Source organism: Euleptes europaea, chromosome 9 (assembly GCF_029931775.1).
Source record: "Euleptes europaea isolate rEulEur1 chromosome 9, rEulEur1.hap1, whole genome shotgun sequence".
Taxonomy (NCBI): domain Eukaryota; kingdom Metazoa; phylum Chordata; class Lepidosauria; order Squamata; family Sphaerodactylidae; genus Euleptes; species Euleptes europaea.
Window position 1 is genome coordinate 40,224,683 of NC_079320.1, and position 225,516 is coordinate 40,450,198.

Genomic DNA, 225,516 nt, shown 5'->3' on the forward strand with positions numbered 1-225,516 from the left:
CTTAATGTATGCTCATTCATCACTTTAGTGCTGCATCACGTTAGTTCTATTCACAAAAAAGGGGCATTGTTGCACAAATCCTATGCATCCTTTTTAATGCGGACTGCAGAATCTGCACTGGCCCAATGGTTTCCTTAGTGTACCTTTTGCATATTTAGTTCAGTTCCCATAAGCTACAGGGTATGTTGAAACTGCCCATCTGAGAATACTAGGGTCACAAAGCCATTGTGAACAAGCAGGTTTCTGTCAATGGGATTTAAAATCTGTAGGAAATACCAAGGTTGTAGGTGTCTCTACTCCTGTCAGAAACACATGAAACACTGCATCTATGAGACATTCCATCAGTTTCTTAAAGGAGAAATGGGTGGAATTGTTTGGTTCCACCCAGGAAGTGTTTCAGAAGAATCGAATGTATGGATCCTGATTCAAAGTTCCAGTCTGTATTCCAGATCTGAATGAATTTTGGAACTAACATTTTGGTTTCTAGAATAGCTGCAATATCTTACTATACAGAAGCCACTATTTGTGGAACAGGTTAGCTGTTAAAAATTAAATATTGTAAAATGTCTAGTAAAAATAGTTACTAGCAAAGCACAAGATGCTTATCAGTAATTTATTCAATTCAACAATGAGGGATTGCCATCTTTTCCCCCAATGGTGCTAATAACCATAGTTGGAAGTTGTTTGTAAGGAGATTTCTGTGGTCTCAGAGAGATGAGTTGCTATATTTTTAATACTTCCAACTGGAGTAGTTTGTACCTTTGTTAGTTTTTGAATATATTTTTTAATGCAGGGCAGTGTTCCCTCAATATGTAGATGTTTGTGCAGGTATAATAATTAGAACCTAGTGCACTTTTAAAAATTCCACAGTATGTTCAGTCTGCTTGTATTTTCTTTATAGAATAATGCATTTTAGAATTGTGTTTGGAGTATGTAAATGGTCTATTTTTGGTGGTATGGAAACATGAAAAGTTTTTTTAAGACATCACTTTGTAAAATGAACAGGTTTTCTGTTAAATATTGCATTGAGACAATCATATGACAATACACTTGTAAATCTCAGTGTTTTTCTTATTAGAAAACAGCTATTAATTTAATCTTGAATGAAATATAAGAGCTGGCTCACACGTGAACTGCTGTTTATTTCAGCACACAATCCTTTACATGGATAGGTAAGAACAAATAAATGTGAATATGACAAAGGTACGGGAATAAATATAGCTGTGGTGGTCTCCATGATTTTAATATCTGGACTCGAGTAGCTTGTGATGACAGAACTGGCTATTTACTGCTCTCTGTGTACTTTCTCCTGTCCCTTTCACATCCATGAGTGCTTGTAAACCTGATCATATTAGGAAAATCCAGCTGCTCACATGAAAGGTTCCTTTGCAGTGTTTTTATTTAAGTGTTTTAAATTGCATGTGTTGACAATAATGACTAATAATTTGATATAGTTGCTTTCAGAACTGTTGATTTCTTACTGCTGTCAGAGTCTCAAGTGAATGCAACAATGTTCAGAGAGGTATTCATCCCCAAATATCTATGTAGTAGACTTTGACAAAGTGGAATTGGCAAACGTTCTAAAAACAATTTTATAAATAGCAAGTGCTGTTTCGTTATGACCCAATACAGGACGTTAGGCCAGTATTGTCTACTCAAGAGTGGCAGCAGCTCCCCAAAGCCTCAGATGGCAGTCTTCCAAATCACATATTACCTGATCCTTTTAACTGGATCTGTTGGGGATTGAACCTGGGACCTTCTGCATACAAAGCAGTTGTTCTACCACTGAGCCATGACCCTTCCCCCTATACTATTGGTAACTTGAAAGGTCATCTGTCGTGCATTCCAAATGCAGAAAGGTAGAACACATTCTCCTGAAAATGTCTTTTAAAGCAAACTTCTCAGCTTTCTAAAGTATTATCCTTTGAGTTATAATTATTGTTGTACAGGTGAGGTTCTGTACCTTGATTGCTGTTTGTTTCTAGTATGTATTGGTTGTGTCTGTGAAGGTAGCATTTATAGCAGTTGTCTTTCAGTTGATATTTGTGTTGTGTTCCTTCCTACTTAAAGCAGTGACTTGTAACCCTGTATGGCGTAAGACCACTGTCCACTACTAGACATGTATGTGCCTGTTACAGTATGGAAGCAATAAAATGTGATGCTTGTTTGAATGGATCAGAAGTATTGGCAAATAAATATCACATTAGAAACTCATGAGGTCTGCAGTATTAGTGGGGCTGCTAAGTGGAGGAAGGCAATGGCAAACTCCGTGAGAGGGTCCACCATGAGTTGGTTGTGACTTAAAAATTATATAATATATAGACAGCGGGTGTGTATATATAAAATATAAAGTGAACAAACCGAAATTAAACTCTGAAAAGACAGAGTTAATGCTGGTTGGGAAGGTGGAGGTCTTGAAGGACATTGTTTTTCCCACCTTAGATGGTGTTCAACTGACCCTTAATGACTCAGTTAAAGCCTTGGGGTTATACTGGATACAGCTTTATTACTGGAGAAGCAAGTTAATGCAGTTGCAAAAGTCTTTTTACCAACTCAGCCTACCTTGTAAGATGGCCCCCTTACCTTGCTGTGGCTGACCTGGCCACCTGGATCCACACCACAGTAACACTGATACTAGACTACTGTAATGCTCTGTACATTAGTCTCCCTTCAAAATCAGCTTGGAAACTCCACCTGAATGGTCCAGAATGCTGCGGTTGGGCTATTATCAGGCACTAGACAGACCATGCAAATTACTCTCATTCTGCAGATGCTGCCCATTTGTTACTAGGCTTAGTTTAAGGTATTGGCTCACACATACAAAGCCTTTCATGGCCTTGGCCTCTCACTTATGGGACTGCCTCTCTAGGTCCCTATGCTCTGCCATGACAACGTTAGCAGGGCCTTCTGCAGGTGCCAGCCTGCCCGTACATGTGCTTAATCTTTTGTGGCTCCCGCCTTGTGGAATAGCTTGCCCAAGGAGGCCAGGAAAGCTCCCTCCTGGTTTTCCATGAACTGTGTACAACTGAACTATTCAAGAGGGCTTTTCTATACAGGTAATAGGGTTGCGCAGTACAAAATGGTTCACAAATTTACTTGGAAAAATTATTTGGACTGGTCTATACTGCTGTGTATGGCACATTGTAATAGAATCTTATGTAATTTCTGTACTGCTTAATGTATCATGTTAATACTTATCCTACGCTTCAGTTCTTTCTGGTGGTTCCAGACTCCTAAAATCCTAATGTGCTGGTCATTGAATGTCCCATTTTGTCTATCTCTAATCTGCCTTAAGTCCCTGTGAGAAAGGCGGACTATAAATAACATACAGATATACACACATTCTCTCTCTCTCTCTCTCTCTCTCTCTCTCTCTCTCTCTCTCTGTGTGTGTGTGTGTGTGTGTGTGTGTATATATATATATATAAATGGTAGAATTACAGCTTTCCCGTTCTAGGTTAACACATTCTGCAGTAACAGCAGACTTTAAAATCCAATGTTTCTAGTCTGAGAAGAGTTCCCATGTACAAGGAATTTGGCCTAAGAACAGGTTAATAGCTGAGAATTGAAAAGATGAATCCAGGACGAAGTTAAACTGTTTTTCCACCTCTCACCAGACAGGTAAAATGACAGGGCAAGTCCATAATAAAAGACAATGTCCTGTCAGGTGCAGCACACACCTATTTTGGTCCTTGAGACCAAGTCTGTGGAGCCTAACTGGGATCCAGTGAGCTTGCAGTAGGACTTTTTATAATTTGGATTCTCCAGTCCAACGATAACTGGTAGCTTTAGGAATAAAACTCCACTCTGGTGCTTGTATTTGCTTCTCTGTGTCTCAGTTCCACTTAGCTGTAACTCATTTAGTTCAAGTTCCAATTTCTAGCACAGGGAAGAATATAAGAATTGGTGTGCCTGTGGGAATGACTGTATTGATCGCAAAATTGTAATTTTGGAAGCTCTGGTGTAGCTAAGGCATCAGGATCAAATGTGGTATGTAGCCAGTGCTTTAATTGTAGATATTGCCAAAATGTTGTTGGGGGCAGATTAAATCCTGCCAGAAGGTACTCAAATCTGTCATTGCTATCCAAGAATTACATTGTCATAAGCCTGGATCAGTATTCCACATAACAGTGCTTTGCCCTATCTTTTAACATTGGGATTGCCCTGCAGTGTAAGGACTCCATGAGAATATGGGTCAGAAACCTAACCCAAGTCCTTCTATGCTCTCCTAGGAGCCATTAGGTAAAAGTAAAGGTCCACTGTGCAAGCACTGGGTCATTCCTGACCCATGGGGTGACGTCACATCCCGTTTTCCAGGCAGACTTTGCAGGGTGGTTTGCCAGTGCCTTCCCCAGTCATCTTCCCTTTACCCCCAGCAAGCTGGGTACTAATTTTACCGACCTTGGAAGGATGGAAGGCTGAGTCAACCTTGAGCCAGCTACCTGAAACTGACTTCCGTCGGGATCGAACTCAGGTCGTGAGCAGAGCTTTTGACTGCAGTACTGCAGCTTACCACTCTGCGCCATGGGGCTCCTTAGGAGCCATTGTATTAGAGAATATACGGCTGAGTTTCTAGTAGTCTAGTGTCCACAGAAAAGACCTGCACTCTAATCTATCCCAGGTTTAATGAACTGAACAGCACACAATAACGAATATTGAAGCATGCAGTTGCTTCATCTCGTTGCAACAGCATGTTTCTGTAAAAGAGACCATATCCTTTGTTCTTGCCAGCAATTTTTACTGCATTATTTTAGTCCAATAATGCATGGGCCCCACTTCAATCTTCTTGAATGCTGATAAGAACACTACTCCTGATCCAGAGAACCTCTTGCCCAGCAATGGCATGCATGCATTCATACTGTGAAGGCCTTGTGCCATAAGCTAAAATCGCTGAACCTCATTGTTCCTAGTACAAAGCATACCCCACAAGTTTAGTCTATTAAGCACTGAAGTCAATTCCCACAATTATTGTTTTTCTTTGTTTTGAGTTGCTTTATCTTTATTAAAGTCCATACATTTCCTCTGTGTGCATATGAGAGGGCTAGAAACTTGTTTAAGACATGAAGTATATTATATTCTCACAATGACATCGGGATGATTTGAATGAAATCCAAATTTCTGTGCTTTGGTAGCAAACCAGTGAATATGTAGCAAATAAATGGCCCCAACTTTTTGTCCATGGTAGTAAGATAATTAAAAGCTTAAAATTTAACAGACTGAACTATCAATTGCAGAGGTAGGTTTTACTCACTACAACTAGTTTGATTTGATTTGTTACATAACAATTTAGATTATAGCATGTGGATTGTCACGATAGAAGTTATACCATGAACGACAACCAAAAATTTCCATCTGATATTAGTTTAATGTCTTTTTTGTAAAAACAACAAAACTTATTCATGATTACCCTACTGTGGCTAAAGCCACTTTTGATTGTTTAAATATTTTAAATAAGAAGTAAAGCAATAGCTTCAGCTAAAAAAAAAAACCCTAGAAAAGTCACATGATCATAAAATACAACAGCATATTATATATAAAAAAGTGATGGAAATAGTTTTGAAGGCAGCAAATAAAGTTCAGGCAGGTAATGAGTCTAACCTAATTAGGTATGAATTATGAAATCAACCAAAAAAATTAAAAAGTACTGGGCACAATTCAGTCCCATGATAGACATAGTAACCATGTGCAGGAAATTTCCATTGGCTCTGTACAGCCCAGTTTCCTCCTCCTACCTTTAGAGGCACTGTACGAAGGGGCAAACAGGTCTTGTTGAGCCTGTGGGAATCCCTGGGGAGTGGGTATTGTGCCCATAGTGGGACAAAATAGTGTCCACTGAATGTTTCTGTAAAAGAAGGAAGGATTCAAAGTGCAGGTGCTCCATTTGTCATTCAACATACCATTCAGTAAATTATTACATTATACATTGTTCATCTATATAATAAAGTGACAGTGTTTTCATTAAGACTTTCAATCATTCAGTTACATTTTCTTGCAGATTTTTTTTCTGATTACATTCCTGCTAATAACAGTGCTTAAATTAAGATTTATGCAGTTCATCTATGAATGCTCGATCTACAATACATTAGATTTGATGATAATGCTTAGGTCTACAGTTTCAATGACACAGAATTATATACAGACAATATGTTTAAAACCCTCACTTCCATTTTAAAAAGGGGTACTATGAATTGTTTAGGTCAGGACATTGGTATTGTCAAGGCAGGTCCATGGCAGTATCTCTGAAGAATGTATTTTAAAAAGTATTAGGAATCACTAGCCTCTTAAAAAAATTATATAAAGAGACATCCCCCAGGGATGCTGCACAGAACTTACGTTTGAACCCTAAACAAGTTGACAGCATCCCTTTCTACCGTTCTCCTGACCCACCAATCTCTTATAGGCACATGGGCTTCAGCGAACCCAGGGTGCTCCCTTGCCTGAAAGGACTTTCTGCTTTCCCGTTCACATCAATGAAGGGAGCAGTTGTGTGCGATCAGAAGGGATACAAACACCGTCCTTCCCCAGCAGAATGGGGAAGACTGTAAAAAGGAGCTCCGTGTGTACATTGCAGCACCTTTCGAGCATGGCGTTTTGAGCTTCCAGTTTTTCCTCCATACTCCAAGACTTCAGACCTGTTTAAAAGCATACACGAACATTCACCTCTACAGATAAAACCGAACTAATTTTCACCATTTATCAATTGATAGGAAGGCTAATTATACAAGACATCACGGATACTGACCCCACCCTCCCCACAAGCGTATATATTGGCTACAACAAGCATTGTGGTAATATATTCCACAGAGAAAAAATGCCCATATTTCAAGTTAAGTATGGATTTACACCCCCAACATGTTCACATTGGCAAGATCTACCATGTTTTGAAAATATCAGTACCTGTGCCTGGCAGTAATAAATATGTCATAAAAACCTAAAAGTTTTTTAAAAAAAACCCTATGAGGCCCACTTAGCCTGACATAGCAGAGATCTCATAGTCACTCGCAGATGTTATGGGTTTCCCCATCATCCTTACATTCTTTGCGTTAGTAATCCGTGCCATCATGCATACCGGTTTATCAAAGTACCGGACGAGGGCTGATTCAGTCAAGAGGGAAGCCAAAAACTGCTCAAAAGTGATGGCCCAGTCTCTGTCAATGCTAGTGCTCCCTGGCAGAGGAGCAGAATTGTTGCTTCGCACCAAAACAATGTCTTCGCCTATGTCTTCACAGTGTAGCTTTTCCTCCTCGTGAGAACCCGCGCTTAGGACAGAATAGGAAGACATGGAACTGTCGTCTTTAGTGTCATCGTCAGAAATAAGCATGGAAGAGCCAGCTCCGTTGTCCCTAGGAGAAGAGTCTTCCAGCTTAATGTCTTCCATCTGGGTGCCATCACCACAGATGTTCTCTTCATCATCAGCAAGGAAGCCACCTTGGAAAGGATCACGGTGCACAAGATGATACTGCTGGTTATCCTTCTTCTGGAGGAGAGCATTTTGCGTGGCTTTACTGCTGCTCTCAGCCTCTTTTATAGGCTGCACACTAAATAGCTTGCCAACCTCACCAATCTCCAACAGCAGACTTGTCACAGCAGCAGTAGCATGATAAAGATCTTGCTCATTGGGGTCTTCACTGAACATATTATACATCGTCTTGCACAACTCAATGAACTGCCCCTAGATGCAAAAGAAAAATACAATGCTAATGAAAAGCAAGGAAGCAAAATATAGTTTGTTCTGCAGAAACTTAAAAAAAAAATACACCCAAAAACCTCTGTTCAGGAGACAAAGAACTTCAGCATGCACTGGGTGTTTGTAGATAGGTATACCCATTAATAGCCTGCCAGCATAGCTTGTCAAAGTTAGTTCTTGCTTTCAAAAATGAATCTAGAGGTTTTAAATAGCATGTAATGCTCAGCCCAATCTGAACAAATCACTCTCAGACAACCTATGACAAAATGAGGGTTGTCGTTAAATACTAAATGGTAACATTAAATAGGAAAACATCTGGGGTGAAAGTAAGCTTAGGAACAGGAGGCTGAGGCATTGGTTACTATGATAGGTCAGGTTAGTATGCTCAGCACCTGGTAGGTGGGAGTTCAAAAATTCTAAGGCTCTGTTCAATTTGACAGAGAATCTGCTACATATGGCACATGCTCTAGATGTTAACAGTAGTAGCAATAGTACTATTTTGGTCCTCATGCCTCTCTGCTTTCTGAGGAGGCAAAGGCAGACCCTATCTAGCATGGCTTGCAACTTACAGAAGACCAACTGCTGGATATAGGGTTTTCTGTTCCACAGACTATGCTTTTGAATGCATTCAGTTCAGAGAGCAAGTTGTGAACAAAGTCTTCTTCTGCATGCAGATCACCCTTGCTGGATTGGGATGTAATAAGGCCATCATAAACCCCTGCAGCTGAAGAAAATATCAAAAACATTATTTATGAGCCAACAACACTTACCTGATTTAATTTGGGCAAGTCCTTTGCATTTTTTGCTTTAGATTTATTCTCTTGGCTCCACATTCTCAGGTAATTTCTGTTGTCTTGAGAATTCTTCTTACCTATATCAATATTTCCACAGAAAAGAGAAAGGGAAATGATGCAATTTTTATTTCAAAAATATTTTCTCCACCACATTAGAAAATGAGATGCAGGCTTCTGAGAGCCCCAACTGGTCTCTGGAAAGAATTTCCTATTCCCCGCCCCCATACATTTAAAGAAGACAAAGAAGGACACACAGAAGACAGAATTTGGCAATTTCTAATCGAACAGAGGAAGGAAAGCCTCACTGGGAATCTGTACTTGCTCATTTTAACCCTTTGATTGTCTCAAAAAAAAACCTGATTGTCTCAAAAAGTACTATTAAAACTAGTAATTACGTTTTCCTAGGGAGGCTTCTAGTTGCTGCTGGAGCCCAAGTTTGCAGGCAAAGGGCTTAATAAGAGCAAAATGAGGCATAAGGACTGCTTGCCTTATTTCCCCCTTCTACAACCTGGGAATTTTGTACCCCCAGTCCCCCGCAATTAGAGGCCCTAATAAGATAAAAGCATACCTTTCTCAGTTTTCACACTCACACTAACAAACCCTTCATCTGATCCATGTTTGTTCTTGCTGTCTACGCCGACAACTAATAATATTCAGAAAAGCAAAATTAACATCATTTCAGAAACATCTGTCTATACACAATGATAGTACATATATGACCACGAGGTAGAAAAAGCTGATATCAGTTAGGCTCTCTGAGACAAGCTCTACTGGCCACTGAGAACCAGCTGAAGCACATAGTCCTCTGAAAGCTGACCTCCATGTTCAGTGGAGGATCCTTCAGGTTGTCTAAGAGCGGCAGCTCTGGCCTGTTGCCTGAAGCCAGAGAAATTCATGTCTGCTTTTCACTGTCCCTGGAACAGCTATATTTTACCATATCTCCAGTCATGAAATGTGAAGCAACATGTAACCCTTCCTAGTATAAATCAGACTACAATAGGATAATTTTGATACGGTATGTATTACAACATCCACTCTGAATTTGTCTTTGTAAGAAATCCATCTGTTCTCCATAATTTATACCTTAAGTAGGTTGTAATGTGTATGGACCACATCTGTGGGAAGAATGTTAAGTATCCCTTTTGTCATACTGTTAACCTCATCATTTTAGAAAACTTCTAATGGACTCACTGCACTAGTAACTAGATCCTAAGTTTCTTTCTTCAAGTTTCTAATCCTGTGATGTAGGGAGGGCAGGAGTCTCCAGAGTAACCAGGAGAATCTATCAAGGCTATCATGGATCTAACTCTTTAGAGACTGAGTGTTCCCAGCTACCTAATGAGCCTTACCAGGAACATTTGTGAATACACTGAATACAACATATATTGTTGCTACAGGACAATCCAACATCACAAAGGTTTCCTTATTAAAAACACCAAACATCTGCTGGTATTATCGATAGCTGAAGCTAACTTTGTTTTATTTTTGAACACAAGAAGTGCTTAGATACCTTCCTAGTGTTTTGTGAGTAGTACAAGTTAATAAATTGGGAGATAAAGCCACATACCATGTGTACACTCTGGCGTGATGTCTTCAAAAAAGTACTGAGTTGCTTCAAAAGCAGAATCTGGCTCTTCCTGGTCAGAGGATGGATCTAAGCAAAGAAGAATCAAGTACCAGTATGCATCAGATAGAGGAGCCTTGAATCTCTATTTAATATACTTCATAACTGCCCATGTAAGAGTTCATAAACTATGCAGCCTGGACTATTACAACGTGTTACAATCATGCATATATTGGGAGGATCTCATGAAGTGTGTTTGCTCCATACGCACCGTCACAGTGCCAGGAAGGTAATGACTGAAAAGGGCTTGAAAAGGGCTTGTGGCACACATCTTTCTGGCACAGGCATGCACACATGCACAGGATTTTGGCTATACCTCACAGTGTAGCTATTCCCCACTTCTCACCCCTTCATTAGGTAGGAACAGAACCCCCCTGGTGGCAGCAGAACAGGAAAATGGCAAATGCCTCACTAAGATACTTGAGTCTAATTTTAAAAACAACTACAGTAGCCCTGTTACTCACCAGGCAAAACATGCATTTTATACAGCAGCTTCAACTTCTCAGTAAGATCCCCGCGGCATGCAGCACCTAGAAGAGGTCATAGCCGCTGAATCAGAATCACTAACGGGTGACACGTCCGCAACACATGTTATCATCCAAACATCTGGAAATTAATCTTCCAACTGCCTTAATAAAGATTATGTCAGGTGTAACTTTAAGCCTCTGATGATTAAGTATTTTCTTTTGTTTTGAATGCTAGTTTTATGATTCAGAGGTTGTATTGTTGCTGTTTATTGCTGTGGGGGGTTATTGTTAATATGGGTTTACATTATTTTATATCATTTGACATTGTAAGCCACCTAGGGGCAGAAAAGTCACTTAAAATAAAAATATCCCTATTCTATATTTCCTTAAATGCGGATAGCAGACTGGGGGAAAAATATACCTGTTCTTTCACTAGAAAGAAAAAATAGGCAATAAAGGAGTAATTAATTGATGTTATGTGGCCTCACAATATAATTTGGGATTCCATGACCCAATTTTTTTTAACCCACCCAATCTAAATCAAGTAGCCTAGAGGGCCCAAATAGCTAAATACGGAACCATAGTTTTACTTCTAAGAATTTAGAAAATGATACTTGTAATGATTTAAATATTTGTGACCACTGTATATTTGTTATTTATTTGTAAAATTGCAGCATATTGACCATTAAAAAAAGACATTATTTGGTCTGAAACGCATTTAGGAAAAATACTTCATTTTTCCTCCTAAGCTGTATATTTTAGGAATATACCGATGTTTTTTCATTTTCATATTTGGTTCATTTTACTTTTTAAAATATTATTTTAAATTTTTATGATGGGACTAAAGGTATTAGTTTAGTTTTTAATTTCCATTACATGAATTAGATAAACTGGAGCATTTGTTGGTGGGGGGGAGGAAGGCCCAGGAAAACTTGCTCATCAGAAAACTCTCTGACATACAATGTGGCCCTTTAAAAGAGTCAACCACAAGATTTGCCCTGAATCCAATTCAAATGTTACCTGGTTTATGGAATGAAATAGTTTAACTAGCCTCAAGTGTCTTCCTTCTTGAAAAAGTAAATTGCCTCCAATACATATCTCATCACTTAAGAGAAGAAATATATAGCTCATTTCGTATTATGCAAAAACAGCAGTGTGTTTCACTGTAACTGACAAATGGCAACACTGATTTTCTCCTTCTAATAGATTCAAAAAGATATAGTTGAATTTTGGGGCAGAAAATTAATCCAACCATAATCAGATATTGTGTTAAAGCAAATGTTATAGCTATGATCACATCAAAGTGATGAGAACACAAATGCCTTTTAAAATGCAGAATCCTTAAATAAAACTGCATGCCAATCCACACATTTCAGCATTAAGGGATAAAGAATAAGACTTCGCCTTGGCAGACCATACATGTAAGGCGCTGGTTATTTTAAAAGCATTCTCCTTACTTAGCCCAGAAACAAATTCCCGGAAGTTGATTAATGAATCTCCATTTTCATCCAGTAATCTGAACAAACGTGCAGCCAAAACATCGGAGTGAGTTCCACAGGCCCAAGGAAAAAGGAGAGCAAACATTCCTTTGAACTGCTCAAAGTCAATGCGATACTGTTCTAAATAGGGCAAGCTTGGGTCATGGCGGTCAACGGCATTGCTGGTGCCTCCCCAGTAGCAGCTTGTCAGATGCTCCGCCTGAAGAAAAGCAGGGCAAATGCAGTCAATTCTATTACAAGATTTGTATCAATTCCAGCAGCACCACCCATGATTTATGCTGCTTCACTAGTGGGTCTTTCAAGCTGCTTTTTACCCAGAGGACGGCTTGATACTTTTCAGACACCTTGAAACCACAGTGGGTATAAGAAGTATTCAGTAGGATCCTACCAGCTTTTCCATGGGTGAAAGAGGGAAGGACAGGCTCTTTGGACCTCCAATAATGTTACAACATGGATCGTGAGATTTGTATGGAGACAAACCACATGTGTTACTTGGGGTTTTATTGTATGTTGTTAAACATGGTATTGAAAGCCACCTTGAGCCCCAAAGGAAGGGTGGGGTACAAATATTTTAATAAACAAAGCCCTCTATGTAGAGCACCCAAGCAGAAGGATTGCAGCCAATGTTTTCCAGTTACAGAATCCTATCTGATACAAACAACTGTGGATATACACCTTTAGAACATGCCAAATCACAGTCCAGGCGCATGGTTAGAGTGAAGGAATGTGATATGCCAGCACTTTCGCAGTAGTCAAGGAGAGATGGCCAACCAAGCAAATATCTGTGCAGAACCTGCATAGGCAGAAACTGTTCATGAATGTTTGTACCCGCACAGGCTGCTAGATATTCTTATGCCCCAGACTCTGCTACAGTGATAGATTTAAAGGAGGGCTGAGTCTCCAAATTCAGTGTGATAGATCAAGGGACCTAAGCGTGTCTCTGTGTTAAGTGCTGTCAAGTTGCTTCCAATGTTGTTCAATGGGCTTACTCCAGAGGAATGTGTCCTCAGATCGGCAGCCCTGGGCTCTTTGGGCTTCAAGTGTTCCTTTTCTACAACTGGACAGCCTGATTCACCATTGAAATTATGGTGATTTTGCAGAAAAAAATTAGTGTAAAAGTTTTAATTTGATCAATTACAAACATGAAAATGATTGGTACATGGGAATTAAATGGTCAGTTTTGTTTCCCACAGCACTACATTCATTTCAGTTTGGCATGTTGCAAGATCATACCATACACATAGCATCATACGAAACAACTGCTGTATAGATCGAAGGTCTCAAGCACAGTAATAAACTCTACCCTCTTCATTAAATGGATTTATTTTTATTTGCTTTTGATGGTAACAAAACATATATTTGCAATACCACTAGGCAAATTAGGAACTAAACAGGTATCTCAAATTTACCTTGAAAAGGGCATAGAGTTCCTCCAGCTCATCTATAGTAAAAGAGGTCTCGGTCACGATGGTCCGTACCTTGCAAAATATAAAAGCACAAAGAGTTTGGACACATGGAAAAGACACGTGCTTCAAAACGCCGAGTTAGAAAAGTATTCTAAAAACATACCACATTGCGTTTTGTAGTGTCCTCAAGTGTCTGGATCACCTTCAGTCTCTGCTTGAATCTCATTTGCTCAATCAAATCTGCTCGTATGCTTCCAAATTTCTAAAGGGAAAAACCATTGTTCAATTTTGATACAATACCTTAAAAGACAGCTTCATTTATGCCTTCTATGTTCTCTAGCAAATAATTTTATAATGGATAAAAACAGTAACTTTGCACTTCGTATCTAGCTATTACTTAGCCTCACTCTTCTTGTATCAAAGAAGGTGAACTTTCTCAGCTATGCCCAGTGGAAGAGAGATATAGAACAAAATGTGCAAATCTGGGAATGCAATACCAAGATGTATTTAAATACCATAGGAAAGTGGGGGGATTACAGGCTTACTTGTGTGCTTGGATTGGATTATAGTCAATGTTATTTAGATATAGCTAACATTTTTGTTTTGTATTGCAGACACATGTGCAAGCATGGTTATTGGAAGCAGAAGTTTTCATAATTTCAGAGACTGACAAAATGTCCCCATAATCAGGGAAGTCACAATTAGCCAACAGTTCATAATCGTTCTGCACACATGAATATTGCATAGTTCGTTACACATAATTAATTTATCTTGCATATGCCCATGCCCCCGTGTCTTAAACTTAGCCCTGCTTTCACAGATGCTTCTGAACAAGACAGACAACACAAGATCACACAAACACACCATTTAACTTGTGTCATTATTACTAGGGGTTTGCATTCGGTAAACCTGAACCGGGGAAAAAAACCCAAAATACCTTTTTGGTATTTGGGTGTTTTTTTAAACCAATTTAAAAAATGGAAGCAATAAAAGGGAACTAAAAAACAGAGCCAAATAATGTTTTTTGGGGACATTATTTAGGGCTGCTTTGGCCCCGCTGCCACTTTCCCTCCTCTCTCCCCTCCTCCCTTACTTACCTAGATCTGGGCTGCCTGCTGGCTCCTGCCTCCTCAAGGAGCTGGGAGCTAGCAGACAGTGCTGCATTGACCCCCCGCTCCACCACCCAGTGGCGCAGAACTAAACGCTGGGCTCCACAGAGGCCAGGACTCAGCTCTGAGCCACATATTTTTTAGGTTCAGGTTTAATAAACCCGAAAATGTTCAAATTTTTCAAAAAGCTGAATCCAGTATATTCAGCATTTCGGGTTTTTCTAAATTTTCCAGGTTTATTAAACCTGAACCCAAAAAATACCGAAAAAAACTGCACAGCCCTAATTATTACAATACAGCTTTCAGCATGAAATGAAGAAGACAGAGGGAAAGTATCTGACATACTTGACAAGAGTTCACATACTACTACACATTTTGATGCAACATTTTTCTAGGAAGAAATCATACTTCACAGGACTTGTTTCACACAAGATATATAAGATCTACAAGCAGTGGAACATGGAAGTTAGCACTAGCCTCATATGTACCCCCTCCTACTACAAAGGAATGCTACCTGTGACTTTGTCTATAAATGCATTTGCCTCACCTCTAGGATCTAGCCTCTCTCTTCTTATTGCAAACATGATGTGCGTGCTTCTATCTCTTGTCATGTCCATATGCATGGAGGTGGAGGATCTTGGAGTGAAATTCACTCTGGAGCACCCACCTAGAGACAACTTGTCGAGGATCTGCATAAACTGGCCTTGCAGTAATTTGTGATTGCTTTCCCTCGCTCATCTTTCAACTCACATTTGCTAACATCTCTGTCATATTACCTCATAGGAAGTTCTGATAAGTCTGAAGATATCCACTTCAGGATGAGGCCCAACATCATCACTGAGCAATGAATGAAGGTGAGGGATTGGTGGCAAAGTGCTGTCCTTATTTGTCACGCTGTCCAAATACCTATGGAAAGCAAGAGAAATCAAATAAAACACATTCAGTACCACTCAGTCTGTAACAGTAATCCAAGCTTTAGAAGTACTGTACATGCCATTTCTCCACTAAAGTTCAGTATTAAAAAAAAATCCATACAATCTGGAAGCTCCATATTTATAGTGTGGCGCTCTTCTCAAGAGCACATAGTGCTTCATATACTTTATCTCAGACATTCTTACAGCAACCTTGTAATGCAGGTGTTTACTATAATGCTCATATTACATATAGGAGTTAGCTAGAGATTGTGGCTTGCCTAGGTCTACCTATTGGGTGGAGATGAATAAAGGAACAGAAATGAGCAAAATTTGTGGATGGAATTAAAGATGTGATGCCTCTGACTAACCACAGCATAAAGGCACAGAACCAGGTCTGGCAGATATTCAAAAAGTTATCCAGTCCTAACCTTTAAAGAATCTACAACATCCAGCACTGCTTTTGATCAGGTGATCATACATAATTCCTTCCCATTTCTCTCCAGTTCTACCCTGTGCACATTACTACTTTCTCTGAATAGAGCATAACCTGCAAGCAAACTCTCCATAAGATACAAGCAACAGAGAGGCTGAACTGCAATTCACACACTTTGCAAGCATGAGGCAATTCTTAGCATCTCCAAATAAAAGCCTTCTGTTAACAGAGCTCTGAAAGGCTTGGACAGCCACTGCAAGTCAAGGTTGGCAATGCTATGCAGGGATGAACCACTGGCCTGACTCAGTAAAAGATGGCTCCTTGCACTGAAATCCAACAATACTGTGCCACAGGCAGTATTCCTTTCCATTGCTAGTAGGGGGCCAATTTGTAAGACAGAAGCAGATGAGTCAAATTCTTCATTCAATGGCTATGCTTTCTCTTTATCCAAAGGAAAGCCTTTTGTCAATTCAACATGACTAATATAAAGGGAAAAGGGCAACATACTTGGCAAGGGAAGTAACACAAATGGCATTTCAGAAATAACAAAGCTTTCAATAAATACCTTCCAAGCACTGTCATAGCTTCACCATCATCTTTACAATTCAGCAGCTTGTCCACATTAGCATCCAGCACAGCCAGGGCTAACTGGAATATCACCTTTATGCCTTCACAGAAGAAACAGTCCACAACCACCACAGCACTTTCAAAGGGCATTACACTAAGGAAGAGCGTGAGGAACCAGGAAAGAGAGATGGTGGAGATGACTCCCAAGTCCTGCATACAGTCATAGAGTTGTGGAACATAATCCCGTGCCAGCTCTTCAAACACGCCTTGATCCACCAGAGCACCTGCAGGACACAAATCAGTATTGGACAAAAGTGAAATATGAGCTGATGCCCATTTAGGAACACATAACGTAAACTGAATGCGGGTTTCATGACACTAAAAAACGACGGGTTCATTTATTCAGCAATAGTCATTTCAGGTAGTGCTTTTGTGTTCCTCTGCCTTCTGAGGCAAAGCAGGTTATCACAAAAATAAGCTTTTTAATTCGATTTCAGACTATCCTCCTCCTTATGACAACCTCATCCCACATGACTTTTGTCTATGAAGGTCAACATGATCACCAACACAGCTTTTTTGGTGGTCAAAGAAGCCCCCTCCTTCATTTTCCACCAGCAAAGAAGCTAGCTGGAATCAATCCAAGGACTTTTCAGTGGTCTCACACCCACAAACACCCATCTCTGGCTACAGAATGACCTTCTTCTCGCCCTGCACCTGATGCCATCACTGAATAACTTTCAGCATCCAGTCAAGATTCTTATTCCCACTTGTCTTTAATGGATTGATATTTTTGTTCCCTTTGGTTACTTTTCTGTCTCATTATGACGTTGTTGTTTTAGTTGCTTTATATGTTTTTCTGTCTTTTACATAAGTGCTAGTCATTCAATTGTAAATCACCTTGGGCTTATGTATGCGGAGAGGCAGAATACAAATACTGCATTTTAAACAAAAAACAACCAGTCTTTAACATGTAAAACCTACTAATTCATTTAAAAGAACATCTAACAGTTAAAAGAACATCTAAAAGAACATCTAACAGCTAGAACAAAACCCCATGGCAAATTTGCTGTTGGTACACTACCAGTTGGGAACATCTCTCTCAATCCTTAAAAAAACTACATGGACTGCTTATTTACTTCTCTGTACAATTTAAAATGTTGGCTATTACTGAGGTTTTGCATTTTGTTTTGTTTGTGTATGGATTATATGTTCCTAACATCCTACAGTTTTGGGCCCTCTGTTATGTCTTGTTTTGTTACATTTTATCTCCCCAGCTGTTTTATTGTGCTTATTGTGCTTGTTTAATGGCTTATATTGTATAAGATAGTGAGCAGACCAGGGAGAGACTTTCCCACCATGCACTCAGGCTGCAGACTGTTGATCCTGCCCTGCTCCCAGTTGTGTTCCTGGAGATTAACAGACCATCATGAACACTATTGGGATAAAAGGGGGCATCTGCAGAGAGAGGGAGGGAAACCAGCAGAAATCACCCCTTCCATCAGAAAGAGATGATTGGAATGGTCTGTCTGAGTTTGTTAGGAAGGCTCCCACGCTTCTGTCTTTCTGCAAACTATGTAAAACAGAATTGTTCAGGAGGGCATTTTTATAAAGGTATTAAGGCTATAATATTACAAAATGGTTCAGGGTGGTGCTTTTACAAAGGAAGCAGAACTGTTAACTCTCCCACTGTGGATTGTTTAGCTCTAAACATTATCCTACTCTCGTTGCTTTGTTGATGTATTTATGTAATACCATTTGCCCCAACCTGCATGGCCAAGGCCAGCCTGATCTTGTCAGATCTCAGAAGATAAGCAATGTTGGTCCTGGATAGTACTTGGATGGGAGACCACCAAGAAATACCAGGGTCGTTGTGCAGAAAAAGACAATGGCAAACCACCTCTGTCAGTCATAAGAACATAAGAAGGCCGTGCTGGATCAGACCAAGGTCCATCAAGTCCAACAGTCTGTTCACACAGTGGCCAACCAGGTGCCTCTAGGAAGCCCACAAACAAGACAACTGCAGCAGTATTATCCTGCCTTGTTCCACAGCACCTAATATAATAGGCATGCTTATCTGATCCTGGAGATAATAGGTGTGCATCATGACTAGTATCCATTTTTACTAGTAGCCATGAATACCCCTCTCCTCCATGAACATGTCCACTCCCCTCTTAAAGCCTTCCAAGTTGGCAGCCATCACCACATCCTGGGGCAGGGAGTTCCACAATTTAACTATGTGTTGTGTGAAGAAATACTTTGTTTTATCTGTTCCTTTTATCTAGTCTCATCTTGAAAACTCTACTGGGTTGTCATAAGTCGGATGCGACTTGAGAGCACTTTACACACAATACCGTCTGCATAATTTAATCATATCATGTTAAATACTTTATGCCTTATTCCAGACTGCTGCAATCTTATATTGATTCCACTGACTTACACTGTGTAATCTGCCTTGAATCTCAGTGAAAAAAGTGGACTATAAAGAAAACAAAACAAAATTGTCTATTTAACAGACTTGAGATTAAATATAGAGAAGATGTGAAGCAGTTCTCCCAAATATGAAGTAGGGCCTCAACCACTCAATTATCATTTAACATCACTGAATTCAAGCACCCATCACCTGCAAATCAAACATTATTCCCTGGTGGTTAAAAAAAACATGCCCTGAAACACCCAGTTATTAGATTGTAACAAAATATCCTTTAACATACCAACTACTCTTGTGTTGTAGTAATCTGGAAGCATGCGCTCACACAAAGCCACCAGCAGCCAAAAAGCTTCCTCTTCCTTTGCATACAAAAGCAGTACTGATGTAACAATATTCATGGCCTAGGGAAAATAAGTGTTAAGAGGACTATTAAATCTCAACTCTTCCTCATCCTTCACATCTTTAGGAAAAAAGGTTTCTCACAAAGTGTTGAAATGAGCCAAGCTGCATGGGCTGATACTTAACAAGACTCTGTCTTGCATTTAAGAGAAAGAGCTTCCCACAATGGTTATTTATCCACATTATTACCACATTCAAGCAATCACAACATTGCTATTACAATATACAGATGGGCACCCCACAATAAAAAGCTGCACTTTATTTTTAAGTATGACATCTCTCTGTGTGTGAAACCCTTCCCTTTCCATGTCATACTGGAGACAAGCTCCAACAATTTTACTACTTTAGAACTATAGGATGGGGAGGAAGAGCATTGGGAGGTGGGACAGGAAAAACAGTGCCTTTTTTCTTTTCCTTTCTTGTGAAATCATTTCCCCTCTGCTGTACAATGTATTGATGCTCAGACACCCCATGTGCCCTGAACCCAAGTAGAACAGCATGAAGCAGGAAGCATTTTTCATCCTCATAAGACTGCACCTTATCTAAGCAACATGCATCGGCAGCACATGTAAACATATGTTTTTGGAAGATTTGGAAGATTCAACAATAATTCCTGATATTCCTGAGATGAAGGAAAGAAACTGAGTCCATAAAATGAGATAGGGAGTTTCAAATACCTGGCAGTATCCTATGTTTGGATTTCTAAACGCATAAGCCGTGAGAACTCTCCGCAAAGCAGCAATGCCCATCTCATTCTGGAACGCAGGGTGCTCTGGCAGAGAGCGGTGCAAATCCCTCTCAATCTCTTCTGTAGCAAGATTGTATTTGCCCATGGATTTCTCCACCAGGTCTTCATAATATCCAGCATGGGTGGCCATTTCATTAATAGCTCCTGCCAAGTTAAAAGGACATAATGACAAAAGAGATTACAGATATAGGCTATGAATGAAAGAACCATGCAGGTAGTCCTATATACTACAAATAGTTTGGTTTTCCTTGAAGAGCAGCTTCCCCCATACTCCAAATGGAAAGCAATTTAACAATCTGAAAGAACTGGGGTATGTCAACCAAGACGCCTTTGCACACTCTGTGACTATTTTAGGCACTCTGCGCAACATTAGTTTGGGAACATTTACTGGTTTTGGAACCCTCGCTTGACTATCCCATTGTCTGAAGCTAGTCTTCGAAAGTCCATTTCCAAGGCTCAGCTTTAACGTATAGGGAATGCTGCTCTGAGTTGGTTTGTTGCTGATTACTATGCCAGGAGAGGGGGACTGGGCTGAAGATCGTCTGTGTCTTAATGGCTGCGGTGCAAGGTGGCTCTTCTTTTTGCAGTCCAAGACCACAGATTTCATCCGGGCAGTTAAATTTTCCATGGGAATATGCCGCCAAGGGCTAGTTGCGCAAATGCATCCATGAAGTTACTCTCTAGGGTTTCACACATCTTCAAGAAAAGCTTCATTTATTTGAAGTATTTATAATATTTGAAGCATTTATTGGCTAACTTTTCTCCCTCACATATGGCCTCAAGTGGGCAACAAGAACTTAAAACAGAGCAAAACAATACAATTAAAAGCTTGCACATCCACACTGTATCCTACACTAATCTGAAAACCAGAAATTTAAGTAAAAACAAGAAATGCAATACTTCAGAAATCCCTACATGACCTTCTAAATAGTTCTGTTTAAATACCACTTTTCAATGTCCTAAAGCACTTCCTTATCCTCTCAAAAAGGCCATTCCTGGAAGTGTAGGGGCTGCTACTGGGAGAGCCCACAAATGAACTGATGTTGATCACACCTGCTTATATGAGGAGACAGAAAACTGCTGAGATCTATTAATACCCAGCAAGAAATCACGCACTGCTAGCAAACGGCTATTCCAGAAATGAAATCAGAAGGGCCATTAAACCAAACAAAAATCAGAAAACTCAGGAAAAACAGTCTCCCATAGGAAAGGTATTCTTGCCATTTATTAAAGGAGTCACTGATAGGATGGAGAAACTTTTGAAAAAACATAACCTACAAACAGTGTTTAAACCCACCAAGAAAATACAACAGATGCTACGATCAGCAAAAGACAAAAGAGACCCCCTCACCTCTGCAGGAGTATATCGTATACCTTGCAGCTGTGGACAAGTTTACATCGGGACAACAAAATGAAGCATACAAAAAAGGATAAAAGAACATGAAAGATACTGCAGACTTGGCCAACCTGATAAATCAGCAGTGGCTGAACATGGACTGACACAAACAGGACACAGGGTCTTATTCCAAGACACTGAAAGACTGGACAATTCTACCAACTATTTTGTCAGATTGCACAGAGAAGCCATTGAAATTCATAAACAACAGCACAACTTTAACAGAAAAGAAGAGAGTTTAAGAATGAATAAGGCTTGGCTTCCTGTCCTGAAAACCTTCAGACTAACAAAGACTTCAGTCCACAATAGCCATGGAGATTAGCTTCGGATTCCACATGTTAACAGATCACTTAAGGATACAATGGTTCCACATTAACATACCACACCCTCATTAGCACATTATCTTGATACTTACAGGACAATGATTAGTACATTACCTTTGATACTTTTTTGCAGGACAATGATTCAGCTCAACCCAACCCCTTTCTGACTATATATTACTCTTCCTACACACTTGACACTGAGAGACACTGTCCTTCAGTGTTACTCCTCTGCAGATGCCTGCCACAGCTGCTGGCGAAACGTCAGGAAAGAAAATACCAAGACCACAGTTACACAGCCCGGATAACCTACAAGAACCATTTCCACCAACATTTGGATCTCCCGATTTATACCACTGATGAGACAAATTCCACAGAAGAATGTCCCGCTAGAAGTCCTTAACGCAACAGTAAGCAACAAGGAGACCCACCTGACAGGAGCAGCCAGAGTTCCCCTCTCATGCTTTCAGGGATACCTTTCAGCACCAGATCCCTTGTTTTCTCTGTACGATACATACAGACACCTTGGCCATATTCAGCAAAATGAATCTTCCAAGCTTGTTCTTTCAAAAACTCTTTTGCCTTAAAAGTAAGATTTGAGACAGTGGCTCAGATATCACTCCAAGCATGGTTTCAGCTTTCAAATGTACAACAGACAAGCCAGTTTAGAGCAGCTTCTTTACTTTCGTTTCCCTCCCTCTCAGCTCTCAGGTACATAAACCCACTCCCATCTTCAAGGGGCAGTGACCTTTGGAAGTCAGGCAACAGTCATAATTATAATTTGTTAATTCAGTCATTGTGCCAATCCAAAATTGGCACAATTTTTTTTCCTGCTTTGTCTGTTGACCGTAAACCATGGTTGGTCGATTTACACAGCAAGCCAAACCATATTTAAACTTCCTTAAACATAGCTTAATGCGATGCTTGAACTGAACTGAGGTGATGCTTAAATTGAACAAAGTTCAGAAAAAAAGTCTGGAGCAAGAGAAACTAGCCATAACACTCAGATACCATGAAAGAAAACATCTCAAACTTAATTGTGTTTCTTTCTTATTTTTATCTTTACTGGTACTGTGACTGAAACCACACATACATGGTAAAGTACAGGAAGATTGAAATGCAGTTGTCAATTAAAGTTCCTACATTGTCACTTGGGTTTATATCTGTTTTATAATTCTTAAACATGTTTTAGTTTTTAATATGCATATTGAAAAGGAATAGTGTGTTCTTTTAATTAAAATTGTAAAACAGGAGTTTATTAAAAGAAACTTAGGATCTCCTGATCATTAGATTGCCCCTGCCAAAATTAGTTTTAAAATACATATTTAATAGGTCTACCTCACTTGTGCAGTCACATTATTGTATGGCTACAAGAAAAAGCCAGTAATTACAAAGCCACCACATGAGTACCAAAGATCTATTTCTAAGTTCCTGAATGAAGATACAATAAGGGGGAATACATGTCAAAACCGTATAACTAATTAAATCAGAAGAGAACCAAAAAAACTGCCCCCAGCCAGTTGCGTAACATGCTCTATGACACCATCATTTCATATCAATTTGTCTGACACAAAGCTTTAGCTAGGTCTAAAAACCCTCTCCTACACGGATTGCACAAGACAAAATTAAGGCATTTTTAAATAAAATAGAATTATTTTTAATCAAATCTAGCAAGCACTTTCATTATCTATTTGAGAACAAAAACAATGCAACGTACTAATTTGGGGTTGAATTCCTCAGGCGAACGCCGCCGATACATGGTCATCAGAGCCTGTGTTACAGTTGGGATGCTGTTCCCGTTCAGGTTGAACTGCCGTTCTCCATCTGCTTCAGAACTAAGGCTTCTCTGAGGGCTTGATGAAATGATACTACTCGCCCTTGAATAGACCTGATGAAGGGGAAAAAATCCTCACCACTTTTAAAACTTTTCAGGAGTCAGTGGGAAAAGGGTACGGATCAATTTATTTGAAGCATGTGCTAGCATAATAGCACCCGTTGGGCTGTTAATTGCTGTTCTGACTAAGCTTTAATAACTGTGGCAGGAAGAAGTTGGGTTTGTGTTGCTTCTCCTGTCATACTACCCATCTTTCTTCGCTGCCAGCTTTAGTGCTGAGCCACAGTAATTCAAGCTACCCGGGCGGGGGGGGGGGGGGAGAGAGAAGAAAGGGCAGGCAGACTGTAGCAATGCAGCAGAAAATCCACTACTCACAAACATTCTGTCACGCAGCAAAGACACAAATTTGCCTTTGAGTAAGATGCCTGTAACCCTTTAAACCTCTGTACAACAATTTATAGGTCTGCTCAGTGACTGCTTACAACAGCCGAGCCCCACAAAAAGCATTAAGAAACAGATTAACTGCAGCAGACTGAAGCTATGGCAACAGAAACAAGGTTTATGGAACACAAATTCCGGCATTAAGTGAATATTTAATACTCTCGTAAAATAAATTTCTGAACTTTTTTAAAAAATCAAATCACAATACCTCCTCTCACAATGAGAAAGGAAGCAGAGGCCTTTCAGGGAGTAACTTAATACATATTTGAATTCTCACTAGCAAGGTTATTAAGAATTATGTACCCAAGAGCATTCCAAATACAGAAGGACAATAAAATTATGTTAGTCCTGCTGGGAGTTTGGCTTCACTATGCAGCAGCTACAAGAGCAAAAATTTTCTTTCTGGTTTTTATTAAACAAGACTGTCACATTAATATGCTTCTGGAAATGTAATTGCTGAAAGTGCTTGGTAAAGCAAAGAAGCAGAAATGTTTATATCGGAGGGGCTCATCTTGTAGAGAAATGTGATACAACAGTTGAATTTCTTGCAACTTTACCCACTTGTTAGCAGCCTGTGGTGGTTAAGCAGGCGAGCCACCACATAAGTGCATCAGGTTCTGGCCCTGGGACAATACAAGGTTGATCAGCAATTTTTTAAAAACATGAGGAGTTGTATTTCAACCAAATTTATCTAAGAGATTATGGAAAGGAAAGCAGAAACTGGTGGAAGAAAGCAAAGGGAAATAAATGGTGAATGTCACCTGCAGGTCAGGCGGGACTGGTGCCAGGAGCAGCACAGTGGGGCACCAGCTGAGACCTGCTGCCAACCAGAGATGCTTTGGCCCCCTACACTCCCGCAGGAAATGGGAGATTGTCCAAAAGTTCACTGTAATGTCACATGGGCCTCTGGAATGGTCTCCATTGCTGATGGAAGAATGACAGAGGTGGGGGGGGGGGAGCGGCACATGGTTCTTTCATGCAAGAGTTGAACTCTGCTCCTTACAGTTCACAGGATCTTCAACATGAGGTACTAAAAGGGTTTCTGACTAGTCCTGGAAGACAAAGCATAAGCTACTCTATATTTCACACACTCCTTATTTAAGTACTTCAGCCTCTGAAAGCTAATGCAGCCAATTTGAAAGTGAAGGCTGCATCCAAGTTTTACTGAGCACCTTGGCTCAATATATATGGCCACCATATATGTCTGAAAGATTGCAATGGATGTGTGGGCATGTCTCTGTGTGTCACAAATTACACAGATCTATTCTACAGCTCTCCACATGAAGCCTGCTGGGTGACCTCGGGCCAGTCACAGTTCTGTCAGAACTCTCTCAACCCACGCAGAGGAAGGCAATGGCAAACCACCTCCTAACATCTCTTGCATTGAAAACCCTATGGGGTTGCCATAAGTCAGCAAGGACTTGATGGCACTTTCTACCACCATTCTACTCAATGACCATATTGAACTAGTAGGAGGAACTGAAGGACTATTGGCAGTGCACAAAACTGGTCTCTAGCCATGGTGACTAAAAGGAACCTCCACATTCAGAGGCAACAAACCTCTGAATACCAGTGCCAGGAGGCAATATCAGGGGGAGGCCTTGGTCTCTAACCTATGTTGCTGGGTGTCCAAAGTAACTGGTTGCCCACTGTTTAAGACAGGGTGGCAGACTAGATGGACCACTGGTCTGATCCAGCAGGGCTCTTCCTATGTTCTCATGCCATGCTCGAAAATAGCAAAGTTTAAAGACTAATTTAAATAAGCTAGCTTCAAGTCCAGGAGCACCTTAGAGACCAGAATGATTTTCGGGGTATGAGCTTTCAAGAGTCAAAGCTCCCTTCTTAAGAAATATGATGAAGGGAGATTTGACTCTTGAAAGCGCATACCCTGAAAATCTTGGGTCTCTAAGGTGCTACTGGACTCAAATCTAGCTGTACTCCTGCAGACCAACTTGGCTACCCTCTGAAATGACATTTAAATTATCTGAGTTTTGTTTTCAGTTTTATGGCTCAGTGCAATTATTATTTTTTAGCTCATTCAACAAAAGTGCCTAACTTCAAGATTTGGCAAGCTAGACACTATGGTGTACACTCTTCCTTTCTCTACAGATTGGTAATTTCTCCAAGATAATTGAAATCCATTTGCAACATAGACAAGATGACGTTTATATTTAATTACTGTAATTTGTATGTGCACTCCATCATGCTACTTTCCTGTAGGTTTTACTGCGGTTGAATTTCATTTGCAAGTTGGCAAACATTCAATCTTCAATACTTGGCATTTTGCTGACAACAGCATCAGGCAACATTCCAGACAAGATGATATCTTCCAACATGGGCAAATATATCATTTTTTCCTGCAGTTATTCTTGAAAGCTTTATTTTAACAGAAGCAACTTGGTTTTTAAATCATGTTTTTCAGATGGGGAGGGGTTGTAAGTTGCCGGTCAAAACTTTGCTGATCACCGCCATGCCAGCTGCTATTTTTTAATGCCCAGGTCAAACAAAAAGCAGCAGTAGCCATCAGTTCTCTTCAGATTAGCACAACATACTATCTCCATACAATGAATGGAGAAAGCTCTCATTTTTAAGAGTCTTGTGCTACCTTCAGGACTCAGCGTAGACCCAAGGGTCCCCCTCCCTGCTTATCTTCGAAAGAAAATATTAGTAAGCCAAACAGGCTATTTTGCTGGACCTGAAGACATGCTTACACGTTGACATGCAAGCATTTTTAAACAAGCAATCCACAACATGACTGCTTTCAGGTAGTATAGGCTTTGAACAGGGTTGCCAATTCCAGGTTGGGAAATTCCTGAAGAACTGGGGGTGAAGCCAGTGGAGAAACCTCAGCAGGGTATAATGCAACAGTCCATCCTCCAAAGCATCCATTAGCAACCCTAGCTTGAAAGGACAGTAATATGTGCCCACCAAAATGTCTGACTAACCACTTTGTTAAGAACAAGGGAGCTTGAGAGACAAAAAATAAGCCTTTATATCAAATTTCTTACTTCTGCTCAGTAACTCATAATTAAGCACTTATGTTAAACTGTAACTGACTTTATGGACAGAAAGGTCTGTTTTCTACCCACCTCATCATCTGAACTGTTATAACTTCCAGAAATCTCCTTTTCAGAGTATATTTTAGAAGTAGTTTGCTGAAGGAAGTCTGAAATTCTCTGTACAAGGAAGTCTCTGTCTTTTAAATTGGCAAAGAGAAAAGTCATTCTGTTTTTTGTGCTGATAGATAATGGACTGGGCAATACACTCGAGCTGTCTGCCTTTTCTACAATGGTCACCTAAATGGGGGAGAAAGGACAGAAAAGCAAACAAATAAATGAGTATACACATACAGTTGGTCATTTTTTTTGGTATATCACATAAGCAACAGCATAATTTTTATTTTGAAGCCTATAAAGTTAGCCATTTAAGGCTGGATCCAGCCAACTTTTTCATTAAATCCTTCCCAATTCCCCTCCTTACTACAAGCTCCTGGCCCACGTTGGTTTTATACATGCAAATCCTATGATCCCTAGCTTAGCTTTTTTGAAACTCAAAATCTTTGCTTTTTTACCAGCTGAAAAGCTGGCAGAATCCAACCTATACAGTGCATCTGCTGTACTACTGATTTCCTTTGGTACATTCACAGTGCAATCCTAAAGAGAGTTACTCCAGTATAAGCCCATTAATTTCAATGGGCTAAGACTGGAGTAACTCTGCATAGAATTGCTGTCAGCATCATAAATCTAATAACTAGAGTACATTCAGTGTATCCATTTCTGCATACCCACAGTTGGAGACAAGGATCTCAGCCTCATATGGCCAGCCAATATACCCATTGACAAATCAGCATCTTCCTATTCCAGCTGGGTTTATCAGTCACACCTGGGATGCTAGGTAATCATCCAGAACTCCCAGATCCATGCAGGTTCATTGTTCAGCCAAAGTGAATGAATGTATTGTGTAAGAAGTGTGATTTTCACATATAGCAAACTTAACTCTTACAACTATATAGTGTAAGACATCTCTATATCATTTTCGATGAAAAGGATCTGAGCAACAGCAGCCTACAAGATGGTAGCTGAAGTCTAAAAGTAGTAAGGATATAGATTAGCTCATATTATTGCACCCCACTGCCCCATATAGTTAATTTCTTAATTCTCAACACTGGCTCTTCTGAAATTATTTTTGTAAAAGATTGTTTGTGTGTATGTGTGTCTGTTTATGTCCATCTGGGTAGTTATGATGCACTGAAATGAAGTACACTGAAAGATCTCTGTCATGAACATGAAGAAAATCTCTAAGAGCTTTAAACCACTGCTTTCAGATAGTTTATCAGAAGTAATAAAAATTGCATTAGGCGCTTCAGGATAATAGAGTTTCAATTTACAGAGGCTTTAGTTTCAGTTTACAGAGGGTTTAAAAAAAATTAATGATCTATGGTCAAGCATTAGTTCAGAGTTTTAATGTTTCATTAGTTGAAAGAGGCAATTTGTTTTTCCTTTAACATATCCTGTTAAGTAGTCTTCAAATATCACCAGCTGTGTCTCAGTTACTTAAATGATCTTTCCTCATTCTCCCCCATCAGCTTCTTTTAAATTTCTTGTCTACTACTTTTGTCAGACATGCAAGAATACCACATTAACAATACCTTACACAGGAAAAGCACTGTGATATTCCTTGTTTTCTCTAACATCCTGATGGAATGTCACAGGCCACAACGAGGCCTACAGTTTGTTGTACTTGTCTCTCTCAGTGCAATAAGGTAATCTGTGTCTGCCTTACCTGTGTAAACTGCCTTCCTGTATGTGGCAACTTAAGAGCATGGTGGTTAAAAGGATCAAGAAGAGATATGATGTAGAACAGGGACAGTTCCTTGCACCTCTACAGCAACAACGTTCAGTGAAGCCTCTGTACCTACAAGCCACCTCGGTCCTATTTTGATGCCTCAAGGATACAGTGGAACTTAGAATCATAACCAGTCTCTTAACGTAGCAGGAAATACCCTAATGATATCATGGGGTTATGGTTAAGGCCTTCAATGATCTCTTAAAAATATCTCTGTCATATACATTGTCTTGACTGATAAGCAAACAATACTGAACCATTTTAGCACTGAAGGTAATTTTTTCTCAGAATAGTCTCCTGTAGTGACCATTCTACCTAATCATTATGCAATAATGTGTAAGAGCTTGTATGCAAATCTTATTTCCTCTCCCCAATCCTTTTACCTTTCATATCAGGTATCTTTCTTTGTCTATCTACTCATTGCAAAGTACTTGGAAATATTTGAAAACAAAATAACAACCAAGGACCAGAATTGTACATATTCTCATCAATGCAAGAGAGATAAAATCAATTTTCAGTAAATCATGCAGTGATTGTGAAAAAAAATATGCTAAGATGGTACTGGGAAGCTAAGACAATGACAAATAATTTTACATATACAATAGAATAAAAACAGCCTTGACACCCACCTCTCGCAGAGGGATAATAAGGCTGCACAAATGTTCTTCCTTGCTAGTAAAACAGATGTAATTTGTAGACACAAACATCTGGCCCAAAATGTGCATTTTATTAAATGGAGTCCACAAAGTGCAATCTGTGTGTCCATCAAGTTTTTCATCTTTAGGCAACCGGAACAAAGCACGGTACCTTTCACTCTTTGCTCTGGCATCAAGATCCCTAAAACAAGCATTTACGGGTATTATTGTACATATTTAAAGTATGGCATGCATTTTCCTATAAATTATATTGCAAATTTGCTTTTTTAATAACAATTTACTAACATTAATATCTCTGTAGCACTCTGGCTATATATGCATTGCTGTGTTCCACAGTCTGAGTTTGATCTCTTGATTCATGAGTGTAAGATGGGGATATTCCCTATGTACCCCTCACCCCAACAAGCCTGCTCAACCTTAGGAAAGTTGATTCCTGGGATCATGGTACCATGTGAATCAATAATCATATGGGTACTGAGGATTCAGTGGGGAGAGGGCAAAGTAATCTCTTCTTCTCTCGTCTGTCAACACACATCTTATTTGTTTGAGTGAGTTTCAAAACCCCAGGAATCAACTTCTCCAGGTTGGATTGGACTGCTTGAGGGAAGGAAATAAGGGACAAATCTGTGTAAAATCTAACCCTTTATATTTGCATCTTCACAATAATTCTGTATGGTAGATCACTGGTATCACTGATGGAATATCCAACTGGCAGCTAGCAGCTTCCCCCAGATCATCCAGTTCATTGCTGATGGATTGGCTATGAACCCAGATCTAACACTAACCACTGCACCATGCAAGTTATTGCTATATATCTATAGCAGGATTTTCTGCTGGACCACGTACCACGGTATTTTATTATATATATTTTATATACACACTTATATGCGATGTTTGAAATTTGCCAAAAGGTGGAATTTCTAGGATACTTAAATGCAACATTCCACAAATTATCCTTTAGCAATAAGAAAATTTACAGCATTTGACTACAATATTTTGAAGTTCAAAGGATATACGCAACAAACTGTAATCTGGGTAATATGTGCAATGGGAGAAGCAGCACAGGCCCAAGGCTCTCTTCTCCTGCACCCTTCAATCAGCATCTATGGATTATGTGTGAACCAGCCCTTTCAAAAACATGGCATAATTATTTGGGCCTGGGGCTTTATGCCAACAAAAAAGAGACAAGTCCCAGTTCTAAATCTAAAGGAGAGGAGGAAAGCAAAGCAATGATAATACATTTAAGAAAAAGCAGTTACAAAGGTTGTTGGCACCAAATCCACACTCAGCTAAGGAGCTTACTGGGTGTCTCCCACCCTGCCTGACCTAAATCATAGACTGTCGTGAGGGTAGGTCACCACACATGAACTTCATGGAGGAAGTGCTGTTGAAAACGTAACAGATAGATACTCGCATTCAGGGTTAGTTTCAGTTGGGGATTCCACTGGTCTCTGAATTAAAAAGAAGCACGGAAATATACCTACCGTTTTAGGGCAGATACTTTTTTAGGGGATTTCTTTTTAAGTCTGGGCAGTGACCTGTCTTGTTCAAACCCTTCATTATCCAAGAGTTGCCTCATGGCTATATTGGCAAGTTGTTCCATTAGCTTGAATGTTTCATTGATGTTGAGGAAAACGGAAAAGAAATGCTGGCTGGACCTTGTGCTAACTTTGATCGCATCGGGTAAAAGCAGAGTCGCATTCTTCTCAAGCTGGATAATGTCAACCCACCGGATGACTAGCTTGGCTGACAAAAGAAGCAAAGTTTCAGCAGGAAAAGATCACTCCACATTTCAAAAAACAAAATAATAGACAGATCTACACACGTAAACCCTATTTTAGCACTTTAATACAGTGTCGCACCCTATCCTGGTCACGGTCCAGAGTGCAGTAACAGAAAACTGAGACAGAATCTTAAGGTAATACAAAGGTATTGTGATTACTTCATATGCAACATTGATTCAGGCATTAGGAATGTTTGTAAAATGCACATCCTGGTGCCAGGATGTTGGTGAGCTGACGGCTAGACGAAAACAACAATTATGTACGGCTAAGCACTTCTTAAGAAATGATCATGCAAATGATAAATGCTTTATCTGAACCACCCTCACCTTCTTTGGAGCAAAACTGTAGTTGTTTACATATAAAAATTATCAGTTAAATAAGAACCAGCACACTGGTTCATATTTTGTTTGTATGATGTTTCTGCTACTTTCAGCATTTGATTTCCAAGTTATCAAGTGACTACATTGGAGTAAGTGAAACACTGGAGCAATAGCAACCAATTACAAAAATAAGGATTAGGTCAATTCTCCCTCTCCTTGCCCTCCACAAAGCTTTGTTCACTGTGACATTTTCAGTAGCATACCGTATATACTCGAGTATAAGCCGAGTTTTTCAGCCCAAAAAAAGGGCTGAAAAAAGCCAACTCGGCTTATACTCGGGTCAATACGGTAGGGTAGGGGAGGGGGGAGGAGGGAGGAGGAAAACCTACCATTGCCGCCATCCTTCGCTGCCGGCCCACTCGCGTTCCCGCGGCCTGGGAGCGGCCAGCGGGGCCTGCCTGGGAGCAGGAAGGCCTCGCCGCCGCCCCCGCCCGCCGCCGGCCCGCTCTCCTGGGAGCGGCCAGCGGGGCCTGCCTGCTCCCAGGCAGGCCTCGCCGCCGCCCCCGCCGCCTACCAGCTCGCCTTCCCGCGGCCAGCGGGGCCTGCCTGGAAGCAGGCAGGCCTCGCTGCCGCCCCCGCCCCCCACCCCCCCCCCCGCCGCCGGCCCGCTCTCCTGGGAGCGGCCAGCGGGGCCTGCCTGCTCCCAGGCAGGCCTCGCCGCCGCCCCCGCCGCCTCCCCGCTCGCCTTCCCGCCGCCTCCCCGCTCGCCTTCCCGCGGCCAGCGGGGCCTGCCTGCTCCCAGGCAGGCCTCGCCGCCGCCCCCGCCCCCCCGCCGCCGGCCCGCTCTCCTGGGAGCGGCCAGCGGGGCCTGCCTGCTCCCAGGCAGGCCTCGCCGCCGCCCCCGCCCCCGCCGCCGCCCCCGCCGCCTCCCCGCTCGCCTTCCCGCGGCCTGGGAGCGGCCAGCGGGGCCTGCCTGGGAGCAGGCAGGCCTCGCCGCCGCCGCCGCCCCCCCGCCGCCGGCCCGCTCGCCTGGGAGCGGCCTGCGGGGCCTGCCTGCTCCCAGGCAGGCCTCGCCGCCGCCCCCGCCGCCTCCCCGCTCACCTTCCTGCGGCCTGGGAGCGGCCAGCGGGGCCTGCCTGGGAGCAGGCAGGCCTCGTCGCCGCCCCCCGCCACCGCCGGGCCCGCGAGGGTTCCTCCGGCCAGCAGGGGCCTCCTGCAGGTCCAGCAAGGCCGCGCCGCCATCCCCGCCGGGCCCGCGAGGGTTCTTCGGGCCGGCAGCGGCCTCCTGCAGGGCCGGGAAGGCTGCGCCGCTGCTTCCTGCCGCCGCCTCTCATGGTGAGTAGGGGGTTCAGGGGCTCTTCCCCCTCCCCCCCTTGAATGGCACTGGGGTCGGGGTGGGTTGGGGTGGGTTGGGAGGTCCCGGGAGGCCGGTGGGAGGGCGACCTGGGGCAGGGGCAAGATCTTCCCTGCGCTCTAAAATGGCGGCCGCCATTTTAGAGCGCAGCTTTACCAGAAAAGGGAATTTCTTATTGACCCTCGGCTTATATGCGGGTCAATAAGAAATTCCCTTTTCTGGCCTCAAGTTTGGGGGGGTCGGCTTATACTCGGGTCGGCTTATACCCGAGTATATACGGTACTCTGTTGAGACTCACCGCACAGTAGCATAACATGTTGCCACTACAGCCCCCAAATTAAAACCAACATGTCTCAGAACTACACAGAGGTAGGATCTTTAAAATGCACAGGCAACTAACCCTGTTGGGACATTAAACATGGCTCGACATCCTATAAGCAGCCCCACACACTACAGCAAACTCAGAGGACTTAATCTATATACTTGGAAAGGCTGCTATTTATGCTTTCATACATTAACATTTTAAGAACAGTCTTGTCTCAAATATTTGCACCACATCAATAAACACAGAACCCGCTCATACATACCTTCCCTGCCCATGAGAAAGGAATAAAAGCAGAGGTGGTTAATGCTAAGATACATCCAGCCCTGGCGTGGGACCTTCCCTTTCCAATAACTGCAAGAATAGTAATTCACCAGTTTCTCTTCCTCTGGCATTCCAAACAGTTTGTGGAACTTCACTATTGCTTCCTTAAATTTTTCAGTATCATCATCCTCTTTGATACCGTTAATTTTGTTATATTCTGCAATGATGCCCTGCAGCAGAAGATCACACAATAGAGTTGATCACAATACACATAGTGTACCTGCATACTTTGTATTTCAATACCAACAACACACACACATTTTTTGGGACAGACTGGCACTGACATGTGACTACAAGCAGATTTGCAAAACAACATATCAGTGTAGTATAGAAATGAGTACAGATGGATAAAATCTAAATTGCTACATTAACTCACAGAAGTATACATCTAATTCACAAAAGCCTTTGAACTGGGAAATCCATATGGACAGTATCCAAAGAACCACACAACTAGTTCCACACTCACAAGGAAGCTTTGGATTTAATTTAACTAGAACAACGGCACCCCCATGCTGTATAGTAAACCTACTTTTGAAATTGGTGGAATTTCAAAAGCATCTTGCAAAATGGCACTGAAGTTTGCCAGTACCAGATTTAATCAATCAGAAAACCCATTAGTCTATTACATGCATTTGGCTGGGGCTAACTCCCAAGTTTTATGGGTCTTTCAAATACAGGATGACCATAAGCCCTTCCATTACAGCCATGTTCTCGTTCCACCCTGATTGTGACCACTTTTCCCCCTCAATGAAACTCTATTTTGCCCTCCCCATTGCAGCTATCTGCTCTCCCAATTAATGCTCCTTCTCTTTTCTCCAATTGTGGCCCTCCTTTTTAGTCCCATTGGTGCCAGCAGCTTTAAAAGAAGAAAGAGTTACATCAGTATGGCACAGGTCTCTAAGCTGAGAAGTCTGAAAAGAGTACTTGGAGGAAGAAGTTCCTTTTGGCAACAGAGGATAGGACTTGCAATAATGGGTATAAATTATGGGTGGAAAGGTACTGGCTGGACATTGGGGGGATTTTTTTTAGAGTAAGAGTAGTTCAGCAGTGGAATTGGCTGCCTAGGGAGGTGGGGAGATCCCTGGCAGTCTTCAAGCAGCGGCTTGTTCAACACTTGTCAGAGATGCTCTAGGTTGATCCTGCATTGAGCATAGGCTTGGACTAGATGGCCTGTATGGCCCCTTCCAACTCTATGATTCTAAGAAGCAAATCTGAGTGCCCTATGCTCTGATTCTTCCACTGCCTCTAGGCACTTCTCTCATAGGGAAATGCAAGACTGCCCAGTGTCTGCAGTTGGGCCAGGCTGTGAATCTTTGCAGGTGCCCAACCATATCAATCCCTGGTGCTGGCTCTGCTCTTGTTTGTTCCTGAAGGAACTTTTTGGATCTCAACCTATCTCAATTATTTGATCACACTGATACATCCCTTTGACAATGAAGTATTTTCCCTCAGACTAGACTTGACCATATTTCTACAACAAACAGCATTTTGCTAAAAGCAAAATAAATGAACTAGCAGGTCAAGTATAAGAACAAACTGGATAATTAACTGTGGGGAGAATACATGTGCTACCTGTATTTTTCCTCTGACAAACGTGTTTATGTCATTTTCATTTTCAAAGATTGAAAGAGTTTGCAGTAAATTCTGTTCCAGCCATTCCCAGTGCTCAGTTATTTCTTTCCTTGAACAACCTATGACAAAAACAAAACGAACTGCTACTTTAACATCTGTGAATTGTTCATCTTAAAGCACAAAAGAATTTAATCAATTTTCTCATGGTAAATCTGATTCAGGTACCAACATGTGCATGGAAGCTGATCAAAAAGAAAGCAGGAAAGAGGAAAAACCAAAACATTAGAGTAGTTTTATCCAAAAGAACCCCACCTGACCCATGAGCTGATTAGATCACCAATTTACATTCTAGGACAACTTTTGTATGCAGACTGAATTTCCTGGATATTTTTTAAGCCTTTACTAAATTTTGTTAAAATGGTAATCTTGACTGCTGGTCATAGGGGCCAATTGGCTGGAACCAATGAATCAATCTGCTAATTGAGGAGTCTTCCTCCAGTACTTCACTAAACAAAGGCCGTATACACACTAATTGTTTGTAATGTTTAATGAAATGTCTTATCTTTTTATGTCAGCACCATTCCCCCCACCCTCGACGATGTTCCGAAGGGGAGCGTGGTTAGGGTCTTTCTACATGCTGTGCAAATGAAGTGATTCTCAAAATGGCATACAAACACAAGAAGCACACAAAAGTACCAAAGGAAAAGAACAAAAAAGTAACCTGGTGAGACGGCATCCAATCATAGAACACCATCGCACCAACATTAGAGTGCATACACAAAAACAAAACAGGGGAAGGGAAGAGGGGGGAGAATTTTGGGCATTCGCCATGTCATGAATGGCACCACGCTCCCCTTCGGAACATCACCTTTTCCCTAGAAGGTGTGGACAGGGAAAATTGTTCTTGGGGAAAACGTATACAATGGAGAAAGTGATGAAATCCAGACAGAAATTTGGAATTTGCAGCCAAATCTCGCAGGTCAAACACGAGGATAATATGCTGTAAGTGAATGGTGCAGAAATGGCCAAAATGAAATCCTCAACTCCAACCCAATTGTCGAAATCCAAGACTTTCTGAATTGTACTATTTTGGCAGCACAGCGAATGGGGGAAGGCACATTAAGCACATATTCTTATGAAACACAGGTCTTTTAATGTGGAGAAAATGTGTTGGGTTTTTTTTGGGGGGGGCAGTATAAATGTATTCAAAATTGTCCTACAAATGATTCCTACCATAAGAGGAGAGAAACCACCAACTTTTACAATCATCACATTGTGGGCTGGGGAGGAGATGAAAAGAGAATGGCTTCTGATAACCCTGCAAAAATTTCCAGTGTTGTTATCCACATCTGACAACTTATGACAACCCTGCTTTGTTTACTTATATACAAATACTCCATGATTATACCAGTGTAACAGTCCTATGGGGGACTCAAATAATACTGGAAAACTGGGATCCATGTGGTATTCCAGGCTGTCTCTATATTTATGTTTACACACTATCTTGATAGAGGAAGAAACAGCCAATAAATGACTTCAATAATACATAAAATAAAACAAATACATACAACTACCATATTTTTTGCTCCATAAGTCGCACTTTTTTCCTCCTCAAAAGTGAGGGGAAATGTCTGTGCGTCTTATGGAGCGAATGTGTGTGAATCCGGCCCCGGGGAGAAGGGCAAAGCTGCCTAGGCAGCGCAGAGCAGTTTAACCTCTCCCTGCACTTCCCGGTCCCGAGGCTCAGCTGTTGGTCTTGAAAGTTCTCCATGCTGCCATCCCAGGCAGCGCAGAGCAGTTTAAATACCCCCCGCCCGGCTTCCAGGGACTCCCTGGAAGCCGGGCGGGGGGGGGGAGTGCTCTGTGCTGCCTGGGATGGCAGTGTGGGGGAGTTTAGCGAAAAATACGGTAATTGCTCAGGAGCCAATTTAGAAAATCATGGAAGTACAAGCATAATCCATACTTAGAAAAGGAAATTGGATTGAAACCATCTTCTGTTAAGTATCTCAAAACCTGTAAATATAAAGTATAATCCAGCCAAAGTTCATTTACCGTATATACTCGGGTATAAGCCGACCCGAGTATAAGCCGACCCCCCAAATTTGAGGCCAGAAAAGGGAATTTCTTATTGACCCGCGTATAAGCCGAGGGTCAATAAGAAATTCCCTTTACCGGCAATGCTGCGCTCTAAAATGGCGGCCGCCATTTTAGAGCGCAGGGAAGATCTTGCCCCTGCCCCAGGTCGCCCTCCCACCGGCCTCCCGGGACCTCCCAACCCACCCCAACCCACCCCAACCCACTCCGACCCCAGTGCCATCCAAGGGGGGGAGGGGGAAGAGCCCCTGAACCCCTACTTACCTGAAGGGGCGGCGAATCGGCGGCGGCGGTGGGGCCTTCCTGGGCTGGCAGGAGGCCCCTCCCGGCCGGAGGAAGGCGCCCAGGCACGCAGCCGGCAGCGGCGCGGCCGGCGGGGGCCTCCTGCCTGCGCAGGCAGGCCCCTCCCGGCCAGAAAAAGGAGGCCAGGCGCGGCCGGCGTGGCGCGGCCGGCGGGGGCCTCCTGCCTGCGCAGGCAGGCCCCTCCCGGCCAGGGAAAGGCGGCCAGGCGCGCGGCCGGCGTGGCGCGGCCGGCGGGGGCCTCCGCAAGGCCCCTCCCAGCCAGAAGAAGGCGGCCAGGCGCGCGGCCGGCGTGGCGCGGCCGGCGGGGGCCTCCTGCCTGCGCAGGCAGGCCCCTTCCGGCCAGGGAAAGGCGGCCAGGCGCGCGGCCGGCGGGGGCCTCCTGCCTGCACAGGCAGGCCCCTCCCGGCCAGGGAAAGGCGGCCAGGCTGAAAAAGGCGGCCTGGGCTGAAAAACTCGGCTTATACGCGAGTATATACGGTAAGTTGCATTGAGAGAGGTGCTCTTAATATATCTGTTCAATGGGAAAGTTAAGCCTGTGCTTAAACTGCCTCCTATTTTAATTAATGTAATTTTAAAAATGCTTAACTCCAGCTAGATTATTCTTGTAAATTATCCTGCAACCCCAAATTCTTAGAGTATTAGAACATATATTCTGTAATCACTAAAGCATCAGGAAGTCATAGGTATATACAATGAGCAAATCCATTATTCCCTATGCACCACCTTATAAAGCTAACTTTGTGCAGAAATTATTTCCAGGGAACTGCAAGTATAAGCTTCCCTGACACAATTCTGCTGATAAGGAATGAGATCATTTTGAGCCATTCCAGGGAGGCCTTGCATTTCTACTCTGCACTCTGAACACAAATCATTACTGAAAGCCTACATAATTTAAACAGTCACTACAAAAGCTCATATGTGATCATCATACTGATCTTCGCTTGAGATTACTGCACAAAAATGCACGGTTATAACTCTGAATGTGACATTAAGGACTGAATTCTTCTATCTGTAGCCTTTACATACCCACAGAGAGCTCTAACACAACATATAGGTAATATAGTTAAATCACTAGAGGGATGTAAAAAGATGGCTCGTTTTCTGCTGAGCAATAAAAATGCTTTTTGTTACCACACTATCACTATTCATCTCTGCTCCGAAGTCATCTTCTAAATTACTTTTGTTTCTATATTCTTAGTTGTTTGCCCTCCTTTAAAAAGGGCATCCCTACACTTTGACAAAACAAATAAATAGTCAAGCCAAAGAGATAAAATTTTTAGACATCCTAAATGAGTTACTCAAGTCCACATTACTAGAGGGTTAACTGGCCCATAAGCAAGCTGTGGCAACATACAGATACAACCCCCTCCCTGCAAAAAAAAATGCCAATTGTGGGGAGAGAGTGGAGCATGCTGGAACTTCCTCCCAGGGTCTGCTTCATGTGGACCACTCGGCAGTCAGGTGGAGGCAGGGGTGAAGTCAGCGTGCTTGTGCTCATTCTCTCTCCCTGTGTGGTGAGTGCCCATGTGACTGGGATGCCTGCACAGGGTTACTGGGAGTGGTGGAAGCAGCCACAGATAGCCACAGATTGAACACAGTCACAGAGTCACATAGAAACAAGATGACACGAACAAACACCAGTAATGTCCCTACTGGGACACTTTAGCAAACTGATGCTTGTTGCTTACCCACAAAGCAGGATTTTTAAATCAGGTGGTTTGCAGCCCATTCTTGAGGTGGGGGGGCTGAAAGTGGTCTGGAGGCGGCATAACCCCACTGCCAGTGTAAGTGTAAGTGGCCTCTTATCACAGAATAAGAGGCACTTACGCTCGCAGCGGGGGCAGTTCTGTTGGTGCCTGGGCACCGCGGAGCTGCACGCCACTCCTCCGACGAGCAGTCTCTCCGGGACCTAAATCCTAAATCCTGGAAGAGAAATGTGGCGCCGGCGTGAGGGGGGGGCGTTCCCAGGGGCGGAGCTGATGGTAGTCAGCTTCCAAAGCCCGTCCAGCCCAGGAATGCCCCCTCCAGCAACAACGTTGCTGCACCAGGTTTTTCCTGGCACAGTATTGCTGTTTTCAATGTGGGGGGAAGCCCCATTTTCTTTTTCAAGATTTTAAAAAGGCTTTTTTAAGCCTTGCAGCGGCCAGGGAACTTCTTTGGAGGCAACTCGGCTATGCTGTCCCTGGCCGCCGCAAGCTCAGGAATGAGCTGTTAGTATCCCGGTTTGCAAGTAAGAAACAAACTGCAATACATTAAAGTACCCCTAACTCAAATGTTACATGTACTTTCTTTCCACTACATAAGAGTTCTGAATGCAGAAAGATTCTACATAGAGTTCTGAATGTAGAAAGATTATAGGGCTGGCTTCCCTCAGAACTGAGCTGAGAGAAAATGACCTAGTTGCAGCTATATCTGCAAATAGTCTGTTTTATGATGAACTTGATTCTAAGCACTTGGGGAGCTTGTGGTCACTAGTAGCACCATGGAATTCAGGGTACCCTCCCTCAAAAATTCCTCTTTCTATTCCACCTCACTCTAAATTTTCTGCCCTTCTAGTGAGTGAGAGGGTGGTGTCAGCATGCTATGGAGAAGAGGGGAAATCTCTTCCTTTCATCCTTCCTTCCTCCTTCCCCTGCAAGTGACCTAGTGCTCTTAGCACCCTGTGAATTCTGGAACCTACATTTCCCAAAATGCACCAGGCATCTGGAAGCATATTCTTGAAGAGTGAAGTGGAAATTGTTGTCTGACAAAGAATCAGAAACTTTGGGACTCACTCCCCATTTGAAGGTGGGTTTTCTGAATGGCTGAAGTTTAAATTCTGAGCCAACTTCACAAGCATCCCTAAATATGTATAGTATTTTAATAGATAGCATCCACATTTCAACTTTTATTACTTTCATATTATAAATAATTGAACTTGTCATCTTGAGAATTACAGCTGATATTATAAATATCAAATATATTATGCCTATCAAAGACAGATCAATATTATCAGCTTTTTTGGGGTTTTGGTGCAACAATCGAATGTCTGACACACTGTCAGGCTGTTATCTCGGTTTCTATGTTGCCTCTGTTCCTTTGCTGAACCGTCCAGACTTCAAGGACGGCTCCACATACCAAAGCCTGGGAACGCTACCCCTGGGAAAGTGTGCTCTGTTTATGCTTTATGTATTTTGTAATCTCCTGCCGTTTTCAAGCTTTATATTGCCAACTAACGAGCAAGAACCTCATAGCTGTCATCTTATCATCAATGCACTGTATTGCCTATTTGACCAGTAAAAGCCATCTGCTTGGATTCTAATTGTCTCTGTGGTGATTTCTGGTTCTTTGGGTCAAGAGCTTACATTAGACAAGGCCATGTGGTGCGGAGGGCGTGTGCCCAAGAGGCAATGTCGGCATCCCCCTCCCCCTCCAAATCTTCTACTGGGGGGATAGGACCGAAGTCCTGTCCATAGATTGCATAGAACGGGCTGAAACCAGTGGATTGATGTACAGCATTATTGTAAGCATATTCTGCAAAAGGCAACAGTTCTACCCAGTTATCTTGGTGGTAATTGACATAACAGCGCAAATAACATTCAAGTACAGCATTAACACGTTCGGTCTGGCCATCTGTTTGGGGATGGTATGCACTAGACAATCCTTGTTCCACCCCCACCAATTTGAGAAAAGCTTTCCAAAACTTTGCAACAAAGCTATTGCCGCGGTCACAGACTATCTTGCGCGGAAACGAATGTAGCCTAAAGACATGTGACACGAAGAGGCGGGCCACTAACGAGCAAGAACCTCATAGCTGTCATCTTATCCTCTAATGTAAGCTCTTGACCCAAAGAACCAGAAATCACCACAGAGACAATTAGAATCCAAGCAGATGGCTTTTACTGGTCAAATAGGCAATACAGTGCATTGAGGATAAGATGACAGCTATGAGGTTCTTGCTCGTTAGTTGGCAATATAAAGCTTGAAAACGGCGGGAGATTACAAAGTACACAAAGCATAAACAGAGCACACTTTCCCAGGGGTAGCGTTCCCAGGCTTTGGTATGTGGAGCCGTCCTTGAAGTCTGGACGGTTCAGCAAAGGAACAGAGGCAACATAGAAACCGAGATAACAGCCTGACACACACTAAAACCAATGGTACAATTTCATACTTGTTCCAAGAAAACGGGAACTATCACAGAGCAGCCTGAATCTGTGAAATTACTTCAAAGATCTGCTGTGAGGAGATATTTTCACATCACATTACCTTAGGATGGGAAGAAAGACAGGACACTGTAAGTATTTCATATTTTAGTCACTACCTCAAACGGATTGTCCTTTATGATAGGCAGATGCAAAGAAATAAACTGCAGTTCTTTATACCACAAGAAATAAAGCTGATGGGTGCAGACTTCTACATCTGTATAATCAAACAAACTAACCTGAAATCCCACACATACTTGGTAGTAAACCAATGGGACTTACCGGTACTTCCAAGTACATGTGCATAGGATTTGAGCGCCACATATTCTGCAAATTAGAGTTTGAAAGACTCAAAACAAGACTGCCTTATTAAAGCAATCATACAAGTGAAATGGTCACCACAAACACACAGCAAGATGAAAGGCAGCTTCCCAAGAGATCACCTCTGACTCAATTAAAACAATTTTTGTGATTTGCTTTCGCAGGTATGCAATGAAGACTTCTAAAGTAAATTACTTTAATCACAAATGCATTTATACTTTTCTGCCAAACGAAACCACAATCCCTCTCTTGCCAAACAAAAGATTTACAAAAAACTATGCGGCTATTCCAGTTAGTAATTAGGAAAAGGGGCCCAACAGAAGTGTTTGCACCAGTGTTAACCATGGTTATTGCTAACTAGTTTGAGCTCTTAACCAGCGTTTGAAATGACTGTTTGTTGCTAATTGATAATTCCGGCTAAAGTAAATGCTGACAGACATTAACCACAGTAAGCACCACTGCAAAAACTACACCATAGTTAATCTGAAAAGGAAAGGGTGACAGAAAACTCATTTTGGACAGGAAGTGAGGGAAGAGGCAGAAGGGCATGAGCTTGCAACAAACTTTTTCTGCATTAGCCATGGTTAAGAGATCAGCAACATTACTTCTACTGTAGGCCGGAGACACCAGTTCAAGTGACCTTACTAGGTTACAGGAGTTTACATGCAACAATAATTGCAAAGATGTATTGTAAACAAATGTTTGATACAAATAAATGGTCTTTATGTCTTTCCCCACTCTGGTTAATACAGGAAACTAGCTGGGACTAATTGCAGCAGCAGCACCAGCACCAGCAGCAGGAGGAGGAGGATGTCGTCGTCTTACTTGGCATTTGTCTTATAAACTGCCTTTTCTGTACCAGTACCGTAAGAAATACAGCACACAACACAATACTCCAATGAGCTACAAACTATGAGGACAGTCTAACCTCTAGTAAACTGCTCAGAGTTTATATACTCACCACAGGCAATAGTCCAGTATATCATAGAGTCCGGGGCTTGATAGAGGATTCGATATGGTGCCACCCTTGCACTAGAATCTAGTACAACATCAAGAGTGCCCACAAGAAGACCTGGAGAAAAATTAGTTTAGTTAGTGAACCATGCTGATTTCTTGTAAAGGGCATAAAAACTTGCAGCATAACAGAACATCTTACCCAAAATAGATTAATAATAAAGATAAATCTGAAATATGAGCACAAACATGAACAATAGCTAAACTGTCCTCTGGATGTAGTGTTGTTCTGTATATGAAGGTTCAGATACAAATAAAGCTTATAAAAATATGCCTGCATCTGTTTCATCACACAAGCTAAATAGAACATATATCAAGCTATTTTAAAAATAACACTTTTTTTCTGGTGAGATAAGAGAATTGTGAATTTTGACCCAGTGCTGAGAAAATCGCTTCACCTGGCCAATTTTAGAGAATGCGGTTACATCTGAAGATAACATACAATATAATTTTTGTTATCACAGGCCAGGGCCAAAGGTGCCCTTCTGCATTTCACGCACAAGGGCTGTTTGATATCCTACCCAAGAAAAGTAAAACTAAGACCTGATTTAAACATGGACAATGGCAAGACAAAATCACTTTCCCATGGAACATTGCACCCCTCCCCACAGCATCTCATTTAAACTGGGCTGCATTGCAGCTATTTGTGGCTGTGTAGTCAGGTAGCAGCCCAGTTTAAACAGGACACTCCATGAGTGCAAGATCCACGAGAAAGTAGATCTTACCAGATGCTCCACCAGCATCATATTTAAATCAAGCCTATTTTTGTGCAAACAGAAGCACTGTTAAGGCAGTGATCACCAACATACTCCTTTGCATGCCATGTCACCCACTGATATGTTTCCTGGCACCCAAATAAAGAGCCAATGTTATTTATTTTTATTTATTTCACTTATAGTCCAACTTTCTTGCTCGTAGATTTTCCCCACCTTACTAGAGCAAGAGGTGTTCAGAAGAGCTGTCTAGCAGCTGTTGTTGAAACAACTGCATCCATCTTACAAGTACATTCAGTTAACAAGTACATTCTCCCACCATTCTGAAACCGATTCCATGGCAGCCATTTTGTGGTCAGCTGTACCTCACACAGAAGCCATTTAGTGCCGGTGACCATTAATTGCTGTCAAAATCCAAAAGTGCCCACAGGCTCAACAAGCTCACAAACTCCTGTGCTACAGAATCTACCTATTACAGCTCTGTTTGATCTTATCCATCAAGTACTTGTGCAAGTGTTACACTAATGACTATTTTTCTTCTGCTCACAGTTCTTCAGATCCAGCCCAATGAAGGAGACATGTCCCTCCATTGGTCTAGAACTGAATTGTTCCTGCCCACTGGACAGGAAAAAAGTTCTGTCCCTGTAACAGAGGTTTCAGGATTGGAAACTGAAACTTTGTTAGTCTAAGCTTTTTTATGGCACTAAGTTAAACAACGTTTTTTTTTTTATTCAGCTGGGCTGGGGACTACAGGGAGGGGTGAGTTTAAACTTTGCCTTTTTAAAAACACTGGGAAGCCCAACTAAACTGAGAATTTAATTGAGGTTTGCTGGGAGAGGGTTGTGATTGTTGTGCCAGTGGGTGATTAAGGTTGATTGCTGCCTGAAAGCTTGATTTTTACCTTGTTAAGTGGGGTTGTTGTGATTGGAGCTTGTGTGTCAGAGGTGGAGGCTGTGAGCATTTCAATTCTAAGGCTCCTGCTCGCCAGAGGCTCTTGCCCTGTGGCTCTTGTTATCTTGGCAGAGTAATTCTCTCCATCCAGTTGAGTACCGAGAAACTTGAATATCTATTTCAGGGGTCTGCAAACTGCGGCTCCCGAGCCGCATGTGGCTCTTTGGCCCGTTGAGTGCGGCTCTCCAAACTTGGTTCGGAGCCCCTGTTCTTGTGCCAGCTCGCGCCGGCAGCCAGGCTGCGGAGCCGGCGCGCCTGAGAGAGCGGGCGAGTGGGCACGCTGTCTCTCCCCCCCCCCCCGCCGTGGAGAATGGCCGGGTCCCCCTTTCCCTTTCCCTCAATGGTTGGGAGGCTAAAGCCTCCCCTCTCCTCTAGCCGTGCGATTGCTGGGTGGGCGGCTCAGCAGTTCCTGCCCCCCCGCCTATCAGCTGTTGGGTGGGGCGGGCTTTTTTTGGTAGACCTGGCCTCCGGCTGAGTCCCTTTGGGAGGCCAGGTCTACCCACTGGCTTTCTTGGCGGTAGACCTGGACTCCGAGGAGGGGAAAAGTCCCCCTTCAGAAGCCAGGTCTACCAATTGGCTTATAAGGACCTCCGGAGGCCAGGTCTACTGCCAAGAAAGCCAATGGGTAGACCTGGCCTCCCAATGGGACTCCGCCAGAGGCCAGGTCTACCAATAGGCTTTTATGGCGGTAGACCAGGCCTCCAGATGAGGACTCCGGACAGGGAGGGGGAAATGGCAGGGACTTACAATTTAATTTTTATCAATAAATAAGATCACTATTAAGTATGATATCAAGTTTTATTCAGTGTACCTATAGTTTAATTAAGACTTAAAACTTTAATTAAAGTTTATCAAGTTAATAAACAGTGTACCTACCAATATAGTTTAAGTTTAAGAAATTTGGCTCTCAAAAGAAATCTCAGTCGTTGTACTGTTGATATTTGGCTCTTTTGACTAATGAGCTTGCCGACCCCTGATCTATTTGAATTAGCAGCAGATAGCTGCAGGGCAAGGAACTTCGGCGCTCAGTTCTTATTTGGTACAGGAAGAGTTCAAGAGAATAAAGGGCAGGGTTACAACACCAAAGAATAATATAATAATAAATTAATTAATTAATAAAATACCAGTTATGAAGGTAGAAAGCCAGCACGGGTCGGGGGGCTATCCAGTGTCACATGTATGATTATCTGCCTGCTGGACAGAAGTCGTGGGTGTGTGCTCAGTGCAGGGAGCTCCTGGCTCTCAGGAAGTGAGTTCACTTCCTTGAGGCCAAGGTAGCTCAACTGGATGAGCTGAGGCAGGTAGAGAGAGGGGTGACTAAGGATTCCAGGGATGAAACAGTCACATCCCAGTCCCAAAGTGACGGCAACCTGCCAGTCTCGGATGATGGAGCCCTTGGGGAAGGAGGCCGTCTCACTGAGGTTGAAGGATGTGGTACATTAGAAGGGACCTCTTTCTTGGTGGGTGAACAGATATCCTCTCGTACCGAGGATATGCCTCAGAGGGGATAGGGGCTTCTTGTAGTGGGGGATTCAATCCTTAGGAATGTAGATACCTGGGTTTCTGGCGGGTGCATGGATCGCATGGTGACTTGCCTGCCTGGTGTGAAGGTTGCGGACATTACCCGTCATATAGGTAGTCTGGTAGATAGTGCTGGGGAAGAGCCAGTGGTTGTGGTGCATGTTGACACCAATGACGTTGGGAAATGTAGTCCGGAGGTCTTGGAATCCAAATTTAGGTTGCTAGGCAGGAGACTAAAAGCCAGGACCTCCAAGGTAGCTTTCTCAGAAATCTTGCCTCTTCCACGTGCAGGACCAGCTAGGCAGGCACAGTTGGTGAGTCTCAATGTGTGAATGAGATGGTGGTGCAGGGAAGACGGCTTTAGATTTGTAAGGAACTGGGCAACATTTTGGGACAAGCCAGGCCTATACAAAAGGGATGGGCTCCACTTGAACCAGGATGGAACCAGACTGCTGGCGCGTAATATAAAAAGGGTGGCAGAGCAGCTTTTAAACTGAACCTGGGGGGAAAGCCGACAGGAGCTGAGAAGTATCCGGTTCGGGCAAACTCAGTGCACAAGGACAAAGGGAAAATTGCTTCAGATTGCCCACATAGGAATTACTTAGACATGAAAGGGAATGGAAAAAATATGATGGATAGCCACTTAAAGATGCCCAAAGGCACAAGCCAGGCAAGTCGAAAGAGAGAAACAGTGTGGAGGTGTTTCTATGCTAATGCTAGAAGCCTCCAAGCAAAAATGGGGGAATTAGAGTGCACGGTTTTAAGAGAAAACATAGATATAGTGAGCATTACAGAAACCTGGTGGAGGGGAGAGAACCAGTGGGATACAGTCATCCCTGGTTACAAACTGTATAGAAATGACAGGGAAGGGCGTATTGGAGGGAAGGTTGCTATGTATATCAAGGAAGGCATAGTGTCTAATAAGCTAGAGACCATAAAAAGGGCAGACTTGTCCACAGAATCCTTATGGGTGACAATTCCGGGCCCCAAAGGAGATTTAGTACTGGGGACGTTCTATCGGCCCCCAGACCTTATGGCTCAGGGTGATCTTGAGATGGAGAATGAAATTAGGGAAGCATGTAAAGGTAATGAAGTAGTAGTAATGGGAGACTTCAACTTCCCTCATATTGATTGGATAAATGTATGCTCCAGTCAAGCCAAAGAGATAAAAATTTTAGACATCCTAAATGACTGTGCCCTTGAACAGTTGGTCATAGACCCAACCAGAGGGGAGGCGATCCTGGATTAAATACTCTGTGGTGCTGCCAGTGACAGTGCGGGATGTGGATGTAGTTGAGCTAGTTGGCAATAGTGATCACAATGGCATCAAATTTAATTTATATGCAAGTGGGAAAGTGACTGGGAAAGTGACTGGGAAATCTCACACAATTACCTTTGACTTTAAAAGAGGGAACTTCTCTAAAATGAGAAAACTGGTAAAGAGGAAGTTGAAAGGAACAGTTAGGAGGGTTAAATCTCTTGAAAAGGCTTCGGGGTTACCCAAGTCCACATTACTAGAGGCTCAGCTAGCTTGTATACCACAGGTCAGGAAAGATAGTAATAAGCCCAAGAGGTCACCACCATGGCTAACGGGTAAGGTGAAGGAAGCAATTAGAGAAAAAAAGCCTTCCGAGACTGGAAGGTTTGCCCAAACGAGGCGAACAGAAGCAAACACAAACTTGCACAAAGGAAATGCAAGAAGATAATTAGAGATGCAAAAAGAGATTTTGAGGGGCATATTGCTAAACACATCAAAACAAACAATAAGAAATTCTTTAAGTATATTAGGAGTAGGAAACCAGCTAGGGAAGCGGTTGGACCATTGGATGACAATGGGAGTAAAGGAACTCTAAGGGAGGATAAATCGGTTGCTGAAAAAACTAAATGAATTCTTCTCATCTGTCTTCACTGTTGAAGATACAGGGCAGATTCCTTCTCCTGAACAGAGATTTTGGAGAGGGGAAAATGAGGAACTGAGGCAAATAGTGGTAACAAGGCAGGAAGTCCTAGAACGTCTAGCCAAACTGCAAACTAACAAGTCACGGAATCCGTAAGAGTGTTATGGATTCCGTGGACTGCCAAAAAAACAAATCAGTGGGTTATAGATCAAATCAAGCCTGAACTGACCCTAGAAGCTAAAATGACTAAACTGAGGCTGTCATATTTTGGTCATCTCATGAGACGACAAGAGTCACTGGAAAAGACAGTCATGCTAGGAAAAGTTGAGGGCAGCAGGAAAAGAGGAAGACCCAACAAGAAATGGATTGACTCAATAAAGGAAGCCACAGCCTTCAATTTGCAAGATCTGAACAAGGCTGTCAAAGATAGGACATTTTTGGAGGACTTTCATTCATAGAGTCGCCATGAGTCGGAAGCGACTTGACGGCACTTAACACACACACAACAAGTCACAGGGACCAGACGGTATTCATCCTAGAGTTCTTCAAGAACTCAAATGGGAAATGCTGAACTTCTAACAAAGTTATGTAATATGTCCCTTCGATCAGCCTCTGTACCAGAGGACTGGAGAATGGCCAATGTAACACCCATTTATAAAAAAGGTTCCAGGGGGGACCCAGGAAATTACAGGCTAGTTAGCTTAACATCTGTTCCGGATAAATTGGTGGAAAGCATTATTAAAGATAGAATTGTCAAGCATATAGAAGGGCAAGGTCTGCTGGGCAAAACCCAACATGGCTTCTGTAAGGGTAGGTCCTGTCTCACTAACCTAATAGAGTTTTTTGAAAGCGTCAATGAGCATGTGGACAGGAATGAGCCTGTGGATATTGTATATTTGGATTTCCAAAAAGCTTTTGACAAAGTCCCCCACCAAAGACTGCTAAGCAAACTCATAGTCATGGGATAAGAGGACAAGTCCTCTTATGGATTGAGAGCTGGCTGAAAAATAGGAAGCAGAGAGTAGGAATCAATAATCAGTTCTCCCAATGGCGGGATGTGAGCAGTGGGGTGCCTCAGGGATCTGTGTTGGGATTGGTGCTTTTCAACCTGTTCATCAATGACCTGGAGTTGGGGTTAAACAGTGAAGTAGCCAAGTTTGCAGATGACACCAAATTATTTAGGGTGGTTAAAACAAAATCGGACTGTGAAGAGCTCCAGAAGGATCTCTACATACTGGAAGAATGGGCATTAAAATGGCAAATGAGATTCAATGTAAGTGTAAAGTGCTGCATATTGGGGCAAAAAATCCTGACTTCACATATACACTGATGGGATCTGTGCTGGCAGCGACAGACCAAGAAAGGGATCTTGGGGTGGTAGTGGATAGCTCAATGTAGATGTCAACCCAGTGTGCCGCTGCTGTAAAAAAGGCAAATTCCATGCTGGCCATAATTAGACAAGGAATAGAGAATAAAACTGCTGATATCATACTTCCCTTGTACAAATCTATGATGAGACCACACTTGGAATACTGTGTACAGTTCTGGTCACTACACCTAAAAAAAGATATTACAGAGCTTGAGAAGGTGCAGAAAAGAGAAACCAAAATGATTAGGGGACTAGAGCAACTGTCTTATGGGGAGCGGTTAAGACACTTAGGACTTGATGGGCCTTGGTCTGATCCAGCAGGGCCTTTCTTATGTTCTAGCATCACCTGCAAATCAATCTGAAACTAAAGGGATAGCTAGACGGACCTCTTTAAGAGTTGGCAATTTTATTCAGACAGTTAGGCTGACATCCCCCACCCCCACCCATTGAGGAGGGCAAGGTGTTGTTTTTTTTAAGCCACCATAATGCAGAGACCCAGCCTGTTTCAGTTACCATGAAGTCCACTCTGGCATTCTGAAGTTCACCACATAATTAGAATGAGACTTTGGGTGGGCATTCAGCTGACATCTCTCCCCTCTGCAATGTAGCTGTTCATCATTCTTTGGCCAGAAGTAATCTCTCCATTTCTCCCCTCAATACCCATTAGCTCGCTTCTCCTTTGTTCTAATCTCAGTCAATAAGAGACAGGCATAGGCTACACAGCATTAACATAGTGAACTACACTCAACTTGTGTAAGAGCACTGAGTGATAAATAATTGAACATCATCTGAGACTTTGACCTTCCTTGTCATATCCCTTCTTTAGCCTTTGTTGAGCAAAGAGACAATGCTTTACTGAATATTTTCTGAAGCTGTCCTTGGCAGGTTTCAAAGGTATTCAAGAATATGCTTTCAGGATGGCTTGGATTTTCAATACACATTTCCTTTAATATATATATATCAAAGCATCAGAGGTGACTTTGATAGGGCTGGCCATAGCACAAAAGAGGAGGAACAATTTTAGTGGGGTAGCCGTGTTGGGGTGAAATGTGCAGCCAAAATGACAGTCTCGTGGAACCTTAAAGACTAACAAATATTGTACTAGCGATATGTGCTGAAGCAATAATAGAATCCCCCTTACATATTAGCGATGCTGTGTTCATTGGGTCGATTTCATTCATTACAAACTATGCACGCTCTTTCCTTTGCAGCAACATTTGTTCCTTTCATTCTCATTCATGTCAGGATATTGGATCCTGGAGGGTGTTTTTTTTTTGCCATCTCTGCATCAGGATTATTTTGTCTGCACTTTTGCTTCCCTTTGTTCTAAACCACCCCCCCCACACACACACACTCTACCATATCTATATAACAAAAAAACCCTTTAGAATCCTTACAATTTTATTTTTTTATGTCAGTGTGCTTTCAAGTTTTGGAAGTAATAAGGCATTCCTTACGTGTAAGAAATGGGATTAAAAGTGGCAAAGTTTAAAGATGTGTATGTGTGGAGGGGTAGATGTTGCCCTGTGGATTAAATGTTGCTTGACTCCATACATCACATGACGATATCTGAGCCTGCATTTACTGCTTTCCATTGGAAATGTTTCACTCCAGTGGCACAAGAGGAAGACAGAAACAAATGTGCAGGGAAGGTTTTCAGCCCCTCTCTGCAATGTTAGTTTGCAGCTGAATTCTGAACTTGGGTTTCTCTATCCATGTGACACAACTATAAAGCAAAACAGAGGAACCTACGAAAGCACAAACATAACTATAAATGTGGTAGTAATTGACATAGGTTAATGTCAAAGTTACACTGAAGTTTTAATTAAAAAAAACTTTTCAGTTTTGTTAAAAGCTCTTTAAGGTAAACGTTTTACAATCAAAGATAAACACCCTGCCGCATCCTGTATTCCATGAAAAACTGGTTTTGTTGCTTTTATGTGTCTCCTTGGACTCCAGATTAGCAGATGCTGAGATACTAATTCATAAACAGTCAATAGCCAAATAAACAAAAAAAATGCAGTCCATACTAGTGATAGTAGAAAAGAGCAAGAGTCCAGAGCAACCTAAAGACTAACAAGAATATTTTCTGGCAAGGTATGAGCTTTCACTAAATACTAGTGATGTTCTAGAACTTGTGACTTTTCTTCGTGTGAATTTAAAGGGTTCAAAATGTAGGTGAATCCTTACAGCTCTCTCTTCTGTACCCTATTAGCACATTTACAGTTACACTATTCATGCATAAATCGCATTATAATCGATGGAGTGAACAGCTTCTCACCACCTCAGGAGACTGAACCTCGGGAGTCATATTACCATAAAACTAAGCTTGCTTGGAGTAGAAACATGTCTCAGTGTTTGGATGTTCATATGCTGCATAATAAATTAGCAGAGGATAGAAACAAAGCATTAATCTGCTATTAAGGAGTCAGAGTTCAAGCCATAATGTTTAGCAAAGATGGCAGCTTACTTCCCCATATTTGAGCCCCATTCTTTTAAATCATTGTGTACAGCTGTGGTATTCTGCCAGTGTCAACCCCATCCCAAATCCACATTCGGCTGTTTCTCAGCTTTCATTCTGTACAATTCTGCTTCCAGTTCTTTATCTATGTATTTGTCCTATATCACCCTACTTTATTGTCCTATATCCCCCTTGCACCATTTATTTCAGAGTCTGATGTCTGGTCCATCTTCTTCCTCTCAATCAACCTTATTCCTTGGTAATTTCAACATTTTTGCTGACTCAGAGACTTTCCATCTCCTTTCCTTCAATCTCTGCTTTTAGATGGATTCCTCCACCTACTTTGAACATATCCTTGACCTTGTCCTCACTAAAAAATTGCTCTTTTTTCCTGATCTCCTTGCTGAAGACTACTCTCTGACCCTCACAGTATCATACACAGTCCGCCTGCCCCACACTCTGATTCTTGTGCTTTCTGTGACCTGCAGTCACTTTGTGTAGTGGGGGGGGGGCTTCCTTGGGAGCTTCCACCCCATACACACACTTTGACTTACTCCACTGCTCTTATTTTCCCACTGTCCTTACCTCTTGATTTATTTGTACCAATTTCCTAGTAAAACGTTAATCTCTCTCTGGCTCACACACACCATTCGATATCTCTGTTCATACTTTGACATGCAGTTAAATGCAAACCCTTTTGTTCACTCCTAGACAAGAACAGAAGTGTTGGATGATTTTGTCCATTATATATTCATCCTCTCTCTTCTCAATGACTATCTGCCAAGCTAAGCAACACAACTAAACCAGCCTGATCACCAGGTTTAGGAATCCTCAGCCTCTCTTTTGATGCTCAGTTAAAACCTGTCCCATCAATCCCTCCCACACCATTTCCCTCCTATTTCAGTTCTTTCTTCATCTCCTTAAATCCTTTCATCTCCCCTGCACCCCTCACGTAATGAGTCACCTACCCTACTGGCCTTATCCAAACTCTTCACGTACTACCACAAACCAGTTCTCTCCCAATTTTTGGTTGCCACCCCCTCTGCCATTCTTTCCCAACCTCTCTTCTGGCTCCTTCACTATTGTACTCAGAATGTTTCACTCATTCTGAAAAAGGCATCTCTTGAGTCACCCTCCTCCTCCAACTAGTATCTGATTTCTACTTTGCTGTTTATTCACACTGTCACATCCTCCTCTCCATCAGCTTCACTCTTGATGTCACTTTGTGACTGTCCACAGCTGATTCTCTTCTTCCCTGTCTAATTGCTCTTTCAATATTCCCACAGGGAAGCTTCACTATCGCTTTTCCCTATCTCTGTTGGGTTGCCTTAGGGATCTATCCTTAGCTCATTCTTTCTCTACATATCATCCCTGATTGGCCATGTCTAATCTGATGGCCTTAGGTACTATATGCTGATGACATCCTACCCACTCTGAACTTGCTTCTTCCCTCCAATCTCTTGTTTGATATTTCCACTTGAATGTATCTTCACTGTCTCAAACTCAGTTTAAGACATAACCTCATTTTTCCTCCCAATCTCTCACCTCACTCTGTGCTCTCCACTTTCACTGACAACATCGCCATCGTATCTGTAAAACAGGCACAAACACTTGGCTTTATATTTTGAATATAAAGAAGAGAGAAGTCTGCTGCCAATGTTACTTACAGTATCTTTTGAATATAAAGAAGTCTGCTGCCAATGTTACTTCTCCCTTTACAACATTCCTTTTTAAAGAAGGATCTTCAGCACCCTCAAATAACTCCACTGTTTCTCTCTGACTGACTGCTTCTCTCTGACTGAGCTGCCTCCCACATCATCTCCATGACACCACTTCTCTTACTTCCTTTTCTGAAAGGTATTTGGCACAGCTTAGTTTCAATACAGATGGAAAGTCCAAGGACATGTAGTTGAAATGAAGGCATATTCTTCACTGTTCATTCTTCTCCTCTTAGTGATATCCCTTATGATAAACTTTAGACAGTAAGCTTCTCAGGGCAGGGATCCATTTTATTGAATTTAGTAAAGAGAGTGTGCACACTGTTAGCACTATGCAAAACAAAATAAGCCAACCAATAGGGCATTCAATGAAGTCTCTCTGATAATGACACGAGACTACATATATCACCCAGACTAACATAATTGTATGCAACAGCATATGAGATTCCACAATGAGGATGTCACCACAATGAGGATGGCAAGCTCACAGTCTTTTTATCACACTCAGAAGGTGGAAGGGGTTGTAAAGGATACAAAGGTAAAATACATATTGTGATCAGTTTGATTAGAGCAGAGGGGAAATGCTTGGGGCAGAAAATTAGCATCTGTAGAGAGATAAGGAACCTGTTTTCCTATTCAGCCCTGGGGCAGGGTATGTCCATTGTTCTGAAGTTGTGAATTAACTCAGTTCAGCAAACTCCCCACTGTATTTTCCCCTTGCATTGTTTAAAGTTGAGGACTGCCAATCTTAGGTCAGCAATGGAATGACCAGGAAGAGTAAAACATTCTCCCACTGGTTTTTGAGTGTTGTGGTTTTTATTTGGATTTATTGCTATTTATTCTTCTGCATAGGGACTGACCCATTTGAACAATGTAGAGAATGGAAGGGTGTTGCAGACATTTGATGACAGTGGTGAGAGGGTATGGGTGGTGGTGTTAGGTCCGGCTATTGTGTTGTAAGAGTGGATATGGGGATATAGGTCAGTCTTCATGCAAAAGAATAAACGGGTGTAAATCTGACATTAAAACCCACAATACTCAAAAACTAATGGGAGAACATCTGAATCTTCCAAGTCATTCCATTGCTGACCTAAGAGTGGCAGTCCTCAAACAAACAAAAAGGTTCAAGGGGAAATAACACAAGATTGCTGAACTGAGTTACTTCACAAGTTCAGAACAATGGACACCCCCCCAGGGCTGAATAAAGACATAGGATTCTTATCTCACTACAAATGCTGATTTTCTGCCCTCAAGAATTTCCCCTCTGCTCTAATCAAGCTGATTACAATATATATTGTACCTCTGCATTCTTTACAAGCATTCTTTACAACAGCCTGCAATAAGAAGACTCAGAGATCTTCATTCCTATTTGTATCTAACAAAAGGGCTTTGACTCTCTCTCAAAAGCTTATACCCTGAAACTCTTGTTGGTGTATAAGGTGCTACTGGACTCGAATATAACTGTTCTAGTGCAGGCCAATATGGCTACTCTCTGAAACATTTCTTAAACAGCCACTCTTTCCATTGTCCCTGGGGTGTGTGTGGAAAGGGTAATGAGATTGTCTGTTGGATAGCCTGGCACAGTAACTAGGGTTGCCAACTCCAGATTGGGAAATTCCTGAAGATATTGGGATGAAATCTGGGGAGGGCACAGTATAATGCCATAAAGTCCACTCGTCAAAGAAGTCATTTTCTCCAGGGGAGCTGATCTCTGTTGTCTGGGGATTAGCTATAATTCTGGGAGAACTCCAGGCACCATCTGGAGGTTGGCATCCCTAACAGTAACAAAAAGTAGAAATGCCATTTGTCTCCATTTACCCTTAGGATTACAATAAGGCTTTGGCTGTTTCCCTCTTATGAGCAGTCATCTTTGGGCATGTGTGGGAGCCACTACACTAATGAGTACCTACCTAATCTTTCTTTTTTAAAGCTTTTGGGACTTAATCCTTTAATAATGCATTTCATTTGTTTCCCAAGTGACACTCTCTATTCAAGGGGTAAGCAGTCTCATTCATGTGTTACCTAGTATAGTTATATATATATTTACCAGAATGGGAAGGGGTTGTGGCTCAGTGGTAGAGCATCTGCTTGGCATGCAGAAGGTACCAGGTTCAATCCCCAGCATCTCCAGTTAAAGGGACTAGGCAAGTAGGTGGTGTGAAAGACCCCTGCATGAGACCCTAAAGAGCTGCTGCCGGTCGGAGTAGACCAGGGGTGGGGAACCTCAGGCCCGGGGGCCGTATGCGGCCCCCGAGGACATTTTTTGTGGCCCTCGGGAGCTCCGGGGCCCTGCTGCAGAGGTGGGGCGCAGGGCGGCCCTCCCAGAGGGTGTTCCTGGCTTACAGCGGCGCTGCGGCACCCTTTGGACCTCCTCTCGCCGACTGTCGGCTGTTGAGCAGCGAGAGGGAGGGGGAAAGAGGCTGGCGGCTCCTGGTGGCAGAGCATGCATGCAGGAGCCGATCGGGCTTCGGGGGGGGGGCTTTTGTGGACTCTGGGGAGGAGAGGGCATGGAGACTGGGGCCCGGTCGCACGGGGCCAGCATGCGCGGGTGTGTGTGTGTGGGGGGGAGGCTTTTCTCTTTTCTTCCTCTTTTTCTGTCACTCTTTCTCTCCCTCTCTTTCTCCCTCTTTTTCTGTCTCTTTCTTTGTCTCCCTCCATCCTTTTCTTTGTCTCCCTTCGTCCTTTTCTTTCTTTCTTTCTTTCTCCCTATCTCTCCATTTCTTTCTCCCTTTCTCCCTCCCTCCCTTTTCCTCTTTCTGTTTTCCTTCCTCTCTTGCTGATCGACTGTGCGCCCCCCTGGCACCTCGTTTGCTCGGGCCCACTGCTGGCTGCCCTTCCGCCTGGGAGGGGGGAGTGGGGGCACCCTGCAGGCCTTCTCTGTGTGGCCTTCCCTGGGGTTGCCAACCTCCAGGTGGTGGCTGGAGACCTGGCAACCCTAGCCTCTTCCCCCCCCCAGGAGATCTACACCTGGTATGGCCCCTGAATGATGTCATAAATGTGCAAATGGCCCTTGGCAGGAAAAACGTTCCCCACCCCTGGAGTAGACAATACTGACTTTGATGGACTAAGGGTCTGATTCAGTATAAGGCAGCTTCATGTGTGTGTACATGTGAATCCCAGGGTCCATCAGCTGAGACAGCCACAAAATGGAAGTTCAAGGGTGGAGCCAGTCACAATTACTTCTTACAAGTCAGCAGCCGTACTGATTAATTTCCCAAAACCTTATTCTCAAAACAGTTTGCATAGGACTGCAACAGGTACCCTCAGAATACCAGATGTAAAACCCAGTATTATCCATGTTCAGTTACAAGGAAGTCCTTCTGTTATATTTTCAATTTTCATTTTAATAACATCACATGATTTTGTTACTACACACTATTCCCTTTAAAATTATATTTTATTCGAAGCTGAAGACGTTACTTCTTGCTCATAGTAGTAGAAGTTTGCACTTGCATGCTATCAAGGGCCTGGGAAACATGCAAAGCTGTCCGTAAGTCTAAAATAATTTCTAATGGTTTTAAAAGGTCATATAGATGCTCTCTGAGTTTTTAAGAAAACGGATTCAGGTTTGTCAGGAAGACAAGATTTTTAAGCTGGTCTAAGAGAGTCTGGTTTGTTTGGGGGGTTTTGTATTTCAAATACAAGTTGTAGTCTGTCTCATCTAAGCTTTTAAAGAAAAGACCATGCCAGAGTAATTTCCCCCCTTCAGAACAAGGCTGAAGGTGGTTCCCAGTTCCTTACTTGCAAATCCAACCACGAATATTGATGATACTTAAAGCAATATACTTTAGACTAGCCCAAATCAATTATCCCCAGAACCACAGATCTCTGCTCTGCAAGGGAAACAACGCTATTACCTGGTCCAAGGTCTGATCTTAGCACTAATGGCTTTAAAACAAGATGCCCTCAGGGCAAAATGAAAAATAAGAAACTGGGGGGGGGGGCAGTTGTACCCCAAATTAAGCATGAAGTCACCCTAAATCAGGGGTGGGGAACGTCAGGCCTGGGGGCCATATAAGGCCCGCGAAATCATTTGATCTGGCCCTTTGTGGGTCCTGGCAGATCTCTAGCTCAGAAGGATTTAAGACTGGAGATCTGCCCCCTCCCGCGGGGCGTTACTGGACCGAGCTCCTTTGCCTACAAGCCCCAAGCGGCTTGTCGCTCACTCCGTCTTGTGTTTGCTGCCCTGCCTGAATCTTTTGGGCCCAGCTGGGGACGGCAGAGCTCAAAAGCGAGTCGCTCTACATGGCAGACACCCAGAGCCATCTCCGGTTGTGCCTCTTGGCTAAATGTTTGACCAAATATAGCAGGCTAATTTTTAAGCTGATAATTTTTTATGGCTCGCAAATGATGTTATAAATATCCAAATGGCCCTTGGCAGAAAAAAGGTTCCCCACCCCTGCCCTAAATCATGCACCCCCAGACTCTAGGGACTGTGCCTTACAAGAAACAAAGACTGTTCCCTGGCCAAAAGCCTGGATGACATTCAAAGTCAGGTTCCCCCCCATCCCCAGAAATCTCACTGTGTAGATAAAATGTACTGAATAAGGAACTTGACGGCTGTATGCCTTCTGTACCCCATAACTAGCTTTGCACCACCCAAAATCATACATGAAGTGGTATGTGAGTGAGATTTCCCCTATTTTCCTGGGATATTAGAGGATGGATAGGGAAAAAATGTCTGTTTTTTTTTTTTAATGGTGTACACAGATGATGGAAGCAAAGTCCTGCTCTTCCAAAACACCTTGCTGATTTCAGTATTTTCCTCCCAGTCTGGCTGACTTCCAGCACCGGAACCAGGAGAAAATATGCTCTAAACAACAGGACAGAGATAGCTTGCCCACATGCTCTGGTTTTATTTAAAAATAGACTCCCTGCTGTTTCACATGAAGGGCAAACATATTGGGTAGTTTTCCCATGGTGCTTTTAAATACAGTAAAGGAGCCAGAGAGCTCAGGTACTGAATTGGTAGCTCTGTCTTGCACAGGGAGATCATTCTAGATCTCGCTCACATCTCGTGAGTATAAGCCTCCTCTTTGCTGTTTCCAGGCTGGAAAGTCCTGAGTCTCAGCTTCTATCCACATTCCTCCCCCAGTCTCAGCAACCTTGTCCAACAGCAAATGCAAACAAAGCCTTTCTTCTTTTGGCCACTACTAATGGGCAGTCTGGTACATGGATTGCCTTGGCTGCAGCTCCTACTAAGGACCAGAAGGCAAGAGCCAGACGGGCCCACCTAGGAAACTCCTGCCGAAGTTCCTAACTGAATTGCCTTCCCAGCCAATGGGAGCTACAATGACAGCAGCAGTGCAAGCTACAAAATGGGATGTAGCAAGCCTGGCTTTCACATTACCTAGCAGTGTTCCCACTGGCTTTTATTCTCTGGGCTACTTGCTCTCAGGCTAAAAATTAAACCCAAATTCTGGTTTCCTCACAGCAGGGAGATTTTATTTAGAGCAGTACAACATTGCTGGTGGCAGCTGGTCAAGGCCATTCAAACTGTGCGGGCCTTGGCTTGTACAGTAGCCATTAGGCAGGAGGACCTTCTCCGCCTCCAGGCTGCAAGTGCCAACACACCTGGGCAGCCCCCACAGTAACAGCAGGGCTCCCAACAGAATCCCTTGGCCAAGCAGGCACAGAACACTAGTCAAAGTGGTGGTCACCAGTTTACCCAGTTTTCCTGGTGCCCTTCTAATCAATGGCAAATGATCAATGACAATTTCTGCCCATCCCTGCTCTATCCCTCTAGACATCCTGTAAAATCATAATTGTGGACATTTTGTTAATGGCAGAAGTAGCAAAGATGCCTGGATAGGAATCTAAAGCTCCGTAAGAGCTTTATCTGCAAGATGGCTAAACTGATGGCTCCGCTATATTCCCAGAATCCAGAGATGTTCAGCCTAAACGATATTCTGCATCACGTGATCTGCAAGCGAGGCCCAAACACCCAATGCTTACTTAGCATTCAGTGAATCTCAACTTTCATTGCAGGAAGCATTCCTTTGGCTCTTGCGGTTGTAATCTGATCTTGGTACGTAATAATAAAAAACATGAAAGTAATTTGCCCACCTATCTTTGAGTAACATGCACTATTTGTTCATGCAGAGTTCAGAGTGAGAGCAGAAGTGCATCGTTTCTGGCTAGATAACTAAAGCCCTGGTACAATCAATTCAGAAAGTCTGAATCAGCAGCAATGGAAGAGGTGCCTGGTGAGGACTAACAGTACAATCCTACGCAGAGTTACTCCAGTCTATGCCCACTGAAATCAATGGGCTTAGATGGTGTGTAACTGCACAGGACTGCACTGCAACATAAACAACATCAGTGTATTTATCAAGTGGCAAGACACTAAGTGGGACTTCAACAAAGGAGCAAAGCATGTCAAGAGGCAGATTAGGGTAATCCAAGATATCAAGCTTTTCTACCAAGGTATCATAAACTGGAAACAAAACAGGAAGTACTTTATAGAAGTGGTGCCTGTTATCTTGGGGATTTTAAGATTGGAAATTTAAATCTACCATTAGCAACTGCAGTTTCCCCCGGTGTCAACTCTGTTAGTACAGCTGAATTTGTAATAATCAGGGATCTGGCACCTGACTTGTGGGCATACATTATACGGACATTTCAGCATTATAACCCCTTGAGAAAGCCTATGTCTGAAAGTGCTAGTGAAGAACCAGCCTCAAGAATACTGTAATTACAAATGGCTGATTCATAGTTGCCAAGTTCTGTTTACCTGCTGAGATTTTTGTAATTACTAGGGAAAAATCAGAAAAGTCCTTATCAAGGATTCCCTCAGCTGAAAAGTCATGAATGTAGCAAGAGAAAGAAGAGAATTATTCACCTAGTCAGTGGATTCCAGAAACGTGTACAGTTATTTGAAACACAGTTGAGAAACTTTGTAAAGTTTGTTTGCTTACACAAACTTAAGTACTCTCAAGTATTCATGCTTACAAAGCAGGAAATCCCAACTCCTAGGTAACCAGTGGAGCTGTTCCCCTGTAGCTGTAGTCTTACAGCTCTAACGTATGTCAAAAGAAAATCTGAAATAAAAGGTTTTATATTTACCAGTTGCGTGTGTTAACATATGTTTACAGAATCATCTATTTTTTCAGACAACATAGAGGCGACCTTAAAAACAAACAGGTTGATTGAGGGCAAATGCTATTAACGATAAAGATTTGGTTGTCTGTGCACTGAAAATTTCAATTTGGCTTGCATTAAAGTTCGTCCTGCCATGACAGCAAGCTCCAATTAGTAAACGAGCCAAATAAAAATCCTTCATGTTCCTTAGTCAGAAACGGACTTCTTACTGGAATCATACAAAAATAGGCCTGGCAATTTTGTTCAGCAGTCAAGGTTATTTTGAGAGCACACTCAAAACTGAAGGGCTGAATATACTCTGCATATTTTATTTACACATAATCAACTATATTTGCATAAATCTTTGGATGGCATGTCATAACTCATAAACATGTTAGTAATTCTGTGAACATTTTGAGTTTTGTTTTTGTGTATAATTTTATTTTCAGAAATTAGTTCTCGACACACAGCTAAATTCACCAATGTACTGCATCTACCTGAAGTGCCTAAGGAGGCAATCCTAAGAACCCTTCCTTGAGGTAAACCCCAAGACCTTCAAAATCTCAATTTTTTTTCATAATCAACAAGTATAGCTATTTTGCTTAGTGTATGTGACCTTTCACGATTTCTAAGGCAAGCAAAGAAACAGATGAGATCCTAAAATCCAAAACAGATATACCGTAACACAAATATGGAAGCTAACACAAATATGCAAACTGTGCATACAGTTTCCCCTCTTTTATAGCTACAAGAATTTACGTTGTCCTATGCTTTCACAACAGTCTGTTCTTCCCTACCCCTGCACCACATCACTGGCTGCCAATGAAAGGGGGTGAGGTGATAACAGAATGAGGTTCTAGAAGGTGTTATGGAGGGAAATGTACACTCAGGCCTGGCTTGCATATACAGGAGAATAAGGGAAATGGTGGAGAACAGAGGTGGTAGAATGAACACCAAATTCCAGCGTTGAACATTCCTTTGCCTTAAAAAACCACGCAAGCAGAAAACTAGCACAACAAGTTGAAAAGTACTACTCTCTGTTTGCTGTGCTGATTTTCTATTTGAAGGCAGCTTTTAACATACAGGAGCCTTCTTAAATGTGATTCTCTGTCATTCTCATCCTCTGATCTGAAATGGCTGAGTCCATTCTGCTGCCTCATTCTCCTGCATGAGTGTATCAGTTGCGGTCTTTTTGTCATAGCCACACGCTTGGTGACTTGACTTCTTTGGCCCAAACATACAGGCCACAAAGAACTACCTTGAGAGCTGTGGTGTCATGGGTCTGCCTGCCAATGCCTCCTCATATGAGGAGGAGACAGAGGAGGTCACAGTAAGACCCCAGCCCTTGGAGGTCGCAGGAAGACCCACCAGACGAGGTAAATATGCTATCTGGTGCAGAGGGGGAATCTCAGGCTGTGGCCTGTGCACCATGCCCAGAGTCTCACAGCCCAGCTACCGAGGCTGAAACAGAAGCACTGCAGCCACCAGCCTTGCGCCTCCAGGGTCGCCAAAGCCTTTGGAACGCCGGCAAAGACGGGCTCAGAGGAGATGCCGGAGCGGCACTGTAGCATGCCGTTGGTGCCCCAGCACTGCTCAACCTCTGTCTGCGAACTTGAGTCCCCACAGGATCAGGGCTGACCGCCACAGAGGCTGCTCAGCCAGTATTGAGTGGCACCTGTCTGTGGATGACTCAGCCAGTGTTGAGGAGTTGCGCCTACTCCTGATCAGGGTTTCCCTGATAAAAGCAGCCAGAGCGAAGCGAACCAGTGTGGAAGCACCTTGTTCACAATCCTTGTGCACTAGACGTTGTGCTGCCCCGTAGAACTCTGTGTGCTTGAACTTTGGACTGGATTTGGACTTTGTTGCCTGGGTTTATCCCTGACCTTGGACTGTGACCTGGCTTGTGCTTTCTGGATTTGCCCTCCTATGTTGGTGCTTGAACTTCTAACTACTTGTGTGTTGACCCTGGACTGTGCCCTGGACTACGCTTACTGCCTGTTGCCCAAGGTGCCTGCCTGAACCTAAGTGGACCATGGTCCAATAATCACCATCACTAAACACATACACAAATTTATGAGGGAAATACAAAACATAAGGAACAGCAAAAGAAATGTTGGTTCTGAGGAAAAGATTCAACAAAGGGAAGAGTCCACTTACTTTTGAAAAAAAATCCCTCTAAATAAGAGAAAAATAACCAGGGAACTACATTTAAAAACAGACAAGAAAAATTCCGTTGTTCAAGTTTTGCCAATCTCTTTTGGGGCAACACTATTTTTCAAGAGTTAAACTCCTATTTTAAAGAAGGAATTGCTGATGTTCTGATCACCTTTGGTATAAATTCAGATTTAATTTTTTGTAAATACTCTGTATATTTTGAGTTCTGATACGAAGTATGTAGATTGTGACTGTCTTAACTGCTTAAAGCATTTTACATACATTCTCAATCTGTACCAAAATCCTGTAAGAAAGACCAACACTACCACCACATGTTGCTGATGGAGGCAGCTGTGGCAGAGAGCAGCTTGTCTAAAGGTAACCTCAGTGAATACGTAGTTAAGCTTAGATTTGAACTGGAAAGGTCCTGGAAAGGTCATTTACTATGCTATTTCAATGAGCCAAGAAACAGATAAACAACTTATGATGAAGTAATTCTAGTTCCTTTATTATTACTCATGACTTCCCTTTACTTCACAAGGCAGCTCATGAGGTTCACTTTTTAAAAATGTTTTGGGAAGAGTCATCATGTAACTTGGCTGAAAAACTGTACATATATACATCACAGGCCAGACTTTGTTATGCTTCATGAGTCCATTGACTGACTTATGTAGTGAAGTAACGTGAGAACACAGGGAAGTTGGAAATTTCACAAAAACTGAGTACAGCAGCCTAGAATTTTAGGCCAGATCATGTGAAAGGGTGTGTGTGTGTGGGGGGGGTGCATGTGTTGAAGTGCTGTACTGTTTCTGGGACAAATATTAATCTGCCTGCCTCCCCTGCCTACATGTTCTACTACTCAAGGCTCCTGGCACATGGCATACTCCATGCAAAATACAGAAAATGTAGAGCACTAACAATAACACATTTAAAAATAACTGTGACTGCATTATTTGGCTTAGTAGCAACCATAAAGTCACTGCACACAAACTACTATGTAAAAAAATAGCAGGCTAACAGGTCATGGTTTAATATCTGAAGTTCATTTTAATTTGCAACAAAGCAGGAAGCATCAGAAGATGCTAATCACTCATGACAACCACAGTGGTGGCCCGCAGCATAACTTGTGTTTAATAATTAGGCTAAAATTAAAACACAGTTATTGTAATTATATTTATATCCTCATTTCTATCCATTCATATGTTCCCTCCCATCCAAGGTTCTTATCAGGTCCATAAATAAGTTTCAGCATACACTAGCATCACTTATTCCTAGTATACCAAATGGGTCAAGGAAACCTATTTTAATTTCCCTGCCTTGAACCAATCCCTCATAGCGAAGTTCTTTTAATCAGAGACATCTCATTATGTTTTGAGTGCCAGTGTAGTGTAGTTGTTAGAGTGCTGGACTAGGAATGGGGAGATCCAAGTATGAATCCCCATTGTGCCATGGAAACTTACCAGGAGACCTTGCGCCAGTTACACCCTCTCTTCTCAGGCTTGTTGTGAAGATAAAATGCAGGAGTGAAGATAAAATGCAGGAGAACTATGTAAGCTAAGTAACCCTAAATAAATATACGGTTAGCCAGCGTGGTGTAGTGGTTAAGAGCAGTGGTTTGGAGTGGTGGAGTCTGATCTGGAGAACTGGGTTTGATTCCCCACTACTCCACAGGAGCGGCGGAGGCTAATCTGGTGAACTGGATTTGTTTCCCCACTCCTACACACGAAGCCAGCTGGGTGACCTTGGGCAAGTTACACTTTCTCAACCTCACCTACCTCACAGGGTGTCTGTTGTGGGGAGGGGAAGGGAAGGTGATTGTAAGTTAGTTTGATTCTCCTTTAAGTGGTAGAGAAAGTCAGCATATAAAAACCAACTCTTCTTCATTGCTGTTGTATGTTCATATATGTTCATGATGGTAATGTCAGAGAAATGGAGAATCCTCACGACGCGGATGCAGCAATATGTTACATGCGTGGTCTTTTCAGCAAGTGAGCTTTCTGCAAGAACAGTCTGTATCAGTCATATCTGGCATCCATTGAAGACATTTTCCCATAAAATATTCTGACAGTCTTTAAGAACATGACAGATTCTTTTTGCATTCCATTATTCTGTTCTTGATAAGGAATGGAATAACAAGAGTACTCTGGCTTAATTTTTTTTTTAAATTATAATTTTATGATACTCATTGGATTTATCAATTGTAATGATTTTAAGACTTCTTTTAATTTCAAATTTCCAATCCTGAAGTTAAAATATTGGCAACTGAGAACACCATTTGCTGTTAGCATTAATTTCTTTCAAAGCATTACAAAATCCAGCACCCTCAAACCTTTGTCTCAGTATACCTACTAGCGCTACACAAGACCAAGATGTACTGTCTCCATAATGCTGCTACTAAGCCAAATGTTACCAACTAAGCAACATTTCCCATGAAAAAAAAATGGAAAAAACAAATAGTTTCTGCATTTAGAATAGAATTTTTAGAATTTATTATTTGGTTAAAGGCCAAAACTGTCATTCAAATTCAGGCTTATTGTCCACATTTAGGCTTCCTTTATAATAAAAGTCATCTGTAGTGGCAATACTTCAATGATTGACAAAACAGATTTCTAAGTGATGCAATTACTTTGAAGACCTGTATGAAAATCTGCTGATCCTGGAACTGTGCACAAACCATGACTGATTGTTTTTTTATAAAATTATTGGTATAAAAACACACACCAATTTCTGGTGCTGCTGTGATCTCCAAGAATATAAATATATGACTCAAAAACTGCAAAACTCACAATGACATCAATGTGCTTCTCTAAATATTAACTATTTATTACAGTATGTAAACCCTAACTTTTCTGTCCCTTTATCTATTTGTTCTTATTATGTAAGCCTTTGTATATATTAGTTCTGTACATACTAACTTTGTATATGCTTTCCAATGCTGCCACTATGCCAGATTTTCCCTGAAAAACATGCTATTTAATTATTTAAAAATGAACTATTGCATCATAAGAACATAAGAAGGCCCATCAAGTCCAGCAGTCTGTTCACACAGTACTTGTACAAGTGCTCGCTGTCTAGCGTGTGTCAAGTTACACACCAAGGCTGTAATGGACAGCTCCACGCTGGTATGAACCCAGCAGCCACCACAAACCCTGTTTTTATAAAACAATTCATTCTCTAGAAACGGCTCTCACTTCCCTTAGGCGTCTGAATGGGAGATTCAAAAAATAATAGTAATGATAATAATCATACAGGAACTTTTCTGATGGTACTTTAAAGCACCTACAGAATCCAAAGTGAAGCAACAGGACTGAAGAAGCATTTTAAGTATACAGTACAGCACACTTACACGAACAGGCGCTTACAGCGTCATTTTAAAAACATACCCTATGCTTATGGACCATAACTAAAAAAGAAAAGATTGATTCAAACAAGTGTCTACACTGACAGTGGAATCCTAAACAGAGTCGCGCCCTCCGAAATCAATGGACCTGGAGTGTAACTCTTGCTTAGGACTGCATTTTTACTAGTAAAAATAGATACTAGTCGTGATGCATATCTATTCTCTCCAGGATCAGAGGAGCATTCCTATTATGTTAGGTACTTTGGAACACAGGCAGGACAATGCCGCTGCAGTCGTCTTGTTTGTGGGCTTCCTAGAGGCACCTGGTTGGCCACTGTGTGAACAGACTGCTGGCCTTGATGGGCCTTGGTCTGATCCTGCATGGCCTTTCTTATGTTCTTCTGTAACTCCATGCAAACATGTATGAATCAGAATCAGCTCACTGGTCTATCTAATCTACTGTCTACATTGCTTTGCCCTGCCTTGTTACCTGTTATCTCCTTTAGCAAGAATGTAAAAAACTCAATCTGGGATCTTTAAAATGCAAGGTATGTGCTCTACTACTTAGATATGGCTCCTTCTAATCCCATCAAGTGCTTGCATATGCTGGAAATTACATATAGCTGAAAAAGAGACAATCAAGCCCTTTAGACAAGATTGGTTTCACATAAGTACTGCAGGCTTTCCCAGAGGCAAAATAAATAAATCTTTTTCTGGAAAACGGAGTCTACTTTTAGACCTGTTTTTTCTTGTAAATTGACATAATTTGCCAAGACAGCCAAGGACCAAAACGGCAGGCACACACACGCACACACGCCTGCTCAGGCAAAACAAACCTTCAACAATAAACATCCTGTTACAGTGAAGTTATGGACTGGATTCTTGGGCTACAGGAAGATAATAAACATACTGCTTTAAATAAATCTCATGGAATATGTTACACAGATCTGGCAGGAGTTAGTGACTGGCGTTCGACTTAGGGAGTCCAAATTGAATCACTGCTCAGTTATGGATTTTCTACCTAGTCAAGAGAGGAGCTCTTGCTCTCAATGGGGATCTTACATTTTCTCCAAGATATATTTGGAAAGGCCTCGAGGAGCTTTTCTGAAGCAGACACTTTTACAGGAATCAAGCATTAAAATAAGGGATCTTAATAAACTATTATGCAGTTCTGTTGCGATCATTTGATCTATGAAATATCAGTTCTGATAAACGAGTGTGGGGAGAGGAAAGCAGAAGTTGAAAAAGGGTTATGATTAATTTCTGTACTTTTCATGCTGGTAATTGCTCAAGGGAAGCATAATGCAAACGACAAACCACAATTGTTAAAGGGGGAAGGGGGGACAGAAGTGTCACTTTGTGTGAAGGAATCATAATATACCATGACAGTTGTTAAAGGAAGAGCCCTAAAAAAACAAAAACAAATATTTCCAAGACACTTGAAACAAAATATGCATACACATATGCTATACACACACACACACAAGCTGTCTCAAAAGGCTGAATGTACTGCAAAACAGTATTAACATTCCTTCAAGCTCACCTCCCCACCCCCCTCGGTTTTCATACTTTTAGGGCCATCTTAAGCAATAAATACTTGCTGATGCCATTAGACTTTTGTTTCTAGAATTCTAAGACCAAGACTAAATTATCCAATGGGGATCCATATGAAACCTAGCCATGCAGTTGCAAAAAAGAAACAACAAAAAAACCCAAAAATGTGATTGTCTTCCCTCAGGTGATATTTGTGATAATTCCATGGAAACAGCAAATACCTTGGGTGAGCAATTGTAATTGCTGGCATGACCACAACTACTGTAGTGAAACTTTCAAAGTTTCTATTAAATCTCCATGGAACCATGCGTCTGGGATGTCAAGTTCAGGATAAGACCACCAAAGAGCATCTTAAAGAATAAAAGACTGTCAAAGCAAGTCCCATGCAGTGTTACACCACTGGAATGAATGGATTTAAGACTGCATAAGATCAACATTGTTACTGTGGTGTTAAGTTTGGGGGGCTACACAAAAGATCATGCCACAACACACGCTAGCCTTTCAAATCATTTTTGCTGTAAAAGCTATCCTGATAGAAGTTCAAAATGGCTAAATGTGTGGTGATTTACCATTTTTTAAGAACATATTTGGCAAATGATGTTAATCTCTATTTGAAAATCAACACAAATGCCACACGTTCCTGGCATTTGACTGAAGGTTCTAGGTTCCGTTTTCATGTGGTCTTGGAACAGCTGTCCATAACCCAACCATGACAGTTGTGGTTCACTGAAAGAGTGAACTGTAAATTTAGTGATGGAAACGGTCCTTGCTACATTGTTCATTTATTGCTGTATGTCACAGAAACTGATGTTCGGTAAATTATCCCAGCTTGCATGAGCCAGATGGCTCAACTGATTTCATCTTGGTGAGAAGACAGAAGCAGAATTCTCCAACGAATAAATAATTGGATTTGGGAGGTCAATATTCCCAATCACTGTGTGACCTTAGCAAGTTCCTGTTTTCATTCCCAGCACTGCATCTCTAAGATAAGATGACTAATGGCCAATATTCACAGCCCTTTCAAAGGCAAATTAAAGAAAGACTGCAAACCCTTGCTAAACATCCCAAATAGGTGTGCACAGGATTGGAGCATACAAGTTCTGTACACACGATTAATATTATTTTAACTCTCCAGCAGTACCTTCTTGGTATTTTCATAGCACTGTATCCTTCTGGATGTCCTTGTAAGATTTCTGCACAGTGTTGCAGATTGTTTAAAAAAAAATCAGCAGACAATCCTCTCTCCAGCTTTATTGAGATGCAGATTACGTGTCCATCTATATGATAAAGTGGCACAGACATTTCCAGACTGATAACCAGGATTTACTGCCTGAGCGTCCACTCTGGTGGACAGTGGAAAGTGCTGTCGAGTCACAGCCAATATATGGTGATTCCATAGTGTTTTCAAGGTTTTCAAACCACAGAGGTGGTTTGCCATTGCCTGCCTCTGCATAGCAACCCTGGAATTCCTTGGTGATCAACCCTCCAAATAGTGACCAGGCCTGCCCCTGCTTAGTTAGCTTCCAAGATCTGATGAGATCAGGCTAGCCTGTACCGCTGTACACCCAAATAACACATCCTAAGTGAATAGTGACTGTGAGAAATACAGCTCCTGCACCAAGACGGTAGATGTCAAAATGAAACTCACACAGGCATAACCATCCAAAGGGGGAAGGATCCACAGTGGCCATTGAAGCTGGCCTCTGCCAGAGGAAGAGACACCCCTTCGCTCATCCACGCACACGCTCTTACCAGCCAGCCCTCCGCTGCCTCCATCTCCTCCGTGCCCCTTCCTCCTCTGCAGGATGAAGTAAGGGTTGGCCCTTTCCGTGATCCACAGGGCGTTCGCCAGCAGCACCTCCTCCGGGTTCACCCACATGCTCCGGCCGAGACAAAGGCAGCCCGACCGAGCGGGCTCTGGGGCGGGGGGGGGGGGGTTGCGTTGGCTTTAAATCATGCGCAGGCCGGGAGGCGGCTCTCCAGGCCCAGCGAAGCCCGGCCGCGAGGAGGGCAAGGGGCCAGAAACGGCAGCAGCATCCCTCTCAGCCCGCATCAGCAGCAGCCCCGCAGCCCCGCCGCGTCCAAGCCCCGGGAAGGCTAGCAGGAGATGCCCGAGGCCCGGAAAGGCCACGCTGCTCCCTCGCCCGAGCGCCAAGCTGGCGCGTCCTCCGGGCCGCGCGCTCGCCCGCGCAGCCGGGGGAAACAGCCCTGGGGAAGCGCGCTCGGCTAAGCCCGCCGGCAACGCGCCCTCGGGCCTGGCGCCCCCCGGAGCCCCGGCCAGCCTTGCAAGACGCGCCCCCGCCCGCCCGCCCGCCTACCCAGCCAGCCCTTCCCGGTCAGAAAAACACCCGCCGGCTAACCAACCCGCGCCCCACAGCCCTGCGGGGCTGGAGCCCCCCCAGGCGTCCGCGCTCCCCCCTCTACAGGCGCGCGCGCTCCTGCTGCCCCGCTTCGGCGGAGAGGCCTCCCAAGGGGCCGGGGCCGAGGCGGTGGGCGTCCGCGCACCCACCACCCGCAGCCCTCGCGAGGGGGCAGAAGACAAGCCGAGCGAGCCGGGCTCCGACGGCGCTGCAGCTGGGAGGGAGGGAGGGAGGGAGGGTCGCGCTTTCCGCCGTGGCTGGAGAGAGAGGCGGAGCAGCCTTCCCCCGGCCGTCGGGCGGTGCCGAGCGGCGCGCGCGCATCACCTGTCTGCTCGGCCAGGTGGCCCCGGGGCGGGGCCGGCGGCAGGAGGAGCAGCCTGCCGGCCGCTGGTGGTGCCTGTGCGTTCCCAGGCGCCAGTCACGCGCCCCACCTGCCCTCCATCCCCGGCTAGTCTGCGTCAGCTCCGCCCCCCTCTCCCTCTCGCCACCCCGGCCTGGTGGTCGCTGCCCTTGGGAGAGCGGGCCGCTCTTCCGCTGGGCAACGGCGAGATGTCATGGAGGAGGGCTTGCAGTTGCTGGACTAGAATAGGTCGGCACGTTCATTGCTGCTGCCCGAGGGGTGTGGGTTTCTTTCCCGTTCATGCTTTCAAGTCAGCGTAGCGGAGATGGAAAAGGTGACTCTTCTTGTGTATCTTTGGGCGTCAGCTAGGGTTGCCAGCTCCGGGTTGCGAAATACCTGGATATTTTGGGGGTGGAGTCTGGAGAGGGCGGGGTTTGGAGAGGGGAGGGACTTCAATGCCATCGAGTCCAATTGCCCAAGCAGCCATTTTCTACAGGGGAACTGATTTCCATCGCCTGGAGATCACTTGTAATAGCGGGAGATCTCCAGCCACTACCTGGAGGATGGCAAGCCTAGCATCAACATGTGCATACATTTGGCATTTAATGGCCTTTTCACCTCACTTTTTTTTTGGAAAAAAGAATATGTTCTCCGTACATATATGTCTGGCAGTTTAGGATCACTCTTTATGCATCTGACAAAGTGAGCTCTAGAGAAAAAGAGGGGGAAGAAACCTCTGATAGGAGACAGAGGGGGGAAATGTGCAAAGCACCACAGGTTGCAAGGCATTTATCTAATCACTTCTAGCTACTCCAAAGTATTACAAAATAATAGCTCAATTAAATTGGAAACATGTATTACAGCATACAAATAATGAGCAAATGCAAAAAACAAAAGTGCTGATAATAGAACATAAAACAGTCACGGGATACTAGCTGGCAAACCTATCACTGTTTTATGTTATATTATCAACACTTTTTTTTTTTGCATTTGCTCATTATTTGTATGCTGTAATACGTTTCCAATTTAAAATGAGCTCTAGGCCACAAAAGCATTTGACACAATAAGGCTATTAAGTCTTTAAGGTGTTATATATTATTTAAGAACTCTGTAGTGTAGCACCAGATTTATAGAACATATTAATTTCTATTACCTGTCTCCATCAGGTATCCTAGTTCAGGACTTTTAAATTTTTATTTTAACATTTGTTCGGGCAGTCGTCGACATTCCTTGAGCATGCGGGCCACTTGGCATTCCTCAAAAAGGCATGCTAGGCATTTTCCATGGCTTTCTTCCTCTTCCAAGCACTCTGCGTGTGAAGGAAAGCTGGTGCATGTCATTGATTACAGCCCTTTTGGATATTTGTGCTGATCAGTTTGATTTAGGGACAACTACAAGTGATTTGATTGGCCCTGTTCTAGGCTAGGCATCTTGAGAGAAAATACCTTCGGAGAGTGGCAGGTATCCACTTCACAGAGTGGAACTTTGCTGCTTCCCCCTCTTGGTATAGCCCTGTTATCCCCTCCCCAGCAGACGCACAAGAACAGCAGAAAGGTCAAACTGGGAATCAGAAGTGAGAATGGAGAAACAGACAAAAAAATGCGGTTCTGTTAAAGGAACCGCATGGTTGGATGCATGCCAATATTAGAGAAATAGTTCATATTCACACTGCTATTTAATTTCAAATGTGCATGCTTATCACGATTACTGGAGAGAAATTTACAAAAAAGAAAATAAGGCTGGCAAAAGCATCTCTAGCCAGTTCGTGTCCTTTTTTGCCTGTATAGGAAGCAAGGCGTGCATTAGCATTTTCTGATATTTTCTGGATATATTAACATAAGAGACAGGGACAGCCAAGGACAAAGGCTGAAGAATAACAGATCCCTACAGAAATTAGCATTTCTATAGGAAATGAAACCCACTTTTTCACCATCTTGCATATCCCTAAGCAACAGACTGATATTTTTCTATTAAACTGATATTGTTGGGAGCTGCTGCTGGCTTTAAAGATTAATTGATTTAATTGCTTTGTCACTATTACGGTGCTGGTGCCTCCAAGCGATAAAAGAAGGTTGAAAGCAGGAGAAGCTGGACCCACTGAACACAATAGTTAGCTTTCTGGGGCATGCATAGTCTCTGGCTCTCTCTCTTTACGTCTCAATATTATCTTGTTTCTATAAGAATTGAAATTGCTATAATAAGTCTAGGGAGCGTGTGATAAGCCAGCAAATGCTACATATTTTCAGAAACTGGTCTATACTATAGACATTGCTGTCCACCTAGCTAAAATAGCACCATTACTTTAATAGCAGTAGAAAAGAGAGTCCAGTAGCACCTTAAAGACTAACATTTCTGGCAGGGTATGAGCTTTCGTGAGCCATAGCTCCCTTTTTCAGATGGTGTTGCCAGATGTTGCCCCCTTCTTCATGTGTATCCTTAGACATGTGTGGACTCTCTAACTTGGGTTTGGGACACTCACCCAGAATTATGACCAATTTGAGGGAATTATGCTCTGTGTCAGGGAGAAACCTCTTCCCACTTCCGCAGCCTGGCTAGCTTGAAAACTGGCACACTTGCCAATCAGGGTGTGTGTGGGGAGGGTAGTGTGAATTTCCTGCATTGTGCAGGGGGTTGGACTAGATGACCCTGGTGGTCCCTTCCAACTCTATGATTCTAGGGAGGGGAAGCAGAATGTGTGGTTTAGAAATCTTTACATGGACAAGGTGCGGACAAGCTCAAAGTGCCTCTAATAGGCTACCAGTGACCGTGAAACAACCAGATCTTTTCCAAAACAAGGTTTAGAGTTCATTTAGGGAAATATACTGGTACAGAAATTGAAAATGTACTCAAGCATAAGAATAGTGAGAATGTTATGTTCAGAAGGATGTGTGTATGAAGAGTTACCCTGGAGAAAGTGAAAGACAGCCAAGCTTCTGGCTGAATAAGAATTGTGTCCCAGGGAAGGGCCACAAGGAGGAGGGGGAGAGAGATAGGGTTGCCAGCTCTGAGCTTAGGAAATTCTTAGAGATTTGGGGGAGGAGACTGGGGAGAGGAGGGACCTAAGTAGGGTATAATGCTATAGAGTCCACCCTCCAAAGCAGCCATTTTCTTAAGGGGAAATTATATCTGTAGTCTGGAGATCAATTGTAATTCTGGGAGATCTCCAGGTCCCACCTGAATGTGGGAGTGTATGATATGTGGTGGTCCAAACTTTATTTTGGGGTGCAGAACGTTTAAATTGTCCTCAATATTATTCAGGAACTAGGAGAATAAGGAACCGGGAACCAACTTCAGTCTCCTCTTTTCCCCTCTTACTTACAGAAAATGGTTGCCATTTTGAAGGGTTAAGGCTAAATGTCCTGTGTGTAATGGGCCTGTTTTTTAAAGAAAAAACCAACACTGTGGATTTATTCTATAGTATAAGCCTGCTTTGTGGTTAATGGAGTTTAAGAGTTGGTTTTTATATGCCAACTTTCTCTACCACTTGAGAAAGAATCAAACCAACTTACAATCCCTTCCCCTCCCCACAACAGACACCCTGTGAGGTAGGTGGGGCTCTAAGAGAGCTGTGACTAGCCCAGGGTCACCCTGGCTTCATGTGGAGGAGTGAGGAATCAAACCTGGTTCTCTAGATTAGAGTCCACTGCTCTTAACCACTATACCAATCATGGCTCATCCTCCTTTACAGCGCAAAGATATGATACTTCTTTCACACACTCCGCTCATAGCATCCCGCATAGAACTTTAGTTTCACTCCAATATATACACCTGGTGGACGCAGCCACCAATCACAGTAGATACCTAATTATCCTGACATTGCTACTGCATTGCATCAGCCACCTGGCTATAACTGGATCAGGCCAGCTTTCTCTAGCTCCCCAGGGACTTTCCAGGCTGATTGCATCATCATTAGATCTAACTGATCTAACCTGCACCTGTCAAACTAAACTGACAGACTTGTAATCTTGACAGCATGTTAATACAGTCTCTCTAAATTCTAGTTGCCAAGTATATCTGGCTATGGAAAGTGGCTTGCTAACAAACTTAACCCCCCCTCCCAATAGAATCAGTTCTTTTGTTGGGTCTGGGATGACTGAAATCTCTCAGATGACTAAACTTTGTGTTCTCATTAAGTGCGAAACGTTCAAGAGGCTGAGCTGCCATTTTAAATTACAATCACTCCACAAAAATTTCTTCAGTTAGCACTTGTGCTATCATTTTCTACTGATACACACATGGTTTGTGCAGGACTCAGAATGTCTGATCATTAACTGCCCAGTCTCATACTTGTTTAGCTGGAAGTACAGTAGATCACACGTGGTCAAGTAGTCTTCATTCCTGAGCCAAATGTGAATAACCTGATCCTATGCACATGTACTAAGTACATTCCAATGAGTTCAGTGGAGCTGGCTCCAGTGTCATACGGATCTGCTGATCTGGAATGACTTCTCTGCTTTCATTTAATTGCTTTTCTCCCTCTGATGCACTTCTAGTGAGTTGTAGTATTATGTTAATCATATAGATACATTCCTTAGTGGGATGAGGAGTCTGTCTCTGAGGCCATTTATGCATGGGAGGTTTTGCCTTGGATTTGCCTCTCTCTGGATGGACATTTTCCCCATCCGAATTCTCAAACTCTGCATGGGGGCTTATTGTTGAGTTTTGAGAATTCGGATGGGGAAAATGTGCATCTAGAGAGCGGCAAATCCAAGGCAAAACCTCTCATGCATAAATGATATGAATGTTTTAGTGTGCAGGCTTCACAGACTTGTTATCAATACTGCTTGCTATAAATAAACAATTTATTATTAAAAACTGTAGCCATAATTTTTAAAGCACACATTCAAAGCATGGTCAGGATCAAGGACATTTTGATGCAACCATTTGATTTTTGCTATCAGTCCTTGGAAACCGATCACACACCTTAATGTGGGTGGGGTGGGAAGGTCTTGCTGCTCTGAACCTTGTACTCACTCGGGATAGGCTTGGGGTCATTGCTGGAACTTTGCTCAGCCTCATCAGCTGGGGATAATGGGCACAGTGGAGGTGATTCAGGCTTCTTCATGCCAGGGAAATCCGTATAATATTGTCTGATATTAGTTCTTGATAAAATCACTGTCCCTATTTGTTACCTCTTTTGTTGTTGTTGTTCTTAAATAATCGACACAGTTTTAGTTTGGCCACTTGTGCATCAGTGCCCCTCCCATTGTTTCCTAATTCCCAAATATAGTAATTATTACTATATTTGAGTTGCTGGTATAAGTCAAGCCAAATCTATCAAAGGGTGCTACCACTCTATTCTGCATTGGTCAGACCTCACTTGGAATACTGTGTCCAGATTTGGGCTCCACAATTTAAGAAGGATGTTGACAAGTTGGAGCGTGTCCAGAGAAGAGCGACCAGAATGGTCAAAGGTCTGGAATCTATGCCCTATGTGGAGAGACCTAAAGAGCTGGGTTGGTTTAGTCTGGAGAAGAGAAGGTTAAGGGGTGACATGATAGCCATGTTTAAATATTTGAAGGGATGCCATGTTAATGAGGGAACTAGCCTGTTCTCTGTTGCTTCAGAGACTAGGACACAGAGTAATGGATTTAAATGAAGAGAAAAGTGATTCCACCTAAACATTAGGAAGAACTTTCTGACGTTGAGGGCGGTTCGACGGTGGAATGCGCTGCCTCAGGGGTGTGGGGTGGAGTCCCCGTCTTTGGAGGTCTTTAAGCAGAGGTTGGATGGCCATCTGTCGGGAGCGCTTTGATTGTGGGATCCTGCATGGCAGGGGGTTAGACTGGATGGCCCTTATGGTCTCGTCCAACCTTGTGTGATTTTGTTTTCATGAAATGAAACATTCTGTTAAACAACTAAAACAAAATCAAATGCCTAGAAGCCCAAAGTGGGGGTTATCGATTAAAAAGGAAACACTACACGCCCCCCACTTTCCCTAGTGATGAGAAGTTCTGGGTTTCGTGCTTCTGTGCATTGGTTCCCTTTGGAACACTGCAGACTTTCTGCGTTTTTGTACTGTAGTATTTTGCTTTATTTTAAAAAATGTACCAGTGAAGCAGAGGAAACATAAACAGGAGTCTTCTGGCATCTTAAAGTCTCTTAGACAGAGAGAGAGAGGACATGCACCCAGTTAAGGTGTATCAGTAAACGTACAGTAGTGTCTGTCTGCTTAGTGGCCATGGGTTGGTCATGCAGCGGCTGTCATGTCTAGTTTGGCTCTAAGATGAGAGAGAATGACTGGCCCAAGGTCACTCATTGAGCCTCCATCGCGGAGTATGGATTAAAAATGGATGCTCTCCAGCTGAAAACACAAACACCAGCTGTTCCCAGATATTTCCTCCAGCTGAAGAAAACACAAACACCAGCAGTTGATCAAATGTCTCTTAGATGTCCTACAAAAAGCTGAGAGCAGAGGTCAAATGTGGTAGTTCTCATATAATCAATACTGGAGGCTAAGTTTATGTAATGCTGTACATGAACAGTTACCTAATTATAACTTCCCAGATATTTCCTCCCTCCAGCTGAAGAATCTTTTTCTTTGTTGGCCAAGATCTTTTTTTCCTCCTCATCCCCCATTTTTGACCATCCAACCTGATGAAGAGGTCTGAAGAATCTGAAAGCTTTCACATTTGTTGTTTCAGATGGTCTTAATAAGAGGTACTACAAGGCTTTTATTTTGGTGGGTTGCTATGAACCAAGACAGCTGTCAGGGGCAGTCTCACTCTTTTAACCCGTCCCTTATAAGTAGGGGTCACACTGCTCATGACACTGTAAGTTCTCCGAAAGAGCTCTTAACTTAAAAAACAACAACCCAGCTATATTTGGATTGGGGCCATGGCATGGAAGGTAGGATGAGGTTAAGCTGGCTTCCCCTTGCTGTTATCAGGACCTGTGTGCTTATCCCAATGGAGAAGCAGGTGTGCCATGGGACTATTTCGTTTTGGAAAAAATGGCATGAGGGGCAAAGTGTGGGCCCAAGTCCAAACTGGGGCCCTGTACATCTGATTTTTTAAAATAAATTTGTTTATAAAAAATCGAGAGATTTGGATGAGATCCGTCTGCGGTCCCAAAATCAGGACTTGGAGGAGCAAGTGGCTCAGATGCGAGATCAAATGGACATTATGTGGCGGGAGTTCAGCAAATTACAACGGGCACAACAGCCTGCTCTGGCCCCGCCGCTTCCAGGGCAACCAGGAACGCCGGCGCTGGGACAACCCGCTCCGGGGCAGCCCGGTGCGCCTGCCCCTGGACAGCCTGGTGCCCCCATGCCAGGACTCCCAGCTCCCGCTCCTGCACCGCCGCAACCACAACCGGTAAGGCCTGCTCCACCACCGCGCCCCTACGCCCCGCAAAGGGACTTGCGAGCAACGTTTGATGGGTCCGCGGAAGGGCTGCCTTACTTTTTGCATCAAGTGGAAAGTTTTATGAGAGAGCAGGGACCCACTCTTCCCATGGAAGACAGTTGGGTCAGGTACGCGTTGTCCCTGCTGGAAGGAGAGGCGGCTGAGTGGATGATTCAACAATTTGACACTCGGGCTCGATCCATTCAAACTCTGAATGACTTTATGCGGGCATTACGGAGACGCTTCGATGATCCCTTCCGGAGCGAGGAGGCTAAGACTGCCATCCTCCAACTGCACCAGGGCACTAAATCAGTCAGGGAGTACGCCAGTGAGTTTCAACGGCTTGCCAGTAAGATTGTGGGCTGGAGCGAAGCCACACAGGTACAGTTTTTTCGGGAGGGGCTAAATTCCGAAATACTGTATTGGAGTTTTATTCAAAGAGACCCACCGAACCTCGAGGAATGGATACTGTTGGCAGAAGAAGTGGAGAGTCGTTGGCAACTTCTCTCCCTCTCCAGGCACAGGGTGAGGGAGGCAGGGCTGTGGCAAGCCCGAGCAACCCTGCAGGCAACCCCAAAAGTACCCGCTCCACCGCCACGGAGACCAGCTCCTGAACCTGAGCGATTCCAAAGTGAAGCCTGTCTCGTTTGTGGGGCTGTGGGCCATTTTGCCGCTACCTGCCCGTTGAAACTGGAATAGACAGTTCCGAGTCCCCGTCCTGGGAGTGTGACTCGGACGGGAGGAGATAACTGTTGGAAGAGCACAACTACCGGACGCACTGCCACCACCAGACAGAAGGGTCCCCCCGCTCTCAATCTCGATGCAGAAGTCTCTTCAACAGCTCTCACCATTCCACTCTCTGACCCCTCCGGGCCCCGGATTACAAATGCCGCCGTACTAAGTGAGGACAGTACAGCCTCTTCAGAGGAAGAGGGAACTTGGGGAGTCTCGGCGCTGAATCTGGTCCCAACTCTCGACCAGTCACAAAACGGAGTGCCACCGCAGACTCTTGCTCCTGTGCAACCTGAAGCTCCACTAATGGTGAGCGAGGTGGGGGACACGGTTTTCTAAGACATTATTTTGCAACATTGTAAGGGGAGTCCCCAGATTTCTGTAAAGGCCTTACTCGATTCTGGGTGTGCTCGTACTTTGATTAATGAAGACACGTTTAAAGCCTTAAAGGTAAAGGCCCTATCCCAACCCATCCAGTTTGCCCAAATGGATGGCAGTGACTTTCGGGGGGGGGGGTGGACCGACGCACCGGCAGGGTGGCCATGGGAGTGGGCCATCACTGGGAACAGTTGCGCTTCACAATAGCACCGGGCATTCGGTATTCAGTGGTGTTGGGGGCAAACTGGCTGCATGGACACAGTCCCACCATAAATTGGGCAGCCAAAATGATTGAGTTCACCCAGCCGCAGCGCAAACAGCATCACCGAGAAGTAGCAGTTAAAACACCTGTCATGGCAGCACATCCTAACAACACCCCCAATGCCCCCAACTGCCTCCTGAATATGTGGACTTTGCTGATGTCTTTGATGTAATGGAGTGTGATGTGTTGCCCCCCCCCACTGCAGCTCAGAATGTGCCACTGAAGTGTCGGGGGAACCCGCGAGCCCAACTCCCGAGGAGCCTCCTGAATCCCCTCCTCCATAATCTCTCCCGGAGGGACTACCTAATTCCTTCAGAGACGCTTTAGTCCAGGGTTACCAAACGAAACGGTTAACCAATGCCTTTCCTGCAAATCTTGTTAAGCGGGGGGGGGGGAGCTGTGGTTTAAAGACACCAAATTGTATGTGCCTGAAATACACCGGGGGGAGGTGTTGGGTCTTGCTCATGGGATGAAATCTGCAGGACGTTTTGGTTTCGTAAAGTCGCTACACCTTCTCCGTCGGCAGTTCTGGTGGCCGAAAATGTGATCAGACTTAGACGCCTTCATTTGCAGTTGTCCCACCCCTGTCATCGCCAAACGGTCCCCAGGAAACCTCCCTCCCGGGTTGTTGCAGCCGTTGGAAACACCCTCAAGACCGTGGGAAGTTATTGCCATGGATTTCATGACTGATCTCCCTCTCAGCAGGGGGAAATCGGTACTATGGGTGGTTACGAATCTATTTTCCAAGCAAGTACATTTGATTCCTTGTTCGGCCTTGCCCTCCGCCCCAAAATTGGCCCATGTCTTCAAATACCATTTGTTCCCACGCAAGGTGATTTCCGACAGTGGCGTTCAGTATGTAGCCAAGTTTTGAAGAGCTTTTCTCAAATTGGTGGGGGTGGAGCAGGGGCTGTCAAGTGCGTTTCACCCTCAGACCGATGGGCAGACCGAACGGGTAAATGCTGTATTGGAATGTTATTTACGGTGTTATGTTAATTACCATCAAGATGACTGGGTCGATCTCTTGCCTTTTGCGGAGTATGCTTATAATAATGCTGTGCATCAATCAACAGGATTTAGCCCGTTCTATGCAGTATATGGGAGAGAGTTCAGCCCCCCGGGCAGTGTTGACGTTTCAGGGGAGGAGGGGGGTGCCGACATCACCTAGTGGGTCCACGCAATTCAGACCACTTGGCCATGGTTGCAAAAGAATTTGGAATGGGCCAAATGAAAGTACAAGGCTCAAGCAGATAAACATCGTTCACCTGGCTGGGAGTTCAAAGTGGGGGATCTAGTGTACCTTTCCACCAAAAAACTACGCTCTCTGCGACCGTGCAGGAAACTCAGTGAAAAGTTTGTAGGACCTTTTCCCATATCGAGAATCATCAACAAAGTGACTGTAGAGCTCTCCCTCCCCAAAGCTCTAAGAAAAGTACATCCAGTGTTCCATATTAGTCTTTTAAAACAACATGTACCCTCGCCCGAATGGCACCCAGAAGCTCCTCCAGAGGTACCTAGCATGGTGGGGGGGAGGAACACTTTGAGGTTTCCAAGATCCTTGACTCCCATATCCACAGGGGGGCGCTGCAATATCTGGTTCGTTGGAAACATTTTGGTCCTGCTTACGATGAATGGGTGAACCATCACCACATCTCCGCCCCCTGGTTGGTTCGCCAATTCCTTGCATTATACCCGAACAGTCCCTCCCCGACGGACATGGGAGGAGGGAGGCTTTAGACGGGGCAGAATGTCAGGCATGGCCTGGTACTCAGCAGTTAGGCCAGAGGTTGCTCCAAGGTCGAAATGTTGTTCAACTCTGTTATGTTTTGACTCGCTCTTCTCTGGGAACAAGGGTTATCTATGGGTTGCCGTAGCAACCAGGAGTCATCCAGAAAGTTCATTTCAACTTTATATCTACTGTACTCCCATTCTTACCCCCATTAGTATCCTTGCTACTTCCAAGTTGGTTTCTGTAACTTGCTGTATATTTTCCATTAAACTAACTTTCTATGGAGCACCTGCCTAGAAGTCGTTTGTGGGACTTGTCTGGCGAGCCCAGAGCTGACAGATATATTGCTAACATATTGTTAGTCTGAGTTTCTAGCATTATCATACTACAAGATATTCGTCTCCCAAGTAACTTTAGAGTAAGTGCAATACATAGTATGTTGTACAATGCAAAGTAATAGCACAGGGGAGCAGTTTAGGCACATCCTTGGTATGAGAGCTGCCCTATATTCATCTATGCATGAAATACATTAATGAATAGAAACATGAACTATATCTATGGAATAAACATATTGGCCAAACCCGTTTAGCTATGTTGTGTTTTCTTCCAAAGAATCCTGGAAACTGTAGTCGGTGTTGAAACCCCTAGCCCCTTTGACTACAGCTCCCAGGATTCCCTCAGGAGATGGAAGGTCTGTCAAATCTCTTTAAGTCTGTTGCCATTATTATTTAATTAGTCATAAAAACTATTTCATTTTACCTGTTTTGGCATTCCAGTACTTTGCAACTTAAACACGCACTTTCATGTCACGTGACTTCAACAGACATGTAAGGAATCCAGAACCCTTATTAGTAATCAGCCTGTGCCTTTGGCTAAGCTGACGTATTCCTTTGCTATTTTTAGGGAGTGACTCAGGCACTTTATATTACAGCCACTGAGAAACTGTAGACAGATACCGAAGCTTTGTGTAAAGCTCTGCTGAAGCCCAGGAGAATACATGTAGACAAAGCTGATCAGTGCAGTCACTAGGAAGGGAGGGAAGGCACTGGTGCATTTGTGTTCTTTTTTATTTTCAAAGGAAAGAGCTCAAATGGGGGGAGGGAGTAGCTTCTGCAGAATTTTATTTAGATCTTATTAAACCCACTATTGATAATGTACAAAAAAACATGCATTTGGATCTGAGTTCTCATCATTACAATACATAGGTCTTTCTTTTTAAACCAGCTTTCTGTCTCACTATAACATTATGTAAAACAGTGTTTTCATTTTATTCTCCCCCCCAATTACACTGTAAGGAGAAACAGCACATTTATGTGGAGCAAATCTGTACCTTTAGTAATGGAAATTTTGGTGTTTTCCATACAGGGTCAAGCTTGTGTGGTTCCTTGTTGCTGTTGATACCATGTAGCAACAACCAGGCTTCCACATGGAAAGTTTCCTTGCATTTTTCCCAGCCCCATGTTCCCTGGCAGTGGCTATTTCCCCCAATGCCACTGAGGGTTTTTCCAGTTAATTTTAAAATCAGCAACTGGCATATTCTTGTAGTGTTATTACTAAGGGTGTGCATTCAGCTAAAGCCAAACCAACCAACCCCCCCAAAAATACCTTTTTGGTATTTTTGAGGGGTGTTACCAGTAAAAGAAATGACAGCAAAAAAAGGGAGCCAAAAAAAGTGGATCCCAAATAACGTCGATTTTGGGGGGCCTTATTTGGATCCCGCTGCCATTTTCCCCCCTCCTTCCCTTCCTCCTTACTTGCTGGCTGAGTCATATCCCCACTGCCTGCCATCTCCAAAGTCCATGTGGGCTTCGGAGGGGGCAGGTGATGGGGATCTACATTCAGATTGCCACCACCTGCAGCCTCCAAAGTCTACGGACTTTGGAGGGGGCAGGCAGCGGCAATCTGAGTCAGATCCGTGCCACTTGCTGTCTCGGAAAAGCACATGGACTTTGGAGGGGGTAGGCAATGCAGGATTGAACCCTGGGCTCTGTGGAGCCCAGCGTTCAGCACTGCGGTGCATATTTTTCAGGTTTGGGTTTACTATTATTATTTGAAAGATATTTTTTGAAAAAGCCAAATCCCTTATATTCAAGTTTTTGGGATTTTTTGAAAATTTCCAGGTTTATTCAATGTGAACCTGAAAAATACTGGGGGAAAGGTGCACAGCCCTAGTTATTACATTGTAACACTCTCTCAGGTTCTTTGAGTCCCCTTCTTTTTTTTCTTTAAAAAAGTAAGCCTCTAACCCCTTGTTTATGCAGATATGTCTTTCCCCTTATACATCTGCAATGAAACGGGCTAGAGGTTAACCCTTTTCAAAAAAAATGAAAGCTGGGATTTCAGAGAACCTGTTAGACAGGTTGTTGCAACATAATAACACTATAACTGCTATTTCGAAGCACTGAGAAAGATCAAAAAGAGAGTAACCAAACTCGATAGAATTAGCATGGAGTTTCGAGCTTGCCATGTATGCTCCACCCTCGCCCTGGAAATCTCCCTCCCACACGTCTCCCTTCATATTTAAAATATCTTACTGTTCCTAGCAATCAACACACATTTATGCTAGGTCGATTGAATGCTTTGCCTACAGCTGAATTGAAGGGGCATTTGCCAATATTCCAGTCTCTGGATGTCTCTGTTCTGCCTTTGGCATGACTGAGAGCATTGATCACATTTTGTTACTCTATGACAAATATTCTTCATTGCAAGAACTTTGGATTTCCCCCATTTTGAGCAAGTACCAATGTTCCATTGAACTTCAGGAAGTTTCCTTTTTGTTGGCTGACATTTGTCCTGCAGTTACGCGATCTGTGGCTAAATTCTTGTCTATCATAATATCTTTGAGACACTCTTCTGCTAAGTATTAATGTGACAATCTCATGATTTTACTAGTGGCATAATTTTCTTTAATCAATCCTTCTGTAATTGTTATTGATATTTGAACTGTGATTTTACTGTATGGCTGAAGGTCTCTGGTCAAAGGACCTTATTGTTAATAAAGGAAAGGATAACACTATAACAATATGTCATTTGCAGAGTTTTTAAAAGTCTCTAGCCTCTTTCATTGCGGGGATACATCTTCCCCCTTATATATCCACAATGAAAGGAGCTGTAGGGTTACTTAAAAACAAGTTTGGAATTTGGAGAATTTGGCTGCTAAAATCCACCATGGGCCTGGACAAAGATTCCCTCTGGGGACTCCCCTCACACCACTCAGATCCGGACTGAAATTAATAAAGTGAAAACAAATTACATATATTGATGAGCTCTACCGGCCTTCAAGGTAATTAAACATGACCCTCGGAAATTTGTCCTAGTCCCTACTTCTGGGCAGCCCTGGTTACTCTTTTGATAAGACAACTGTAAAGTCAAAATAGGTAGTATCTGACCTCATGTGAAAGACAATATCCCCACAAAAGTGCTATCTGAAAGAATGACATCTAGATTGACGGGGAAAACATACTGTAGCTTAGAAAGGGCTAAGGAGGGTGAACTTGTTTCCCTTCCTTAATCCTTTCCAAAGAAAAAGAAAAATGTGCCTAAGCTATAAAAGAATGAGATTAAGAAGATTAAGCTAATAAGGCATTGTTGGAAGCAGTACTAGCCAAACTAAAGTTATTTTGGCTTTGAAAACTGGGCCAGTACTTGGGAGGCAAGGGATAAAATTTTGCCAAAGAAAATTATGAGGAAGCTACATTCTAACTCTGGATCACTCACCTATGAACAAGAAAAGGTGGAAAACATGATATTACTGTGATAGGTTCCAGTCACGCAACAGATTGCTTTGTGATCTGAAGTAGGTCTATGTATGCTCTGATCCTTTGGATTTGGTGCTTGTCCTGCAAGAACATAGTGGTAAGAGGCGGTCCTTTTTGGCTGCTGTTCACTAAGAGATGGTTGGTGTTACCTCACCTGATAGCGTTCAACATCTGCTTCCCTAGTGTAGATTCTTGCACATGTCACTTGCGTATGAACATAACTCAACTGAGGTTCCTTAGTGCCAGTCACTCATACTGTTGCAGTACAATCCTAAAAATAGTCACACCGTTTTAAGCCCATTCTTTTCTGTTTCTGTGTCTGCATTTTTCTGTTTTCTGTTTCTGTGTCTGCAACCCTTTCTGTTTTCTGTTTCTGTTTGGTTTCTGTTTCTGTGATTCTCCCTTCTCCCATTTTTATTCTCACAACAAAACCATGTTTCTTCCAAAAATAAAGACCATGAAACATTTTTTAACCTAAAGTGGTTAGCACTAGCAAGTTCTCAGAAACTGACACTTTATTATACTTAGGACTGTGCGAGTTCTTCAACTTCCACAGATGTCCAGAGCAAACTATCACTGACATTGACTGTATGCTTCTTACACTAGGGTCTAAAGTCAGGTTAGGCATTCTTCTTGTCTACCAGTCACCTAGTTCCCCAGTGGGCACACTGTATGAGTTGGCAGAGGTACTGTTGGGTGTGGTATTGGAGACTTCAAGGCTGATTATTCTGGGGGACTTCAATATCTATGCCAAGAATACTTTGCCAAAAACGGCTCGGGCTTTTATAGTTGCTTTGAGTTCCTTGGGCCTCTATCAAATTGCAGTGCCCAACATATGAAATAAGTCACACACTGGATGTAATTTTTTGCAGTGAGCAATTGAGGGAAGGCCTGGTTTAGGGGTTAGAGATTTGACCTGAAACATGATCTAATCTCTACTTGCTTAAAGCCAACGTGAATGTGGCTCCAACACTCCACATGAGAGGTGGCCTGATTAAAATGCATGGGGAGATTAATGGACAACCTATAAGAAGTGGTATTGAGACATGGTGTGTAACAGGTACAAAAGATGGTCAGTTCTCTGTTTAATATCAGTCAACTTCACTCCTGCCACTGACATTTTACTGCTACATAGAAAAAGTAGTTTTTTGTATGAAAAATTTGTAGTTAAGGCTGCCAACTGGCCAGGAAAAAGTGTCCTGTTTTATTATAAAGGTTTATGACTGGTAATGGACAGCTGAAGTTTTTCATGGCATGAGGTTAAATAATATCACAAGAACGTAAACAGAGCATGTTGGATCAGACCAGTGCTCCATCAGATCCAGCTTCCTGTCTCAAACAGCAGCCAATAGGGCCAAACCAAAGGCATAGCGACCAAGGCCCTGCCCTGATGCTACCTCCCAGCACTGGCATTCAACCGTTTACTGCCTGTCAATATGGAGGCTTTCCATCTCCATCTCAGCAAGTGAAGACCTCTTCAGCATATATTTAAAATGAGGACTTTTTGCTCCATTATGCTTCACCTTATATTTACCCATATTGAACTTCATTTGCCTCCTGGAGCTCTTCACAATATGCCTTGGTTTTCACCATCCTGAATAAGATAGCATGATCTGTGAACTTTGATACTCCACTCACAAATCTAAATTACTTATGAACAGAGTAAATAGTACTAGTCCCAATACCAATCCCTGTGGGACCCCACTGTTCATTTCCTTCCATTGTGAGAACTGTCTCCTTATTCTTACTCTCTGCTTTCTGCCATTTAACCAATTTTTAATTCATAAGAGGACCTGTCCCTTTATCCCATGATTGCTAAGCTTATTCAAAAGTTTTTTGATGAGGTATCTTGGCTTTTGGAAGTTCAGGTATATGATGTCTACTGGATCACTCTTCTCCACATGCTTGTTAATGTGCTCAAAGAACTCCAGTAGGCTGGTGAGGCGGGACTTCCCTTTGCAGAAGCCATGCTGATTTTCCCGCCTCGGGCTTTGTTAAATAATATGCTTAATAATTCTCTCTTTAATAACAGTTTCTCCTAACTTACCTGGAACAGATGTTAGGCTGACCGGCCCGACCTTTCCTTGATCCCCTCTTGACCCCCTTTTAAAAGCTTGGCTGACATTTGCTACTTCCCAGCTATCCAGCACTGAGGCATATTTTCCTGACAAATTACATGTAGTTCACAGTAGACCAACAATTTCACATTTGATTTAAGAACCCTTAGGTGTATGCCTTATTGTCAGCTTGCATTAGTTTTGCCAGAACTCATGGTCCTCTCTGTTCATCTCAGTCAGAGAAACCTTCCACTTTTGAAAAAACAAAGTATTTTTGCCTCTAATGGCTTTTTTGACTTGAGTTGTTATTCACAAAGGCAATCTTTTAGATGGTGGTCTAACATGTTGTGTGTGTTAAGTGCTGTCAAGTCACACTTTCACACCCATGCATAGTAACAGGGAATACTATGGCATTAATTAACTTGATCTTGGTTGCCAGTGACACATCTTTACACTTAAGAATCTTTTCTAGCTCCTTCATTCCTGCCCTTTTCAGTCTCAATTTCCTTCTAATTTCTTGGTTGCAGTTTCCCTTTTGGTTGATGATGGAGCTGAGGAATAGAAAGTCTTGAACAATTTTAATTTTCTCATTGTCCACTTTAAAGTTGAGTAATTCCCCAATAGTTATTACTTTTTTCTTCTTGATGTTCAGCTGTAGTCCTGCTTTGGCACTTTCTCCTTTAACTTCCAGCAGTAGTCGTTTCACATCTTTGCTATTTCTGCCAGTAATGTGGTATCATTGGCATATCTCAGATTGTTAAAGTGCACTCCACTGTCTTCTAAATCTAATCCAGCTTTCCTCATGATATATTCTGCATACAGGTCTGACATCACCTGATAATTGTTGCAGATCTAACTGATATTTAAGAGACAGCTTGACAGACCAGTTTAAAAGTTGGTGATCCTAGCTGTACTGATTGAAATGATTAAGATGGGGAATGGTTTAGGATACACCTCTGGGTTAAGCAGACCAGTTTTGTCGTGTAATACAAGGAATCATCAGTTATGCTAACATCAACCACTAGAGGACAATATATACTCAACACCAGGATTGCTCTCCTAACAGCAAACGTTTCTGAGCTCCGTTGAGAGGTTGATTGGTTCTCATGATAAATTATTAGACAGGGGAGTTTGAGATGCTTTCTGCATATTTCTGGGTAACATTTTTTAACCTTTATGCTGACTATTTATCTTTTCATAGTTCAGGTTGTGTAGTTATGCTATGCTATCCCATGGTGGTGGTACTATGCTGAAAACACAATGGAAGGATGCTAGGACGTGCTTGTTAACAGAATGTAGCTTATATTTCTTAAAATAGAAGATGATATTCATGGAAGATAAACCAACGGTGTCTGTGTATAGTAAAGCATTTTGAAATTGCTGCCATAAACTCCAGTCCCTCAGGCCACATTTTTGTGCTGCAGTGATCTCCCCCGTCTGGGATTAAATTCTTAGCCATGTTTATTCCTCCTATTATCCTGAAATCCACATGAATTTAACACTTATTTAACATACTGTTCAGGAAAATGTTATATGAAAGGTAAACACGCCCCCTACTGGTGATTTTAATACCATTGTGGACTACAAAACCAAAATAATTTCCGTTTTTCTGCTGCTATTTAGTCTGATTTAAAAACAGTCCTGTAAGAACAAATAAAGCATACCCACGTGTTGTTCCACACACCCATCACCTTGTTTAAATTGAGTCACTTCACCTGTATGTTTGGTGTTAACATGCTGGGATTCAGTGGCCCAGATAAGCGACAGTGATGGCACGCTAAGATTGCATGCATAGTGGCCCTCATCCCACATGGGTACAGTTTTTTTATGAACAGAAGGATACATTTCAGGTAAATAAAATAAATATTTTACATTGTACTCAGAAGTATAAGAACAGGTTTGTGGAGAGTCACAACATACTATTAATTCCAAATTGGCAGCTGTATTATTAAGTAGCAGCAGAATAAAACAGGATTCCACTGGCACTTTAAAGATTAATAGGGTTGCCAACCTCCAGGTAGTAGCTGGAGATCTCCTACTATTACAATTGATCTCCAGCCAATAGGGATCAGTTCCCCTGGAGAAAATGGCCGCTTTGGCAATTGGACTCTATGGCATTGAAGTCCCTCCCCTCCTCCAACCCCGCCCTCCTCAGGCTCCGTCCCAAAAACCTCCCGCTGGTAGTGAAGAAAGACCTGGCAACCCTAGAGATTAACGTAATTTATTCCAATATAAACTTGCATGAGTCAGAGCTCACTTCATCAGATGAAAGCCTAGTGAGTATTATGCTTCATGTATCTGTTGCTGTGAGTTCTTTCTGATTTACAAATACTTAGGCTGGAATAAATGCTATTAGCCTGTAAGGTGCCACTGTTTTGTTTAAAACTAGAGATGTGCCCACTTGGTCTGCTTTTGATATTTAATGGTAGTTTGAATACTGAATAAGCAGCTTTGTCTAGTGTTGCCATCCTCCAGGAGGCGCATGGAGGTCTCCCAGAATTACAACTGATTACAATATTACACAGATCAGCTCCCCTGGGAAAAAAAACAGCTCCTTGGAGGGTGAGCCCTAGCAAACTGAGGTCTCTGCTTGCCCCACACACATTTTCATGCCTTTTGTGTTTGCTCTCTCCCCCCTCCCAACTGTTTCTGTTTCATTCAAGACCACTTTTATCCTGATCTTTTCCTGGAAGCCAATTTTGAGTCAGCTTTTGCCTGGTACGTAACGTTTCTGTCGTTTTCTTTGTCTTGCCCACTCCCACCCACCACCTCCAGCCCACTTTTCAATGACTGGACTGTCGTCAGCATCATTTCATCTCCTCTCCCCTGAAGATGAGTGGGTTTTTGTTTTTGTATTTTTTAAAGGCACTAAAATATCAATATATTAATATAGAGTTGTAATGATAGTTTAAGCAGGTTCTCTGAATTCCCAGCTTTCATTTAAAAAAGAGGAAGTCTAGGCCCCTCCTTTGTAGAGGTATAAGGAAAAAGGCATATCTCCGCAGCTGAAGGAGGCAGAGACTTACTTTTTTTTCTTTAATGAAAGCTGGGGATTCAGAGAACCTCCTTAAACTATCATTACAACACTATATTGGTGTTTTAGTACCTTTTGAAAAAAATGTAGCCATGATATTGATATATTGTTATAATCCTGCACAAAATATAGAGAAGGGATGCATGCTTTGATTCCATCAATTATATCAGGCCCCTCCCATGAAAATCCTCATTCTTTAAGGCACATGCAGAAGAAAATAAACTGACTTCACGACTGTGAAAAGGCAGAGGGAGGGCAGACATGTGGAAGAACCATGCTCAAACCTTGGGCTAGTCACAGCTCTCTTAGAGCTCTTACCTACCCCACCTACCTCACAGGGTGTCTGTTGTGGGGAGAGGAAGGGAAAGGTGATTGTATGCCGGTTTGATTCTTCCTTAAGTGGTAGAAAAAGTCAGCATATAAAAAACAACTCTTCTTCTTCTTCAACAATTGTATTCCATTGCCTTTCCATACCCTCACCTCTTCCACACTGCCTGAGCAGGGATACTTCATCCTCCCTGGCCTGCTGCAGATCTTCCTTAAACAGGCCGCCCTTGTGGTCCCCTCCTCTGGCTTGTTCCTCCCCTTCACCTTCTCACCCAACCAGAATGTGTCCTGAAGCCCTGTCTCAGCTGCAGCTGTCTTCCAGGTTGCTTCCTTTCCCAGGCAGGGCTTAATAATGTGCGAAGCCCCACTTGGCTGCCAAACTCTATTCCTGAATCCAGAGTCCGCACCCCCCACCCCCACTTATTCTGGGCACGTCCTGGCTTGGTTGCTGCAGCTGTCAGTTGCATGTGGCTTGTCTAGACTTGCCAATTGCTCAGTATTGGCAAATGCCCGCCAATCGCAGCTGGTCTGTGGGCAGAAGAGGGCCAGCTGAAGAGGGGAGTGATAATCACTTCCAGGTTTACCCAGAAGTGATGCAGATGCTCTAGCACACTCCCCAAAAACTCTATGGAAACCATAGCTTGAAGTCAGCAGTCCACATTTCTGATTAAATAGGTAAAATCGTCAATGGACAACTCTCATCCCCGAAATTGTTTTGCAGAGCAAACAAAGCCTCAGTCGGTTAGATATGTTTTGATTTCCTAGGGGCATAAAGCTAGAGGAGCAAACCATCCATCTGCCAGGCTCAAGGGGCAGGTAGAAACTCAGCCAATTCTAAAATAATGCAGAATTTTCTCTTCCTATATTAAAATAATTGTTAAACCCTATGTTTCCAAAAGGAACTAATGAGGCATTTTCTGTTCTTGAGGTTGAGAAAGAAGAACTGGGGTATTGGGAAATATCAGCAGTTCTCCACCTCCACAAATCTTCAGGATTTTTTAAAAAGCCTAGCACATTTTTAATTATTCCAGTGAAGACATATTCATACATTCTACTTAATTATAAAGAAACCTTCATTAATCAGCATATCTCTAAGGGCAAAAAAACAACAACCCAACCTTATAATTCCGTTCTAGCCCTCTGCAGTATTCTACAGTATTCCCATTGTAATGTTAGCAAGAAAATAATTGATGCCCCCTTATAAAGGAAAGGAAGACAGCTATCCTGTGTGGTACCCGTGAGTCAGAGTAAAGGGGCTGTCATTCCTTTACATCCTTTGACATCTATCAACATAGATGCTTACTGCTGTGCTTGTCTGGTTCCCATAGAACTGAATGGCTACATCAGATGTACAAGGATGCCCATCTTCTACTAGTCACTAGTCAGCTGTTAGTGCCTCTTTCTCTACCTGAACTGGAGTGTTAAGGACAGATCCACAAGCTATGTAACCTTCTAGGCTGAAATGTGTGACTGGGATGAAGAAGTAGTCAGACAAAAAAGAACGGTTTCTGAAATGGGCATCATGTTCTTGCTTTTGTTCAAGTGCAGGAAGCACAAATAGAATTGATTTAGACGTTGCCTGTGAAGCCTACCTAATTATGCCCCAAGTTCGCTAATCGTTAAGCTATACTTGAGGGTTTTAAAGATCAAATTGAGCAAAACTTTTTTAGCTTATTCTTCAGTGCAAGCATTGAGTCCCATTCATTACATTCTGATCATTCCAGATTGTGGGTTTACTTGGTTTTTTTTTTTTTTTTTTTTTTTTGCTGAATCCTTGATTGGTGCTGTAAGGAAACAATTCCAGTAAGCTTAAAGCAGGAGTCTCTTTAAATCACCTTTTCACATCTCTCTGTACATGCAGCTCTTATCTGCAAAATGTACAAATGGAAGAGAGAAAGCAAAAGAGAGAAGCCAGTGTGGTGTAGTGGTTAAGAGTGGGCAGACCAGGATCTGGAAGACCCAGGTTCGAATCTCCACTTGTGCCTTGGAAGCTTGCTGGATGACCTTGGGCCAGTCACGCTCACTCTGCCTAAATCACCTCACAGGGTTGTTGTGAGGATAAAATGGAGGTGAGGAGAAAGATGTAAGCCACTTTGGGCCCCCATTGCTGAGAAAGGGGTATAAATAAATGAAATAAAACAAATATAGACTCATCTTGCCCGGCATTTCATGCACACAAAATCTGTCCCGTAGGCAAGTAGCTATACATTAGTGTTTCTGAGCCCAAAGTGTCCTTTGTTTTTCTTCTTTTTATAACATGTCTTCTACCCACCTTGATATCATGTGTTTCCCCACCCCCATCTACAATGTTTTTGTGGTGCAGTTGTCACGAATCAGGAAAAACATCTGTTTGGGCCTTAACCAGAAATCTCTAATTGGTGATTCCTACATTGCTTTAAGTAGGCTTTTTAGATTAGAAGTGCTAAATTCCTGGCTCAGAGATTTGTTTATGAAAATTAAAGTGAGACAAGGCATATTTTGTTCAAAGAACTGAAGAAGAAATCTCTTTACAGAAGAAATCAGAAAGCAACGTTTAAGTCTCAAAATATGTGCTTTCCTTCTGTTCCCCCTTTCATATTTATTCATAGGCTAAAATGCTGTCCTCCTTGGCTTCCACATATATTCTTCTTCTGATATCCGAGACCATTCACTCTCTTGAGATCTAGAATATCAATGACAGCTGTGCGGTACACAGATCACATAGCAACTTGACATAGCTGTCTGCTAAAGACATTGGCTGGGGAATATCCCATGACAATATTTTAAATGAATGCTAAGAACAAAAGGCAAGGAGGAGGGAGGAGAAAATGCAGGGGGCAACTGACACCTCACTGCATGGCTAATAATAAACGAGTAGTCTTTATAGACAACTCTGAGTTTATTTCGGTGGTGACTGTTTCCATTCTTGGAACTCATAACTATAAGTCCAGCATAGGCAAGCAAAATCCTGCTGTTTCACCAACTGGCCCACATGTGTAATTGCTGTTGGGTTAGTCCCCGGCATCGTTGATTAAAACATATGGAAATGCGTGGTTTCCTGTTTCTGACTCATTGGCATGCTTTCTTGTCACATGAAGAGCAACTATTGCTAACAGGCTGCTGGATCATCAAGCTATGGCCAGTCACATGAAACTTATCTCGGTCTTGATTGTAAACAAATGCAGACTTTTTCTCTCTCTCTCTCTCAATTTCTGCAAAGACTTCAGGCTGTTAGGAAGGCCCCCATGCTTCTGTCATTTTGCAAAATGTGCAAAACAGAACTTTCAGGAGGGAGTTCTTGCAGAAGGAGCACAGCTGAGGGGTAATGGTTCAGACATATGAAGTCTTAATGAAGTCTTTACTGATCGTCTTTTTGTCTTAAATCAGATACGTTCTGGCTTCTTCCTCTGTTCTCCAATCCCAGCCCAACTGCGTTATTTTGTCTCACTAGGGGGGTTATCGCACCAATAAATTTGTGCGTCCTCACCACCCAACCCTTTAAACCTTTTAGGAAAATCCTCACCACACTTTCCCCCACTGATGCTTTCAACACAAGCGCCAATACGTAACATTTCCCCAATGTGCCAGGGTGAGCAGAACATTTTTTGGGGGGAGGAGGAGCGGGGGAGCGCAGCGTCATTGTGCAGCTGTACTCTTTGTGCCAGTGACCCAATGTCCTTTCGTCCCTTCATCCTAACATTCTTTCATCCCAGTGATAGACTCAAATGTTCTGTTAAAAAAAAAAATTACGGAGATGAAAGGAAGTGAAATGGCCGCCTGGAAACACAAACTGGCGGAGTCAGCGAGGGGAAACATGGGAATTGTCATTGTACATAGAAATCATACTGAGTGTGATTGTTATTTGTTTGTGGACACCTGTGGAGAAAACATCATGGAGACATTCAAAAAGATCACCAGAAAAGGGTTTCCAGAAAGAACGATTACTCGGCACTTTGAAAATGCTTTCACAACCAAATGGGGAAAAAAGGTGCGATGAGTGCTGAAAATGCTGAGTTTAAAAGGCCCGGAAAACATTTGGGACACTTGGTGTGGTAAACCTCTAGGAATCTTTGCTGTTATATTCAAATGTTATATTTTATTTATTTATTCATTTATTGTTTCAATTTAATACCCCGCTCTGCCTGGCTGAGACCGGGCTTAGAGCGGCTTACAGAGGAATTTTACAATCTGCTTACTGATCGTCTGATGCTATCATATTTTGTAATTTGACTACTGAGGAGGAAGAAGAAGAGTTGGTTTTTATATGCCAACTTTCTCTACCACTTAAGGGAGACTCAAACTGGCTTACAATCATCTTCCCTTCCCCTCCCCACAACAGACACCCTGTGAGGTAGGTGGGGCTGAGAGTGACTAGCCAAAGGTCACCCAGCTGGCTTCATGTGGAGGAGTGGGGAATCAAACCCGGTTCTGCATATCAGAGTCCACCACTCCAAACCACCACTCTTAAACACTACACTATGCTGGCTCCCCACTGAGGATTTAAAGCTTTTATTGTACTTGTAATCCACTTTGGGTCCCAGTGAAAAAGGTGGGCAATAAATGAAAACGATGATCATCATCATAATAATGGTAACTGACTGCCTCTTGGTGCAGTCCTTGGGGAGGAAGGCAAGGGCTCTAGTTAGACTTGCCAACCTCCAGGTACTAGCTGGAGATCTCCTGCTATAACAACTGATCCCCAGCCGAGAGAGATTTGTTCACCTGGAGAAAATGGCCACTTTGGCAATTAGACTCTATGGCACTGAAGTCCCTCCCCCCCCAAACCCCACCCTCATAACACTCCACCCCAAAAACCTCCCGCTAGTGGCAAAGAGGCACCTGGCAACCCTAGCTCCAGTATAACAATGAAGGCACAGCTGAAATTCATAAAAGACAAACTAGACTCCTCCTTTTTTCTATGTCCCATGGATCTGGCTGTTCTGTGTATATTTGCCTAAAAGAAAATACCAGTGTCTGTCAAAGCTGGCTTCAAAATCTAGCAGCCCTTTGGGTAATTCATTTAGCCTCATCGTAGACAAATTTACAATTCCATCAATGCTGACCCTTCCTTTTGATGATTGCCTGGGGCCCATCTTACTGCCTTTTAGGAATCAGGTCAAAACATTGGTTCTTGTAGGTTATCCGGGCTGTGTGACCGTGGTCTTGGTATTTTCTTTCCTGACGTTTCGCCAGCAGCTGTGGCAGGCATCTTCAGAGGAGTAACACTGAAGGACAGTGTCTCTGAAGGACAGGTCAAAACATTATTTACCCAGGCTTTTAATTAAGGTGTTGAAATAATGTTTAGCATCTGCTTCTAGCCCTAGAACTACTTTACAAGGATTAGGTTAGGCTGATAAAAGTTTTGCGCTGGTTTTATTTTGTGGTTGTTTGAGTGGTTTATTGTTAACTACTTTTATGGTGTTTTATTTTTTATTATAATTTGTAAGCTGCTTTGAGCAGGTTCTCTGGAGAGGTGGCATAGAATTCTGAATGAGTAAAATAAAGTTTGTAACCAGGGATGAAATGTGAAGGCATCCGTTCAAACTCACCTCAGCCTTAAACTCAGTCAGTGACCTAATTCAAGGCCACTTTTCCCCAACCCTCATTCTTTCCCCCACTCGTGCTCATGATACGGGCCAAAACCTGCTTAGAAACTGAAGGCCATTCATTTAATGATTCTGGAGTGGAATTCACAGAGGAGTACACATGGGAGCAACGATGAAGAATTGCCCTGCTCAAACTGTTATAAATTTGTTCATAAAAGTAAAGGAAGAATGAAGTGCCACTGTGAGAATAAATACTCCTCTGCTTAAAATGCAATTGCTATGAATCTGGCTTGGAGGCAAATGATGTAAAATCAAACCAACTTTCTCCCCTAGACTGGCTAAGTATTTTGTCACGAGGAAAACATATCCTACAAATAGATTCCTGGAAAAAAAGAGTTCAAAACTCTTAACCCATGTTAAAAGAGAGTTCAAAAAGCAAGTCCAAATGAGAGTTCAAATCTCTCATTAAATGAGAAACCATACAGCAAGTGCACACGGCTTGCAGAGAATGTCTAAAAAGATACAGCCGCAGAAACTGTACAGATCCAACGTGCATTGAACCCGCAAATATGTTATGATGGTCTCCTTTTAAAAAGAACAGCCTCATTCAGTAGCCAGCACAGGTTTGTTAGCAAGAATGTATGACACGGAAATGAGGTAATTTTTTTTTATTAGAAAAACTTGCAGTAAAATTCGGTAGGATTCACAATGTAACTTGTACACTTGCAATATTTTACTGGTACATAATAACACAGTCTCATGTATTTACATTATAATCCTCTATATAACAAAAATAGCCATATTGTACTACTGAATAATGTTTCTCCAAGCCTTAGCATCTCCATAGTTCCTCCCAGCTGAGTCACTGTCCAAACTGTACCGCAGAGCTAGGAATCTGAAAGCAAAAATCAATGTGTGTCTGTTGATTTCGGGCAAATCCCTTTAAAGTTGATGGTTGTCCAACTCCCACATTTTCCAAGAGATATAAAGTGCATTGGTAAGGAAGGTGGGAGATGTAAGGATGCAGAATAAAGAAACAACATTTTTACTAGCAATCGAAATACATTTGCAGTACTGTACAAGAAGTAATGCATAGGAAAACAAATTCTTCACAAACTACTGCTGTATGAGGCAGATAATTCACAGCTGGCAAAAATGTTGAATCAAAAAATGCCAGCAGGTAATCGGGATGATTCTCCCCCCCCCCCCATAGCAACTTCACTAATCAAGGTGAGATGTGGAGGGTGAAGAATAAGCCACACAACCAGAGTAAATGGGTTCTTTCCACTGTTGAAACAGGAAAAAGGATTGTGTAGTTTGCAGAAACAGACTGATACCCTTCAAGGAACCTCAGTAAAAAAAACTGCTTGTTGCTCAAAGAGGTTTCCATGGTAAGAAAGTCTTTTTTACCTCTAGGTTGTATATAGTCCTGTTAGCGTAAATGGTACTATATTGAGTAGCATAATCAAGAAAGAGGCTCCTGCCCTGAGCAGCTTACAATTGTAGAGTGCATACAGATGTCCCAAAAACAAGACTTGCAGAACGTATTTTCCCAGCGGGGTTAACCAGCTCCCTTACATTTGGAATGCCAGCAACAGCCATAAATGGTATGCTAACTCAGTTTTGCTGCTCCCCTGTATTTCAGGCAGGATATTCACCTTTTCAAAAGAATTTTAAAAACACAATATCTAAATTCACTAAACTGAGCATTTGTTCTCACTTAAAAACAACAACACAACACCTACAATAAGAAGTTCTTCCACATGGAGGTAAAGGAAATAACCTCATGATATCACAGGGAGCTAGCCAGTTAGTGTTCTACAGAGTTGATTTTGGCTGCAAACAGGAGGAATGGGTTTCCCCATTAGCATGACCCTTAGAAGAAGAAAGACAGCATGTCTGAACAGGACATGGCGAGTATGCTTCAACAGAAGGCTTGTCACTTAAATTATATTTGTTTTAATGCACCTTAACTTTAGCTAGCAGAAGCAGGATCATGAACAACTCATGTGGTTTTCTACTGTAAGACACTGTTTTGTAACTAGAAACAATTTCTATGCAACTGTTGAAAAGGGGTTCCCCCTAGTTCTTTAAAATTGGATTTTTATTGGCATTTGCTGGTATAGTGCAGAGTCTGCTACATGATACAGCAGGAGAGAAAACTTTGGAGCCATTCCTGTAAATCAAATGCTTTTGGCTTTATTGATGAAGTTCGTATCAAATGGCTGTCACTTTTCTTGTTTTTGTTTAAAAACTACTTTAAATAAAAATAAATATTTTCAGGAAATGGATGGAATGTATATTTTTTGGAGAAGTACAAAATCATTTAAAATGTTTACTACATACAAGGAAGATCTTGCTATAAAAATAACAGCCCTTCCCACCCAAGCCCACCCTCTGCTTTACATTTCATTCCGTTTATAAAATGGTATATATACCTTCCTAGGTTGCTAACATGAAAAGGGAAGAAAAGGTGATACTATGTACATGTTAAAAAAAACACTTTGATATTTCACATCTGTAATAACCATATACATACATTCATGGCAAACAAGTATGTTTGTATAGATTGATGCCTTTTTTAAAAAATAGGCAAAATTTAACAAGAATCAGCAAACAAGAAAAAAGCAACTCTCTTCTTTTGTCTTTTCTTCCTTGCATTCCATTCCTGCAAGGTATGTTTTCTAATAGAACACAATTTTGTTTTTAAAAAAAAATCAATGGGTGGCGAAGTGCTGTTTTATCAGTCTTCCAAGAGGTCTTTTAGCATCCTCGTTCAATTCCATTTCACTTGATTTTATAACCACGGACAACTTTTTCCTGGTCAATAATCAGCTTTTCTATTAGCGACAGAATTTACACCTACTTGAAGCACTTGTAGTATCAAAAGTGGACATGGGAAGCTGTACAGCAGAGGGCGCTCTTCTTCTTGGCTATAACACATCAACAAACACCAGCTGGTATGCCAAGACATTCCAGACTAAAAATTCTCTCTCATGTCCTTACTACTTCAGAAGTTTCAATTAGCTCAGGCAGCAGTGTGTCAAAACAAAGGGGCTAAGTTGTTTTCTATTGACTGCTCTAATTAATTAAAAAAAAAAACACTTTGCTAAAGCTCAGCCCAAGATTTTTATACCCTGCTTCCTGTTATAAACAGGCCCATCTGTACACAATTTTTTTGGCTGCAAACCTATGCATGCTTGCTTGGGAGTAAGTCCCATTGGATTTAGTAGGACTTACTTCTGAGCAAATAAGCACAGGATGTAGCCGTATACCAATTAAATATAGCCACCTGAAATATCAGGCATGTGCACGTACTTTAGATTCCCTGAATTGCCTATTCCTTATTATCTTAGGGCTGACTGTCCTCCTGAAGCTAACATAAGCGGTCCTGTAACTGATCAAAAGCGCCTCCTCCAACTATGTACAGAGTGGGCACTAAGCACAGAAGCAAACAAGAAGGTTGTTGCTACAGACTCCTCTGCTATGTCAGCCCATCCCACTTTTTCCTTGGCAAAGGCACACTCCAGGTGGCAGACTATGGCAGTGACTCTGCTTCTAATGACTGTGAGGCTACTTCTATTGATGGCATGACACAAAAACTGAGGGTGGGATGGTGGGGGAGGGGGTGCTTCCTAATAAGAGATCCACTAAAACTGGGCAAGATTTCTAGTCTCTGTCTTCAATTTACATTTCCAAATTTAGAATGGGCCACTCCAGCTCTAGCCATAACCCCACTGCAAGGTAATGGAGTTTGCTTCTGGAAGATCATACTTCATATAGGGCTTAACACTGGTAAAGACGCTAGAGTGGAACACTGGTAGGGGGAAAAGGTGTGATTCTGGAGACTTTCTGACCCTTGAGTTGTTACATTTGATCACATGGCTAAAGAGCAAACAACATGGAAGGCGTAAGTTCTCAAGTAAAAAACTTCCATAGCAGTTAAGAGCTCCAACATGCACAAAGAAATCACTTTGTTGCTATTCTTGCTCCTACCTTCTTCCAGCTTCTCTGGGTGTCAGATTATGGCTGGAAAGTTAGGGCGGGCAAAGGCAAGCGTTAAGGGCTCCCTCATAAACTGCGACTCGCTTTTTAAAAAGCAGCCCAGGCTATTGTTTGGTCAAATCTAATTTATAAGGCTGTGGTATTTTCACTATACACGTCTATAGATTTGAAAAACGGTCAGGCATAGAAGGTGACATTAAACTGAATTACTGGCTCATTCCATCAGACCAAATGTTTGCAGCCTGTGATGCACAAAGGGCTGGGCACTGAACTTTCAATCACCAATCCTCTTGGAAAAAAGAGCACTTGGGGGGGGTAGGGGGTGGACGCCAATGGCACTCAGGTGCCAAATTAGACAGGAGAGGGCATTCATATGCATTTGTTTATTCATCTGGGTACCCTGCTCATGTGCAAGTGAGGGTGGGTCTTCACACAATTACAGCATGCAGATGAGAAGAACTAAGCCTTTCCCCTCCCATCTCCGTGCTTGGTTACTTTAAGCAGATTCTTCCCACACTTCTGATTTTGGAGTGGAATTGGACAAAAGTGTTTAAAAGCAATGGAGCACAGCTTAGTGAGGAGGAGCAGGGTTACATTGCCCTCACCCACACGCTCATTGTGTAAAATATAGCTCCCTCATTCAGCATTTTATACAAAACAATGCAGATTCATCCATAAATGCACAGTTCCTTCACTCATATCTTATACTAACACTTTCAAGAAGTGCCCTTTGTGAATTCCATGCTTCACACAAATTTCAGTTCTAATGATCAGTTCTTGGAAAAACAGAGGTGGGTAAATGTGTGTTCATCAGACTATTTTTGTTGTTACTTTCCTTGCTGGCAAACGAGCAGGCAGAATCAAGTACAAAGACTGCAGCTTTGGCGCCATATCACAGATCATGGTGTCTCGTGGCACTGTAAGACAACGTTGTTCTGGCACAGCCACACAGCCAACATTAGCGCATGTGTTTGTGACCCCGTCCCTCACTTGATATGGTATCAGCGTGGTGCATAAAGGTATCACACAGCACAAGAATAGCTTAAGGGGAATAAGGAACGAAGGAAGAGCGAGGGAGGACTCACACATCTATCATGAAGTCCTTTTCACCAACAACAGCCAACCTTTGCCAGTGCATCCTTGCATTTTGAACAGTGGCAGAAAGCAGTTATAAAGAAAATACAACTGATGGACAGCAAGATGGCCCCCTTAGCTAGGAACCTGCTATAGTTATACTAGTGGAAGTTACACAGAATATAGGAGAAAAATGCCAGTCTGACTTCATACAGCTATGAAGAAAATCTACTTTGCATGATGGCTCCTTTGCCTCTATCTTATTAGATACAATATTTCCACCAGCCACAGAAGAAGCAAATTGAAACTAGTTCTGAAATTCTCAGGCCCAGGAATCCTGAAACACTAAGAAGACAGACTTCTAGATGAGGAACAGTTAGCATGAACAGTTGTGGGTAAATAATTCTGACAGACGCAGCTCTACAGAGCCTTGCAGCACTCTGATACAAGGAGCTACCCCTGCAAAATTCTACATACACATCTACCAAGAAGTACACGATAAAACCCTAATTTGAAAACTTTGCCATCCCTGATTCAAGCTCTGCTCCAAACTGCAATGCAACATCTTATGGTTCTCATGAGATTTATTTTGGCTACTGCCAATTTCAATAGGACTACATCAGAATAAGTAGTCGTTTATACCCTTTTCTGACAGCCCAACTTTTCTTCTCCCTGCAAGGAGATGGGGGCAGCCTGCTCTTTCAACATGTTTCCATTTTAAGCCCCACAGTTTATGGTAGCTCCGGTGTCTAACGATGGTAACTTCAGGTTCTCACCATGCCTTGAATGCTGCTATAGTGTAGTGAAAGGAATATAGGTTTTGCTTCCATTTACGTTTTAGCACTACTGTTGGTAATGTAATGGCTTATCCATTACAGAAAACTGAAAACTTCTTCCTTTACATGTGATTATTTTTGACTGAAATATAAAGTTTCCCTATGAATAAACAGCTGCAGCATAATGTAGCATCACTTGCATTTCAGGGTCTAGTGAAACTCCTGGTGAATAATTTATTATTCAGAAGAAGAAAAATCTGCCAATTAATTCACCTTGGAAAACATCAGTTTTCTGTTATGATTTTTACCATATAATTTCACAAGCCTGTTACCTTCATTTCCCTTCCCAAAGAGCCAGATCCATTCCTGGTTGGGCACATTAATGTAAAGCCAACTCCAGGAAACAGCCAATATTAGAGAGTATTTTCTCACATGAGAGTCAGATTGCCTTGAGCCACTTCTCCACTGTTTATGACATCTATGTAGGAGGTTGTTGTGGGTGAGGATATACATAACCCATTCTTTTATCCTATTAAGGAATATCCATTAAGGTATTTCAGACTTCTTGAAGTTTCAATCTTCCGGTATCACAACCACAAATCATCTACTTCCACTGGATTATCGGTCCTTCACCCACCATATTAGCACAAAACTGCATAAATTCAGGGGCATGGCAGAGGCAATCCTCTCTTTCATACTAACTGAAGGGACTTTGGGACCTGTGAAGCAGGACATGTGAATGGCATGTGATAGGGTGTCACATTTGGTGTGATTAAGTGATTCTCAAAGCACGCTCATGTGAAAACATCCTCTACACATTTGTAACTTTCCTGTTATGGACAACCCCTTCAGAACCTTTTCTTCCTACTTTGACCATTTCTATTTCCTTTTACATTAGCCCCTCCCCCACAAACCTTCATTATTCTTAACTTTGCAGGTCAAAAGAAATGTGACAGAAGTACCAGATTTGAAATGAGACCTCTGAAAGAAAGAGAAAGAGAAAGAGAAAGAGAAAGAGAAAGAGAAAGAGAAAGAGAAAGAGAAAGAGAAAGAGAAAGAAAGAAAGAAAGAAAGAAAGAAAGAAAGAAAGAAAGAAAGAAAGAAAGAAAGAAAGAAAGAAAGAAAGAAAGAAAGAAAAGGCCATTAAGGTCTGAAATAGAAAATACAAAGGACTTGCAAGAAAAGGCTGACCTTTAACCCCATTATTACTACTGTCGTCCTTTCTCACTTGATACCATACCTGAAAGTCACAAAATAAGTGGCAGCCAGCATTACTTAGTGTCAAGTCATCAACCTCCACGAATCCAGCCACCTTGCTAGGAGACCCTGAAACACAGTTCTCCAAGCCTATTAATATCCTAATGAAATCAGGCTTTGGATAGGACTTGGCTCTGAAACAAGATTGTTTCCCAAGGCCATGCTTATTTCATGCAGAAGAATTTAGACTTTCAGAAATCCTAGTGACCATTTCCACTCAAAACCTCTGAGTTGAACTCTTTAAAAAGATGGGGTCATTAAGAGGAAGAAAAACAAAATCCATCCATAATAAAAATCATCACGTTTGGGTGTTTTGCTTTATCTTTTTTTTTCTCTTAAAAAAAAGGACGGAAGTAGAAAATACTTAAACTGTCTTTTCAGTTTCATAGTTACATATGCATGACTGCTCTGGTGAATGGGGTGGAAACGGTTTGCTTTCTCCTTCCAATGTGAACGAAATGAGATACACAGTTGATGAAGCTGCATCCAGGCAGACATATCTGTTGCTTTTGCTTTTCATGACTATCCCATAATGAGTGCATTGGAGTTCACAAAACGTCCTGGGGATGTGTGAAGGGTGCGTATGAGTGTGTGTGTGTTATGCAGCTGGTCCAAAGCTTTACAGAGCTGATTCCATTTGTTCCCCTCCCTGATTCAGTTTAACGGAGGAGTACGCATGTCATTTGGTTTTCTTCTCAAGATTTCACCTCTTCGCAGTCTTGGTCAGTGGAAAGCTCTACATCAGAAAGTCCAACCTCCATTGCCATAATTAATGAAATATCGGAATCACTACTGACGGCTGGCTCTTGCTCACCTGAAAGAAGAAAAACAATGTTTAAGGTAACTTGCCATCAATATTTAAAAATCAACTCAAGTTCCAACTTACTTCCTAGAATCTGATTCTAGATGGGACTTTTAAGCATCACTGGGACCTTGGAAAGCTGCTGAGCTCTTTTCCAGTTTTGCCAGTCTATAGGTGGTATTTAATCTGGGAATATGGCTTTTTTTCAACCACCAATCTATAGGTATTCTGTTCCCATTTCACGTATATCAACAGCACATTGCTGACATATATGTTGAGATATGTTTCCTCAAAACTCTTACCCAGCAGTGGATCAATTAGAGAGCCATGGATTGTTCAGTGGATGGCCTTGAGCAAGTTGCTAACTCTCTTCAGTTCACTATTTGCAACCTCATTTTTGCGGATAAAACACATCTGGTATGGAAATTGTCATGCCTTTGGTAAATGGGACAGATTCCCACTGGTTCCTCCTTGGCCTGTCACTTAGCCCTGCCTCCTCTTTACATGGCCCCACTGTGCAGATCCCTCACACCTCCGTATCTTCCACCTCAGTGGCACCGACTGACTCCCTACTACGACTGTATAAATACAATGGATAGCTTCAAATTATGATGTAGCCTTAAGAATCTGTAGGGTTTTCAAGTGATTGTACAATTTTATGCAGTAGGTTGGGCCAGCAGAACGTAAATAATTTCAGGATGATGGATGAAAGAACACATCAAAGAAGCAAGATACAGTTCACCATTTGGATGTGAGCATCCCTCCTTTATTTAATACTGGAAATGAAAATCTAAACCACTAAAGTGCACTGGGGCTTAAACACAAAACAGAATAAGTCTGAACTTGAAAGTCAACTGAATAAATCTCTGTTCAACAATACCAACTTGTAACTGCCCTAATTAGAGATTTCAAAACCATTCTACTTTTAAAGCTCCCCGAAATCTCCCTCACTTTCTCCAGCTTTGTGCTGTAATTTCTCCAACTAAGCCTTGTGGTAAAAATACTACTTTGACACAGTGATCACAATAGCAATTACAGCACAGACTGGATAAATCCATCTTGAAAGGGCAAAAGCCTGTTTCACTGGTAGAGGCATTTTCAAAATTATCTCGCTTGCACTGTTACATAGCATCTTAGTTCCTTTTCAATTAGTACAAACATTTTAGGGCTTCCCCCTCCATCTCTGTTTGGTGTTCCCTAGTGCACAGATAACTGAATGAAAAGTAACAGTGCAATCCTAAGAAGAGGCAACAGTGCAATCCTAACAGTGCAATCCTAAAAAGAGGTGCAATCCTACCCAAAGGTGTACACTCTGCTTACGATTTTACTGCAAATCTATTTTTATCCACACTTGTAAAAATAAAAGCACAAGTGTAAAAATAGACATGGCATCTTTCTTTGCACATGTCACATTCACCAGGTAGGGAATAACAGAGACAAGATAAACCCCCAACAATGTATGAATATACTCTTACAGTGGAGCACTAAGCAGATTTGACCCTTCTAAGTCCATGGAAATTGATGGGCTTAGAAGGATGTAACTCTGCTTGTAGTGTTAATATACTGCTGCCAAATACACTCCTGTGCAAACAGCACCATGAAAATCGGAGAAGCAAACATGGTAATCCTATGCATTACTACTTAGACATAAGTTCCATTATGTTTAGTGGTGCTTACTCCCATATATTAGTAAACAAGAATGCGCTCAAACAACAGGAAAATAGAGACTGGAGGAAGAACTTGAAATTGTTTTTGATATCAGAAACTGTAAAAATCCATTGCCCCCTTTTTACATACAAAGAGTGTTACTAGATAGTATATCATAAGCACAAAACAGTTATTCTACTAGTTCTTAATAACTAGTATAGGGAATACAACCAATTAAACCATTTTTATCCTGCCTTCTCATCACAAAATATCTCCAAGAAAGATAAAAATTTCCATTAAAACAAAGTAATAAGGAAATACAGTATAAAATTAGCAGATTGATTAAATAATATCTGTAACAAACACAGGACAATAGCATCAGAACATAACATCTAGAGGGAAAACAACTTTTTGCCTGTGTGTACTAATCCCCAACCTATATAAAATAACCATGCTTTCCCTGCAATGATGGGAGCCAAGTTAATTTGCCCAGCAAGGTAGCCTATAAATGTGGGGCCATGGCTAAAAAGACTCTGTCCAGACCCCCTCCAACACATACTGTACAGTAGACAATGGTTAGACTCAGGAATATTGGGAGGAGGCAATAATTAGCAGAAGATAAAGTTAGGGAACAGCTCTCTAAAAATTTATGATAGTTCTTTGAAACACAAGGCCAAATGATAAATGACCCTTTGCATTAATCTTTAGTGCTCGTTTTCATAGTTTTTAGGATGCGATTTTATTAAGCACGTTTTTAATTTGTTAGCCTTCTTGGTGGCCCTTATGAGGCCAGAAAAGGGAGGGGGTATAAATTTTGCAAAACAAATAAATAAACAAATTGAGTGTTGGTTTGCCAACCTCCAAGTAATACCGTAGATGAGATCTCCTGCTATTACAACAGATCTTCAGCCGATAGAGATCAGTTTCCTGGAGAAAATGGCAGCCTTGGCAATTGGACTCTATGGCATTGAAGTCCTTCCCTTCTCCAAACCCCACCCTCCTCAGGCTCCACCCCCAAAATCTCCCACTGGTGGCAAAGAGGGACCTAGCAACCCTATTGATGTGCAGCGTGAGCAGGGAAGTAGTGTTTTTACATTTCTACTTGCTCCTGTACATGAAAAACCTCTTGCATCTGACCTGTCCTGTTACAAATCTCAGGTCAATCAAATCAAAGTAATGCTTAAAAATAATTCTGATCAATTTTTAATGCACAGACTGCTAAGCTGACCCCACTTATAGATGCAGTCCATTTGGGGGGGGGTCTGCTTTCAATGATGTTGATAATTTGGCAGAATATAAAGATCAAATCAAGGTGAACAACAATCATTGTTACCATCATAGCCATCAAATGCATTTAGAAAACTGGCCCAAACACTTTTAAAAGGAGATAGTGCTAAAATACTGTAGGTACATCTTTATGTACATAGCAAAGACCCCCCCCCCCAGGTTATACAGCTGTACATGGCTATAAGCTGAACATAATTGTAAGCTTTAATTTGCTGGTCTGCTTCCTGTTGTGTTATTATTATGCTGCTGTCTGGGAAGCTACTTTAATAGGTGCTTTGATTAAAGGGATTCCCAGTCCATCATTCAAGGCAGGCCAGTGACTGACACAGGCTCTTAACAACCAATCCATCTCCAAAGAACAAACCTGGAGGAAAGAGGTAGGATATTAAAGAATGGAGTGCTGGAAGCATGCTAGACGAAGGTAGACATCTTAGCTGGCATTTTCACAAGGAATAGTCTTTGTGGTGGGAACCTCCTGCTCTCTGTAGGTAACCTTACTTCTACAAAACCTCCATCTTGTATCTCTTTATTTCATTTCTATGCCACCTCTCCAGAGAACATGCTTGAGGCAATGATCCTTAAAGATCTTTAGAACCACAGAGGAATCATCATCTTTGATAAATAGGGAAGTGTCTATTCCTGGTCTACTGTGTACTCTCAAATACTCAAACCCTAACCCCCCCCCCCAATATATGCATGCACCTTTTATTTGTATGGTTTTATGTCAATTAGAATCTAAACGTCTTTTGGTTTGTTACTCAATTGTAATATTTTGCTATGAATATTTGTGTTACCAAATTCTAAACTGCTTGTAAAGCTACTACACAGCAGTAACTGAGGAACTGAGAAAGATGAAGAATTTCAGGTAACAATCAGAAGAGGAGAGCAAAGGCGTGGGAATTTCTTCAGATCTGTGATACTGAAAAAAAGTTAGTGCAGAGTAAGAGGCACCCAAGGAGACATTCTGAATGCAAGAAGAATATAACTCAGAATTAACCAGAGATTTGAATGTCTTCCTAACTATACCCTAGAAGGTTCTTGAAGTTCAGAATTACATATATAGATGGTTTCGAAAGCAGAGGTTGGAGAGAGAAAAACAAACCCTTTTCTGGGTTTACCCAAATAACTGCATAGAGCGTCCCTCAAAGGAGAAGAGATCAGCTCAAGAATGCTTTATCTTACTGAGGCAAATGTAAGAGCTAACCAGAGACCCGGCAGAGTTTTAACAGAAGGGATGCTCAGTCAAAGGAGAACAGGCCATTTGCCTTTCAAGGCCTCAAACAACAGAATGATGGATAAGGCAAAACAAATTCTTGAGATACTTCCAGTAAAAAAGTCATTGTTCAAGGACACTGGCCCTGGCTTTTTACAGTTCCGTGACACTGCAGGGTCTTCCATTAAATTAGCCAAGTCACACTGCCATAAAAACGATGCACTTCAGAGGAGATTGAAACTTGCCATCCCTGCTGTTACCTTGCAAGAACTAAGGACCTGCCTGTGTGAAATATTGCCAAGGCACAACTTGCTTATACTCCATAACAGTATTTGATATGCACAATTTACTCTGTAGCAAATTGATTCTTGCTACAAAATAAGCTGCTTTTCTCTACATTTGTTCACCTACTTTAACACTCCTCTACATTGCTTACTGCTGCCTCAGGGGATATGAATATACTTGTGAAGTTAGTCATGAACCCAGGCATTCTTGCTTCAAAATAAATCCCACCGATTACAAACAAATTTATTTCCCAAATTATATATTTAGGACAAATAAATATTTGGAAATTTGTTTGTTTAGCCATTTATACCCCACTTTTCTTCCAAATGGGAAACCAAAGTGGCTTAACATCACTCTCCCTTCCTTCATTTTATCCTGACAACCTGTGAAGTATGGTCAGTTAGGCTGCCTGCAAGGGAATAACTGGCCCAAGATCACCCAATGAGCTTCCTTGGCAGAATTGGGATCTGAACCCGGTCTCCTGAATCCTATTCCAACACTCTAATCACTGTACCACAACAAATGCATTTTGCATTTTATCACAAAAAATTATACTTTGAGTACTAACACCTAATTGCTTCATGTGGCCTGCATTCAGAGTTTCAAGAAATTATTTGAGGACAATTTATTGACATGTGAAAAATGCTTCCAACTGAATGGTTTTATAATTTGTAATTTATTGTTACGGCCATTGGCCAGCATAAAATAACAAAGCAGTACTTCCAACTGAATGGTATTTCAGTATGATTCAATAAGTTTATGTAATGGCACAATAGGGTGAATTTCAGGATGTTAATTTGCTAGACCAGCCTTTAAAGGACCAAAAAAAGTATTAGCAAATTCATCTGAACTGAATACTTTATTTACACTGTTAAGAATGGTCGTGTTCCACCTAACTCTAGGGAGGCAAGTCTCACCAGGGCGATGCCTTCAAAATGCTGATCTAGGCATATCTGATTAATTAGAAATGAAAAATGTAATACCAATGGAAAATGGTCCCCATCATAGAAGGAAACCTCAAAACATCGCAAAAGCAAGATGGCCACCATCAAGGAACAGGCTTTTGAATAATAAACTTAATTTAGCAAAGGAATTTTGATTTCACTTCACACTACAGCTGGCAAGCTGTATTCATTGTGTACATTTTAAGGTTCCTGATGCAAACAAAGTACCTATTACTACAGCCAGCCTCTACAGAATTTCTTCCTTCCCCTTAACAGAAAATAGGTTGTTTTAAATGCAGTTTTTCCTCATTCTTAAGACATTCAGGACAACATATGCTTCTCTGGGCAAGGTGCCAGTGATTGTCAAACCTACTTCAGTCATAAGGGCTCTCCAGAAGGATAATGTACTGAATTTGAAAGAAATTATAAAAATGTCTAATGTATGAAGTTGTAATGACACCGTGCATGTGATGGGGCGTATCATGATGCTTTTTTCTCGTAATGTGCTTTAGTATTACAGTAAATAATGATAGCTATTGACCAGAAATGTTATTACATGAAAGGAAGGGGATTATTCATATTGGTTTGAATTAAAGACAAAACAAAACATGAAACAGATGTGGCTTGTTTTTTTAGTGTCTGTTCAGATTTGAAAACCATCAAGAGAAAGATCCTAACAGCAATGACTGGACTCCCTTGCTCATGATGTTTAAATCTTAACCAGGGATTTAACTGGCGTTGGGCATGTGGAGCTGATATAAAAAGACTGGCTCTTAACACTTGTTTTCATTTTGCTAAAATATATGCAAGACATTTTCTAGCTAAATGTATTCAAATCCAAAAGAGCACAGTGATTGCCTCCATGGCGTGGAACCAAGGGATGGAATTTATATCGAAAGACTGATGCCTCTTACAAGATTGGGGGAGGGATCCATTCATAAGACACTGTTGTCTATAGAATAACATGAAACGTTTCACAAGATGCTATGGCATGTCACTGACAGAGCGATGTTTTTCAACTGTTGGCTCATGATTCAGTGACTGCTTCCCGCTGGGTTTTAAGGTAGACTTCCTCTGTTGTCTCTCAGTGAGCTGAGAGAAGGCAAACACGGATTTCTTCCCAGCCAGTAGCTATAAGCTTAGCCAGCTCATTTGAAGCCAGGGCCACACTGTGCTGCACACAGGTTCTCTCTCTTCCAGCTAGATGCAACATCATTCAGATGACTACCTTCCTGTCCAGAAGCCCAAGGAAGAATATTTAGGATTAAGATTGGAGGGACCCATCTGGTAAAAGCTAGTAAAATCAGTTTAGCATGGATAGTAAGGGGAGGATGGGCGCACTGATGAAGGAGCAGGGGAAATTGAAAAGAGGTTGGGACAGTCCTTGCAGCAGTGTTCAGACAAATGGGTAGTTTTGGGTGACAGGAGCAGAGAAGTCCTTTTGAATCAGGTCCCTTTGAATCAGGTCATACAGGCTCTTTAACCCATTTTGGCTTCTGAAGGCAAACAGATTTTTAAAAAAAGTTCTCACACCATAAGGACACAACGCTGTCCTCCCTGCAGTTAATGAAGCTTGAATCCAAGTTTTCCAAAACTTGTTTTGCTCTGTTTCTTTTTTGTTGTTTCAATTCATCCTTAAGGTATATGTCTGCAGCAAAGGGACTCAAGTGAAAGAGCTTATATAAGTGAAGAATGTTTTGGAGTTTTCATGGCTGATTGTACCCATCTGCCTACACACTGTGACACGTGAGAGACCAAAGAGGCTCATTTCGCCACAAGCATTGATTACGGCTAGTAAGTCCCATTACAACTTTCACAAGTACACGTGTATGTTACAGTACTTGTCTAGCAGGAAATAAAAATCAAGGAACAGAATTTCCTCATGTTGAGTTTCCAACTATTTGTGAATTCAGAGTGCTAATTTCAGCTGTAGTACTAGTTTGGTGACTTCTATTGAAAGAGACTGAGAGAAACTGGTATTTTATCTCTGAGGGAACTAAGCAAAGCTGCAGAAACATCTTGCTGTGTTTCAGAAGAAGCTTTTGCCTTGGCACCCTTTGGGCCACCTCGAGTGCACACTGACTGAAGAAAATGGAGCCACTATTGCTGAAAACAGCAGGTGAGTTGAAGTGTGCGTTTCCACCATCCCTTTGAATACTTATTTCAGCTACTGTACACTGAAGCAGAAAGGACTGGATTCTCTTTGCTAAAGATGATAGTCTGAGTTAGGTCCGCTAATAGGGTTGCCAACTGCCAGGTAGTAGCAGGAGATCTCCTGCTAATTCAACTGATCTCCAGCCAATAGAGATCAGATCACCTGGAGAAAAATGGCTGCTTTGGCAATTGAATTCTATGGCATTGAAGTCCCTCCCCTCCCCAAACCCCATCCTCCTCAGGCTCCGCCCCAAAAATCTCCTGCTGGTGGCAAAGAGGGACCTGGCAACCCTATCTGCTAAAGAGGCAGAATGCTTTTTCTCAACAACGGTGGTAGCAAGCTGCATACAGCTGCGAAAGGAGCAATCCCTGGCAGGCAGGCTGTTTGCACAGATTGGACTGCATATGCCTGAACATCGTCTAAATATTTAATACCACAAAAATATAAGCCATTATTGCAAACCCCCTAAGTGTGTCGTAACATGCATGCAGAGTTTAAAGTGACATGATATTAAGTCCACTTTAATATTATGTAAGACTCTTTTGGAAATGGAGCTGAATACAACAAAATAGGCTACTGAATCCCAAGGACTTCTGGGATGCCCTTGGGGTGTTTACCAGCTGATTTAACAAGCTCTTCTGTCAGTGTCCTGGTTGATCTGTGGAATAATAGATTGACCTGGGTCATTGACATGGCAGTTTTTAAACTATTCTTCATCAGCACATAAAAAGGATCTCTGTTCCCACTTAATATTTTTGTATGGAAGGCCACCACATTAACTAGAGACAGAGGACTATCACCAAGGCAACCCTTAAAAGATGGAATGGCAGCACACAGAGCAAATGGGCCTAACTAGACACATAGACCTAGTCTTATTCTGTGGTTTTTTGCCTCCTCTTCCTCACAACATTTAAGTAAACAAAGAACAGGCTGGAATCTTATCACACTCTGCATACTAGTGCCAAGAGGCAACATCAGGGGAAGGCACAGGCCTCTATTCCTTGTTGATGGCCTCCAGGGTAACTGGTTGGCCACTGTGTGAGACAGGATGTTGGACTAAGCAGACCCCTGGTCTGAACCAGCAGGGCTCTTCTTATGTTTTTATGCTTTTATACATGTCACTCCTAATGACTCCTTCCGTGATATGGCATCCTGGTTATCAGAAATATACCACCACCAATGGCTGCTTCTTATGCTGGCAGCAGCGATACTGAATTTGACTTCTCCCAAAATATGTTTATATATTTTGAAGATTTATATGATGAAACAATATTGAATATTTATATGGTGGGGAGGGGCTGTGGCTCAGTGGTAGAGCATCTGTTTGGCATGCAGAAGGTCCCAGGTTCAATCCCCAGCATCGCCAGTTAAAGGGATTGGGCAAGTAGGTGATGTGAAAGACCTCTGCCTGAGACCACGGAGAGCCGCTGCTTGTCTGAGCAGACAATACTGACATTGATGGACCATGGGTCTGATTCAGTATAAGGCAGCTTCATGTGTTCATGTGTTCAAACCCTCAAATAGTTTACAGGGGCACGACTGAAGGAACATCCTGGGCCAAGTTAACAGCAATGCTTCTTCTAAATCCAGACATTCCTTGGAGGCAACAAAACCAGTTTGCCTGCTATTTCTTTCTGCTAAATATGCTAAACTAATTTTTCAGATATTGGAGAAACTGTAAAGTACATACAAGTGTAGGTATCTTTTATGCACCACTAGTTTAAAGCCATTAGGTTTTCTTACTGACATTAAATCCTTCAGTTATTTAAAATGGGGTTTCCACTATTTTCCTCAGTTAAGAATATCTTATTAGACAGTTTCTCCAAAGTATGAGGCACATCCCTTTGGCCTCAGTAGGATTTACTCCTGAATAATTGCTGCTTAGCTAGAGTTGCAGTAACATTAAAAACAGCTACACTGCATGAAGAAGTGGTCTGAAAATACTTAACAGTGACAGCTTCATTTCTGAGTAATAGTCTTCTGGGAGATTTACAATAGAAGACTGATCCTACTAAGGCTGTCTGCTTTGTGTAGCACAAAAGTTACAAGTCCCTTACATAAATAAATGTATACTTTTCTGATGTCAAGTAGAAGGCTATTTAATCAGAACATTTTAATCTGACCTTTCTTTTGCTAAGGCATGCCCTGAGACATAGGCCATTTATGCATGGATGTTTCCTCGAGATAATCCCACCAACTACTTAGGGGCTTTGCCTTGATTATGCATGCATTTTCCGACCATGCATTTTCCGACCTTGCTCTCCCCTCATGTTTCCGTGCATCTTGCCCATGTTTTCTGGATTCATGTTTAGCCAGCATCCAGAAAACCTGGGTAACATATGCGGAAATGTGTGAAGAGAGTGAGGTGACCTCTTATGGTCAGAAAATGCATGCATAATCAAGGCAAAGCCCCTAAGTAGTCGGCAGGGTAACTGCGAGGAAACAACCATGCATAAATGGCCTTATTTAAAAAACAACAACACACACACACAATAAACCTTCCTTTACTTCCAAGTTTCCTGTCACCGTCTGTTTAAAATGTGTTCACCCTAGGAACAAGGTATAAATCATCTGAACAGCTGGGATAGCAGGAGTTAAAAACTCCAAAATATGACTTCCTCAGGTTATACTACAAAAGACAAACAAAATAAACACATATATGGCAGCTTGAAGTGTCTTTCTTAGAGTGTGATCCATTACCCACTTAAATGCTGAAGCACCAACTCCTTCTGACCAATTTAGTTCAATGGCTTCAAGTACTCCACACCTACACTGGTTTGTAGATTGGACAGCTTGCCCAAGAGAGATTCATTGACATTTATACTCAGATAGCCTCTCTGAGATTGAGTGAAATCTATCCAGTGACAACACCGGCATAAATAGAAAGTGAATGACCTCTTGGGGCAAGATTTTAGAAGGGCAATGACCTATGTTGAACTCTGAGTAATGTAATATAGGCCACGGTCCAGCAAATAATGACCAACAGTACAATCCTATGCATAGTTACTCCAGTCTAAGGCCACTGAAATCAATGGGCTTAAACTGGAATAATTCAGTGCTGTAAAACACCTCCTGGAATTGAAAGGCCTCATGCCGTACAGCAACCACAACCATAAAATTAAATATGCAACATCCACAGCTACATTACATTAAATTCGGGGGGGGGGGGGAAATCACTTTTTTCCAAGAATGCTTTTTACATAATGCTCACACTGATTAACTTCATAAACTTTAAATTTTCTCCATGATTCATCATTCTGATAAAGACTTCCTCATTGTCCAGTACACCCTCTTTATTGCTGACTGCTAATTGTGTGGTAGAGGAGCAGGAATTCCTAGTCTCCTTGGCTTGCACTTTCTGTTCCTTCACATATCTGCCTTTTCCAAAAGAGGAAGATCCACAAATTACCTTCCAGAAGATACAGAAGGGAACCATATACAAAAAGTTTTTTAAACTTCCATCTCCCCTCCAATTCACATTGCCCCATTTGAACGAATATCTTTTTTTCTTACAACTTTGCTATCCTCTTGCCTTGACATGTGGCATACTTTATAAATGATCCCAAACTCCTGATACTGGTATGTGTATGCATCTTTAAGATAGGGAAGATATAAACATTCTACTTCATTTGACATTAAGATACAAAGGAAGAAGTGTTAGTACCAGTAGAGGTGGGCAATGCAGTCTTTTGCACAATGTTTGTGAAAATTACAGTGGCGAATCGCACCCACAAGCATGCCTTTCCTCTAACCTCATGACTGGACTGCCTTAACAGGGTGACTCTATTCCTTCCATAGTCTTGCATGCATTGATGACAGACACAAAAATTAGGGCTGCAACCTTTAACTGATTAATTGATTCAGTTGATTAACTGGCAGAGGCTAATTTTAAGCCAAGAGGATAAATTGTGGTTGATGGAAGTACAATTCAAGGGCATACTTATTTTTAAGACCATTTTAGTTCTAGAGTGTTTATTGAAACAGGGAATGTAAGACGTTAATAATAAAGTTTGCCATTTCTTGTGACAATGAGATATAGTTGTTGTTTATTAAATTTTAAGCAATCTTACACTCCCTTCAGTATTACCAATGGGCTATTATTGTCATTCCATAGTCTCACATTAATTTTTTTAAAGAAAGTTTTTATTATTTTTTCATTTCATACATCACAAATCACTGTTTCAATTGAAAAATTAACAATGTAAAATAAAATCTAATAAAGTTTCTAAATCGAAAAAGAAAAAAAGAAAAAAGAACTTCCCCTACACTTTCTTCTGTCCTAAAATTAAATTGTATATACTTTTGCTAACCGTATAATCCCCCTCTATTTAATTACTTTATACTTGTCTTATGTTATCTAGTTGGTATTCATATAATATCTTAATATAACCATTATACCAAGTAAATACAAGGGATTAAATCAAAGAGTACCCTTTAAATTGACCCATCAAAAAATGATTTTCACAATAAATTCTCCACTTCTCCCACTCCCCCCAAAATTGTGCATTATCAGTCTGATTAATATAAGCAGTAAGTTTAGCCATCTCCATAGTCCCACATTAATTGATGACGGACACAAAAACTCAGTTGAGTAACTTCAACTGGCAAATTACTGTAATCACTTGGCAGCCCTTACGAAGCATGTTCTTACAGTAGTGATGAAGAATATGCTTTTCCTTCACAGCAATAAGAGATACTGACACTGCCCCATCTAACAGATTTTAGAGAAGACTGTTTTCCAGACATTATGTATTTTTTTCTACAGCTCCCTTTTCATAGTCAGTTCAGACAGTTTGCCCAGTCAGTTCATTTGTCTGAGTCAGTCAGTCAGCTTCCTGTTTTTGATACTGTGTGTGTGTGTAAAGTGCCGTCAAGTCGCAGCCAACTTATGGCGACCCCTTTTGGGGTTTTCATGGCAAGAGACTAACAGAAGTGGTTTGCCATTGCCTTCCTCTGCACAGCAACCCTGGTATTCCTTGGTGGTCTCCCATCCAAATACTAACCAGGGCTGACCATACTTAGCTTCTGAGATCTGACAAGATCAGGCTAGCCTGGGCCATCCAGGTCAGGGCGTTTTTGATACTAGATAAGTACAATTAGAAGAAAGACAAACAGGAGCAGGGACACCCAAAGTATGTTCTTTAAACTATTTTAGCCCTGTTTTTGAAAATAAAGGAATACAACTACAGTAGAAATTAATGTAGAATAATAATCAGGTGTTTATAATAGTGGGCTATATCAGCTATTATGAGCTTCCCCAATTCAACATCACTGACTAATCAGCTTTAGTGAGTCTTGATTTTCAGTATGAACTGCATGCATCATGACGCAACTGATGACATTTAATGGTGCAATCTAGGGGCATGAACCATTCATCGCTGCTTTAATGCTTCCCCGGAGTATTCCTTACCAGGACACATCATGTTGGCCCTTTTCTCGGGAACTGTCTAACTTGTTTTTACATTTCTTGATTGCGATTATTCAGCAACCGCAGATAAGACTCTTGTTATACATGATTTCCCCACAGGAATCAATTGTCCTTTTTAAAATATATATACACAGAAGCTAGATGTACACAAACCTAACTGCATTTTGAAGGACTTCTACTGGAACACGTATTTTAAAGAACAAAGTGCCTCAACATTACTTATTATGGTTGAATTCAGACTATAGTGTTTGGTCTAATGATCCTGAAGGAGTAACAAGAAAGCTTGATAAAGGAGCACTTCTGGTTCCAATTCAATGTTAACTCCAAACATATCAAAGTTTGATATCAATAACTAACCCTTTTGTTAAGACATGATAAAGAAGCATGTACCATTGTAATAATTTTCTGGACATTTCTGACTTATCACCTAGCCGCAGATGGGGAGAAACTTAAGTGGATTCAGAAAAGTGCACTGTGAGTATTTTTCCCTTTGTTCACCTCCTTCTCCCATAACTGAAAGGAGGCAAGAAAAGTGCCATCCTATTTTGGCTAAGATTTACTTTCAACACCACTAGATTCTGATATGGTTTTCTTGTAGAGCTGGCTACCTGAAATGCAGAATGGAATTTACTCAAGACCTCAAATAGCACTTTAACCTGTTCTGATGAAGGCCAGAACACATTATGCTGATGTAGCAGTCCTCTGAATATGGATAGAGTGGCTTATAACTAGGATTTCAGCGAATGTCCATTAGTGACATTTTTGACATGAAAACAGTATTTTGGGAAGGCACAAAATGGCCTTCTCTTCAACCCCCATCTGAAAGATACTGTATTCCAAGCATATTTAAGGAGACTGCAGACATTATATTTCCCCTTTCCACTCCTTCAGCACCGTTTCCTTTTCCCTCAGTGTGCAATTCCCAGCCAATCAGGGATCTCATACTGAGTGTAATAGTGTCACAATGTGATATGGCTTGGAGTGGATTCCAGAAGATATTTTAGGAAGTTTATTAGAATACAGAATGAAAGCCTAGTGTGGCTGAACTGATTCCAAAACAGAAACCCACGATTCCTCATATCATTACTTAAAATACTTCAGAATAGTTACATCTGCTTTAATGAAATCCATACATCTAATCTTCAATCTGGCCCCATCTGTGGATACTTGAATCTGGAGACTGGGGCCATGAACAGATAAGACAGATCTTTCCACAACCTGAAAAAATCTTTTAATAAAACATTTGGAGGTTTTAAAAACCTAAAATAACAAGTAGTGCCTGTATCGTTAAGAAATGAATCCCCTCAGTGACCACTGCTAGGCAACCACAACAGTATTGCCAGCATGCAAACCTTGCTTTCTGTCAGTAAAAGGTAGGGGAAGGGGAAAGTTCCTTTTCCAGGGTTCTTTTGCCTTTGAGGGAGGACTCATCAGAGCCAGCAGCCAGTAAACTACTTGCAACCCAGGCCCAGCTGCTTGCTACTGTTCAGCATCACCCACCACATGACAGCCAGTGGTGTAGTGGTTACAGCTTCATACAAGGATCTGGGAGACTGAGGTTCAAATCCCCACCCTGTCATGGTATTCACTGGGTGAGCCAGTCACCCTGTGACTGGGCCAGTCACACACTCTCAGCGTAACCTAGCTCACAGGGTTGTTGCGAGGATAAAATAGAGAAGAGAATGATGTGAGCTGTTTTGGGGTTCCCATTCAAGTGCAGAAAGGCTGGGTATAAATGAAGTAAATAAATAATAAATATAGGTATAGATAGGGGAGCAGATTAAAGGTTGGCTGGTGGGTGGGAAGGAGAAAAAGCAGGGAAAGGCAAGGATATGGGGCTGCCAAGAAGAGGAAAAGAGTAAATGGTGGAGGGGGTACAGGGGAAGTGAATTTGCTAATCCTTGTGAGTTCTCCACTGTGCAACTGTTCCCAGCCTGGCAGCCAACACCGCAAACCAGGCCCCACCCAGCCCAGTGGCTGGAACTACACAGAATATTCTCAGGAAGAGGCTGCAAGGGAGAGGGAATGGGGAACATAAAAGGTAAGATGGCAGGTGAGTGGGAGGGACATAAAGGAAGTAGGAAAGAGGATATAGGCACTTTCAGGAAAGGTAAAGATAAAATGGGGGGAGGGGAAAATAGATATCCTCCTGCAAGGAAATTAGATATCCTCCTACAGTGACATCCCCTGCTTGCATGTTAATAATATGTATTCTGAGAAAAATCAGAAACACTTACTGCTTGTGGTGAGGTTACTTTCCCCAGGCTGTGGAAGAGGATCTGCATCCTGAATGACTTGTAATACTCCCACAGTCCGGACTGGAGGATCTAGCGCTACAGAGCTTTCATTCACAGTTATGTCACTAGCTCCAGTAATTTGATTGGTTGGTGGTCCTCCTATAGATGCTTCAAAATCCGGAGGTATTTCATCTATGCAATCTGCATTTGGCTGATGGTAACAGAAAAAGACAGTCATGAGAATGGGAAAAAAGATTCTGAAAGGAAATGTTATTACCAAAAGAAGAACAGTTTGCTCCAGAACAGGGCTAATCTCTATAATTTTATTTGTAATTCCATAATTTTATTTTTTGAGCATATATTTGGCTTCTCTTTAAACAGATGTCAAAAACAGGATATAATCACTTGCATCCACTCTGACTCAGACTCCAGCTTGGACATAGTAGTGATGCAGAGGATACCTAGATCCCTGGCTCACTCTAGCTGCCTGAATTCATTTTAGTTATCCAAGCCAGAGGTTGCTTAGAGGGGGCAGCTTACACCTTCACACTCAAACATTGCTGATCTTGGCCAATAACTGCTAAACAGAGAAGAAGCATCCCTTTGTCCAGGATGTTTCTCTGACAGAGGGAGCTGCCCCAACTACCTTGAAAATGGCATCTGAGAAGCCCTGTCTTGGAAAAATCCTTCCTCTCCTTTGACCTGAGCCAGGAGTCCTGAACAGGTTCTTGAAATCAGGATAAGGATGAATCAACCGAAGCACAGACAAGGTATTACTGGTTAAAGTCTCACAGTTTGGGGTTCTTTTTGAGCCAGCACTGCTGATGAAGGAACAAGGGATACATCTGTAAAGCTGTATCATGTATACCCTATACATGCATTTATATGAATGGGTCCCACTTTGACCTAAATTCCAACTAGGATAGTGTGTGTGGGGAAAAAAACTAAGTTATTGGTCTGCCTCTCACCTATACTAAAATTGCCACTGGCTTAGGCTGATGCTAGCTTAGGGGGTGCTAAAGGAGCACCCCTTATCTGGACAGTGACATACACAAATGGCAAATGGGAGTAAGCAAAAGGCCAAAGAGCATAAGAAAAAAATTAGGTTCAGGGCAGGCCCAGCTCTCAAAGGAGTCAAAAGCATCCAGGTGGTGCATAACCTACATGATAACGCCAAAGGGGAGACCAGAGAAGAGGTGAGAGCACATAATGTTTGCCAGAAATGTAACTTTTCTATTCACAAGACAGTGGTACCAGACTCTGGTTCCAGTTATAGGGCCAGAAGCTGGAGTTCGAGGCATAGGATTCTTTTCTGTCACATTTTGAAAAGTGGGAAGAGGGCACAGTGAGCTAAAAGGTATGCCCCCTGATTGGCCAATGATAAAAAGGAGACAGATTTCAGGGGCTTAGGAATGTTTTAATCTAAGAAATGGAAGGAAAGGTATTCTGGGTGGGGAAAAGGTATTAAAGTCAGTGATAGTTACTTACTGAGCTGTAAATTTAAATTAGTACAAACTGAATCATTTTGACTAAGAAATTCTGAATTGAAAATACTAATGTGAACATAGGAATGTTAATACATCTGGATCTTTTGGGTCTGAGCACATCTTGAAAGAGCCTGATTAATAGTGTTATACTAGGCAGGTCTAGGCTTCTGTCTCTGGAATACTCTTATTCCTCAGTAAGTGGAAGGCATTGATTTTTTGAGGCGATTGGGCCCAGTCTTTTCACTTTGCTGTTTGCTGTGGAAATGACCAGAAATCTGTTTTTTGTACCCATGTGACTTTAGCAGGGGGGCTTGATGCCTTCCATTCTAACCTGGATGGCCCTTGCTAGTCTGATCTTGTCAGATCTCAGAGGCTAAGCAGGGTTAGCTCTGGAAAGCACTTGGATGGGAGACCACCAAGGAATTCCAGGGTCACTATGCAGAGGAAGTCAATGGCAAACCACCTCTGTTAGTCTCTTGTCTTGAAAACTCTATGGGGTTACCAAAAGTTGGCTGCAACTTGATGGCAATTTACATACACACGTACATTCATTAAGTTTTGTTAGTGCCTCAGCTGTGTCTCTTCTTGGTGAGAGATAACCTGGCCATAGTCAGTTACTCTGACGTGCTGCCCCGCGGCCCCCACCCAACGACGGGTCCACCTCGTCCTACAGCCCCAGCGGGCGTCAGCTTCCCAGGCTCCAGAATTGGAGTTTAGAAGTGAGGACGCTCTCCACACCTTCTTCTCCCATCGTAGGGTGTTTTGGCTGCCGCCTAGCACACCCAACATGCCCCCTTTTCCTCCTCAGCCTCTGCCTCCGCTTCCGCTTTTATGGGCGTCCCTCCCCTGAAATTCCCTCCTCGAGCCCCTCCCTCCGCGGGCCGTTGGCTCAGTCCTCCCCTGTTCCTGCGGTCGCGCCGCCGCTCACGACCGCCCCAACCTTCTAGAAGGCGATCACTCCCGTCCCCGTCCCCCTTTCTCTCCCCACTCCCCTCTCTCCCCGACGGCTCCTCCCGTGAGCCGTCTCCAACCGCGTTGGGCTCCCGCCCCCCCGCCGGAACACGGGGCCAAGCCTTGGCTGCTGCCGGGTTCCCCGGTCTCAGGGCTCCCGCTGCCCAGGAAGGGGCCGTCCCCGCCTCTCCCCCAGGGCCTGTGTCGTCTGCCTCGGGCCGGCACGCTCCCCCCGTGATGTGAGGTCGGCCCCGACCTCCCCCCGTTTCTCCCGCTGGCCCCACCTCCAACTGTGCCGCCGCCGCGTCCGGCCGCCCCTGCCTCCTCCTCCCTCCGACCCGGTAAGTGGGGTTGCTTCCCCAGGGGTTGGGACTCTCCCGGAGGGCCGGGTGTGGCAGTGGGGCCGAGGCACAGTCCCGAGGGCCCGCCCCAGGCCGCGGACTCGGTACAGTTACCCATGCTTTAATAGCATCTAGGTTAGAGAAACAGAATGCCTTATATGTGGGGCTGTTTTTGACAACATTTCGGAAACTTCAGCTGGTGCACAATGCAAGGGCCAGATAGTTAACTGGCACTTGCTACTGTGAAATACGATCTCCCTACTCTGTGTTAAAAGATCAGTGACTTCAACTATATTTCCAGGCTCAATTCAGTGTACTGATTTCAACCTTTAAAAGCATGAACAACCCGAACAAGCTAAATGGCTATCATTTTGCACACAAATCTGCCTTGTCAGCTAAGATAGTCATCTAAGGCCCTTTAGATCTACCCCCTTTCAGAGATGAGTGGGGGTAGCTATTGGAAAGAAGGCTTTGGCCTGCAACTGATACAGGATCAGTGCTTTGAATTAAAAAATAGTGAACATAGACTTCTTGTCCTAGACTTGGTGAGTCTTGCACTCTAATATCTATTAGCTGCCATAACTGTTTGTAATTACACCATCAATAATGCCACAGGTTATAGTCATGCCTGCAGTACACCCGTTAAATTAAAATAGAATCATATGGTTCATGTACCAAATGCTCTTGTCCTTATAAACTTCCTTAATAGCTTTTGTGAAAAAAATATTCAGACGAGATCTTCAACAGGAAAAACGTATTGCCTACTATGCAGATGCTTGCTTTGAAATTTCAAATAATTTGAAAATGGCAGTCATGAAAAGACGGTTTCAAGTATTCTATGAGATGGCATGCTTACCGGAATCCCTAGTGCTTTTAAGATGTTCATTTTACACATAGGGCAGGTGCGATGGTCTAGCAGCCATGGATCTACACAAGATTTGTGGAAGAGATGCCTGCAAGGGAAAGTAACGACATTTATTTCAAATCTGTCCCTATATGAGCTCTTTTCTCCATTTCCAAAGCTGCACTTGAGATAATCTGCTTAGAAAGCAGACTATCTTGCTAGATAAGGACTAGAGAGTCAGCATGGCGTAGTGGTTAAAGTGTCGGACTAGGGTCTGGGAAACGCAGGTTCAAATCCCCACTCTGCCATGAAAGTTTGTTGGGTGACTTTAGGCCAGTTTCAGCCTTTACCCTGGCAAGTATTTGGGTGGGGAAACCTACAGTCTTGAAAAACCCTTTAGGGTCACCATAAGTCAGCTGTGACATATCAGCAAAAAAGAGACTAAAAATATAAAGGAATATCTGTGGAGAGATTTTTTGTCAAGAAAAACCTACTAAAAGAAACCTTTTGTTGAAAAACAGAGGAGTTTAGATTTCAGTACACTTGAGCTGACAACACCCAGCTAGTGGTTTCAAATGTTAAACCAGAGGATCAGCATTTTAAATGAAAAATACTGAGAGAGCCAAGACAGTTACCACAACAAATGTATGCTGACAGTATACAAATAAATAAATGTGCATAACACTCAAAACTTCATCCCACTCATTTTCAGGGAAATATGAGAACGTACATCCCAACCAACTCTTACATGTGAAACAGAACATAACCCTCTTAAAATAATGTAGCCATTCTCTATGACTTATCAGAGTCTCTCACTTGCAGTTCCTTTAACCAAATACCTAAACATGCACACTGTAAGCACAACATGTAAACATACAGGTCTGTTGCGTACCAGCACCTACCGTATATACTTGAGTATAAGCCGAGTTTTTTAGCCATGATTTTTGGCTTAAAAAACTCACCTCGGCTTATACTCGGGTCAATACGGTAATTCGCCTGCTGGGCCCTCTCCCAGAGCGCTCCCGCCGGCCAGCTGATGGGCGGGCTGTCCCGCCTTTTTCCCCCCACACCACCCGATCGCGCCTTCTGCGCGGCGGTGGCGGCTTCTTCCCCCCCACCCCACCACGCCTTTTGCGCGATCGTGCCTTCTGCGCGGCGGCGGTTTCTTCACCCCCCACCCCACCTTCTGCTGGGCGGCAACGGTTTCTTCCGATGAGGCTTCCCAACCGCTGCGGAGGGCAAAAAAGCTTTTTTCCCCTTGTTTTATTTTGGATAAAAGCCTTTTTGCCCTCCATAGGGGAAAGCAGGCCTGCGCCACATAAATGGGTGTTGCAGGACCGCCGCCATCCCAGGAAGCGTTCCCGGGGTGAAAGGGTTTGGGAAGCTGACTAATCCCCCAGGAATGCCTCATGGGGACACCAGTGTGGAGACTTGTGCTGGGAGAATGCTAGTGGGAGGCCCTGGCAGCGCCCGAGCCCCACCTTGCTGCCGCGGCCCGGGGGGGGGAGCATAAGTGGCACTACACTGGCAACCATGCTAGTTTGCATAGTGCAAGTGACATAGACACTGGCATAGGGGTCATGCCGGCTCCTAAGAGCATTCACCCCTCCCTTCAGGAATGCAATGAATGAAGTCTAAACCCCTATTTTGACAAGATTACTACAGGTCGCAACTCCAGCTCAAGAGTATTAACAGTGTAAGCAACACCATGCATCACATTTCAGGTTCCTTGCTCAGCAATTCATTTCTCCCAGAAGAAACACTTGAAGTCAGTAGATCAATCTGAAAAAAAGTTTTCATTAGCTACTATAATGGATGCTCTACTTTCATTTATCTAAAGGTCAGAAATAAAAAGTTCCTCACAGACTTCTAAGATATTTTCTTATGTTTGTTTTCTGTGGGACTAACTGCTTGTGGGTTTTATTTTTGTAACATTACACTGCCACCAGTTATGATGGATGCTCTACTTTCATTTATATGAAGGTCAGAAATAGTTGGCACATGAGAGGCTTTTTTTGAACTAAAACTTAAAATGGTTTAATTTGTCTTTTTTGAGGGGAATGTAAAGGTCAGGTTAATAAAGTGTGATAACATGAATGTGTCTTGTAACAGGACAACAGGAATGAGGAATTTATGATGCCTATATGCAAGAGATATTTTGTAATTCAAGATGTATCTAAGGTGGTTCACAGACAAGTGTTGATACTTTAAATTAAGCCATGACTTCTTTGTTTCATAAACTTCTTCAAACAGTAGTTCTTAAATTGGAGGAGTTAGGAACATATAAACAAGTTCCCATTTTCCTTCTTTAAACTGGCCTGAGATCACTCTTTACTATAGCTATTTCCCGTTAAACGGTTAGGGATCACCCTAACACTTGAGCTTTATAACTGATTATGGATCCTTCCTGATCCTAAACCAAAGTGTGTTCCTCTCACTCCAGAGGGGAATCTTCTACAATCAGCTTGCAGCTCACTCCCCTGTTTCCCACTCTGCCCATTAACAGCTCTTTCAACTGTCCCTTCTCAACTGTCAGTTTTCTAACTGCCATCCTTAGAATTCCGTTAGAACTCCCTGTCAGTCAAGGGGTTCTATCATCAGGACAACTCCTCAGAATGAATGCAGCTGTCCATCACAGATGCTAGTACCAAACTAGAGTTATACATTTGCAAGACCTTGACTGAAATCCAGTAAATATTTTATATTTCACTCATATTATGACCCAGTGAGTGGCAATGCAGCCACAGAGAAAGGTTTGAGAATTACGTTTACTCTACTATACAATAGGCTACTGTAGATGGATCCTCATGTTCCCCACATTACTAAAGAATGGGTCTGACTTATACAAATCCTAATTTCAGGGACACGTTAATTGCTGTAAACATGTGAATGCTACATAGTGAGGACTCTCTCACTCTCTTTCAACAGGTGATTAACGGTGTCCCATTTTTATCCTACCTTTGGTCCACAGAGCTCCACAGGGTGGCACACCTGGTCTCCTCCCACCCTACCATCGTATTGTCACAGTAAGTCTATGAGGGGAAAGAAGTGGGCCTGGTGTAGCCTGATCTCATCAGATCTCAGAAGCTAAGCAGGGTCAGTACTTGGAAGGGAGGCCTCCAAGGAAGATTCTGCAGAGAAAGGCAATGGCAAACCACCTCTGCTTATCACTTGCCTTGAAAGCCTCTCGCTGGGGTCACCATAAGTCAGCTGTGTCTTGACAGCACTTTACACACACATACAAGCATATGAGGGAGGTAAGCCACACTGAGAAAGAATGAGTGGCTCAAGGCCACCCAGTGAGATTGGTGACAGAGTCAGCATTTGAACCCAAGTCTTTTCAGTCCTGGTTTGATCTCTCTAATCAGCAGCTCAAAGCTGACAATGTGGATAAACTCTTTGGCTGGGGAAGAGGAGGAGTGGGAACATTCTCAAGGTACAAGAGTGGCACGGTAGGAGAGCACTTGGGGCAGCAAAATGCTCTGAGACAGTCCTGGAGGTACCACCACTGAGAAGGCCTAGGTCTGAGGATCAGCACATCTCATCTCTTGAAAGGAAGGAACCGTGAACAAGACCCTTTCACAAGACCTCAAAAAGCAGCAGGCTTATATAAGAAGAGACAGATATATTCAGATATGTGGGCCTGGAACTTATGGGGATTCTAAAAGTTTACAGGCAGAACGTTACATTGGGTTTTATGCCCTTGAAGTGACTAGCTTATCTTTTCAGTGAACAAAATAATTTTACTAAAGATAGCAAAAACTAAAAACAGATAGCAAAAACTAAAAACTAAAAACAGACATGCAATCCTCACATGTATGGACACACACACAATCTGTTTCTGATCAAGAATGCAGAAGCTGTGCAATACGCAAACTGAAAGTCAGCCATCATTTTTAGTTCATGCATTGCAAGCCTTAGCAGGTTGACATAGCATAAAGCTTCACAGTCAGCAGTTGTTTGGGATTCTCACACTCAAAAGCTTTATTTGACTAATGCAATGACTCTTGGCTTCAATAACATGGCTACCTATGCTGAGTGGCTCAATAGCTGTCAAGATCATACCATTCTGCACTTTCAAAATTAAATGAAATTAGATTAAGATAATAGGAAGAGTCTTTGGCCCACTGAACTGAGTAAGAGCTTTGCCTTTTAAGTCAATTAAGTGGTTTGTTGTTTCTTTCCAATGGAACAACAACTTTTTTACACCTTGGGTATAAAGTTTCCTACAGTGCCATCCTAAACTGAATTGCACCCTTCTAAAACCATTGAGATTAATGGCCTTAGAAGAGTGTAACTCTGCTTAGGATGACACTCATAGCTAGTGGAGGGGTGAAGAAGGTTTGCACGCTAACTTATTAAAGAATATACCGTATATACCCATGTATAAGCCAACCCGCGTATAAGCCGAGGTGCCTAATTTCTCCCCAAAAATGGGGAAAAATTAGGCACCCGCGTATAAGCCGAGGGTCGGCTTATAACCCCTCCCCCCCGCAGGTTTACCTTCAGGCCGGGCGGTGGTGGCGGCGGGCCCCCCCAGGAGGCTTCCTCAGGCTCTTCCAGGGCGGGAAGAGCCGGGTGCGCGCGGCCTTTCAGGGGCCGCAGCAGGCTTCCCCCGGCCCTTCCTGGGTGAAGGGAGCCCGGTGCGCCTGGCGGCAGCGGCGGCAGCCACGCGGCCTTTCAGGGGCCGCAACAGGCTTCCCCCGGCCCTTCCAGGGCGGGGGGAGCCCGGTGTGCCCGGCGGCGGCGGCCGCGCGCCCCTCCAGCCACCGCAGCAGGCTTCCCCCGGCCCTTCCAGGGCAGGGGGAGCCCGGTGCGCCCGGCGGCCGCGCGGCCTTTCAGGGGCCGCAGCAGGCTTCCCCCGGCCCTTCCAGGACGGGGGGAGCCCGGTGCGCCTGGCGGCGGCAGCCGCACGGCCCTCCAGCCACCGCAGCAGGCTTCCCCCGGCCCTTCCAGGACGGGGGGAGGAGGGTGCGCCCGGCGGCGGTGGCCGCGAGGCCCTCCAGCCACCGCAGCAGGCTTCCCCCGGCCCTTCCAGGGCGGGGGGAGGAGGGTGCGCCCGGTGCCGGCCGCGCGGCCCTCCAGCCACCGCAGCAGGCTTCCCCCGGCCCTTCCAGGGCGGGGGGAGTCAGATGCGCCCGTCGGCGGCAGCCGCGCGGCCTTCCAGAGGCCGCAGGAGACCCTCACAGGGCGCTCCTGGCCGGGGGAAGCCGCATGGGCCCGGCAGCGATGGCGGTGGCGGTAAGTTGCCCCCTCCCTCCTCCCTCCTCTACCGTATTGACCCGCGTATAAGCCGAGGCCGGCTTTTTCAGCCCTTTTTTTGGGCTGAAAAACTCGGCTTATATGCGAGTATATACGGTATATTCATTTACATGCCAGGGATTTACCATTAGCCTACTTTAGACTTCATCTATTGACTCTGTTTTATATTTTAGCAAAGCAAGTACATACACAGCACAGAAAGTTTTGGCAAACATATTAGGTGACATGCTATTACACTGGATTGTTCTAAAATACCAGCAGGTTCAGTAAGCTAGCACAGAAAGGCAGTTTATCCTACTGTTCTATAGTTTATCTATGAAAATTTGCAATTAACAGTGCAACCCTATGCAGAATTGATTTCAGGTAATACTAACTGCCCATAAGACTGAACTGTATAACTTATTTATTTACTAACTATGTTTTTATCCTGCCCTCTTCCAAGTAGCTCAGATTGTCATACACGGTTCTCTTCTCCTACATTTTATTCTCTGTACAATCCAGAGTGACTAGCCCAAGGTATCCAGCAAGATTCACGAAAGTGTTGGGATTTGAACCTGGCTCTCCTAAGATCCTAGTCAGGCACTTGAACCACTACACCACGCTGGCCATCTCTCTTCTAGTATAGGATACTCTGAAGAATTTACAGAAATACTGATCAGTCAAATCAAATAATCTTTATTGCAGCCAAAGGGCAGCAGTCAAATTCATCGCTACCAAAGTACAAATGCCATTGGATTTCATTTCTATAGCCCCTAACACAAGCCAGTATAATGAATCTTAGCAGGCTCTTTTATTCTTGTGTGTGTGTGTGTAAAGTGCCATCAAGTTGCAGCCGACTTATGGCGACCCCTTTTGAAGTTTTCATAGCAAGAGACTAACAGAGGTGGTTTGCCAGTGCCTTCCTCTGCACAGCAACCCTGGTATTCCTTGGTGGTCTCCCATCCAAATACTAACCAGGGCTGACCCTGCTTAGCTTCTGAGATCGGACGAGATCCGGCTAGCCTGGGCCATCCAGGTCAGGGCCTTTTATTCTTACCCGTTTACAAATAAATGTTTCTGGCCTGTAAAGATTATTTGTAAATCAATATGCTTATAAAGGTCAAGAGGTTATATATTTATGAATAGATGGTTATAGCAACTCACCGGCAGGGCAGGATTCTGACAACATCATTTGGTTTGTAACCTTCAATACAAACTGCACAGTTATCAAAATCAGATTCTGTTTCCTATAAAAAAAATTACAATGGAATTAATCTTTTTAGGAAAAAGCATAAGATGCCAAAAGAAAGTGATGCAAACATTACCAAATACCTTCACATTCTGAGGGCACGGTCTAGTTCGCGGTAGGAATCGTGTGAAGGTATAATGGAGGCCTACTTTTGCCACAGTTCCCCTCAGAGACTCATGGTGTTCAAGGAAACCCAATAAATCTGTGCATGACTGACATATTAAGGTCCATCCCTGCCCCCGCAGTTCAGTCTTTTGTAGCAGGAAGTATTCAATGCAAAAACGATTGATTTTTTCCCCTTGTCTATAGCACTATTCCCATGGAACATTTTCTCATTTTTATTTGTTTAAAGAAGAAAGATTTGAATTTTTTTTACCTTGTCACCCTTTCTTATTGTTCTGACCTGCAGCTTGCTGATCGCTTTCTTTGCAGCATCTCCAAGACGGCGCTGAAAATGCAATACATTGGTCATCAGTAAATTTATTATTTTAGCTTATTTATAGCCCACCTTTCTTTAAAGAACATAACAGCACCGATGCTCTTACATAGTTCTTCAGCAGCCATATGATAATCCAAGATTGTTTTAAATTAAATGGACAGGCTTTTTAAATGCAAACCATTGGATCCTGAGAGGTCACCACTATATTAATAATTGCCTATTATATTAGGCGCTGTGATATACAGGCAGGATGCTGCTGCAGTTGTCTTGTTTGTGGGCTTCCTAGAGGCACCTGGTTGACCACTGTGTGAACAGACTGCTGGACTTGATGGGCGTTGGTCTGATCCAGCATGGCTTTTCTTATGGTGATCAGAATAAGCCACAGACTGTTCGGTTACTGAATTTCCATTTATTAGACTGTCGTAAAGATGATCGACAATCATCAGATGCACAGCACTAGCTTGGATTCCTGCTTAAAAGTTGCACAGGTTTTGGGAGAAGTGATTTTACCATTTTCTGTAACCAGCTATTCCTAGGGATCCTCTGGCCCTAGGAACAGCCTGTTAGGGGGCATTCGGGGCTGCAGTGAGAAGGGAGGAATCAAGAACTTGTGTTCTGTAGGCAGAAATCCTTCCATCCATGGAAATTTTAGGTGGGACCCAAGCCAGTATCTGTTTAAATAAAAATAAAAACCAAAGAAAGGGAAAAAATAATGTGATGGAATATGGCTAACAAAGAAAACACATTTCAAGTCTTTTTAAAAAAATCCCTTTATTTCCTTCCCCCCCCCCCTCAAAAAAAAGAACAGAGAAGAACAAAGAAAAAAAACTTTTAAAGAATATATATAAAGACAAAAATATAACAACAGCGGTGGTGGATCTACATATAAGTTTCTATAAACAGTTTCCAAACGTTTCAATTCTGACTATTTACAGATCTGAGCAGGCGGTAAAAAAAATCTATGCTTTGTATTTGAAGTTTTTATTTGCTCCCAGTTATGTTTGCCAGCTCCGGGTTGGGAAAACCTAGAAATTTTAGGGGTGGAGCTTGAGGAGGGCTGAGTTTGGGGAGGGAAGGGACTTCAATGGCACTGAATCAAGGAAGCCACAGCCCTCAGCGAGGATAGGATATTTTGGAAGTCATTAATTCATAGGGTGGGTCACCATAAGCTGGAAGTGACCAGGCAGCACTTAACACAGGCAGCACACACATGCACCCCTGCCAGGAATGTAACATTATCACCAAACGCTGTGCAAACCACTAGTAAAAACGTAGGATATAAAAACAGCACTCCATAAAATGCATATACGTACACAATACAAGGCGAACTTTGTGCCTAATAGCCACCACCCAACTTCTTACTGTTAGGTTTTATTCCTATTTGTTGTGTGCCACCTTTTTTATGGGACTGGGGAGAAATCTCAGATCCGGGTTTTTATTCATGGGACTGCATGAGCAGTATGAAGCACCTCTCCCCCACAGACTATGAAAAGTCACTGCAAGTAGAAAGGACTACCTAAAATGCCAAATGTCTCCCTTGCCTCCCAAAATCCTGAATGTACCCACACCCCACTTTTACATGAACTCGGGAGGGCTGTATGGTTCCCAATTAGAATCACCGCTGTAGATCAAGTTTAGTGAGATTTAACAAGTTTAGTGGGTACTTGAAGTTATAAGATGGGTTAGCCAAGAATGTGTGCCCTATCAAATAGGACAGTTAGGTATTTGTTAGGAGATGATGTTAAAATCTTATAAACAGAGGAAGTTGTGATCAAGAGCTTCTCAGAAGGGCCTCCTTGCCTGTGACCTGCTTATCTTCAGGATAAGAAATTTTATGGACTCATGTAATTGCTCTCCTTTAATTATCTAACAACGATAGATAGTACAATGCTTTTTTGATTTAGTCTGTGTTAAGAATGCAATAGCTATGCTTTAATAAAAACTTTACAATGGAAGCAGAGATTCTAAAATAGTATTTACTTGTTTAATATACCCAGAATGAACCTAAAGTGTTACTGAGGTGTACCTCTGGCCAGGAGTTAAATGATCTGATATAGGAAAGCTAACTAAATGCCTTGGGCTTCTTTAGTGCACACCTCTATCTGGATCAGGCCTGACCAGAGTCATCCAGAACAACATGCTAATGCCTTTTAAGCAAGTGGAAGAAAACACAAAATAGAGCTCACCTGCAAAACTACTCACCTGGTTTCTGTCCCTGGCATTTGCATATCGGAATCTCTGAATATAGTAGAAGACCAGCCATGCCAGGGAGATGATCATCAGCACAATGAAGGAGATGGAGACAAATACCACCGAGGTACGGCTGACATACTTCTGCAGGTTACGGGTTCCAATAGTGATGTACATCATCACAGTAACATTCCGCTCTAGCAAACTGACTATCTCTTTTCCCTTCGGCTCGGGGATCATTATTGCTACAACATCCTCAGCACCTGTCAAATCAGAAGGGTGGGGGGAGAGAACCCTTAAAAACAAGAAAATCAGCCATTGTAGCTTTAAAAAGATGAGAATTTAACCGAAAAGGAAATAAAAAACACCCAACAATCTGTTACACAATAACGTGGCTTTCCATTTTGCAGGAAACCAGACAGAACCCAATGACCAGACCACCATTCTAGCACTAAGGGAGGGAGGTTTAAACTAATGAGTAACCTATATGGAATTGGCAGCTGGAGACTCAATGACTTGATTTGGTCTGTTGAGGGTTTCCATCTGGCTCTCTGCTGAGGAGTGGAGCCTATCTAGCATGAACAGGGCAAGACAAGTGGAAGTTAACTTTCCTGCCTCCTTCTCCTTCCCTGAGGTGGTGGACCCTAGAGAACAGCATGGGAGATGAAGTGAGAGGTCTATAGTGTGAGGGGTAAACCAGTAAAAATCACCACTCCCATTTCCACTGGAGGCAGTGACCTGAAAGTGGGAAACAGTCACCCGATAGTTCCAACTCTCTCCTTATGATGTATTTCAGCTGCTTTCTCCTATGCCATCATACACAGGCTAATCTCTTCCTTACAGAGGCTTTCGCAGAATCCTGCTGTTACTTTCTATCCACTTAATCAGGCACAGGAAAAGTCCTCTTTAAATTCCTCCTCCAGGGTGAACTGCAACAGAGGCCCCTGTCAGAATACTTCCATTATGTACCACAGCTGTTGATTCACTCACTGTTTAAAGCCTATGTAGGCAAATGGAATCAAGATGCATCAGGGAGAAAACTTGCACAGCATAGACTGGGCTTGAAAGGATTTCTTTTCCTGTACTTTAAAGTTGTCGGGACATGAGGCACACCATGTTGCTTGCCTTTCAGCCTCTGCTTTATGAAAAACATAGCCTCATTGCCAAAAAGGGCATGTGGATGACTCTAAATACAGTATCTTCATAGCTGCTGCTTCCCACTGACACATAATATTTAGGGATTGTCACATTAGGTTTCCCCATTGCATCACAGCAAAACTATTTTCATGTGTCAAGTGTAGGAAAACAAACCTATAAAACCTATAAAAACTAAATCCGCTGGTCCAGTCATTTCAAGCTTGGCAACTTTAGTATTGTCATCATTATATATCTACTTCTGAACCCAGAGAATGAGGCCGTGCTCAGATAGGGGCTATTCTTCTACAAACCTGGTAGACCTCCCACCCCCGCCCAACCCAGGATGGAAGAACAGGTGAACCCTTCAAATAGGAGGGGAATCCCTGCCAAAGAGAGGAACGTGGTCTGCGCTTGTGCAGACAACATAAAGGAGCATTTCATTTGGGGTGGCTGTGGGGCAGGTACAGGATCAAAAGTGAAAGCCACTCCTGCTGCCTAAGCTGGGAGGGCAAGGGGAGACAGCAGGAGATGCCGTTGCATGTGCCAGGCAGGCAGGCAGTAGAGAGCTGGAGTCATGAGCCAGGTAGGCAGAAGTGGCAGTATTGTGGGCAGGTGGGGGAGAAGGGGGAGCTGAAGTGAGGCCTCCAGAACTGCACACAATACTCCAGGTGCGGCCTCACCAACGTAGTGTACAGCAGAACTATGACATCTTGTGATTTGGATGTTATGCCTCTGTTGATGCACCCCAAGATCGCATTAACTTTATTTGTCACTGCATCACACTGGCTGCTCATATTTAACTTACGGTCTACCCGTACCCCAAGATCTTGAAACATATAAAAAGTTTTAGAAAGATGAGAGAGTGTTAAAATTTCCTCCAAATGAAGAATGCTGACTGATGTCATTCACAAAAACTCGTGAGATCACAGTTGGCATTGTGAGGTTGCCTAGCAACTAAGGCAGTAGACCCTAGGCCAGTGATGGCGAACCTTTTAGAGACTGAGTGCCCAAACTGCAACCCAAAACCCACTTATTTATCGCAAAGTGCCAACACAGCAATTTAACCTGAATACTGAGGTTTTAGTTTAGAAAAAATAACTCATACATTAACATCCTCACTTCATCCCATGCTAGCGGAGTTGCTCTGCACAGGATCGTGCGGCCGGATGGTCTACGGGGGGCATGCCCCTCACCTTATGGAGCATGTAGTGCAGGTACAGGTAAGGGGTGCGTCGCTGGAAGTCATGCAGGGTCTCGGCTGGCGGGTAGCGGAGCTGGAAGATGGGCAGGCCTTGCTTGCAGCGCTGCAGGCAGGAGGTGCACCACAGGACGCGCCCGAAGAGCTTCAGCTCAGCCAGCCCCTCGTCCGGCGCGGCACCAGGGCCCAGCTCTCCAAAAGCCGGCTCCCCGAGCCAGGGCTCCCCCGGCGCCTCGCCGGCCCCCGGTGCACTCCTGGTGGCAGTGTGCCACGCTGTCTCGCAGCAGGCGGTGGAGGCACAGGCTGGCCTCCAGGGCGCGGATGCTCTCCTTCCAGCCCTCGCCCTCGTACTGCTCCAGTGTGTAGGGATAGGCACTGCTGCTGCTGCTCCAGAGCCGTTTAGCCGCTCGGAGGCCCATCGGGAGGCTCCGGGAAGCAGGGGGGAAAGAAAGGTGGGAGACAGGCCTGGGCAGATCCCACAGGGTCTTAGCGTGGCCGACGGGCGAGGGGAGGGACCAAATGGCCAAAACGCACGGGAGGTTTTGCCTTGGATTTGCAACTCTCTAGATGTGTTGGGGCGACGGCGCGCGTGCCCACAGAGAGGGCTCTGCATGCCAAAGGTTCGCCACCACTGCCCTAGGCCAAGTCAACTCCCACCTCACTGCACCTTGAAAGAAAGCAGCAGCAGTGAACAGTGAGATAAAGTCATGAGGAAGGCTGAAGGAAATGAAAAAGAGGGTCTAGGAGAAGAGAAAGAGTTGTTAAGAGAGAGGCAGTTAAAATGGGGGGGGTGCTGTTAGGGTTGCCATGTCTGGGTTGGGAAATATCTGGAGATTTTAGGGGTGGAGCCTGGAGAAGGCGGGGTTTGGGAAGGGGTTGTCTGGAGATCAATTGCATTAGTGGGAGATCTCCAGGCCCTACCTGAAGGTTGACAACCCTAAGTGCTGTTAAGTGAAAGGATAGGGTTGCCAGCCCTGGGAGCTTTTCGTGCAGAGGCATGTGACATAACTTCCAATCATGCACCCATGACATCATAGTGTTGCAGCCAATGCTCTAGGAATTTTGAGATTTGAGGAATTCCTAGAGCATCAGGGTTGCCAACTTTCAAGTGGGGCCTAGGAGTTCTCCCAGAATTAAAACTGATTTTCAGACTCCCCTGGAGAAAATGGCAGCTTCAGAGGAAAACCTCTATGGTATACCATCTATTCTAAGTGAAATCTCTTCCCAAACTCTCCCCTCCACAGGCAACATTTCCAAATCTGTAGTAATTTCCTAGGCAACCCTACAACATCACTCCTAGGTACGTAACTGGAAGTATGGTCATGGCACTGCCACGTTCCCCCTCAATTTGCTCCCACTGTTCTACTAAGCAGGCAAAGCTTGAACCAAATAAGTTTGTGGTGAGCACCTCTGTCAATGTGTAGGTTTGTTCATGGTTAGGTAATCCTTCACATATGTGGATCCCATATTGAGTCCACACAGTTGAGTTAAATTGAGCACAGGCTAGCATCTTACAAATGAGCTCCACCGCATGCATGAAAGCTTAAACCATAACTAACAAGGTGCCAAATATCTCTGTAATTTAGGTTTTAGGAAAGATAATCACATTCACAGGGGGAATAGTCAATATTGTTTCCCTAATACACAGGAACACCCCCCAATCTGAAGAGCGCATTAAAGCCAACATCTTAATGAAAGGAAGGGAGGCTAAATAAGGACCTATGCTTACATGAGTATTAATTATTAATATGTCATTATTAATATGTCTGTTAGTTTGAGGATTCAATTACATACAGAAATGTTTCCCACAAGCCAGGTCTATTTTCACAGCAGGATGCAGGGGATTAACCATTTGTATCTAAATACCTGCATTTAACACTATTATTTAAAATCAAACAGTACGGAGGTGCTGGGGGAGAACAAACATCCAAATGTAAATCATGCCTCATTTTGGCTATACTTTATGCAACAACAAAACAGTTTCAGCCCACTTTATTGTTTACATCATTCTTTTCTATTTCTGCATGGCATTAGTGCAGAGTTTGCCATGAATTTTTAAGCAGCTGACAAGATAAATAACACCGAACCATGAATCAAAGGTGTCAAGCTGCAATGATTGGCCATTCGTTTTGTTTTCCCAAAACACCTGATCATTCCATTTTTTTCTTTATCGCTTAACAATAAAATGCAACAGGAGGGATTTGCAAGATGCTGAGGAGAGCATCTCTCAGCAAGTTAGCTGGTTTCAATTACCGAAACATGGCATTTGTGCTAAGAGTGCCTGGGAGATGTGGTAACAACCTTTCAGACCTTTCTATAGCAGTCTTTATTTTTGGATTATACAGGGATGTTGACGACTACATGATGAGAAGTAATCAACTGCCTCGGCATCATCCTAGCACTCTCTCTGCCAGATATCAAGATGCAACCCATTCTCACCCATTTAGATTTATAATCACAAAAACTCTCAGCAGAACACTTTTTTTTCACGGCTTACCAAACAGACTCCATCAAATCAACCCATCTGCTCCCTTATATCACTTTTTGTCAGGAAACAAAAATATATTTCCGTGTTCTTGATTCAGCACCATAACCTGTGCATTACTCTGGTTTGCAAATCACCTCTACCAACTACAGGATTTAAGTGGGCCAGAATTTATATGATGCTTACTGACAATACTATGGAAGCTAAATCCCATTGAAACTAATGGAGCCAAGTAAGGCACAGCTAGCAAATTTCTATGGATCAAAACTCAGTTCTGTAGAAGGTATCCAGCCTAGTAATAAAATATTGGTGCAAGAATGACCGTAGAAATGTTCTTCCTGCCATCTCTATACCACAACTGCTACAGTCAACAAAAGATGTAAAGACTGCTTCAAAAAGTATTGAAAAGAATTTTTTACTGCATAGGCATAGTGTAGGACCAGGAGCTTGGATCATTAATGCACTGTCCTTTCTCGGATGAGTCTTTGAATGATGTGTGACATGTCTGGTGGAATGCAAAAAGGAACGTTTAATTCTGGAGGCTGCCAACTTTTTAACACAGTACGACAAACATGATGTAACTGAATTACTTGAATCCCCAGTTGCAGCTTTCCCTGAACGATGCTTAATATTAAACAAAACCGCCTTGCAAATAAATCTTCAAAGGTTATTAGCCCAAAATTTTTTAATAACTTGCCTCACCATAGCATTCTATTGTCATTTATTGTCTAGAAGGAGGAAGAGGGGCCCACATCTTCCTTGCGATTTACAAAAGTTTCCCTGCCTGGTCACCTGGCAGTGCGCTGCGTTTTACTAGCTATAGAAATAGCCAGTTCAGTTTAGGCTTCCAAAGTGAAAACAAAGGCTGTCTTTCATACGATAGCTTGTTATCAATAGTTTATCAGTATTTTGTCTAAAGGATTCCAGAAGCCTTAACCATTTTATTTTAAAGCAAGCTTATTATTCAGGCTTAAAAACCTGAGCACAGCTGACTACAGAACTCGTCATTACGGATTTGACTACGTGTTACTGGTTCTTCAGTATTTATTGCAAATTCTGTTTTTCTTTTTTGCAAATGCCACCTCCAGGCTTACTTTATCAAAGAGGAGAACTTATGAGGAAAGAGGGAAACCTTAATCCTTTCCTCCCCTGCCATTTTCTTGCTGGAGAAAGCTGTTTTTACTCTTGCCCCACTGGGGGAAAGTATGGTAAAAGATGGTAAAAGCAGTCTTGGCTGACTTCTTCCAGCAAGAAAATGGCAAAGGGGTAAGGGTGAAAGCCTGGGGGCTGCATTTGCAACAACAACAACAAAATTGAAATAAACACAGAGCCATAACAAGTATTTGAGCCCTGACTTGCCATTTCTTAGATGGCTTTAAAAGGGGACTAGATGAACACTAAAAATGGAACTTCCATGACCAAAATCCATGTGTCCTACGGATATGTTGTTAGTGTATCTGATGGAGTAATAGCAGGGGAGCTTTGTACCTTATGGGGCATCAGATGGCCTCTGTGGGGAAAAGGATGCTGGACTAGAAGATCCACTGGTCTGACCCAGCAGGGTTTCTCTTCTGCTCCTATTCCCCCCCCAAAAGAGCAAGGAATCCACGTTATTAAGGTAATATTTCAGATCCCCTTTGTGTTCACAAGATATGTAAACATCCCAGGGTACAAAGAGAGTTCTTCCCACTTTTGTTGTGCCACTCTAGAAAAATACTGTGGTTTCTAAAAGGATTTTATCATGATACAAACAAAGCCATGGACTTCAAAGTTTAGAATATCTAAACTAGTTTAGAATATCTAAACCATGCATCTACCAGGTGGCAGCAGCTCTTCTTGCCTGCTGCTCCTGGCAATCACCAGTGCTCCAGTACTCTGCCAGCTTCCATGTTTACACACAGTAGACCACTATTCTGAGCTAAGAACCAATGATACGGCATTAAAACAAAGCATGTCACCCAGTCCTAGAGAGCCATAAAGAGCTGCTGGGCATAAGCAGACAGAGCTGTTTTGGAACTGAGGGGAGGAGAGGGAGCACAGGTCAAAAATAAGGTGGGCAAGGGAGATACAGTATCTTCCAGCATACTGGTTTCTTGGGTTTGCAATATACTCAAATATGTCAAGTTTAGTATCTGCCTTTACTTGGGTTCATAACTTCCTTATTTAATGGGATATATTTGATCAAGGGCAACAAGTGGCCCCTTGGCTAACCCTAGAAGAACAACTGAGCAGCTTCTTCTCCAGACCTCCACCTCCCACTTTACATTTAAAATGGAGGTTGTGTATTCCGATTTTAAAAATCCAAACTCTTAAGCTCTTCTAATATGCACTCACTGTCCCTATTTACCAAAAATCTCCCTATTGTTTGGCACCTGCCTCTGGTAAAAGTGCTGTTCCTATTTTGTTTTTGAGGTAAATGTTATACACACTTCTTAAAAATGTGGTTGGGATGTACATGTCATAGATTTCTAAACATTTCACTATCTTCCTCTGGAGCTCTAAAAACTAAATGTCTAAGTGGGAGAGGATGCATCTGTACAAGAGTGTTCATGCATGTCAGATAGGGCTTCTGACAGCTCCGTTCCTAAACAAGATGGTTTCCCCGCGAACAAGATGGAGTTCTCCGTGCACTCCTCCCCCCCCCCCCCGTTTTGCACACGAGCTCCGGCCAGGGATTTACAACTGTATTGGGACCCGCCCATGTAAATCTCCGATCTGATATCGGGTCCCGGGCACAAAGCCGAGAGCTCGGCCATCTCCTCCACTGATTGCTCATAACTGTTTCTGTTTCAGTTTTACTTAAGTCGTTACCGGCAGGAAACGACTACATTGTCTCTTTGTTCCTGTAACCCTAACTGTATCAGCCCTATATATGTATCCTCTCTCCCCCAGTCATGTATTCCAGACTTGCTCGTCTCCTTACTGAAATCACTGACTTTCGGAATAAATCCTTGAATCACTGTTCCTCTGGATTTGAGTGCTATTGCCTGAAACGCCGTGCATTTGCTGAAGCCTGACAATGCACATAAAGGCATGTGGGTGAACCCAAAATCCCAACGGTGCTGCCTACCCAAAGGCTGCTGAATGAAGATGAGTTGTATTTAGTTCTGTACATACAATCAGATCCATTATGTATGAAACTTTTCATAAATAAAAAGTTGTATAGTGCATTTGCTAGCATACCCTGTTTCTGAAGTTAGTGCAGGGCAAGCTATTGCTATATAAATAAAACAGGTACACAAAGAAAATCCCAGTTTTCATTGGTTGGAATATGCATCTTTGCATCTCAATGGATGCCTCTCCTTCTTCTTCCTTCCTCCCCCATCCTTTCACTATTCTGTTTATGTGTAAAGAATGCTGTACAAACAGGTGATGTATTATTTTTAAAAAGGAGGTAATCTCTTACTGAAAACATTCTGCACTCTACCTCTGAAGCAGAACCATTTAACAGGCAAAGGAATGCCAAAGCAACTCTTCTTTCATGAGCTGTTTAATGGCTGGCTACAACATGAAGCAATTATAATGAGGGTCTTCTGCTCAGATATTAGCTAAATGATACAGACCTCCACAGAACATGTTAGAATGCTAATCAGGGACTTCTTTCAAAATTCAGACCATACGTGGGCAAGATAGAGCTAGCTGTGAACCTTCCAATGCAAAACAGTCTCGGCCAGTGTTCAATTGTGCAGGGATGCCAAGAATTTTTTTTCTCATGTTGCTATAATCGTGCCAAAGGAACCACAAAGTACAGAACTCACTAGCTTTCCATACAGACACTGAAGCGAACCTAACCCGAGGAAGAAATGTCCAGTAAAGGAATTATATGTTGCACTTGATTTTCTTTAACAACAACAATAATAAAATTTCAATCTGTCAATCAACGGGATACCAATAATGCTAGTGAATCAGTATCTGGTTTTTAGATTAAAAATATAATAAAAATCTAGGTCCGTGTTGGCGAACCTATGGCACGGGTGCCACTTCCGGCACGCGTAGCCCTTTCTGCCGGCACGCACGGTTCCTCCAAGGCACTGGTCTTTCCGGCTCTGCCCCACCCCGGATGGGGGAGGCTGTAGCCCAGGGGTGGGGAACCTCCGACATGATTGGCGGTGGCCCCCGGACTCTCCCACAGAAGCTGCCACCATTGCCACCGCTGGAGCGTGCGCGGCCAGCCAGGCGGGTGGGAGAGTGGGGAACAGAAGCCGAGCGCTCACACTCGGCATGGCCGGAGGCTTCTCCGGCGCCCTCTGGGCCTGTGCGGGCGAAGGGGCATGGCTGATCGGTGGGTGCGAAGGAGGCGCCCTCTGCCCCACCCTGCTCGCCTCTCACAAGCCTGCTGCCGTGCCCCACTGAGTGGCAAATCCAAGGCAAAACCTCCCATGCATAAATGGCCTCTTTCTTTTTCTGTCTCCCTCTGTCCTTTTCTTTCTCTCCCTTGCTCCATTTCTTTCTCCCTTTCTCTCTCTTTTTCTTTCTTTCTCTCCCTTCCTTCCCTTTCCCCCTCCCTTCCCTTCTTTCCTTCCTTCCTTCCTTCTTTCCCTCCAGCGGCTTCTCCGGCACCCTCTGGGTCTGTGCGGGCAGAGGGGCGTGCAGTCCTATTCCACCTTTGAAGTGCCCACACGCTATCCTCCAAACACCTTTCCATTTGTCTTGATATGTAGAGAGAAAACACTAAGGAACTAGTTGCCAATCTCCAGGTACTAGCTGGAGATCTGCTATTACAGGTGATCTCCAACCAATAGAGATCAGTTCCCCTGGAAAAAATTGCCACTTTGGCAATTGGACTCTATGGCACTGAAGTCCTTCCCCAAACCCCGCCCTCCTCAGGCGCCACCCCAAAAACCTCCCACTCATGGCGAAGAGGAACTTGGCAACCCTAGCCTCTCCCTCTGGGCCCCCTCTGGGGGTGGTATTCAGGTTAAATTGCCGCATTGGCACTCGGCGATAAATAAGTGGGTTTTTGGTTGCAGTTTGGGCACTCGGTCTCTAAAAGGTTCGCCATCACTGATCTAGGTATTAACAGCTTCATCAGACACCATTAAAAGCTTTTCCATATGTTGCCTCCTTGGCTTTCATAACACTTTATTTTTGGCAGCTTACCCTGAATATTTCTCTAGAAACTGCTTGTGTTTCCCCTTTTTTCTAAATCCATGCATAGCTTTAATGAAACAGCCTTACTGAATTCTACTTAAGGCTTAAATATTGAGATTCCACTTCATTTTGTATATCTTGTCAGAATCCCCCCCCCCCCCCGCGCAAGACCTTCAGAGCTTACTCTTGGGCAGGGAGTAAGATCAGGAACAGACTCTTAAGAATCTTAGCCCCAAGTTAGCAGAATTAACATAAAACTATCCCTTTTTCAGCACTCCCCCCTACCACCAGAGTTCCAGTCACAGATTCCATATTATATTCAGCAGAGTACTCCTGAACCCATCAAGTAACAACTCATGGCAGCCACTGTGGACAGAGAATGGTGGTGGTAAAAGACCAAACAATGCCTGGTTGCTCTGCCTTAAATAAGAACCCAATCCAGTCGACCCTGATTTGAGACCCGCACAACCTGAGTTCTTAAACCTATCCAAGAACTACTTTTTGTTCAATTCATACTTTATGTACAAGGAAAGTTCACTAGCCAACAGACTATTAGTGGACATTTTGAACCATGGTAGAAAGTGCAGTAAAGTCACAGCTGACTTATGCCGACCCCGTAGATTTTTTAAGGCAAGAGACGTTCAGAAGTGGTTTGCCATTGCCTACCTCTGCATCATAACCCTAGTATTCCTTGGAGGTCTCCCATCCAAATACTAGCCAGGGCCAACCCTGCTTGGCTTCTGAGAGCTGATGAGATTGGGCTAGCCTGGGCTATATCAATGCAGTGCTTTAGGAGCTAAATGCCTAACCAACTGTTGCAGGGAAGTATAAAAGACCAAGGGTATTAGTGGTATTTGTATACAACTTGGGTAGCTGTGGTTTTTGTGAAGCCCTACACAGTAATGTAAAAAGTGACTTTGTTAGTTGAGAGGTGACACAGGAGTTCTAAAATTTCCTTAACTTGAAACGGGACCTTCAAAAATACATATTTTTGTGACCGCAAGATCAGGATTACTAATGGTTTTTGGTTTTGTTGGATTCTTCACGGATAGTTCAGAAATGTAGAAATGAGGAGTTTGCTATTTTTACAAGTAGGCTAGAGGAGAACAAAGAGGTCTTGTTCGTAACAGCAGGAAGAGTTGCTAATTCTTCTCATGATATGAACAGTAGGCCAGAAGAAGAAATATAAAAAAGACATTAAAAGCCCTTTGATCTTCAAAAGGATTTTTTTTTTGCTTTTGTTAGGCAAATCTGCATTTCTGAAAGAAAAGTTCTGTCAGGAATGAGACCCACAGTGAGACAAAATTGAACCTGAGCAGGGCAGCCACCATTTGGGCCAAGTGCCTTGCAGGAATAGGATGGGCAAGAATACAACAACTATTCCTGTCCAAATAAAAGTTATAACAGCTTTATCGATTATGTTTAAGTTTGAAACTGACCAAATGTCATTAGTCCTCATGTTAAGCTTTTCCTTGACCATTCTCACTTCATCTTACTAAGTCAATGACTTTCCCTGCAACATTCTTTCTTTCTCTGTCTTGACAGATTTTGTCTCTCAACCCATACACTGATATGACAAGCATTCCATGACAGGAGAGGCCAAAAATCTGATGATTTGTCTTTCCAGCACCATGCCCTTGAACTTCTTGGAATGCAACTGCAGAGGGTGAAAGTACAACAATCTTCAGGAAGGGTCTTTCGGGGGCCCCAGTGGTTCTGGAGAACGTAAAAGTTCACCTTCCATATAGCACATTGTATTTTACCCTGGGGGGAAATTAAATATACGTATAGAAAAAAGTAATATATTTAAAAATGACTTCTGTTTATTTCAGAGTAATATAGCATATGAGTATATAATTCGATATATGCCTGATTGGTGCTAATATTATGATTGCTTGTTGCCCGCGTTATTTATGAATATATAATTTTATATAGTATGTTTTTGTAATTGTATTTGTACCAGTATTATATGCTCTAAGATCTAAGCATATGGGCTAAGGTGCACTGGCCATGGCTGCCACCAGAGTACCCAGTAGCAATTTTGGGTCCAGGAACACACCAAAACTGAGAACCAAGTCTTGGATGAGTATGTGTATGTGAAACTGATATCCTACCAGATACGTATAAAATTTATTGTCCTAAACTAGGCCTTTAGATAGCCACATGATCAGATTGGCCTTCAGTCTATGACCATCCACATAAATCCATGGTCAGCTGTTTTAATAAAACCCAGTAGCTCATGAAGCATGATGTGAATTTAAGGTTGGCAGGTCCCCTTGGCCACCAGCGGGGGACAGGGGGCATAGGGTTGCCAGCTCCAGATTGGAAAAGGGGTGGAGGCTAGGGAGGACAGGGACCTCAGTGAGTTACAATGCCATAAAGTCCACTTTCAATGCATCAATTTTCTCCAGGGGAACCGATTTCTGTAGTTTTGAGATGAGCTGTGACTCTAGGAGATTCCCAGGCCCTACCTGGAGGCTGGCATCCCTAAGTGAACTCTAAATGATTTTTACTGACTGTTTCCTCTGGAGTGAATAATTAAACTGATCAATGAACAACTATGATAGGGCTCCAAAAGAGTTCATTCACACCTGTCATTTTTTATACAGCATCTGAATCACTCAAATTGTCCTTGGGTGCATATGTGTGTGAAGAAAGGTTATGCTGCTGCATGACATACGGATACTGTGGCCAGTGCACAGCTGCCAAAAGTACTCCCAGTTGACCACGGGTACTTAATGTTACTTCAGCAGCATGGGTGCTCAACAATTTTAAGAAAAGATGCACCCTTCTAAGACCTTTAAGTGAATGAGCTTAAAGTGTAATTCTACTTAGGATCACAATGTGAGTTACTTTCAGGACAAGAAGAGTGATTCAAAAATTAAATCCTGAATGAATATTCAAAGGCTTAAATGACACAAAGTACTTTCAAATACACAAACCCCATGAACTTTGCCACAAATGACTCCAGAAGGTATATACATTCTCAATGAAAACTCTGCACTAGCAAAATATTTTGTCCTATAAGTACACTACATGTTATAAAATGCAACACATCCCTTACACAGTAAGAATAATACGTATCTTTAGTAAGCATTTTCATGGTTTCCTGCATATCTCGGCAAAATAAAATTTTGTTCTGGATATATTTGTGGTAATAATAAAATGGGAACTACTACTACTAAAATAAACCAAATTCAAGGCAAGAATGGGCTATGATATCCTTAACATAACAAAAAGTGAGTATGAATGGCAGAATCTAAAGTTTTAAAACAGGGCTGTTTGTATTCTTTGACAATAAATATGTAAAACCTGACGTCAGCAAGTAGATCAGAGATGGGCAAGTTTTGAGATGAGAGAGAGCAACACTGCATTTGTTAATGGGTTGGTGGGCTAGATACGCTGGAGATCTCTGGAATATGAACTAACATTAGCTCAGAAACACTACATTCAGTCCAAATTCAGATTCCATGTTCAGATTGCAGTCATCTTTGCAAGGCTGGCTTTAGCCCAGAAGTCCAGATTAGCAACGGTTCAATTCATCATCCTGACCATTGTGAATGGCTTCAATCCAACCACAGAATGTTTGCATAAGACAGCACACCTTATGTCAGTATGCATACCTATACATACTAGGGCACTCCTGGCAACCCATGCCCCTCAGGAGATGCACATTATGCATGAGCTAAAGCTCCTCCCCAAAACTCATGGAACAAACTTCTTTCCCTCTCTCTCCAGTTTCTCTCTCCCCACTGTACACTCATCCTTCAAGCTGTTCAAACAATCCCCACCATTCATTAATGCAGTTCTCAGTCTCTAAAAATATTTCTTCTATTTATACACAAAAGGTTTGTGCATGAACTTCTGTATTTATGTTAAAAAGCTTTCACATTTGTACAATTTGGAGAATACAACTAATGCTATTTAGATAGTGCTAAATGTCTAAACCAGTCACTTATTCAGATCTATTTTTGGTAACATAAAAGTGCAACTCAGACCCCATCCATACGTCACTATAGTGTTGACATAGATGATATACGTAACTCTGTCCCCAGTAGCAATGTTGGGTTCAGGAGCACTCACAGGCTGAGAACTCACACTCTATCGGGGACTGTAACCCTGTCTAGAGCCATCTAAAATGTGTTTGAAGCCAAACTGAGCAGAACCCACAGGATTAGGGCAACATTTATCTACATCAGGGCAACTTCTGGAACTGAGACCAACATGGTTTGGCTTCTCTGAGGCAACACCACAGCTCAGCACAAGAACTGGGTCTTAGGACAGATTCAGATGGTCAGAAAGAAATGCAAAAGATTGTATCACTTTAAAAGGAGATTACATATTTTTGACAGTTCATCCATGGCCAAATAAAAAGGTAGCATGTAGAGAAAACGGTTTCTAGACTAGCTTTGTAACATGTAGGAGCATTCAAAAATACAACATGTACCTGCATTTTGAACCACATATTTTCATAATTTTCATTCACTTCAAGGATATATGCACGGGGAAGGCAATGGCAAACTATCCCGTAAACATGGGTCGGTACTGACCCGATGCTTGCACAGGGCTTTGTAAGCAGCTGTATGGAGCAGAGTGGTAAGCTGCAGTACTGCAGTCAAAGCTCTGCTCATGACCTGGGTTCGACCCTGACAGAAGTTGGTTTCAGGTAGCCAGCTCAAGGTTGACTCAGCCCTCCATCCTTCCGAGGTCGGTAAAATGAGTACCCAGCTTGCTTGGGGTAAAGTGTAGATGACTGGGAAGGCAATGCAAACCACCCTGTAAGCATAGTCTGCCTAGTAAACATTGTGATGTGTCATCACCCCATGGGTCAGTAATAATTGCACAGGGGACTACCTTTACCGTTATCTCTTCAAAGACTTAAAAGTTCCATTATTTCCTTCTCCAAATCTTGGCAGATAATGGGCGTCGCTTTTTTTGCTGCTACTGCTTGAGGTTAATCATTGCCTATTGTAGTCTGTATTTTATGCCAGCATAATTACAACGGCATAATAACGATAACATAATATACATGCTACAACAGCACATTAGTTCACAAAAAGAGACTCGATGCTTATTTTGGATGATTCTTAACATAAGATGAAGTCTAAGCACACATTCTCTAAAGGGAAGCTTTGTCAAGAGTCTCACAGGAGGATCATACACAATTATCTCCAAGTTAGCTGCGCAAAACTATGCTTCAGTGCCCCAGAGCATATAGTTGACTCACAGTTGCACCCAAATGGGCACAACACTGCCAACGAAAACACAGCTGTGCCCACTTTAGCCATCCACTTACTGGACTAGAATACTGACATAAGGTGTGCTGTCTTATACAAACATTCTGTGGTTGGCTTGAAGCAACATGGCCATTCACAATGGTCAGGATGATGAAATGAACCGTTGCTAATCTGGACTTCTGGGCTAAAGCCAGCCTTGCAAAGACGACTGCAATCTGAACATGGAATCTGAATTTGGACTGAATGTAGTGTTTTCGAGCTAATGTTAGTTCCTATTCCAGAGATCTCCAGCAAGGAAGCCTGGAAGCACCTAAGCCCAGCCTCTAGACAAAGGCACAGAACTGACTACACATGTAAAAACAGCAATAAATAACTGTAAAAAAAGGAAGGTCTTGGGTGGTATTTCTATTATTTATGCAATTTTCAAGAGGACAGACACCAACATTAGTGAGCTCAGCTCTTACAATCTTGATGGAATTTAGTGCCATAGGTGACAGCACCAAATCTTTACTACACTTCCATTCCAATTCATATAAGCTGATTACATGTAGGTTTGCTAAGAAGCTTAAATGTGAGCTCTTAGATCAGGAGTCCCCAACCTTTTTGAGCCTGTGGACACCTCTGGACACAGGGTGATAACAGCAGCCACAAAATGGCTGCCACAGGAGGTGGAGCCACAAAATGTTAGGCAGTCAGGTTATGTATACCTCTAATAGCAACCTTTCTGTGTGCAAAGAGTCTTTTTAACATGTGAACATTCAGCCAGGCACACCTCTCATTGGACTGAGCATGTACTAGTGATTCTGATAGCAAGGAGATGGACTTTGGCCACTCAAAGATTGTCTCTACTTTTTATTACCTTTAAGGAAATAAAATGCTCAGTCTAAACCCATCCATTGCCTTAACTTGCTGGCAAGAACTATTTTCTAACTGCTGCTGCCAGCCTCCCTTTAATTATCACAGGGAAATAGCGAGCCCTGAATCCAAAGTGTCACAACGGGACATTCTGAAAGATTGTTACGGCCATACAGTATGCCATGGCAAGATGAGTGAATTCTGGCTCCCCTTCTTGGTCTGATCTGTACAGAAATGTAGTTCTGAAAGGAGTACCAATTTTCACTAACATTGCAATCCACTTTGCTTCCCTCTCCTTTGAAATGTTACCCATTGAGGTCAGCAGACCTTCAATAACAGCACAGAGAGAAAAGCAGGGGTTGCATCGGGAAAGAGGTATCAGCAGAAACCATCACCCTGTTTTCCAAAAACATACATACTATTAAATCTTCAGAATGTGTGGGTGGATACAAGCCAAGGCCTTTTCTAAAGAACAGTATAATCAAACATTCTCTGCAGTATCTTGCATCAAACAGAAAACTTGATACTCTTTAAACAAACCTCTTACTACATGAAACTTGGATTATATGAAAAAAAATCCACAGAGCATAAAATCAAGATGAGTTCAATTGGCTCCTTTTATTACCACTTGGATTGGAAGGAATTACCAAGCTGGGTTCTCAGACTTGCGGTTCCATGAGCCCTTTGTTCAAGGCAATTCAAAACTGCATGGACCACAAGGCCTCTAAGCCTTTGCCAGCATCATGCATCTCCGGCACAGGTATCAGCTTGATACAGTGCCACTGTCCCACCTCTTCTTTAAACCTTAACCTTTCAGGATTTGTAAAAGGATGATTTTGTAAGGTGGATATATAAATACTTTTCAAGTTAGAAGCGACAGCAAAAGCTATGCAATATATTTCATCAGGATCAATCAAAATAACACAATGTGCATGCTTTTGAGTTCTTGAAACTTGAAAGCTCAAATCTAATGCTTGCAAACAGTTTTGTATTATTTTGCTTAGTTCTACCTAATAAGAAATAGCACATGACTTTTGCTTTGGGTGTTGCTTTGCACCAATGTGGCTAAAAATGAATGGCTTCTGGGAGAATAACCAATTTTCACCTCTCCAGAAAGTGAGACTGGTGAGAAGCTGAGTCTCTCTCAGGATATTCAGGATACTTGGAGTTAAATAATGTGTGAAAACATTAGCCACTTGACTTAGACAAGACTAAAAAAAGGGAAGGAAGGCTGCTCTCTAGGCACCAGAAAAAAATGCATAGAACAAGTAGGATTGATTCACTGTGAAAAGTTGTCAGTTGCCTTCAATGACATACAGGCACTTTGAGATGGCAGTAACCTAGCCAAGAACTCAGGATTGCCCAGTGTCAAAGGGCAGAAAAGTAGTAATGCAACCATATTAACACTAGCCCAAATAATTACTTGCTTTGTAAAATTACCATGCACTAAAGTGGTCATGAAAATTGGACCTCCCTGTTGTCTTTACTGTGCTACTGTATTGTTCAAAGTGTGTCGCAAGGTTTTTTTTAGCATCTTCAAAACAAAATGTTTGTGTTCACTCTAGTACAACCTAGGGCTTGGACATCTGCTGGAGTCTTCTAGTTTTATAGGTTAAAGTATGAGTCCATGGTCACCAGATACAGTGTGCAATTAGAAACTTGGGTTGATTTTTATAACTCTTAAATTTATAATTGCACACCACACCTGGTTAATTTGTAAACTATGGGATGAAGGAAAAGACTTGTGAAGACATTCTTGAAATATACTAATACAATGATGTTGGAAAGATGGTAGGAACATGATTACATAGTCTATCACAAGCAGTTTAGAAAGTCGAATTTCTATTTTAATTTCAATGGGAAATTTGAGCTTACAGGATAAAGGTATTGGGTCAGGTCTTAATTCTCCCTTCCACTGAGGGAGGAGTGTTCCTTCACAGGAGCTTAGTGGAAACGAATCAGGGGATTCATTCCATTGTCTCTTAAGGTCAAGGTCCCCTGTGCAAGCACCGGGTCATTCCTGACCCATGGGGTGACATCACATCTCGACGTTTACTAGGCAGACTTCGTTTACGGGGTGGTTTGCCAGTGCCTTCTCCAGTCATCTTCCCTTTACCCCCAGCAAGCTGGGTATTCATTTTACCGACCTCGGAAGGATGGAAAGCTGAGTCAACCTTGAGCCGGCTACCTGAAACCGACTTCCGTCGGGATTGAATTCAGGTCGTGAGCAGAGCTTGGACTGCAGTACTGCAGCTTACCACTCTGCGCCACAGGGCTCCTAACATTGTCTCTTAACATCTTTTTAATGGGAAAATATCAGAAATGCATTTATGAATCCATAAAAGAAAAGTATTTGATGGGAATAATTTGCTGTTCTTAGCTTTTTTTTGCTCTCACTCTCTCTCTCTTTTTTTTTAAAAAAAGAACCTGACCCTGAATGTGGCACATGCCCCGTCCCCTCCATCACTAAGTCGCCCAAAGCACATTAACTTGATGACCTGATACAAATAATAAGCAAACAATAAATAAAACCCAATCCAAATTAAACTGTGCCTTATTCTGATAAAGACAAATATCAATACAACCAATGAAAGGCAAATCAATATTCTGGTCACCCAATCATCACATCTCCCTTTTCTTGTTTATGAACTGCCATAATATTATATAAGACAATCATATCAATGTATCAGAGTGGGGGACTGGCCACTGTATAAAACCAAAGGAACAACACAAAGAAAGAAATGACAATCTTCTTAAGAAACGTATTTAAAATAATAAGTACCTTCTAGTAAAAATGCAGAGAGCACTGTGGGCACCAGCTGTTCTTTGTCATAACTACTACTGGAAAATATGTCTGTGACTAACACATACATACATACACACAGTGGCATAGTAGAGCAGCCAGATTTCACACAGCCTCATGGAAGCAGCTCTACAAGACCCTCTTTTTATATGAGAGAGCTAGCCAACACTCCAAGGTCTCTGGGAATTTATCCCACGCCAGTGCAAATGTTGCAGCAGTAATGACATTGCTCCAGGCAGCTAAATTAGCCAAAACACTAAAGAGAAGGTTGTTTAATGTTATACAGAGCATTAAGGCATCATGTCTACCACAAACAGTTTGACAGTGAGAGGAGATTACATTTTAAAAACAAATCATGGTACTTCTAATATGATTATCGATCAACAAAAACTCAATTTTCTGATGTTAAAAGCAAAGTATGTATATAAAAAAATATCTGCATCCAGTCAATGTTTCATTTGACTTTGGTCACATCTAATGTGATTTGTCATGAATTCTCCATACAACTGTATGCAGTGAAATAACCAAAGGCAAATAAAACACTGTGACATGTTTTCAGATGCATATTTGGGCTTCTGTTAGAACTGATTAGTACTGTGTGCTGTCTAAACAGGAAAAATGAATTAAAAAATAGCCGCAACTTATTTGCAGAGACTGACAGGTCTATTACTGTGGACATTTTCTGTATGTCACCCCTGTGCCACAGTTTCCCAAAAACAGGCCTCTGTGGGAATACTAATTGCTGTTTTTGCTAATCATGTATCCTAACACATATTGCACTTCCTTTCCATAAATAGCCTGCTGCAATTCTCACTCATCTTAGTGATTAGAATAATAGCAATGATCTCTTTTTCACTAACTATTTTGGAACATTCAAAATCACGTACAGAAAGGACGGCCAGCTTTTTTTCATTAGCTTGTAATAGCAGCTTGACACACAAAATCCAGTGGGTGAAGATATTTGGAGTAGAGCGACAAAGTAATAGGAAAAGCCACACCTGCTTAATTTCTCTACGTCACTACTCTGCCAAAGACACAGTAACAAGATTAATAATATAGTTAGCAGCCCTAGAAATGAAATACACTCTAAGAACTGAAAAAAAGGAAAAGAGATTGAAATATGCTCAGGTACAGATGACCAGTTTAGACTTTTCTACCATGTAGTTGCTTGGTTGTCTAAACACACGCTATAACTTTCCCACACACACACAATGTACAGTAAAGTCTGAGGTCTTTACCAAGTGTTACACCATGGTTGGACAGCTGTCTGTACAGTAATCCATAGCTGGTAATGCTGAGTATAGAAGTTATTGCTCTGAACAACAGCATTTTGTTTTTCATTAATTTAGAAAATGTATACGCTGCCTCACTAGAGATCTGTTTAAAAGGTAAAACAATATAATAAAATGAGAAAATAAGAAATTGTGAAGAATTAAACAAGTCTTAAAAGCAACAGAAACATTCCAGCTGCCTAAAATGATATTCATGAAACAGTCCTCCAGCTTAAAAAGATGGAATCCCTTGTGGCTAGAGTCAAGACAAAAATAAAGAGTCTTGTGGCACCTTGAAGTCTAACAACATTTTAATCCAGCATAAACGTTTGAAGATTAGACCCCTTCCTTCTTCAGGTACAATGAGTAGATCATTTTATATAGGAGTTTGTTAAAAAAAATTAATGGCCAGGCCAAAGGGCCATGAAATGCAGTAAATACTAGATGAAGAGTAAATATGTCGAAATCAAATCTTATCACAAGACATACGGACATACATCACTAGTGTAGCTAAACTATGTAAGGTACCTGTACTGTACTCTTTCCAAGATAGTTAACACCTGTAATGGGTAAGAAGTGTTTTGAACAGAGTTGAGATTTCTTACTCATTACAGAGGGGGGGTGTCATAACTTTTTAAAAATGTGTGCACAATAAGGGGGCATTAACAAAAAAAAAAGTAGAATGGACACATAAGGTATTGGTATACCGATCTTTCCCCACCATTCTCTTCTCAAAGCAGCCTGCAGTTTGCTCCAAGAATTATCTGGAAGGGCCATCACAGCCTCATAAATAAAATGCAGCACATGAATTGGGGTGGGGGGAATGGTACAATTATGTATTTTGTTTGCAAAATTCTCCTGCCCCTCAGAGAAGTTTTCAAAGCAAACAGCCGGCTGCCTGGAAACAGGCAGGGTGGGGGGAAGATACACACCACCAATTCTATCTGTGAGCTTTTTTTGCTGGATCCTATCCATGGTAAATGCAGACAAGCAACAGCAACCACAGACTATTACAAAGCCAGTTGAAATTTTTAATACTGCAGAAGTTTCACACACATCCCGACATTTCCCATGCGGAAAGCAGGCTGTCTGTATTCACAGTACCTTGTTTTCACAAAAGTACTTTTATCACATTTCTTCCCATCCCTCTTATCTGAAAAATATTTGATATGCATTTGGGGAATCAAAACAAATTTTAAAATTCAAAGTATGTAAAACAATAGAGAAAATAGTATTCAGGTAGCCCTATTTTTAACACTTGACATTATGGACATAATTGACTCTTGTGGATTGAAGCCAGTTTAGTATCTCCCACATTTATGGTACATTTGGAAAATTTAAATGGTTCAACTGATCTGTAACACCAATTATTTATAATGCTACTACTTCCTGGGATTATTATAGAGGGCCACAGAGGATAATTTAGCAAACGTTCCGCAAAAATCCATCTACAATCCAGACCTGGAACATTTATTTACATAACATATCTTTCAAGTACTTTCCTCTCCCTCATTTGATGGGCAATAGTAAAAGACCATGATATGCAATGTCCAAAATATAACTTTTACATATCATGGTCTTTTAGCCCTACTGTTTACCATTTGTAACTATATGCATATTTATACCTGCCGACTAACAGTAACATTTCATGCATCATGCATTAAGTTGGCTTTAGTCCATGAAAGCTTCTACCATAATAAATCTGCTTAAGGTGCCACAAGTCTCCTTGTTGCTTTTGTTATGACAGCCTAACACAGCTACCTCTCAGAAAGTTATTTTGTTAGCATGCATAGCTAGCTAACACAGTACAGGCCAGAACAGGAAGTAGTTTATTATCTCTTAAAAGGCAAAAATTGTCCTGTTTTGGGAGATAAAATGCCAATAAGATAAGGCACACAAAATTATTGTAAGGTTGATTTATTGGTTATCTAGGACCTCTAGATAATAGCATTCTGCTCTGTACACAGTGTACAGAGACCATTATATAACAAGGGAGAAAGGGCAGCATGCAGGATGAATCACACGCTGTTCCAAACTCTGTGTAATCATCTGTAAAAATATCCTTATTGTAATAAGGATAGAAAGAGACCAATAGGTACACATTTGTCATGCATCAGTAGTGGGTATCTCAGAAAATTTAAACAGCAGGGTATGACTGTCATGGCTGAGATTGCTCAGTCATTTAGGAAGGTAATTGTTAGCTGTTCCATAATTTGTCTGAATGACTTACTCTTCCAGCTAACAGAAATTTGAATTTCTCTAACAACTTCACAGGCCAATCAACCCACATCTACCATGTTTCTTAGGAAAATGTTGATTATCATTATCAATATATGTAATTCTTATCATGGCCAAATCTGTGGATACTTAAATCCAGAGACTGGAGCCATGGACAAACAAGACAGATTTTTCTATGAATCTGAAAAAGCCTCTGGTTTGCAGAAAAATCTGAAATCTTATATCTATATAGGATTTTTTTTTAAAAGCCCAAGATAATAGAAGCAGCGCTTGTATCATTATGAAATGAATACCTCTAGTGGCCATTGTGGAGGTCACTAAGAACCACTACAGTAATGCCAGCCTTCAAGCCTTGGTTTCGGTCAGTAAAAGTCAGGGAGGGGGTCAGGGCCCTTTCCATGACTGTTTCAGCCATTCAGGAAGGACTCAGTAGACCTGGAAGGAACCACCTGGTAAATTGATACCACATGACTTTCATGACTCACCCAGGGCTGGCTGCCTGCTGTTGTTCAACAGCAGCCACCCACAAAAGCCAGTGTGGTGTAGGTTAGAGTTTCAGACTAGGATCTGGTAGGCCTAGGTTCAAATTTCTAGTCTGCCATGGAGGCTCAGTATGATTTTGGGCCAGTCACATATTCACAGCCTAATCTACTTCATAGGGTTGTTGTGAGGACAAATTGGAAGAAAGAAGAATGATGTGAGCTACTTTTGGTCACCATTGTGGAGAAAGGTAGGGTATAAATGAAGTAAATAATAAATATAGCTGAAGATGAAAAAGGGCAGATAAAAAGTAGGTTGGTGGATAATGGGGTTGCCATGAGGAGGGAAAGAGGAAATAGTGTGGGAAAGGAGATGCAGAGGAAAATGAGGTGTCTCCTGCAAGTCTTTACAGGTTCCTCAATGTTCAACTGGGCCGAGCCAAGAAGCTGACACCGTGCAACTGGGCCATAACCAGGTAGAGGATAGGGTTGCCAGGCCCCTCTTCACTGGGGGCAGAGCCTGAGGAGGGTGGGGTTTGGGGAGGGGAGGGACTTCAATGCCAAAGAGTCCAGTTGCCAAAGCGCCCATTTTCTTCAGGTGAACTGATCTCTGGCAGATAGTCGCAGAGGGTACTGAACAAAGCAGAAGGAGTTGACTCCTTTAAGCCAGTTCAAAAGAAAAGTAAAATAATGATTCAAAATGGCAGCCTTTCAGTCAGTGCACCAGTTTGTTAGCTAGGGAAACAACATTTGTTGAGGGTCAGTTTTCATTTTTCAATCTTTTTAAACAGCCTAAATAAAAAAATGTCCTGCGTGGAGAGCCAGCATGGTGTAGTGGTTAGGAGTGGTGGACTCTAATCTGGAGAACTGGGTTTGATTCCCCACTCCTCCACATGAGCAGTGAATGGTAGTCTGGTGAACCATATTTGTTTCCCCATTCCTACAAATGAAATCAGCTGAGTGACCTTGGGCTAGTCACAGTTCTCTTTGAGCTCTCTCAGCCTCACCTACCTTATAAGGTGTCTGTTGTGGGGAGAGGAAGGGAAGGAGATGCTAAACCGGTTTGATTCTACTTAAAAGGTAGAGAAAATCAGCATGTAAAAACCAGCTCTTCTTCTTCTTCTTCAAATGGAATACCAGAACAGATGTATAAAAGTAAGAGATAAACTATAAGGTTGGCTTACTTATAAAATCTTATTGTAGAAGAAAGAACAGACTGTGTACAACACAAAGATACGGTACCAATATTCAAAGAACATTATTATACCAGTACTGATACAACCAAATACCACTTCAGCTAATTGTCCACGGTTAACCTCTGGGTGGATAATGAAAGCAAAAAACCAGGTTACCTGTAAACAAGACAGGAGTCTCAATGGAAGTCGTCAAGCATGAAAAATATAACCACCAATGTTGTCCATGACAACATATGTAATGTGTAACTAGTCAGCAGTTTGGACATAGATTAGACTGATCTAAAGTGACAGCTAGTGTCATGTGACTAAGCCAGCCAGAACCGGTTTAGGTGGCGTGAGCAGCCTGAGAAGGGAATTTCCAGAATGACTCACCATGACACAGCAATTGTATATGATTGGTCAATTGTATGGTTGTAAATGTATATAAGTCCATGATATATGTACAGAAGTGTGGTGAAGAGAAAATAGATGTTTGGCGGAGCAGTTTGTTGGAGAGAACTGTATCCTGACTGTGTAAATATTGTAAATAAATGTATAAAGCTGTCCTGGTGTGGACTGAATCGCTGGCAGGTATACTCCTGCATTCCAGCTCAGCTGCGCGCGTCAGGGTTATGGGCCCAGATAGACTGCACTGAGAGCTGGAGGTTCTACTGGAGTTGGTGAGCAACTACTTGATGAATGTCTTCAGAAGCCAGTGACGCTGAGGAACTGGAAACACAGTCCAAAGACACATCTATTGAGTCTGACAGCGAGTCGGAGGAGGAACCAGAGGTGAATAATCAGCAGCTGCCGGTGAGCGAGGAAGCTATGGCACAGGCTAATTTTACCTTGATGGTGGATAAACTGACTGCGGACAATTACACCGTATGGTCGCTAAGAATGGAGCATTATCTCAAACGGGAGTCATTATGGACGTTTGTAGATTCACCCCCACAAGCTCCTACTGCAGATGAACTGTTAAAGGACCAGAAGGCGTTAGCAACGGTGATTCTAAGCGTGGCTGACGACCAACTAGTCCATGTGGCAGGCAAGGGCATGGCAAAAGAGGCTTGGGATAGCCTAAAAACTGTCTATGTACAAGACACAGCCGGTTCCCTGATATCTCTGATGAGAAGGCTCTATAGGACTGTAATGCAGCCTCAACAGATGGTGAGAGCTCATTTAAATTCACTTGCAACTTATTTCCAATTGCTGGCACAGAGGGGAAAACAAATACCTGACCAGGATCAAGTTTTCGTTGTGTTAAGCTCCCTGACTGAGAGATTTGACCCGCTCATATCTGCGTTGGAATCCGTTGATGCGGCCAAATTAACGTGGGGGTATGTAACTGGGAGATTGCTTGAAGAAGAGTCTCGTTACCAGCAAAGGGAGTTGGCAGTCGTCCAGACCGGGAGCAGTGCCAAATCAGAAGCAAGTTATCTCAGCAGCTGGAGGCCCAAGGTCACTGAAACCTGTAAGCCGGCAAAGGTATCATTACGCGTGAGATGTTTTACCTGTGGATCTACAGAGCATTTGAAAAGATTTTGCCCAGCAGCAAAGAAAGGCAGAGGAGGGAAGAAACTTTCATCCAACTACACCCAGCAAGCAACAGTGGTGAGACTGGAAGCAGACAGCAAGCAAGAGATGTGGATTATCGACTCTGGAGCTTCAGCTATCTTTGTAAATGATAAGAAACTGTTAATGAACTCACAGCAATCATCTTTGGGACATGTAAGTTTGGCAGATGGAAGTTCAGCTACTGTAACATACCAAGGGAGTGTGATGTTTGAGTGTCTAAATCATTGTTTTGATAATGTTCTCTGCGTACCCTCCCTAGAGACAAACTTACTTAGTATAAGTGTCTTAGATGCAGCTGGATTCTGTGTAACGTTTAAGGATAAGAGCTGCAATATTCTAAAAGAGAACAATGTGATGGCAGTGGGAAAGCTCATAGACAGTGTATATGTGCTTGGGAATAAATCAGTTAAAGCACAAGCTGTTACAAATAAGAGCCCCCATCACAAATGCATTCATTTATTGCATCGCAGGTTAGCTCACATTGGCTGGGGCACTTTAAATAAAACTCTTGCCCTGTTAGGCAAAGAGAAAGTAGAAGGCTGTAAGACATATCTGGATTGTGATGTGTGTAAGCAAAGCAAGTCAAAAGCACATCCAGTGGCCAAGAAAAGTGAAAGAATGTCTGATACTCCTTTAAAGATTGTACACACCGATTTAGTGGGCCCGTTCCCAAATAGCATTTCTAAGAGACGATTTCTGCTTGTCTTAGTTGATGATGCCACAAGGTTTACATGGGTGTACCCACTGGTGAAAAAATCAGAAGTATGTGAAACAATAAAAATGTGGGCAAAGAATGTACAACAACAACTAGGGCATAGTATTTGTAAAATCCAAAGTGATTTTGGTGGGGAGTACATGTCAGGTGAACTGGATAGGTAGTTTAAAGCCCAAGGGATAGAACATAGAGTTGCTAACGTGGCCGTGCCACAGGAGAATGGAGTGGCCGAAAGAAAGGCTGGAATATTGCAAACCATGATCAAATCAATGTTGGCTGATGCACAAATGTCTATGGTGTTTTGGGCTGAAGCAGCCAAGAATGCGTGCTATATATTGGATAGAGTTTGGACCAGTGCAACTGATAATATTCCCTATAAGGCTTTATATGGTAAAAATCCTAGCTTGGATCATATCAGGATTTTTGGTACCAAGGCATGGGTTAATATCACACTGAAGCAACATAGAAAAGGTGGTGCCAGGGCCAAAAAGTTAACATTTCTGGGATATCAAACAGGAATGAAAGCTTACAAATTTGCTGACAGTCACAATTCACTGAGTTTCAGTCGATCAGCTAATTTCTGTGAGGATGCTAATTGGGCCAAGGTACATGCAAATGAAATACCATCTACTGTGTTACTGCCTATGCATAGTGAAACAAAATATGCCAGAAATAAAGCAGGAGGTACAGGCACAAGTGCATTCAGATTCAGAGAGTGTGCAAAGTGCAGACCAAGGTATAGATCAGAGGGAAGTACCAAGGGTATCCTCTAGATCAGTGGTTCCCAACCTTTTTTTGACCAGGGACCACTAGGACTTTTTTGTTCGGTGCAGGGACCCCAAGGTTCAAAATAAAAATTCCGAGAATTTGAAAATAAACTTTAATCATAACTGTTAGTTAAACATTAAACTTAGAATAATATTTGAATATATATTTTTATAATAGAGAACTTTTAATTGAAAATATTAATTTATTATGGGTTTATAACTTTGTTTCGTGGACCTTAATTTAGTTCTCGGGGACCCCTGGGGGTCCACGGACCCCTGGTTGGGAACCAGTGCTCTAGATCAACAAAAGGTATCCCCCCTCAGAGGTATGGCGTGGTTAATCATGTATTTGTAAAGGTGCCAAACAGTTACAATGAGGTGTTAACTATGGATACTGAACAAAAAAATGCTTGGCTGAAAGCTATGGAGGCGGAATATAACTCTTTGGTGTCTAACAAGGTGTTTTCATTGTCTGAGTTACCAACTGACAGAAAAGCTTTGGGATGTCGATGGCTGTATAAACTCAAAAACCTGCCAGATGGCAATGTCAAATGCAAGGCAAGACTTGTAGCTAGGGGTTTTGCACAGATTGAAGGGCAGGATTATTATGAATCATATGCACCCACTATTCGCATGGAGACAATTCGAATAGCATTAACCAAAGCAGGAACTGAAGGAATGTTTGTGAATCATTTTGATTTTGACACAGCTTACTTAAATGCACCCATAGAGGAAGAGCTGTATTTAGAGCAAATTCCTGGATTTAAGTGCTAAGGTTACACAAGGCATTGTATGGTTTAAAGCAATCAGGATGTGCCTGGAATATATGTTTGAAAGATGCTTTGACTAAGAAAGGGTTTGAACAAAGTGTATCAGATCCTTGTCTGTACAGTATCAGTATATATAATCAAACCTGTTACTTACTTATTTTTGTGGACAATGTGTGTATAATATATCATACAAAAGAACAGTTAAAGTGGTTTGAAGAAACTATACAGGAATCATTTAAAATGAAGCATCTCGGGCCAATTCAAAACTACCTACCTGGGAGTGCATGTAACAAGAAATGCAGATGGGTGGTTTGAGTTGAGCCAAGAAACCAAAATCAGTGAATAACTGAATAAGTATGGCATGAGTGAAGCTCATGAAGTTACAACCCCTGTGACAACCAGCTATAATAGAGCCGGATGGTGAATTGTTCCAACACAAACAGCTGTATCAATCTTTAGTGGGATCACTATTGTATATTTGTTGGACAAGGCCTGATATATGTATTGCAATACATTGGTTGTGCAGAAAACTATCTTGTCCCTATCAGAAGGACTGGGTGGTGGCTAAAAGAGTTCTCCGGTACTTAAAGGGGACAATGTCACACAAACTGATGCTAAAGGCAAATGACCAAACAGCTTTGAAATGTTACAGTGATGCTAGTTGGGGTGAATACATTGATAGGAAATCTACATCAGGGTATGTGATATATGTATTGGGAGCGTTGATACAATGGAAGTCCATAAAACAGACTCATGTGTCAACAAGTTCATGTGAAGCGGAGTATTCAGCGTTAAGTGATTGCATAGTTCAAACAGAGTGGTGTATGCAATTGCTGAAAGACTTAAATGTGAACTGTGAACTACCAATAAAGATAATGTGTGATAATACTGCGGCACAACAACTAGCACAGGATCAAGGTGTACGTACCAGAAGTAAGCACATTAACATATCAGAATGTAAGAAATGCTGTGAGCAATGGATATGTAAAATTGCAGCATTGTAACACTGATGAAAATGTGGCAGATATTTTTACAAAATGTTTATCTGCAGAAAAATTTCAAGTTCTGAGGAAGGAACTGAATATGCCAAACTTTGACTAGGGAGGCGTGACAACATATGTAATGTGTAACTAGTCAGCAGTTTGGACATAGATTAGACTGATCTAAAGTGACAGCTAGTGTCATGTGACTAAGCCAGCCAGAACCGGTTTAGGTGGCATGTGCAGCCTGAGAAGGGAATTTCCAGAATGACTCACCATGACACAGCAATTGTATATGATTGGTCAATTGTATGGATGTAAATGTATATAAGTCCATGATAAATGTACAGAAGTGTGGTGGAGAGAAAATAGATGTTTGGCGGAGCAGTTTGTTGGACAGAACTGTATCCTGACTGTGTAAATATTGTAAATAAATTGTATAAAGCTGTCCAGGTGTGGACAGAATCGCTGCCAGGTATACTCCTGCATTCCAGCTCAGCTGCGTGCGTCAGTCCATCCCACCAGTTAAGATCTGCCTCACAAATCCTGCTCTCTGTGCCCCTGCCTTCACAGTTGAGGTGAGAACAAGAGACAGGACATTTTCAGTAGTGCCAGTCTCTTGTGGAAAGTCCTTTCCCTTGTCTGGTGTTTAAATCACTTTATTTAAGCTCCAGGCCAAAACACTTCTGTTCACCCAGGCTTTAAATTAAAGAGTTGATGTTCTAACACTATTTTAATCTTTAAATGGTTATTGTAAATGGTCAGTGATCTGTTTTTGTTTATGTTTTTATGTTGCTCTGGGGTTTTAATGCTGGATTTATATATATATATATATATATATATATATATATATATATATATATATATATATATATATATATATATATATATATATATATATATATATATATATATATATATATATATATATATGCCTGGGGCAGGTTCCTGGAGGGGCAGCACAACAATTTTCCAAATATATAAATTTGATAAAATGAGATGGACCCCCATCCTCAAACCCAGCAGTTTAAGGACTAAATATGCCCCAGAAAAGATGCAATGTTGAGAACAGCTCAGCAACAGTGTAAAGGAGGCCGGGAGAATGGAGGGAAAGGGGATATTAACCTATGCAAGATCCTGAAAGTTTAGATAATCCTGGATGGAGAGATTGTAATTTCCAAATTGCTCATCCTCCTTGGTTTTTCATGGTTCCTTTCCTTGAACTTACTGAATGTATATTTCAAGTTATAATTTAAAAAAAAACTCTCTCAAGGGAAATAAAGAATCACTGTTTAATTTTCCAATAATACACATAAATATGAACAAATTTCACCAGCTGACTCAAAGTTATAAGTTATATTTGGCAATGAAAATATTGATTCGATCAGTACCTAAGATGATGGATTTGTTGAATAAACCTCCAAAATGATAATTTATCCATTGTCACAATACCTGCTTTTAAAAACAAGCTTCTCCACATAATTACTTTCCTTCTCAATTATAATATTGAATCTGAACAAAATATACTAATTATTCTATTCAGCAACCTGCACATTCCGCCCCACATAATTCACATGAAAGCCTTTGATGTATGATGAAAGATTACCAAATGGATCCACTGCAATTACATGACAGTGGTACATTTTTGAAAACAGCATAAGTTACGAGGAGCTCAATGTGGATATTAAAAATGTGTTTTTAAAGGTATTTTTGTTTAGTATTACAAATATATAGAAATAGAGAATAAATATATCACATTTTAGAATGTTAGAGGTTAAACTGGGATAAAAGACATCTTCCTACCCAGTGTATACACTTTTTCTTCTATATAATTGAACAGATGTAATATTCTGATGCATTATCGTAATCCACTATTTCCCCCTATCCCTTTTCTTTTATGTTCACTCCTTTATTCTTTTGAAAGTAAAAAAATAACTAACAATTTACTGTCCCAAGAACGAACAGAATTTCCATTTAGAAACATTATAGTCCATTTCAAATCATCTCAAAAGTCACTATATAGATGAAGCCAGTGCACAAATGTACTTTTCCTGAGACTGTTGCAGAATTTGTGATATCGCTTGGCATCACCATGTGCACTTTATGAAGCTTGTTACCTTCAGTATTATACCGATGACTTATTATAACATGATTTATAAGGCATCTTAATATTCCTGTTCTGAAACACTAGGTATGGAACTAGGCGGGGAAACATTTGCCATAGCCTTGGAACAAAAAGTAAAGAGACATCAAAAGAATGCAGAAGAAGTCCTCAAGAGACTCCAGGTCAATGGGAAAAATGGGTACTCATGGCTCATTTCATATTATGTGAAAGGCTTGGCTTTTGTTGGGCAAGGGAAAATCTTCAACTTCTGGATGTTTCTCTATACCTCAATTCCAAACGTTTCAACACACTTCTAAAATCAAAAGATTAATAAGGAGATGATCATTTTGGGAGAAGTATACCTGTTGATAGGCCAGCATTCTCATGGTGGGCTGAAGTCCCCACTTTACGCAGAAAGCTTAGGCTACAAGTTAGATCATGCAAAAGTCGGATAAACGTTGTCCAATACAATCAAACCCTGGACTGATCTCACAGGCTGTTGTAAAAGTGATGCTTCCTATAGCAGCAGCAGTTTAATCCTTTCCTTTCCTTTTATTTTCAGCTCATGTGACCAAAGATCTTGAGCGCAGCATACATAAGAGCAGCTGTTTAATAGCACCATCTTGGACATAGTGCCTCCCTAGAGCAACCACTCTAAAAAAATGCACAGATAGACATGCCCAACATTACCTTTGAAATAAATGCTGCTGCTGGAAGGTTTTTAAGTGACAAATCTCATGTAATTCTAGAGCAAGGACTCTAGAAAAACCTACACACAGTGTAAGTCTGGCACCATCTTGGAGACGTTCCTCTTCCACACAAAAAGGCCAACTGTGTATATAGGCAGGAGAGTCCCAAATGCCGTACAAGAGACTTTTGATGCTTCCTTTAATTTTATGCAGTTATTTTTAAATATATCTCTTGAAGAGCAAAGATGGGAAATGTTATTTATGTGGATGACTGAATCCAAGTATAACTGCTGCTTTCCAGATAACAATACAGGACTTTGGACAAATTACTTATTCTTGCTTCGGTGGCCAAAATGTCATTCCTGGATGTTTTTCTGCATTAGTACCTAAACTGCACAAGTTCCCTTGAGTGTTAACTGCTGTGTTGTGTTTTTTTCTTAAGGGATTACAGGAGTCTTCCCCCACTTTCCTTCAGATGTTTTGAGACCAGCAAAACAACTTGATTGTTTTAAACAGTCTGTCATGTACTGTTGATCAACCTCAGTGGCTCCCATAGAAGTACTACTGAAATGGCCGGAAGTTGCCCAGCAGCCACACTTAGTGGAGACATCACTATTTGGCAGTGAAGCGCAGCAATTTAATACCTGCTGGTTCCTTACTGTTCGGGGGGGAAACACTAAAGAGAAGGAAGGATAATTACCCTTGTAAAGACCATAACGGTTACTGTGATTCTCAACGCTGGAACTGAGAAACTTATATTTTTTTACCTGTATAAGGTGTTGGGCCAAACCTGTGGCTGCAGCCTCTCTCCCATTGAAAGTTCCCTTCTCATGTGTCCCAAGCCCTGCTACAAAAAAAGTTTTTTTTCCAACTTTCCTTTTCCAGCCCTCAGACAATAGTTCAAGATGTCACTGATTGTTAACTACAAGAGAGTGACACTAGAAAATGGTTAGTGTTTTGAAAGTATTCATTTGAAATAACTGGGCATGGACCAGTTACTTAAGTATTTAAAGTGAAAAAGGAAGGAATAAGAGATATCCTGACCACTGAAAATGTTTTCCTTTATAAAAGACAAACATCCCATTCCTGACTTCTGAGGACGAAAGGGCCGCGCCGGCGTTGGAGCCCCCAGTGCCACCACTGGGGCTACTTACGCCATCATGAGTGGCCCCAACGCCGGCGGGGAGGCCTGGACACCAGTCTCCTGGCACTGCCATGGCAGCACCCGCCCCCAGACGCCTGCTGGGTCTTCTGCCAGCGTCCCACCGATGTAAATGCCCGCACCGGCGTTTTGGGAGGCGTGCCGGCATCCGGGCCTCCTGCCCCCTTTTGCCCCGGTATGCCACCAGGACTAACAGCGTTGCTGCGCCTGCTTTTTAGCAGGTGCAGCCTCGCTGTTTTCAATGGGGCGAAAAGCCCCATTTAAGAAGCAAAAAGCCTTTATCAGGCTTTTTTCTAGCTTTCAGCGGCTGGGAAACGGGTTAGGAGGCGCTGTGGCAACACCTTCTTCCCACCATCCCCGACCGCCGACAGTTGAAAATGTTTATGGGCTGAAAATGTTTATGGTACAGTATAGTAATCTTCAGAGTAGGAAAAATATTTTAACTCCTGGCTGCCAGAATAAAATTTTCTCAGTAGCAATTCATACACAGCAATGCAACACACACACACACACAAAGTTTAAGCTCCAGCAACAATTATTTTAAGTGCACGGGATTCCCCCCTCCCCCAACCATTAAGTCTTCTTTCTTCAGTGTTTTGCTTCCATTTTTTGGCAGCAATGGCTGCTAAACTTCCAAAGCCCAGGAGAAAAAAAATTACACTGTCTACCATCTTACCCATGCATAAATACACACGGAAGAGAAGCAAGGCAAACCCCATTAGATTCAGAGTTACCCAAGAGTCCTCATTAGCAGGGTCAATTAAATAGTAACAGAACCCTCCTTGTACACATACACTTCAATTATAGGATTATCTTAGTGACAGGCAAGCAGCCTCCTACACTTTCATCATATTTATTTCCATCATGTTTATTTTCTGTGTATACACAGATGTCTCTCTTGAGTATACCCATTTCTTTACTCTGACAGCTTTCTTTGCCTCTGCATCTCAGTGTTCATTATGTACAAATAACGTCACTCTAAAACATTTAACTACGGATGTCTGCTTAGAACAAACGAAAAATTACCAGAAAGTGCAGAACACAGCGCAACAAACAAGATGGAATTATCCCCTTTTTTTTGTTATTCTCTTAGATCTTTCCCTGTGGTTTTCTTATGAGTAAAATAAAATAGAATGTCAAAGTCAGCACATACTAGCAGAACTATCTATGAATAAAGGAAACTGTTTGCAAGATGTTTTAAGGCAAATGGAGAAAAAATATTGTTTCAGTTTCTAAAATGCTTTAATTGGATCAGTTGGATGGTCTAGGCTGCTAGACATTTTAAACAGAATGTTAGAAATGTGATCCTTTATTAATGTTTACCCCACACTGACAATGTAAGATACAGATTTCCTGAGCTGTTCTATACCTATAACATATCTGCTCTCCAAGTATTTTCTAGTATGTGCATGAAACTACTGAGTACAATAAATTCCTTTGTTGCCTCTTCTCCTTTGTTGCTTCTGAAGAATGTTGGCTTACACTAGTGCCTTGCAAAATAGACAATACTGATAATACTGATTACTTTTTAATTCCCGAAGGCTTTTGAATGAAGTGGCTGACTGACAGGAAAGGTACTAGATGCTGATGTTGATTAAATTAAATTCATTTTTAAATATTTAATATCATTGTTGCTTTTATTTAGTTTAATTTCCTGTACGCCATCTTGAATACCTTGTTAAGGTGGTATAAAATTAAATATATTTATTTACTGTATAGTTTACCTTTCTCACTGTGTCTCAAAGTGGATTATACAGTATAAGTCAATAGTTCATATGAAGAGACATCTAGTAAGCACAGCCTAGGTCGATACAATCAATATGAAGAGACATCTAATGAGCAATGTACTAGGACCAGACATCTCAATGTCTCATAGGCATTATATCCACTCTGTGAATATAATGAATAAAAATGGCATTATATCAATAGAAAGTAATGAAATGACAATAGGGTAATATGTGCAACAAATTGATAATACATCCTATACACAGTGGCATAATCCATAGTCCCTTTCCCTTGCTAAAGTACCTTCTTGAATTATTCTGTTAAAGCATAGCTCTGCTACCTTTTTTTTTTATAATAATTTTATTGGTTTTTATAATACAAATTTTCCATCATAATAAACAACAATAAAGGTAATATGAAATTCAAAATTCTAACTCAATGTTGTTATAGTTTCTTAAATTCATAACAAAAAAAAAACAATTAAAGGAAAATTTATGACTTCCCCATCACCTCTGTCCGCCTCTTAATAAAGTATTCATCCCATCGTAATTGGTCTGATCTTAACTATTCATAAACTCATTTAACTTTCATAAAACATCTTCTATTTATATAAATGATTATAAATCTTAATATTAATTGTATCTTCTAGATCAGATTAATAAGTATTCTTCCATTTTCCCCAGTTTTAATTCATATTCACAATATTTCATCCAATCCTCCCATTCCCCTAAAAATCGAACATTGTCTTTTTCGTTTAAAATGGCTGTAAGTTTTGCCATTTCCACCAATTCAAACATTTTCCCAATCCAGTCTTTTCCCCCGGGAATTTCTGCCCCTTTCCATTTTGCTGCATATAGCAGTTTCGCAGCTGTTGTAGCATAAATCAAAAAAGTTCTTTGTGTTAGCAAGTCATCAGGTATCATACTTAGTAGCATCATTTCTGGTGTTTTGGGTATATTTTTTTGTACTATTAGTCTCAATTCATTGTAGATCATATCCCAAAAATCTTTAGCTTTATCACAAGTCCACCACATATGGTAAAAGGAACCAATTTCCTCATTACATTTCCAACATTTAGGGGATGTCATTTTGTATATCTTTGCAATCTTCTTAGGTGTTAAATGCCATCTATACATCATTTTATAAATGTTTTCTCGAATTGATTGCGCATTTATTCCTTTCAAATCTTTTGACCAAAGTTTTTCCCATTTATTTAAAGCAATATCATGTCCCATATTTTGAGCCCAGTCAATCATAGTTGGTTTAATTGTCTCCTGCTCACAGTATAATGTTAAAAGTAGATTGTACATTTTAGAGATCAGTTTCAGATTATTCTCTAGTAACATCTTGTGGAAAGGGGACTTTTCTTTAGAAAATCCATTTTTCATATCTTGTACAAAAACTGATTTAATCTGACAATATTGCAACCATTGTAAATCCTCTTTAAGAAATTGAAATTCCTTTAATGAACATTTTTTCCCCTCCCAGTTAATTAATTCCTGGTAAATTATAAATTTGTCCGGTCTAAGTGGACGTAGTGTTAGCATTTCTTGCGGTGAAATTCACATCGGTGTTGTTGGTTCCAGAATATGTTTATATTTCATCCAGATGCGCAGTAGGGAGGACCTGATTATATGATTCCTAAATGATGCTTGTATCTTAATTTTGTCATACCATAAATAGCCATGCCATCCACTAATATTGTTGAAGCCTTCAAGCTCTAACAGACGTGTATTTGATAAAGTTATCCAGTCTTTTAGCCATGTTAAGGCTACCGCTTCAGCGTAAAGTTGAAAGTTAGGTAATGCCAGACCTCCTCTAACTTTAAGGTCCACCAAATATTTGTAAGCAATCCTCGGTTTTTTCCCTTGCCAGATGAAGTTTAAAATGTCCTTCCTCCAAGTGTCAAAGTATTTAACATGTGATATTATAGGCAAGTTTTGGAATAAGAAGAGCATCCTTGGTAGCACATTCATTTGAACTGTTGAAATACGTCCCAATAGTGACAACTTTTTATTTGACCAGATGATCATATCAGTTTTAATTTTACCCCATAATTTAAAGTAGTTATTAATTAACAATTCTTTGTTCTTCGCTGAGATCCAGATTCCCAAATATTTAACTTTGTTGGCCTTCTCCCAACCTGTAAACGAGATGAATTCCTGTTGCTCTATTTCTGATAGATTCTTGAATATTGTCTTTGTTTTTTCTTGATTAACTTTGAATCCCGATATTTCCCCAAAGTCGTCCAAAGTTTCTTGTAGTATCTTCATTGATTGTGTTGGGTTTTCTAGAATTAACAGGAGGTCATCCGCGAATGCTCTCAACTTAAATTCATGTTTTTTAATTTTTAAACCGCGAATGTCCTCCATACTCCTTAGTTTACAGCATAATGTTTCCAACACCAACAAAAATAATAACGGAGACAGAGGACAACCTTGTCTAGTTCTTTTCTTAATTTGACAATTATCCGACATTGATTCATTCACCAAAATTTTTGCCTGTTGGGATGTATAAATAGCCGATATACCTTTCAAAAAACGGTCTCCAAAATTTAATTTTTCCAATGTTTTTTCCATAAAGTCCCATGAGACCATGTCAAAGGCTTTTTCCGCATCCAAAAATACAAAGGCAGCTGATCGTTGAATATTCTGATCATAATATTCCAATGAGTCCAATAAGATTCTTATATTGTCTTTAATTTGCCTTCCTGGAACAAAGCCCGCCTGATCTTCATGTATAAGATCTTTGATAAATTGTCTCATCCTATTCGATAAAACCGAGGCATAAATCTTATAATCCACATTTAACAACGAAATAGGTCTATAATTTGATGTTTTTTCTGGATCTCTTCCTTCCTTGGGTATCAACGATATGTATGCATGGGACCAAGTCTCTGGGGATACTCCCTTATCCAAAATTGTATTACAAAGTAATACAAAAAAGTCTGCTAAGTTGTCACTAAATGTTCTATAAAATAGTGCAGTAATTCCATCTGGTCCAGGTGTCTTGTCCGGTTTTTGTTTCTTTATTGCTTCTTGTATTTCTTCCCTTGTAATTGGAGCATCTATCCATTCTCGTTGGGCTGTTGAAAGAACATTCATCTGTATTGAACTTAAGAATTTATCTATTTTCTGTTTTGAAATATTTTCTTTCTGATACAGCTTAGTGTAAAATGAAACAAATTCTTTTTGTATGTCTGTAGTTGAATGAACTGGTCCTTTAGCAGTTTGAATTTTTGTTATAATCTTCTTCTGAAATGAGTCTTTCAGTTGTGTTGCTAAAAATTTTCCAGGTTTATTAGCATGTTCAAAATATTTTTGTTTGGCAAATTTTAAATTTTTATTCATTTCCTCCATTATAACCAAATTTAATTGGTGTTTAGATACAGAAATCTTCATTTGTATTTCGTTTTTCTCTTCTTCTTGTAACGCCATAACAAGTTTTTGCTCCAAATTTTGTAAATCCCAAAGTATATTATTGATAAATTGTAGTTGAGTTTTCCTCCACGCCGCATGTTTCTGTATCATAAATCCTCTTAGAACTGCTTTAAATGCATCCCACACTGTATTCAACGTAGTTTCTCCATTGAGATTAAATTCAAAAAAGTCTTTAATCAGGTCATGTAATTCTTTTTGAATCTTGTTTTCCTTTAAAAGTTTATCATTCAATCGCCATCTAAATGCTTGTTTATTGTTCCACTCAAATGTAACCGGATTGTGATCAGAAAAAGTTCTTGGTAAAATATGTATTTTACGTAGTCGCGTAAAAATTGATTTACTAGCCCAAATCATGTCTATTCTGGAGTGTGAGTCATGTCTCGCTGAATAAAAGGTATATTCTTTGGCTGTAGTATTCATTGTTCTCCAGATGTCTTGTAATTCCAATTCTGTAGCCATGGTGAAGAAGGTTTTGGGTAAACATCCTTCATTTTCGTCTTTTGCTTTTGATTTTTTATCCAAAATTGGGAGAATAACGCCATTTAAGTCACCCATCAATAAAATCTGATCATTGGCATACTGAGAGATCAGTTCGTGCAGTTGTCCATAAAATTTTGTTTTTCCTTCATTGGGAGCATATATTCCTACCACAATCGTCTTTTGCCCCAGTATTTTGGTTTTAATAATTACAATTCTCCCTTCGTTGTCTTTATATAGTAACTCAGAACTAAGGCTAGAGTGAGCGTATATTACTACTCCCTTAGTTTTTGTTTTAGCCGATGCAACAAATGCTTGTCCAAGCATTTGCCTATCCAAGTATTTTTTGTGTTTTGTTGTTATATGAGTCTCTTGTAAGCAAATTAGGGAGTATTTGTATTTCTGTAAATATTTAAAAATTCTAGCCCTTTTGGTTTTTTCATTCAAACCATTCACATTCCAAGAAATTACTTTTGCCATAGTGTAATGATTATTGAAGCAAAATATACAGTCTATAACTTAGTTCCTCCTGCTGCTCCCTGTGATTTTTCTTCTTGTTGTTGTTCTTCTTCCTCTTCCTTTTGATCCCCAGTTAGTCCTTTAAGATCTGTCTTATATTTCCTCAGAAATTTCCCCACATGCTGTGGATGTAATTGTCATTTTCATTTCTTTGTAGGTGAAAGCCAAGCCTTGTGGCATAATCCATCGATATTTGATACCATTAGCTTTCAGAACAGACACAAATTCTTTGTAGTTATTCCTCTGTGAGAGTAGATGTCTTGGTATATCCTTTAATAAAATTAGAGGAGTGTCTCCTGCTGACACCGGATTGTCATAATGAATCTTCATGATCTTATCCTTAATCCTAGTGTCATAGAACACTATCATCAGGTCTCTTGGTTTAGATCTTTTCATTCTGGCAGGTAATGGTATTCTATATATTCTGTTAATGGCTTGGTTCAATTCTTGTTCTTCCATTTGAAAAAGTAGGCCAGATTTGGAACTACAGTTTCTTTGTTATCTCCCATCATATCTGGAAAATTGCGCAGACGAAGGTTGGTCTCTCTCACTCTCATCTCCATCATGGCTATTTGATCTTTTACAGCTGTCTGATTTATTTGTATTGTTTCAATTTGTTTTTCTTGGCTTGCTAATTTTTTCTTTGTATCCTTATGTTCTTCCATCACTCTCTTTATTGATGAATCCATTGCTTGCATATCTGTCTTCATAGTACTCATTTGCGTTTTTACTTCTTTAAGGTCTCCTGTTACCACATCCAATTTGTGATTAATGGCTTGAGATGCTTGGCCAAGATTTGTCATCATAGAAGTTAGCTGTGCCATCTGTGTAGACATCTGTTCAAACTGCTTAGTTGTTGCCTCTGTTTGTTTGGCTAACATGTCCTGTAATTTCTTATCCATAGTTGAAACTTGTGCTGTCTCCTTCAGTTTAGTATAGGCAGGGCTATGTAGTGAGCCAGATCGGGGCCGAGTTCCAGACATTTACATTGGAATAAGGCTGGTAAAAGTCATGTCCTCAGACAGGGCCCTCCAAATGGTGGTTAATAAAGGATAGTTCAGTGATCAGCTTAGTAATTTTTTCGGGTTGAAAAAGGCCAAATTTAGCTTTAAAACAGCTTAATAAAGTTTTGAAGTACCAGCGAGTTTTACTGGACGCTCTAGGTCGGATCTACCAGGAAGTATTCCGGAAGTTGAATTCACCGCGGACCTTCTACCGCCTCATCTCGATGGTTGTTTCCTTCAGGAGTTATTTCTATGTTACTCAAGTGCGACGCGTATCCGGTCCTACGACTTGCTTCCTGTTGTTGTGACTCAAATGATAGAGAGGGTGGTATAGAGGGTCTTCCGGTCTGATGAATCCCTTGCTGCTAACGTGGCAGGAAATTCTTTTTCACCGGGGAATCAGAAAGAAATTCACCCTCCCCTTCCCTCAGAGTTGTTTCTCATTGGTGGAGATTTTAGTCCGTCTTCTAAGCGTCCTTCCAACTCTTTATTTTGATTTTGGCTGATCTATTTGATAAGGCTCCTGCCACTAATCCTGATGGAATTTATGAGTCAAACTTTCCCGATTCAAATAAGGGAGGAGCAGAGGTACTGGGAATATCTTCATCTACCCCCCGGTTATTCGGTACCACCAGTAAGAGACGAAAGGTTCTTTGTACTCAGTTAGGCATCGAGAGGTGAGGTTCTTTTCTTAAAATAGTCCTTATGTTGGTATTAAGGTGGTGGGGGGTAGAGCCTTGTGCCAAGAATGCGTTATGGCGATTCCTTTCCCTAGGTGCCCTCGCAGGACCGGCGTCCAAAACTCCGGGGGACTTATAAAAGCTCCCTCAGAGTCTTTGGGAGGTCAAACTGCGTTTGCGGGCTGCAGGGATTTCCTGCTGTCCGACCCACTTGCAAGGGTCGGATTGGGGTGCATATATCACCCCTAAATTTGCGCAATCTTGGATTTCCCCCAGGACAACCTGAGGGAACGTAGCACTCGTCCCAGCGCACCACGGGAAGTCGCATAGCTCTGCTACCTTGATAGGTAAACCGGAAGTGCTGCAACTGCATTGGTGCGGCCGCATGCACGATCTCACCTCCACCCAAAAAACCTCCCGCCGGAGCAGAGGACCAACCTAGTAAGCCAAGCAGTTGTTGATCTTGCCGTTTTGCAGGGTGGCACCAGCGGAAGGCCCTGAACAGATGAGTGGAGCTGTTGTGATCGAACATTAGAGAAGAGGTGATCCTTATTGTGATTTTACATTTTGGTTTTTATGTATTTTATCTATCTTGTAAACCACTTTGAGCTCTATAAGGAAGAAAGGCAGATAATAAAGGTTTTAAATAAATAATCCTGCAGATATGAGGATCCAAGGTAGAGATGTGAGGGCCTACAGGGGGGGAAAATAACACCTCCCTTTCCCTCCCTCCGGCCCTTTTTTTTTCAATTTGGGGAGAGTACTGAAAAAAATTCCTATGAAATATTTTCTCTTTTAAAATAAGCAAATTGCTTTTAAAGACACAATGTGCATGCTGTCGCCATAGACAGCTCTTAATCCAAGAGACCTATCATCATCATCATCATCATCATTTGTTTATTACGGTCAAAGACCAGTTTTTACAAAAAGAGATATAATAATTAAAACAGAATGTCTGATATTTGGTAAAATAGTCTGTCTGACATAAAAGTCATTTTAGCAGCTTCTTCTGCCTTATTGCACATGCCCTAGCACAGAATCTCGCAACCTGATAGGTAATATCTTTAACAGAATCATCTAATAATAAAGTGGTATAGCGAACTCTGTCTCTATCTGGGAAGCTAGACAAAATTGGATCAATGAGCGTTTTGCGTATGTCTTGATAAAATGGGCAGTGTAATAGCACATGTTCAACCGTTTCCACCATTCCAGATTGGCATGGACAGAGGCAGAATTCGTAAGGGAGGCTGGCATACCTCCCGTCAAGAAGAGCAGATGGAAGGGCATTAAAACGTGCTAAGGTGAAGGCTCTCCGATGTTTAGGGTGCTCTAAGGTACTGAGATAATTTGGAGGGGCCAAAAAATTTTTACGGTTCTCCACTACTGGGACCGAGTAAGCCCTTGATCTGTCATCTTGAAGGGCAATGTCCCAAAGCCCCTGTTTGACTATTGTTTTTGCTCCTTGATAGCCAAGATTTAGAAGAGTTGTACTTGATAAACCTAAATGTTGGAGTAATCCATCTTGAGGAGAAATTATCTGCAAAGATTAGGGGAGTTAAACCAGATGAGGACAGTTTCATCTTTAACCAATAAGAAATGGCATGGTACCAGGCTCGTGTTTCTAATGGTACCATCCCGGCTTCCAGTCTAATCAGTGCATTTGAAATACATTGAGGGACACCGAATAAGGATCTGAGAAATTTTGACTGGACTACTTCTAATTTGTGAAAACTGTTATAGAGGCATATCTGCGACCCAAACGTGAGTTGAGGGATCACTTTCCCCTGGAAGACTTTCATGGCAGAAGGTATATGGGCACCCCCTTTTGTAAGGGAGAATCTCAAAGAGACCTATCTGCTTGCAGTTTTCTCTCAAGTATTTGGCTTATTTACAATTTTGCTTGTACAAAACAAAAACATAACTTTTAAATGCCATAAATATGTCAAATATTGCAATTTTATATGCTAAGTAAGTTATAAAATTATGCATTTATGTTGCTAAAGCAATTCAATTAGTTTGTTTGATAGGACAGAAAGCACTATATATTTTTTATTTTTCCCATAATCTCTCTTTTTCCATACACCGCCCAAACCCACTGCCCCCCCCCAACATGCTTCAAAATTTCAGATATTTTATATATCTAGTCCAAGTTGATGCAGGGCTAATTAAATGACTGCAGAATGGGTGAAGTGGGCATTATCTCACTCCTGATAATAACCATGCTGTAACATTCTGTACCAACTAGAGACTCTGAGTTGACTTCAAGGGTCATGTGGCGCAAAGGTGGCAGCGGAGACCAGAGGTGGCCAACCTACTGGGCCAAAGGCAGCAGCTACTCCAAGACAGGGCGGGGAACTACCTGGGATGGCAGTAGCCACACAACGTCCCTCACCCCCCAGCAGGAGTTTTGCCAGCCCAAGGCTTTGAGTGGGGCCGAGGCTGGCAGTAAGCGTCTCTGGCTAGCCCAATATAAACTCAGATGGGGATGGGGAAAGAAAGGGGTTAAGAGATGAACGGGGTTCAGAGAAGGAAGGAGCAAAGCTGGACTTGGCCAGCATGGGCAGAGCTCCAGGAATAAAAAGGAAGATGTCAAGGGAAAAAAGAGGGCGCAGATAGAGAGGGAGTAAAAGGGAAGCTGGGTGGGAAAGGCTGAGAAGGACTGGAGAAGGAAGGAAGGGAAAACTAAAGCAGGGGTCCCCAACATGGTGCCCATGAGTGCCCTTGGCTCCTGCTGACACCTTTTCTGGCCCCAAGTGTTTTGAGGAAGTGGATGGGGCTAGGTAGGGCTTTTGCCCAGCTAGGCTTTTCATTGGCTGAGCAAAATTTTTTAAACGTTGCTTTGGCATCAGCTGCCACCACAGCATAAGGGTCAACACACTGTGTTACTGAAGTTAAGCTGTGGCAATAATTTTGTGGTTGGCTCCACTTCCTGCAGCAGCCATTCTGTTGCTGCGCCCACCATGCCATGTCAGAATCCCAAATGTGATTGCAGGCTCAAAGAGGTTGGGGACCCCTGACCTAGAGCAGGAGGAGCTGTGGTCTTGGGCAAGACAACCATACCTGATTATAAGAGTGGAGTGCCAGGGATTAGGACTAGTGTGGATGTCTATTGGCCCTCTTTGGGTCACCCCAATTCCATGGTAAACCATGAAGCCAGGTTCTGCCCCAACAAGTGGAGAGGTTGATGAGGGACCACCTTAGTTTCAAGGGGCTTCATGTACTAAGCTTCCATAGTAGTCTCAGAAGGTATTAATTTTGGATCCTACGCCTCTCTGGGGCATTCTGGAATACAGTAGAAATCATGAGTCCCTGCAGGAGGATAAATTTACCAGGCCCCCTTCTCCTGTGGAGTGTGGGACCTACATTCACCTCCGACTGAATGGATGTGGTACAGGGTGAACCAATATATAAACGAATTGTGTTGTGTGTTGTCCTACACACAGGACCACAATATCCCCCAGTGCAGCCTTTGACGTTATTTCATCCATGGTTGCTCTAGAACACAAATGACTCCTTTTTGCCAGATCTCGATTCTTTCTGCTATTTCTAAAGCACTCAGTGCCAGCCTGTTCTTTGCTTTTTTTCATTGCAGGAAGATGCATTTCTGATTTATGAACAATCCCAAATTCTGTATCAAGCTATAGTAACCCCTTCTTGAGGAACATCTGAATGGCAATTAGGGTTGCCATGTCCCTCTTTGCCACCGGCGGGAGATTTTGGGGTGGACCTAAGGAGGGTGGGGTTTGGGGAGGGGAGGGACTTCAGTGCCATAGAGTCCAATAGCCAAAGCAGCCATTTTCCTCAGGTGAACTGATCTCTATCGGCTGGAGACCAGTTGTAATAGCAGATCTCCAGCTAGTACCTGGAGGTTGGCAACCCTAGTGGCAATCTACATTGAAGTAAGCAGGTTCTCCATCATAAGACCACGGAACCAGCACAAATCTTGTCCAAAGGCTGTAACAGTTCAAACAAGGACTGCATAGATACCTTTTAGACTAGATATACAGAGCAACCAGACATCCGTGCTAGTCAGATGAGCAACATCTTGTTTCAGAAGCAGGCGTTTTGACTATTAGATGTGGGAGACTAGCATAAGCAAACAGAAATCAGTATCATGCCCTACCCTATGAACTGTCCTGTCACGAGACTGGCTGGTGTCAGATGACAGAGTAGTGAACTAGATACACCACTGAATGATAAACACGCTTAAGACTTTTAGATGAAGTAGTGGAGATACTGCGCCACACAAAAAGGTCTGGCACACTGCCATTTGGCATGAATGCTGGGAGTTGTGTACGGTGGGAAAAAACAATGTTTTTATTTCAGATATGCCAAATAGTTCCTGCCTTCATTACATATAGTAGACTTCCCCCCAATAAAGACTAGTTCTGTAAATGTGGATATCGCCTTATTTTCTGTGTGTGTGTGTGTGTGCGCGCGTGTATAGTGCTGTCAAGTCACAGCTGACTTATGGCGACCTCATGCTGTTTTTAAGGCAAGAGATGTTCAGAGGTGGTTTGCCATTGCCTGCCTCTGCATGGGCTGAGGGGGTTCTGAGAGAACTGTGACTGGCCCAAGGACACCCACCAAGCTTCATGTGGAGGAGTGGAGAATCGAACCTGGTTCTCCAGATTAGAGTCCTGCGGCTCTTAACCTGAATGGACTCCAACGCAGCACAAAGTTTGCGATACAGTATACAAATTCTATCTATGATAAATATTCATGTTGTCAAGTGAGGAGTTATGAAATGGTGCAAGAGCCACCCCTATAACACGAACCTGATAATTGTCTTCAGACTTAATCAAAGTCCAGTTAATAAGCAAGAGATGACTCAGGCAAAACCAATGTTTTAAAGGAACAGATAAGCATTAAGGAATAAAACCCAAATGTTTAAAAATCTTAACAAATGTCAGCAACTATTCTTATTCGGTAGATAATTAAACTCAAAGGACCCACATTACACAACTAATCAGCTTCCTTCCTTTCTGACTTGCCAAGGTGATGCCTGAACTATTATTAAACACAAGTTTCATTCTGATAAGTAAATTATCCTTAATTGTTGCAAGAACTGATCTAACACGAATGGAACTCACCCCAGAATGGGTCAGTCCATTACAAAAAATGCAAGACAATGAAAGAAAAATAATGCTTATCATGGGTGCATGATATTTATTAATCACGACAGATTGAAGAAATTATATGAAACTCTGCAAACACATCTCTCTTCCCATCTTCAAGCCAATATGTCATGCGATAGTCAAGGGAGTTTTTAATTGGTTTCCCTTGTGGCATGAAGAGTTGCTATTAGAAACACCAAATAAAGACACCATAGTGTGCATATGTAACACCTCATTGGTGGGCTATCTGGACAGCAGCCTCATGATTTACTTGTTTTAAATGTGTGTGCCCTGCCTTTTCCTCAAGGCATCTTAACAAAAGGGCAACAATGTAACATAAAAGGCCTTGCATGAATGCAGTCCACAATTGCAAGAAGCTACAGAATAAACTCAAACTTAGAACAGAGAAAGGTGAAAGATCCAGAGAACCAATCCGGGAGTGGGTGACTGCTTTAGCAAATTGGAGGGGGAAAGAAATTCTGCCAGTTCTTATTTGTCAGGGCTGAGACTCATCTGTCAATGCTCCTTGCCATTTTGAGATATGTGAAACAAAGCACCAACAATCAGCAATGCTGATTCTATGACCTTAAGCAGATGATGAGAGGGAGGGCATCTTGGCCATCTTCTGGGCATGCAGTATGGGTCACTGGGAGTGTGTAGGGGAGGTAGTTGTGAATTTCCTGCATTGTGCAGGGAGTTGGATTAGATGACCCTGCTGATCCCTTCCAACTCTAGTTTATTCAAAAGTGAAGAATCATAGAATCATAAACACAAAAATAGTTTCCCTACAATTAATGGGTTGGATCCTACAACTCCCTTCCCGCAAGTCAGGAGTCTCGCTCCAACAGAGGAAGCCTGCTGGAACAAGGCTCCTCGCTTAGTGGATGGGAACAGAAGGATCTAACCCAACATACTACAAAGCTCATTCCTCAATATTCACCAGAAGTGTGTACGTGTGCGTGAGGGGAATACAACTGCTTTCAATCGAAGCTGATGGAACGTAAGCTCGGCTAAGCGTTTTTAATGACCCTAAGGATGCCAGAGCCAATTCAGTTTATTTGCTTACAAATGCTGCAAAATCAAATGAAGTATAAACTACATGCATAATAAACAACGAGGAAAAGAAACTTCAGCCAGCCAGTCAGTAAAAACATCAAACAGGTATTCACACCAATCTATCCAATCCCATTAAATTAACAATATTGTGCACTGATCATTTATTGCTTAATTTTATGTAGCTTTGGAACTAGATGTCACCAATGACCCCCAGCTCTCTCTTTATCCAAATCCCTGGTGATGCAGTAGAGGTCTTGAGCCAGAGCTTGACTGCTGTGGTTAAACGGCTTAAAGTGAACAAACTGAAACTGAACGCAGACAAGACACAAGTAATGCTGGCTGGAAAGGCAGAGATCTTGAAGGACGTTGTGCTCCCCACTTTTGATGGGGTTCAGCCCACCCTTGCTGACTCTGTTACGAGCCAAGGATTATACTGGATCCAGTTTTGCTGTTGGGAGAAACAAGTCGATGCAGCTGCAACTTATGCTTTCTTCCACTTCAGTCTAGCCCTGAAATATGCTCACCTTGACACAGCTGTTCTTTAAAAAAAAAGGTTTTTTTTATTACTCCAAACAGATACGCATTTATAAAACATTTCCAAATATCTAAAAATATGTCCGTGTTCAACTGTCATGTATATGCCTAACGTTCAAATGTTGGTAAAGTTTAAAGTCCTCAATCAAGTCCTTATGGGAGGTGGACATTTATCTTTCTAGTGTAGTAATATAAGTCTTTTAGCAAGAGGGCACGGAATGTTCATTTTCATTGACATGGCCAAACTGGTGACTTGGATCCATCAAGACTAGGCTACTGTAATGCACTCTGCATAGGTCTCCCCTCACAGTCAACTTAGAGACTCCAGTTAGTGCAGAACACCTCAGCTACAGTGAGTGCAGAACACCTCCGTTACTATCAGGAGCTAGGTGGAACATGCATATTATACCCATTCTTCACCAACTCCATCGGCTGCCCATCAGTTACTAGGCTCAATTCAAGGTACTTACTATCACATATAAAGCCCTTCAAAGCCTTGGTCCCTCATATCTGAGAGACTGTTTCTCCTCTCCTCCCCCCACCCCATGTTCTGCCATGACAGCTTCACTCATTGGAGCAGGGCCTCTTGCAGGTGCCACCCTGCAAATGGGCAAAATCAACAACTACCTATACATGTGCCTTTTTTGTTGTGGCCCCCACTCTGTGGAATGGCCTGCTTGATGTCAGGAAAGCTCCCACCCGGCTGGCTTTCTGCAGATTATGAAAAACTGAATTATTCAGGAGGGTCTTTTTAACATAGGTAATTAGATCAATACTGTAACAGTATGAAACTTTGTTTCAGAAAGTTGCTTTGGTAAAGGTATATAATACTGTGTATAGTACATACTGTCTGTTGCTGTAAGTATGATCCTACTATGTAATTTCTGTATCATTTAATGTGTCGCGTTAAGCTTTGTTTTAGCTTGATTTTCAGATTTCTGCTTGTTTTCAGATTTCTGAAACCCAAACCTTATTACTTTGTTTATTGGATGTTCCATCTGTGTAATCTACCTTGAGTTTCAATGAGAAAGGTGGACTGTACATAAAGTAAATAAACAAACTAAAGAAATAAAAATAGTAACTTTACATTATCAACTGATCTATATTGGAAAGATGATTTTTCAATGAGAAAGGTGGACTGTACATAAAGTAAATAAACAAACTAAAGAAATAAAAATAGTAACTTTACATTATCAACTGATCTATATTGGAAAGATGATTTTTCACATGCTTGTACAATAAGTAAGGTTCTGGGCCATATTTAGATCACAAATAAATGCAGTTCACACCCTCCAGTCAACCAAGCAGATTGGATTGTTTAGAAGCTTCCTTAAAAAGAACAACAATCAGTTCAAATAGGTGAGAACACATCTTATGTCAGTCAGGCTATTGGCCCATCTAGCTCAGGGCTAAACTACAACTGATGGCGGTCATGGGTCCATCCTGTGGCCACTGAGGCCATTTTAGAAGCATTTGCAGTTCTTTAAAAATTGCCACAAGGGATGAACCTGTGGCCACTGTCACTTGCAGTTTGGATCTCAGTGGTATCACCTGGCAACAGCTGAACAAGAACTCAAGGGGGAAGTATTTTCAAGCCTTGCTACCCAAGTTAGTGAAATGGGAGATGCTGTGGAATGAACCTGGGATCTTTTTGTGCAAATCACAAGCTCTGCTACTGTGATATGCCATTCTTCCATTATGCAGTAGCTGCATAACAAGCTTTAAATGCTATGACAACATATGGAGAACCTCATTTGCAATTCTTTGATCTTATATTTAATCTGCTTTCTTGCAATGAACAAGGTAGCATTCATCAACTTAATGGGAGCTTAGAACATATATTGGTACATTTTGCCCTATGACAGTGATATTGTCACTCAGCCATTTACTTCAGTACAGTTTCAGTAACCTACTTACCTACATATATGGTAATCTTAATCAATGAAGGACTTAGGTGTTATGTAATCTATGCTTAAAGAGTCCAATTGCACCACTCATCAGCAATGTCAACTCCACTTCTGGATTTGTGCCCTGGGGTCATGTGATTTTAGACCATTTCTTCACAGAGCTCTAACACAACAGAGAATCCACAGTGGTTTTCCTCTGCACTTTATCTGACTCACGCCTCCTGTGGCTGCCATTTCCCATACCACCACCCTGCACCACTAGAGAGCTTTGCCAGGCATTAAAAAAAAAAGATTGGTAACTGACATATTAATATTATTTAACTTTGGTAACTGACATATTGCAGTAGTCTAATACTATAGCAATATGTCAGTTACTGGGTTTTTTTAAAGCCTCTAAACCTCTCTGATGGTGTGGGGGAGGGAGATAAAAATGGTGCCAATATGAGTGGGACCTTCAAAAAATGTACACCTTCCCAACCACGTGGTGTACAAAGATGCATTGATTTACCTTTCCTGAGAAATTGCATCAAACCAGATTTGGAAATGACTGGGGCGAAGCAGGGGAACACCTGGAAAGTGAACAACCAGGGATTACATCGTGTGTTAGCTAAAAAAATTAAATGCTTCAGTCTGAATGCCAAACTACAGCAAAACCTCTGGGTGGAAGCAACCAGATTAAAGCCCATTTAAAGGGAGATTATGAGGACTAAAATAATAGTTTTATGTGATTTTATTCCTCATAATCATGATATTAGATGGGGGACATATAATTGGCTATGCTTACTCCCCAAAGCATGCATTAGTAATTTACATTATTTAAACTTACAAATTATAAAATTGCAAATATAGGAGCTGAAGGTAACCACTTCACAATTCAATCTTTGTTAGTACTTCCCTGTATTGCTGCCTTTTCCACGTCAACTATTTCCTTCTGGAGCAGATATTCTCCCTCATCCTCCCATCCCTTCCTTCAAAGCATGAATCCCACTTGGCTGCTTTACTTAGGATACTATTGGTAGAACAAAATAGTCAATTACTGCAAGAAAAGAATCCACTCTATTAAAAGACAGCCCCATTTGTAAAATTCTAGAAGAATAAATTTATATTCAAAACAGCCCGTACAGAGAAACAACAGCTGAAGACCAGCCCTCCCCAGTCTCTGTACCATACGCACACACTTTAATCCTTTAAGAATGGGAATTAATGTGACGCAACTGCATGTCTTCATTTGCTATCAACTCAAATTGCTCTAATCTGTAGCACTTTATTTTTTTCTGTCCCCTAAGGCAAGCTTTCCCCTCCATCGCAGCAATCAACTAAAGTAAAGAGATAGGACTCATTGACGGGGAGAAAGTGAGTGCGTTGGCACTTTGACAGCAGTGCCTAATCTGGAATTAAAGCCGGAGTATCTCTAAAATACCACTCCCTCTTTTAATATGGGCCTTCCCCTCTCTAGAGCTTTTTGTTTGAACCAACAAACCATATAAAACAAGCTGTCACCATAACAAAATTACGGTCCCCTGCTCTGTTTCAGTCCAGGTTTGTTGCTGGCTGTGAGGAGTCCTGGACATTCCAATAGCAACCACTTGTGCTCCTAAAATAGCTCTAGCCATAGCTTAGAAGGGCAGAAGGTCACCTCTGCAATACTATTCCTAAAGACTCAACAGAACAGCCCTCTGTAGGTCAGAGGATCCACAGGACAGACAAGACATACATGTCATTACAAGGTGTTAAGTGTTCTCGTTCTTTTTCCTCTTGATGGTGCAGAACTAAAAATCTAAACTAGAACAGGCATACAATCCCTGTTTTAGAATTAAAAAGTAAATAGCCTCTGTGCCAATAAAAACTGGAGCCACCAGGCATAAAAATTGCTCTATATTACGTCCATGCCATATAATGCACAGAAAGGAAGTGTGGGTTAGAAAGGTATGGGCACTGTGCTGCCATATAATTTCAGTTCAGAGCTGCACCAAGGTCTAAAGCTGCAGCATGCCATTTAAATGTAACACAGCTATGCAACGTGAATCGTTTCAATGGGGTGCAATTCATTGTCAACTTGCACACATGCTCAAACTACAATAATTGAAACAAAAAGAGAATATATAATTGCTAGATTCAAATCCAGCAGCACCTTAGAGACCAACAAGATTTTCAGGCCATGAGCCCCACCCCAAACTTACATGGACAATGCACCTTGGCTGAGACAAGCCATATGGAACTGGCAGCTGCTGATGCCTAGGCAGGATAGGGCCAAAGACTCTGGATTAAGTAATCAAGTTTGGCTACCAGGTGGAGCCAGTCACATCATCAAGCCCTGCCTGGGAAAGGGAGCAACCTGGGAGGCAGCTGCAGCTGAGGCAGGGCTTCAGGACTCATCCTGGTTGGGTGTGAAGGGGAGGAGCAAGCCAGGGGAGGGGACTGCAAGGGTCGCCTATTTAAGGAAGATCTGCAGCAGGCCAGGGAGAAGAAGAAGAGTTGGCTTTTATATGCTAACTTTCTCTACCACTTAAGGAAGAATCAAACCAGCTTTCAATCACCTTCCCCTCTCCACAACAGACACCCTGTGAGATAAGTGGGGCTGAGAGAGCTCTAAGAGAGCTGTGACTAGCCCAAGGTCACCCAGCTGGCTTCATGTGGAGGAGTGGTGAAACCAACCCGGTTCACCAGATTAGCGTTTGCCACTCATGTGGAGGAGTGGGGAATCAAACCCAGTTCTCCAGATTAGAGTCCACCATTCTAAACCAGCGCTCTTAATCACACCATGCTGGAGGATGATGTATCCTTGCTCAGGAAGCACAGAAGAGCAGAGGGTATGTCAAGGAGCAGAAATAAGATGGTGCAACCCTTTCCAGCCTGAAGCCTTGCATGTCCTCCACTGCAGGGAATGTCATTGCAGAGCAAGGGCAACGTGGCCTTGACCGGGGGGAAGTGCTTTCTCCCCACAGCTGGTTTCTTTTGCTGGAAATAGGTTCGGCTTGGACAATGGACAGTCTTGAGAAAATCCTCAGGTGCAAAAGAGGTTAAGAAACTCTCCCTCCCACTTGGCAATTCTTCCCTGCAAGTCCCTCCTACATTTGTACCAAGGTGCTACTAGATCTGAATTTAGCGGTACATTAGTGCTTTCACTGTAAACTCAAGTCTGCAAACACCTGTTTGTGGAGGCAAGTCATTTTGACCTCCTTTAGACTCCACTGTAAAAAAACCTCATCATCCATATGACTTTCCTTCAAAAGAAACAGAGTGAATTTACAGTTAAAATGTGACTTTTCTTCTTCTAAATTATAATTAGTACTTAACAGGAAAAATTGTTTGTCATTATTGTAAGCCTCCATAGATGCCTACTAGAAAGGAAGGTGGCATATACATGCATTCACCAGGGCACTATGAAGTATAAACAACTATCCTTATTAAAGGCAGAAGAAGAGAAACATTTATGGGCAGCCTTAAGTAGATATTTTAAAACAACTCCCCCAAACCTTACTGCATCTGGCTGTAATCCCATAGCTCTCCCCTTCCTGTTGCACCAGAAATTAATACGTAAAGAAGCGGACACCATCATAATGAAAAAAGAATCGAAAGCAAGATCAGTGATTTTTTTGTATCCTGCCAGCATCTCTTTCACTATCATTTGCCCCTTTTCATACTCTTTCATTTTATATTCACAGCTGCTTCCATTAGACTGCTTTCCTGCATTATTTTTACTGTCTATAGCTTCCCCCTCAACTGTCACCGCCACTGTTTCCATTTTAGTGTTCCAGCTTTCTGTGTTATGATACCATATAGCTTCAGTGACTTTCCTAACAGGTCTTTGTTTCCCACCAGTTTCTTGCTTGTGAACTCCTTATTTGGACTGAGGGGCAGCTCTGCAATGTGCACTACATGCCATTTCATTACATTATTTTCCTGGCAGTGAAGACTCAAAGCAGACAGATGCCAAAAAAGACTTTTGGAAACTGTGGAATTGAATCTACCATTTGGCAAATAGCTTCTGCCACAAGGATGCCTGTTGCCTCTTGTGAGGAGGGCTTCTATTATTTATCATTATAGTTATATTTACAGCCCCATCAGCAAACATGGTGCCTTTCAGAGTTTTGTAAGCAAAAAAACACACACACACACACACACACAAAAACAAGCCTCTGCTTCCAAGGAGTTTCTGATTTAAAACAGACAAGTCAACAACAGAAGCCAGAGCAGGAGACACAAAGGTCATAGCAGCTGAACATCAGAAAATGAAGCTACACATACATCCACTTCAGTACCCACTGCGTATAAAGCTTAAGGCAAAGGTATCTGAAAGAAGAAAGAGGAAGAGGTCATTTATTTAAAATAGGCATAGACATCTGGAGTATACAGAATCAAATTCAGTGTACTCCAGATGTCCATGTTCATCTAGTTTATAGGAGAGGGAAACAAGGGAGAAGAAGTCAGGAGATAGCAAGAAATCCTTACAAGACAGAGCAGGAGGAATTGAGGTATAAACAGGGAAATGAGAAACTGGAGCAGAAAGAACAGAATGTGAAAGCTGTGGAGAAGTTCAAGGTAAGCAACAGAAGCTTGTGCTGGACATATCAGGGGATGGGAAGCCAGTGAAGATACTGGAGGGGCGGGGAAGTCTGAGCTAAGGGATTGGTGAATGGTTTTGACAGATTTGGACAAAGGTAAGAGGACAAAATGATAATGGGGAAGCCAAGAAGAGGTTATGGGATTAACAAAGCATGAACCTTTACCTAAGAAGACAGAGAAGAATGGATGGATTTCTGGGATGTGGCATAAGAAGAAGGAAGAGTTGGCAACAGATTCAATGTGAAGGAAAAGAAGAATTGAAGTTAAAGGCAACACTGCGTGCCCAGCCAACAGAAGATGAATGATGATGTTGTTAACAAATACAAAGAATGATCCTAGGAAGAGAAAGACTTGAGTAGAAAGCTAGTTAGGTGAATACAGCAAGAGTAAGAATGCATAAGAACATAAGAATTCCTAGAATTTGATTTGGTATACTCTAGATGTCTTTGCCTCACTTTAAATAAATGATTCTCAACACTCCTAAATAGCTTTCTAAATAGTAATTTTCACATATTTTTATTTTAACAATATTATCAATAGATATGATTGTTGAGTACATCATAACCAGAGGTCAAAAACAACAAATGACCATGTAGCACATAGGGAAGATCTATAGGTGACACTGTGACACTGTCCCATCGTGTCTAAAGTGCATTTAACCTAGGCATCAATATATGAGCAATAGGTGGCATTGGCAAATATGTTGCTGACACACATTACAAGCAGATGTACCAGTGCACATGCTTTATGCATTTAAATATAGGCCACACACTTTATCCGATGCCCATTACATATATAAATCAAGCCTCCAAAATCCACTGCACAAGCACAGCCATCAAAATTAGACTCAAACATAAGGGCTATAATCCTGTACACAGTTAGGCTGCTTAAGTCAATGTGATGTTAAGCAGCCAACCTGCGAGACTGCAGCTGTGAAAAATGCCAAAAATAAGCTAACACGGAATTATCAGGAACAAAAGGGAAATGAACTTGGGCAAGATTCAGTAATTTCTGGCATTTATTTAATAAAGTACCATAACATTCACTTTTCTCTCATTTTTGATTCTGGGATAATTAATGCATTACTCATGCAGCAAAATTTAATAAGCCACAATGCAAACTAAATAAAATTATTTGCTTATATTAAGGATCTGTCATAACGTACATTTTAGACTTTCCTCCCTCCCTTCACAAGATATGCTGACAAATGGATGCTAATTTTGCACTGAGAACTGACACAATTTTACAGATTTCCTTTTTTAAAAAACAGATGTTATATATCACATAACAGCAACTTTCCAAAAGGAAAACAAAGCCAGACATTTTTTCTTTCCAAACAGAGATATATAGTATGCGCCAAATGCAAAATATTTCCAGCATTCTTCAATGCAAATGATCAAGAAAGTGACAAAAATAGATTGTGTTTATGCAGTACAGATGCCAAACACAGCCGCTGCACAGTTCTCTTCCTCTGCTTTTGCCAATTCAATGAAAATAAAGTAGTCACAAAGCACCATAGATTCACCTCACAGAAACCTGTTTATTTGTTTCATTCAAGGCAGCATTATTTTACTATTATTATAGCAAATAAATTAATAATGCCGCCCTTTTTTAGCAGATCCAAGTCTAGAGAATCCTGCTGACGGAAGTGGTGAGTTTAGATAAGCCACGTTATAAATGCCAACTGTATAGCAGGTCTAAGAACCAATGTGACAACGGGGTAAGATGTATTCTTGTTTGTGAGGCTGCTCCACCTATTTGCGTGATGCAGCTGCCTGAACTTAGTAAACGGACACGCCTAAAGTGCAATGCAATCATAAATGTATTTACTCAGAATGTACCATGGGCTTGAATCCAACTAGTATTTCTACTGGTAAAAGGGGAGGATGAGGTTCCTTCCCTTTGACCATCATAAGGGCTACATCGGTCATCATGGGACCTGGATGTACAAAAGCCGCCTGGGATGGAGGCTGTAGTAAGTAAGGAAAGGAACTGGGAGATGCTGAATTTAAAAGGTAGATGGATTCTACCCACTGACCTCAACAGAGCTTATGAGAAAGCTAGATCACAGCTCTGTATTTGCTTTTTTGAGACACAAGCTGACTTGTGCAAGTCTTAAGGAATGGAATGCAACATGAACAAGCATTTCATCTGCAGCGCAAAACTAACTTTCTGAAATACAGCGTACCCCTTTGCAAGTCTAACTAGGAGAGCTTGTTCACTTGGACAAGCAGTTTGAGCATGAATTCATTCAGAGGAGGGGTATTAAGGGCACACTCAACCATTATGGCCTCTGGAGGCTCCTGAAACTTGCTTCCACATTGCAGTATGCCACATGTGTGTGTGTGTGTAAAGTGCCTTCAAGTCACAGCCGACTTATGGCGACCCCTTTTGGGGGTTTCATGGCAAGAGACTAGCAGAGGTGGTTTGCCAGTGCCTTCCACTGCACAGCAACCCTGGTATTCCTTGGTGGTCTCCCATCCAAATACTAACCAGGGCTGACGCCACTTAGCTTCTGAGATCTGACAAGATCAGGCTAGCCTGGGCCATCCAGGTCAGGAGTATGCCACATAGCAATGCTTAAAATGCTTTCCACATGGGTCATCCCATCTTCAGACCTGGCAGCCACTGTCTCCATTTGACTAGGCAATTTCCAGAGAGGTTAATAATTTTTTAGTGCGGGATAGATATACTGGCACCCTGATCTGGATAGCCCGGGCTAGCCCAATCTCATCAGATCTCAGAAGTTAAGCAGGATCCAGTCTGATTAGTACATGGATGGGAGAACACAAAGGAAGTCTAGGGTTCCTACACAGAGGCAGGCAATGGCAAACCACATCTGTATGTCTCTTGCCTTTAAAACTCTGTTGTGGAGGTCACCATAAATAAGCTGGGCCTTGACAGAATGAAAAAAAAAGATACATTGGGGCAGCATTCAAATATTCAATTAATTTATGTATTTACATCCTTCTTGTTTTAGGTCTCCTGGGGACCCAACGTGCCTTACAACAATACATGCAATACAGATAAACAAAAATAAACAAACAAGAACAACAGTGTTGGTTCAATGGGGCGGGAATCAATTGCTGGTTCATCCACAGCCACTATTTGGGAGGCATGGCTTTTGCCCCTAGCCACACCCAAGCTTTATAGTACCTGCAGAAAGAGGAAGACAAACTTAGACCAGATGGAACTCAGCAAGCCAGAAAGATCCTCTTTGCTCCTTCCTCCCCTGCCAGGTCACTTACTGGTGTGGGCTCCTCCAACAGGCCCAAAGAATGTCTGAAAAATCTTTAAAAAGAGGCACTTGCACCCCTCCACTCTTCTATGAAAAAATGACAGAGATAGACATTGCACATGTACTATTCTTCCACAGCCTTGCCTCAGTCTAGAGTGTAACTGCAGACATCCTGCAGAGCTTCAAGATGGCACATAAATTATGATCACAAATGTTGCCCCTGCTGTCCAAGAGAACACTTATTACAAAAGAAGATGACAGACCGAAATCTAAGCTTCTATCGTTTTAATTAAAATTACATTGATAGTCCAATTCTGCAAAGAATGAGCTGCTAGAGCAATTATGAAGTGGCATGGATCAAGGTAAGATTTGCACAAAGTCATCTGCGAATCAATTAAGATTTATAAGTAAAGCGGGCACAATGATTCTGCATAACTCTGAAATGAAAGGCAATGTTACCCCCCCCCCGAGAGCACTTCTTCAGAAATGAAATCAGAGGACGCTCTTCAGCTATACAACATGGTTGCTCAAAACAGATACCCGTGTTTGAGCAAACTAGCTCAAAAACAACCTGATTGAATAATTTCTCCTTGGCAAATGACAGACTACTGCTTTATGATGCCCACCTGTACCACACAAATCTTACTACAACCAAGGAGAAATGTGTTGCTTTCACAAATACCTGATCCTGACACAGATGGGGGCTTCTGGGTCAAGAAAGGAAAAGCTTCCCGATATCTGCCCTCTTGGCAGGTGTGGAATAGCCTACAAATGCTAATGCAAATTAATAAGTTATAGAAAAATGAAACAAATCTCATAACTGAGAAAATATGTATTTGTGTTGAGCAAAATATAAACAGAGTTGCCTTGGGGAATAACAGAGTGGCTTGGCTCAAACTTCACTGTAAACAATGCTTTGCCATTATCTGAATAAGCTATCAGGAGGATCCTTGAGATTATTTGTAAGTTCCACTTTTCTGGCCAATGTAAAATTGGACTAGTAGGAGAATGCCCCAATGAGTATTGAGAGGAGTGTGTGTGTGTGCGCGCACACTTGTGTGTTTGTGAAGTGCTGCCAAGTCGCAGCCAACTTATGTTGTCCCAGTAGGGTTTTCGAGGCAAGAGACTAAGAGAGGTAGTTTCCATTGCCTTCCTCTGCATAGTGACCCTGGTATTCCTTGGTGGTCTCCCATCCAAGTACTAACCAGGGCCCACCCTGCTTAGCTTCTGAGATCTGACGAGATCAGGCTAGCATAGGCCATCCAAGTCAGGGTGTGGAGGCTGCTAAACAGCAAATACATTACAGCATTTTTGTGATATCCTAAAAATGGATCTGAATAGAATTAAGGGGTAAAAAGATCAGCTCTTCGTTCATAGTATTACCATAAATAATTATTATGGTAAGGGCATCAAAAAAATTGCCTTTGTTTCAAAGGAAAAGGTTCACAAGGAGAACAAGTGCTTGGATTCACCAGATCATTTCTGCAGACAAAAGGATTTCCACTCACAGAGTGACTTTCATACCTTCCCCATCTTGATGCAGCTCAAAATGGCCCCTCCGAGAAGGTTACTCCGAGAAGGAGACAGTGTTTCGGGGGCATTTGGGGCCGCAGGACGAGTGGGATGTGTGTGTATGTGTGTCTTTGAAAATCCATGGGTGAAAATCCTTCCATCTGTGGAAACCCTCTGGTAGATCCAAGCCAACATTAGTTTTTATTAATGGAGTCCAGACTATTGAAGCTGAGGCCTCATAGCAAGTGCTCCACTGCCTCATTTAAATATCTGTTAATTATTAGTTTAAGCTATTTTGTAAAAGACTCAAAGCATCATAGCCTAGGAAAAAGAAAGCAATTCAAGTACTTGGCAGCAAAGGTTTCCAGCCTTCATCAGTATATTGCTATTATGGCCTGTCAGTTTTAATTTATGGCTGACATTACTCATGGCACTAATGAAATTATTAAGCTTGTTTTGTTTTTGCTTGAGCTACTAATTATAACAAGAAGTCTGCTGTGGCGTACCAATATGCTTGTGTTTCTACCGTAGGACTTCGCAATAATTCAAAAGATTTCAAACAGCGGGGTGGAAAGGGGTTTTGGTTCTATGTTGACCATTACCCTACCCAAATAGTTCATTTTCTATGAATAGGAAATATTTCCTATTGTATAGTAGTCTAGTTCCAATATATAGACAGAAGGGATTTTTTAATACTTTGCAAAGTTATTTTATAGTTCAAGGGATTGATCCCAGGTGCTGCTTCCTAATGTTTCCATTAGGCCCAAGATAATCCTCACTGGCATATCTCATGCTCTTGAATTGACTATCCTCACCAAATGAAGAAGACTGATGTTATACAGAGCACTCTTGGGACTCATTCTTGTACTCTGCCTTACTGCTCCGTAAATAACTTTTCATTTCCCAAGTGCTCCCCATTTTCCACTGCTGCCAGCTTCTCTACAAATTGAACACATGATCACATGAAGCTGCCTTATACTGGATCAGACCCTTGGTCCATCAAAGTCAGTATTGTCTACTTAGGGCAGCAGTGGCTCTCCAGGGTCTCAAGGAAGAGGTCTTTCACATCACCTACTTGCCTAGTCCCTTTAACTGGAGATGCTAGGGACTGAACTTGGGGCCTTCTGAATGCCAAACAGATGTTCTACCACTGAGCCACAGCCCCTCCCAGTAGATGGACTTGTGGTTTGGTGGGGCACAGCAGTTCTCCTATTCACCTACCTTGTGGCCTTTCAATTCCACCCTTTGTGTGCTTTACTTCTACCACTGCTACAAGGTTCTAGATACAATATAAAACACAGAAATTAAATAACAGCTATGTCGATGCTTTATTGTTTGCTTTGTTCTACCTAGTATTCAGACTTGGCCCTCAGTATCTTACCTTGAACAAATCTTACCTAATCATATTCCCAAGTCCAATCCTGAGCAGACTGTCAGAGGCATCTCCAGTCAACTGGAACATGGCTCAAGCATGCCAAGTCTACTCCCACCACACACACAATTTCTATCAAGGGGTAGAAATAATTCAAATCAGAAAAATGTTATTGTTGTCCAAACTGGTTATATATTTTGGCAGATGGACTTGAGCAGGGAAAACAAACATAGAAATAGCAAGGTATGCTTATTTAATAGCAGTGTTAGACACTATCAGAGATATAGCAAAAATCATACCATTATTCTAGCTTTGGCTTGTAAACCGCTGTACATCTGGTTGTTTACGGTAAGACTTGCTTCCAGGCAGGAGTGATTTACAAGAACAGGCTACAAGGTGTGGGCACGCAAAGTAGTGATAATTTATTGGTCTAGGAATTTTCATGCCAAACTGTCCAGCGATTCTCTCATCTGTGTATACACTAGTTCTTGCAACGGGGCTCCAAAAAGCCAACAAATAAAAATATTCTGCAGACTACTATAACATGCTTTCTTAATTGTATCAGCCCAAACTTTTCTTAGATCCTGCTAACAATATAATGATATGGAAGATATCATCTTTAGCATAATATCATACCCTAAAAGCATTGGCAGTTCTTGTGGGAGAGCACACAAACAGTAGAAAAGAGAAGCCAATCATGTAAAAACAGTAAAGCAATACAGATTACCAATACTTCTGTGATGGTTAAGCAATTAATCACTCTGATTAAGTGATATTGAGGGTACTGTTTTATCAGGCAGCAAATGTAAATATTTTTAATATATGTACTTACACAAACTATAGATGACAAGCACTCTTTGAAGAATCATTCCCCCTTCTCTGCCACACAGGAGGGAATACTTCTTCTAAGATAATATTTGCTATGGCATGCATCTTCTATACAAAGAAAGCACACCTTTTGCTTCATAACGATTTATTTATAAGCTAATTATACCTAATCTGTCCATTGTATGAACATTAATTGATCAAATACATATTCTTGAACTGTGTAACTAACTGCAGTCCTAAACAGAGTCACACCCTTCTACTGAAGTAGAAAAGGGCAAGAGTCCAGTAGCACCTTAAAGACTAACAAAAATATTTTCTGGTAGGGTATGAGCTTTCGTGAGCCACAGCTCACTTCTTCAGATACAGCTAGAATGTGAATCCATCTGTCTTTAAGTAGAGGAGAGTGAATTCAGACAAGCATTAGTATGTAAATGTTAACAGTATGTAAATGTGAATAGCAGGCATGATGGGATTAGGTATGGTATGCAGAAGAGTCTGTGATGTCCAGGGGAGATATGGGTGTGGAGAAATCAGCATTGGTAATAACTTCTACTGAAGTTAATGGATTTAGAAGGGTCTCATTCTGCTTACAGTTGCATTATAAACATGTTTACTAAAAGCTGGAAATAAGAGAAAAAATTCTGCCTAAAAGAGGGAATTACCTGGCTCCTTTAGGCATCACATAATTTATGCAATACTAAAAATAAGTGTTCACATATTGACTCACTGTAACTTATAATAGGAACAAGTTCCCCAAGTAGTTGTTTGCTGCAAAACAACACGGCTGGTTTTCGCAAGAACATCACTATTATACATTCTATGATCCCCAATACTGAGACCCATACAAAGTTTGACTTCAACAAATAACTAATATCAGGAAAGTGTTTCACTTGTTGAGGGGAGCTTTCCTCCCAACAAAATTCACCAGTTTAAGGTTGTCCATCTGGCTCATCAAAAAGATCTTGTCAACTGACAAATCAGGCATTGACCAAATATTGTCAAATAATAGTCAAGTATTTTTTTTTAACTGCCCTGACCTGGATGGCCCAGTCCAGCCCAATCTCATCAGATCTTGGAAACTAATCAGGGTCAGACTCCCTTGGATGGGAGAACACCAAGGAAATCCAGGGTTGCCATGCAGAGGCAGGCAATGGCAAATCACCTCTGAATGCCTCTTGCCTTGAAAACCCTAGGGAGGGGGGTCACCATAAATCAGCTGCGACTTGAAGGCACTTTCCAACACAATTTTAAAGCACTGAGCAGCTGGGACTTTTATCCTGAATACCAGAGTCAGCATGTAACTTACAACAGTTTTTGAAAAAATAAAAAAAATAAAACCAAAAGCAGAAACAAAACAGCAACTATTTGAAAAACAACAGGCCTCTTTTGAAGTAAACAGACAGCAGGCCAGCTCTCCTAAACCCAGTCTAATCCATCAGTGGATAATCGGATTCCATTGAGCAGGTACTCATTCAGCACGCAAGATGGGAGTCAACAGGTGCTCCCAGGCAGTGACCCTTGCCACCAATGACTCCTTCCTGTCCAGAAGTGGCTGCAATTATCATCTGGAGGTGCATGTAGGCATGACCAGGATTCTTTGATTTGATACAAGATGGCTTCTCTCTGTCGTTCTGGATGCACAGGGCCCCTATGATTTTAGGAAGCTCTGGGAGGAGGGGGGGTCATCACTGTTCTTGGCAGGGAACGGACCATGTGCAGACAGTATATGTACACATATATGTCTAGCAAGTTCGCTGCTGGATTTATGTTGAGAGAGAAAAATATCAATAATTATACCATCATTATATCTAAATATGTAATTACCTTCTGTGTACTCTCATATCGTTTTTTTCTAGCAACTCCTTTTTAGTGGATCACTCATTATGGAAGGGTGCAGAAGCTATACTGCTATCTGATCTCCCCCAAATATAGCCAGTATCTTCTTTCCAGAGCATTCAACTAGCACCTGCTTAAGATTTTGGAAGTTCTTATTTGAGGGATAACTTATGACCTGCAGCTATTTTCAGGTTTCCTGCTCTCTCACTGTCTTGATCTCCTGGCAGGTTTGTATCAGTTGAAGCCTTCCTGTAATACCACTTCACTGAAATTTTTTACCTCTTTTAGTTTGCTGCAGCTGTTCTTGATCTGGAAAAGGGTGGGATATAAATATAAAAAATAATTAATAAAATAAATCTCTGTGCAGCACAAAATCAAATCATAGAGTTGGAAGGGGCCATACAGGCCATCTAGTCCAACTCCCTGCTCAATGCAGGATCAGCCTAGAGCATCCCTGACAAGTGTTTGTCCAGCTGCTGCTTGAAGACTGCCAGTGAGGGGGAGCTCACCACCTCCCTAGGCAGCTGATTCCATTGTTGAACTCTCACTTTTAAAAAAAATTATACTAATAGCCAATTTCCCCCCTAATATCTAGTCCATGAAAGGTTATTCTGGAATAAAATGGCAGTTTTCTAAAAAGCTCAACAAGGTTCCTGCTCTTTGCTGCTGCAATGGACTAAAATGCCTACCCAACTGGTTAAGCATCTCTGAATTTAACATTAATCTATATTTAAAGTATTAAAGCATAACAATAAGGAAGTGTGAGTAAAGTGAAGACTTGTTAGCTTAAAGCTTGTGGGCATATTTAATAACTCAGGCAATTTTTTAACAACAGGCAATTTTTCAGTCTAGTCAGCCTATTTATCTCCATACATTCAACCTGAATGCACCTTTGGCTATAAACAGAAGTAGACAACATATTACTGAGGGCAGAGCCTACATTAGATTCTTCTAAGGGACAGGCGAATGTGCTGTGATTAGCAAGATGAGAAAGAAGTTGTAGTAAACATGACTATATGCTCTGAAGAACTCATGGAGCTGGGACAGATTCCTTCCTTTCCTTTCCTTTCCTTTTATCCCTTAGAAGCTCCTTGATCAATTGATCTTGAGCAGCATATATCTAGTGTTGGAGGGATATAAGGACTGAAACAAATCTTGCCACTGACAATGTAGCCTTGGGGTCCCTGTCGCTTAGTAAAAAAGGCATTATGTCAGTCACAGAGGCATTGGATTTGTATATTAAAAGGGGGGAAATATAGTGCGATCGAAGTTCCTCGTAAAAGCGGCATTCCAAAAGGGCATGGGCTAATGTGTCAATAAAGCCAGAAGAGCAAGGGCAGATCCTGTCTGAGTATGGTATATTCAGAATTCTGCCCTGCATTACCATAGAAGGATTAGCATTCAATCTAGCCAAGCAAAAAGCTCTACAGAGACGAGGAGTTGTCAGATAATATGTATAGGCAGGCAGACCACGTGGAGGGGGTATTCCGAAGAACTGGGATGAACAGACGCGACGAGCACGAAAAGTAGTGCTGTTATAATCGACCTCTTTAATGCGCTTTTTAATTTTGGCAAAAGCTTCAGTTTTCCCAAGATCTGATAACATATCCTGCGAGAAGCCCAGCAACGCCAGTTTCTCATCTAAGATTTTTTGCCATGAGGATTTGAAAGGGTCATGCTTCAGAGAAGCTAGGAACCCCTCAGTGCTAAAGCACAGTTTAAGGTGGAGTTTAAAGGCGGCCAACCACGCCCTAGCTTCAAGTGACATTTGGCCAAACTCGGAACGAAGAGTAACGCCAGCAACACATCGAAGGGCATTTAGGAGTTTTCGTAAGAACTGAAGCAGTGGACGATCTATAGATTCATTGATGACTGTAATCCAGATGGCAACACCAAAGAGGATAATTGGGGTAATTTTCAGGTTAAAAACCTGAATAGCCCCTGGAATATATTTGCCACCTTTGGTGTGAAAAAAATTGACAATAGCACCAACCCCAGGTTTAATTTTGTTGGACACTGCTTTTTGATGGGCATTCCAATTTAGGTTATGGGAAAACAAAATGCCAAGGTAAACAAACTCCTTGACTTGGTCGACCTCAAAGCCATCTAATACCCAGCGAAAAAGAGGCATTTTTCTCCTCTTAGTGAAGATCATGATCTTAGATTTATGATGGTTTATTTTAAGACCTTCCCTAGAGCAGTACTCAGTAAAAGTTTGCAAAGATCTTTTCAAACCAATTCTTGTGCGGGACAGGAGAACTGCATCGTCAGCATAGAGTAGAATCGGGGTGGAATGGCTTGCAAGCTTTGGGGGGTGGCAAAACTCTGAGAAATTGGTTGCCATATCATTCAGGTATAGATTAAACAAGAGAGGAGCAAGGAGGCAATCTTGTCTAACTCCCTTGGCCAGTTCAAAAGGCTCGGTTAGTTCTCCTTGGTTGCCACAGCGAACCTGAGCTGTGAGGTCAGTATGAAATTGCTGGATAAGCCATAGTAACCTCCTATCCATAGTAGAATGTGATAGTTTCAACCATAGCCTCTCCCTCGGGATGGTATCAAAAGCTCCCTTAAGATCCATAAAACCCGCATAAAGGGCATTCTCGGCTAGATGGGAGAGCACTAAACAGTGGTCCATGACAGACCAACCCCTTCTGAAGCCAATCTGTTCCCAGCCAAGGATGTCATTACTCTCAACCCAGTCCAACAGCCTCTTTAATTAGGAGGAATACAATTTGCCTAAGCAAGACAAAAGGCTGATTGGACGATAACAGCTTGGGTCAGAGCGCTGACCTTTTTTAAAGATTGGGACGATAATGGTATGTCTCCAAGATTTTGGAATAGCTCCTGATGCATTAATTTGTGTGAATACAGGAGCAAGAATGTTGGCCCACCATTCGCTGTTGACTTTAAAAAGTTCGTAGGGAATTAGATCAGGACCTGGGGCTTTGCCTGAGCGTAGGCGATCAATGAGCGGTTTAATGTCCTTAGGAGACACATCTGGCCAGGAATTCAGCAAAATAGAAGGTGCTACAGGTATAAGACCCTGGTTTTCCACAGAGTAGGAGAAGAGGCTCTTGAAGTAAGCTACCCAGACCGAAGATGGGATACATGCGGGGACTCTGACATAGCCATTACTTAAAGAATTCACAGTCCGCCAGAAGGTTGAATTATCATTGTTGTTTATAGCTGTAATCAAGCTCCTCCAATTTTTATATAGGGCCTCTTTTTTCCTCCAGTTTACCAAGTCCTTGTAGTTCTTTTTAATAGTTAACAATTCCTTCAATACTGAAATAGTGTTGTTCCTTCTGAATTCTCTATGTTTCCTGGTTATTGCTCGTTTGAGTAGTCTGCACTCGCGGTTAAACCAAGAATTTCGTTTGTATAGAGCGTGCAAGCTTGAGGTGATTTCTTTAGTAAATAGAGGTTTAAATAAATCAATTAATCTGAAAAAAACATTTAAGACAGTAGCTGCAGACTCTTGCTCAAGGAGGGCAGATTCCAGCAAAATGATTTTTTTTCTCTGGGGCCAACTTTTCATGGACAATTTTGATGCTCTCTTGCCATGGAGCAAAAAAAAAAAAGCGTTTTATAATTTTTTTTCATGGCCGCAATTTATCCCTGTCAATTCTGATGTAGTTTTGGTTTTTCATGGAGGGGAAAGCATGCTGTGGTTTGGTTTGTCCCCTTTGCAGGAGGCCTCCCCTTCCAGCAAGCTCATTGTTTATGCCCGCCCCCAACTCCGCCCCAACTCTGCCCAGCAGATTACCTCATGCGGTTCACCTCTGTGGGTATGGCCCCAGTGCAAAAAACAAGCACCAGTCCCTCTGGTCTCCTACATTTTTCTTCCACCCTCGCTCTGTTCTGCTTTTGGAACAGTCAAGATTCCAATGGGGGGGGGGGCAAGGCAGCGCTTTCCTCAAAGCTTCCCTCTATTTTCCATAAGTGTGGAACCCATTGCCCTTTAATGACAGGCAGGATTTGGGGGAGGGGACAAGAATTGCATCCATGTGCCCAGAGAAGTATTTAGCTGAAAGTGGGAATGGAACAGCTCTAACCTGTGCCAATTCAAGAGAAGTGCCTTGGATTTCCCGCTCTCTAGATGCACATTTTCCCCATCCAAATTCTCAAAACTCTGCCTGGGGGCTGATTGTTGAGTTTTTAGAATTTGGATGGGGAAAAGGTGCATCTATAGAGCGGCAAATCCAAGGCAAAACCTCCCATGCATAAATGGCCACTGTAAACCTCTTGCATTAAAGCGATTTCCCAGAGTATGTCCCCCCCACAATATACACACAAAAAAAACCAAGCACCAGTCCCTCTGGTTTCCTTAAATAATTTTTCTATTTACCATGCTCCCATGCATAAATGGCCAAACACTCTCCCTTGCCTTCCCTTCGCAGCATGCCGATCCACGCACATTGCTCTCCCCCTTTTCCAAGATTTCCATAGTTCCTTTGTTCTATTCTTTTACCAGGTTGGGGATGCACAGGATGCATGGGGGTGGGGAGGAAAGAAGGCCCCTGGCTTGCGCGCCGGCCCCGATCCTGGCCCAGTGCATCGAGAGAGAGAGAGAGGAGAGAGGGCTCCTGGCTGGTGTGTCAGTCCCGATCCAGCCCGTGTGCATGGGAGGGGGAGAGGAAAGAAGGCTTCTGGCTTGCGCGCCGGCCCCGATCCGGCCCCAGTGCATCGTGAGAGAGAGCAGAGAGGGCTCCTGGCTGGCGTGCTGGTCCCGATCCAGCCTGTGTGCATGGGAGGGGAGAGGAAAGAAGGCCCCTGGCTTGCACTCCGGCCCCAGTGCATCGTGAGAGAGAGGAAGGAGACCCACAGCAGACTGGCCACCCCTCTTCAGAAGGGTGATGGGAGGGAGTTTTGCCTTGAGTTTTCCGCTCTCAGGATGCAAATTTTTCCCATCCTAATTCTAAAAAAAACCCCTCGCCTCCCCTCTGGGGTAGGGGGGCCAACAGCCCCTTCCCTTGAACACGCCCCCCCCCCGCAGGTCCAGCTGTTCTAGACCGAGCTGCCCCCACCCCCGCACGTGAGGCGCACATGGCGTGGCCCCGCCGGCCTCCCCCTGGAGCAGGCCGTCAGGCGTCCCCCTGGGCTTGGAGGTGTGGGCCCGGCTCCAAGGCCCATCCAGCTGGCTATTCCTTCACGATTAGATGTAGCAATAAAAACCACTCATGAAAGGATAGAAATACAGTAAAATAAAAGAAGATACGGGAATGGGTTTTCTTGCAGGCATGCTTACAGAAAGATACAGCCTTTTGGCACAGACAACTGTTGCTTAGTTAACAGCACCGCTACCATCCTTTCCTCCCACGTTTTACTATCGACCTCCTCCTACACAGCTACAAGAAGAGATTTTTAAAAATGCTGTTCTAGATAAGTGAGGCCTGTAAAACAACAAGAACTTTGATCAGGTGGAGGATGATATTAATTAGCTGTTGAGTAGAATAGCAATGAGACACAGGAGTAAGGAAGGCGATATACTTCTGTAAGTGTTCTATTGACTGATTTGAGGTTTGAAAGAAAAAACCTAATTTGTCCAACAAGAGTGAAAGGTATTTTAGGACCCCAAGTTAGAAAGGATCCAAGCACAAGTCATTATTATAGAATCAAAATTTAGTGGTGCATTATGGGGCCAATCCTACTGCTTAAAACAGGCAGAGAAGAAATGTAACGTATCTACTATCATATGCAACATCAATTGTGAAAAGAAAACACTTGGTTTAAATAGAATAAGTCTATATTACCACTAAGCCTTCAGGAACTGTAAGTACACTACGACCTTGGTAACACAATTCAAACACACCACATCTGGACTGTCACTCCTATCAATGCCCCCTCCTAAATTTTAAAATTCTAATGCTGTACTGATTACGTGATCCATTTATCTCCCAAGAAAATTACTGTTTCGTTTAAACACTTAGAAGCCTGTGGAACAAAATATACTTTGATGTGAGATTTTTAATGCTTTTGGGAGAGAGGGGTCTCTAGTGAGGCTAACCACTTATAACAGATTTCTCTATCTTAATTAATGATTTTATCAATTCTAAAAATAGCAAGATTGAAGATGTTTTGTTACGATAGAATGGGGAAGAGAGAAATCTTGTCCATGTTTGTAATCTAGTGAGATTCTACAGACACTGGTAAAACAATCATAACAAAATGATCTACGATTAAAGGCCTACCTAGAGAAGATCCATGAATGGCACCAAATGTTTATTGATAAACAGCACCTACAACCCTTCAGCCCCCTTGGACTGGGGCATGGGGTAAGAGGGGTTTCATCCTTAACTATGCCTTTAGCAAAACTCTGAACAAGAATATGAAATATGTTTTAGATCCTTCACAGCATTCAGTCTCATGTAAAATGAGATAACTTAAACTTGCTTTATAGCATGATTCCATGTTGTAGAAGAAAAAATCAGCATTTTTCAGATCCAGATACCAGGGAGCCAAGAAATATCAGTTATCCAGGTTCCAAATACCAATTTGGTATTCAGATCAGGGTTTGTTTTTTTTCCAGATTACAATATTATTCAGCTCCATTATGTCTTATGGGAAATCTTTCCAGAGGACTGGAGGGATTTGTTTTTTTTTTTTAGCAAATGGCACCAAAACTGCAGTGGAGCTGCTGGTGTCTGACCACTACATAACCCCCAAGTTTCAAGTGAATGGGACCAAGAGCTCCAATTCAATAAGCCCTAAACAAGGTACCTCCCCAGTCATCCTTCACTGTCTCCTATGCAGGGAGAAAAATCCATGCTTTCTCCAGCTCAAAGAATAGCCAAAGACACAACAGCAGACAAAGCAACCACTTTGGCCAAAAGCCTCCCAAAGAAGACAGAACCAACAAGTCCAAAGAACCAATGCAGAACTAGGGAATCCCAGCAGAAGCAAAGGACAATTGGGCAAGCCTAACACAACAAATAATATATCCGAGAATCTACATCAATGTACAACCCAAGCATCCAAGCCAATGTTGAACTAGAAAATCTAATGAACAACTCAAACCCTATGTAAATCATCTTGTGCAAAGGAGATAATGTTGCAAGACCAACAAAGCCAATTTCAAAGGGCAGAATCAAAGCCAAACCAACATGGCATGCCTATACCAAGCCCTGACAAGACACAGACACACAGTAATATGAAAGAAAAAACAGTCCTGGGAGCCTTAAAAAGCTAGCTCCCGATATTCCCAGTTACTCTAGAATATTTCTGGGATTTTTCAGGACCCATTTCACGGTTTCCCAAAAAATCCCAGGTACTGTCTAGAGATGCGAATATATCAAAAAATAGCAATAAAGTATTTGTCGGATATATATTCGGACCTGAAATATCTGAATACACATCCCTATGGGGCACCACATGTCATATATAGCCTCATATGTTTCCCTGTCAGAGGAATCAAACCTTAGTCTTCTGCATAGCAGATGGAATTACTTACCAGCATACCAGAAAAAGCTCCTTGGGGGCATCAACAAACTGAAATAAAATGACTCAGAAGTCATTATGTTCTTTACAAGGCGAGATCTACCAAATCCAAAGGTCATCAGGAAAATGTCATTAGACCAGCAGGTATCCAACACAGGAGACTCTAAGGAATATTGTTCCAGACTTCTGACTGAGCCAGAAAATGCCTGGCTCAAGTGGAGAGGTTCCCTACACTAGGCTTCCTGGAGCCATTTTCAGGTAAAAGTAGCTACCACAGCTCCTCTGCTAGAGTGCAGGGCCTGAACAGAGGGACTACAACCAGGCTCCTGGACTCAGTACCAAAGTACCTGTTATACCTGCAGAAGGTTCCAAGTTGAATGATTGATATTTCCAGTTAATTTTTTTATTTGGTGGCATGCATTCTGAAAGACACACATGAAGGCATGAAGCTGCCTTATAATGAATGCCTTGGTCCATCAAAGTCAGTATTGTCTACTCAGACCGGCAGTGGCTCTCCAGGGTCTCAGGCTGAGGTCTTTCACATCACCTGCTTGCCTAGTTCCTTTAACTGGAGATGCCAGGGATTGAACCTGGGACCTTCTGCATGCCAAGCAGAGTCTCTACCACTGAGCCACAGCCCCATCCCAAGACCTTACTCTGTCTGAGACCTTGACTGGCAAGAGCACTCCAGAGTACCCAGTGCTGGGCTAGATATAATACAGTGGTGTAAAGCCAGCAGTAAGCTCATATAAACACATCCAAGCATGAGTAGAGGGGCAGCAGCAGGTCTGCTGTGGGTGGGGAGGGGCCTGGCATCACGGTATGTTTTCAAAGACCAATTTCCTCCTTCCAGTGTCATTCAACTGTGACGGGAAAGTCCTAATGGAGCTTGGTGGGCTCAGCCACAATCCTCCAGAGCTTAATTTCCCTCCTCCTCTGATTCTTTAAATTGGGAACAGTAATTGGGCTTGAAGGATAAGGGATAGACAGTGTAAGGGATACACAGTGTATACTCAAGCACAATTGTACAGCACTTGGTGGAAGCAACAGACTTCTAAAACCACGATTTCCCAGAGCAATTTCAGGATTCCCTCTTTCCTGCTCTGCCCCAGCTTCCCATTTTACTAATAGGGAACATGATATATATTCGCTCTGAAGTATTGCAAAACCAGTGGAACACAACCCTGATGGGCAACAGTCGATTAACAGAGAGATGGGATTACCCAAAATTAATGAACCTTCTACATATTTGATTTCTATAATTCAATGAGAGTATTGTGCCCTTCAATCTTCTTTCAGCAGCCAAATAATCAGCAATCAGATGCAGATGAAAGGGCAGAAAAGCACCTTGTTAGGACTGAATACTGCCTTTGTGCAGCATGACCATGCTAAAGGTACTTGAATGTGGAAAAGGCATTTGAGCTATTCTTTCATAATGATCGGAGTGTTTTGCAGCCTGACTCCAGGTGTAAGGGCGTAGGAAAAACAGAGACAGAGAGACAGAGAGACAGAGAGACAGAGAGACAGAGAGACAGAGAGACAGAGAGAGAGAGAGAGAGAGAGAGAGAGAGAGAGAGAGAGAGAGAGAGAGAGAGAGAGAGAGAGAGAGGATGTCACTTAAAATGCAAGATGCTTAAATGGCAATGTAAAAATGCAGAAACATCGGACCAACTCTTGTCCCAAATAATGATATTTGTTCAGGTCTTCCTTTGCTTTTGGGACCCCTCCCCCTCACAGTTTTCTTGGTACTTTGGAGCCTCTATTTTATTGCAGTTTTTAAGCATCTTCATTTTCATTGCCTGTACTGAAAACATTCCAGAAGCTAAGTATGATAAATCACAAAGATTGTCATGGACGAATCTATCAGCTGTAACTATGTCAACACAGAGATGACAGATCAGACCTCAGGGCAAACATACCATTAGGCTTAAATAGCAAATGCCATTTGAATTCTCAAATACTAACAGAACTGGAACAGACAGTAATTAAGTACTAACAGAATAGTACATTGAAATTTGATCTCCAAGTATTCCAAAAATTTGGTATAGATTTCACAATATGGTCAAAACACAAGCTAATCTATCCTCACTTCAGTGTATGTTCTTATTAAGTTCGGAAACTATTTTAGGCCTCAAAATGTCCCAGGTTATTCCACTGTAAATTAGAAGACATATTTATGATTACTACATGAACACTCTGAAGAAGCCATGTTTGGGGACAAAATCAGGTTCTGAAGCTTGCATTTGAACAGATATTACAAATACCAAGGTTTGTTGCTTAGATAAGCTGAAAGCATAATTTTTCAGGGTCTTATCCAAAGCAAAATGAGGAGTAATCTTGTTTTATTACAAATAGCCACTAGCTTATTGGCTTCAGTGGAATTAGAAGGGTATAACTCTGTTTAGGATACCACTGATAGTGAGAGAATGAGATTCAGAGAAATAATGCTTTAGAATTCAGATTCATTCCTATCACCTGAGCATAATTTTAATACTAAGCAACACAAACATCCAAGGCCAAGGGTGAGGATATTTCACATAATGCTCCACCAAACACTTCCTGGCGATAACTGATAGTGGGGCTGTATCCCTCATAGTCATCATGGAACACTTATGAGCAGCAGTTGGAGCAAGAGAAACATCCAATTTCAACCCTGAAAAAAAAAACACATTAAATATAATCATCTTTTCCCTCAAGGATTTCAATATTCACCATTGCTTTTTAATTTTTTTAAATGTTTATTTGTATCTTAACTTTCTGGGCTGCCGCAGAGGCCTGTTTTAAGGAGAAAGGCAGCATATAAATCTATGAAATAAATATTTCTGCTTGGTCCTACATTGCAATTGGTTTTATATGAAAATGCTTTCAGCAGGACCAGTCGGATACAGCTGGCTCGCCATAGTGTTCCCTCAGCAATACAACTCCCTGTAAATACTTAATATGGCTGCAGCTTTTGGCTGAAGAGAATTTGGACCCATCCGCTGCAATCCTCTACACTCAACTAAATACAGTGTGATTAATGCACAGCATTGCATGGGGTGTGTAGTGCAATAGTATGTGGCACTGTTCGCCTGGATATGATAAATCGGCACGCCAACAAGTTTTGAATTCACACACATTGTTTAGCAAAATGCTGTTATTTACCCTGTGAATAAAGTCAGGATACAGAACATAAAATAGAAATAAATTAACTATTGAGCCAATAACTGAAATATTGGGTAACATTTTACAAAAAAATTATTTACACAGATAGTATTCTATAAAGATGTTCAATATTTTTCATAACATTTAGTGCTTGGTTCAGGATAGGAGTGATGCCAGGTGCTTTTTACTGGTACTACAGGTTTTTGGGTTTTTTTTTTTGGGGGGGGGTAAGGTACCTTGAACAAATTGTTGACTAAGTATCACCAAATCCATCCTGTGTGCACAGGTATCAATGATCTAAATTAAAAAGATATTTTTGACAAAATTTTAACTGTACTCCAGCACCGCTGCCCCCCCCCAAACAAGTACACATATAAGCACTGCCCTGTTATGGATTTCTCCAGATAGCAAACCTAACTTGTTTGTTTGAAGGAACATCAACAGGTGGCTTACATAACAAAACACACAAGATATATATATATATATATAGAGAGAGAGAGAGAGAGAGAGAGAGAGAGAGAGAGAGAGAGAGAGAGAGAGAGAGAGAGAGAGACAGAGAGAGAGAGACAGACAGACAGACAGACAGACAGACAGACAGACAGACAGACAGAGAGACAGACATACACAAATAGAGAATCAACAAAGACTCACCAGGTAGATTTCATTTCCCACTCCCTCCCACTTTTTCTATTTTCTTCCCTGCAACCTCTCCCTCAATCTACCCTTTTCTTTCAGTCTCTCCATCTTCAGCTTTCCCTCCCCCATCAGCTCTTCCCCCCCTTTCCTTCTCTCCCATCTATCTAATGTCAAAGAATCATAGAGTTGGAAGGGACCACCAGGGTCATCTAGTCCAGCCCCCTGCACAATGCAGGAAATTCATAACTACCTCCCCCCTACACCCCCAGTGACCTATACTTCATGCCCAGAAGATGGCCAAGATGCCCTCCCTCCTATGATCTGCCTAAGGTTATAGAATCACCCTCCCTGACAGATGGCTATCTAGCCTCTTCTTAAAAACCTCCAGGGAAGGAGAGGTTACCACCTCCCAAGGAAGCCTGTTCCACTGAGGAACTGCTCTAACTGTTAGAAAATTCTTTCTAATGTCTAGATGGAAACTCTTTTGATTTAATTTCAACCCGTTGGTTCTGGTCCGACCTTTTGGAGCAAAAGAAAACAACTCGGCACCATCCTCTATATCAGGGGTGTCCAAACTTTTTTGAAAGAGAGCCAGATTTGATGAAGTGAACATGCGTGAGGGCCGACCATTTTGCCTGACATTCTTAATTAAATTAATTAAATGCAAATTAACTATTTTATGCAAAGTTTATTGCAAACGGCATACTCATTATGCCCATAACCACAGACTGCACCACAAAAACCATGGCTACATTCCTTCCTTTCCCCAAAGCCTCTTTCAGCTCACCGGATGCCTCCCAGCTTCTAAATCTCCAACCTTCCTTCTGTAGGGAGGGAGCAGGAACTCTTCCTCCCCCCTCCCCCCCCCTCATGTGCCTCTCTGGGACTGTCAACTCTCTCCCTTCAACCATGCCGGGGGTATTCTGTCCTCCCCTCATCTGAGCCAGGAAATAAACTGGTTTTCATTCTCATGGAGTCCAAGATTCAAACACTCTGACATCTCCCGTGCAGGGAGGAATGTGGAGTTTTTCTCCCCATGAGAGCCAGCGTGGTGTAGTGGTTAAGAGCGGTGGTTTGGAGAGGTGGAGTCTGATCTGGAGAACAGGGTCTGATTCCCCCACTCCTCCACATGAGCGGTGGAGGCTAATCTGGTGAGCTGGATTTGTTTCTCCCGCTCCTACACACGAAGCCAGCTGGGTGACCTTGGGCTAGTCGCAGCTCTCTTAGCCTTACCTACCTCACAGGGTATCTGTTGTGGGGAGGGGAAGGGGAGGGCGATTGTAAGCCACCCTTAAGTGGTAGAGAAAGTGGGCATATAAAAACCAACTCTTCTCTTCTTCTTTCCTTCTGACCTCTTTGCTCTCTGCTGGGGGTTTGACCACCGGAATGAACATGGGTGTCCTCTGCAGACTCGGCCCCGTCTGAACACGCCTCATTTCCAAACACGCCAGAAGTCATTTATTTCCCCCACCCCATCCCTTCTTTCGAAGCAGCCACTTGCCTTGGAGAAAACCTGCTGGGGGGTCTGACTCCAAACACTTCCCGCCCCCAAATCCAGCCCCCTCTCCCCCCTGCCTTTCCTTGACTCACAATCCACTCAAGACCCATCCAGTCTCTCCCCTCCTCCCTCCCACCCACCCTGCAAATATGGATCCCTCGCGAGGCCTCCGCAATGCAGGGAATGGGCTGCATCTCCCCCCCACCCCCACCCCAGCCTTCTGCAGAGAGGAAGGAGGAAAGAGGAGAGCCAGACGGAGCAGTCCACCCACTCCCAGGCTTTTCGGTGTTTGTGTGGGTGTGGGGGTGTCTTTCTTCTCCCGGATTGGGGCCAGCATCTGACCTCCCTTGCATTTCCCTTCCCCCCCACCGCCACCTTTCCCACCCTCGAGTATCCCCCCCCAACCCATCCTCAGGATCCCCCTTGACCCACTTGGGAGGAGCTGCTGCTGCTTTTCCATGCGTCAGAACAACAAAGGCGCGGGCTCTGGGTAAGAAGGAAGTGGCCTCTCTCTAGGGTTTCAGACTCGTTGGCCTTCTGGGGGGTGGGGCTGAGACAGCCAATCGAGGTGACCCTCCGCCCAAGCGGGGATGCAAAGCACAGGCACAGCCCCCACGCGCCCCCTTTTCTCTCTCTGCAAAACAGGCTGGGGGCCGTATTAAACCGGCCCAGGGGCCGCAATTGACCCCCGGGCCTGACTTTGGACATGACTGCTCTATATGATACCCCTTCAAGTACTTGAAGATGGTTATCATATCCCCTCTCAGTCTTCTCCTCTTCAGGCTAAACATACCCAGCTCCTTCAACCTTTCCTCATAGGACTTGGTCTCCAGACCCCTCACCATCTTTGTTGCCCTCCTCTGGACACGTTCCAGCTTGTCTACATCTTTCTTAAAGACAAGTCTCCTCCATTCTATAATTATGCATGTGATTTTTCCTACCTAAATGCAGAACTTTACATTTATCTTCGTTGAAGTGCATTTTATTAGTTTTAGCCCAATTCTCCAGCCTGTCAAGATCATCCTGTATCCTTGCTCTATCTTCTACCATATTTGCTACCCCTCCCAATTTAGTATCATCTGCAAATCTAATAAGCGTCCCCTCTATTCCTTCATCCAAATCATTTATAAAGGTATTGAACAACACAGGGTCAAGGACTGAATCCTGAAGCACTCCACTAATCACTTTTCTCCAAGTGGATGAGGAACCATTAACAAGCACTCTTTGGGTGCGATCTGTCAACCAGTTATAGATCCACCTAACAGAAATAGGATCATGTGGTTACAGTGCCAGACTTGGATCTAGGAAACCCAGGTTTGAATCTCCACTCTGCTATGGAAGCTTGCTGGGTGACCTTGGACCAGTCACATAATGTCAGCCTAATTTACCTCACAGGCTTGTTGTGAGTATTAAATGGGTCCCCAAATGAGAGGTGGTGCATAAATGAAGTAAATAAATTAATTCCCTCCCCCAGGCAGACTTTCTTTCCAAACCCTCAACCTTACATTTCCTTCCATGACAGAGTCACTCGATCTCCCACAGACACTTTTTGCTCCATTCCCTGTCTTTTCCCCTTTCCCTTTTTTGCTTCCCTCCTCTCCAACCTTCCCTCTATCACTCCTATTTTTCCTTTTTTAAAATGTCTCTCTTTCCTCCACTCCCCCATGCTGACACTAACCAAGGATTGGAAAGCTTGACACTGCTGTTTGGGGGTTGTCTAGCAACTTTCAAAATGACCACCAATATTACACACTGTAGCCGCATGGGATCTTGGTGGCATTATTATCTTAAGGAAGCAGGCATTGCTTTTAATATTCATTTCTATTTTTTAAAACATTTCATATTATTCTGAAAAACCTGAGGCTTCCCCAAGCTTGTATAATAATCCCCTCTAGCTGCTCACGGCCCCATCGTGTGGATTCTTTGATCCATACTCTAAGGCGATTGTCCAGAATAAGATATTATTATTATTATTATTACATGCATACAGACACACACACACACAATGCAAACTTCTCAATATGCATAACCCTTCAGTGAAAGTGCCACTGCTCTATTTGTGCATACTGGCAACCACTTGTAGTAAAGACTTCCAAAGAATGCCCAGTTTTAGTAACCTGCACAAGTAAACAACTTAAACTGTTGCAGACAAATATACAGAAAATGTGGTGATCATTGCTTTCAATTATGGTACCATACATTATGTGTGGTATAAAAACCACCACAAAACGAGTGAGCTGGAATTAAAACCCCAGCTCCAAATATTTTTAACTTTCTTTAGCCTTTTTGTGGGATTTAACAAAATTCATTTCCCCCCTATACATATAATCTCAAAAAATAACCTTCTATAAGGGCTGAAACTTCCAGAAACTTCCTCGTTTTTGGTTTTTAAGAGAATTTAAAGAAACACCCAGCAAGGGAACATTTCAATTTGGTGAGTGCTGCCAAAAGGTACAAGAGAAAGGTCTGGTCTTGAAGACTCTGGAAATACTATCCACCTCTATAATTTTCTGAATCTATGGTCTTACCAATGAACAGATTCAGAAAGATGGATAGGTATACAAACATCTTTTACGGGGAAATGTCACCACAAGGAAAAATTCCATTTGATTATTTTCAAAACAAAGACACCCTTCATCCACTGAGAGCTAACATAGCATTTCCAAAGTTTATCTCATGAATTCAACTACATTAGAATACATTTATAAGAATATAGGACCACTGTCGAATCCACTGAAACCATAATCTCATGAAGACATTTTGCCGAAGAAATTACCATATGAACACACCCACACTTGGGATTTCTCAGCATCTGAAGTAACAAAGCGTGGCTTTCATATTAATATGTTAACACTACTGGTAAAGGTTAATGTAATTAAAACACAGCTATTTCTTTATACATTATGTATGAGAATTAAGAATGTCATTTCTGTATAAGGCTTCACATTTTCATTGTGAAACAAACATGTGAAGTTGGGACATTATTTTTCAAAATACGTACAAGTAAACTAAACTAGTAAGAGAAATCGATCCATCCTGATTTATTTAAGAAAAGCTCACTGGTGCTACAGAAGACACTTCAGCAAAAGACTGTTCCTCGGAATCGTAACAGAAAAAGAAGCACTACAATTATGATCATTTTAAGTGGCCATAAACGCTAATCACAGAACACTAAATTCTGTTGTTGTTTTTTAAATTAAATAGATGCCAAACCCATCCAACAGACCAATATAAATTCATGATACAAAGGGTATTGAAATGAAAACTAATTGGCCTTGGCCTTATTTTTTATCTCCTAGTAACTGGTGCTACCATTTTATTGCTCCTTGTACAGGTATTCTGAACACTATAAGTATACAAGTGGGAGGCTGACGAGACTCGTGGGGGGTGTCCCATCTCTCCCCCTTCAGACTGATTTTGTACTCTTTTTGGAAAATCACTGCAAGACTTACAGATTCCCCTGAAGAAGCCTCTTGGTGAAATGTGTAGGGTATTTTGAGAATTTTAACTGAGTAATAAAATATATTTTTACTTTATTTTGCACCATAAGTCTTGGCCTTATTTTTTATCTCCCAGAATACCTTTACAACACTGTGGACTTGGTTGACATGTGTAATTCATTTTAATCTACAGACCAATGGCTGAATCACACATGTCAAGTCAACAAATAATTTTCCTTCCCACAGCCCCTCCTAATATTACCAAGTAGAGAAATGCTCGGAGAAACTTAATGTGTCAACCTTTATGGTGTTTGTATTAATGCATGCTATAATGCTACTATTATGCCAATAAAGGTTTATGTATGTATGTAATATGTCAACCAGTGGCAGATGATCTTTACAGAATCATGCTTCATTGTGATTTTCACCAAAAGCAACAATTTGCTGTGGTTTCAGCACACCAACAATGTTAGCAGAGTGTTTCTTTGTAGTGCCAATTCAAGTTAAGTAATGAACAGCATTACAACATGCACGTTCTTAGCTCAATTGCCATCTCTCAGATCCCAGATTTTCATATTAAGCAAATTATGCATGGTGTATGTGCCATCAGAACATTCTACATTAGCATATCTTATTTGTGTTTTACCCAGCAGAGGCTTTACTGCTGTACTAGCCAGTTACCTATGACTGGAGAAAGAAAAAGAAGTGGACAGTCTTCCCATGAACTATTTTTATGGTCACGGAAAACAAGCACTCTCAGATAATCCTGGTACCCTTGTCAAAGAGCTCAGCAACACTTGCTGGAGAAAAGGGCTTCTTTGTCCTACTGGCACTACTTCTCCTCCTGTAGAGTGTCTCCAGACACTCGTCCACCCTCTGTTAATATGAGCAGAAAAGGATGTTTACCACACTGAAAACACTACAAAAGCCATGTAATGCTCTCGAGGATCTAAGCCAAATAAAACCGGGAAAGGTATTATGCATGAGCACAAAAAGGAGGCAGGAAGCTTGTCTCAACTGCAAGCAACAAAAGAGTATAATCTGCTTTATGTTTTAAGTCCTCCAACAGAAAAATACAGTTGGCGAAACAAATGCAGCAACCAAGGAGGAGGAACTTATTCTCATGCAGATGGCAAACCGTTCCATAAAATAAACCATTGTAATGAGTGCACAGAGATACGGAGAAAGGAGCATGCCCTACACTAAACTTTCCTTTTACATTTGCAGGTCTTATGTCCCCTCCCCACAATATTTTTAGTACTCTTCTGCAGCAGTCACACCATACTTCCTCCTTACCCATGGCCTGTTTGATAATGGATAATGGATAATGGACAACTGGATAATAAAAGCTGGGAATTATTCAGAAAGTATCCTGGTTTCTGCTTCTGTGCTCCTGCCATAAGTAATCTTGCTGTCTTCTTAAAGCTTCTGAAGATTCTGGCCAACAACCGCCAATTCACTGCCAATTCCCTTCGTCTACCAATTCTAGCAAAGTTCTCCTCCTTCTCTTTTGTTGGTCAGTGTAGAAGATAGAAGGACTTTTCACTGCTTCCCTTATTTGCTGGGAGACCACAGGCTTTAACTTCACTGGCCAGAACAAAAGAAGAGTAGGAAGAAAGAATTCTTTACTAATGTACAAGGAGACAAAGCTTTCATAGTTTTTCCAGCATCAAGACACTGAGCAACCACTTGAACAGAGGCATGTCAACTGCCACAGAACCTACATGTAGCTCTTGTACAAGAGCTTGCAGAACATTGCTTACTGGTGCTTTTTCTCCCACTCATTGATCCATCTCAATGTAACTTTAGGTCTAGCACAAGTGGAAATGCAAGAAAAAGACAGCAGTAGCTGCTTGTACTAAGACGGACTTAACGTACATGTACTTATGTTTCTACAAGATCTTGTACAACCAATTTCTAGACACTAATAATACAGAGAGGAAAGATCCTGTGCAAGCAGAACTGCATTAGGTCTGCATGGGGAGTGGCTCAGTGGTAGAGCATCTGCTTAGCATGCAGGTTCAATCCCCAGCATCTCCAGTTAAGGGACCAGGCAAGTACATGATGTGAAAGACCTCTGCTGGAGACCCTGAAGAGCAGCTGCCAGTCTGCATAGACAATACTGACTTTGATGGGCCAAGGGACTTATTCAGTATAAGGCAGCTTCATGAGTTCAAGTTCATGTATGTTCAACTCTATTTTTAATGGCATGCTCCATCTTCCATGGCTCAGAGGATAAAACATTTCATCCCAGGATGGCTAACAGCCTCCAGACAAACTTTCAGGATAAAAACAGAATGTTGGATTACAACAGACATGCTACATATATTCTACAACACAATGCTATGGTATTCCAAACAGCACTGTGACATCCCTTCTCTTCTCACACAAAGTGCCTATCACCCTCCACAACGTCTCGTGCTCAAGTTCAGGGTTACAAAGTAGGTTGCCTCTTTAAAAATATAGAGAGAGCCATGATGATTTCAACATGGAAGGCTTTAAGAGGGGAGTGGACATATTCATGGAGGAAAGGGGCATTCGTGGCTATTAGTTAAAATGGATACTCGTCATGCTACATACCTATTCTCTCCAGGATCAGAGGAGCATGCCTATTTTACTAGGTGCTGTGGAACACAGGCAGGATGGTGCTGCTGCCATCGTCTTGTTTGTGGCTTCCTAGAGGCACCTGGTTGGCCACTGTGTGAACAGACTGCTGGACTTGATGGGCCTTGTTCTGATCGAGCAGGGCCTTTCTTATGTTCTTCTGTTCTTAACTCTCAGGTTCTCTCGCTCACAGAGACATCAGCAGATAAGAGTAGCCAGCCCCCTCTAATAATTTCCCCTCACTCAAACACTGCACAGAGTTACTGGGGCTGTGGACAAACACAGCTTCATTCACATGCTGCCACCATCTATTCATATCCAAATACACACACACACACACCCCGAGATCTTAGCCTGTGTGAGTGTGTGCTTCTTTCCCTGAGACAACCAGCCCACACAGTTAAACAAACAAGAAGTTAACTTTTATTTATGGTTTGAACATACCGCTGAAGAAAGTTAGGTAGATGTTACAAAGTTCTTTTCCACTGAGCTTTTGAATTGTTCCCCTGGTCCAGCATTTGGGATCTTGTGTTACAAACTTTTCTTTCCAGTTAGTTTTAAGCTACTTTTCATCACAGTTTCACTCAGCCAGACCCACTCTCAACTCCCTCACGGCCACCTGCTTAACTGCTCCCCTAACAGCTCTGTTCCAACTGTCTCTCTTAGGGAGAGTCACAAGCATGTCGCCCAGCCCCCCTCCCATTTTATACTCATGGTGCCCCACTCTTGGTGCCCCGCCTTCTCTTGCAGATAGCCTTTCCTCCTGACTGATGTGGATGAGTCCCACAGTCACCCAGAGCTAATGAGCTGAGGCTGCCGTTCACACGCAGGCATATGAAATGGAGAACAGAGCTGTGCATTTCCATTGCCCCGTGCAAGAACTACCCACTTCTGCCCAAGGGCATGGTCTGAAAGCACACAGTACAGCCACAATGTGAAAATTAACTAGGTCTGCTTCTTGTTAGTGACTGGATGGGAGATGCCTGAGAATCCTATGCATGCATTGAAATAAATGTAATAAATAAAAAATAAATCCCTCCCTCGACATCCAGCTTCTCCTCTAAAAGAGGTTTTCCATGGATGCATCTGAGTGTTCTTCCTACGTAGGTTTGCACAGAAATTAAAAAAAAAGAAAAGACAGAAAAACATTCCAATGTAATGTTTTCCACATGAAAAATAAACATGGAAGACATTATACCAGAGCCAGCCATGAAGGGAATTATCATCTCAGCAACTGTCAATAGGAAGCAAGGCTTCACAGTCTATAAAATGCTGCTCAGACTTGGGAGACAATTCATAAGACATAAATGGCCATAAGCTACTTTTTAAGAAAAGCCAGAACGTAAGTGCACAGAACCTCCCGGGGATACATCAGCAACGGCCAAGGCTAATGGGAATCAGGCACCAGTTTCTCTGGTAGTCACAGACTTCAGGTTTCAAGCTCTGCTTTGGACTTACCGGTAACTAGATTTACAGTTCAGGTGAAGCTGACAATGAATTTCTCTTCCACAGTTTGCCTGTCCTTAGGGACGTTACTGAATTTCCCACTGTCTGAACAGAAAAATCACGACTTTTATATTAGTTTCTCCCTTGTGTAAATCAGACCTGAGCTTTACTTTCACACCCTTTTCTGTTCCTTGCGTCAAACATTTCCCATTCAACTTAACACCTTTTTCGGCATTATTCTTGAGTTATTCATGTAAAAATGATGTTAAAAAGGTGTAAAAATGGCAACAAACCAACCAGTACTAAATTCAAAAGAAAGAAAAAAGAAATTAAAAGGCATATTTCCCATCTCTACCTCATCCTACTGAATTTCAGCTCCTAGACAAGTAAACTGCAGAGGCCTTTTGCCTTTTGTGCACTGGCCCGTACATAGTCCATCCCCTTAAAGACAGCAACATTACTACCCCCGCCCCAAACCCAGGCTAAAAGTAAAACAAAAATTAAAATCCAGCAAGAACTCACTGCAAAGGCCACTGTGGTATTGTGACTAGAGCGTTGGGGAAAAACTGGTTCAAATGTCAACTCGGAACCTAACAACTTGTCCCTAGTTGGGTAGAGGAAGAGCGCTTTCACACATGCCAAATAATGCATTTTCAATCCATTTTGCAGCTGGATTTTACTGTGTGAAACGTCACTTGCAAACGATCATTAAAGTGGATTGAAAGTGGATTGAAAGTGCATTATTCAGGATGTGTGAAAGCACCCAAAGTGTGTTCTGAAGTTCCATGTGACCCAAGCATGAGCACTTCAGAGTAGGCTGGGGACTGAAACATATGGAAAGGGGAAGCTTAGAACTCCCCATGTTACATTTTCTTGATCTGAAATGAACCAGAGGGAACTATTTGCCCCACTGGGAGCTGAATCCCCCAGTGCCGTTTCAGGTTGTGAAACAGGACAGGAGAAATGTGTAATCTCTCTTTGCTTGCTGTGATCTCCATTCAAGTTGGATCATCATCGCCACAGCGTAAGCATGATAATGCCCTCTCACCTATGTTCAGTAGCATTTGCTTCAGGTTTTCCTCTACTTGCAATCCATCTGTCCAACCACTTCATTGCCCTAAGCTCCTTGGTAAACCAGGAGCAGGAGGGAAGAGGGCACACAGGAGCAATTGTGTTCACTGCCCAGGTCATCTCTCTATTCCACAGGTCAACCAGGGTTGTGACAGAAAAGCCAAACTTTCAGATGGAACCCCCCCCCCCAAAAAAAAACATTAGAAAGCCCTCCAGATCTATCAGCCTCCTGGGGTAGTCCATCCTAACCCGCCACCCACCTGTACAGAAGTTTTGAGTCACCAGGCACTGGTTGGCCCATGAAAAGGACAGAGTGGAAAATTCCCCCATTACCAAATCACATACTTTGGACCAGAGAAACCAGATCAAGAGCATGTCCTGCTATATATGCAGAGACCAGAATGTTATGGGATAGCCTCATGATTGTCATGGTAGCCACAAAATGCTGAGCTGCTCCCTTCAGGTCAGCATTCGCATTAACATTGAAGCCCTCCAAAAAATAAGCCTTAGGGTCCTCAACATTAAAACCAAGACTACCTTCATAAGCTCAGGCGGGAGACGGTTGAGCAGTGGGTTGGGTAGTACAAAAGAATCCCTATTCTGTCCTGAGTCCCCAGAATCAGGTATATACACTCAGAATTGGTACTCTGGGTAGCAAAGCACCTAATGAGTGCCAACGAGGCCCAACAGACCACAGCCATTCCCCCTCTCCACCAAGCCTAGTCTGACGCTGTACCAGGAAACTTGAGGGAAGGCAGAACTGGGAGAGAGCCACCCCTTCCTCTTCATCCACCCAGGTCTCTGTGATATATATGATGTCAGACTGACCTGGCATTCAGCAAGATTAACAGGATACCCCTGGTTGAGACTGGCACAAGGGACGGTCACAGTTTGATGATTCCTTCTTCTCCCACCACCAAAGCTCCCTCTGCCCACCAGTACTACAACAGCAGAACTTTGTCTGCCTCCAGTAACATACAGATACCCAGGTACATAACGGTATAAAATTCCTCCAGCAGCAGCCCACTACTATTGGTGGACCACCCGGGAATACAGTCCATCTATGAGGTCTTGTTCGTGGATGTTGAATGGAATATCCTTCTGAACCACCTGTGGTCCACTTCCAGTCTTCTGGACTACTGTGGCTGATGACAGCATTCCATCATGATATGTTGCTGCTGCTTGCGGGGCCACAGGCGAAGGCCAATCGCTCTTCAGCGCAGTAGTTAGTTAGGATGCACCAGTGCAGTGCAGCAACGAGGTGCGCAAGGGAAGAGGTCAACAGTCTAAATCTTGTTTCAGCCATCAATCCACTGGATGGATTAAGGCAAACCATTAACTCGCAGCCCCTGCGATATGACAATGGTCGGATCCAAGGAGGCCTATATATGAGTGGGAAGTGGTTCCAGTCACCAGGAAGAGTTACCAATTTTCTTTTCCAACTGCAATGCTTGGTGCCTAATTGAATTCCATTCCTGACATTCAAGAGCAGCTTTGTGAGTGGTTATGGTGAGAAGGGGAGAGCTGAAAAGACCCAGTGCACAAGTGGAACACTGTGATCTTTGGAATTCACCCAACAATACTGACATAGCCAAGTTGTTGAAAGATATGCAATATGGGGATAATGCCACCAATCTGCATTTCAGGGTTGTTTTAGGTATCACTGAAATGACACAGTGCTGTCTGTTGTGAAGTATTACTTTGAAACAGATTACTGTTTAGCTTTCTATGGACATAACCAGCAATCAATTCCGCGTTTAAAAATTAACATCTAAAAATACAAAATTTTAAGTAAATGAGGCTGCAGCTAACAGATAAGATTACAAACATTTTTTTTTACAAGCACAGGGATGTAAGTAATTCATTTAGGATTTTTAACCTTTACATTATTAACATCCACTACTTCCCTACAGACTATTAACTGAACCAACATTCCGATTTCAGAAACTCGCTCCCATAACTTGTTTAAGCAACGTTTGCTTGAGATCAACAGTTCCATCATTCATTTTCTGATGAACTGAAAGCTGCAGAGCCTAAAAAGACATAGACCCATATGGAACTCATAAGGAGACATTTTAGGAAGATTCAAAGATCCCTGGAAACCATTACAGTAAATCCAAGCAATATGCATGATTTAAAAATAAAATATTTTCTGCTCCAGGCCTTTAGTTCAAACAGATCCATTGTTCAAAAAAATAGCAGCCTGTGCGCTCTACTATAGGAAAATCTAAACGTTAAACGTATGAAGTTGCCTTATACTGAATCAGACCCTTGGTCCATCGAAGTCAGTATTGTCTACTCAGACCGGCAGCGGCTCTCCAGGGTCTCAGGCAGAGGTCTTTCACATCACCTACTTGCCTAGTCCCTTTAACTGGAGATTCCAGGGACTGAACCTGGGACCTTCTGCATGCCAAGCAGATGCTCTAACACTGAGCCATAAAGGTGTAAGGTGGCCTACACAGTAGCTTCGGTCTGTGATGGAGAACGAGACACAACTTCAGACTCCCACGAAGCAAGTCAAAGAATTTGTTTTCGTGTGATCTTCATCTGGGACAGGGTGTGAGGAGGCCCAGAGGGAATCTTTGCCAGGACGGTTCTGGACAGCCTTGCAGCAGCTGCTGCCTCACACTATTAATGCAAAAAGTTCAAAAATTTCCCATGTCTGTTTACTGGAACTAAGTCCACTAAGTTCACTAGGACCTCCTTTTTACTAAAGAGATGTGCACAGGATTGCAGTCTAAAAGTCACTGAAATAAAAAGTCACGTTTTGCAATCAACCAACCACTCCTTGCTCCTGCTTCCTCTCTAATCTGAATAATCAATCCCGTACCCACTTCCTTGGAAATAAGTCCCACTGAACTCAGTGCCATTCACTTCTGAGCAAACGTATTGACCGTTATACAATAAATTGGCAAGAAAACAACTGGGTCTGGATAGGGAGATACGTGCAATCTAGAACGAGTAAGTAGAACTCGACCCTCAGCAGAAAGGTCTTCTAGAATAAAACGCAAATCGCCCTTGGAAAGACTCAGGTCTTGTGCGTGCTGTTGTGTTTGATTCTTTTTCTAACTCAATTCGTTCTGAAAAGCTATAATTTGTTAAAAACAACAACAACACTGTGGTTCCATCATGAAGCAAGAATGAAGCCTGTTCTTGCACTGGTGTTATTTTGTGATATCTTCTCACAGGACAACAGAATAAACTCCAGAAGCACCCTCACCTAACATCAGAGCCATGTGTATTCCAAAGGCAACAGAAAACAAAGCCTTCATGGCAGACAGAAATATGCATGTGTGTAATTACAAGAAACAGCATGGAACCCTCCATGCCACAGGAACAGCACACGCTGTAGGAAGATTGCATGTCCTGTGTGAAATCTTTTCCTAATTAACTTACGTGCATTCCTAGAATAGCTCATTCCTCAGTGACATTCTTCCACAACCAGAATAACTAAAACCAAAGAAATCAACTAAATGTTTCCATTCCACATTCCAACCACAAGCCCCCAGGAAGTGATCCCAAACTCCCAGCCTCCCCACTACACTGGAAAATGCATGGTTTTAGAAGCCTGCTTACTGTCCCTAGCATTGGTTCTTTGCAACAGGGCTAGAAAAGAAGGTTTGCAATATGTGCAGAACAAGTGATGGGAGAAAAACATATTTACATCTGGGGGAAGAACTCATGCATGACACAGAAGGAAAAGGGGCTCATCACAAGCAAATGAAGCCTAAGTAAATACAAGCAGATGCAAGAGCAAATGAAACATCGGCGTGTGAAGAACCTCAGAAAGTAATGCCCCATCTGGAATGCCCCCCCCCAAAGTTGAGAGGGATACCGAAGAACAAGATGCAGGAAGACTCTCTGGACCAGTTCATTTGGCTCAGAACCCCCCATTTTCTTTTCTGCCATTTGCAAGAGCAAAGTTGCCCTTTCATCTCCTCACTGTCCTTTTGATACCCTGCATAGACCCTATGACCCCACCACCACCCCCTTTGTCCCAGCTGCAGCAGGTCCACCCTCCCCTTCTTGCTCGTATTCAAAAGCCTCCTGGCACCCATTGTCATTCCGTTTCCATTTCAGTCAACAGCCGACCCTCCATCCCTCTCACAGCCCACCCCCACCCCGTTTGAGCATAGGCCTGTTTTCCCAACACCTCAACGCCAGGGATGAGGGGGGGGGGGAGAGAAACAACCCAAATTGGCCTCCTGGCTTTCCCTGAGCAGGATCTCCGGATATTAACCTGGGCCGTGACTGGGCTATTAATAACATAGAGTTATAACAGTTGGAAGGGACCACTAGGGTCATCTAGTTCAACCCCTTGCTCATTGCAGGAAATCCACAACCACCTCCACCCCACACATACCCCGTGACCCCTACTCCATGCCCAGAAGATGGCCAAGGTGCCCTCCCTCTCATGATCTGCCTAAGGTCACAGAATCAGCATTGCTGACAGATGGCCCTCTAGCCAATGCTTAAAAACCTCCAGGGGAAGGAGAGCTGACCACCTCCCGAGGAAGCCTGTTCCACCGGAACCGCTCTAACTGTTATTAAATTTTTCCTAATGTCTAGACCGTGGGTTCTCAACAAGGGGGGAATTCCCCCCCAGGGGGGAATTTTAGGGTTCCAGGGGGGGGGAATGGGGACCACTGTTCAGCCAAGTGTGGTGTCCCATGTAATTATGTACAATCTGTAAAATTGTAGAAAAGAGCAAGAGTCCAGTAGCACCTTAAAGACTAACAAAAATACTTAGTAGTGGAAAAGAGCAAGAGTCCAGTAGCACCTTAAAGACTAACAAAAACATTTAGTAGTCGAAAAGAGCAAGAGTCCAGTAGCACCTTAAAGACGAACAAAAATATTTAGTAGTCGAAAAGAGCAAGAGTCCAGCAGCACCTTAAAGACGAACAAAAATATTTAGTAGTCGAAAAGAGCAAGAGTCCAGCAGCACCTTAAAGACTAACAAAAATATTTAGTAGTCGAAAAGAGCAAGAGTCCAGCAGCACCTTAAAGATTAACAAAAATATTTTCGGGCAGGGTATGAGTGAAAGCTAGTAGTCGAAAAGAGCAAGAGTCCAGTAGCACCTTAAAGACTAACACAAATATTCTCTTTCGCTCATACCCTGCTAGAAAATTTAATAGAATATTTGTGTTAGTCTTTAAGGTGCCACTGGACTCTTGCTCTTTTCGACTACTGCAGACAGACTAACCCGGCTACCCACTGCAAAATTGCAGTTTGTTTTTCATTTAATCTGCGGCATTCAACATCTTGGGAAGGGGGGGCATTATATTCTGAGCAATGGTGAAAGGGGGGAACGGAGCAAAAAAAGGGTTGAGGACCGCTGGTCGAGACACCTGGGGAGCCTGGCCGGGGAGTCCTGGGGAGGGGGGGGGCGGTCCTGCAGCTCACCTGCGTGGGGCATGGTGATGGTGTCGTTGGCGCTGCCGGAGCCCACGTTGTAGATGACGACGGCCGAGGCGTTCTGGGCGGCGGCGTGGCGGATCTTGTCGCGGAAGGTGCAGTTGCCCTTGGGGATGAGGGCGACCCAGCCCTTGCCGGCGGCCGGCGCGGCGAAGCGGGCGTGGGGGTCGCAGGCCTGCCGCTCGGCGGCCGAGGCGGTCATCACCACCTGGCCGCGGGCGTCCTGCTTGGGCGAGTGTTCCCCGTAGCGGCCGCACTCGCTCTTCTCGCTGCGCACCTCGCCGCCGCCGCCGCCGCCGGGCTCGGGGTAGGTGATGTTGACGAAGGCCGTGTACCACTCCTCCTTCTCGGCCACGGTGAAGTCCAGGCACAGCAGATGCACGAAACAAAAGGAGAGCAGCCATGTCGACAGGGCCAGGCTGCGGCACGCGCCCATCACCGACGCGGCCATCGTCGCCCGCCCGGCCGCCTGGCGCTCCGCATGGGACGCGAGGGAGACGGGGACGCAGGGAGGGAGGGAGGGAAGGAGCGCGCGCGCGCACGTGGGGGGGGGACGACGCGCGCGCGCCGGCCCGGCAGCCCCCGCCTCGCCTCACCTCAGCTCCCCGAGCCAGCCGGCATGCCCGCTTTTCCCCCCCCTCCCAACTGTCTCTGTCTCCCCCCCCTCCCAACTGTCTCCCCCCCCTCCCAACTGTCTCCCCCCCCCCAACTGTCTCCCCCTATCGGGCTCCACAGAAGGAAAGGAAACGGCCTAGCGTGGCGTCCGCCGCCCGGCTTCTCTCGGGGCGGCCCGGCGCCGCTCTCAGCCCCGGCGGGGCTCCTGCTGCCGCAAGCCGGCCTCCCGGCGGCTCGAGGAGGAAGAAGAGCCCCTGAGGAGAAGCGGCCGTCCGCCCGCCTCGGCCGCGCCGCCGCCTGACTGTCCCATCCCTCCCCTCGCCCGGCCCGCCGCTTGGAGGTGAGGGGGGGGTGGAGAGAGAGAGAGAGAGAGAGAGAGAGAGAGAGAGAGAGAGAAGGGGACGGGGAGGGGGGGTCGTGCGCAGGAGGAGCTTCGGCGTGATGTCAAAGAGCGCCGGCTGGCTGGCTGGCTGGGCCCGGAGGCTGGGAGGCGACCCCTGCCGGCAGACGGAGGCACGGCAGGGAAGGCGCCGAGAGTGGGAGCGGGAGGGGCTCGCTCACGCCTTTGCTGCGTTGGCTCGGGCCCTGCTGGCCACTGGGGGCGGGTCACGGTTGAAGCCCGACCTGTGCAAAAAGATAATTCACAGTGGGTAGCCGGGTTAGTCTGTCTGCAGAAGTCGAAAAGAGCAAGAGTCCAGTAGCCCCTTAAAGACTAACAAAAATATTTTCTGGCTTTCGCTCATACCCTGCCAGAAAATATTTTTGTTCGTCTTTAAGGGGCTACTGGACTCTTGCTCTTTTCGACTACTAAATATTTTTGTTAGTCTTTAAGGTGCTGCTGGACTCTTGCTCTTTTCGACTACTAAATATTTTTGTTAGTCTTTAAGGTGCTGCTGGACTCTTGCTGTTTTCTACTACTGTGCAAAAAGGTCATTCGTAGGGTCGCCGTGGGTCGGAAGCGACTTGACAGCACTCAACGCACACAGACACAGTCCCCTGTGCAAGCACCCGGTCATAGAATCCTAGAGTTGGAAGGGGTCACCAGGGTCATCTAGTCCAACCCCCTGCACAATGCTGGAAATTCACAACTACCCTGTCACATTATGAGAAGACAAGAGTCACTAGAAAAGACAGTTGTGCTAGGAAAAGTTGAGGGCAGCAGAAAAAGAGGAAGACCCAACAAGAGATGGATGGACTCAATAAAGGAAGCCACAGCCCTAAATTTGCAAGACCTGAGCAAGGCTGTTAAGGATAGGACATTTTGAAGGACACCGATTCATAGGGTCGCCATGAGTCGGAAGCGACTTGACAGCACTTAACACACACACACAGTACCCTGTGCAAGACCCTGGTCATAGAATCATAAGAGTTGGAAGGGACCACCAGGGTCATCTAGTCCAACCCCCTGCACAATGCAGGATATTCACAACTTCCTCCCCCCCCACACCCCCAGCGACCCCTACTCCATGCCCAGAAGATGGCCAAGATGCCCTCCCTCTCATGATCTGCCTATGGTCATAGAATCAGCATTGGTGACAGATGGCCATCTAGCCTCTTCTTAAAAACCTCCAGAGAAGGAGAGCTTACCACCTCCCGAGGAAGCCTGTTCCACTGAGGAACCGCTCTGTTAGAAAATTCTTCCTAATGTCATTTCTGACCCATGGGGGGATGTCACATCCCGGCGTTTACTAGGCAGACTATGCTTGCAGGGTGGTTTGCCAGTGCCTTCCCTAGTGGTCCAAACTTTACCCCCAGCAAGCTGGATGCTCATTGTACCGACCTCGGAAGGATGGAAGGCTGAGTCAATCTTGAGCCGGCTTTCTGAAACCGACTTCCGTCAGGATCGAACTGAGGTCGTGAGCAGAGCTTGGACATCAGTACTGCAGCTTACCACTCTGCACCATGGGGCTCTGTGTACCTGTGCCCTTTTTTTACTGTCAAGTCACAGCTGACTTTTGGCGACCCCGATGGGGTTTTCAAGGCAAGAGATGTTCAGAGGTAGTTTGCCATTGCCTGCCTCTGCATCACACCTCTGGTATTCTTTGGTGGTCTCCCATCCAAATACTTGCCAAGGTTGAGGTTGAGAGCATGTGACTGGCCCAAGGTCATCCAGCAAGTTTTCATGGCAGAGTGGAGATTCAAGCCTGGGTTTCCAAGATCCTAGTTGGACACCCTAACCACTACACTAAATAGTTGCCCTATCAAGTTTAAATACACTAACTCATGTGTACCCTGACTGCACTGCTGCAGTGCACCCACCCAGCATGTGCTAACTCCATTGCTAGTGTGCTATTCTTATAAGAACAGTCGTAAGCATGTTCAAATGTGATCTGGTACACAGGGCAATGAGAGCTTTATCAATGGCCCGCCATCCTGAATCAACCAGAACTCAATGACTGCCTCATCTTCATAACCTCAAACTGCTGTCACATGTTTCTCATACTGTTCTTCCAATGAGCTCTGAGCAACACATGTAATTTTCCCCCTCCTCCATTTTATCATCACAACAACCTTGTGTGGAAGTATTGTCGAAGGCTTTCACAGTCAGAGTTCATTGGTTCTTGTAGGTTATCCGGGCTGTGTGACCGTGGTCTTGGTATTTTCTTTCCTGACGTTTCGCCAGCAGCTGTGGCAGGCATCTTCAGAGGAGTGGAAGGTTAGGCTGAAGACTGCCCACGTCCAGTGAGCTTGAAGGCAGATAGGGATTTGAACCCAGACCTCCCCAGGGCTAGTATGGTACCGTGCACACAACACCTCTAAGTTTGGCTCCTGTAACCAGTCTTCATTCAGAACTACCCCACAATCTTTATTCAACAGTTCGCTTATTTTGGTAAGGGGACTTAAAAATAGTCTCACCTTAATGCAAAAATAATCTTTTATCCCTAATGTCTGTATCTTTTGAACTAAAGCACATTCAACTTTTTCCCTCTTTTGAACTTCCCCCCCTTTTTTTCTTTTTAAGGGTAAAGGGGGCAGCTTACAATGGACTATCTATCTTCTGTTTACAGGGAAACCACATACAGGCCTTGGACAAAAAGGATGAGAAAAGTAGTATTCAGAAGAGTTGGTTTTTATGCTCTACCTTTAAGGAGTCTCAAAGCGGCCTACAATCACCCTCTCTTCCCCTTCCGAGAAAACTGACTAGCCCAAGGTCACCCAACAGGTTTCATGTGTAGGAATGGGGAAACAAACCTGGTTCATCAGATTAGAGTCCGCTGCTCTTAACCACTACACCACACTGGCTCTCTGATTCTTCTTCAAACTGATTCAGAAGTGTTATATCACCACTGAAGGAGTGAACTCCGTGAGAATTAAATCTGTAAATAAGAAGCCATCGATAAGGTGGGAAGAATGAAAACAGATCATGCCAAAAAACAGCAGGCACGAATCTCTCCCAAGTAATGATGTGTATGTAGGTTTGGAACAATTATTCTAGATCAAACAACACCAACAGAGATTTCATGCTGCCTGCGATCACCTTCAGGACAATAGTTTTCAATGGAGAGACTTCACACATCCAGCTATGAGTCATCAAGTGGTGAATCACCCTGTGATATTTGTGTGAATCAGCCCTTTGGGAGCAAGCTCTTGTACCCAAGAAAGTAACCTGTCATATGTATCGTGCACACAGCCTCTGCCGTTAGTCAGAGACTGGAGGAGGCTACAAAACCATGACTGCAGCCTCCAAACACAAGCTTGAATGATTGTAGACATTTTTCTGCAGCAATAAGGTTACAAGCATATCCGATATAGATCAGTTCACCTGGAGAAAATGGTCGCTTTGACAATTGGACTCTATGCCATTAAAGACCCTCCCCTCCCCAAACCCCGCCCTCCTCAGGCTCCGCCCCAAAAACCTCCCGCACGTGGTGAAGAGGGATCTGGCAACCCTAGTGGAGATGGAGCATCCTGACATCAGTTCTTCAGTCATTAAATGTGGCCTAGATTGCTCCCCCTTCTCATCCTACAAAGCAGTTGAAGAAAGCTCTCATATGCTTATTAGCTTCCTGTGGCTGCTGGTGTAAACCAAGTCTTGAGCTTAGAGATGT

The 225,516-nt window shown here is 42.5% G+C and overlaps 2 protein-coding genes across 2 annotated transcripts; both read right to left on the reverse strand.

Moving 5' to 3' along the window:
- Positions 1-6,958: 6,958 nt before the first annotated feature.
- TBC1D9 (TBC1 domain family member 9) lies at positions 6,959-69,832 on the reverse strand. Its single transcript, XM_056855375.1, has 21 exons — positions 69,668-69,832; positions 43,104-43,214; positions 35,244-35,362; positions 33,613-33,841; positions 31,052-31,313; positions 29,541-29,748; positions 27,156-27,362; positions 23,509-23,679; positions 22,223-22,373; positions 20,005-20,219; positions 19,212-19,329; positions 16,499-16,784; positions 15,363-15,492; positions 13,641-13,739; positions 13,481-13,549; positions 12,030-12,270; positions 10,570-10,635; positions 10,049-10,135; positions 9,050-9,124; positions 8,458-8,558; positions 6,959-7,672 (listed from the first exon to the last, which is right to left on the reverse strand). The coding sequence occupies exons 1-21, from the start codon at positions 69,792-69,794 to the stop codon at positions 6,968-6,970; spliced, it is 3,777 nt and encodes a 1,258-aa protein (XP_056711353.1). The 5' UTR covers positions 69,795-69,832; the 3' UTR covers positions 6,959-6,967.
- Positions 69,833-103,522: 33,690 nt separating this feature from the next.
- Positions 103,523-221,303, reverse strand: RNF150 (ring finger protein 150). The gene is made up of 7 exons (XM_056855377.1): positions 220,841-221,303; positions 131,628-131,878; positions 129,363-129,434; positions 128,902-128,984; positions 122,509-122,605; positions 118,874-119,084; positions 103,523-103,689 (listed from the first exon to the last, which is right to left on the reverse strand). The coding sequence occupies exons 1-7, from the start codon at positions 221,301-221,303 to the stop codon at positions 103,571-103,573; spliced, it is 1,296 nt and encodes a 431-aa protein (XP_056711355.1). The 3' UTR covers positions 103,523-103,570.
- Between the last annotated feature and the right edge of the window lie 4,213 nt (positions 221,304-225,516).

Coding starts and splice junctions, on each gene's coding strand:
- RNF150 (XM_056855377.1), bottom strand. CDS start 221,303: ATGGCCGCGTCGGTGATGGGCGCGTGCCGCAGCCTGGCCCTGTCGACA. Junction 129,435..131,627: donor ATGCCAGGGACAGAAACCAG/GTGAGTAGTTTT, acceptor TTGCATTTTCAG/CGCCGTCTTGGAGATGCTGC. Junction 128,985..129,362: donor CAATAAGAAAGGGTGACAAG/GTAAAAAAAATT, acceptor TTTTTTTTATAG/GAAACAGAATCTGATTTTGA.
- TBC1D9 (XM_056855375.1), bottom strand. CDS start 69,794: ATGTGGGTGAACCCGGAGGAGGTGCTGCTGGCGAACGCCCTGTGGATC. Junction 27,363..29,540: donor TTATTATCCCTCTGCGAGAG/GTGGGTGTCAAG, acceptor TCCCCCATTTAG/GTGACCATTGTAGAAAAGGC. Junction 22,374..23,508: donor AGGAATTCAACCCCAAATTA/GTACGTTGCATT, acceptor CTTACTTTTAAG/GCAAAAGAGTTTTTGAAAGA.